The sequence below is a fragment of the Chaetodon trifascialis genome, chromosome 3, assembly GCF_039877785.1.
Source record: "Chaetodon trifascialis isolate fChaTrf1 chromosome 3, fChaTrf1.hap1, whole genome shotgun sequence".
Classification (NCBI taxonomy): domain Eukaryota; kingdom Metazoa; phylum Chordata; class Actinopteri; order Chaetodontiformes; family Chaetodontidae; genus Chaetodon; species Chaetodon trifascialis.
In genome coordinates this window covers 17,834,633-18,114,748 of record NC_092058.1, presented here as the reverse complement: position 1 = coordinate 18,114,748, position 280,116 = coordinate 17,834,633, and the positions used below count along the sequence as shown (strand labels likewise).

Genomic DNA, 280,116 nt, shown 5'->3' with positions numbered 1-280,116 from the left:
ACATACCTCCACATCTCACGTCCTGTCCCTGCCTGGCCGCCTGGCTGCAGCTCAGGAGGAGACAGAGAACCACACACGATGTGAGCAGGAGGACCGCTTCCCTCATCTTACACCTGAAACACGGATTTCACCACAACACAGGCTGACACATCAACCGGCACACGAAACGGTAGCGACTCAATACTAAGCAAGCCGGTAACTTCTCAGCCGCCGCTCGCGACAATAACCGTTCTGCCCGACTACCATGAGCTACACAACGATTCACACACAAAAACACACGTTTTGTAAACTTTTCATTCAACTTACAAGTTCCTGGCCGTGCTACTCGATTCCACCTTCACGCTTTTCCACGCTGTTCCATCGCATTCGGTGAAATGTGGTGACGTAGCCAACGGGGCTGTGGACAGGATGGAGGAACGCTCGAGACAGCGCCCTCGCGTGGCCAGGAAGGTTAGAGTTAGCTTTGCCGTTACCAAGGCAAACTCGAGGTAAAGCAGAGGCACCCCTTCACTAGAATTGAAATGACTTTTGTCGTTTTTAAATAAATGTACGCTACGTTATGAGGGGAGGGGGGATCCAATATGTCGACAGAAACGTATTTAAGAAGAACATGTTAGGCCCTATTGAAGCATCCCAGGAAGCCATGGCAGTGTGTCAGTAAGACAGCATGCACAATGGCAGGACCCTGAACCTGAAGCAGCTAAATGAAATGGATGAATTTTATTAGTTACACCCAATGCAACCTATTACTAAATCTGGTAAAACTAAATGCAGGCCGCCAGAATTAGTAACCACTGCTGAGAAAATTGATATTTAGAAGACCCAGTGTTAATCCCTCAGAGACAAAACAGTGTCTGGATTACAGGTTAGACAGAATGACATGGTGTTCGGTCTTCACAGCCTATATTTTCTACATTGAGTACACAGGATGTACAACACACAACCCAGAGATGACTTTGTCTTTGAACGAAAGAAAAAATAATAAAGATTTTTAAGCAATACAGATTTTGAAGGCACAGCAGTCAAAAGTGTTTTACTTTTTTATTCAAGAAGAAAAAACAATATTCAAAAATATAACATAACATCATTACAAAAATCTGACTCAACCGAGGTCATTGCCATGTTTTTACACAGGCAGGGGGTCATCTGGAGATGTACGCTTGACTTACAGTCTTCAGCCAAATGCATGTGTCCAGCAGTGAGATATGTTCACCCAAAATCATTAGCATTCCTTTTCTTATACAGCTGGAAATGTCAACTTTTATGCTTTCAATTACACCTTGGCCCATTTCTTTTGTAATCAAGTGATGGTTCATTTCTCCAAAAAATAATAAAAAATGTTTTTATTTGCAGGAGTGGAATTAGTAAAACAGGTCCTTTACTAAAAATATATATATATTCTTTTTATTTGGCAAGACATTTCAATTTAAATCAAAGTTGGAATTTGTCACATAAGTTAATAATTTTCCACATCTCAGAGTAAAAAAACAAACATACACAAGAATAATATTTCAGTATGATGGCAAATGTAGCACACAATAACGAAAAGAAAACAAATTTGAAAGCTGCTGTCAGCCTCTCTATATCTCACATATATATCTCAGTGTACCACAGTTGTGTTGTTCCGCCTACAACAATATACATATTTCTTGTGTGGGTTTGAAATCCTCTTTGACTGAATAGTGATTAGGCACAGTGGTGAACAGAGGAGGCACTGTGGTCGTCTGCACTCTAACGTTAACAGTGCAGCTGAATATTTGGTCAAGGAAGAGGTTTGGTTTATTTATCAGCGTGGACCAGCAGTGCACAACCTTTCTTCTAAACATGTTGTTTGCTGTTAGTATTCATCATTTTCTGTCTTCTCTGTATTTGAAAGGTGCTGCACTAATCAAGTTAATGAAGTGCATAAGAAGACATATAAGTATTAGCCTGTCACAGTTAGAGGCATTTGTCATATTAGCACTCTGTTGCTATGCTAACCCTTGTCTCCCACATTTGAAACAGTCAAACTTGTTCATGTTTGGAGTCCAGTTACCAGAATGAGCTTGTACCAGGACATGACTTTTCATATCTACCATTTACTGCACCACAGTGCAGATGCCAACCTTTTCCTCCACATTCATTTGACATGTTAGATGCTATATTTTACTATGGCAGAGTGCAGTTTTGCACACATCGCACCTCTGTGCAAGCTAGCTGCTGCAATAAACTTAGCTGAAGCTAAACAAAATAAAAACAACGTAATATATAAACTGCATACAAGCATACAAAGTAGCATTTATAGAAACATAAACTACACATAAATAAACAAATCTAAATAAAATCTGACCTAAGTTTAACTGAGGAGGAAATTTACTGGAGAAAAAAATAAGTAAAAACAAAACAGCAGATATTGTTTTATTCCAATATGCAAGAACTGATTAATATCCTCCTCATATTAAACCTCTACTGCAAAAGTATGCTGTACAAAAAAAAATCTACATCATCATGTTATCATGTAGCTTAAATTTTGTGTCTGCTACCACATTGTCTTTCTGAAAGTACCACCATGGAAATCACTGACATAAGGAATTTTCACATCCAACGCATGGCAGCTTTAATTTAATAATTTACAATTAGCAGACATTTTTATGACTGGACTTCAAAAGACTTGGAAATACTGAGGATGTACTGACATTATCTCCAAGAACAGAAATGTGCAGAATGTAAAATCGACTGCATAACTGTACATAAAATGACATAAAACTGTCATTCTCTTCTATATAGTATATAACAGAGGAAAAGGTGTGACAAATCACACATAAAAAACCTGGTATATATTTTAGATTCAATATATTAAATATAACAATTTAGCAATCTAATATTGAGCTCTAGACTAATGTTTTAAATCCCATAAAATTTTATCTGAATATGAAACTGAATAAAGGCAAAACACAAAACAATAAAAAACTGTTTTTGGTGTTTGACTTTTTATGAATTAATCATACAGTGATCACATCAGACAGTTTACAGCCTGGTGGCCATTATGAAGGTCCACAGCATCTTTAGTGCAACACTGGCTGAAAACTGTTGACTGTGTCAGGACTCATCACTCCGGTGTCAATGATGTGACAGTGAATTCATCTTTGTACCATTTCTGAATGGACAATGACCGTTTCTTCACAGTAGTGTCTTGCCTTTAACTGAAGTTGTGGTGTTGTTGTGGATTTTAGATGACTGATTTGTCGAGAAGCCAACAGTCACAGGAGCCTCGTTCTTTCGAACATGTCTCCTTTTGAAACCCAGATATTTAACCGTTATCTGGTATTGATTAATTGTTTCATTTCCGCTCACTGTCTCCAGCTTCTTCGATGTGAGGACTTGCTGCTCGTCTTTGTTATTTATGATAGTAAACGAAGAGTCTTTTGGTTTTGGACTGCTGCTCGGATAAAAGAAGCAATTTGAAGATGACACGCTGGGAAATTGTAATAAGCATTTTTCACAGATTTCTGACATTTTACAGACTAAAAGATCAATTGTGAAAAGGTTTGATAATGAAGATAACGGTTTGTTTCAGCCCTAATCTGCATAAATATTATTTCGCTGAGGTTGTTGAGACACATGTGACGGAAAACATCCATCATTGATTCTAACAGGATTAGACATCTGTGATTGTACTACACTGTGTATTGTAAGGACACTTAAAACAGGTGTCAGGCACGGAGAGGTGAAGACGAACACATACTGGCCGAGCTTCAGTGGTCCCATGCTTCAGTCCCATCATCGTCGCCACAGTCCAGCATCCACTCACAGCGTCCTCCTATCGTTCAGCTTGAGTATCAGAGTCCATGTCGCTCAGTAAGTAAATGTCTGTGTGCCGCGACGGTCCCATTTGTGTCTGAAAGACAGAGAACAGGAGGTTTTATCAGTGTTGTATACAGAAGATGAACTCTTCACACAAATCAGCATGCTGTCATTTTATCCTTCATGAAGACAGGCTGGATTACAAAAGAATTTTGCATATGATTTTGACACTATTTGTATTGTTTCTTACGTTCTCACAGAAAACAGGTGTCAACTATCTTTTACAGTTATATGATGAAGAATAAACTCTGACCCTACTCTGCTTTACTGTATCGTCACTTAGAATTAGACTTAACAAAACATATATTTAATGATAAGAGGAAAACATCACAATCAATTCTTTGTTTTGTTCAGTGGTAAATATGATCCCACCAGTTCTCAATTTGTTCTATAGTTACAGGTTAATTAAGGGTGCTCACCTTGGGTCAAAGAGATACTTTCCAAACTCAACTTTCCTCATTTAATCCTGGAAAGTCCTGCAAAAGAGCATTTCTGTCGCCTACCGTGATGATCTATCAACCCTGTTATATTAAATGTGAAAAAATAAAATTTGATCCCTTGACCCTTTAACCTTGGAAAGCGGAGTGTAAGCAGTCATATTTTAAACAGTGTGTGAGGAAGTCTGACACATCTTTTATGTTTTACACGATTCTCACAGGTCACTTTCACAGTTTATACTGATGATACTGTATAGCAAGTGAAAACTATGTGATTAAGAGGCTGTACAGTCAGGCAAGTTATCATCATTAGTCCTTTAATTACTGCACTGACATCTTGTCACCAAATTGCCACAAAGCTGGAATCATTCATGTATTTTAACAATGTTAAAATCATGTGAGGACCATGTGAGTAAGATAATGCTTAGATGTTGATTTGAGGTTTAATTTACTCCAAATTTATATTCAAGCTATGTTTTCATTGCGTTCACATCTATAAACACAGAATTCATGAATCCTTCATTAGAGATTCCGACAGAAGACGCCAACAAATGTCCATATAGCCATTGTTTCCCATTTATTTTGAACACATGGTGCGCTTCATCCAGCAGCAAGCACAGACACTTAATTCATTCAATCCCAAAGAGCAGACGTGAGTGAAAACCTCAGCGTACACATTCCTACACTGAAGTTTTCCCTGTAACAGTTCAGATGAGAAGAGGTATTCATATGACACTGTATGAACTCACAGTAGCCTGAACAACGTCAAGTTACATTTCTATCACCTGATGAAACCTGACATGAAAACCTTGAGAAACTTTGAGAGCTTTTAACAACTGCAACAGTACCTGATCCACCACGATAAAGTGAACATTTAAGACAACGATAACTTCTGAAAGAACCTGAGATCTGCTCTGTGATCACGAACAGCTCTTACTGGTTAATTCGTACTTCTTGCTTGGATATTGCTCAGTTAGGAGTTTTAGTGCAGTGAACACGGTCTGATTCTAAACTTGCACATCTGTCTTCACTGATTCTTTATTTCATTTACAAGTTGGAAAAATCAGACTGATTCTGGACATGTCAGTTCCACTGTCAGTCAGAGGAAAGCTGTTGTGCTGTTGTCCACATCAAACTGCAGCTGCTCATGTTATCCTGTGTTTAGCCATGTTGGACTGAAACAAGGCTGCGTGAAGGCAGAGTGGGCCCTGACTTTAGTCTCAGCTGACAGAGGAAATGATGGCACGTGGCTCATAATAATAATAATAATAATAATGCATATTTCCGAAAACAAGTTTAAATCCTCTGTGTACTAGTTTATTACATATGTCTGTCGCTTTAGTAAAACAGGTTATGTATTCATCTTTATTTTGACCTACAAGCAGGTCTGCAGCCCAGTGGGCTCGTGTTAAAAATCTGCAATAAATATTAACAGCAGTTTTCTGCCAATGCTGTTGGGAGGGAGAACAACGCAACATGTGTGATGGCAAATGAGTCAGTGGACACACTGTAGCTTAATTAACAGATGCACCGTACCAGAACTACCATAAACTTCTTCCACCTCCGACTGAACGTGACCGGACTGTATTCTGAGCTGCGGCATTCTTGGACTTTAATTCACAAAATGACTGCTTTTGGGGGTTTAAAAATAGACTGCAGACTGTAAAGCCTGCTCAGACAAACTTATGATTTTGGGCTTTATAAATAAACTCGACTTCCTCTGTACTTGTTTTGACCTTGTTTTTTTTTTTTGTTTTGTTTTCGTCTCCAGTTCTGCTTTAAACACAGCTTTGTCATGATAATTACACTTATGATTATACCATTATTTTTAAGATGCCACTTAAGCAGCTCATTTCCTCCTTCTCTGCATAGCAGTATTCTTTCAGAAATGACAGCTACATGTATTGTAGTAACTCTGTAATGCCAGATATTTTTACTGCAATACATTAATCATCCCTATCTCCTGAAGCTTTTACCCACAGGCATTGCTGAACAAAAATGTGGAATAGAGGTAAATCCTTGTATCACGAAACAAAAGCTAAAAAAAAATCTATATTTCTACAGATTATTCTTTAATCTAAACTCTCACAGCCAAGGAGGAATGAAACAACTCCTGCACAGTGCTACAAACGTATCTTCTTTTCATGCTTTAGTATGTCCATAAACCCGAACTGATTATTTAGGCACTAAAAGAGGCTCTGAGGATGAAGCTGCAGTCATTTAAAGCCTCACTTGTTTGAAAGGAGCCGTCTGGATCAGGCTGCACGCACACATCACGAGTAAAATATTAAAGATGGCATTCTTTTAAAAAACAAAACAAAACAAAACAAAAAAACCCTCCTTTGTTGACAGACTTGGTTTTGTTGAGCAGATGTCCGATCTGGACTTGTGCAGAGCAAAGAGAAATGACACACAAAGTCGAAGCATCATTTGTGCGTTATACTGAAACTTACCACTTCAGCTTCTTTGACATGTAAAACCCCGTACCCAAACGCTTTTTCACACAGTTAGGGCTGGATATCATTTGGTGGTTTTTGGTACACACAACAGGATTAAGATAACTTTCTTGTGGATTATGTCATTATTACAGTTTCCCAAAAATCGTAATTTTAGATGCAAAAATCCAGTGAATCAAACTGCTGCAGAGACAGTAAACTGAGATGAGACAATAGAGGATGTTGAGGTAGACTGAGTGGAAATCATGACTGAATGAGCAGCAGGACAGTGGGCGGCTGACGTTATCCAGGTAAGAGGGCTCACAGAGAGCAGAGCTTTAGTGTATGTCTGAGGGAGCATGGGAGCTAATCACAACCTACTTTAGGTAGACAGTTTAATCAGGCATTACTCAACGGAAAAAAAAAAAACAGGACAAATAAGTAGAGGAAAGAACTAACCTCACCAAGATGATGCTGGTTTGCTTTTTGTGAACATATAACAGTCTAACCTCAACAGCACACAATAACTGTTGTACTGCAAACTTGGCATCTTTCATACAATGTGTGTTCTGTTGCATTTGTGTGATCAGTATTTTTTAATAAAAAACAATAGTTTCATGAGTCTTATTTAAATTTTGGCTGTAATTTTGACGTTATTCAAACCTGAATAAAACAAAAGGTAAAGCTCGTTTCATGAATTTGCAGCAGTGTGGCTCCAAACATCGTGGCTACTACTGTAGTTTAGTAGTAGTAAAACCACAAAAATACAAGCTGAGCTGCTATTTCATTGAAGTTTAGATAACATTTTGTAAAAACAGCGGCTCTTACTTTGATGTACAGATACTTGGGATAGTCATCAATAGAGTTGTATAAACTAGTCACGTCTCAAATGTCTATTTACAAAGAATGTGACACAGTTACCTTTGAGGACTGTAACAATTTCTGATTCAACAACATCAATTGAGTTTTCTGTACTGGTGTAGTCTTCATTTGGTTCATTGGATACCAAAAAGCACAAAATTCTGAGACCCAGCCCAACATAAAATAAACATGTGACATGAGCAGAAGATCCTACACGGTCTATAAAAGTCCTGGTTGTGTACAAGGCTCAGTGTCTCCAAGAGGAAAGAGGAATGCTGGTGGTTACTGTCCTGTTCAGCTCTAGGAGTCGTACTCAGACTGCTGCTCTAGGAACACAGCAGGTCGATTGCTTACCCTGCTGCCAAAGTCCAGACAGGAAACCCCCAAGGCAACCAAACAGTGCCATGCCTGCAGACAACAAGAGGCGAGACAGAGGTCAAGACGCTTCATGCATGGAATATAAGACTCTTTTCTCTTTTCTTTTCAGGACCCACAGCCTCAATGCATGGGACACACACCCTACCAGCTGAACTATAGGGGCACCCCTACCAAGGCTAATCCTATATGATACCCTACTTGGCTGACTCCCAAGTTTACTCCAACATTGAAACCAATTCATCCATAGACAGATGGAGACAATAAGTTATGAATCTAACTAACTTCGTCACTGAATCATTGTCTGTATTAAGAAAGGTGCCTGTACTCAAGCCAAAAAGTGTGAACGTAGTGAATGTAATGTTGCAGTAATCTAACTCACCAGGTAGCCTACAAAGCACAGATAGGCCACGGAGAGCAGAGCAGAGAGAACGTAGAGCAGCACGCTGTTCAGCGACGTGACGTAAACCACGACAAAGTACATGTTGATTGCACAAACCACCAGGATGACGATGCCTCCGGAAATCTTCCACACCCTGAAGAGATAGGCGGTTTATTAGACCATTGAGAAATGCTGTTTTTTCCTAATGTGAACAGTTTCTGGAAATACTTCCCTCTAATCGTCACACTGCTGAGTAAATTCCAAGTTTATGTAACTCTGTCTTGTCTTTTAAGAATCTATTATGTCAGAAAAAGGAGGAACGTTCCGTTAACCGTTAACAGTCACTCCGATGACCAGTAAACATTGATTTGTTAATGAGTAACTTAACACAGACCTCTATCACAACAAATTCACCAATCGACAGTCACACCAAAACCTTCCTCAGTTCTGAAGGTCCCACATGTGACATCGATATCTTTTTGGATTATAAAGCACATTTAGGTGCTGTATAAATACTGTGAAAGTATTAAATGACCAACAGGGCTAAATGCCTCACTGGTGATTATGAATAGACAGTATAATGCTCAAAGTTCGTGAAATGAAACTAATGAACACACTATGTGTCCCAGAGGCACAACAAAGGCAGTCATTGTGATATTATTGATTTAAAAAATTACAAAGTTCACTCACAATTTGTTCGCAAAGTCGTTCATTATGGACGTCAGGCTGGTGAAGGTCAGAATTGGGATCAAAGCAAATGGAAGCTGTTGAACAGAAAGGGGCAGCCACACTGAATATCTCACTGGATCATATACAACAAAACAGGAAGAATAAAAGGGTTCAGTATAAAAAACTGGACTGCAGACTGTGCGAGAGGGCGAAAAGATTTTTTGGACAGAATGATTCGTCCTGACCTGCATGCTTTGAAGCACGTTGAGGAAGTCATTCATCCCCGTCAGATGCTGAACATCCTGGAAAATGGCTACCAGCAGAGTAGGTGTGATGGCAATGGAGCGGGTCAGCAGCACCCGTGCAAATCGGGACCACCGTAGGTTCAGGAAACCCTGAGCAAACAGGAAAGTAAAAACATGAGCACACACACCTAGCTTTGCTTGTGCTCACCCATGTCCAGGCATATAACCAATGGGCATTCTTACCTCCATTACAAACTGCCCAGAGTAAGTGCCTGTCATGGTGGAACTTTGTCCAGCTGCCAGGATCCCTATTGCCCAGATGTAGAGGGCTGCAGGGCCAAAGAAACAGCCCAGGACCACTCCCTGAAAAAAACAGAGATACCCCGAGAGAAACAAATTATCCTGCATCCCCCCTTCAAAGATACACAGAGATAGTTACTGAATAATGCAGAGCTTGTGATAATTCTTTATTAACAAAAGGTAGTGGAGGAAAGAGAGATGTTTAGAATAAAAATGCTGAACATAAGTTTAAATTTAAGTTTTGTTCATTTATATTTTGTGGTAGTGAGAGTCCATCTGAAGAACAATTCCACGGTGAGGATTTATTGTTGTTGTAATGATGAACGGACGTACCCCTTTGTAGATGTCCACCTCCAGTGTGCTGTTGTTTACAGGGAAGAGATTTGTGTGAGGGCTGCCAGATGCATTGCACAATGCATTCTGCAACCAGAGACAAACACATGATGAGCCACAGCTCGAGGCTCTGGAGACTGTTATTATTCCACTGTGTTTTAATATGAACCACACAAACATCAGCAGTACACAGTAAACAGAATGGACTATCACTGTAATATTGTAATACCCACCACTTCCATATTGGTTTTGTTGTAGAAGGCCTCAGCAAAGACCGCGACGACAAAGACGTTGATGAGGAAGGAGATGAAGAGAGCGATAGTTGACTCGATGAAGAAGTACTTGTTGGCTTCCTTCACTTCCTTCTTATTTCTGCGATCGACATCACGAGACTGGAACATGAGGAAATAAACAGAATTACACTCAACAAAAACCCAAGAGCAGCTTTAGCAATATTCTAAAATGGCCTTAATACTGCTGAATGTATGCTATAATCTCTGAATGAGGCCATTTAACTCGGAGCAAGAAAAATTCACATTATTCTAGATAAAAAAATACTAGGAAACTCTCATTCCAACATTTTGATTCTTTACTTTTTATTCTTGCCCATTCACGTGTGACAACAGACATGCCTCTAACCTTGACCAGCGCTGAGTGCAAGTAGATGTTGTGGGGCATGATGACGGCGCCTACGATTCCCACTGCCTGCTCCAGCTGCACCGGCCCACAGCCGGCACAGTAAGGCAAGAACATCCCCTTCAGCAGTTCCCCTTGGTCTGGTTTTACCAGCACATACTACAGAGATGCAACACAGGGTCAAACACGTCCTGGTGCCATGAACATCAAACTGAACTGGCAAAAGCAAAAACACTCAAATTATATTGGAAATCGAAAGAGACTTTTACCTCATAGCCAAAGCTGAGAGCCATCACGGTGATGAGAAAGCCAAAGAAAGCTTCAAGTTTCCTCAGGCCTGCATGGAGACACAAACTGCATCAACAGAGGGAAGCACAGCTTCTTAGACGCTGACTGATAAGTGATGGTGTATGCATACCGTATTTATCCAGAAAGAGGAACACAAATGTGTCTGTGATGGTGATGAGGACTCCTGCCCACAGTGGAATCCTACAGGAGAAAAACAAGAAAATGTGTATTTTTGTTTGTCAATAACTTCTCACCATTATAGAAATACACTCTGTTTGCAGTAACTGTTCACAGACAAGCATTAAAGACCATACCTGCCCACAGAGAGAAGGTTGAGAGCTATGGCACAGCCAATGACCTCCTGCATGTCTGAGCCAATAATTGCCAGTTCCACCATCAGCCAAAGGATGATCCGAGGAACCTGAAAGGGAACGAAATTTAACACATAATCAGAGAGTGAAGCAGAGTTTATTCATCTCTTTAGAAACTTCACTGTGAATAAAAAAAAGTTCATGTGCAACAAGAAAAGGGAAGTTGAGATGTGTAATGAGAGCTGGGAATGCTCACTGTGGGATAATGGCGGTTGCAGACTTCAGCCAGGTGCATCCCTGTGACGACCCCGAGGCGTGCAGCTAACCTCTGCAGCAGCAGCCCGATGATGGTGGCTCCGAGGAGCACCCATAGGAGCTGAGAAAGAAAGACAAAGTCAGCTAAAGCTGCTGCTGCTTCCAACGTGGGAGTTTTACTGGGGCAGACCACCAACTGAAAATAATGCTAATCCAATAATACAATACAATGAAAATAATTCCGATGGAGATAAGCATAACCTACTGCACCTATGATGCAGCAGATGACACAACTCATTGTGTCTCACTACCACAAGCAGAACAAGCTGCACAGAGCAAAAGACAGACCAGAGGCAAGGCTGTTTTGCCTTCAAATGAAAATAATGGCATGTTTAGGAAAAAGGGGGGAGATATCTGAGTGAAGAAAACAACAAAAACCAGTGGAATCACTTCCTCAAATGAGGAGTGAACTACCAGAAAAAGCCAAAACAGATACCAGCCAAGTGCCAGGCCACGGCCGAACAAACCAACTAATTTAACATGTTCTTATTAATCACCTTAAAGCCAGCTTTAGCCCCAGACTGCAGGTCAGACTCGATGTTTCCTGGATCCAAATAAGCTATGCTCATCAAAAACCCTGGTCCAGTGAAGGCCCAGAGCTTACGGAAACTGAATACCTGAAAAGAAGGACAGCAGAATTTATCATTATTGCTGATGCTGTAGTTTGATTAATATAAAATCGTTTCCCTGCCAATAAAATGATTCCATGATTACATCTGAGCCAAAATGTCAAACTCCAGTTTTGCTGCTTATTCATCACGAGACCTGGTGCGTACCTGGTTGACACTCTCTGGAATGGCCACCTTCTCTTCAAAGTACGTAGAGAAGGGTTCATCCTGGGCCACAGGTGATGCAGGAGGAGAGATGGAGCTGTACTGGTTCGTCTGGACTCCATTCTCCTGAGGGGAGTCCTCTAACAAAAGCACAGAGAGGAAAACCAGAGGGACTCTGATTAGTGATGAGAGTCAGACTAACAAACACAGACAAAGAGGAACTTATCAGCAGCTAACATGACTCTGTGCTTTCAGTTGGGCACCTCACGTGCCATTACTGATTTTTTTTTTTTTTAACTAACCTCATCGTCTGAACAGCGTTCTGATTGGTCATGATCACCTTTCACTCACTGGTTTGATTGCTGAGATTTGGGGATGTGGTGTTATCATGACAACAGAGTGCGGTCGGCCATGCAACATGATTAAAGTGATTGTGTTATGGCTGCTGAGATGTACTGACACTTGATGAGAGAACCTGAGGTAGTCGTAGAGGCATAATCTGCCCCATAAAACATGTTGATCTCATGAAAATAAAGACTAACTGTCAATAAGCAATAAGCAAACCCTCCGCTTCGGAGCTAAATCCAACAAGGTACAGACTCGTTTGGGCTTTTAAAATTATTCTACAGCATCTTTAAAATTTACTTTAGAAACAAAATGAATGTGGCTAAACTGGATTTTTTTTCTATAAATTCCTTCTAAAGAGAGACCAGTGTGGTTTCATGTTTGAGCAGCGATACAGCAGGCACACACAAGTGCTGCCAGCCTAAAATAAACCTAACCAGACATTTCTGAAATAACTTCATGGAGGACAAATCACAGCTTTATTCACTCTTTGCTGAGGAAAATGTTTAAGTCAGGACTACCTAAGACGTCTCTGGGGTACAGGAGCTTAATTAAAGAAACTGCATACACTTAAAAGATTTGTGCCAGTTCAAAGATCAGAAGCAACCATTGTTAAAAAAAAAAAAAAACCCTCCCTGCCTACAAGCGAAAAACTGAACCTTTCACAACTGCTACATAAGTGATTTAGTTTAAGACTTTAAATGACACATAGAGTATTTAGTCCCCCAGTTATAACTTGTAATTATGGCATCATTCTTCAAATCAAACATGTTTTATGAAAACACAAAGAAAGAAAAAGGATTATATTTCACAAACCAGCGAATATAAACAAAAAGTATACCAGTAAACAATGCGCACTACTCACTGAGTTTGGACGTTTCTCTCTTTCCTCCCTTCATCTCCAACTCACTGCTGGTCCTAAAGTCCACTGTTTCCTAACAAGGACTCTGCGTTTATATGACTCAGCCTTTATCTGCCCCCTTTTTTTTTTTTTTTGTTGCTAGATGTCACAACGACAATCTGACATCATGTCTCTAAAAATGTCCCGCCAAGAGAGAGAAGTAAAGAACACACGCCACAGCACACTTGTGCTTGTCAATAAAGCCAACGCCAAGCACAAATTATATGGAGAGTGACCTGCCCTTTGCCCTTCATCCAATCACACAGCATCATACAACCACAGTAAAGTTCACAACAGAGGCAGTGAGATATTTAACAACATTCAGATACTTAAATAATTCTAAACCAAACATTTTTCAGAAAATTAATCTTCCTTTTTGGAAAGATGTTGTCAGACTAGTCGAAAGTCAAACCACGGTGCTGCGGTTACGTGCATGGAAAACAAAATGTACTTGAGTAAAATCTTGTTTTAAGTTGCTCTGTCAGCATGCTCACTGACACAGTATATGTATCGCAGCCTTCATAAAATGTCCACAGTGTTTAACTTTGGAGATCGTGGCAGGTGTGCCTGAAATGTGACGGTCATGTTTCTGTTGTCTTAAGCAGCTACCTTCGAGGAGGTCTCCGTCCTGCTCGGCTTTCATCAGGGCAAGCTGAGGGATCCCTGGGAACTTGAGGGATGAATATCAGCCTCCCTGGAATAAGACAACAACAGTTAGATAACAGGGACGTGATGGCTGCGGCTAAAACAGTCATTATCATGCTAAGTTTGAGCTCATGATTAGTTTTCTGCTCCTTTGTTGAACTGCCAAAGAAGCTAACTTCAGTCTTTTTCACAGTCAGTACAAACAACCTCAACATGAGACATCAACATTAAAAGTCACAAGTCATAAAAATGACTAAGCAGCATTAACAGCATGTGAAAGGTTACATTATTAATGAGAACGTTTGACAGGGAACCTTGATTTGACCACTGGAGCCAAAGTTTCACTTCCAGCATACGCTTCCTTCCCCTAACACTTCATCTCTGTAAAGCTGGTACTTCTCAATGTACCACCCGAAAAAAATACTAAATCTCAGCGCTGCCTGCTATAAGAGCCTGTTCTCTGACACAGAGAGTCTAGCTCCTCTGAAAGCACATGACTCTGGGATTAAATGAGGCAAAAGGTGAGCTGAGGCAGCAGACGGGGCAGCTTTCCCAGCAGTCAAGACTTCCATCAGAGAGCCACTTCCTCCAGGTGAACATGTGCTCTGAGCTCAGATAGTGACCTAAAAAAATGTTACTTATTTCTTGTATTATGACCACAAATCATCTGAAAATATCACGTTAACATGAATCAAACCTTTCCACGCAAAAGGAAGTTAACAGCTTTGGAAAATGACTCAAAGTACTATCAAAATAAGGTAGTTTGTGCTCTCTCCTGGGGGAAGGGTTTTGTTTTTTTCAACAATACATAAATGTATTTAAGTCTGAAACTGAGCATCTCATCTTTCTCTCCTCCTCGATGGTGAATGGAGTAATTCGCACTGAGATGAGATGACACACGGGCATTACACTACACAAACATCAATCAATTGTCCACATCTCTTGAAACCATCTGTGCTCCTTTTCTTGGGTTTTAGCCAGAAACATTTTGGTTTCATGTCAGTGTGAGTGTTATTTGTTTTCGCTAGAACACTTATGTTAACGAGCTGCAGAGTTGGAAGCAGCTTGCTAAATATTAAATCTTACCAGAGAAAAATCAAAATGGGAAATTGTTTATCATCAAAAAAACGGAAATTTTCCTGAGGGCTGGACCTGAGCACTGGCCTGGCAGTGATCTGGTTTCTTAACCACAGGACGCGTCAGTTTTTTGTCATGTGTTCTCATGTGGCCACAGCCAGCAGTCACAGTCTGTTTCTGAACACACAACAAGAAACTCAAAATGAGGCTTCACATGATTTCTGCTGCCACCAAATGTTGTTTTGCTGTGTACACTTATCGTAGCTCATAAGGATATTATATATAACAAATCAGCTATGATCCTTAACTAATAAAAATGCATCCTACAGCATGACACCATAATACCACTGACATATTTGCAGGCACACATGATGATGGAGGGCGCTGCAGGTGGAGCAGTTTGCTCAAGACATTTTTCCCCAGACTCAATCAAGTCCATGCAACTGTCCAAAATCTGAGGAGCATGTGCTCTCACACAACACCAAAGACTGAATGACTGCCTGAGCCCTTGTAAACATACCCGGTCCTATCTATTTCTAACAGTTTACTCAGTCAGCCTTGTTTCAGCGTTCAACATCAAGAAGTACCTCGTCTTTCCCAGCGAGGACAGTGGACCACAGGTTCACTTTCCCCTTGTATAACCTCACTAACCAGGCATGAAAGAATCATAACATCATTTTGGCTGTTTGACTGATCATTAGTCAAGTCTCCCACATGTCTCAGAGTGTGTTTGCCTGGTGAAGATCTGTTGATTAAGACTGCAGAGAGATTTTAATGTGCAGCTATTTGCTTTTCTGTTCACTGCCTTTCTTCCAGGTGAAGTGGATACTTTCCTTTTTCAGATAAAACCAGTCACACAGCAATATTTAAAGTCTCTCCTGTCCTGCTTTTGATCAACGTAAAGTTTCTGTCACACACCTTTGTCACTTTCTGCCAGTGTCTTGAGATGTTCCCAGGTTGTGCCAGGTGTGACACTGGACCATCACACCTCCCCTCATTCCCAAACCACTACGCTAGTGTTAACACCAAATACTAATGTATCAACAGAGGAGCAATTCTTTGGCATTGTCCATGTTTAGTCTACTATCATTCTTATCTGCGCTACATCTGACATGTTAGTATGTTTTGTACTGGTCCTGGTGTGACCTGGACTCCAGTCCTGGATTGTATAACTGTCTTTTAATGTGTCAGCACTGATCTTGTCAGACTCCATAGGCAACCACGTGAATGTGCTGATAAAAGAGATTTAAACTCAGTAAATGTTCCCCTGGTACTAAGAATTTAGTCAAACTGAAACCATGTAATATATTAGTCAATAACATGATGACGTTCAACATCATCAACTACATGATTCATTCTAACGTTACCAAATATTCTAAAGTTGGACTAGCCAAGCTTGTACATCTAAATAATAATAATAAAAAAAAAACGACACCACTAAGTCATCCATCCATCTGACTTCCCCAAAAGCCTTAGGCTTCAACGAACACCATGGAGGCCTAATCTGCACACAGCAGCTGTTATAATCACTAAATCTACAACAACTCCCAAACTGACAAATGATCCCTGATGTTACGCCCCTCAAATTATGACCCCTGCAGGTTTTATTCACCATGAAAAAAAATGTCAACACAGTAATGCTGAAGTAAACATCATAGAGAAATGATTCTCTATCAAAATCTCAAACCTCTTCCTGAATTAATAATGAAGCAGCAACAATTTCTAATGACACATGAGGAAAAACTAGCAGTGCAAATCCTATTTTCAAATGAGGACTCACACCCAACACTAACACCAGCAGCAGCCCAGTTCTGTTACACACAGTGGACATTCAGCTGCTATGAAGGTTAGACGAGGAGTCTGTGGAACCAGGAAATCAAATATTCAAGAACTGGTCCATGAGGAACACAACTCACATACATTATTACCATTGAAACCATTAATGGCTGCCTGTGTTCACATACAGCCACAGACTTCCCCAGCTTTACTTCAGTGATTGTTTTCAAAGATCCAACCAATAATATAAGATTATGTACAAATAAAATCCAATATGTATTTTGGGTTGCATGTATCAATCACACTTGTGATTAGAAGTGGCCATAAGAAAGTTAACATTGAATGATGCGTAAGGAGAGAATGGCTATAAATGCTACACTGAAATTCAATCCCGAATGTAAATAAATTGCACAACATTTTGTAGCAAAGAATGATATATGTTTACCATCACACTCATTGTGTGTGTGTTACGTCCTGCAGGTGGTGAATACATGTCAGGAAGGTGGGTGAAGTAAGGGAAGCAATCTTATAGGGTCCAAACTCCAGCAACACTTGCAGTAGCATTCGTATAAAAAACAAGGCGAAGGCTTTCCCTTTGCCAAGCACACTGCAAGTAGTGCCAGAAACCGTTATGCTACTACTTCTTCTGAGACACACTCACCACGGGCCATGGAAGAACATTACCATACCATAGCAGCTCAATGTAATTGCTCAAGGTCCAGTAAATGACACGAAAGGCATGGGCAGAAGTGTAAAAACTGGCTGCTAATCTGTAAAAAAAATATTTTACCCTGAAATAGAACTAACATATTATTCCTGTGATACCGTACAACTCCGTTTTATATGGCAAATTTTAATGTTATTATTAGTCAAATCCATGAGGAGTCACCTGCTGACTTCATCATCCCAGATGATCCACTGATCTCCAGCTGTGACGCGTGAATCAACACGTACATTTTACAGTTCACAATTAGCTGTAGTGGGATCAGAGTACTTTCTGTTACAGGCAGGATTTTGCCTTGAAGTACAACACAGCGGCGTCAAACTTCAGGCAGTCAAACCTTAGTATTCGTTGCCCTTGTGATGCTGAAATAGCGTCGATTGCTTTTACAAACTTCCAGTGCTAAGTAGTGAGTAGCAGTAAGGAGCTAACCATTACCTAAAACACTTGACCTCTCGTCCTGCTAACAATACACGGTGATGTGACTGCAGTTGAACCAACTAGCAAAGAAATTAACCAAGCTTGTTCGTGAATTCACCCTGTAGATATGTCAGCAAGAGCAACCTCGACCATTGGCTTCACAACTCTCCAACAAATCCGATAAAACAAGCCCTGGTACGCTGACAGGGACACTGTCAGTGCACTGTTACTGTGCGATCAAGCTAACAAGTTCCCATGATGTGCTAGCTGTCTGGTTGGATGTGCTCCCGTTACCCTGTTAAAAGTATGAAAACGACCTTACCTGGTAAAACCTTACGCGAAGGTAAAGTGACAGATTTCGTTTTGACGATTAAAACAGCTTTTAAACGGCCACCATTTGTCTAAATCTGAGGGTAGCTAAGTGTCGTGTTATCAAGCTAAATTCCGGCAAAGTCGTACCTTCCCATGTCAACCGTAAGTTCAATACTCAATGCGCATGTGCAACACCTTGAACGGCTCTGATTGGTTAAAAGGTGAATAGACGGACTAGCTCTGTCCCTGGGTTTAGCATGTCAGGCGCTGCTGACTGTCTTTGAACTATCAGCAAATTGAACTTCAAGTCATAATCAAAATTACTATGAGTATAATCTTATAGTATGTCACTGGATTATGATTACCGATGCATTAATCTGGAACAGTTCACGTCTGTGATTGAGATGGAGCAAATTCTGACTATTTAAAGTATTGTGTAATATAATCTATAGAAATGCACTATATTTTATTTGATCATCATATGTCTTGTCTGTGAAATCTTAATTTGGAAATTAAATAGTTGTTAAAACCGTCAAATAAATGCACGGGAGTAGAAATACATTTCCCTATGAATTGTAGTGGAGTAGAAACATAAAGTACACATTGGTAAAAGTATCTCAAATTTGTACACAAATACAGTCAATATAATTTTCTCCACTGACTCTAAGCATACTACTTATTTTTGCCATGACCACATATTTCACAGTCGCACCTGGACTCATTGTTTCTGAATTAATAGAAGAATTATTTAAATTCAATCTTTCTGAAGATGAAATTTTGCCATGTTCACACTTAACATCTTGATCGTAACATCTAGATTTATTTACTCGATATTACTTAAATGAAACACCAATATGAATATTCCGAAAAGGACATTAACGCAAACAAAATCTGATCTGTTCAATTTATGTTGATGACTCCAAAACACGTTTCTTATCGCGATAGTACGGCTACTGTGGTTTAAGTACACATCATTTTTCCCCCAGCTAACTGAGCTAAAGCTAGGCTAACAAGCTGCTACAGAGTGACATGTAGGTTAGTCAACTCTGCACTCAGTCTCAATGAAGGAGCTTCCAGAGTGATTGGGATATGGAGTTAAGAAATATCAAGGACCAGGTAGTAAATCAAGCTTTTACTGTTGTCTAACTTAACGTTAGAGAACTAAGAGTACTTCTCACCAACACTCCAAACAGCTGGCTAGTCATGTTAGCGACATGACGAGCAAAGTTTGCTACAAGGCTAGTTAATGTCACATATTAATTGCCATGTGAAACTAGACCAAGTTGCAGTTTGATGTTCGATGTTTCAGTTTTGTAGTGCACCTGGACCCTATCACTGGGCTCCCTGGTACATTAAGTCCAAACCCTGCCACACAGCTTTAACATTATTCCTTAAATGGATCCATATTCTTCTACTGCTAAGTTTGCTCAACGTTATCTGTGCATAGGAAATCTTGAGATATATCTTAAGATTCCAAGACAAATCCTTAACCTTCACAAAACGTGTTCGTTTGCAAACAAATACAGCGTTAGCTCTCCTGTTTCGGTCAGCCAATAAAATGAAACGCTTTGAATTTTGATTCCCTTAACTCTTGAGAAGCACTTTGCATAATTTCCAATTAAAATATTCCCCTCAAGTCAATTCAGTCGTTTACAGTATTCCTGGAAATACGCAGGGAAGATATTGTGTTACTCAGACATGTTAGAGTGTTTTTGGTTCCTCAGCAAAGTCATGAATGTATTTATGATCCCAGTAGAGTTCAACAAGTTTGCTGCTGAAAGCTGCTCAGCTCAAGTTGTATTGAGTCCCTGCTTCTGTCAGCGTTGTTGCTCTCTGCAAAGATGTTAGGGACAATGTGATGAAATGCACTTCATTTTAATGTGATTTGAAATGTCACATCTCTCTTTCAGTCTCCATTGGTCCAGGCTATATTCAGCCGAAACGCTGAAGAAGTGACATTTTTGTTGAACGATAATGAAGATGTCAATTCACTGGTAATATTATCCCACATTAACTCTACTATCATGCTGTGTTTTTGTCATTTATTTTAGCAAATTTGCATGCATTCCCCTGAGCTTGTACAAATGGTTGGCTTTGTATATCTGCTGTAGGCTGCGTGCCATGGCTTTCTAGGCTGCCAGCAGATGTACTTCATTACTGCCAGGTTTCCAAGCAAAATGTCCCCTTAATAAAATGCTTCATCCAAATGTGTAGAGCAAGTTCAAAAAAGCTGAAATTGCACATTAACTGTGCAAACATTTGGAGTCAGAATATAACAAAATGTATATGACACAAGGATGATGTGATAAAATGGGCTGTAATGTATGATATTTTTTTTTGTTCTTTCTGCCCAGGACCAAGAACAAAGCACACCGCTTCATGCAGCTGCTTATTTGGGTGATGTCCACATAATGGACCTGCTTATTGCATCAGGTAGAAAAACTTTTTTGCTCACTTGACACACAGTATGTGAGTAAACATTAAGCTTATTGTCAACTAACCATGTTTGTATGTTTGTGTATTTTTTTTCTATGAATCAGCCTTTAATACAAGTACAGAAGAACTGAAATTCACCAAAAGCTATCAAAAAATGAAGTCTAACTTTGCTTTTGCTTCTGTTCCAGGTGCTAATGTCAATGCTAAGGACCAGGGTTTGCTGACTCCTTTACATCGAGCAGCTGCCTCACAAAATGAAGTAAGCAGTTGGAGAGACGTACTTTTCTCGGCGTTTGACTGCCATCTTGTGTTGTCTGACTTTTGTCTTCTTTGAATTTGGTGTTTTTCCTCAGAGAGCTGTGGAGCTGCTGCAAAAGCACAGAGCAGAGGTCAACACACGGGACAAGTTCTGGCATACACCTTTACACATGGCGGCTGCAAAGTGGGCTACAGGCTGCGCTTTAGCTCTCATACCACATGTGTGCAGCCTGGATGTCGCTGACAGGTCAGGAAGGACACCACTGCATCATGCAGCGCACAGCGGCCACGGAGAGGTAAACTGTGAAGTCGATAGTATGAACCAAAGTCTTCTTTCTGATCTTTTTCTTTGCTAAAGTAACTGTATGTTTGATGTCTATCATTTCAGTAAGGAAGATGAGGATAAAGAAAATGAACTAGATTTTACTTTAGGAAAGTGAATGATGACTGAGGGGCATGTTGGTTTCTGGCAGTTTCTGCATCATTGTGGAAAAGGGAATTTGTCTCATAACATATGAATCTAGTTTCACACAATATTTTCTCCTCTGTATAACTGAAATTTAACCAGAGCTGTCTTAGAATAAATACCCAAGCATGATGCTGTCCACTCGACTATTGCCGTAGACTGACAGCGGTTGACCCAGCTTTTATGTTTCTGCAGATGGTGAACTTGTTTCTGAGCAAAGCTGCCAATGTGAGTGCCAAAGATAAGAAGGAAAGGCAGGCGATCCACTGGGCTGCATATCTTGGTAAGTGCTGTCATATATTGTCACTTTTTACCCAGAATAAAGACTTTCTCTTTCATGAATGTAGGCAAGAACAGATGTTAGTATAAAGCATGCAAATATACAATAATAAACAAGCAAATTACACATTCACCTACATCCAACACATACCTGAGAACTGACTCTAATAACTGCAGCTGGTCAGTAAAGTTTTACTATAAAACATATCATTTGAGACCTTTCTGGCATATTGTCAGGTAATTAGTCACATGATGTCCTGAAATTATTTTTGCAGAAATAGCAAAAGGTTATTTCTAAATCTGATGAATATTTATTAGATTGCCATGTCGAGGCCAGCAGGAGAGACTGGTGTGCTGTGATGTGCTCGGTGTAAATCTTAAGCTCTTCTTTCAGGACACGTGGAGGTAGTGAAGCTGCTGGTGTCTCACGGTGCTGATGTGATGTGCAAGGACAAACGAGGTTACACTCCACTCCATGCTGCAGCTGCCAGTGGACAGTTAGACATGGTTAAATATCTGTTGCGACTGGCAGTGGAGGTAAAGTGGCTCGTAATGATTATGGCTGTCATGCATTTTGTACATCAATATCATGGTGTCCCGCAGAGCTCCAGGCTTGATTTCATGCTGATCCTGGTCTACGTCACTTATTATGCTGCTGTTTCATCAGTGATGTGTAATCTGATTTTTTTCTAATCACACCCGGCTCATCTGGTCACATAATGCATCTCTACATTCACAGGTGAAGCTAACACTAGTTTAAAAATATATTATGTACATGTCTCTCAAATCAAATCAAGCTTTTTTATGCCACAGCCAGACGTCTCAATAATGCCTTGAAATAGTTTCTTCGAATTTGGTACAAACTTACAGTCAAGGATGAACTGATTTTGGTGGTCGAAGGTCACTGTGACCACACAAAGCATATTTTTGACCATAACTCAAGGATTTATATGCTAATTAAGACAAAATTTCACCCAAATCTTTTTCTTTTAAGATGCCTCCAGGTATCATCAGCACGTCACTTTTCTCTTAAAATTGATATCAGCTTCAGCATTTCTCGGACAGCCAAACGACGCTCTCATGCTTTCAAGTCACCAAACATTTGACACTCTCCTCCGTCTCCTCTCAGACTGATGAACCCAATGTTTTTGGGAACACAGCGCTCCACATGGCCTGTCACATGGGTCAGGACTCTGTGGCCTCTGAGCTGGTGAACTGTGGTGCCAACATCAATAAGCCCAACCACCACGGCAGCACACCGCTGCATCTGGCTGCAACCTCCTCCAGCGGGGTGCTGTGTCTCGAGCTGCTAATTAACAATGGTGCTGATGTCAACCTGCAGGTAAAGAGCTTGTTTTTAAGAAGTGGAGTTACAAAGTTAAAATAAATGATTATGTATTACTAGATTGTAGTAGTTTGTCAGAGGTTAAATGTTCAGATTATGGAGATTTATGCCATTCTTTTAACAAAACACGCTGTTTTCATTTTCTCTGTTCAACAGAATAAAGAAGGAAAGACCCCTTTGCACATGGCTGCTATGCACGGACGCTTCACAGGCTCCCAGGTTCTGATCCAAAACGGTAACATAAATGACAAGAAATACTGACACTATCCTCATGTAGCACACGATTGATTCTAAAACAGATGAAATAGCAACCACACAGCATAATCTGACTTAAAATACCAGTGCGTCCTCAGCTGAAGCACTTCATGTCTCCTTCCTCTGTGCACAGGTGGAGAGATTGACTGTGTTGACATGTATGGAAACACTCCTCTCCATGTTGCTGCCAGATATGGTCAGGAGCTGCTGATCAGCACTCTGCTGACAAATGGTGCTGACAAGACCAGGTAAGTCTGTCCAAACGTGTTTGATATTGTTTTGTTTTTGTTTGTTTTATTGCAGTTATGTTTAGTTACGCTGCTAAAAGTTTGCACTCACACTACAAGGATGAGCTCATTAGTGTGATCCAGCTGTACTGAGATATGTTGTGTCCTCTCTAACCTCTAAACAATGTCAGCTATGATGCACAGAAACAAAATAAAATGTATTGTCACCCACTCTGTAACCCACTGTAATAACACACATACATACAGGCTCAGCTGTTACACACGATCCTGTAATATTCTACTTCCTGACTAATGTGCACATCGACAGACAACACGTTAAGCTGCAAACTTAGAGTTCATACTTTCGCACATACTAAAATAAATGATCTTTGTGATGCTCTCTAAAGACAGGGGATTAATGGGATGCTTCCTCTACATTTGGCGGCTCTCTATGGATTTCCAGACTGTTGTCGAAAGTTATTGTCTAATGGTGAGACTGCTGCTGTAGTCATTAAGCTGTGCTCCTCAAATCATCCTCTCCCTTCTTATATTTTAATTACCGACACAACTCAGATTGTTTCCACCCACCAAAGTGCTGTCGGTTGTGTATCCTTCAGGCCAGTTTTATATCATGCCGTCTCAAACAGCATCAGTTGAGTCTGATGTAAACACCCCAGATGACAATGGGAGGACCTGCCTGCATGCAGCTGCCTGTGGAGGGTGAGCTAACACACATACACACCGTATATATACATTTACTAACAATTATTTATAAAAATCTGCCTTTTTTTAAACAGATTGTGGTTCGAAATGTTGGACTGTTTGGAGTGCTATGTTTACAATCTGGATCTAGACAGTTTCTGACAGTTTTTCCGTGTCTAAATGTTGGCAGTATTTTTGGAAGTTATTCTGCTTGTTGTGAAAATGATATTCTCTGTAGTTTTTGTTGGATTTTGGTCATCATAAAATCCATTGTGTTGCTTATATCTTGTGTTCATGGTCCTTAAAGCTGTGTCACTGTATGTTTTCTGAATTTATGGATCATTTTAGCCAATTGATATAAACCGTGTGAAGATACCAGCCAGAATTGACACAGTGTTGATTTTTCTCATTTCAAAATGTTGAAAATATTCTATATTTCAATTGCCATTAGTCCCACTTTAATGGGTGTCATTTATTGTAATGCTAGTGACTGAAAAAAGGAAGTGGAGGGGTTTCTCTGTCCGTGTAATTTAAAAAAGAGGGGCCTGAATCATAGAGGGGGTGTCAAACCGGTTCATAGACTGTCGGGTAGATCTGACACATTTGACTGTGAATTTAAATTTACCTCCTACTTCTTTTTTTTTCTTGTGACAGAAACATTGAGTGTCTGAACTTGCTGTTGAATAGTGCTGCTGAACTGGATGTAAAAGATAATTTGGGGAGGTAAGCAGTGCTTCATGGCTGGAGCTGAGAATTTAGCTGTGCTTTGGTGTTAACCTGATATCACAGCCGCCCCCTGTTATACCTTGCAGGTCTCCTTTGCACTATGCTGCAGCTAACAGGAACAGCCAATGCACAATCTCCCTGGTGAGAGCCGGCGCTGAGGTCAATGAGCTGGATCTGATAGGCTGCAGCCCTCTGCACTATGCTGCTGCTTCACACACCTTTTGTGGGTGAGGGAGCATTTACTGACATTGTGATGTTTTACTAAGGGTCAAGAGGGACAACATCCTGTGCACAAGTCTTGGTTGAGTATCCTGACTTTATTCAAGCCAGTTTTAAAAGTAACCCCCTAACCCTCTTTCCACAGGGGGGAGACAAACCCTAAGCCTGACTACAGTGAGGACAAGGAACAAGACGCCTCTCTGTGAGTCACATGTTTATTATCATATCTCACATATATATCTTTATTCATTGGATGCGCTGTGATGAATCCACAGTCATCTTGTATTTCAGCCAATAAACAACATCTATTGAATTTGTTTCCCAAAGACATTTAGAAGTGAATGTTTATAAAACTATAAACTCTCTTGATGTCTTCTTGTTGTTAGATGAGTAAAACCCATAGAGGATTCCTCATGTTCTGCTCTTTGTGTTCAGGTGTTTAGACTACTTGCTTGACAATGGTGCAGACCCAACTCTGAAGAATACTAAGGGTTACAGTGCCGTCCACTATGCAGCAGCTTATGGGAACAAACAGCACCTTGAACTGGTCAGTGGTATCTCTTGATTTAGAGGCTTTGGTTTTTAGTCACATGCAGACTGGACCCGGGCGACGTTTTGTGTTTTTTCTCTCTCACTCTTGCAGCTCCTGGAGATTTCATTCAACTGTCTAGAAGAGGTTGAAAGTAATATTCCAGTCAGTCCTTTGCACTTAGCTGTGAGTAGAATGATTACAATGAATACACTGCAAAAGATGTGACTTTTTAATGAAGGGCTCAAGTTTAATGCATTCTGCCACCACAGGCGTATTATGGTCACTGTCAGGCGCTGCGTTTGCTGTCTGAGACATTGGTGAGTCTGGACGTGCGGGACATTGAAGGCAGAACTGCCCTCCACCTGGCTGCTCAGAGAGGTTTTGCTCCATGTGTGGAGGTGCTGCTGAAACATGAAGCCTCCTACACACTGAAGGACCACAAGCGCAAGTGGACCGCTCTCCATGCTGCAGGTGTGTGTTTTGATCCTGGGACATTTAAGGAATCCATGTGAGATCAGGCTACAAATGTAGGCGACAGTATTTGGTTTTAGAGTTGATTTTTTTTTTTTTATGTACACTGTTATGAGAATAAACCATTGGGTTTTATGGGAATGCGTTTTTGGTTTTGATTTTATTAGAGGTACTATGTGTAACTTTCAGAAAACCCTTGTTATTAACGACACCGCTGCTGAGTGCAGATGGCCATTTAGGCTAGTTGGCCACCCTCGCCTTGCATCACTAGCAATTGTCAGTTATACACCTTTGCTTTGCACTCTTCATTTATCACTATGTATTGCTGGCTAAAATGAACGCTGTTTGTCCTAATACAAAAGTTAGGATCATGGATCACGTTCGATGGTGAAGTAATTTATCAAGTTAGCCAACATATCCACTCAGATAGTGTTTTGCTAGTGATAACATCATTATTTTAATGTATTTTTTAAGTGATGTATTCCTTTCTCCTCTCCTTTCTTCCATGCAGCTGCTGAAGGCCAGATGGACTGTTTGCTTTTATTGGTCAACAGGGAACAAAGTGCTGACATCATCGACAGTCCAGATACACAAGGACAGTAAGTCCCTTAATTTTATATGCTCTGATTTGTTATTATTTATTCATCAGGTAAACGCCTGACATTTACAGCTTTGTCAATACACACAATACTTTTGATTTGAAAGGTATTAACATTATGTGTCTTGTTATGATATAACATATGTATATGTATGTATGTATGTATATATAATACATATGTTTATTAGATATGTGTGTGTGTGGATAGAACAAATCAGAGATGAGTTAATTGTGAAATTGATACTGTCTTTCATGACTTTCATAAAACAATGATTGTTTGAAGTAATTTATTTCACAAAAAGACAATTTTTTCCTGAAATCTGCAAACTTATAATGCAGTCAGGAAACTTAACCTATTGAACAATCTGACATGATCAGAGAATTACCTTCACAGCAGTCAGTTCTTGTCTTTATTTTATCGTGTGCAGGACAGCTCTCATGCTTGCAGCTCTGGGATGTCATACTGACTGTGTTCACATCCTGTTGGAAAAAGGAGCAAAAGCTGACGCTGCGGACAAAAAGGGCTTCACTGCGTTACACAGAGCTGTAAGTATGCATGTGTGTGAACATGTCCTGTCACTTTCCTAAATGCTCTTAATTATATAAACAAGGGATTTGTCCTTGTTCCACACGTGTTATTTTCCTCTTACATCATATCTTGTGTGCTCCCCCTGCAGGCCATGTTGGGTAGTGAGGACTGTGTGTCTGCTCTGCTGGAACATGGGGCCTCTGCTCTGTGTCGAGACTCTCAGGGAAGGACCCCGCTGCACCTCACAGCATCTCTTGGCCACACGGAGATACTCCGATCTTTGCTAAAAGCTGCTATGAAAGCTGACCCTCTGGACTCCATGTTGGACTACATAGGCTACACACCCACCCACTGGGCTGCCTACCACGGTTAGACATTGGGGAAAGAAGTCATGTTAAATGTACTGAAGTTATTTTAACAAAAGGAGATTGGCTCAATGCCGAACAGAGCAAACAAGGACATACAGATAAAAGAAGACAAAAACATCTATGAATGGACATTTTTAGAGAAGCAACAGCAGGCTGTCATCACTTTTATCTACAGCATCATTTTGGCCTTTGAACATACATATATGAGAGAGAAATTTGAATATTAACCGTTTGTTTGTTTATTTTCTGTGTCTGTAGGGCGAGAAGGATGTTTACGTATTTTACTTGAAAACAAGCTTTTTAGCAACCAAGAAGGAAATCGCTTTACCCCATTGCACTGTGCTCTGTGAGTATGATAAGAAACGTAAAAGGCTCATAATACATATGTTTATTAGATATTTATAGCAATTAATTTAATGTGGTTTTTCAAAATCAAACAACTCTGTTCTGTCCTCGCAGAGTTAATGGACACGATGTTGCTGCTGGACTTTTAGTGAAGAGTGTTGGCCCTCAGAGTGTTAACGTTAGTGATGCCAAAGGAAGGTGGGTTTACTTTCATGTCAGGTACACGACTACAATCAGTGGTTGTACATAAACAATTAAATCACTCTTGTGGCAGCTCAACATGATTATTGCCATTAATTTGGTCCAGGATATCCTACAAAATTGGTGGGTTTTGCTTGAATATTAGTCAGCAGAACTTTATAGTATTATATTCAATTCAATTCAATTCAATTCAATTCAATTCAATATTCCTTTATTAGTCCCACGAGGGGAAATTCCAATATACAGCAGCATCAATAAAGTGTATAAAGTATTAGAACAAGTGCAATGCAAATTCAAAACAAGTATATATACAAGAGTGGGATAAAAGAAAAAACGTCGTCCTAAGAAATTGTAGATAGTATTTACAGATTGTTATGCACTGATTATTGCACATTATTGCATTATTGCACAGGTTATTGCACAGATTGTAAACATATTATTGTACTGATTACTTGGAGCAGTTTCTGTTGTACAGTCTGACGGCTGCAGGAAGGAATGACCTGCGATACCGCTCCTTCACACACTTTGAATGTAGCATCCTGTCACTGATGGAGCTCCTCAGTGCAGTCAGTGTGTGTTGGAGGGGGTGGGAGTCATTGTCTGTCATTCCCCCACCTCCTCCACCTGTTCCAGAGGGCATCCCAGGATAGAGAGGACAGGACATATGAAATGTACATTGTATTCAGTAAAAATATATTCTATTAAAATCTCAAATTCTTTGAAATCTCTGGTCTAGAATATTTTGTAGGTTTCTTGCAGGTATTATAAACCTCCAAAAACAATGACACATTGCATTAATTTGAATGCATATCCTATCAGCTTGCAGAAAGATGCAAATCGAACATCATTTTCATGTTTGGAAGCAGTGAATGTGCCCAACCATCCTGTATTTTCATGGATCTCTTTGCGCGGGTGCAGGACTCCGTTGCATGCGGCTGCTCATTCAGGAAATGTTGTTGGGCTCCAGCTGGTTCTGGCCCAGGGAGCAGAAGTCAATGCTGTGGACCAGTGTGGATGCTCCGCTCTGATGGTTGCTGCTGACTGTGGACAGACGATGGCTGTTGGTATGTGATTGAAATTCCTCTGGTCAGTGTTTTTTTAAGTGTATGTGCCATACCTTTATCTACCTTAACACACACCAAGACTATTTTCAGCTCAAGAGGAGGACACAACTTCATGTTTTGTTTTGACCCTCACAGTCCTCACTCATGGATACCTTTAATACACCGTATACATCTGTTTCCCTGTTGCACTGATTGTCAGCTGCTGCACAGGAAAACACCAGCTAAATGTTTAAAATATAAAAGCCTGTGTTTGTTGTGAAAGGTGTCTTATTTTCTACATTTCAGAGTTCTTGCTGCACAAAGCGAAGCCAGACCTGACCCTGGTGGATGTCAATAGTAACACTGCCCTTCACTTAGCCTGCAGCAAGGTCACAAACACATACTGTATGCATGCAGTGGCACGATAACTTTTGCATGCACGTAGCATCAGTAATGTAACAACTGTCAGATAAGGTGATAACCTGCCAGAATATGAGAGAAAATGTAATCAAATGTATTTTGCAATGGCTCAACAGTAAGAATGTAATCACGTGAGATTCACTAAATTAATTAAAAATCATGAAAGGTTTGATTACATTTTCAGACACAACTTATCACATTGACAGCTTACTCTATTTTTAGGCAATTTGTACAATATTGCTCATGCACACAATCACTTAATGTGTTTTATGCTGCAGGGCCATGAGATGTGTGCCCTGCTGATCCTCGGAGAGATCAGCGACTCCTCCCTCATTAATGCAACAAACAGCGCTCTCCAAATGTGAGTTTTCTTCAAACAAATGCTCAAATGTAGTGTGGAAAAGGAATTGCATTGTGATAATGCTGGTGAAGAGTTCTTTACTTGACGATGATAATGGTGGAATATCAGTTGTATGTTTTGTGCCTTAACAAGACACCCAGACGTCAACATTTTGCCATTTGGCTTGAAGTTTAAGAAGAAAGTGTTCCATGTTTCAGTTATTGGCTTGTCTGCCACTGGCTCCAGTAACACTGCATGTGAATCTTTAATGTGGTTGCACTCCTCACTAAGTGCTCTGTAATGGGACTAATATAATCTATCTCATGCAGGCCCCTTCACATTGCAGCAAGGAAAGGCCTGGCGACTGTAGTGCAGGTGTTACTGAGCAGAGGAGCAGCAGTCATGGCTGTGGACGAGGAAGGTGCGCAGGAATAATGAAACAATAACAAAACGGTTTGTGTTTCCTGTCCAAAAAATGTGACTGACGGACACCGTATGATAATTCTTTCCCTGTTAACCCTCTGCAGGCCACACGCCGGCTCTGGCCTGTGCCCCAAACAAGAACGTGGCTGACTGTCTGGCCCTGATCCTCTCCACCATGAAGCCTTTCCCTCCCAGAGAGGCCAGTGCAGCTACTGCCTCCCACTTCACCCCCATCCTGAAGAACTGTGGCATTGCTGCGAGCTGTGGGTCCAGTGGAAACCTGTGTCATGCCTAAGGTCTCTAGGCTCTACTGGCCTGCACGGGTGTTTGACGGAGTGAAATTTCATCCTAGTGAAGCCCAAAGTTTCTCATGTGTGTCATATGCAGCTGCATGTACACTATGTGCACATGCACCAGTCGCATTGATTGCTCCTCTAAAATTGAGTCTTACATATCCCTAATATTAGCAGAGCTCTTAGGTTATCTTCTTTGTCACACAAGTTGAGTTTAGCACATTAATGTTATTTTAATGACGTACTAACCATTGAAAATTAAGCCTCTCCACTTGAACCCCGTCCACTGTTGGCTTCATTTCTTATCTCGTTAACCACCGAAGCCCGAAATCTCCGCGTTCGTCGTCTGCAGATATGTGTGCAAGAGTACGTGTGTGATTGTGTGTTTAATTTTTGTGTGTGTGTCTGTCTGTGTCTGTGTGTGTGTGCGCATGCTTTTAGACATTGCTTCTTAATATACTTGTTTTAGAATATCTAACAGGTGCTGTAAACCTTTTATGCAATTAATAAGACTCTATTTTCTTATCCTGTAGATGGTTGCAGACACTACATTGATATAAATAACCTTATTCTAATATTAACATGATTTATCTGAGTTACATTTCAGTTTAGTAAAGTCACAAGCTTGTGTAAAGTAGCAATTATGTAGTTTACAGAGTCTAGTGTATATATAGTTCTTAAAATGAAGTAAACTTTTTACTTGTATTACCTTGAAAATCCAAAATGATTGAGTTAACCTCAGGTCAGTGTGTACTCTGCTGTGGGTGCAATAAGAAGCACATTTTGAGCTGGATGTTACAAGTATGACATCATGTTTCAGTTAAATAAGCCAGAGAATCAAACAAACAAACAAACAAATGAAAGGTCAGAGAATCAAATAAACTGTGTTGATGTAAACAGTTTAAACGCACAGGAAAAAGGGATCTTTCAGGCTTTGAGCATGAAAGTCCTGAGGGAATGTGACTTTTCATTACACCTTTTTTTTAATGGTTAAGTGCTCATTGCAAGTTTCGAGAGCCTGTCTTGAAGTTGTTTTTTTCTGATCAGCAGTCTAAAACCCAAAGATATTTCATTTACACCAGATCTCTCACGTTTAGGCAGCATTTTTTGCTTGATGATTTATTGTTAAACGTTCGCTAACTGTCAAGCGCTCAGTCAGTTTTCAGTTGATCGATTAATCCGTTGATTGTTTCAGCACTACATTGTTTTTCAAATAAATTAGCACAATACACCTGCACTGGTACGACAGTGTCACCACCTCTCTCTCTTTAACTATCAGGTTTTTATAAATGGAGACGTGCGTGAAATGTTTATCTTAAGAATTTGAAAGTTCTATCCACACACAGACTTTGATATTTCCCCTTGTACTAATTGATTTTTTGGACCTTTCCTAATGATTTGCACTCTTACGTGAAAGTTTGGTTATCCGTCTTGGGTTCATGCAAGTGTTGAATTTGAAAGTGCATTTTACAAATGGAACTTTTAAATAACAGCAGAAACCACTTCAGTTTGTCCTTGTTTCATGAAATTAGTGGGAGAAAGTGGTTTGACATTTCTCAACACAAGTTGCAGTGAAATGTTTTTAATAATGTTTGTCTTGAGGAATTGCTCTGTTACATGTGAACAAACAGTGTTTCTTCAGTACATCTTATTAAGATTTCAGGGTGTAACTCCTAACTTGAATACTCTGTGTGCTTTTGTTGTGAATGGCATTCATATGAGAGAAAATAAATACATCATTACCATTTGAGTGTTTTTGCAGTTTTTTCTTTCCATGACAGCAGTCCTTGGTGCCTTCACTGTCTGCCTTCGTGCACCCCACTTTCATGCTTCATTTTTGCCATTATGTTGCACCAGAGAGCCCCAAATGCCCCTCCAACAAGTTCAAAAGCCTATGTGGTGTCACACTGAAGCAGAAATGAACTCTTCTCTGGTATGATAGATATTTTATTTTATTTTATTTTATTTTATTTTATTTTATTTTATTTTATTTTCATAGGGTGTCTGTGCACACTGTGTTTGCCAGATTTACTGCATCAATCCAAAGGTAGAAGTGAATTTCACAGTTTCTTGTGTTCTGTGTTCAGTGATGATTTGAGGTGTAGTTCTTGAGGTGTGTCTGCTGGAAGAATTTTTTATTACACAATTTTTAAACTGTCACAATATTTTCTCTCTATACTAAAACTTTTTGTTTGATAACATTATGATATATTTATAAAACACTATTATCAGACTATTTAGACGTATTTATTTATATTTACACTTGGATTTGAATATTTCATATAAACACAAATAGATACAGACGGAATAGCAGATGAAATTCAGGGGTTTTGCATCATTAGCATTCATGTAATTCCTGCGGGTCTCCGGTAGAAACGAACACAGTTTGCAGATTGCTTCCAGCCTCCGTAGATAAAACGAGTAAAAGCCGTTTAGTCCTCTACCGGCTGCCGTCGCCGGACCGGCCTACATCAGTGAACCGCAGTAGTCCGTCCACTTTAACGTTACCGTAAGCTAGCTATCGCTTCATCAAGTTGCAAAAATGGCGAACGTGGTGCTGGAGTTTAAGGCTTCTGCCGGTGACTCCGAGCCACAGACTCGTCCTGTTCTCGTTGTCGGACAGCAGGCGGCCCTGCAGCAAGTCAGCTGGAGCCAAATCAAAGGAAAGCTGCAGCCAGTCGTTAGCAAAGAGGTAATACTGTGAACGAAAATGATAGCTGGTTGACAGCTAATGTTAGCGCTATGCTAACCTAAGTAGGCGCAAGGTGGCTAGCTAAATTAATGTAACGATATTTGTACACGATTAGCTAGCTAGCGCTAACTAGTTAGCTAGAAATATTACACCATCTGAGAAATAAGTTGGCTTTAAAAGTAGCATTTAATGGTATTAAACAGTTCATGCTTACAGTCATGTTAGCCATGGATTTGTTTTTATTAGTCAGGGAGAAAGCAAAGTACAACGCCAATACTGGTTAGTAAAACCACATTTTCCTGTAGTGTAAACATTGTTCAACTCTTGAATAACACTAGAGACTTTAGTATTAAACACCAATTAATTAACTTCTCTTGGAACAATGCGGGATTTTACAACTGGGTCGTTTGGGAGTCTGAATTTTCCATTTCCTGACTTTGAGAGTAGTTAATTTCATCAGATAATAGCAGGATTGTATGGCCATCAGACTTTTGTACAGTCCTGCTCGAGATGAATCGTCAGGGCACTGACTGGTCTGATGGTCAGACCCAGACAAAGAGGTTCTCCTCTCATGGTATCCTATGAAGATGTAAGTGGTCTGTTGTAGGCTGTGGTAGATGTCCTCAGAGATGATTGTGCAACGGTGACAGCCAGCCCATAAAAGAGAGTCCTGAGAGAGCGAGTCTGTGAGGTGAGAGAAAGGTTTCCTGCTCCTCAGTGTCCTCTGAAAATGGTTATTCATGAGCTGGTAGCAGTGTTTCTTTCATTTTCAGCCACGCTGGTTACTGTGTGTAACAACAAGCACTTGGTCAACAGGTGGACATATTTCCATTATCAAATCAAAATCAAATCAACTTTATTTATATGGCACTTTTCACCCCAGCCCAGGCAGGCAGGAGGCTCCACACCAAGGTGTAAAGCTCTCTAGCTACCTGGGCCAGGGCCATCCACGGAACAGCACCCCCATCGGTGAACCAGAATCAAATCCCGGTGTGGTAGGCCCCCAGGAGGAAACACTGGAAAATGAGGGGCTAGAGCAGTAAAATAAGATAAAAGGTATAGAAGCTAAAACTGAGAATAAAACAATAGAATGTATAAAATAGACCATAAGTAATGACTAAAACAATTGAAATAAAACATTGAGGTAACACAATAAAAAAAATAAAAATATATATAATATTAGAAAATGTAAGAATAAAGGTCAGCTTAAGAAATTATAAATAGCTAAATGAGTCAGTTAAAAGCCTGATTAAAAAGATGGGTCTTGAGCCTCTTTTTAAAAACATCAACATTCTCTGCGGCCCTGAGGCACTCCGGCAGGCTGTTCCACAATCGGGGGCCATAATAACTGAATGCCGCCTCCCCGTGTGTTCTAGTTCTAATTTGTGGTATCGTTAAAAGGCCTGCACCGGAGTACCTCAGGGTCCGCGAGGGTTGATACGGTAAAAGTAATGCAGATAAATAAGAAGGCCCAAGATCGTTAAGACACTTAAAAACTAGTAAAACAACCTTAAAATCGATCCTGAAGCGCACGGGGAGCCAATGCAGCGATTAAAAAAAAATATATATATATTCCATCCATTATCTATACCGCCTATCCCTTTCGGGGTTGCGGGGGGCTGGAGCCTGTCCCAGCTACAATGGGCGAGAGGCGGGGTACACCCTGAACCGGTCGCCAGCCGATTGCAGGGCAAAAATATATATTATTATTATTTATTTTTTATAATTATTATTATTATTATTACAATATGAAGTTTTTTTCTAATGTTTAAATTATACCAGTATTCTTGTGAACAATATGCCACAGCACACCACGTCTCCACAGTGAATCTAAAATGTCAGTTTTATCTTATGTTTTCCCAGATCTGGCAGGCGGCTCTCAGTGCTTTGAACCCAAACCCCACGGACAGCTGCCCTCTGTACCTCAACCATGCTGCGGTGGCTGCACTTCCTTCACGGGTCAGCAGGCACAACAGCCCTTCTTCTGCCCACTTTGTGTCCCGTCTGGTGCGTTCCTGTCTGCCTGGAGGGAACAACCGCTGCATCGTGGTCAGTGTCTTAAGAAATGTCGAATTCTTGTCTGTCACATTATAGTTAAGGATCTATTTAGGGGGAATTTTCTTTCCTCTCCTCGACTTCCTCCAGAGAGGTCAGAAAGCATTTTTAGCTACCAAATGTTTATGATGGCACTTTGGTTTGGGAATCCAGTGAAAGTGGATGAAGTGGCTGACAAGAGTGTTTGTTTCCTCTCCAGATGGTATGCGAGCGCTCAGACGTGTTTGCGTCCTCCTGTGCCATCGCCAGGGCATTCCCCATTTTCTCTCGCCGCTCCACCGCCTCACGCAGACATGAGAAGAAGCATGTCACTGTGGAGTTTGTGATTATTGGGCAAGACAGTAGTCCTCTGAATGTCTCAGAACTTGAGGTAACGCACTGTGATTTCTTTACTCTTAGTTTTCTTTTTTTTCAAGTTTTCATGGCCTTTAGAGTGCTACTCAGAAAATGTTTTTGAACCACTGAGATGCATTTTAACTGCATAGCTGTTGGCTTTTCTTCTGTTCAGTGTCTCTCCAATGCAGCTGATGGAGTGCGCCTGGCAGCTCGCATTGTGGACACGCCATGCAACGAGATGAACACAGATCACTTCTTAGATGTAAGTGAAACTACTTCTCTTTTGGAAATTTTGCTGACATGACTACAGGAACATGTCTAAATATTTGTAATTATTTTGATGCCGCCAGCTGTCACAGAGATCCATTTCTGTTTCAGGAAATCAAAGCTGTGGGAACTGAACTTGGAATTACTCCAGTGATCATTCGTGGAGAGGAACTGAAACAAAGAGGGTTTGGAGGTAACATCTCTGCAGATGCCTCTGCCTGTAATTAGCATAAGATTTACTATTTCTCTGCTAAATCCCAGCAGTCATTATAATGTAAGTTTTATTTCCGGGGTTCGTACAAAGTCTTAAAAGTCTGGAAAATGAATTTGAATATACCCCTTGAAAAACTATTGATTTTCAAGATCATCGGCTGTTTCATCAACACAATCACTTCCGTGAACCAAAAATCCATTTTTTTATATTGGAAATGAACTGATCCCATCATCATATTACTTTGTTATCTCATGGAGCACACATTAGATAATCATGGTCAAAACATACCATCAAAGTTAATATGAATAGCTGATAAAATATATAACGTGACACATACATTGATTGTGGTCAGTATAAATGAATTCTGTAAACCTTATTTTTTGCAATTTTATATATAGTTACAATTTAGATGTGATGATAAGGGCTTTGAGATACTGGAAAGTTTTTGAAATTGCTTGAAAAAGCTGAACGACCTCTGTATTTGGTTTCTAAAGAAAACCTCATATTTCTCAGCTAGATACACCTGTTTACCCACAGTGATATTCTACATATTGTTGGAAATGTATTTTTTTTATCAATTAATAACTGGCACATGTAGTGGTCATAAAAAATAAATTATTATTTGCAGTCATCCACTCTGTAATCCTAAATTGCTGTAATTTTGTTTCACTTGTTTTTTAACAACTTTATTATTGTGATAAGCCTATATAACATCACCTTTTACCCTGTCAGGTATTTATGGAGTTGGCAAGGCGGCAGAACATCTTCCTGCGTTAGCCATCTTGAGCCACACACCAGATGGTGCAACCCAAACCATTGCATGGGTGGGCAAGGGCATCGTATATGACACTGGAGGACTCAGCATCAAGGGAAAGGTACTCTTTCTCACTTTTCCTCTACATCATGGAAAAAATCAGTCTTTGTAATGCTAATGTCCCGGGAATGTTCTCATTGTATTTATTTTGATCCTGTGCACTGGTAATTCATTTTACAGCTCAGCCCACCACCCAACCGTCCAACTTATCCCATGTTCGCGTGTAGTACACAAAATAGCAAACATTTTGACAAGGTCTTTTGTGTCATGACTCATTCACTGTCCATCTCTCAGACCGCCACCTTCTAAAAGCTCATGAATGCTGCAGTCATCTCGGTGATCCTCAAACGTTCACACTCTGACACCTCTGATCTGTTAAGCTTTGAGCCTATTCTCAGTAATCCCCTCACTTGTAGCTGCTGTTGCATGCACCAGTTTATGTAGTGTCAGATGCAATTAGAAAGGTAGAACTCTTTTATTCTACAGGGACGAGGATTACAAACCAGCTGGTGAAGCTTTTCTGAGTGTAAATACATGGACTGCTGGCTCACTGTCCTGCTCAGTGCACGAGAGGCATCAGAGATCACATAAAGTCATCACATTTCATCACGTGTACATATGTGTTTCTCTCTAGACCACAATGCCAGGGATGAAGAGGGACTGTGGTGGAGCTGCTGCCATTTTGGGAGCATTCAAAGCTACTGTGAAACAGGTGAGGTAATCTTTTTATCTCAGCCCACAGCAGCTGTCATCGTAGCCTCCTCTGTTGTGATGCAGCAGAGTTTGTAGTCACTCTCTCTCTCTCCTGCTTCAGGGCTTTAAGGATAACCTCCATGCAGTGTTTTGCCTCGCAGAGAATGCAGTTGGGCCCACAGCCACACGACCTGATGATATCCACACACTCTACTCTGGAAAGTGAGACTCTCTTTTACGTAACAATGTGTCAAATTACCTGATTCGTTTTGTCCGCTGTTACAATGTAATTGCACATAAACTGAGCACTATTTCACAAGCCAAATTAGCAGGAGTGAAATAGGGCTGTGGTATGAATTTTCTGTGTCATTTCTGTGTTTTATTCTCAAGGACGGTGGAGATCAACAACACTGATGCAGAGGGCAGGCTGGTGCTGGCTGATGGAGTGGTGTATGCCAGCAAAGACCTGTCAGCTGATATTATTCTGGACATGGCCACACTGACAGGGGCACAGGTGGGTGACAGCCTCTTAGAGACTGTTGTTAAACGAGTCGATAGATATAGACTGAAAGGATTACACTGGCAGGACTTTATGTTTTTATTCTGGTGAACACATCCCATGAAGAGACCAAATCTAGTAAATTGTGCCCTTCAACAGGTATTGTCTCTGTATGTAAAACCTTTTGTGTCTGTGTTCCAGGGGATCTCCACAGGGAAGTACCATGCAGCTGTGATGACTAATAGCGAACAGTGGGAGGTCGCGTGTGTGCGCGCTGGCCGCAGCAGCGGCGATCTCGCTCACCCTCTGGTCTACTGCCCCGAGCTGCACTTCAGCGAGTTCACCTCTGCCATGGCTGATATGAAGAACTCTGTGGCAGTAAGTGATGAACTACACATTCATCAAAACCAGATGCTTAAACAAAACATGACAGTGTGAATACAGTGTGATGCATTTTTAGACATTTTCCAATGTAATTGTAGCTCACTGTACCTGCGTCCCCTTTATGTTTTGCACACTAAGCTTGATTCATTCATGGTCAGTACAGGCGAGACCTCATTGCAGAGAAGTGTGCTAATGCATTTACAATATCTTTTGTTTGGTTCTGCACATGTATCTATCTTAAATTGCATCCTTTTGACTAAAATTTAAGTTTAAATTTAGTTTTAGTCTAGTTTTAGTTGACTGAACATCAGAAGATTTTAGTTGATTAAATCTACAGTGGATTTAGTCGACGGGTTTAGGTTAAGTGTAATGCATTATTACGGTAGAATAACCCAAACCCTAACCCTCATTTATGATCTAAGATTAGCAACACAGGGTCATTCATTTCTCTAATCAGTACAGGGCAGCAGTGATTTCTTTTAGCTTGCACTGTATTTCAGGTTATTCGAGAATCAGACCAGCTAAACTAGTTTCTATTTAGCTTTCATCTTGTTTTTGTCAGTGAAAATTTGTTGTTAACTGCAAATTATTTGCCAACAAAATGAACTCTTGTGTCTCGTGTTTTGACAGGACCGGGAGAACGCCCAGAGCTCCTGCGCCGGCCTCTTCATTGGTTCCCACTTGGGTTTTGATTGGCCAGGTGTCTGGGTCCATGTGGATATCGCCTCTCCTGTCCATGCTGTGAGTACCTTGGTGTGCTAACAGATAATGTGCTATCAGTCAGTGCTCTGATTTTTACCCTGGAGCAAATCAGGTGCTAATCAAAACTTAGTGAAGTGAAAGTGCTTGCTGCTGCCTGCAACTGGCTTGACAAGAAATGTCACAGGCTGAAATGAGCAGAGGAGCAGAACAGGAGTGTGTCATTGCTAATTGGATGTTGCAATTTTGGCATCAGAAATGATTCCTGTTTTGTTTGTATTTAGTTTCTATTGTGGCTTTAGCTGACAAAGACCCACATGCACATAAACCTCTACAGGATCACATAAACCCGTAGTACAAAGTTATTTGTGTCTTCATATGGATTTTTGCATGTCCATATGCAGTCGGCTGTGGAAAATGTTCTTGTGCCTTGTTGAAAGTAGTAACTATTACCAGAGAGTCTATAACCTAAAAGAAGAGCATCAGCAGAATGTTTAACTCGGCAACAACACAGCTATGAAGCGTAATGTGTACTCCTAGTTTGCCAAAAGAAAATTGTAGTCGATCTTCACAAGAGAGAGAGAGAGAAAGCAACAGCATAAGACGGCCTACATTAAACAGGAGAGGTGGCACCACAATCAGTGCATTGTAAGATGGCTATATACCAGACAATGTCGGTCCACTACTTAATCGATTGTGGATGGCGGTGTTCTCTCAGATGGATAATAATTCTAATAATAATAATTTTTAAAAAAAAGTTAAAACATACAGTGACAGCCTGCCCAAGTAAAGACTAAACACTGTGGTGCGTTTGTGTGAGAGAGAAGGAGAGTGAGAGCTGGGGGTGCAGCTCCGAAAAGCCTAATAAATCAATCAATATGTTGTGGAGAGCATGAATAGGTGTAAATAGGGCTGCACGGTATGCTGTGGTATCAAAATCTATATATCTATACTATACACACACACACACACACACACACACATACATACACACACACACACATACATACATACATACATACATACATACACACACACACACACACACACACACACACATATATATATATATATATATATATATTAGTGCTGTCAATTGAATAAAATATTTAATCGCGATTATGTCATAGTTAACTCACGATTAATCACAAAATAATCACACATTTTTATCTATTCTAAATGTCCCTTGAATTTACCATGGCTTAAACTTTCCTTTTCCTTAGAACATATTAGCATCCATATGCCTCTGTCGAAAGCCATCCATTGTCACCTGGTTTTTGACAAGGATGCGGCGGAGAATTTGCATTCGCCGTGTGTTTGGCCATCAAGTGGTATTTCAGACTGGATGTGCTACAGTGATAACTCAGTTCACACCAACAATACACACATAACTTTGGTCTGTCAGTCGACCCATCGGGCAACTTTTTGAAACTAAACTTTCCATTCTGAATCTTGTTTGCATCCATTTCGGCGTTTTGCACTTGACATCCACACAAACCGGTAACCTACTCCTTTACAGCTAGCGAGCAGACAAGACCAAACAAGTGCGTGGGGCGTGCCTGTTGTTTTGTTTCCGGTTTACAATCAGATCCTGTAGTTTTTCTAACGTTAGTAGCAGTGGCCACAGCTTATAAAAAACTGCAAGTTCACTAGGTCACAAAGAACGTTAATCTCGCGCTAAAAAAAATGACGCCGTTAAAATTTATTTGTTATTGCGTTGATAATGTGATATTTTTGACAGCACTGATATATGTGTGTGTGTGTGTGTGTGTGTGTGTGTGTGTGTGTGTGTGTGTGTGTGTGTGTGTGTGTGTGTGTTATGTTGTGACATAAACTGAATCACTGAATAAGTAAGTATAGGACGTAATATTTGGTGAATGCTAAAACTTCAACTAAAAAACCTTTTTTTTTTTTTCTTTTTTTTTTCATTCCCTTGAGGGTCAATATTTGTAACTGATAGTAATGACTGTGTAATTCAAGATTCAAGAAGCTTTATTTATCCCAAGGGAAATTGCTGTGCAGCAGTTGCGATACAAAGTGTAGAAGTAGTACGAGTAAGAGGATAGATAAAACACACAACTAAATGCAACAAAGTGCAAGGCACAAAATGAGGGCCGTTACTGTTGCAGCCCGAGTGCCAGGATTGTGACCGCTCTTCACATGAATAAAGTTTGAAGCTCTGTCCTGATCTTGTTATTCAGGCTTCTTGCTGAAGCCTGCAGTATGTACTGTATTTATTCTTCTCACCAGTGTCGTGGTTTTGTCTCAGACACTTCACTGTAGTAACATTTATGAACCAAGTAAGCTCTTAGGTTTCAGCCACATTAACTCAGAATGTAAAAGATGACTTTAAGGAAGCTCAAAAACAGATAACTGCAGGGTAAGTTTACAGTGATGACACTGGAATCTGACCCTTGCATTCTGTGTTTTATTTTGTCTTTGCAGGGGGAGCGTGCCACAGGATTTGGCGTTGCCTTATTAATGGCCCTGTTTGGTCAGGCATCAGATGACTCCATGCTGAACGAAGTGTCTCCTCTGGGTTCAGCCACCAACATGTCTGAAGACCAGATGGAGCGTGACTGCAAGAGACGAAGGCTGGTGTAGAGCTGAACACGATGGTTTACTCCCCAGCCCTGATCACTCCGCTGCCTCCACACCACCCAAACTGTTGAAGCAAATCCAGCTCATCCAGTTAGAGTATTTTAAACTGTGATTCAGCTTCATGTTTGATTAAATTTGACTTCACTGAATAAAAAGAAAAAGAGAATCAGAAAATCAGATGTGTTATACGTGATTATAATACACAGGCCCTCATTTATCCTCATGATTTGTCACTTGCTGCACTGATCACCTCCTTTAGCTTCATCGTTTTTCTGTTGCTCTTGATGAAGATGCATTGATTTGTTTGTCTGATTTTACCTCCATAAGACATAAATGTTTTCAAATATGCACTTCATCAGCGGTCATTGCTGTACGTTGATACTTTGTGTTAAACAAGCATTTTTCCATATGTGTTGTCTTTGACGTTGTGAAAAATACTGGATCAGGTTCATGCTTTTCTTTTTCAGTAAACACTGCACTTTGAATTCACTCAGTGTATAGTTGGATTGTGTGATCTCTGGACCAAACTGAGGACTGAGAGCTAACTGTAGTTTCTAACAGTTTCACAATGGTGTCAGATGAGTAATTAACAGTTGATGCCACATATGCTTTGTCAGTACAAAATACACGTACAGGGTGTTAACTGTAAGTGCAAGTGTTAGACAGTTTCCAGCGCAAGTATGATGTTTTTCACCCTTGTGACAATCATGTTGTCCTTCAATAAAGGCGGTGCCATCTGACCTCTGTGTGCATGTGAAGTAAAATGCTCCAAAATGGTGGCGAAAATATCGTCACTCAAGATCCAGAATGACAGATGCATCTGCTGAGAGGTGTGCTTAAAAGCACAGGAGAGAGTAAGTGGACCTTGAGTTCAGAGTTGAGTTGAGTTTCCATGGTCAAGACTTAAACACTCACCACCTCAAACTTCGTGATCTAATGCAACTTCAGTTCTGCTGAAGTTGCATCAGATCACCAAACGATGTGGATCATGTCTTAGTTCAGACTCCAAAACAGCCAGTCAGCATCAAATTCCCAAAACAACAGGATGACACATTTGTGGATGTTAAATCTCTGCTTTCTGTTAAGTTTGTTAAGTAATACAGTAGTTCTGAAAGCGTTATTGCAGGAACCTTCGTGATGAGTGTAATGGGGCTTAAGCTGGGTTAAGTTTTACAATCAGGGATAAAAATGATAAACTTTTATCACATGTTAGTGTTGTGGACAGCAGGTCAGCAGGAGTGAACTGATGCTGGACTCAATGTGACACAGTGATCATTACACTTAGTGCATCAAACTTCATGAATTTTTGCTATATGTTGCATTAAATAAGATTATGTTGTGTCCAGTTTCACATTTTATTGATTGATTGATTATTGGTCGTGCCTTTGCAAACGAACTTAAGATGTGTTAAAGAAAGACAAACAAACATGAGTCGGTACAAGGAAATGGATTACAGTCAAGTTTCCCAACACTTTAAATATTAATATCCAGTGTACTCTGTGGTCTGTTGTTTGTCTGTGACCATTACTGTGACTTACTTCCGCGTTCGACATGTGGGTGTTTGCGTATGTGATTTACCCGTCACATGATTGCCGCACCGGTTTATCTACACTGAGTTTCCCCACAGACATATCAGTGTTTTGGGCGTCTCTGCCGACGACACCCGCCTTTATCTCCCCTCTCCTCTTCCAGTGAAACGCCGCTCCGTGAAGCCCACCGGCCGTCTGCAGTGAACATGGCCCGGGCAGCTTTAGCTGTTGTCCTGTTTTTAGGCATGCTGTCCGGTGTGTTCGCCGGAGTGTTTTTTAACCAGAAACAGCCCTGTTATGTCCGCTCACCCAGGAGAAACGACTTTGGACTGAAGTAAGTTTGAACAGATTTTCACGCTTTTCTAAATACTCTTGTTAGGAGTTACGAAGAAGCAATAACTAGTCGAAGAAAAAAGGTGAAGTTTTATTTGCTAGCTAGCTAGCTAACGTTAGCTCCAGTTTAGTTTTATCAACAGTTCCACCCAGCTGAGGTAACGTTAACTTAATGTTAGCAAGGGATGCTAATTTTACACACTAATGTCACTAATGTGTCCTGACAGATGAATTATACTGAATTATAGTTAACTTTGATATCTGGAAGAAAAAACTAGCAAAGCCATGAGTGGGTTTAAGTTGAAAAAGCAGCGCGTTTTGGCTTAATTGCATTAGTTCTCGGTTTTCAGTACTTGGTCGAGAGTACTTGTGGTCAAACCAACTCAAACGAAACTAAGCAGACAGTCGTTTGTGCCTTCAAAATTTCCGTGTCATCACTTTCAACAAATCACGAGGATTGATAATCATAGTTTGAGGAAGCTGACAGCAGCACTGTGACTTCCTACTGTAGATCTATTAACACTGAGAGACAACTGTATGTTTGTCTCAGATGGGACAAAACAAGACTTTTTATGACGTTATCTTGGGCTCTAGAAAGTTTTTGATTACCGTTTTATATACAAATATCGACTAATATTGTGCCTCTTGTCAAAATAAAAAATATGCTGTCAAAAATACACTTGGCTCTACCAAAACTAATGTACTGGTATCTATTTCTAAATGACCTTAAACATACAATTGGAGTGTCTGTACTGTCATTTATTGGCTGATGCAGAGTTTTTGTGGACACTGTCAGAGGGGTACTCTTTAAACTGTGTGTCACTGAGGGTCGCTGTGGGTGGTGGTGTTGTGCTGGAGTTTGTTATACTGAAAGGTGTTTCTGATATTCTGCACCTCTCATGTATGTAAATGCAAACCGTGACCTCAGATGCCAGAAAATAGTGAAAAAAAAATCAGAGCCCTAACTCTTTTGTATTGCCAACAGTCTGAAACCTGAAGACAAGTAGTTTACAATGATGTATTCATGTGCTTCACGTGTGACATAAATTATTGATCGTCGTCTTTACTGTGTGTTGCTGCTGCTGCAGAACTAACCTCTCTCATGACCTGTCCATTAACAGGACTGCTCCTCAGCCTCATGAGTATTTAAACATTTCTGATCTGCCCAAGTCATGGGACTGGAGGAACATCAACGGCACCAACTATGTGAGCACGACCCGCAACCAGCACATTCCCCAGTACTGTGGCTCCTGCTGGGCCCATGGCAGCACCAGCGCCATGGCAGGTGTGACTCAACACTTGGTAGTTTCCTTTAGGTGATTTTAAAACCTGCTGAATCATTGTGGTTTGGTGGCACTGTAGACCAGCTGGTCCTCACATGACTGTTCAGACAAGCTTTAATATAGGGTGACAGGTTCACTTCCTTTTTGCACAGTCGTGCCTTCTTGATTAATAGGAACTGGTTATTACTCATTTAATTTTTCACCTGTATTAAGGCTCTGTGTTTACTTTCTCACCAGACCGCATCAACATTAAGCGGAAAGGAGCGTGGCCTTCTGCCTATCTCTCTGTCCAGCATGTGATTGACTGTGGCGAGGCAGGCAGTTGCCACGGAGGGGATCATAGTGGAGTTTGGGAGTACGCTAACAAACATGGGATCCCAGATGAAACCTGCAATAACTACCAGGCTAAAGACCAGAGTAAGGGTCCATCAGTGTTCCAAGTAATGGTTAAAATGACTTGCATTGTCTGAGTCTGAGCTGTGCATGTTCTGTGTCCCCCTGTCAAGAGTGCAAACCCTTCAATGAATGTGGCACATGCACCACCTTTGGAGTGTGCAATATTGTGAAGAACTACACCTTGTGGAAAGTGGGAGATTTTGGAGACGTCAGCGGGAGGGAGAAGATGATGGCAGAGATCTATGCAAGAGGACCGATCAGGTTTGCAACTTCTGTCTGCTTTTCTTTTTCTTTTTTTGTCATTGAAGTTTTTATTTTCTTTCAGTCAGTCATTCATATGCCACGCCTTCACATGACTGTCTTAAAACAAAACCAAATAGTGCAAAAAAAATAACCCTCACAAAACCTAAAAACAGCACTTCAGACATTTTACAAATGCACCCATCATACAGTTACAGCTGCAATAATATCTGACCTTTGATTTTTTTCACAAGCTTTTGAAGCAATGAACGTATAATATACAGGAAGAAATGATCCCAGACTTGCTTAGATTTCACTTTTGTATTGTTTATTGTAGCTATTCAGTGTCAGTCATGGGTTTAACCAGTTAAGTGAGATCCCGTGTTTTTGTGTTCCAGTTTCACAAAACAAGTCCTGCTTCAATAATTAACTTTAACTTTTTTTAATGTATTTAGGAAAGATGTGGCTGATTCTTTAGGTCACTGAGGGGTACAGCGTAAGCACACTGATACCTATTGTTGTACTCCACTGCTGTGTAACATTGCATTATCGTATATGTACGTCTTCAGTGCAGCTCTACACGGTTTGATTTCAGTCATTGTTCCACCTCTACCCAGAGGAAGTAAACAGTCTGCATTGTTTGTTTTCTCCAGCTGTGGAATTATGGCCACAGAAAAGCTGGATGCCTACAGCGGAGGTCTCTACTCTGAGTATCAGGACAGTGCTTTCATCAACCACATCGTGTCTGTGGCAGGATGGGGAGTGGAGGACGGCGTGGAGTACTGGATTGTACGCAACTCCTGGGGAGAGCCATGGGTAAGTCCTGAGTGACAGTAGGAGTGGTTGTCAGATCAAAATTCAAGAAATATTCAATGTTTTTTAACCATTTAACAGCCAAAAACACATCTAATCCGCTTCATCAGGACTGTGTGGATGTGTCGTTTGAATGTCAGTGACGGTGGAATCTTCCTGGCAACACAAGCATTCAAATATTGCTAAATTCTGATTGGTGCTTGCAGCAGATAAGTGTTTTGTCTATACAATGTATGCTCTTCGGATGTCCCATGAGAAACTGTTCACATGATTGTATCATGTGCTTATCTAAGATGGCATTGTGTCACTTTAGTGTGATGAAGAGCTGGTGTGCTTGAAGCGTCACCCAGCATCCACAGTAAATAAGTGGAGATTAGTGCCCTGCAGTGTGTGAGCTGTTTGTCATCATTTGCTCACTTTTGGCTCAATACCTGCCCTCTTTGGTTTGGATGTGCAAGCATGCTCCTATTTGCCCATATATACATGACATCACCTTTTTACAGCAGCTTTAACTACTTCAAACCAGTGAGGAGATCAAAAAGGCTTGAAAAACACTGAATCAGTGATCAAAATAGTTTCTGATTAATCATCATCATCACCCCTCCTCTCCTCAGGGTGAGAAAGGCTGGCTCAGGATCGTGACCAGTGCCTACAAGGGAGGAAGTGGCAGCAAGTACAACCTGGCATTGGAGGAGGACTGCATGTACGGAGACCCAATTGTCCCCAAGGCCTACCTGTAGAGGAGGCAACCACCCACTGATTGTCCTCACGTCTTCCTGTCCTGGGTAGAGGGAAACTTTTTATATGCAAAATGCTGAAAAGGGATGAAATTTACATTTTTATTTTGTAGAGATCTTTGCAATTCTGTTTTACACTTGTAACTGGGGGGGGGTCAGTCATGTTTCAGTGCCAAGGCCCTCCAGCTGGATATCAGACCTGCTCGACTTTTATCACATTGTGGGCTGTTTTTAAGTCTGAAACTTAAGAATTGAGTGGGAGGAGTGAAACACATCAGTACAGCTAATTTCTGTGGTATCGCACAATTCAAGCACTGCATGCTGAATCGCCATTATACTCTGAAAAGATGTAAGAAATTCTTCAGTTAATGTAATCAAGAGGACATAGACAGCTTATCATGCTTTGGAATTTTCAACGCATACTGACCCAAAGAAGTCATTTGTCCTGCACTGCTCCGACACTGAATGTCTTCAGTGTGCGCTGTTAATGTGTTGATGATGTTGCACTGCACCGATACAGGATTTGTACACACAAACTGGGAAAAAAAAAATCTAAGTGTGCCTTACATGAACAATCAAGTAAAGATTTATGTAATTTGGTGTTTTTCACACTGAACGATCTACACATCAGAAATGGAAACTTGGTTTTGCCAATAAACACATCACTTACAAACTCTGTCCTTTGAGTATCGCTCACTCTCTGCCCATTGGCCTCAAACATGGCTGTAAAATCTGTTTTCCCCCTCAAAGTGATTTCTTTGGTGAAGTGATTATGAAGCTTCTTACAAACTTCTCCACAGCTCATCACTGCCTTTTCCAGTATCCGATGTGGATCTGTACATTCGGTAAGGTTTCAGAGCAATAGATCAGAGATGTTACTTTAAATTGTCTGTGAAAATGAATATAGACTTCACAAGTGTTGAGCCACAGTGGGGGAACTAGTTCTGCTGCTGTTTTTGACCTGTTTTATAAACTGACCTCAGTTTGGGATCATGTCTGCAGGAGAGCGCTAATATTTCGGCATTTTCTTAATGATGGTACTGATACGAATGACCAATTAGTTTATGTTTGCATAACAATTCAACAATGCCAGAAACAACATATTCAGGTTTTTATTTTAAAACGGCTTGAACCAACATAAAATATAGAAATCAAATATACAGGGGAAAACAAAAACATTTAGCTGCATCTTCAGAGGCTTCTCCTGCCACCAGTCTGTCCGTCTCCTCCTTCACTCACTGACTTTTGCCTTTTTGTTGCCTCAATAGAAACTAATCATTCACTTGGTCAGACCCAGCAGTCCGTCTCCAAGCGATGCGCTTCAGCGTCAAGCAGAGCATTTGGTTACCATGGAGATAACGTCTTCTGTTAGTCGTCTTCTTGTACAATCTCCAACAAGAATATTTTCAGTGTCCACATCAGTTTATCATGATGAAGTTTGACTTGCAATGAGCTGGAAAACAATCACCTACATGTCAGTGCCTCTAGAGGAGGAGAAGTTTCCAAATGTAAACACAACTTTTAAACAAACATTATGTTCTAGATTTAGTGCCCAGTTTCAGGCTTGAAAACCACTTCATACTTATTTTTGTCTTCTTAAAAAGCTCTTATTTGTTGTGCACAGACACCCTGACTTCAAATTGTTGTCACTTACCGATGAACTCTGTGACCGGGTCGTGTTCCCCCTCTGTGCGGATTGTTCCTGCGATGCTGTCGTTCTCCAGGATGGGCAGGAAAAGCTGAACAAAGTCTGATGTGTACGGAGGCGCAATCACATCCAGCACCTGTATAGAGAAATACTGGAGTTTAATTTGTTTGTTTGCAAATTAACAAATGACTATATTGACTTGGATGCTGTTAAGAGGCATTCGTGTTCATGACATCTGCAAACAGCAGTGAAACAGGCCTGTTTCCAACTATGATTACTTAAACATCAGACATGCGATAACTGACATTTTGGCCACTGGGGGGCAGCAGAACCAAGCCGTGAACACAACTTAGACACGGCATGACATTTTTAATCAAACAATTGTCTATTTCCACATTATCTTTGATTTGGAGTCGTATGACCGTCTGTGTACGTTCAGTATTCACTCTCTTGGACCTCTGTGGTCTCCAGCTCCTGAGGGAAATATCTCAGCTGCTAAATGCGCCACTATGCCTAAAGGAAGTTCATCACGATGTGTGACCCCGTTCACACGGTCACATTGTTTCTACACTCATTTGTAAAATTATTAGATTATTATTTATTCATGTGACTTTATCTCAAATTTATAGACCAAAAAATGACAATAATACTGGTGGAGGTGAGCGATGTCACCTGAAATAAACTAATAAACCTTATTCAAGATCTTTGTAGTGCCTTCAGTGTATAAAACATGGTCTGAGACTGTCGGAGCTCTCTTCATTTCCCACATTATATCTATTTACCACAAATGGAAATCAAAAGCAGCTGTTACCTCTGTGACAAAATATCTAATGAGAGAGATGTCCGTGTTGAGTTTCTCCAGACACTTGCGAATGTAACCGACTACAGGCAGGACGTAGCCACGGCTCAGCAGGTGAACCATTCGGTCCAGCAGAGTCTTCTTTAACTCCAGCTGAGGACAGAAATAAAACCAACACAGTGTCATCTGAGCGGCCGCACAATTACAAGAACACTTTGTCATGAAAGCTGAAATAAGAAGCATTCGAGTATCACAGCACACCTGCTCCATGACGTCCAGCTGAGAGTGCTCCGTCTCGAAAAGCTTGATGAGTAGCTGAAGGACCTGTGGGTGCAGCAGCTGGTGACACGTACAGATCTGTATGGAGGAAGTATGCTTGAATTTAACCACGGGCTTAAAGAGTGAAAATGTAAAGATTCGTCTGGTGGTCATGTTGTACCTCATCCAGGAGAGCTAAATGTACTGGAGTGTGGTCGGTCTGCAGCTGGAAGTACCGCGGCTCAGACACCGTCCAGTCCACCCACTTCAAAACCCCCATAGCAACTACAGGAAACCTGAAGACAAAGAAACAAACATGAAGAAGCAGGAATCGGTCAGCATTTGTGCCTAATTTGAAGAAATTCCCTCAAGGCGTTCACGAGATATTGTGTTCATGACAGTGGGATGGATGGACAACTCTGGACCATCGTGCCTCTGGCCACAACTTTCACTGATGCAGACACATAATAACAAAATATTGAATTTCGATAGGCAGAGATGAGTATTTATGGGTTTAATCGATGTCTGGAGAGAAGCTTTTCAAATAAAATTAAGTCGCAGGCTTTTGAGGAATGAGATCTTGGCCGTCTACTCACCGGATGCACTGGTACAAAGTGCCGAGTTCAGCCACCAGCTCTGTGGCTCCTTTGTTTTCGTTGCAGCACAGGTTGTGCACGGTCTCTATGGCCTTGGAAGTCGACTTCAGCTCATCTTTATTAATGTTGACTCGCTTATTCTGGGATTTTAATGGAAGGAAAATTGCAACACATTAAGGAGAGTTAAGGGAAGCAGCTGCTGTGGTGAAAGGAAAACAACAAACACATGAATTCTGTGAGGAAATGGAAAGTTTAGAGGAACTACCACAGCCAGTTAGTCTAAATCAAATCACACTTCAAACCCGTTACTCAGCCATTTTCTCTGTTTCTAACCACACACAGATAAGTCACAAAATTCATGCTCTTCTCTTCTCTGTACCTTTTTCCATGTTTCAACCACACTGGCAGCATAAGCCAAGATGTGGATGTATTTGTGTTTATGGTCTTGGTTGATCTTTGATCCAGGTTTAAACAGTGACTGCATGAACAGGTCCAGAAAGGCAGGCACTCTGATCTACAGACAAAACAATCCAGTTAAAGGTGCCTCGATTAACAAGCATGTAGTGGATATAAACGAGGTAAAGACGCTCCGTCCTCACCAGCTCCACAGGCGGCGGGTCCATGCTGCTGAACATCTTGAACAGGACTGTGATGTCTGCAGGATTCAGGGCTCCTTTGGACAACATGGCACCCAGCGCCTGGCAGGCTCGAGGGTAGGCGGCTGCTGTGCCGAGCGCAAGGGTTATCTGACTGGCATCATGACCTCTGTCATACAAACCACAGAATTAGTATCATTAGTGAAATCTACACACATAGCCCCATTTTACCCCTCAAAACAACAGAAAACAGGGCGCGACAGTGTGAAATTTTGCTGAAAGAAACAGAGGTTACCTCTCATGTGCTGACTTCTGCACCTCCTGGCCGATCCTACGAACAGCTGAGCCACCCTGCTCCTCCTGAGCGAGGATAGACATCATCGCCTGGGCAAAGAGGTAGGTGTGCTCGCCGTGGCACACCATCTTCTACAGGAGAGAGGAGGCAACAGAAAATCACCACATGCATTGACATACTGTGGTGTTAATATAACACAGCTAATTTTCATTTGGGACTCTACTCTTCACATGGAGCACAGTCAAGCCAAATAACAATCCCTGAGTCTACAACATGTCAGCTTCTCAGAACCAAACATCTTCAAATTGCTTGTTTTATTGGAGCAGTTCAAATACACAGTATTCAATAAAAAATATTAAATCATGAAAAGCAGCAAACTTTGACATTTCAGAAGCTGGAATCAGGGAACGTTTGTCCATTTTGCTTGATAACTGACTTAAAAAAAACAATTACCAACCCTTTTGATCATTTCCTGTCATTTAAATGCTCTTTTCAGCACTTCAGATCAGGGTTTTTACATTTCAGCCAGGTACTAAAAGAAGTGCCGCACTGCTATATAGAAGATTTGCTGTTTGAAAAGATGAAACTAAATCCTCACTGTAAAGCAAAGAAAGCGAGACTCTAAAAATAACAAATAAACAGATGGTGATAACACTTATATTTCACAGTACTATGCTAAATCACACGGAGGAGCAGAGTCAAACTCACAGCAAACTCTGGAAGGTTCTTCTCCAGGTTTTCTTCTCCTCCATCTAACAACGTGGCCAAAGACGTCCTCAACACACGCGAGAAAACCTCCAGCTGTTGACACGCTGTGGACACACTGGTGATCTCACCCTGATAACCTGCGTCTGAAATGAGCTACACCCACCCACCCACCCACCCACCCACCCACACACCCACCCACACACACACACACACACACACACACACACACACACACACACACACACACACACACACACACACACACACACACACACACACACACACACACACACACGATGTGAATATGTGACGATCACATGCAGACTCACTCTGAAACAGCTCTCCTGCTTGCAGCACTACTGCACCTTTACTGTGAAGTTGAGCATCAGGCAGTCTGGGTGAGCCTCGGCCAGCTTATAGAACAGGTCTCTCCACGTCGTGTGAGCTATCATCTGCTCCAGCCAAGCAGGCGTCTGAAAGCATAAAGGCTTCTGTCATATGCACTGCAGACAACTAAACCTTAGACGCAAGATATTCAGGATTTGTGATCACCTCATTACTAAAGTTAGAGCTGAGAGTTCAGAAATCTCACCTCTCCCTCCACAGTGAAAATGGAATCTGCTTTCTGAGGGTCAAAGTGCTTTATCAGGAGACTTTTGAGGTGATTTTCTACTCGCTCTTGGACCTGAGCTGGCTCAACACCTGCAGTCACAATGAAGAAATTACAGATTAATGAAAGGGAACAGTTGGAGGAGGAGCAACGATGCCTCCAAGGCCAGAAAAGCTGGCCGTGTCTCATGGTCCGCTGCCTACCCATCTGGATGAGCCACTCCGCCAGCAGATTGACCGTCTGAGCCACAGCAGAGTAGTTTTCAGAGAGAAGCTGGATGACGTGTTCCGGAGAGCCACCTGCTTGGAAATACCTGCAAGAAAAACAGGGTTTCCATCACCCAACGCTCTTCATGACTCATGTGTCCAAACACGAGCTGTCAATTTGTGATCTTGCTCTCGTTCAGAAATGTTTTGTCTACTGCACAGCGGGGTGTGGGGCATACATGTGCAAAATTCATGTCTGAATGAGGAAACAGCTGCTCACGTTTTGAGGGTGTTGAAGATGGCGGGCTCCATGATGTAATCCCGGCTGGAGAACTTCTGCAGACAGTCCTCCTGGGTTTTCCCATCATTCTCTCCTTCCACATAATCCTCCTGAAAGACACGTTGATACACATGTTCATGCCTCTGTCATGGGAACAGTAACACTCTATCCTCTGTTTCTCATTTGCATGTGTGGCAACAGCCTTGAGATGACAGACCAGGATGTACCAGGGCCATAAAACAAACACCACCACTCTGTGCAGGATGTCTCATATGACAAGTGTATTTCATGCTTCAGTAGCGCGATTGAGCCTGAGTGTATGTCAACAACAAAGAGACTCTGTAAATTTAATTCTTTCTGCCTCCTCTAACTGAGTGCATGTGACTTATAATCTAATGTTTGACAAACACGTGTGAAGTGCAGTGAATCCTTTGGCATCTGCTGCAGAGCTTCAAATACTGACTTAAACAAGGTACTACAACCTTAGGCTACGCACAATTACACTTCGGGATTTTACACTGAGTTGAGTAAATGCTAACGTTACACGTCCGCCAGATGTCATGTTAGTTAGCCTGTAGCTGGCTAACGCGGCTGCTAACCATGCAGCACATCTTAACAGTGCAGCTGGGTGCACACATTTGTCTCTGCACATCAGCTCCGCGCTATCTGACTTTCTGGAGGGTTGTCACGACAAGGCAGCAGCCTGTGTAGCTGCAGCTAAGCTAACACTGCCTTGCTAATTAACTGTTAAGTCTGAACAGCCAAGCCGCAACAAGTCGGATCTCACCAAGTTGCCGTCGGTGCCTTCCCAGTCTCCACCACCGCTGTAATATTCCTCGTCCATGACGACGGGAAAATAGTAACTTAACGCTGAACTAGCTACAGTAACTCAGCCGTAAAAACCGCTTTAAATCTTGACCTGACTTGTTTTACCGCCAATGATGCTGAGTGCCGAAGAAGCTGGAAGCAGCTAGCTTCTTTAGCTAGCACGCTAACAACAACCGGCGGAAAATGGCGAGACGGAGCACAGGATGCCACGCCCCCGTATCCGTGATGTGAAATGTTCCCTGAGTCCGTACTGACAGGCACAAGGCGCCTCTAAAAACTAAAAAAAAGAAACAACAATTTAACATTGATAATTCCTGATTTGTACAGATAATAATGATAATAATTACAATAACAATAATAACTCAGTTTAGAATTAATTGTGCAGAGAGAGAATTCACAGAATTTATGTGATTAAAGTACAATCTGACAGTGGAGACGTCAAGTCAAAAGGCAGAGAAACTGTAAGGCTGGCTGAGATATACAATACTCTAGTTCACTGGCTTTTTTTTCTTTTTCTTTTTTTTTAATTATTGACATAAAAATGTTGCCAGTTTAGTGGGAACACCCCATTGAAAGAGGAAAAACCCAATACAAGAGACATATCATTTGTATATTATTTCAACATAAACATCTTTTAAAAGATCTACTCACCTACACGTTACAAAATAAATACATTAAATAATGTCCTGTTCCATGTTGTTTCATTATGTGCTCATTTCATTCAAACTGTTTCCTTTCAATCCATGAAGGTGACACAGTTGGTGCAGCTGCGCAGGTCCACGCTGACTTCTGCTCAGCACTCAACACAATCTCTGCCATGAAACTGACTGACTCCCTGCTCTGCAGCCGGATCTTGGACTTCCTCACAAACAGACCCCAGACAGTTCAGATCAGCAGTCTCGCCTCCTCCACTCCAGTGCTCAACACCGGAGCCCCCCAGGGCTGCATGCTCAGCACCCTCCTGTTCACGCTGTACACCCACAACTGCAACCCCTGACATGGAGACACCTCTGCTGTGAAATTTACAGATGACACCACCAACACTGCTGTGGTCATCTCACATCTCCACTCTGGTCAAGGAAGCTCAGCAGTGACTGTAAGCAAAACTCCTGGGTTCCTGTCAACTTTTACAGAGGAGCAACAGAAAGCATCCTGACTGAAATCTTCACTGATTGACAGGATTTGTTCACAGCCCAGGACAGGAGAGCTCTGCTGCAGGTGATTAAAACCACCCAGACCATCGTTGGTACCCATCCACCGATCATCAGCGAGGTGAGGTGCCTGCACAGAGTCCAAAGGATACGAAAAGACAATACTCACTCCAGCTTCAGCTGCTGCCGTGTGGCAAGCTGTTCAGAAGTATCGCCAGGCTGCAGAACAGCCTCTTTCCTCAGTCCTCCTCCACACTCCACCATGATGAATCTCTCTTGTGGCATAATGGGACTACAATTTACATTTCATATGAAACCCTGCCATGTAGAATGACAAATAAATTAACCTCGAATGGCAGACTCCATCTTGATAAAGGTTAATGGACTTTGATAACATCAGACAACGATGGAAATAACAGTTTTAGTTTCACTCAGAGCTTCAAGTGATAGACACCAACTGACATTCACCAGTCAACTACAGCCACCTGCAGCCACCTACAGTCAAATACAGACTATAACTGTCAGATACAGCTCACTACATGCTGAATCTCTTGTCCGGTCGATATACCTTGAGGTCCAGGGTAAGATTTTGTCATTCAATTAACAGAAACTTTTTGGACAAACATTTCATTGAGCACTGAACAAGAGGTTCATACTGATCTTTCACTTCTGCAGATTTGGTCTAAATACATTTGAAAAACCACAACCAATCATTGTGTGTACAGGAGAGGAATTTTCAAACAGTTTGATGAGTTAATATATCACAGTTAAAATATGTTTCTTTTACTCAGCCAGCAAACTGCCTCAGTTTCTAACCTGTAGAGAAAAAATTAAAACAAAGGGAGAAATGCGGTAGCTTTGAATGATTTTATTGAGAATATAATACATGAAGGATTGACCTAATGATTGCGGTAAGTTTCTGTTAGACTATGAAATGTTTGGATGGACAGTGATGGAAGAAAAACAGGTGCATTTACTAAAGTACTGTACTGTGGTAGGATTTCAGCTACTTGTACTAATATTTACATTTCATAGCCCATTTACTTCTCTACATTTCAGAGAGAAATACTGCACTTTCAACTCAAATACACTGATCACAGAGCTTAACTTTGAGGATAGAATCAAAATCTGTCATCTGCCATACTGGTCTCCGCAGACCATCTCCTTGCATACCTGATGGTTGGTCATTGTTTATCCATCATAGGTTTTTAGGCAGGGAGCAGATGAACAAGGCTGTGATCAGAGCGGCCCAGCAGGGGGAGGGGCAAAGAACCGTAGGCGTCCTTTGTCTTTGCATGCAGGAAGTCCAATGTTCTATTGTCTCTGGTGTGGCATTTTACACAATGGGCGAGGTGGGGAGAGCGGAAGACAGGGAAGCATGATTGAAGTCACTGGAGATCAGGAACAGGGTCCGGGGGTGTGAACAACAGTACCACAGTTGTTAGAAAGTATAGCATTAGCGACCACTTGCTTCTTCATTTAGCTTCAGCGTGAATGAGGAATTTTCCTGAGCATTTCTGATCACAGGCTCACAGTTTGTATGTCGACATCCAACACACTGGACAAAGCGCCACCAGGCTCCGGTAGACTTGCTACTTCCTGCTCAGTCAGCGAGTGCTGCAGCTGAACTTCAAGGACCACGTCATCCACCTGTCGATGGCTGTACGGTCCAGTCTGGTCGACTCTGTACTCATAATGAATTCATATGTAAATGATAGAGCTACAATTTCGCATTTTTAACCCACAAATTACTCTTCATTTAATCCCAATGATGCAGCAAGAAATTTAAGAACAACAAAATGAAAAAACTTTGTTTAGTTCCTGGTTATCAGGCTGCTTTAATTGATACATTATTCTACAGATGATGGTGTGCACACACACGCTAATAAAAAAAGAAATTCATACCTGAATGGAGTCCTGCTGCGCTTTATGCTCTATGCAATGGTGGCAGTTTCAGCCATGCTAGAAAACCTCAAGGTGCTTCTGGATGTGAGGCAGAAAGCACCAGTGAAGAGCATAGAGATGAACTTTGCTGTCAGGATTAAGAAGGCCTTATCGCTCACGGTTGGTAAAGATTGTGTAGAAGAGATCAACCACCTAAACGTCTCTCGGGAGTCTCTATTCTGATGGAAAAAAGGAAAATCACATATCATCATTCAGTGAAAATGTCTGTGTAACAGCTGCTGCATGTAAGCATGCAGCCTACAACACAGACTTAACACCATAAATAAAAAGACCAGAGAAGGAACTTGCACCACCAGCCAGAGGAACTTTCATCGGAGCCAAAACAACCTTTTACAATACAAGTGTTAAAATGTTTCCAGTCTCAGCTCAGGTCTTGCTTTCATTGCCAAACTGAACCACTGATGGCCATTCTGCTTCCATGGCGGGGGATTGAAGAGTCCAGGCATACGGGAACAAACATTTTTATTTTATAATGCAAACTGCAACATATGAATGATATAATTTACCCAAAGGAGCAGAAAAAGGTCATATACCCGTGGCAAATAAATCACACAGCCTGTGTTAAATCTAAGTCCAACACAATATTTTCATCCTAAACCATAAAGGGAAACTCCACCTTCAAACAAAATGTACATTCCTTTGATGTCGGACAGTTCATTCTTTTTTTGCTAACACGATCAAGTCTCACCCAACGCCAGTAACAACAGATCCAGGACTCGTTTTCTTCCTCCAGACAGCGCAAAAGGGAACCGAACTTTATATCAAAGTCAGTAATTTGTTAAGGGACACGGGCAACTATTCAGGTGCAAACGTGCACATTTTAGATCAACAAGCTCAGTCATTGCTCTAGTTTCTGATTCAAGTGATTTATTTCTGTTCACAATTCTTAATTGAGCTGTGTAATTTCATAGGATTAAAAAAAACGCTTCAGGGTTTTTGCTTCAGGAAGGCCTTCTATCAAAGAATTTCTAAGCACAAATATAGCTCAGCTGAAAACCGAACCTCAATTAATCAGTTCAGTTATTGCTTAGATAAATAATATTTACTCTACAAGAGAAAGATAAGTTTCACATTGTTCAGATGCAAGTTTAAAAAAAAAAAAAAGCAGTTTCTAAAATGTGACGTCAAATTGACTTTTTTTTTTTTTTTGGTTGAAAAATCCCTGCGCTGTTGGTTCTTGAAACATTTTGCCATTTTGTACACCTGCATCAAGTCTTGGAAAGTTTCAGAAAGGATTAGTTGATTGGCCAAAAAACCAGCCGAGTGACAAAAACAGTGACAGAAGTCTTTTGTAACTCTGGAAAAACAGTGAATAGCACCATGTTCACAAAGGGCAAGCCAGAAGGTAAAGGGGAGAAGCCACACGGCACACAGAGTTCAGGTGTGCACTTAAGTGCTGCGGCTTGCAACAAAACTGCTGATTCTTCAAAGTCACTTTTTGGTCTTCATTCTCCTCTGTCGTAGTCTGGCTGTGTGCAGCTTATGCAAATATACTCCTCCTTCTCTGCTCGCTCAGCAGACAGTCCGACACAGATCTGGTGGAACCACTGATTGCAGCTGCCGTCACACTGGACCCAGTTTACCTGAAAATCAGCAAGATATTAACATGTTATTGCATTTTCCTCACAGCTATATCATTTTAAATATTGTAAATTTGAACAAAACAAGAACACACAATCAGTTCCGACACCAAACATGCATACAGATATGTTAGACATATGACATATACATAGTAAACTGTTATAAAACACACCTCGTCGCCCTCTGGCTCTCTGCACCATGGTGCAGCACACAGTGAGTAGTCCTCCTCTGAATCCGAAGGAGCAGGGTCAGACACTGTGCGTGTGGGGGAACAAGTCCTCTTGGTTTCTTCACTCCTCTCTTTGCTTTTCTTAGACTTCTTTTTGCGGCACTTCTTGGCCTTCTCACTGTGCTGAGAGTCGGAGCTCTCCTTACGTCTCTTGGTCCTTTTACTCTGACTGTTCATCGCCTCCTTCTTCACACTGGAATCTCCATTCTATGTGACAATAAATATACAAGAAAGAAGTGATTATATATCAAGGGCCATTGCCAACATGATCCAAAAGCAACAACAGTTATTTGTCATTACCTTGTTGTGGTGGGGGCTCCCTCTTGGAGACGGTTGGTCCTGTGCTGTGTTGTTCCCACAGGGGGATTTCTGTGAGGGCAGGGGGGCCAGTTTGTACAGCAGGTATCTGTACAGCTGCTCGGTTTCAGGAAGAGTGACCTGCAGCAGGAATCCCTCCACCATCAGCTCCTCCAGATCAGGACCGAGACCTGTGACAAATATGATGAGCAACGGAGAGTTCAGTCGTGAGCGGAGAAGAAGAAATGAAAAGCTTGCGTATGTGCAAAGTGCTTGAAGCTTTAACACTGACCCTGCAGTGGAACAGACTGGTGCTCTGTGTGAAAAAGTGAACCATTTATTTCCTGAGGCAGATGTGAAGATACTCTGGGTCCAACTCTCCCCTGAAACAATAAACAACCAACTTCAGTACGTTTGACAGAGATTGGTGGGTCTACAGCACCATCTACCTCATTTCACTAATAAGTTATAACGTGTTTCCACTGACCATCTTTGACACTTTCTCCAGCAGTCCCTCTGTGCAGGCCTGCTGGACTCTGTGCTGCCATCGCACCGTCCTCTCAATGAGGAAGCGTAGGGCGTCCCCTTCTGGCAGTCGAACCCGAATCCTCTGCAGTGAGGCTAACAGGGGCAGGACCTTGTCCAGAGGGGGTTTCCTCGACCGCTGGCAAAGCGGGCAGAGCCAGGCTTGGCCGTACCTGAGCTCTGCGGCTGATGAAACGCAGCCGCAGTGGAAAACTTCTCGACAGAGCTCACACTGCACCATAGCGCCCGAGGGAGCCTTTTGGCAAACACAAACACTAAGTGCACAACAGTTTTCAGCAGGAAGAAGCTTGGACTCATTTGAAGCACGCAGAGCCAACAGGATCTCCATCTCCCTCTGGCGGACTTCAGCAAGCGTGGCCATCTGTGAGGGAACAAAATTAGAGATTGTAATTACACTTGGACACCAGAGTCGGGGTTGTGACCCTTAAAGTCATGTCACCACACTGTTTGGAAAGAGCTGAGTGTTAATGATTGATAACAGTTGAGTTACTGTATGTTTCCCTGTTAACATGCTGTTCATTGCAATCTTGAAAAATATTAATAATCACAATTTTCTGTTTTTTGGCAGGCCTAATTTAAGTTCTTGCTGTGGGACAACACAGAACACTCACAGCAGAGGCGGAGTCCTTGCTCTCAGAGAGAGCTCTCTCCACGTCACACAGAGAGTCCAGTTTTGAAGACTTTTTAATGATCTGCGTCGCTTCTTTTGCTTTTTTAGATCTCGACTTCTGATGCCCGGCCCCTACGTCACATCTTGGGCAAAGCACCTGAAAACAGAAAAGCAAAGAACACAGTCAGTCATTGTTTTTGATATATTTGGAAAACAGCTTTAAAATGAGCATATACTAATATTTGTTCACCTCGAGGAGAGAGAAGGGGGAGTTTTTCAGGAGGAAAGTCTTTCCTGCGCTCTCCTTCCAGGTCTGAACGTCACTGATGAGAGCCTCCAGTCGACTCAGGGGGTCGAGCCTCACTGGGATGCCCTCTGCTCTGAGAACCAGCTCAGAGAGGCTGTCCAGCACAGGAATACGTCCCCCGAGCTGCAAGCATGCACACGCCAGGTTTATAATGTGAACTCAACACTTGGTCAGTGATGCTTCATTACTGAGACACTGAGAGTGGCTGAAGTTGAAGCATATTTCACCTGGAGTGCTTCAGCTTCATGAAGCCATTTCTTGGCCTTGGTGATGACATCCTTTAGCTGCAGACAGTTGGGCAGATAGGCAGGAATGTTTTCTACTTCTTGCAGAGCAGCATCAAGCGTTTCCATGCTGTGATAGGGCCTGTGAAGTGACGTGAGCTTTAGTAAATATGCTGTTTATGTTCAGGTTTTATTTAATGTCTTATGTTGGAGTGTTAGTTTATCTTCTCTATCGTGTGTTTCCGTTTTAAAAGCTAATAAAAAAAAAATTGCAATTTTGACAGATTTACAGAAACATCAAATATCGGATGAGGTGTTTGATAAGGCAGAGTCTGGTGCTTCAGAGTGTGCAGCTTCTGTGGAGCCACTGGTGGGTTAAGCACTGTCACAACAATGTGATCCTCTTTATCCACCAGGATCCAGCTCTGCAGACTTGGCACATTTCACTCTGTGCTGTCTGAAGTTCAAGCTGATTTCACGTTTTCACTTGACATCTGACACCATTGTTAAAGAAAATAAAATGTAAATTTCTAAAACAAAGTATGAATTCAGCGTTTAGAAATACAGGATTTCCTGTATTTTAACAAAGTTAAAGTAAGTAAGTCCACAACTGGAACCAAACTGGGGTGTTCCTAAATTCTGATTAGTGTCAGTTTTACTCAGTTACAGAAGAGTATATGAGTATGCATCAATAAGGATTAGCAAATGATCACATTCTGCTTAATATATGTTTTACAGACAACAGTACTAATTTGAAAAAACACTGGAAAAAGCTGTTGTATTATACAGTCACATAACTACACAGTACCTGATCTGTTTTTTCTTCCACCCAAACTACATCAAGGGACTGACAAAAAAAGCTAAATTCTATAGAAACTACAGTGTTATGCAAAGTTATGCAAATGCTACCTCAGGCACAGAGCAGCTCACCTGGCTTCCATAAGGCTGAGCACCCTCTCCTCCCACTGCTCTGACACCGTCAGCAGCTCCTGCAGACGGGCCATGGCTCTTTCCACGGAGCTGTGAGGGGCCAAGCCCACGCCCTGGTCTATCAGCCGCCTCATGGTGTCCAGACACAGGCTTTCTGGCCGGCTGCTGGCTTGTTGCACGGCCTCCAGCCAGCGGGCTTGCTCCAGTCTCTCCCTCAGCAGGGGTAGGTGAGGCAGCTCCACATCCAGGCCCAGGCTCACATCCAGCAGGTCCTGCAGCTCCAGCGGGCTGGGTGACTCATCTGAAAGGAGACGTTCACTGCGCTGCTGGAAGTCATCCACCCGGGTCAACAGGTCCTGGGAGGTCACATTCAACAGGCATTTTGGCACTGATGCTTGACAAAACTCAAGAACTGAGCAAAATTCACCGACACAGAAAAGTTTTTCAATGAAAAGCTTTAATATGTGCTGATGTTTTTTGTTTGCCTTTATTAGATAGTTACCGGTAGAGGAAGGAGGGAGGGGTATGACATGATGCACAAAAAGTCACCAGCTGGAATCAAACCAGCAGCAGTTGTAACCACCAAGCTAATACATCTAATGCAAGTGGACTAACCTTCAGTAAAGGAGCCTGTCGGATGTTACATGGCAGGTTGTCAAACTGTCGTACAAAAGACCGAAGCTCATCTACAGTCAACTCGTTCTGGTTTTGAGACTTTCCTCCTCCAGAGCGATACCTTCGATACACACAAAAACTGCTCAACAGATTGATAAAAACAAGCATCAAAACAAGACTAACTGCTTCCAAACTGCAGTTCAGTTTTTAAGTCTGTATTCTGCCACTTTTATCAATGAGCCCAACTACTGTACCTCCTACAATGAGACAATGGAGTCAATAACAATAATGAAGATAACTAGCGGACAGCTCACACCAGAACCTACTGGAAAACTGTAATTTCCAGAAAAGGCAGACACCTAAAGCAAACAGTAAAAAGATCAGTCTACCAATCCATCATTATATGCAGTAATTACACAATGTTGAGAGTGATGCATTATGGGTCCGAATCAACACAGCTGGTTTTTATAGATGTGATATTTATTGTGTTCTGATTTTGATTCATGTGGAACTGAAGAATCATCTCGGGAGAGAACAATATCAAATCTGTGTGCGTACCTCGTCTGCCTCTTTCCGTTGAGAAGCTGTTGTGCCATCACAGCGACTTTATCAGCCTCTGTGGTGACCGTGCGGAGCTGATCCAGGAGGTTGTTTTGGGGGAACGCCTTCGTTTCTGCCTGCTCCACCAGGCTGTGCAGCTCCTCCAAACCTGAAAGCAGTACAAATTGTAAGAAAGCACAAAAAAGGATAGCGCGTGGTCAGCTGACATAGTAAGAGTGAGTGAATCTTCTTAAAATAAAGGGTAAAAGGCGTATTTGAGATAAGGATTTTGTAGCATTCTAACCTCTTTTCTTGTCTCCTTTGTTTTCCAGAATGTCCTGCACATTACAGACCCATTCTTTGTAGGACTCTGCACGCAGCGTCACTGATGCCATCATGGCATACAACTCGTCCAGTGTAAACTTGTAACTGCAGGGAGATGAGACAAAATGAGGCAATGGACATACAATGGGTGATGATTAATTTGTGCTCGTGTTCATAATTGTGGTCATAAAATATGTGATTTTCTTTGTATTGTATTTTGGCAAAACCTGGTACACAAAGCCTTTAGCAAAAGGTAGCTTAGCTAATGCAGATGATTCCTAACAGTAGGAAAAACAAAACACAAGTCAAATTCAGAAGCGAGTATGTTCAGTTGTTGTGGTTACTGAAGACTCACTTGAGTGTGAGGTTGCTATGAGGACAGGAGCAGAGGTCCTGGGCGTGGTACAGACAAACCATCTTGCCAGGACTGCAGGCACAGGTGATGCCAGACAGGTAGCAGGTGGTCCGACACTTGCAGCACTGCTGCTCCTCGTCTGGGAGCACCTCATAATCAACTTGTTGAGATTGCACCACACCCTGGGGAACCAAATTCAGTCATTAAGGCTTCAGAGGAGACAGACAAAGGAAATTAGACAGATGAGCAGACAAAGTTCCCCAATCTAAATCCTATATTATGATAAATGGCTTCAAAAGTTCAAAGATTTCTCTGATGTATCCCTGACGACACGTCATTAAGGGCGGATCAGCTTTGCTATAGCTGCCCCACAGGAGCTAATAAACAAAGTGAACAATTATTGTCATTCAGATCTTAAATTCCAACAATTTGCAAGATTCAAATGTGTTTAGCTGCCATAATTTAGACTATCATGACAGTCAACTCAGCGCGTCCTATTAACTGTTTGGAATGATATCTAACTTCATCACACAACAATTTGAGCTCCTGGATGTCTATTAGATGTGCTGAAACACTAAAACTACTGTATATCCTGCCATCACTGAACTCTGTCTATTTACTGCGTTAAAACAAACAAACAAACAAACAAACAAACAAACAAACAAACAGCAGATCCTTAAGATAAGAACAACTCACCATCTTTTCAATCTTCTTTCTTTGTTTCTCTTCTTCTTGGACCATGACGACCATCTCCTTCTGCACTGTTGACGCCAGCTCGACTTCTGTTGTGTCAGCTTTACTGGCTATGTTACAGACCATCTCGTCATGGGAGAAGACGCAGTACCTGCTCAGCTCACGATAGTGTGCCACGCAGTTACGGCCAATGGGCATCTGTCAGAAAATATACAGTGTGAGTTTAGGGGCCAGGAGGAACAAATGAGGGAGAAAATGTATAATAACAACAGGCCTCTGTTTCTGAAAATCTGATCTCAAATCAGTGTTGAGAGTCTATAATAGAGTCCGATTTAAAAGGCATGAACAGATCATCTGTGAACACCACAACCAGGATTCTAGAGCAAAATCTTTATTAGAGGGTAGGTGGTGGAGAGGCACTACATCTGAGCCAACACACGTATAAAAATAATACAGTACTCTGCAAAGAGAGTAATAAGAGATTTTCTTACCCAGTCCATGGTGCAAAAGTTGACAGCTTCAGCAAAGTTGAAGCCCTGGTTGAATCCACTGTGGTAAGCTCTGGGGAAAGTGATGACAAACTCGCCTGCGCACTGGTTGGTGCGATAGATCTAGTGATCAGTACGAAAAGGAGAACATTAAAACCTGTTCATGTCCCTACTGCAGGTTGATTGCGTGGTATTAGATTTAATGTGCAATATTCACATGCAAGGATTTTGTCACACTGCTCAGTGGACGATGATCTCCCTGTTAGACAGTTAAATGTGATGATGAGTAAGACATGTAACAGTGAGCAGGTTACCGGAACGCCGTTGTTCATCAGAGTGTTGGGATTCATGATGGTGACCAGCTGGTGAAGGAGGTCTGGCTGGGACTCAAACAGCTCAGGTGCCAGATTCTTCATGACTGACTCGAGGTGCTCTGCAGCGTAACCAGGGGCCCCATACCATGTCTTTGGCTCCCCCCTGCACATATGGTCAAAACTGTTAGTGAAAACCAGACTCTCTTACAGTAGGAGCAGGCTGACGCTCGTTCAAACTGCTACTTTAAAATACTAACTATAAGGAGTGCCCGTACCAGTGAAGGTAGTTTATGGAGTAGCTCCAGTGGTCTTCAATATGCCAGCAGAAGGAGGAGAAGCACATGCCCACATACAGCCAGGGTAACTTCATCCCACAGATGTCAGCTGTAACGTGAGTAAGCACTGAGGCGTCCAGCACTGGCATGTTATTCAGGTTCCAGCCGCTGGTCAGGTAATGCTGCAGGTAAGAGACAGGTCTGAGCACTCCACTTAACTTCTGACTCAAACATATCCCCGCCCAGCCGGCTGTAGAGTCGCTACCAACAGGAGAACTGATCAGGACACTATCAGTGGTGTTTATTTTCACAGCTGCAAGCCAAAAACCTTAACTGCTTTCAGAAACACTGAAGGTTGCTGAATCATTTTTAGAATTTAAATCAGATTTTGCTTTGATGATCAATGAACATTCGGATTTTTCACTTGAGTTTGCAGTAACGTTTACATCCAGTGAATTCAGTTAGAAAAAAATCAAATTATGGACAAAAATGAAAACAGAACAAATACACAGAGTGCAAATCTAAAATACACACAACACCATAACTATTTAATAGATTTTAATACATCATCCTCATAATGGCAGACAGATTGTACCTCATCCTCAGGAGAGACTTCAAAATGGCTGTTCCTCACAGGAAAACCACTCCCAAACTCCTTGGAGGCGATGTCTGCACCATACTCAACAGTGACATCCTCCTCAATGGTGCTCACTAGACGCCAGAACTCCTTTTCCACAAGCTCGGTCGGAACCATCTAAAATACACAAGACGGTGTGATTGTGCTATTAGCAAAAATCTAGAAACCAAAGCTGGTTTCATCACAAGTTTAAGAAAAATGTTTTTATCATCACTACAGCACATGTCAGAGTGCATATGCGGCGACCGACGGCAAGAACACCGTCTTTTACATGAACAAACACGACATACCTGTTGCTCACGAGGTCTGCTTTTCCCTGCCAGACCTCTAACCTCTTTACCTCTTTCACTCTCTTCATGCAGTAAGAGCAGGATGTGAGTGTGTGTGTGTGTGTGTGTGTGTGTGTGTGTGAGAGAGAGAGAGAGAGAGAGGGGAGCAACATCTGATAAGACAAACAGGACTCTCTCTGAAGTGAGTTATCAAAGCATTCCTTTGTTCCAGTCCAAAGTCATAAAACACAAATAAGAGAGAGACCAGAACTGTTTTCCTCGAAGATCTTCCAAAATCTGCCTCACGTCTCAGATATTATGTTTGTGATATAAATAGGATGATTTCAAATTATTGAAATATTTTCTGCTTTGGTGGTTGAAAGAAAAGTTAACATGTTTTGTACCTTCTTATAACTTAAGTCATGACAGTTTTGGAAAAGCTGCTTTAAAATTTCTCTCTCCTTAAACACACAAGATAAGCTCAACTTTCATTTTTAAAAGAGCATCTGATAACTGAGGCCTAACCCAGACATGGTGCCAGGATTTCACTTTTGGATGGGCCAAAGAAATTCTGGCTGGGCCTTTTAATTACAGCAGTTAATAGCGTTTCCTTCCTTTGATGGATTCTAACCGGCAATCTCGCTGAAACAGAAATGACTGATATCATGCACAAATGATGCACAGTATCCTTTCTATCATGTTTACTTTTTGCTGTGGATTGCACAGACGAAAACATCCATTCACTAAGAACACTGCCATTTTAATCCTACTGAAGGAAATATCATTTTGTTAGGATGATCTGGCTGGATAATTATTCAAGTTAATTGCAGGGAGAGACTGACTTTAAACATGAGAGAGTGCAGTGCACGGCGCCGTCAATGCATCAGCTTATGCAAACAGAAACGGTCTCCGCTTTCATGGCGATAAAGACAATCGAGTCAGGCAGGAATTTTTTAGCTCTGCCTCACGTCTTTGCCTACATTGTTTCTAGGTGCTTCTGCTCTCAATAGGAAATGCATTTGCAGCTTTAACGTCAGTAAACAGTGACATACAACCCACCACACTTGAACCAGTGATGGAGATGAAGTGTAATTACCAACAAAAACATGTTGACTGCAGGGATGCAAACTCACATGAACTGGCATGTTGAAATAATCAGACTTGAAAGAATCTGCCATGTCTCCAAAAGTTTGGAGGGTGTAGCTCCTGCTGGCCTGCTCAAAGCCAAAAGCGACAGCAGGTTTGCCACATTCCTGTGACAAAAAAAACAGAACAAAACAAAATATTAAGTTCAAACGCCACTTGCATTATATCTGTGGATATCACAGCTGATTGTGCTCTTGATCCCAATTATGAGCTTCTCTGGCAGGATTTAGCTCCTGGGGGGGGGTGGAGGGTCTGCAGCTCACCTGAGCCAGGCACTTGGGACATCTCCAGTCACCTTTGGGGACATCATGGAGGGGAGGAATCAGACAGAAGGTGTGATAGCTGTCATCACAGCCATCACACAACAACAGACGGTCCTCAGCAGCCCCACTGCCACACACCAAGCACATGTACTGGTCCACCTGAGCAGACAGAGAACGGTTAGTGCTGCTTTTATTCTGAGATGGGCAAGTTTTAAACTAACATTTTAATACAAAACAATACACTTACTTTATTGTCGGGAGGTTTAATTATCTTATTAAATACAGTTTCTTTATAATATGTGGAATCCTTGTCTTCACGGGGCTCATTCTTCACCACAGTGACTGCCATCCTCACTGAAAGACATGGATCAAGGCTCAGGGGAAGCTTTGAGATTCACCAATGATGTCACAAATTGCAATTGACACATTGTCCTTTTCTTTGCTAGCTTGCTTTGTTCTTACCAGGTTCTGGCTTAGCAGAATATGTTCCCATCCTCCTCCTGAGATTGGGACGATTCTCACAAATTTCCCCAGGTTCGATTTTAACACAGCCTCTCTGTTAAAGCCATAACGAGAGTTTTACATTAGACATAAGATATGAGGGACATCATTTTTACACCAGACAGCTGGTGAGAAAAAAGTGTGGCTTGACTCTTAAAATGCCAAATGGCCCTAATAGGTCTGACCATAATATAGATTAAGATCAGCTCATCTTCTGTCACATCACTCCTGTGTTCTATGTGTGTGTGTGTGTGTGTGTGTGGACTGCACATGAACACACACATTTATTTAAACAAAGGAAGCGTTCAGACTCACTTCAGATCTCATGCGCTTCGCCCTGCGAGCGATGCTGCAGGTCTCCAGGGGCTGGACAGACTGCCGCTGCGGCAGGTCATGAGGGGTGTACTCCTTATCTTTAGTGTCATTGGTCAAGGTGGCCCTCTGCAAAGAGAGGGTCAATGTGATGAAAGGGATACCAAACATTGAACAACGCTGACTAAAAACCAAGTGAAACAACTGTCTACAAAGCCTCTTTTTTAACCTGCATTTGAGTGAACATGACTAAGCACACACTCTCAAACAGCACAATATCAGACAGAGGAAAAACTAAATAAACAAAAACACATCCAAACAAGGTTGTAGTTAAAAGAATCTAAATATTGTAATAAATAGGGAAGATTCGAAGGAATTAAACTATTGATACAATCCTGCCCCAAATACCAATCCCTTCATTATGATTCCTCAAAGACACCAAACAAGAAATGCCATTATGAAAGTGAGAGGAGCTTTACACAAATCTCATAGTTCTACAAAAAGTTGTGTGTTCCTTACAGCTTAATACAGTGCCAGTGATATCATTAACACTTTGAAAGCCTTCTCCTAAGAAGAACTTCCACACACCTAAATCTATGTGTCAAGAGTTGTTGATTCGACTGTATTGTGATTTTTGATGCTTACTGGACTGCATAAATGCTGTAGTTGTTGTTCTCAATCACTGAGGACAATGGCACTAACAGTCCAAAGTAAACAATCACTTGTTAACTGTCTCACTGCTTCATCAGCACTGCAGATGACTGTGGCTGATATCTGGCACTGTTACTGATTTTTCAGGACCAAACTAAGACAATGGACCACTTTAATACCATTAAAATAAAGATTTTCATAAGGTACAATACTGACAACGATAACAATAACACTGTGTGCACTGAGCTGGTAGAAAGGACTGTAGTCAGTACTATAATAATAAACTGTGTAGACTGAAAGGGCACTTAAATGGACTATGAAATTTCCCAGTAAACATCCACTTAATTGTGAACAACAAGTCTAGCTACTGCTGCTGTACTGAGAGAAGCAAATACGAGCGATTGGACGTACAGGCAGATTGTCTCCAGTCTGGAACACATTATATGGGTAGAGGATTCTCTCATAGTGTGCCCGCAGATGAGAGCCAATAGCCTTGCCTGGAGCAAAGCCCATCTTGACAGATATCTTAGTCCAACGCCGCTCCCTGCAAACTGCATCGAAGCCCCCTTCTTCATTGACCAGCTTTGAGAGAGAGAAAATCTGTATTCAGCCTGCATGTGTGGACAGCAGTTTTATAATCATATGCAAATCAACATTTTTTGTGAATATACATGAATAAATGGTGATCTTAATTCAGTCCTGACCTTAAAACCAGCCTGGATTTACATGTACCTTATTCAGCTGGTAAAGATCCAAGATCTTTCTCTCCACGTGAGGGATTTTCAGCGTGCATCCTTGAAGCTCCCAGAATTTTGCTATTTGATCCAGGAAGTTGAGCTTAACTCTGGTCTGAGCCTAAAAGCAAAATCAATAAAAGGTTTATGTTGTGCATTGAACATTTCATTGTCTACAACACGACTACAGTTCTCACGAAGGAGGAAAAAGTCAAATTACCCTTGACCTTTCTCCAGATGCTGTTAACTGCCCTAAAAGCATTTTAGGGAAACCAACTAAAAATACTAAATACCTCATTCACACGCACGCATGCACGCACAGCATTTTATGCACCTTAAATATAGAAATGTAACAAATGAACGTACCTCCAACTCATTAAGTCTTTGTATCCGTGGTGTGAATTTCAGTCTGTCAACATCACAGGCAAAAGGTGGCTGCCAGTCCTGAGAGAGCGAGAGCGAGAGAGCGAGAGAGAGAGAGAGAGAGAGAGAGAGAGAGAGAGAGAGAGAGAGAGAGAAAATGAATGAACAAACAAACAAACAAACAATTGTGCAGACTGACACTGAATCTTTGATGGCCACACTGAAACAGATGCCAACATTTTCTTTTCAGATTTTTCAGTTTGTCAGAGAGAGTACATCGTGTTCGACAGGGTCCATGGGAATGATGAGTAGTTTAAGGCACTCAAAACAAGCCTCCTCCAAGCATAAGGCTGGCATTAATGTAGATATGTTTTTTTGTCAACAAATCCCATGAAAACACTAAAATCAACAATGTGTTAGTCAATCCCTAAATATTTTCAGACCTCCTCAGCTTGCTCTGGACTCTCAAGCTATTAGATCCAATTGACTTAAATCTTTATGAGTATCCACTTCACTAAAAAAAAAAATGTTATTGTTTTGAATTGTTACTCAAACAGAATACATCTTGTTTTTGCTGCAGACTATTTTCAGCCTCAGATTTGGTGCACTCGTGGGTAAGTGCAGCTGCAGGACAGTATGTGGGATTGGCTTTAAAAAAAAAAAATTCCCTCAAACAAACATGAAACCATTCAGAGAAACTGAGTTTTTTTTTTAAATGCAGGTTAGAATATAATTGAATGAAGTTAAATTGTTGCTTCTCATCCCATCAGTGTGATAGTGTAGCATCCATCCTCTGATCCTCGTCACAAGTATGGCTATGAGTCTATAATAAAACTAATCGTGACTCCACACTCAGAGACTGCAGTTCTTCTAGAAAACCTGTCGACTGTTATTAAATGCAGACCTACAGGACATCATAGTGTGTCTGTGCAAACATGCATCATGCTCTGCCCAGTGTATGGTCAATGTTGGTAACTCTATTAATGGTTGATTAAATTGATTTTTTGAGACAAAAACACAAAAAACTACATGGTAAGTAATGAGATTTTCATTCACCTGCACAACAATATAAGGGGTGATGTCAAAATAAACACTAAAAAACATTTTTAATTAACTAACATAATTATGACCAGGATGTGAAAGCACAAAGCACACAAAAACATCCCACTGCTGCCTGTCCCTGTGTGTCTGTGTGCTTAGTGTTTAGTCTGTCTCACTGACAGTCTAAACACTGGCACGTCTGATATTAATGCACTTGCACACTCTTTTAAAACAAACCTACACCCGCTAGACCACATGACTTCCTGCAGGACTAGAGAAAATGGTGTCTGATGGCAGCTCAAGAGTCAGTATGATAATCTCACTTTTACACCATTAAATGTGTGAAACCACACTACTGTTGATTTATCATGAATGAGAATGTTTACAAATGACAGAAACTTGTGAGATTGTGTCCGTGAGTGTGACAGAAAGTGTCCTGGCCAACTTGAAGCTGATAATGGTATATGCTGCCATAGACTGGCATGGTTTTATTGTTAGTTTGGTAACTAAAGAGCTGTTATTTAGTAGAAACAACACCCTCAAACTGTAGAGGTGAAAAACTCCAGCTATTTCTACAAATATTCCCAACATACCTGTCATTTCTGACACTGAAGAACAGGCACAATAACAAATGTCCTCAGACAAAGTGTCACTGCATTTGACCAACAGAATAAACCTGCTATAAATAACATCTAAATCATCCCCAAACCAACCTAAATCTACAAATTGTATTTGGAATCTCTGCACAAAATTAGATTTTTGCATATTAAACATTTCTCATTCACTCTTACGACAGAATAATTTGTGGGAATACATTAACTTGTTATTAGAACTTGTTATCATAAACACATTAAGCCATAAACACTGAGAGATGGTCATAGTTTTGCAATAAAAACCAGACTCCGACTGACACTACACTGCAAAGAAACGGTTATGTCCCACATTAGCATGCACGATGTAAACTGATCATGTGACCTGCCTCAGTTGGCCTGGAAATTAGGCTACAACCATGGATCGAACTCAAACTTGAACCACCACAGTATTTCTTGAATAGGACAGAAACAGATTTTTAAAGTTGTCAATATCCTCTTTATTTTAACTGACCCAGAAGATTTACTGGGTCAGGACGGGCTTTTTTTCTTACTAGGGTTGAAATGCTGGTCAGAAGAGGGACAACAATAGCAGCATTACCACCTTCTTATTATCTGTAGACAAGGCTGGATTAGATCCACAAATGTCCAAACACAAAAGGAAAACAACTGTTTTGAAATATGTGGAAGTGCACTGGGTTATTATTCTATTTTCATTTGTATATTTTGACTATAATTTACAAGCAAGTCTGACCACACCAGTGATGATTACAAGTGCAATTTTGGTCAGACCATGACTCGCCTCACACCAAATACAAAATGACAAATACGAGTGGTAAGATGTTAACCACAAACAACCTTAGGATGTCACTGTGAATAATTTGCATATGTGCTACTCACATATACCGTCAAATTCTGACCCGTGTAAAACCAGAGACAATACTGACCACACAGTGCACCCAAAAATCACTGACTGAAAACAGGTTTTGGTGCAATGTCTTCTTCTTTTCTAGAGCAAAAAATCCTGTTTTTATTTATACAAGAGAAAAGAAAATGGAAACAAAGAAGAGAAGATCCCACACCAGATCATATCTAAAAGAGCACAGGATGTTACATGCACACAATATGCACCTTCACCATACAAGCCTCCAGGATGCCCAACGCTGTCCGCTTCACACAAACACACAGAACAAATGTAAAAACTGTGAAAGAGCACAAAAGCTCAGGTTCACATAGCTGAAGGTGTAAGTTTGGAACACACACCACCTTAACACCAATTTTTTCAAACTTCTGGTGCTCACACAGTGTGGTACAAATGACCTCAAAAAATTATTTCAATTCAATTTCAAATCTCCGTTTAGTACCTGAATCATTCGTATATACCAGCAAACACAAAAAAAAAGTGGCCACCATATGGTATTTAGTTTAAAAAAGAAGTACCCTGCACTTTAAAAGCGGCTGCTGTGGTCATAAACATGGCAGTAAATACAAACGACTTGCTGTGAGATCTTGAAGCTGTGCAGGATAGAGAGCAGTACTTCGTATCTTCGTATCTTATAAGTATTTATAAACGATAAAAAAAATTGTATTGTAGAGTTGCAACAATTCATTAATTAGTTGTCAACTATTAAATTAACTGGCAACTATTTTGATTATTGATTGAATCTATTTTTTTTTTTTTTTTTTTTTTTTTTTTTTTACAAACATTTAATATCGTCTTGGGTTTTGGGGAACACTGATCCAACGCGTTTCATTATTTTCTGACATTTATAATCTATATCTAATGAACAATAGTTGCAGCCCTAATGCATTGTAGATTACAATACTTATGAGCTGGTTAAAAACAGTGCAGTCAGTGGGACCACCAGCCGTTCCTCAGTCCATCCCATGTGAGGATAAATGTAGACTATGGACACTGCCTTCCTTTGTTTACATGAGCTGTGCATTTTCAGCCATGCCTGTAAATGCAGGTTTCTCTTTGGTGGAGCAAACATGAAGCTGTCCCCCACCCTTTTAGGGTTACACTGCAGCCCATTCAGCCTCACCCACCCTGTCCAACCGTGCAAAATGGGCTTAAACAGCTTCCTAATTTCTTCTAAAAAAGACGAGTCTCATGCTATCTGATGGCATAGAGACTGCAGAAAACAATTTCTATCCAGCACACTTCAAAACTCATTGATCATTACCAGAAGTTAGGTCAGCCATCAGTCATTGTGATATTACCACTTATTTCAGTTACCCTTTATCTAATTTGCGCGTAAGCTTGGACACACCCTTGAATCTGCCCCCTCCAATCACAATGCATCAGACATAAGGTCAATGTGAGATTCATTTGAATTCTGTACAGTTCAGGGAGAAAACTATGTCATCCCCTTTCTGTCCACACGCACTTTTGTCTCCTGTTATGTCAGGGAAGTGTGGATAATGGCAGAATAACCATCCAATTAGAGAAAGACATTAATTATACTAACAATAAGACGACGTCCGAGTGTTGTTTTCATAACAACAATATAAGGTTATTCTACAAGTCTAAAACACTTCACCAATAATTTCACGCTGTCAACAATTAGGCAATAATAGCATTCAAGCAAGTTTCAGGCGTAGCCATAATGAAGTGTGTGTCAGTGACGTAGAACCGTTCTCTCCATAAACAGTTGGTCAGCGAGCACGTACGTACGTTTCCCAGCGTTAACGTTAGATGTCAGACATCTGCAGCCTTAACGTTAGCTAGGTTAACCTCACGCTAGCTAAATCCGTCTAATCCCATCGGGAAAGTTAGGCTGTACGGTCAACTAAATGTATAAAAGCAGCGGTAACACGACTGGTTTAAGTCCTGCTGAGCTCACGTTATTTCCGTGCTCTCAGTCCAGGAAGCGTTTCATTCTGCGCAAACGTAAACACTTTCCATTATTTTTGCGTATATGCAAACTTTGAACATTTGAATTATTTTTGGAAATCTGTAAACTGGCTGTTCTGTTGGCTAAATAAATGTCTGTTGAGAGGTTAAAAACTTCACCAGGGCACAGATTTCCTTCTGAGAGTGCTTCGCTACCGCTGAACCAAACACAACACACTCCAAGCTCAGGCTAGCTGACAATTCAACTCGGCAGCCGCAATCCGCCATGTTGAAACCTGTCTAAAAACACAACTTTGCCTGCTAATCTAGATTACCAAGGGCATCTGAGGCCAGCACACCACGCAAAAAAACTAACTTGAAGAACTGTCAAAAATGAAGAAATACTCACCGGCGGCGGTCGGATCTTGCAGATGCCAGTTTTCTCTGCAATGGGTCGTATTTTGTTGATGTACGCAAAAGGGTCGGCAAATTCCTCCCAGCTGGGCTCAAAAACAGGGCACTCCGGAGGGGGAATGAACTCATTCAGCTGAGGCTGAGTCATCGTTGCATCTTCGTTGTGACTGTAGCAGAAATATTGTGAAGGGTTTCCCACGCCAGATATGCTTGCTATGAAATTCCGTCTATCAGTTCATGTCCACTCTCCACTCATTGAACTCAAAGACGAATTATCTAGTTGGAGACGAGAAGGTGACAGCCAGTGACTGTGTGCCTCCGCTTCAAAAAATAGACACGCACAAATGATTTAGGCTACAGTCCTTTTTAGACCCAATCTGTGGCTATGTCTCACAATTTAGCCACTGTTTCATGCGCAATACTGATTGCTTTTTTTTTTGCATCGACAAAATTTGTATATTGTGTGGTCATATTTATTTAAAGGAGTTAAATGCCTATGGGACTGTGTTCGAGTGGAGAAAACGAATTAAACGTCGTTTAAATCTACTTCAGTACCGTCTGAAATAAACTGCAGAAGAGTTTTCTTTCACATACTTTACACTTTGTGAGTATAATTCTCTTTAGTTGAGGATTATTGCTTTATTGGGTCCGTGGCTTCCTCACAGATGATCGCTCCCTGTTGGTTGAGTTCGATTCGTTCACCACTTTAGCACGCTGTTTACTGAGTTCGTCAGGATTACAAATGATTCGGCTCTTCCTTACCCCGCCCGGCAGACGAAAGAATGGACGTTTCAGGCGGCACGTTGGTTTTTCCAATCGAACACACCCACTGGATCGTTGCGCGCTGACCGGCACTTTGTTTTTAAATGGTCTAGAGGAGCTCGTTGATTGGTACAGACGTATGTTGATAGTTCAGCTGTTTATGTTTCAGTAATAAATATTTTAATTGAGTCATTTATTCGATACCAACGCCTCGAGTATAAAATATATTTTGATAATGTGCCCATTTTAATCGTATTTAGTTTTTGACATGTTCTCTCAATGTGCTTGAGGTCACTTGCTAATTAGTACGAATCATGCACCTATAAAGACATACTTTTTATGTGCACAATGATTTCATTAGGGTCCATTCGGGCGAAAAATCTTTCGATGTACAGGATCTGAATGTGTTTTTAATCTTGGTCCACGCATCTTTTTGTTGTACACTGTCTGATATCTATTGCCGTCCTTGGCTGTAAAAGTCGTCTGTGGTTGTCTCTCATATATGTTGACAGCTATTTGTCGGATCATATTGTCTTATTAATATCGTTTGTCCATCTTACATTATAAATCATACAATATAACCACTTTTTGTGTAAGTACGATACTGATTTAATCCCACGCAAAAGATATATGTATCACTTATTGCTGAAAGGGAGAGCCTCCATTTTGACTAAAAGATGACTCCTCACAATTTCTTTGTACAGATTATTAAGGCCTTTGAGGAAAATATGTGACTTTGGGCTATATAATGTAAATAAAGTTGACATGATTCCCAAATTTCCCCTATGGGGGATTAATAAAGCGTTATTTGATCTTATCTTTTGACCAAGACTTAACATTTTCAGCAAAAATCTCACATCATGTGTTAACTGAGTTTGGCACCACTTCGTTTGTTTCAATCTGGACTCGGGCTGATTTGCATGTTCCTGTTCTCTGTTTCGTTTCAACTTCCCTTTGGACTGCCAACTATAACGGTTCAACACAACAGATGTCTTTCAAAATCAGCTGCACGTATTTAAAGGTGCTCAACGTCACCATAAGCTTTCTGCTCTGCTGGCCCAAGTGTTTGGTCCTGGTGTATTATGTACGGAGTCATTTGTTCAACACATTTTATCAGTCTGGACATACCTCTATATGCTCTTTGTATAGCCTGCAGTTGTGACTGTTTCTGTGCTTAAGATAACTCAATAATGTAGGGTTGCTATTCACCAGTGATTAGAGCTTAGTAAGCAAATAAAGCCTTGATGTGTTCGTGTAAAATGGTGCACATTTGTATCTCTGCTGTAATTCCACATATTTTTGAATACCCATTTTTATAGTATTCTGAAGATACTCTACAGCACTTTACAACCATAACTGTTCATGTGCGTGACAAAGGGAAGCAAACAGCTGCACCACCATCACTCAGTGCAGTTTGCTGACTGCCACCACTGCCACTGATTCGGAGGGGTTCAGCTGATGTGGTGGGGACAGAACCTTTAGTTAACAGGTGCATAGCACACACAAGATACCAATGAACGCATCATACAGAACACAGTAGGAGCCACAAAATAAATGTGTGTCAAATAACAGTGTTGCATATAAGAATGTGGTATGCTCTTCGAGTATCTGGAACACCCACACTCAACAGGGATTTTTTTTAAGGACTGCAACAAATGATTACATACAGTATTTAATATGTCACATATATTTTCAATCAATCAACACAGAAAATGTCAAAATATAGTGAAAACTTCCCATCATAAGTTCTTCAAATTGCTTTTGTTTGGCCAAAAGTCTAAAACACCAAAGTAAATTTATAACCTTTCCCCCCAACAAAATAAAACAGCAAATACTTGGATATGGAATTTGTGATGCATGGTATTTTTGCTCAATAATTGTCTTTAAAGATTAATCAATAAATGAAAATGGATATTTACTATTAATTTGTTCTAAATTCTTTTGTAAATCAAACAAGCACTAACTCGTGTTAGGATGGATTCCACACACAGTATACACAGTAACGTCTTCATCTGAATAATCTGACTGGAACTGAACACTTTTTGTAGGTTAAGACGAAGGAACTTCAATCGCATTATCCAGGAAACAGCTGCAGGATGGCATTCAACATTAGCTTCCCTATAATCATCTTTATTACAACAGGATGGCCATACTGCTGTCAGTATGATAGAGGACAGTGAAAGTGACAAAATCCTGTTATCATACACAATGTACATATAACGGTAAACGTAAGTGTGTTTGTGATGGATTAGGTTGTGATCAACTCTGGGTGGAAATCCATGAAAAGATGCATAACCTGCCAACACATTTTTTTTAAAGTTCTCGCAGACTCATAGAGGCATTTAGACTATGCATGATTCACCCTTTCCACAGCGATGTAGAAACTTTTCTTGTCATCCAAACAGTGCCAGCCGATTGGTCCAATCTCACAATCTGCACAGATGAGATACTTGATTCTCCCAACATCTTTAGTGAAGCCCACGTTCTCAAAAGTGTACATGTCTTCCACAAACCAGTGGGCAGTCAGAGTGTCCCCGTCCACTGAGCCCTCTGTGGTGCGGAGGTTGCTCTTTGTCCGCATGGATGGTAAGAACAGCTGGTGGGAGAAAACACAGCCTCACATAAGGAACTCAAAATCAGTAGTGCAATGGGGGCAGTGGATTTAGTATATACAGGAAACGGTTGCCATGTATTTAAGTCTAGTTGGGATGTCTTGTCTCTGTATATACTCAGATGTACCTGGAACTAAGTCATGAAAATCAGTCTACATCACTGAGGTCTTCAGAAACCTCCACCGGCTACCTGTTCCTTTCAGAATACAGAATCCTCCTCCTCCTGGTATAAAAAGCTCTAAATGGCCTCATTACTCAGTAATATATTAAGCTCTCAGTTCAGAAATCTTGCAGATCTCTCAGGTTACATGGCACCAGCCTCCTTCATATACCATCAACCATTTTAAAAGTCCACTGAGATGTCAAATAGTATCTATATGCCTAAATAATTGAACTGTCTCCCTGCTAATCTCAGACTAATACTGGGGATTCTTGCTTATATATGTGCGTATGTGTGTGTGAATGTATGAGTACTTGTGTAAATGTGTGACTATGTATATTAGTGTATCCACCTTTGTGTCCATTATCTTATTTGGCATTAGAAAGGTTTTCAGATCCTTTACTGCAGTAAAAGTAACAATACCACATTGTTATGATTGTCCATTACAAATAAAAGTCATGCTTTTAAAAAGCAAAATAACAAAAGCATTATTTGCAAAATGCACTTTTAAGTATCAGACGTGCTCAATGTATCAATATTAGTTCTGTGAGTGCTATACTAAATATGGTCATTACAGATTATTACTGCTGATGTATTAATATGTAACTTGTATTTTACAGTCGTAGTCGGTCAGTGCAAGTAATTAACTACTTCATAAACTGTCTATAACAGTGCAGCATATTTTAGAGATGTATTGCACATCCTTGTAAATGAATTAGTAACTACAGCTGTCAAGTTAAACTAGTGGAGTAAAGGTGTTTACCAATGAACAGTGGTGGAGTGCAAGCATAAGGTAGCATAATATTGAAAATGTGTGCCTAAAGTCTGTAATTAGGTACATCGCTTGTATAAATATTCAGAGTTGCGTCGCACCACAGATTTTATTATCCTGCTGAGCACCCTGGATGAAATGGTGCTGCAGATTAAATACCCCAAAAGCAATATATCCAGGATCAGTGTGACCACAGACATGGGCCCGTGGCCAAATGTCATACATCACTACGTTACCTCTTTCTCTGCAAACACAGCCATCCCCGGACATAACACCTTGGATCCGCAGCACTGACACACGACAGACTTGGTGTTCTTGCCGTCCTCAGACACCAGGTCGGACCGATCTGTGCTTTCTTTGGACTGTTGATCGTTGTCCATCTCTAACTATGACAATAAGCAAATTTACTCTGATATACACACACAAAAGCCTTGAGACACAGGATCTTTCACCAGTCCAACTGCACTGAACCACAGCACATTAATTAACCGTGAAGGCTGACTGCCTGACGGCAAATTAGAGTGAGTGCGGTGGCACCACGAGCCTTCGGAGCCTTTGTAGTGCGGAAGTCCGTGAACGAAGAAAACTCACCATTGTTTTCCCCTTTACATTATCTATTAAACACAAGTTATGGCAATCCGAACCACAATCTGAAATATGTATATTAAAAAGCTAACCACAACGAACATTTAAACTATTATACTCACATTCATTGTAAGCCCTGCCCCTTGCATATATGCTAACATCTATGCTAACACCGACTAGTCATCAGACTACAGACAAATAACCACTTTACACATCCACCCAAACTAGAATGATATCTAATAAGACATACCTAAATATTGAAGTAAATACAAGGTTGAATACCACAGAAAAATCCTAAGATAGACAGCTCTGCTACTGCTAGGCTAGCATACTAGTTAGTCTTGACGTTTACCGGCCTCTAAATTCTCCCGTCCAGAAACACAAGACTGTGACTTGGTTCCCACTTAAACTAGATGATCAAAATATTACCACAAAAATGTACTTTAAAAATATGAAAAGTAAACCTGCTCATGATGCAGAATGACCCCCGTTAGTGTTGTGTCATTACTGACCTCTCATTTTGATGCCAGTGACCTGCATCATTCCCACAGAATATACACTTGATTCGACCCTATCCAGGTAATCTGTTGATTGTACACGAACATTAAATGTAATGTTGTATGAAATCACCCCCTTCTTCACACATTTACTATTCCCTACATAAAACACACAGAACTGCCGTGTTTTTGTTTTAAGGTCCAGCATGTAGGATTTAGGCTCTATTGGAGGAAATGGAATATAATATTCATTATGCTTTCATTACTATATAATCACTTGAAAATAAGAACTTTTTTTAAAAAAATGTAGTTGTCTCTGTTAATAGTTAAGGCAGCATCAGTCAAGTGAATGTAGGAGATTGACTGCTGGAGACAGGACGACTCTCGACTGTGAGGGCATCACGGGCTGCACTTTCATGGACGTAAAATTAGAACAATGTCAGTCCGAAACAAACCGCAATCGAACTTCCCAACACCACCTGAGTCCTGGTGGGACAGTCATTAGCAGAGACTACTGACCCTACATTACTTAAATATACATGAAAACAAGCCACACAGTGAATACAAAAATATTGACAGTATTTTGTGTATTGTTGAGATTTGTTGTAAATCCAAAATAAAACAAAGCTATAATTCAATCTGTAAGTGCAATTGTCTTTTATTTACGACTGTTTTGGGAAGTCCCTCCCCGCCTCAAATAGCATCTGGTATATTTTAAATTTAACTTCTGATTTATGCTTCGGGTCAACATGAGCTAACATGTCCACGATCACTGCAGAAAACCTAAAGTCTGCATTGTCCCGCTGCCTAAATGTCTGTATCTCTTTATCCAGGTGGGCCAATCTTGAAAGAATGGCCTCATTTATGTTGCTTCTCTTCTTCCAAGCTGAGGTGCAAGGAGATGTCGGGGGTGAAGGACAGGTGACATGAAACTTTTCCTCTTTGAAATCCTTGTCCATCTCATTGAAGAGATCCCTCATCTCTGCAGATGGCCTTTCTGAATGTGTCTGATTCCTCCCCCTCCTCTTCTTAGGCGGAGAACGATACAACGACTCTAATAACAGCAACAAGAACAACACTAGTTTAACAGTAGTTACACAAAGCCTGCTAACATTGTTTGCCATAATCCATTAATTAAGGGGTTCTATCTGGCACTGACTGAACAAAATGTCTGTATTATATCATACACAGGGCCTTCTTTTGTTTGTCTTTCAAGACTGTCAACGCTGTACTGGGGAAAGTATTGAATTTGACTTGAGTTTTCACAGGTGTTCAGGTCCTCTCAACAGTCAGGAGGCCTGGGTAGCACAGGTTTAAATGTGTTAGCTCCTCCTCCTCTTCCTCTTTCTTTTCTTCATTCATTCAGTTCTTAGCTATGGTACTCCAGGAAGCAGTTTCTCTTCTTTGTAATGCAGAGGAACATCTTGCAACTGATGCATCGCATGTATGTTTTGCCCTTGCAACCTTGGTTTCGGCACCTCTCTGCATGGTTGCAGTCTACCATCTCTGGCATGTGCCTGGCTTCATATTTTCTTAACGATGCGTCTGGTTGTGGAATCCTCTTTTTGATGAGTGGCTTGTACTCTTCTTCGCTCTCCTCACTGTCATCTACTCTCTTGTCAGTGTCATCAGGTTCTAGGTAGATCAGTGAGTTATTTGCCATCAATTACATTAATTACTTTACAAAGAAAATACATTCAACGTGTTTATTACCCCACGAAGAAATGTGTTGTGGGACAGAAATTGAACGTAAGCAAAGAACTAACAAGCTAGTTAGCTATTAGCTAACAACATTAACCTCCTGAGACCCAGCCTATTCATTTGTGTCCTCTGTCATGATCATTTGGTTTTGGTCTATATCTTTTGGCTCATTTGAGCTACCATACTAAGTCCTGGCCTTTCCAATGATATCTCATGTGTTTGGGTGGGATGAGGGGAACTCATTCCTCACAAATGCCAGGAAAAGAGAAAAGATAAGTCAAATATTGTTAAGATATTGTTTTTTTGTTTTCTTTTTTAACTATGGTAATCATACATTTTCTTGTTTAGGAACATGTCAGGAATCATAAATTGGAATCAGAGTTCAGTTAAACTTTTTGTTAGGAAAAATAATAGCAATTTTATGAATGTCCACTGTAATGGACATGAGGACAATTTAATGTTGTTAGCTAATAGCTAACTAGCTTGCTAGTTCTTTGCTTACGTTCAGATTTCTGTCTTCGTGGGGTAATAAACACGTTGAATGTATTTTCTTTGTTAAGTAATTAATGTAATCGATGGCAAATAACTCGCTGATCTACCTAGAACCTGACGACACTGACAAGAGAGTAGATGACAGTGAGGAGAGCGAAGAAGAGTACAAGCCACTCATCAAAAAGAGGATTCCACAACCAGACGCATCGTTAAGAAAATATGAAGCCAGGCACATGCCAGAGATGGTAGACTGCAACCATGCAGAGAGGTGCCGAAACCAAGGTTGCAAGGGCAAAACATACATGCGATGCATCAGTTGCAAGATGTTCCTCTGCATTACAAAGAAGAGAAACTGCTTCCTGGTGTACCATAGCTAAGAACTGAATGAATGAAGAAAAGAAAGAGGAAGAGGAGGAGGAGCTAACACATTTAAACCTGTGCTACCCAGGCCTCCTGACTGTTGAGAGGACCCGAACACCTGCGAAAACTCAAGTCAAATTCAATACTTTTCCCAATACAGTGTTGACAGTCTTGAAAGACAAACAAAAGAAGGCCCTGTGTATGATATAATACAGACATTTTGTTCAGCAGTTCAGCAAAAGATACAGGCCAAATGTTCAGTTTCATTTAAAAAATGGATTGAAATTCTTGTTTTCTTGTCAACCTCTTATGATTTTGTTGTGCTACAGTAAAACCATTCTGTTGTCCACTACAGTGGACATGGTGTAAAATTTAAAATAAAAATATTTTTATAAAATTCTAAATTGTGAGTTATTGCTCTAGCTCCAAAGAGGCAGGAAATCATTATATATATATATATATATATATATATATATATATATAGAGAGAGAGAGAGAGAGAGAGAGAGAGAGAGAGAGAGAGAGAGAGAGAGAGAGAGAGGGGTACTTTTTTCCCTTGGTCTCAGGTGGTTAAATCATCCTCATGTCCATTGCAGTTGACATTCATAATATTGCTATTATTTTTCCTAACAAAGAGTTTAACTGAACTCTGACTCCAATTTAAGATTTAAGGCATATTCATGAACAAGAAAATATATGATTACCATTGTTAAAAAAAAACAAACAATAACTTAACAATATTTGACTTACCTTTTCTATTTCCTGGCATGAGAGTTTTGTCTCCACTTTGTCCCAGTATGAAAACAAAGTTCCCCTCATCCCACCCAAACACGTGAGGTATCATTGGAAAGGGAAGGATGTCCTCTACTGAGCACACCAGGACTTAGTATGGTAGCTCAAATGAGTCAAAAGATATAGACCAAAACCAAATGACCACTACAGAGGACACAAATGAATAGGCTGGGTCTCAGGAGGACATACAGAAAATCTTAATTCATAATATGGTGAATAAAGCTGTAAGATTAATGTCGTAAAACGTACAATTTTTCACTATGATTTGACAGGGGGCGAAGTAGAAAGCAGAATGAAAACTCAAGTAAAGTACAAATACCTGAAGTACAGTACTCGAGTAAAGGTATTTCGTTACATGACCTTACATGGTTACATTGGGTGGCTCACTTCAATCTCTGACCACAGACCTCCGGGGACAATAAGCAAAAAGTTGGCAGCTCTCTACCTGTAAACAGAACCTCACCTGCACTCAACACCGAGTCGTTGATGGACACGTCAGTTTCATACACCGTCGTCTGCCCCTCTGAGTCGCTGTATGGCGTCTCGGGGAAACTGGAAGTGGAGGCTGTCTCCACACTCCCAACCAAAGCCACGGGGTTCGCCGACGGACTCACGCCCCAGACAGCCTCGCACAAACTGAAATAGCACCACGTTTTGCGGTCGTTCACACTGCGGCCATTGTCGCTAACGATTTCATGGTACTGCCTTTTGAGTGCTTTTAGTTTGTTGTTCACCTGCGCCTTGGCTCGGTTCACTCCGCGCTCACGGAGCCGGCTCGTGATTTGGTCATAAACTACCGAGTCTCTTGCCGTCCCTTTAATTTGTCTGACGATATCGGCGTCGGCCCTGACCGACAGAAGTTCCCGAATCTCGTCGTCTCTCCAGTTAGTAGACATTTTCTTCGTTGTCCGCCTCGGATATACTCGCCAGTCGCGTGACAGAAGGTTACTAACGCGCCCACTCGCTCGAGGTAATTCTCCGGACCATCATGGCCTCCGCCGCCCCCGTTCACACACGGACTGTACCGGGGAGCTGGCAGGGTGAAGTCCGTTTGAGATGGAGGGAGTTTTCATGGATGTTGGTTACTTACAATAAGACATAAAATCATTATTACAAGATTTCTGACATGTTGATGTTTCAAATGAGGCACTACGTCATAATAAATATCCACTAATTTCCAGACATTTCCACAACAGAAATCTAAACATTGGATAAAACCGGGTTCAAAATTCCTGTTCCATTTTTAATTTATTGCAAAGGTTTTTACTGAGGGGATTTTGGCTGTCTCTTCTTATCACTTCAGAAAAACAAAAAATACTGTCACCAAAAATTAAATAAATGAAATTACCTCGTTTTAGGAATGTTCCATAACTCTAGACTATGAATGACGTGTGAACAAACCCCTCTGGAAAGTTTGTGTATAAGAAATTCATTTTGAGAAAATATAATTTCAAGATGTGTATTGTAAAATTCCATGGCCACATTTTTAGATATTTTAGGTTTAAAATAGAAAACTCATTATCATCTATCATTGCTTACCATGACAATTATTTTTGTATTACAAGTTTTCCTAAATTTCATGTTTAAATGCTTAAACGGGACACTATCCACTAATTTACCAAACTATCCACAACAGAATGATAAGGTAAAATTATTTCAAGCTAACTTGCCCAGAACCTCAAAATTGAGCAGTGCGTGAAAAAACAATGTTTTCATCTGCAGTGTCTCCTCTTAATGTCCGATCGAACTGATTTATTTGTATTCTCATACAGCTCCTCCAGGTCATGTCTAGATAAGTACAGCGCATGTGTGAAAGGGAAGTGGGTCTGGATGGATTGACTGGGTGATGATGATGAGATGATGAGGGATGATGAGGTGAGGTGAAGAGCTACTGTATGATGTCCCGTCTGCTGAGGATGGTCCAGAAAGTGGTCCTTCAGCAGGTGAGTCGCCCTTTCATAAAGGCATTTGTAACTGCACCGCTGCTTGTATTGCCTGAACCCCGAATCTGTACTTGATACAACTGGACACCATGTTTGTACATGTGGAAAAAAATTTATTCCAATAATTTTCCAAGATTACCATTAATAAATATTTATGTTTACATTTCAGTGAAATGTATGATTTATCACTTTCTACACAGGACATTACACAAAGTCAAGAATACACATTGTTTTAGTTTTTGTAATAAAGCTCGAATAAGTTGATCTAGAAAAAGGAGTCTTAAACAGCAGTTGATACAACCTATCAATGGAATTGTAAGTTCAATAATGATTCGATTGTATATATGGCAAGGAAAACAAGAAAAGTCAACCTCTGGAAATCCTTGAAGCTCCCTTGACTGTTAAGATAGGCCGTTTTATTTAAAAACATTTCCGTTGGCCTAAGGCACAGGAATACTAAAAGTTTATATCAATAATACATAACACATTTTAAACCCCGTACGGCGATTTAAAGTTTTGAATTTGATAGCATACACTAAGGTGCATCTCATATGTACACCTCTCATTGCATCTGAAATCTAGCACAAAAGAAAGATCTCAAGCTGACAAAAACACAATTTGATCCATCCAGATCTGTACATTGTGCGTAGCCCAGGAAATATTACTCTAGAAATTAATCAATGATGTGTTGTCTGTCTGAAAAACGATGGCAGGGGAGTTCTTTTAATTTCAACGTTTTCACCATCTTAGTCGAACCTGAACTGAGCTTATATATTTTTGTACGGTTGCAGCTTTGCTTTGCCATTGTGTCATTTGAAAACCACCTGTTTGAAACGTTTGTCAATTCAAACAATGCATCAAAATGCAAGGGAACTTCAGTACAAAACTCAAATAAACCGAGAAATTCAGTTTGTTTAAATATCCAAAGCCTTAACTTCCAGAAGAATTCTGACTAGCATCATTGCTTGTGTTACTCAGACACATCTATAGATCATGCTCATGGGATCTAAGCTATATTTTCCTTTCATAATAATGTATTTTATTTTGTTTTAATGTAATTTTAGATTATTCACTGGGCCCTCAGAGTACAGTTCATGTTTTATTGCAGAGCGGGCATGGGTGGGTTCGTGGTGGTCCTCTCGGTTTTAACAGGCAGCTTCACAATCAGTGTCAGCATAGTTAAAAACATCTGGTGACACGTATACACACACTATATTACTGTATGTGTATACTTTCATCCTCCTCATACAAATACGTGTGCAGACACCCACGCACCTAAATGTATTTTTTTCTTGCTACACCTGGTGGACAGTACATTCATCCTCTAACCTGCTTGGAGACGAGTAGGGAGGAAAGGAATGGTTTACAGTATGTGCCCTCTGCTACTGCACAAATAATACTCTATGTACCCTTTGTGCATTGGTAACAGACTATGGAGAGGTCAGGGTACTAGTTAGCTTCTAAGAAGTAACCATCATGTAACAGGAATATAGAATTTTGGTTAAATTAACATTTTGATCTCACTTGGAAATGCAGACTTCAAGCTTCATAATTATTAAAGAAGTAGTGCCTGTTGAAGATTCCCTCTGTAGTTCAGTGGCTAGTTAATGCTACTTTATTGGAGCAAAAAAGAGCCAAACAGAAAGACCACCAAAACCCAAACAAGATGTTCGCAAATCAGAAGTACAGAAGGAGCAGTAAGTGACTATATATTGAATTCCAGCAGCATTTTAAGTGTGTGTGTGTGTGTGTGTGTGTGTGTGTGTGTGTGTGTATGCAGGTCTGTGCTTGTGCGTGCGTGTATGTCTCTGTGTGTGTGTGTGTGTGTGTGTGTGTGTGTGTGTGTGTGTGTGTGCGTGCGTGCATCTGGTGTTTGGTGGGCTATAAAGAAAAGTATGAGTAAGTCACAGTCAGGCCTCAGAGTAGAGAGTCGTCTGTGCATCCCCCCTCGAGGCCATAGCGGAACTCCTGCAGGTTGGAAACCCCGTAGAAATGAATGAACGCTGCTGCCACGACCAGGACATGAAAAATCTGATGAGAATGGAACTAGAAGGAGTGAAAGAGAGGCATTAGCATCAGTTTCATTCACTATCATTTGCCTGCATTTGATTACAGAAAGGAGAAGAAAAAAACACACACTGTCTAAAGCCGAGGCTGAGACTGCTCCATTGTTCGCTCGCTCTTTATTCCCTACAGTGTAAAAATCAACACTCAGTCTTCCACTCCATAGTGAGCTGTAATTGACGATTCTAGTCTTTTGTGAATGATCATTTACACTGACAGATGGACTGGCACAATATGTTCTTATTAAAAAGAACACAACTCAGATATTGTATTGGCACTAGAGAAGAAGAACTTCACACAGTACCCCACTGTGAGCGTCTCATATCAGTAATATTCACAAAGGACTGCATTGTGATCATGACATAAAAATGTCTGAACGTGGCAGAATTTCCTCCTTCATCGTGATGAATGAAGTATTATAATATTGTAAGTGTATTATCTTATTTTTTATGTCGGAAAAAACGCATCACAAACCTAAACTGTTTGTGCACTAACCACCTGACTGAAATTCTATTATGGGATTATGCATTAAATACTTACCCAGATGTCACACTTGCCAGGAAAATAGCGCTCGGGGATCCTGGCTGCATACAGACCAGCACCAGTGATGTACATGGCACCCATCAGGTAGAACCAACCCATCTGGCCGACTGTGGTGGCCTTAACAAAGCCCTCCTCGATGGTGAAGTGCATGGTGGGGACAATGCCGCTTAGTCCAAGACCCATGAACACACCTAAGGGAAAGTTTGGATGTCTTTTATTTTGTGTAATTCTAAAAAAGTCAACATGTACTTTTTTAAACATTACAAGATCAAAAGTGACATAAAGTCTTTTACGACATGCAAACAAAGCTTAACAGTCATTCAAAACCGCCGCAAGTTATCAGTGTTTAGTTGTTTGCTCTGCAAGAAAATTACCTCCATTGCTCAGAAAAGGCAAAAACAGTGGCAGATGTGTGACAAAACAACAACAACAGCTGCAGAAAACTGCAGAGAAAGCAAAGAATCTACAAAGTGCACATTGGTGTGAAGTGGTGAGCACCTGCTCGTGTAGGTCTGTGACGAGGTGTAGAGAACCGGTCCCACTGGGCCACTATGATGGCGGCAATACCGAGGACACATACAATGGTGAGGTAGATAAGTCGAGGCTGAGGGGAACAATAGAACGAGTAGTACAGCCAGGGCACGAAGGAGCCCATGATCAGGAGGGCAATGCCCGAGTAGTCAAGCCTGAAGAGAGGGGCGACACAGAGACAACAGGTGGGTGTTTGGTTGATGTGATGATGATGTTGATGATTTCTCATGTGGCAAAATTTCTACATCTATTCCATTTTTATCTCACTGTTCATATCAGGCATGAACACAGTTAACACCTGAAGTGTTTTTGAGGTTGTAGTTTGTGTAGCAAATGATAATTTAGCCCAAATTAACCTCACGCTACAGCACTCTGCCGTGGTAAATGTACAGATCAGAATAAAGCATCTCACAATGCCTCCAATTCAGCCACAGAAATGACAGAGCTGCAGCAGGCTCAGCAGAAGCAGTTCAGGGTTCAGTTTCTTGCTCAAGGACATTTGACATACATACATGTGAGAAACAGTGTTTGACAGCTTGAGGCCTTACTTGGAGAAGGTGCGAGACACTTTCTCGGAGTGGCAGTAGACGGTATGAAAAAGCCAGGAGAAGCTGAGGCAGAGTACAGCTCCCAGGAAGAACATCCCGAACACCACTTTCTCTTGCAGCGGAGCCATAAAATACATGTTGGGCCTCAGCATGGTTAACGTGCCCAGACAAAGGAATAAGATCAGCCCTGAGGGAAAAAAAACAGGGCAGTGTTACTAATAATGGCCAGAGAGAAGAGACCAGAGCTGTCCAGAGAGTTACAAAGTTTGTCGTTTAACTAACACAAAGTGGTAAACAGACTGAGAATCAGCTGCTAAAAGCCAGCGATCAACAATTACAGTAATGCAAAACTTCTTATTCTCACCTAACAGGTGAGTCCAGATGTTTCCTGTCTCAGTGTGAATTCTGAAGATGCTTCCAAAACAGGCCCGGAAAGAGGGCATAGGGGGCCGGTGTCCGTGCAGGAGGTAATCGTTGTCCTTGAGCCACTCTGGCAGGACATGAAAAGGGATGACCCTCCAGCGCCCCTCCCAAACCTGAAAAGCAAGAGTAGCTTTCACTCACAGACGCAAACATTTACATTTAACACAGGGCTCACAAACCGAAATCCTGTGAGGATGAAACAGAGTAAAACACTAATAATCTTTATTGAGATTTAAGTAAAACAGACATAATGTATATAAGGTGCAGGAGGTTGATCAGATCTTTTGGCTCAGGGTTCTTCAAAATATCTACATGTTTTGATGCTATTTTACTAACAAATATTTTGTTGTGGTTGTTGTTGTTGTTGTTGTTGTTGTAAGCTGACACTTGTCTCCCATGGTGACTTGTGTGTGTCTTATACAACGCACATATCCTGTGCCTGATGTGGAATCATCATGACTCACTCACAGCAGTCACAGGTTGATCCCTGGTTGTTGCTGTTCACCCAGATCTGCAACTGACCTCACTGCTGAACCACTAGACCTGGTAAACACCTTTGAGGTGTTGAGTTTCAGCTCATTTAATGTGGCTGATGCAATATTTACAGTGTTTCAACATAAGGGTCTTTCATTTACCTTATTCTGTCACATTTGATGATTTATGAACCAACAGTTTACAATCACAATCAACTCTGTCAGAGTGAGAAGAGCTGAATTCACTGCTGAAAGAAGCAGAAGTTACTGCTTTATCCAAAGTAACTACAACCCAGATTTACTATCACCTGTTACCAATGAGCCTGTTTACCTGTGGAATGTTCCAAACAGGTGTTTTTGGAGCATTCCACAACTTTCCCAGTCTGTAGTCACTCCTGTCCTAACGTGTCTGAAACATGTTGCTGCATCAGATTCAGAATAAGCAGATATTTACAAAAATGAATGAAGCTGATGAGGTCATAAATATACTGTTTTCAATAGAGTATATGTCAAAAGGGTTTGCCAAATTATCATATTCTGTTTATTCATGTTTTACACAGCGTCCCAACTTTTCTGGAATCGGGGCTGTATATCTCTGCTGGTTATATAAGAAACCTGTGTTCATCTTTTCACAGGTGAGGTTGGAGGTCAAAGTGAAGCCAGAATGGATAACGTGTGCTGACCTTTTTTTTTTATTTTAGGTTGCACAAAAGCATAAACTTCAGAGTCAGTGCCAGTGAAGCCATATAAGATGTGTTGATCAAATTAAGAGGACATTTTTACCTTGTGTACAAACTCCTCCATCTTCTCCATGGCATGGTGAGCCTGAAGTGGTAAGGTCAGGACCTCTCCCACCTCATCATCCTCCTCTTCCTCGTCAGCAAGCATTGCGGCTCCCTTTAGAGAGATCACAAGAGAATACTGAAGCCGCTGAGCCAAAACAACTTTTCTCTGGGAATTGTCTTAAACGGTCCTACCTCCACATGGGCGCCTTTAGATGCTGCCTGTCGCCCCCCTCCCTCCTCCAGCAGTGGTCCCAGCTCCATCAGCTCAACATCTGGGACGCGGCAGTCCTCAGAGATCCGGCAGTCTGCATCACTTGCAGACCCGTTTCGGCCTGACATAGGGAGACTGCCTGATGACCCACTCACAGTCTCTGTATTCGGCTTCAGATGGTACAGATGCTTCAATTTCCTCCTGAGCAACCACAATCACAATCAACTTTACTGGCGTGTACAAGAAATTTGACTCGAGTTCTTGGTAACTCCCAATATATTCTGTACTGCAGAGGACATATTTACAGGAAATTACAAGTATAGGCATAGTACTAAACATAGATAACCAAATATAACCATGATCACTGCTATATACAGGCAAGAGGTGGAGAACAAAGAGTATCTGCTGTATATAGGTCAGACGGTTAATGTGTGTTTTCTATATACAAGGCTGTGTGCAAAAGTGCATGGCAATGAAAACAAAAGTAGATTAAATAAATAAGTAGATATGCATGATATCTTGTTAGTCAATCCATTAGTGGCCAACAATGGAGAAATGTCATTATTCATATTATTTCCATAACGGTAATCAGCTCATGAATGTGTCAAATGATGTAGAGCCATTTTTACAAAATCTGCGGACTCTGGATTTCACCTAAAAACTGGTTCTGAAAGGGGAACAGAAGATCTGTGGTTAATTAGTCTACATATTTACAAAGTAAGCCTTTTATGTTATAATGTCAGAAGTTTACATCAATCAGATCTATTCTTTCATCTTTTTAGGTTTGCTGCTCTTTAAGGTGAAGGAGCTCTAACATAGCTGTTGCAAGATAATTGTTATTGGGTTTTTATGTCAGTATCAGCCCCATTAAACAGATCAGATATTGAAGTGGATGCATCACTGATGATAAGCTGCTCTATTTACAGAGATGCTTTTATGTGCATTGATGGATACAGTAAATGTAGAGTCCACAGAGTCTGCATGGCCTTGCATTTGGCAATTAAAGGACATTATGTACGTGCTCTTGCAGTTACTGCGAATCAGTACTTAGCATTTTAAGTAATTATTAGTTTACATTCATCTACCTCCTGATTAAAAATGGCTGATGATTAATCTGGGTCTATCTGTGTTTCATCGATCAGATATCCACAACAAGAGAACAAAGGAGCGGCTGAACTTATGTGCATCTGCATGTCACAAGCTAAAATTATCGGTCGACAAATACAGGACTACGATACTCCCGATATAAGACAGAATACTGACATTTGTTAAAGGCTGACAACACAAACAAAACGTTTAACCAAATTAATGCTTGACGAATCCTGCCAGACGGATGTTGATAGCACCGCGTCAGACGGAACATGGAGTACAGAATGTAAACAACCGCAAGATACCGACGACTTTACGTAAATCCGTCACATCTTTGCGGTTTGGTACACTTCATATCAAGGAGCTGAATTAAAATATAACAAGCACTCGTAGGTTTTTAAGTTGGCAGGTCAGGGATCACTCATACTGTCAGCTAGCTAACGTTACCTTTGAGCTAGCGCTGAGCTGTCGCTAACCAGTCGAGCTGGCTGCTTTCTGAATTAACTTGCTAGCAGGAGGACAAAAGTCTTTACGACGACACCGACATATAATATTATCTAGATAACGTACTGCGCTAGCATCTGCTACAGCAATTTAATTAAATGGATGTAAGTTACCTGACAAGGTAGCCTTCAAACCAGGAAAGTGAATTATTTATCGATATGCGAAACAAAATCCTTTCCGGAAGTTGAGAGCTCTTCCGTAACCCCAATCCTTGTCCTTTTTCCAAAATAAAAGCACCTCATCACACGTAGAAAAACAAATCTCTTCACTTTGATCAAGAAAAGCATTCATTCTTCATTTGTTTACATTTCAAAAAAACGATTTACACATAAAAAACAAAATAATGTTAAAAATATTAAAATAAATGCATAATATCAAAACGTATTTACTATAATGTGTAGTTGGTAAGACTAACTATATTTCAAAGTACATTCAAGTATCCAGCAAATATGTAGAAGTATATATTTTCAATGTTTTAAATTTATCACAGTTTTTCTGTATAGAAGGTATCTGACACTGTATAAAAACACTGTCTATCTAATAAATTTTTTAATGGTATACAACCCAGAAACAGGAAGCACAGTATGATCATGTCTTGTACATAAAATCTATCTGAAATGCACCGTGGCCAGAAAACTTAACTTTTTGATACAGCGAGGAACTTGGGGATATATTTAACAGTGAAAGTCAGAAAAACAGCAAAAGGGCTGAAACATGGGGATCATACATGGGAATGAGAAAAAACATGGTGTTGGATAAAAGCCTATATTCCCACAGCTTGTCATGACAGATGGCTGAGACTATGCCGATAATAAACTTGCACTTGAGCCATTTTCTGGAAAAAAAGCAGCCATCTTTACTGCTCAGACATGAATGTTTGTATGCTGTGTCTCAGAGAGAGTTACTTACAGTACATCCTGTGTCAAAGGAAGAAATACATTTTTACATTTAACCAAAGCACCTGACCATAAAATGACTCAACAGAGAATATTCTTCCATTTCAAATACGACACTGAGTTCAGCATGTCTGAAATTTACATGGCGGTTTACAGCAACAATATATGAAACATTTCCTCAACCTAGCAACAGTTGTCAAAATCTTGTGCAAAACAACTAATTACATAACTAACTGCCTTATTTCCACTAAGCCCTTTCCTTTATACATAATCATCATTAAGTACACACCTGTGTGCACACAATGCAAAACCTGGTAGAGATGCCAATATTACAACTGAGCACCTGTGCCTTTGCTACAGCGACATGTCTAAAAAGGCTTATAGGAGAGCTCTGACATTGGAATAATGGCATGTGATTCAAGTAAATGAAACAACAGGATGCAAACATTACTCTTTATTTTCTTCCACAGGGAAAACATTTTCACAGATTTCTTTAACAGCAATGTAACACATTATTATTAGGTCCACTTAAACTACCTTAACTGATAAATAAAAAAAGACAGTAAAAAAAGAGGCACACAAGGTAACGTGATTGTGTTTTTCATATATATATATGTGTGTATGTATATTTATATATGCACACACATGACTAGACACTGTCTTTACTGCTGCTGGATTATGCAAACTCAGGTCCATGTCTTGTTTTATTTCAAGTCTGACTTTTCATGAGTCCAATGGTGCAAATCACAATAAATTAACACATAAATAGATCACCGTGAGAGATCAGTCAGTGTGTAGCTGTAGTGGAATTTGCAGTAATTTTCTCTCATTCTCAAACCATCAAAAGCTTGTTGGAAACTTGCGTGTGAACTACATGTTACAGTTCACCTCAAGAACTGAAAATGTGTGAGTTCTGACAAAAAGGCTGCACCAACACAGACACTGATAAAGATTCTGTTAAAGCTCAGGACATTTACATTTCAATTTGACAAGTCAATAGCTGCCAAGCATCAAGACTCTGCTGTTGTCTTTATTTGCAAAGTTAATATATCTCGTTTCATCTACTTGATTAAGTCTGTTAGTAATTCAAGTTCGCTGGCACAGCCACACATGTAAGTATAAAACAAATATGTAATCTAAGCAGCTCAAGTTCATTAAAAGTTGACTCAATCAAGGAAATATTATACACAAAATGTGGCTTTAAAAAGAATCTGTTGCTCAATTACATTATTGTACAATGAACTGATCTCCTTCATACAGTTAGGAGAAAAGGAGTACTTAACTTTCCAACTATCAAACTGCAAAAAGTAAACTACATAAATTTGCATTACTTAACAGTGTGTCTTGGCTTCAGACAGCCACATCTGATGCAACACTATGTCGTAAGATGAAGTACCTGGAGCAGTGTACCTGACAGCTTTATTCATCTGAGATTAACTGTAACTGTTTGTTACATGAGGACAGGATTTTAAAAATATTTCTCATCATGTAACACAAAATGTGCAATTTTGGTGGACATTTCTGTCTTAGAGCTGCTGCTAGGTGCTACTACTTTGCTGCCAATTACCGTTTCATTTATAATGGCTCCTCATATCAAAAAACCCTTTTTTTAATGACACAGAAACTCTGTGGTGATGGTAATGTCTATTTTTTGAGATATTGCGTAGCCAGTTTTAAGCTGGCAGCACGTTCATGGCAGCTTTGGACACAGTCACAGGTTAAAACAGTGCTCGGTAAAAAAAGAGTGTTTATCCCCTTTCAGTTTCTAACATTTAACAAGCTTTCAGCTCAATGCTTCATTTGTAACTGTTAGTACAAAACATTATACAGAGAGTGGACAAAAACAACAAGTACTGTCAGGGAGGTGTTTGCTTCAACTTTACAGTGACTTTGGAGGCTGTAGTTTGTGTTATTATTGAACTAAACTGCATTATATTGTGTAAGATGTTCCAGTTTTTTCATCCTCCCTCTGCATGCCAAAGTACAGGCAGGCAGGTAAGCAGGATGACGTGACCTGTCAATAAACAGTTCATCCGACTTGATTTTATGACTGCTCCACTTTGGCTATTGGAAATTGAGTTAACAAGTTCAGTTTGCAGTCCAAGTCCAGGTGGTCTTGGCTTACACTTGACTTACGAAGTGAGAACCATCATCTACAACCCAGTGCCCTCGAGTGCCATCTGCAGCTTGTTGAGGAGCCCTTCTTTGGATAACCTGAAAGTTAGCAATAGGACAAAGCAACAATTCTTTTAGAACCATGATTAAGATGTGAGGTCTTGTATCTGGGGTTTAATTTGTACAAACAGTCTTCTGTAGCATGCAGAGTTTGTCATTCACACTGCTTTAAGACTAACTATAACCTACACAACTCTCTGGTTTCACTTGTACATGCAGCAGTTTGCCATTATTGTAAAAAACAAAACATTTCTGCTGTTGGACTTCAACAGATGTGCATGCATTTGAAAACAGAATGAAATTGGGCCGATGTGTGTACGGGTCTGAATAAACTCTTCTGAGAAAACTCTTCTACAACCTCTTGTACAATATCTTGAATTCTTCAACAAACAAAATAGCAGGAAAAGAGCAGACTTTTGGTCAAACACACAACTTTCCAAAATATTAAGTGATCCTGAGTTCCTTTTCTTTTCCAGCAGCTTTAGCATGTCACAAGCTGTGATTTCCATGTGTTATTCCATTCAGTGCAAAGTCACTTTGAGCAGGTACATTGAGAAAATGACAAACACATGACCACATATTGTCATCAGTAGATAAGCGAAAATATTTTTTTCTGCCTTTAACTACTAATTAAGTAAGTCAGTAATTACTTAATACCACTTATTGTAGTAATTTGGACTGATAAACTGTTGATTGTTAGACATATATTTGTCTGCTTACCTGTTGGTAGTACTTCTGATTTTGGTAGCAGGTTGGCTCCCGCGCTGACATGTTTTTAACTCTGACTGCTCCCTGTCTGTCAAGAGAGCGGGACCTGGGGGCTTTGAGCTGACTGCGCCGGTGCCATGACTTGAGCTGTTCATTCACGACTTGTTGTGATAGACCACTGGACTGGAAATGTGAATGGTCCCACTGAGCTGGGGAGGAGGAGAGTCTGATATCAGGAGGTAAATGCCTCTGTGCTCTCTGCTGGGGCACAACGGAGTCTTTATACCAATACTCATATCTGTTGGAAGGAGAGGGAGCCTGCTGGGCGTAATAGCTCCGTGCCAAGTCCAGATCAGGTGGGTAGACCATTTCTTCATTATAATAGGCTTTGTGAAAACTGGGGCTGGACTGGTGCCTGGGATTATGGTAAAAACCAGTGCGTGGGAAGGCTGGAGGTCCATAGCTGCCAACTGGGCCAGAGTGCGGGAATGCAGACTGATATTGTTTGGGCAAATCACAGGGCAACTCCTGACACGGTGAGCTGTTGTAAGATGTAAACGAGTGTTCAGAGTTGCTATCCTCAGAGCTAGCAGGGTTTCCATAGTTCATGCCAGGGGGAAGAGTTTCTGGTAATGTTATCGCGTATTCTGTCAGTCGCCTCCTTGGACCTCTGGTGCGACCACGGTCCTTTTCAAATGGAGATTCAGGGTTGGATAACCTGTGCAAAACACACAAGACATGTTGTTACATTATAACATTACAACCTTTAAAATATGTACATCTCACAGTCTTTGATTTAAAAGAAACAAATATATGTGAAAAGTATGTGATTATCTTCAACAGCCTCAACATAAGAGTGCTGCTGACATACAGTACTATAGCAGCATTTAAGGTGTGGGTACCTGAGGGACAGCTGTCTGTGCACACGCATCTCTGGTGTGGAGGGCACGCTGTTTGACTGGGAACGGCTCAGCTTCAGATGGGAAAGTTGCATTGGCAGAGCAGACTGTGCTAAGGAAGCCTCCAGCGGTGGCAACAGTTCACTTTTGGATGGACTGCTAAACACACAGAAATGGCAGCAGAAGAAATTTGTTTTTCAGTTTGTGTTTTCATGAATTAAAATGATCTGAAATTCTTAAACATCCAGACTTTGTGCATCATGACAGACATCCACAGAGGTTTTTGTATGTAAATGACCACATCATGAATCTATTACACTCGCAAAGAAAAATCCACTTTGTCACATCTTTTTTTAAAAAAATAATTCTTCTTCTTCTTCTTATTTACTCTGGATTATTTGACAGCCTGAATTATGATGATGTGTCATTATAAATCAGCAGGATCTATACTATAGTTCAGTGTTGGCTCCTCTCAATGACTGTTGTGGCACCAGTGCAAAAGCAGATGGCAGTGTTGCACATTCATCACTGACATCATCTTTGTACTGCAGGGAAAGAACAGGGGTTTGCACTGGAAACAATTTGGCAGCATGAGTTATTTTGTCCAGCATTATTGAAAAGAAATTTCCACGTTGTCTTCACTTTCAACTAACAACAACAACAACAACAACAACAACAACAACAAAGAAATACAAAGCAGCCTGAGTAGACCAATTAGTCCTTGCAATGTCAACATTGCCTTGATGTACAATTACAGTTTTGAAACTGTGAATAATGTTTAGTTTAAGGCAGATGTGAAGCTTTAATTATTCACTTCCATCAGTTTGTTTTTTCATCCTTTTCAAAGGACCATTCACTCACAAGCTTATTAACGCCACAAGTAGCCACTCAATCCCACTTTTTCAAAACTAAAAACCTGATGAACAGGAAAGGAGCCATGATGGATGGTCTTTGCTACCTCGTTTTGCTTGAGGAGCGTGACTTCTTGCTCTTCTGGTAGGGTTGGTCGAGACTGGACTCTGTCCACGGCGAGTTCTGGATGGGAGGAAGGTCATACACGGGGCTTGAGGTTAAACTCAGCGTGGGGTTGAGGCTTGGATGGGGAGACTGGTTTGGTGTCAATGACAGGGGCTGTGGAGTCACAGTTGGAGACATGTAGGAGCCGTCTACGACGGACTGTGAAGACACAGGGGGAGGCTGGGGAGGGTCGGTCTCTCCTGGATAGGGAAGCCCTGAGGACAGTTGTGATGACTGGCTTGTCACTTCTAGAGAAAAAAAAGAAAGTTGAGTTGATAAACACTTCCTCCATAGATTCTTTTAAGAGAACCATTGAAACTTCCCGCTCACATTGTTTTATGGTAAATATTGCTCTGATTTTATACTGTCCACTCTCACTCTCATCAGCACTAGACTGGAAACACATGAACAGCTATTCCACTGGTAGAAACTGGGTCTTACCTTCATCTTGCACTACAGAATCAGACAGAGAGCTGTCATCAGATGTACCCAGATCTGAAAAATCAGGCAAAACATTTTGATATATGTTAAGTCTCACATGATGTATTTCTACAAGCCTGTGGAAAACCAATAAAGAATCATTAAATTATGAAGTAAGAATGAATGCATTCCCTGACAATTACGAAGAAACTTGACATCAAACTTTCCTGTAGTTTGGCCGAACGTTTCTTACCTTGTTGTGTAATATTAAAAGCAGGGAGTGGTGATGATCGACCGTGCTCCAGGCGCAGCTGAAACGCAGTCTCTTGTAGCTGTTTGAGCTTCTTCTCCTCTCTCTTGCACTGCTGTAAGCGGCTCTTTTTCACAGCCTTACTCGTGTGATCTTCCTCACAGAGTTTGCGCGCCGCCTCGAATATCTTCATCTGAAGTGCTAACTCAGCATCCACTAAACTCAGTTGGGACTCCTGTAAAAGGCAGGATGACAACAGCATGACTTTTGAAACACTGGATGTCCTTGAGGTTTATGAATTGTTTAAAAACGATATCATTCAGTTTTGCAGCCTCTAAATGTTGCTTATACCTCTGCTCCTCGAGGGATGCTTTGTTCGTCCAGTTTAAACGCAGCTCCAATACGTCTACGAATCTGCGGGGGCTCCTCTCCTGGCAGCAGAGGGTAATCATCTGAGAGCCGTCCTGTCAACTCCTAAACAGCACAAAAAATAACATTAATCCAACTGTCCACAAAGCAACACTTAAACATGGCTAAAAGTTTATTTTTCTGAGGACAGATCCTGGTTTGGTAAATACTTCATTGAGATAAAGACATCCTTTTAAACGCTAATAAATCCTTTTGCTTTAGTTGTTCAAATAAAGACACACACATCTCTTCACAGGGTTTATTCACCCATGTCCGTGGCAGTTTTGAAATGATGTACGAGTATCTTATTCTGCTGTCCTTACATGTTGAGGCATATACGTTCAAGGAATCTGTTGCACAATTTTGCGTTTGCAGAGATTTCCTTTCACAACACATTCTTTGGGTCTCACATTCACACTGTATCGAGTGTCCATGTCCAAACCAAACCCAGAGCAACACAACTCATTGTGACTGCCTTCGTTAGGAGAACAGTCATAAAACACTGTTACTTTGAGTCACTCCTAGCCAGCCACCTTTGCAGACAGACTAAACCTTATGTACAGCCAATAAGATTAGTTGTTCTTTTGTCACAGAGGGAAGGAGAGGCATCATGCCTGCCATTAGCTCACCTAAGCGTGTCCCAACAGGAGTGCCCAGCCCGATTGTCAACAGGAAAGAATGATCAGTCCTGGGATTTTACCCTGAAGCACTGATGCACGGCAGAGATACTCCTACGGGAATATGTGTCCAGTTTCGAAATTACTTCGTGTGGCAACTTTTAGACGTTACTTGGTCATTTACAGGGGAAAAGGAAAGAAGAGCAAGAAAGCAGCAGAAAAGATTGAAAATGAAAGGGTGACGTGACAGAAGTCTCTCTCAGCGGGATTCAAATCCAGGCTGTCATGGGAACACTGAAATTGCTTTGGCCAAATGAACCACTACGATACCTCTTCAAAAGCTGTGATACATTAAAAAAAGTCTCATTGCAGCCACATTGTGTGGTCTCATTTCACTGCACTGTGTCTGAAAGGAGAGGGATGACGTTTGCATTCAGCTCAGTGGTAAGAGACAAAATAGTAATGTCACAAAGGGCAGGAGGGTAGATTAAAAGACCTTTGTTTCTTCTCAGTGGAGCTTCTGACTGGAGTCAACCACTGTGACAATAAGGCCAAGCTAATTCAGCCAGTAATGAAAATGCATGTTTGTTGGTTACATCCATGTAAACCAAGTCAGTGTTTTCGAACCACTCAAATTAGATCTGAATTGAAAACCCCAGTCTTATGTTGTTTTGTGGACAACAGGGCATTTAAAAAACTCTGATTAGCCTGCAATCTGGCATTAATCTGCTGGCTCCAAAAAAAAAGAAAAAGAAAAAAGGCCAAACACATCTCAGAAACGTCCCTTCTGACAGATTACTCTGCTAACCCGCAGTGAAGTGCGTCATCAAACATCCTGCACTTAACTACTCCACCTATTTCATCTTTTATAACAGGTGCTGAATCATATATTGCGAGTACATTTTGTTACAGCTTGCCTAATTACGTAACAAGTGTCTCCTTTTTGTTTTACTTTGTCTAGGTCTACTAACACCTATATTAAGATTTTAATGATCTTAGATTATCGTGACTCATGACCCATTTGTTCTGGGCCATATTTTCAATGCAATTTTTTTATGCAGCCTCATCAGTTTTTAAGCTGACTGGCCTGTTGATTTGCAGGTTACTGTGACTTACAGCTTCTCGGATGCAGAGTTTCTTCAGCTCCAGTATGCAGAACTCCAGTCGTTCTTGGAGAGCCTGGTGTTTGAGCTTCATGGCCCGTGTGTGTGTGGTCACATCCTTCGTATGTGTTGTTGGGCTGTCAGAGCCTGCGCAATGCAACAGGAAAGAAGCATATGCGGTCAAGTGAGATGTGACTGAAATGTGACTGTTACACATTTGTTATTGAGTGCTCAACACAAGACCAGAAGTAAGTGGAAATTAAAGTTAGAAATGACAAAGTAAGGCCAAAACTTAAAACAGCAGTGCTTTTCATTCCAAAGGGATAATCACAAGTAACCGTTAAACTGGGACTTCAATTAATAATTACCTTCAATATCATTTCGTTTATGAATGGAAAATAGAAAAATGTGAGTGCCTCATATTTTGTTGACATTTGTCATAGAGATGTTGACTCAACTATGTGGTCCTTTTGGAGACTTTTGCACTGTTATACTGAAAGGTGTTTTGGTATCAACTGGCACTCAGCTAACCAAACATGCAGAAGACCAACATCCATGTGAGCACTTTATCATGGTAAAGATCTAATCTAATCTAATTGCATTTAGAATTGCTAGAATTGCATTTAGTCACGTATCAGTCTTTTTGGCCATGTCTTACTTGAGCATTAAATAACTTGTAGGAGTAAAAAAAAAAAAAGCCCTAGTTTTCCGGGTCGTTCATGTTGATTATGATCTTTACTTTGCCAACCCCTGCTCCATTTCCTTACAATTCCTTTTTTACTTTGTTTTCTGCTGCCTCGTAAGCATTGTGGCCAGCTCATCCTATGCCGACCCCGACCCTTTAATTAGAAAGTGCACTTTCATTATACTGCTTCAGGTGAACTCTCCAGGCCACTACGGACAACACAATGGTTACATTCAACAGAACATACCTTTTGTTTTTATCGTTGTTTTGACTGGTGGCATGCAGAACGAGTGGCAGGATCCTTGTAACTATAAACAATGTGTGTGTCTTCTGCAGCCTTCGTGACTAATGACATTAAGATTAGTCTCAGGACTGAGGGAGTGGCTTCAGGCAACATGCGTTAAGCGCCACATACCTTCAGAGATTATTAACAGAGTCCCTGCAGGTATTTACAAATGTCGAAGGTGCGACAGGAAAGAAGTGTGACAGCACCACAATAGGCCAAGGAATTCCTCTTCCTAGAGTGACAATCCCTCTATTCTTTATAGATCGACACTTTTCTTTGTGCACAGGGGACGTCACATGGCTCAATTAAAGTGCAAGGAATGTCAGGAAGGCCAGAACTAATCAGCAGACACTGCCGGGTGGAGCAAAAACAAGACGACCAATGATTGCTGTTAATTCTATGGTACTGTTACCATATGAGGGAGTAATTTAGGTTACCACGTTTTGAGACTGCCCTTTACTGTCGCGACCCCAAAAAACAGAGTGACTTAGAAAATACTGAGCAACATGTTTACCGTGTTGCATCTCCTACATCGATGATTCATTTGATCAATAAAATGCCAGAAAAGGATAAGAAATGCTCATCACGGGTCGACACATACAAACTGCTTGTTTTGTTTGATCAAATGACAAATGGCTCATTGATTATGAATGTTTCAGCTCTAATATTCACAAAACATGTTAAACCGTGAAAAGGGCACAATTGATTTCCTGAATAAAATCCAGACAGAATTCCACCATTTGTCCACATCTAATTCTGTTTATGTGTCTTGGGGAGTACAAGAGCATATGTGAAAAAGGAGTATAAAGCCTTTTGTCACTCCACAGGGAGCTGTGTGAACGCACACAGCGCCTGTTGGGGTTGAAGACTAAGACAAAGAAGTTTAAAATTGAAGAAAATGTGGAGGTGTGGAGTTAGACAGGAGTGAGCTTACCACACCACCTGTAGCTCGCTCCTCTCTCTGCTTGAGGCTCGTGGCTACATTAGGCGCTACTAGCATAACACACCTCAATCTCCGATTTGACTGTCTAAAGGCATCTCATGGAAGAAGATGCTCTGTTCTGATTAACTAATTTCAATCTTTTTTTTTAAACTATCCATCGTAAGTCTATAAGAGTATAATGCAAAATCTGTGGAGCACTGTTCTTTTCTTCTCCTTACAGTACTTTTAGCACTTCTAATCTGGATCATCTGAATTGCAGGATACAGCGACTAATCTGCAGGAAATCCCAGTGGACCATGTGCATTTCAGTCTCTGCCTGAGTTTTCACGTGAAAACTTGCTTTCTGTAATTAAATAGATAACTTGCACTTATTTCCAACTAGCTGGAATAATTACCTAAAACAAATTACGTTTGGCTCGTGGTGAAGTGGAGAGTTGATTTAAGTATGTAATTAATTTAATTGACACATGATTGAGATCTCTGCTGAGAATTACAGAAGTAGCTGTTAACTCCATGTAATCTGCTATGAGCGCGTTATTCTCTGAAACGACATCATTTTGCTACATATTGGATCAAGCACAGGCGTGACTGATTCAATACTGGTCCAGCAACAAAATGAGGAACACTGTGAAAGGAGTAGAGCTGCAGCAATTAGTTGATTAATCAACTATAACCTAGTACATTGTCATCAAGCTCTGCAGTGGCTTGGGATGAAAAGGATGAAATAATCCTTTTTTCAAGCAAATATGTGAAGCATTTGCTGCTAATGTGATTTATGCTAGTAAATGAAGAGTCTTTGGGTTTTGGACTGTCAGCTGGAAAAATGAAGCAATTTAAAGACGTCACTTTGGGCTCTAAGAAACTGTGAAAGGTATTTTTCACAATTACTTTTACATGTTATAGACTCAATGATTATTTGATTATTCACAAAAAAGGGCAGATTTATCAATAATGAAAATAATCATTAGTTGCAGCCCTCGCCAGAAGAAGATCTATGTTATGAACACGGTACTGAGCCTATAGTAGTCATTAAATTATTAACAGTTGCTATTGGCATGTTAGACAAGTGTCAAACTTCATGTCCCATGTTGGGACTATGTTCATTTTCTTTGGGCACAAACAACAATGTATGTTTTGACTAAAGTTCATTGGGACTTTCAGGTCGTCAGTTTGAAGACATCTAAAGCCAGGTGGTGAGATAAGATTACGAAGGGTTGGACTAAGCTGTGTACTTAGCTTCAGCATTGATTTGGGACTCCAGCAAGAGTCTACAAGCTAAAAAAGGTTAGCACTTTCTTTTTTTTTTTTAAATCGATGTGTCATTCAAATCAAGGGTGGAAGTCTCACACAAACTTATCAGTATTGATTTCAAGTCTGAACAGTCAAAGGACACTTAAACAAGCCAATGCTCAAACTCTGAAATGAGGCAACCCCCACTAAGTCCTTATATAAATAAGCACTTCAATAATGCTGTTCTCTGTCCCTCTGACTTATTTGGGTGATCAGCCAAGGACAATCTCCAGTCCAGTTTGTTTTCTATGAAGGTCTCCTGATGCTGCCACTGATGCAGATTTCTAAGATTAAAAATGAAATGCAGCCAAACACCAAACCTTGCTATAGTGAACTGTGAACACTCCTGCAAGCTGTTATACAACGAGACAAAATGAATGGAGCAACATTTTTAAACGTAGCCCTGACCATTAAATGTAATAATGTTGCAGTGGCATTAGTGAACACAGCATGGAGAGACTGCAGTGGCTGAAGAATTTTGCATGAAAGTGCAGATGTCGTCAGTTGTGCTACTACATACTGTATTTCCAAAATGCCATAAGTGATACAGTAAATGTTTTACCTGAATGAAGGATGATGCCACTGTCAGTGTCACTGATCTCGCCGTTGCCCTCCATGCCAGTAGATCGACTTCCTGTTGCTGTTCTTCAGTGGATAATGCTGCTGCTCACCATTTCCTGTAAGGTATCACTTCAGTTTTAGCATCCATTACAATTTTCGAGCTTTTTCTAAGGTCCCATCAACCTCAATCCCACAAAAGTCAGGGATCATTTGTGACGTTGTGTCAAATATGTACACATTTCTGAACAGCTGTTGTGATAAAATGGCAAACACAAAAGGTGAATTCCATCAAGAAAAGTTCCACAAAATATCAATGAGTGAATAATATCTAACATTTCACATGAGCTATACTGGCAATTCAAAAAAACACCTTAATATAAAAGGGATTACAAGCAACTAGTCACTGACCTTCAAACAAAAGCCACAGAGAAGGAGTCGAAATGCAAAATCAGACGTAAAGGCCAACAGCATTAACACAAAGACTGCCCATTACTCAATCTTGTGACCTCTAGCTTGAGTGATTCAGGTGTGACTTGTCCTCTTGACCCTACAGTCAGGTGTAGTCATAGTCTCCCAAAGCATGAGTACACACACGTTGGCAAGTCTAGGGTGTTTCCTGTGACTGCCTGTTTGGTAGTCGCTGATGTCATGTGATCGGCATTATCTCACTCCTTCTGATAAGAAGCTCAGGACACAGCAGCCATACATTCAGCTGGTGTAAGATAAAACTGTGAAACTTGCTGGTTAGATCATTAACTAAGAGAATAAAGGAATGTGGTGGTGACTGCATACCAACACAAATGGGAGGTGCGCCTCAGCAAGCAGCAGGAAGCTTCCCAGCAGTCACTGTTTGTTTTCTGCAGCAACTATGATGAGGTGAAGACATGAGCTGCGACATACAAGACTTGTTTCTAGCATAGGTTGGTTTAGCCATATGGTGACGTTCAGGAATACAGGGACTCATAAAATGTATGTCCTTATCATCCTGAACATGACCAGAACATGACACATCATCCACGCAGCTCATATGACTGACAGCGGCCTTCACACTTCACACTCACAGATAACTGGCTGCTGTGTTTGCAAAATTAACGTGAAACTGCTTATGTACAGCACACTTAAATAACATCACGCTACACTGCTGAATTCAAACTGAATACTTCGAAAAACATAACAAACAAACGTAAATAAATGTATGCTAGGTTTTGCAGAAATAACTCCATGATCTACCACCCTTGGCATCCTCTGGTTCTTTGGAGAAAAAACTTTTAATTACTACAAAAATGCTTCATCACATTAATTTTTGCATGCAGTAATTTGCATGCTGGTCAGTGGGTGAACACAATCCAGGCTCAGGATTTTCAACTGTGTGTCTACACACCATAAAACTACAAGCAGCAGTTTGAGTTCAACATTGGTGATCAATTTGATGACAGCAAAAACAAAAAGATGTGAAAGTAAGTCCACTATGGCAGCTACTAACTGTTCATTCATTCATTCATGTTTTCGATTGAAGGTGGGGTGAGCCATTCTGGAGAAAGACAGCCAATATTCAGTGAACTTGAAATTTAGTAATATCTCCTCACAGTCCGCCCGCTGTCTGTTCTGTATGTGCACTGAAAAAGAAATCCAGTTTTTGTATACAGCCCTGGTTCTGTAAGTGGGAAACCAACAAAGTGGCTCGGGTTGAGCCACACACTATTCCAGCCAATCAGCAACAGGTGGCGTTCATGCTCGTGCTCATTGGAAGAGGAGGGGAGACAGGGGTGTGAGAGGGACAGTAAATCTGACACACTAACCTGTGATCACATTGTGAAGAAGGAGAGATGGTAACGTCAACAATCTTCCTCCAATGACTCAACCCCACCTTCAACTGACTAATCGTCAATAAAATGTCTGAAAATATTGAAAAGTATCCATCACATGTTCCTACAGCCCAAGATGACGACTTCAAATACCTTCATTTATCTGACCAACAGCCTAAATTAAGTTTTATTTACAATAATACAAAACAGGGAAAAGCTGGAATCAACATATGTTTGCCATTTTCTGCGAGGGAAATTACTTAAATGATTATTCAGTCGTCAATATAGTTGGCTGTCAGTGTTCTGTTCATTACAGGCATGTGGATCAACTCACTGATTACTCAACTAACACCAAAAAAATATGATGATCTAATACAGCACGTAACACATCGAGTCAGTAATTTTATCCAACAACACACACAAAGACACACGGTACTTTAAAAGCTGGAGTTTTCATATGTCTTGGAGTGTTTTTAGTTTTCACTTCCCTGCTCACCAGTTCAACACAAACTGAAATCCCCTGAAAAACCAGCAGACTCTCATCCCTTCGTGGCACAGGGATGGGACCGCGATGTAAAAGGGAGGCAACTGAAACTACTCAAGTAGTTTGATGCACTGATACGCGGTATCTCGGCATCACAATATAACAACATGAACTGTACTGAGCAGCGTGTAACATTTTTCTGATCAATTGTTTGGTTTGACGTATTTTATCTGTTAAACACTTTACAACAATTTTCCATATTTGATAGAATACTACATTCACAAACACAAACACTTAAATAAATATAAGAAAAAAAAGGGAAGGCGTTGTTCCCACTCTGAAGGTGATAAGAAAACTGCTCTAAACTACACAACACCAGTCGAAAGCATTTGTTCCCCATTATTTTGTGTCAATGTTAGTACCACTAACATAGTCTGTGTAAAGGCACGAACGTCTCAGCATGAAATATTAATTAAAAAATACTTTGAACACATGACAGTCATTCTGCATATATCCAAACTCACTCAACACACTAGATGAATTCAAAAAATGCCTACAGTGAATGAAACACTGCCAAATGGACAACACTTGAAAAATCTACTTACTTTATGAGACCCTGAGGAAAAGTGTCAAACTCCAAAGAGTGAAAACCTTCCCTCAGAATTCCCGACTTGAATGGAAATGCTCAAAACCTGAAGTGAGTAGAGTCTGGACAGGAATGAGGCACTCGCCCACTAAGAAAGCGCTGCTTGTTGCAGAGGAGTGGCCACATAAAGAGAGGGCTGAACACTGGAGTCAGTATCATATAACTCAGTGCTCCCGTCTGTCTGAAACTATGTCAGTAACACACACACTGAGAAATTACGCTTCATTTTATCTTCTTATCAGTTTGCTAAAGGATGGGTGGTGGCTACCTGCGAAACGTGTCTTATTACAAAAGCACCATTACTATAAAAAACAGTCACAGTGTGACACAGACTGAGAAACATATGAGCAAGACACTTAAGCTATAAAGTCTGTTTTAGAGCTTGTGATTGGCATGTCTCTTCCCAAATGATTAACTGACAAATTATTCAACAGATTAATCAACAATAAAAATATTAATTGGTTGCAGCCCCAGTCAGTTTATCCACATGGTGTTAGAAACCAATAACTTTTAGGAATTTCTGGTTCCAGGTTTGTGGAACAACTGCTAGTTATCCTACTTTCAAGCGTAATATATAAAGCCAAAGCTTATGCTTTCATTAATGGTTAAAGCAGAATCTATGGCTTGGTAACTGACTGCTGATGACCCTCTCACACTGCTGACATCCTCTGTTTTCTTACAACTACAACAATAACCTGTTGGCGAGACAGTGCAATGATCAAATATCTGGTAATGCATTTCTGCTGCCATCTCCTGGATGTTCAAAGTGTCAGTAAAATGGATAACCAATTAGAAACTTACAAATTTAGGCATCTTTATTTGAACAGGGACAAAGCACAAAAACCTTAACTTTACATAAAACAAGGAGAGATGTAATGCGCCAGGTTTTAGCAAACTGCTATTTTCCACCCATAGTCTCTGAGCACATAGGTAGAATAATTAACTAGAAAATAGACCTGAACTCCACCACTTATCCCTTCTACTCACAGACGACCAATGCCAAGACTCTTTCTGGCCTGTCATTTTTGCCACCACTAAAAAGGGTGAAACACATGGTGGTGGGATAGTCCGCATGATTTACAGAGACCCAGAGGCAGCACCTGCTCTGTAACTGCATGTCTCACATTCATTCTGAATCTCAATATTCATTTTGGCTTTCCAGGAATGTTGGTGCTCAGACCCTCTGGAAAAAGGTCCCGCAATTCCCAGACACTCAAGAATCAGATCTCAAATGACACGGCACCGAGAAAGCAGCAGATATTTGGTTCAGTAACTTCGACATGTAGATTTCACAGTGTGAGCGCCACCAGGCACATTTCACACATGCCTTCATGCTCAGCCCTGACAAAGCAGTCAAATATTTTATCTGATTTCTTGCATTATATTGTATTTATTTGTTTGACAGTGAGTTATAGTCAATACTTTAGCTGGCCAATATTATGGGCACTGGTATCCTACAGCAAAATACCACCAATCTACTTTAAAGATCAGCTAATAAATCAGCCAGGCGAACAGACCCATCAGTACCAGCATATATGTCAGCCAATAAATGCCAAAGATATCTTTGTAAATGGTATCACCATTTGACTGTTCGTCTGGCAAAAAGTGGTGAAACGAACATTTTTCAACCGAGCGTTGAGGAACAAAATACACTCAGTTGCAAGTTGATTAAGTAGCTTTAACTAATGTGATCTAACACAAGACAGGACAGGCTAAAAAAACAGAAACATCTATCCGTATAATGTGATTCAGTTCAGTTCAACAACACCACAAACTGCAGCCTCCAAAATGATCATACACTTGAATCAACACCAAAAAACAATCATTAGAGCCTTCATGGAGGATGCATTTATTACCAGACTGCTGCATTAGACCGCATTAGTTTTAGCTCAGTGTACTTAATAAACTGGTAACTGAATGTAGGTGTAAGGCAAGGCTTAAAGGAGGGATATCACCTATCAGCTACCAGCTCCTGAAAGGTTAATAGAATAAAAGAGCAGCATGTGTGTCTTGTGTAAACAGGCTGCATATTAAGCAGCTTGATATCCTAAAATCAGATATTAAAAATGATTAATCTCTGATGTTCATGGGAAACTACAGGTCACACAAACACTAATGGCAACAGTATTGTTTCTAAGAGGGAACTGAGAAAAAGCTCACACACTTCAAAGCTGGAGGGAAATCAGTTTTATCAATGTTTCTCTTTCAATAATGTAACTACAAGTGTGCAGTTAAGTGCATTGTACTTGATGTGAAGAGTAACTAAACAACTTCCCCCTGCACTGATTTACAACAGAGACACCCATCCAGTGTTTAAGTAGCCAGTTGGTGTATGTCATGGGTAGTTTATATAAACCAGAGTACCCTGAGAGACAGAGAGAGGGCTCTGTGTAGTCAACACACAGTCAGCAGCTGGCAAAACAAATTCTTTACATATTCTTGAGTCCTTTTATAAGTGTGCAGCTAGACTCCTGCTGCCAGTGTGTAGGGCCATCAGCTGCCAGGGGAATCAAACATTATCCCTCAATATTTTGCAGCTTGATATTTTCACCAGGTGCTAATAGATCATTCCACTGTAATGATGCCTAAATCAAGGTGGTGTCATAAAAAAGTGCTATAAAGTTACACTAATGTATTACAAATCCTAAAGCTTTAAAAGGCAAACAAAGAAAGTCAGCAGCCAGCCAGCTTTAAGCTTCATGTTGCCTAGAGGCACTAATTGACTATAATAAAGATGTGGGGGGAAAAACAAAAAAAAAACTACATGTATCTCAAATGAGCAAGCGTTCAGAAGTGGCGTGTTTGATGTGGATGACTGAATTAGATGTTTGTGCACCGCCATGCAAATCAAGATCTATTCTAAACTGCGACCAAGCCCTTGACTGTGGCTGAGAGTGAACAAGCTTAAACACATCAACACCATTACACAGAGAGAAGTTCATACCCCCTCGCAAGTAGCTTTACAATAGGAAAAATCTGATTGTTCCAGACCGTCTAAGAGCACAAAACGTCTAAAGTGCACACACACATTCTGCATCACTTTTTTAGGCACCTTATTAAAGCTATAATGTATATTGTATATAGTTTGGCTGCACCAGAATCAATTCATAATCCTTTCATACCATTATATTACACAGACATTTTCCACATGTTTTCTGCATTAACCAGACACATTTGGTATCTCTGGAAAGAATACGTGCTGCACTACTATCTAAAATGAAGCCAAATGGGTTTGAGCAAACTTTGGACGCACAGCATGAGTTTGTAATGACTGTCCCACTGGCAGGTCATTGAGGTGTCAGGGGTTAAGCCACTTCTGTCCTCTTGCCCCTGCTCAGTGCTCAGGAATGTGTAGATGGCCGAAATGTTTCAATGGACAGAAATCACAAGTTAACCAATGGGACTAACGCACCGAAGAAAACATCCGTAGAGATTAGAGCTGCACCAGTTCAATTAAGTTATAACGATTCAACTGGAAAATAATTGTTAATTGCTCTAACCATTGTAGAGATTTTACTTCTACCCTAAGACCGGAGGTACAGAAGTGTGAAATGCAGGACGTCCAGATTAAAGAACTCCTTCTTTCCTGCAGCCATCAGACTCCTCAACAGTTAACTGGAGTCTAATCGTGGACTACCTCATTCATTCAGCTGCATTCATAACTGCACTGTACCTCACACTTTACTCTTCACTGTGTACTTTACTGTTTTTACAGTTTAGTTCTACCATTTTGGACTTTTTACTGCCTACTGTTTGCTGCTACGTTTGCACACTTACTGTTTAATGTTAACTTTTACCAATATGCACATGCTACTGTTTACACCTACCAGTTTGCACATAACAACACTTTGCACTACGTGTATAGTCATTGCAATTATGTATATAGTCATTTGCAATTTCTGTTTATAACTGTTGCAATTCTGTTCATTTATCTCGGATTTGTTTATTTGTTTATCTTTGATTCTTTAAATTGCTCTTTGTTTGATATTGTTGCTTTTTATATATCTTTTTATCTTGGCATTCTCGTGGACGGCAAAGTAAGAATTTCATTGTACTAGGAAACTTATTTCTTGCTGTGCATATGACAATAAAACACTTTGACTTTGACTTTGAAATATCCTGTAACTTTAGATTCATTGTTCCTCTCACATACATCTTCTTGAAAGTGTGGTGCATTTCTGCTGAAAGAGGATGTTGAAAGGTTTTGACTTCTCTGCTGTCAGTGCAGTCACACATCTTTTTCCAGTTTATGGTAGGCCTTTAAAAGTTAGTTCTCTTTACACAGAATAAACATATCCACAAAAAAGTGAGGGACTCTCCATGAAGCCCAGGCTTATTGCATAAAGAAAGAATCAAAAATGAAGAATAAAGTCAGAGTTCTGTGAATTAAGAAGTAATAAGTTAAAAACTTCAGTTTCAGTGGTTTGCCTCTACGTTAAAGTTAAAACTACTGAGGAAACATATCATGGATGCAACCGCACAATAAAAACATTACAAATCAACACCTGTAAAGCACATCTGACTACTACAACTTTAGAAATAAAAGAGTTACATAATGAAGACAAATGGTACTTGAAACCACTTGTACGTGTCAGGTAACGTTAAAACATCTCTCTGGGGTTTAAGAAAAGGACATCTTGATGTATTTATTGATCCATGCCATCCACCCGCTCGCCCAGTCAGCCTCAAAAAGCTGCTGCTGGGCCTCGGCTTTAAAGAGTTTCTCAAAGTTTAGAAACTCGCTTTATCTGTGAGCTTTCCACCAAACCTTTAACTATACGCTCCCAAATACGTATTTATAAGAAACGGCGTTCACTAGCATAAATAAACAACCCACTGTATAGAGAGCAAGATAAACAAATAGTGTAATGCCACTGCTTTTTGCTCTTACCTTAGTAGCTTGTTAGCTAGCTAGCAGCGTGCCTCATCTGTATCCATACAATCTGCTCTCCATCGGCTCGCAGTCTCCCAGATTTCAGCTGGAAGTTTATTTCTACTTAGACTGACAAAAGAGCTAAAGAAAACAAAACTAAGACCTCGAGTTACGTCTACGTGGTCTTAACGAGAGGATGAATTAGAGCACAAACATTAAAATTCGTATTTTACTCCTCAAACGTAACTTCTGTCGGCGACGCTACCTCGAGAGTCCAGCAGACTAACGCAATGCTATGCTAACTTCACGTGCTATCGAAAACATTATCGAGCAACCAACATCAAGGATTTGCCATGGCAACCGCGTTTCCGACACGCAATGTATCAAGCATGCATATCATGTTAAGTTATAAAAGTGAATTACGCCTTGCTGAAAGTGGTCAATAGAAGACAATATGAATATTTAATGAACTTATTAAGGCATCTTTTCACAGCACATGTCATTGTAGTACTTCTCTACTCTGTTGTTTTGCTGTTGCAAATTCTGCCCATATGTCACTGGATTGCTAAAATAAAAAAACAGCCACCATGTAAAACAGTCCCTCTAAGGGCGACTTTGCCATTATTGTCTTTTAGTAGAACTTACAAGGGCTTCAAGATATATTTAATGTTTTGATGCTAGAAATCACGAGTTTAAGAGGGGCCTGTGAACGCCGCATGGGTCATCCACTTCTCCGCTGCTGTGTGGGCGGTTTACGGGCAGAAAACAACGTTGGGTGGTTGTTCGGTGGATTTTGACGTCAAAGGAACTTAATCATTTATCTGACGTGGCTAAAGTTATCTTTTCTCTAAGCAAGGAGGATAGCGTGTATTGAAGAAGACCAAAATTGGCATTGTACTCTTTTTTTTCAGCCACTAGGCGGAGGCAGTGCAGTCGTAGATTTTTTAATCCTGTAAACCACGTGACCCCCCACAGAAACACAGTCGGCCGGGGATCAACACATAAATGTCCATTTGAGACCTGCTTTGATTCAGTTTGCCACGAAATCATTTCAAGACAAATCTAATGAAAGATGCAGCTAAAAGGGTGAAACTGATCATGCGTGTTTTTTTCTTCTTTCTTTTTTTTCTACTAACTTTACTCTGTAGTGTGTGTGTTTATAATGTGCAAAATATTTACATTCACAACCAAACCATTTGTTCTGATTTGTCAAGACATAAATTTTAGTGTTAAATCAGTTTTTCATATGCTCAGCCTAAATTCTACACAGCTAATCATGATTAATGACGTGAACTGTGTTGATAACACATGAGGAATTCTGATGGAAAAAACTCATTAAAGCAATTAATTTGAGTGTTTTGTTTTGTTTTGTTTTTTTCAAAAATAAAACACATTGATGGCCCTGACTTGATATTGAAATTACGATAAACTTAATGACATGTGAAACGTGAAACTGTTCAAATTAAAATTGCACAATGTTTTCCCACAATGTGGCAGTTGGACTTCTGCATATACATCTCATTTTAAATCGTTTGATCGTTGTTTAACTGAAAACAGAAGATCAAGTCTTCATCTAAAGTAAAGAGGTTTTTTTTGTGTCATCACTTCCTTCCTTTTTTCTTGTGTATTGTCAGAAAGCATTAAACCACATCTGTGTTTTCTTTCCCAGGCAGTTAGTTGTTGTCAAAATGTCATCAATGGTGCCAGATGTCAAGTTAACTCATAGGACAGACAGAAATGAAATATCTATTTTAAATACATGACTTTCAAACCTTCAGCATGAACTTTTCTCAGGCAGCTGCCTTTGTACAGATCAAGCATAACTCATGTAGACTGGAGTTGGATTTTAAAACATGGAAAATTATGTAATCTAAACATCAGGTAAGTGATGAAAAAATAATAATATGAACATGGTAGATATTAAGGGAAACACGTTCACAATAGTCATTAAGCTGTTAAACTGGCTGAATAATGTTAGCCACACAATATCTGTGGGACGTTGGTCACCATTAGCTATGGTCATACCCATCCAAGTGTCAGCCTGCAGCGGCAAAACTGGAGACAGACAAATTCTCTGTCAGTGTGTCAATATAACATCAATATACCCACCTCCAGCTGAACCTATAGGTTTATATGTTTATTATCTAAATATCATTGGATCATTTATCATTTCACAGAGATGTAATTATTTGATTTAAGAGCTGGAATACTAATTTTTTGTAGTTTAAGGTCAGTTCATGTTCACTGATTAAGCTCTGAAAATCAGAGTTTTGTAATGAGAAGTTGACAACCATAGAAGAGAGAGCTGCAATAGCTGTGTGAGAACATGAACGGTTTATAGTCTCAGCATTAAACAGTAACAGAAACTGACTGACAGCTCACCCACTGGAAAAGTTTGTGTGCCAAGGTCACACCTTTCACTTTGCGTGTACCAGACTGGCAGAATAACCCTTGAGTCATTCAATCCACTGACAGGTTTTTATCCTTAACAAGTGACATTTCTGCCATAGCCATTGCGTTTTGCTATTAATTCAGAAATTCAGATTATATTTCTGCAAAGAAAAACAAACAAACAAAAAAAATGAACAAAACGTGTCAAATACATATTTTAAAATAATTTGGTTTGGATTTGCATTTCTTTTATTGAAAAGTCATCATATTGAATAAAACACCCGGTGAGGCCCTGATAAAGCTGAGGCAACATAAAGCCTGTCAGTGTTAAACTGGCTGTGTAAAGCACATGCACTTTCAACATTTGCAACCAACTGAGTTAACAATTTCTTTCAAGTACTTGTTTCAATCCACTTGACATTAAACATCACTATCATAACGACATTGCTGAACTCACAGATTCAAACTGCTGCATAAATCAATGAAAAACAAAACACAGCGAAAATGAATCTACATATATCAGCATTATCGCATTTCATCTTCATAAAATATTAAATTAAGGCAGTTTGCAAAAAATGAGCAGCTGGTGTCGTGTTTACCAAACCTCAGAGCAGTCTGGCCACATTTCCCCTGCCACTGGTGTGTGTGTGTGTGTGTGTGTGTGTGTGTGTGTGTGTGTGTGTGTGTGAATGTGAGCCATGAGAACTGCTCTGTTCTCAGGTTAAAGTGAAATCCATTAGTGTGGTCAACTTTACAATAAGAAACGCACACAGTGAGTTAGTTGCACACTACATGCCATGCTTCCCGTGAAATTATTATAAAGACAAAAAAAGCACAATTCTCTCATGAATCTAAAATAACAGTAGAAACAGATTCGTTAAACTTAAAATGTTAATGATTTGGTAAGATTTAAGAACCAAGAACGGAAACCCACACACTCATACCTCTGGTGCATTTATTTATTTGTGAAAATCAGTGTATACTCCTCCTGAAGAGGGCTGTTTTCTGAAATGCCGATCTTAACAAGCTGAAATAAATGCATCACAGTCATGGGTGTGCAGCTTTCCATTCTCTTTTTTTGATGTCTGCCTCCCTCAATTTTTTAAAAATGGAAAAAATAACATCAAAATGTAAAGCCTCAAAAAATGATATGAACCACTGCAAATAGAGATCAACTTAAAATACCACTCATTTGTCTACTATGTCTACTGTTCATGCATTCATTAAAAAAAAAAAAAACATGTTGCCAGTCAGTGTGACAGCAACATAATATTCATCATCTGCATGACCTGAGGGGTGATTTGAGATAGTGTCGAAACAGCGTTGTGAGAAAAGCTGCTCTCTGAAACTGCTTTTTTCGAGCAGGAGAGGGGAAATTCCTACACATACAGCCTGGCACCTGACCTGGTTCCCTGAACCCACTTGATAAATGACACACACAGCATGGGACTGAAAAACAAGTGGGCACACATGAACATTTGAACTTTCAAATAGCTTACTTCCCCCATAACACTCATGTGAATACCTTTGATTTCTCAGACGTCGCATTTAGCAGTAATGTGTGAGTGACTGCTTATCAGACAGTAAAGAAGTTCTACAAATGTTTTGCATGTAGTCCTCCTGTCAGTTTTGAGCTGCCAGTTGTTTGTCTTGCTGTAAGTTGAGGCCTGGGAGCTTTTGTTGAATGTGTGTTTTTTTTTTTTTAAGTAAACCTCATCTGGGTGGGCCCCTTTTCAAGTTTTGAAGGACAGTCTGACAATATGTGAAAATGTCTTTCCTCTTCCACTCTATTAGCTGTTGTTTCCTGTTGCTGGTTGATTCTGGGTGGCAGTCTAGTGTCTTTAACAAGTGTGACTCTTGTTCTCACGTTCCTCTTTGCATTCTTGTTTTCTTTTGCAAAGCTCACATGTGACAAATTGAAATCATAAATTACATCATATTTCACACCTAGCGTGCAGTTTTGAGAAAGGTTCTGTATGATGTTTTCTTTTATTTACTCGACCCTGTGTGCAATGCCCCGAAGATGATAAACAATGTCAGTCAAAGCACCCACAAAGTGCAGAAAGTGAAACAGTCAGTGGTGTATTTAAAAGGCGAGATCAAACCTGACAAGACACAGTGCATTCATCGGGAAGTACAGCTTTCAAAATGATATGAAACTTGCAAAATATTTAGTCATTGTTACATTTGACTTTCAAGTGCTACTTTTATAAAGCAGCATGTATTCAGTTTAATCAACACATCAGTAGGTAGACACAATTAAGTGCAAAAAATTTTACTGTGATATCCAATCGCATTCATAGGTTGCATTAAAATGTGCCATCTGATAGCTGTAACCTTGTTACTGTATTATCTTATTCTGCTCATATTTTAAAGAATAAAATATCTCCGGAATACCCAGGGCTGATATTATTTTGGTTCATTATTGCATTATCACATAAACTCACAATTACTGTATTAACCCTGGTCCTAAACTTGACTAAAATTACCAGAATGTTTTTGTTAATGTCAAGACTCGGCTATAATTGAGTCTTTTAGTAAAAACATGATTGTCTTGGCTGCAAATGATTTGGTGATGCAGCGCTGTCTACTAGGGAGCCAAATGTGGTTTTGCATCTGCATCGCACGGCTTTATGCTGTGAGTGCAGGTAAACGCTCTTTCTGTTCCAGAAAAGCTCACTAGAAACTTGCTTTATCTAATTCAGTCCTTAATTTCTGGATTTGACTTACTGAAAAGCTTGTTATAAACCTTTGGGGGTGTGACATCTATTGTATATTATAATACAATTAAATCAGTTCAATACACAGTGTGGTGACATGTGACATGTGTGCGGGTGCCCCATGTGCTCACAGTCCCTGATGTCTCTCGGTGTGGACGACCCGAAAGGTGGCCTTTTCCTCAGTCATTAGTGCCGTGCCATGTCTCGTTACCCCTGCCATCGTCTGCAGTAAGAATGTGTGTGTGTGTGTGTGTGTGTGTGTGTGTGTGTATGTATGTGCGTGTATGTGCGCATGTGTGCGTGTCTGTATGCATGTAGTTGAGGGTGGGTGCTTGTACATACGGAGGGTGGGAGGGATGGGTTTTTATTGTTGCTTTATTTTGATTTCTATTGTTTTTAAATCCTGTGAAGCACTTTGTGTTACATTTTATTATGTATGAAAAGTGCTATATAAATAAAGTTTGATTTGATTTGATTTGAAAGGTCGGTCGAGCAGACTTGTTTTTTTTTTTATTCTCTAAGGTATCTCATCATCATGAAAAACAGGTTTCATTCATTTTAGTGGAATCACAAATTTAACAGAACATATAAGACACCAGTTTTATGTTACAAATACACAACATTTTATTTTCAAAATGCAACAATACATACATTTCATGACATTTTGTAACATTATTCATCCGTTATTGCTTTCAGTATATTAAACAAATTTTTAAAAAATGCAACTTATCAGTGATGCCACAAATTTTAAAATAATGCGTAAACCTGTAAATTAATGCAACTGCACTTTACAATGCAGTAAAATGAGGAGGATTTTCATACGAACAAAAACTGAGTGAATGCTCATATATCAACAATGTACTATATGGTATACTATGATGAGTATAAAGAGCAGGTTTAATACTTGCAGAAAATTAGAATAAAGCAAATATATGACAAAAGAAAACATCAGGCTACACAGCTTGCCATGATTTCTTGCCATCTATCTGGTTTTACTTCATATTTAAACATCTCTCGAGAGAAATATGCACAAGACCTGACAAGTTGTCCCATAGATCTTAAAAGATAGCAGAACAATAATTTTACTACCTTCAAAGTTAAAGAGTTGTGTCTTCTTCTCCTACTCAAACATCTGAACCTGAGTTCTCCCACCAGTTGCTCCAAAGCTCTCTGAAGTGCCGACGTTGGTGAATGAGGCTGAAGAGTTGTGGCTCTGCAGTGACTTTGGCTTTCCCATGCAGGTCTTGTACAGGATCTCTGCCCGTCGTCTGAAGTGGTGGTCCAGGAAAAAATAAATGGCTGGATTCACGCAACTGTTGAGGAAGGCCAGGCAACACGAGATGAGGAGGCCGTTTCTTTGCCATGACTGAGCTTCACAGCTCAAATCAACATTCAGGAGCTGTGAGCCAATTACGATGACTTTGAAAATGTTGAAGGGCAGCCAGGAGACCACAAAGGCCACTATGATAGAGAAGACCATCTTGAGGGAGTGTCTGCGTCGGGCTTCGGTTCGAGGATTTGCAGCAGCGACACAGTGCTTGTTGAGGTGCAGGATAATGGTGCCATAGCAGAGCATGATGATGAACACAGGAAAAACAAAGGTGAGTAAGGCCATGATCAGGCTCAGGCTAAGAAAAAAAGACGAGTTGTTATCTTCCACGCAGGACAGTCTATCACCGGACGGCTCCACTCTTCTGTACACCAGGGATGGGATGCCAAGCACCAGGGAGTTCAACCACACTGCAGCACAAGTGGCACGTATGCACCGACTGCTCCTGAGGTACCTGGAATCCATCAGCTTCACCACAGCCAGGTAGCGATCAACACTCATGCACGTGAGGAAGAAGATGTTGGAGAAGCGGTTCACAGCAATGATGTAGCTGCTCAGCTTGCACAGCAGGTCCCCAGCTCGCCCAAAATCCCAGTAGCCGTCCTGGCTGGCAGAGGTGGCCCACAGTGGTAGTGTGAGGACGAAGACGAGGTCGGCCAGGGCCAGGTTGACAACAAATGTGTCCACCAGACGCCCACCTCTCTTGCCATTTCTGCCCACGACTGAGATGACAAAGAGGTTGCCAAAAAAGCCTGTGAAGAAGATGATGTAATACAGGATGGGCAGGAAGATGTTGGAGCCATGAAGATGGGAGCTGGGACATTCTATGTCAAAAGTAAATAATTCGCCATCAGAATAGTTCTCGCTGTAATTGTCATAGTAAGAATGGTCACCAGCGTAGGCGTCCATTCTGAGAGATCACACACTAGGCTCTGCCGTGCAGCTGCTGGTTCGTCAGAGTGGTTAACTGCTTGATATTACATGTGAAAACCACAGAGAAAAATACAGATGCTATTTCAGCTCTCTTCCTCTCACCACGCAGCACTGCCTTCCTTTGACTGTCTGTGAAAACTTCCTCTCAGTATCCTCTCACATCTGATTTAAGTCAGTCTGACAGACATCATGATTTGATGAGACATGACACCAAGTTGTGATATTACAGCACATTATGGCAACATGTGCACAGCAGGCTGTATAACAGGGAGCCAATGCAATCTTTTAAACTAAATCATAAACTTAAAGTAAAAGTAGCAGCAGTATAGAAGTATTCTGTTACGTTGTAAGTAAAAGCTCTGTCTTATTATACTTAAGTAAAAGTATATGACAACAAAATATGCTCAAAGTAGTTGTGTAGAATAATATGCTATAATTATACTATGCTATAATTCTTGATACTAATTCTTGATGCATTAATAAGTACATTATTTTAATATTGCGGGTAAAAGTGAGACATATTTTCATCCACAATAATAAATGATACATCATAATTTATTTGCTGATTATATTTAGCATTATTAATTTGAACCTGCAAAGTAACATCAAATAAATGTGGAGTAAAATGTACCATATTTGACTCTTATTCGTAGTGAAGAAAAAAGTAGCAGAAAATGAAAATACTCAAGTGATGTACAAGTACCTCAAAATTGTACTTAAGTACAGTAAGTCACATTGAGGGGACTTGCCGACTTTATGAGGACAAAACCAAGTACCCATAATGTAAATCATTCCATTTTGGAGTGAAGTCTTGGGTTAAGGTTAAAGTCTCCAAGAAATTAATGTAATTTCTCCAAAAGTGATGGAAACACAACTGTGTGTGGGTGTGAGTGTGCGTGTGTGGCTACTCAATAGATGTGTGGTGACATGTGCATTATAAATATAGAAGAAGACAGATTCCTACCTTTTATGAATTATCCTCCTTTCTTGTAACGTAGTGTATTAGCTGTTTGTGACCAGTAGGGGGCAGGTAAGATTTACTTCTGTGTTCAGTGTGGCAACCTCCTGCCTGATTTAAGACTGTCTGTGGTTCTTCTGCAAAGGAAAGCGTTTGATTTGCTTAGAATTATTTCCTTCTCAGAGGTAAAAACATGCTTCTGCTTCAAGCCAGGAAAGAGCAAGTAGACTTCGACTCCATTTACAAACTATTCAATCATTAATATTTTCTCTACTCATCCATTCATTCTCCATCCAAACCCAGTTTCTGATCGTTTGTTAGCTTTATATTCAGCACATATTGTGTTTAATTTAATGTCTCTGCTCACCTTGCATCAAATCAAATCCTGCCAGATTGATTTTGAAGCTGCTTTATGTGCTGAGAAAGTGAGTTCTGGCCCCAGTAATTATTTAATATCTTAGTTTCACCATGACAGGGTTGTACTTATGAAAGTACTTATTTTTTGTTTATTGATTTTATTTCATTTTAATGGATAATACACAATATTAAACATGAATCAGTCAAGTCAAGTCAGTCTTCATCTGTGGTCCTGGCAGGTCACTCTTAACACAGTGAAGATTTCTAATATGTGAGTATGATCCAGGGTCCATGTGAAATGCCTCTTTCTGACTTATCACTGGCTCTATGAGAGCTGATCGTAGTCAGACAGCTACAGCCTTCGTCCCTTCAGCTGCTCCACTGAAACACACTGTATGGAAACTGTTCTGTTCTTGTATTTACTCACTCTCACCAGCTAGAGTGGGGATTTGAACTGGTGACCTTTTGTTAACACGTGTACTTTGTTACTGACTTTTTGTGGAGGTCTCAATAGTGTATCATTGTAGAGAGAAAATATGATTTGCTTTTTGTTGTGCACTATGAGTGAGGGGTTATTTCTCCTGCTAATGTTGTCCATCTTTTTGTCGCATCTGTACACACATCTATTGCATATCTTTCCTGGCACAGACATTCCTCCTCTGTTTCTTTTCCTGACTTTTCTTCCAATTTTTCCCTCTGAAGTTTTGTTGCAGAGTTTTTTTCTAATCCGAATCGATGGTATAAGGATAGAGGAAGTCATATACTGTGCAGATTATAAAGCCCTTTGAGGTGACTTTTTGTTTTCGGGGTATATAAAATGAAACTGTCTTTACTGCCAATCTGCTGCCAGGTTGCAAAAACCTGAAGAGGACAGAATAAGCAAAAAATGTTTCATCTGTGCAGCAGCAGATGATGTTAGTAACAATGTGATAAACAGACAAAGCAACTGCCTGGCATGTACTGTAAAAAACACCCATCACTACCATGGAAACAAAGTAGAAGCACCCTGAAACTGCTCCACAGTGCGACACTGTGCGTCAGCAGCTCATCTTTACCATATGCTGTACTGGTGTCAGTCTGAATGGTATGATTTGACTCAGATTCTGTTGAGGCTCTTTGTCTTTATCTGAGAAGGTTCACTCTGGTGAGAGATAGCAGAGACTGACAGGACAGAGAAGGCTTTGGCAGTCATTGTTACACAGAAGGAGGCCATTATAGCCTCCTCCTCGAGACAGACATGAACTCTGTGGTCCAGCTCGCAGCTCTTGCACTTGGACCGGGACGAGTGAGGTTGGAAGACAGGCCACATCTTGCAAGAGGCCGGAGAGCGCTGCATTGTTCTGCGGGGAGTTTCAGTTAAGAAAGCACAGCCAATGAATGACCTCCTTATAGGATCCCTGCTCCACTTTCTCGCATTGTGCGTTATTCAAACACTCCTTCACTTTGTAGTGTCAAGGTGATGTGTGGATATACTCATCACAGCAGAAAATCCTGTCAGTCGGCATTGTTCGGTTTGACGCCGTTCTCCCTCACGCTCAGCTGTACCTTTTCCTCTAAAAAGTTTTAATTATTTCTTCTGCATTCTTGCTGCTCTGTCAGTGGAACGCTACATTCCTCTCCTCGAATAAGTGCTGTCTCACTCCAATTGAGCAGAGTAAATGTGAGAGCCAGTGAATGGAGCAGCCTCAATAGGAGAAAATAAACAATTGCATTGGTCCATGGGTGCAGCGGGGGAGAGCGGATGAGAGGAAGGGAGAAAGGCCTCCCTAACATGCTAAGATTCCCATGGATACTTAGTCCTTTTTCTGTTGAGAGGAGGATCTCGTAAAGTACTTCAACAGTGGATGATTTCTCTTTCCCTTTTACTCTGTTTTTATTTGAGGAGAGAAAGGGTGGTATGCGCCAGGGTGATTGTTAGACACAGGGCACATGCACACACGTGCGCACTTGTATACACACACACACACGCACATGCACACATACACCACACACACACGTACAATTTGCTCCTCACTTGTTGAGTGCTAAGTTTGAGAAAAGGAGTCCATTGTTTGGGTGTGAAAGGTTCTTGTTTTAGCTGTTTAACTAAATCAAAAGTTCCTCTGACACAAAGGATTGCACAGCCTCTGCCCTCAATTCTGTGTCATTCTAAGTGCTCAGGGGTTTTTAACTGTTCCCCCTTTGTTCAAAAATGTCACAATTTTAACCCACTTTCTGATGACTCCTTTGTCTCCATACACACCACAGGATGTGTAAAATGTGAGCAACACCTTAATGCCCATACCACAAGATGAGAGATATATACAGGGAGTTAAAGAATGACAATAAATCAGCTTGTGCATATAAAAAAGTGCCATTTTGACGAGAAGCAATTCCCATATTTAAGGTGCACCATTTATTTTAATGTGATATTTCTGTTGTCTTTTACCTCCCAGCATTTTGCCCTGCTCTGCTGAGGCCTCTTTACAAATGCTGCATCAACGTGTTGGCAAGGAAGCTCTGTTGCTGTTTCTTTCTTAGCATATGAGTCATTTTTCTAAAGAATGTCATTGTTAAATCTGCATCACAGCAAAGCGAAGCAAACAAAAAAAACCCAAAAGAAGATGTTACTGTACAATTTCACAACAGTGAAACACAACAGGATGATCATTGCAAAACACATCTCAGTGAAAAAAGCGAAGGATGCTTGAGGTGAGTTTGATCAGCTTGTTTTTAGGACAGCGGCCTTTGAAGCTGCGCTGTGGAGGTGATGAAAGATTATGAGGATGGCACAGAAATGAGTTGAGCTCAGCGTGTAAGACAAGGTTCAACTGAAACGGTGGAGCGAGACTATTTCATCCTTTGGTTGTTCATATAACTTAAGTTTTCTTTTTGTTTCCTATATTTCTGTGTCTGACTTGACATAAACCTAAAGCTTCCAGTCGGGTGCAGGTTATCGTCCCATCTCAGAGCATTTAGTAAACACACGGCTTTAACTACTCAGAGAGGAGTCATGTTTCATCTCCTGTTGACTCCACATGAGAGCTTAATGAGCAGCGTTGAGAGAAGCCAGTTACCCTGCAGCTGGATCAAGTTTGTGATGGCAGGGAGATACAATGGTTAAATTATTGAGTTAGAAAATCATTATTGCTGAAGCACTGCTGGCAGCTGGTGGCAGGAGTGTGAAAGACCAGGAAACAGAGGACATAAAACTGAAAATGCTTTGTGTCATTTGGCACTGTGGAGGAATATGCTGTTTTGTCAGGCGTGATTTGTCCTCTAATCTGTCTTTGTAGTTGATAGTGTACTCAGTATATTGTTCACTGTCCCACACGCAGATCTGAAAGAAAATAATTACAAACTCATAACTTGTTGTTATGAATACAAATGATGCTGTCCAGTGTATATTACAAATGCACAAGAAGTTTTCAACTTGCAAACGGTGTTATATGGCTTGTAGATTTTTTCCACATTAAGTCTGGCATCCTGCAGCACCTCGTGAACAGGAACTTGTTGCAGGCCTCTTAAAGAGCCCAAATTCACACTGCTAACCACATCACAGGCACTGGTGTCAATGCAAGTAATTCACCTCAGCAAAATAAAACAAGAGAAGTAGACATTTGTGATCTCTCACCACAGTTGCATATATCAATCAAATGTATGGATTAATTTGTTGAAAAAGAGTATGAACTGGACACTGTATGAAACTGTTTTCATGTATGCTTTGTGCTGTGAATTAGTTAGCAGCAGACATATACGCAAACAAAGCACAAAAGATACTTCATCGAGGTTTAACCATTAAAGCCCAAAAGAGTTGGAATACTCTCATAGCGCGCACGGCATTTCTGCATCCACACCTTGTGTTTTTCAAACATGATAACAGTCGATGGTGTAATAAAGGCTACATTGGCTTAATTATCATGTCGTTACAATTATCTACTTAGATCTGGACACTAATGAGGCACAAGGGACCTTTGCTTTGCTACATTAACATTATTGGTGTCGGGTCGTAACGTCTTACAGCTTTATTACTTTTCATTAACACTTTACATGAACTCCAGTTTATGACCCATTCATAACGAGCTTCATTAGAGACATATTGTACATTCAACAATAAATATTGTTCTTACTTTGTCTTTGTTGGCGCTCTTGTGATGTGAACATACCTTTCCTTACTGTTTTATGTCGCCCAGATGAATTTCAAAGTTGTCAACCCGACATAATAATCTTCATGACCATGGACATTTTACACTGAAGCCTTACAGATGACCATTCGAGTGTGAATGATGAAATACTATAGCACTGAGGCAAAATTGCATGAGGATAGCTGATAGCTGACGTAATAAATACTGACAGTTCTCACATCCTCCTTGGATGATAATGACAATGAGATCATGGACATTTGCAGGGACTGAATACTAGACCAGTCAGTTGATGGGTCTACTGGTCTTACTGGACTGCCCTCATCTCCCAGGGGAAAGTTTTTGGAGCAGATGGCTGCCGCAGCGGGCAGAGTGTCAGCTGACAGTAAATGATCTTCTCAGCAAGGGGCCACCATGTTATAGCTTGTCCTTGTAAAGCGAAGTACAAGGTTGTACCAAACTGTATAGAAGGATGTGACAAGGCTTTTGATTATTGATCCACAAAGCGGGCCAAGGATTTGTTGTTGACATTGATCCTCCTCATTTGAATGGTGAAGAGCATCTGTTCCTGCCGAGGCCGAGTTGATTAGGCGGGCGATGATCTCGTCCCCGGGTGATCCTGGGAAGTCTCAGCTGTGTTCACAATGAAGGAGCTGATCTCCAGGGGAAGAAGAGTGGCCAGGTTCCCTCTGAGGTCAATCCTCATCTCGATAGTTTTATGCATGTTTTTGAGTAGTGGAGATGAGCTCGGATGTGTTTTTTCTTGGCATGATTCCTATCAGTGTGGCCACAATCAAAACCTGTCACATGCTATCTTTGGCACACTGAGCTGATTGAACTGCCTGTGCTTCTAACAGAAGTGAAGATAATGTGTCTCACCTCCTGTTATGAGTAAGCACTGTGTCTCTCTCTCTCTGCTTTGACTCAGTGGGCCAGGCCACACAGATTTCGTCCTCAGGTTTGTTATTAGCTGTGAGGACCTGTTCACATTTTGAGTGTTTTGGGTCAGTAGGTCAGAGGACAGGCTCACCAACACCTGGGGGACACTGAGTTCATCACTCAGAGAGCCATTAGGAGCAGAAGGCTGGACCCCGACCAATGATAGACAGGCATGTCACTTCTAGCTGCAATAAGAGACAATCAGTGAGAACATGCCGTTTGTGTGTAAGGTGTTTTGAGGTGTGATCGTGTGCAAACGTGCTCTCAGGGAGTCAGAGGGCACGGGCGCATGCAGAGCACAAGCAGGGAAGTGTTGTTGGTTTTTGGAGAGGGATTGTTGTTTTCAAGAGAAAGAAAAAAGGGCGGATTCAGAGGTAGGGTTGATGAATGTGTTGATGGTGGCATTTTGATAGGGGTAATTTTGACCTGACAGGGCCCAGGCTCTCTCATGAATCAAAATGTGTCAGCCAGGCGCTGGAGATGGAGGGTCGCTCATTGTGGCTCTGACACCCATGTGAGGGTCTGAGGCTGCTGGGGGTCAAGTGTGACACCTCATTAGGACGATGTTGATTTAGTGTGGCCACAGCGCAACAGACCTCCTCCCATGGGGTATGGAGAGGCGTTTGAGTGAGGGGGTGGGGAGCACCGAGCACCGGACAGAGAATGGGGGCCTACTGCTCTTCATCCACAAGGCCGTCATCTGACAGCTTGCAAATCATGCACCTACGCCAAACACACCACCCTACCCCCTCTTAAATATTCACCCTGTCTCTAGTTTTTAAACATGCATTTCTTTAACCACAAAGGAGCGTGTGTATAGACAAAATATAGACAGAAATATGTATCTGAATCAATTTTTTCTTTTATCCTTTTTTGATGGTGGGGGCCCTGGTTTGGTCAGTTGTCCCCCTCAGTGAACCCGATACCCTTGATAGAATAATTTTGACCTTTCACCTTTGATCTTTCGATTCGAAATTGTTTTCTGTGATGTCAAGATTACTTCTGACAACCTGCAGTTGTGCTCTCAGCTCAAGTGCAAACTGTTTTTGAGAGCTTGAAGTTTAAAAGCACACTGTATTATTTTAAACCAGTGTCAAGCTGCATTCTCAAACTATTTGAAGTGGGCTGATATATAAGGAGATTAAACTTTAAAACAAACAAACAAACAAACAAACAAACAAACAAACAAACAAACAAACAAGTTTATCAGTCTGATAAACTTCCTAAATTGCTAATTAATTATGTCAAAGCTCTTGTTTCTAGTTCAATGTTCTCACTGACACTATTCTCACCATACACACTCAAACTGTTTGTGGTTGTTGGTTAATACCAAAGAGAGTTCTATAAATACAGGCATAATTACACAGATTTCCTTTGCTTTGTGTCTATATAATAATTTCAACGATCGCTGTATCATTGCGCCTGAATGCTGGGTTTGGACAAGTTACACTGTATGAATTCATATTTTTGTGTTATAAAGCTATGCCAGATGTAGAAACTGTGAATGATGGAAAGCTAAAAGAGCAACTCCTCAAGCTTTGCTGATAAAAAAACATGTTGAACCTTTAGAAATTGATGGCAGAGTGAAGGTAGCATTAAACAAAAATGAAGAGTGTTTGAGACTTACCTTAAACTTTGACCTTTAGTTGTACTGCCCCCATCTGGCCAACATGTTGTACTGCATCCAAAGCTGTGAAGGCATAATTCCTGCAAGTTTCATTTCTACTACTTTATGCAACATCTCACAAGACACTGAAAACAATTGAGCTATAACAAGGCAAATATTAATCTGCAGTGTATACTTGAAGTGTCATATTTATTGATGGCTAATATGGAAATTATTGAAATGTTAGCATTTAAATAATGTCAGCAAATGGTTACAGAGCATTATGATGGATCATCTTCATTATTCTTTGACGCTACCTTTTTATTCAGTTGGCTTGACTGATCCATTTATGTCAACTGATTTTCAGTCCCCTAATTTCTTCACTGTTATTACGTCTCGGTTTTAATTACAGCACAAAGCCGCTCGCTGCTGGACTGTCACTGCGTCTCATTGGCTGGGAATTCACTGAGAAAATTAATGTCTGCCTTAATGTCTGCGACTGCTTGAATTTGATTACACTGACTACAGAAGTGTCCACCAAATGTCATAGTTTGTCACTGTGCAGTTTCCCCCTCTTTCTGCACCACACAAAAGACATTAAGTAACCCTTTTTTTGCATTAACTCATCATGCATACTAAAATGCATGAATAATGAATGAATCTTAGTTCATAGAAATGGTCAGATATCATTCATTAAGAAAAGACAGCTAGTTTTTTTTAGTAAATATCTGGGATTGTGCTATTTAAGATGAGATTTTGAGCAAAAAAAAAAAAAAAGCATTCAAATGTAAAATAATATTATCAATAACCCTGACCTTCTTCACTCCCTTGGTCTCTGCAACGTGCAGGCACATGTATGCACATGCACACGCACACGCACGCACACACCCACAAACAAAGGTGCAGAAGGCCATCTGTCTTTTCTGATGGTACAGATCTGGGAAAACAATAAAGGCTGCATGATATTTCACAGATTTCCCTGTAAATACATCACACAGGCACAACAGATAACTGCTGTTTTGTTTTGTTTTCTTGTCCCTGCCATTGTGTTCAATTATCAAAATCTTATAAATTGCAGAAAATATATTTTGTCACCCACTTCTTGATAAATCTCTCTTGCCAAGAATGAATGATTTATGAATGCTGTTATAGCCGACGTCACAGTCCACTTTTGTTGCCTTTGAGATTTTACTCATTAGTCTGAATAATAACTGTCACTAATTCAAGCTGTTCTCGAATGGCTTTTTGAATAGAAAGAGAGGGAGAGAGTGCGAGTGAGAGAGAGGCAGCAATAGAGAGGAGAGAGGCCTGAGAGATTAACTCCAGTGAGCTCACTCTGAGAGGCCCAGGAACGGCTGAATATTGTTCTAGTGGTGGGGAGATGGGGAGATGGAGGGGTGGAGGGGCCGAAAGGAAAAAAATCCCTATGCAGCCAGAGAAATGAACTTGATGATCTCAGGGGGGCGGGGGGAGGATCACCATTCCTTGCTCCTGACAATCAAAATTAGATTGGCCAGCACTGTGTCAACACTAGCCTCAGTTAAGGCACGACAGGGGAGAGAGGGAGGGCAACCCCCCTGTGGGTGTTTGAGAGTTTGCCATGTGAACTATGGAGACCCCACAGTGCCTTTCACTGACTGCTCAGGCCTCAAAGAAATCCACAACCCCTTTTTATTGGCCAGCACTGTAACCGACGGCATCTCTGGCCTGAGTTTTCTATATTTTGGCAACTCATTATTGCTGTTTTTGCTGCCTTGCTTCAGTAAACCCCAAATCTGCAATACTGGGATTACAATCTGCAAGGTTTATGAAACAGATGAAAATTATTAATTTTATCTGGCAGCAGTTGAGCATTACTTCTCAATCTTTCATTTCTTTCTGATTTTTTATTTATCTATTTTTTTTTTAGCCTTTCACTTCTTTCTCATGATGTGTGTGATGTTTTACTGGCAAATTCATTGTCAGGTTAAAGCACAATTTATAAACTTAAGGCAAATTCACATGAAATTAAAAGAAAAAGATAGACTTTAAAAGAGTTAATGTAAAAGAAAATATTCATCAATGCTACATAAAAAAATAAATTTGATATTTGTGAAAGCCTTTCACAATTCATCTTACATGTCAACCAAACAAAGGTTGTAATTAATACAAGCAACTTTGTCTAAAATGATAAAAAAAAACAAAAAACTAATAAGTGTCCTGAATTCAAATATGTGCATATAAGGCAAATATGGATATGAAAGTATAATCCATCCATGATCACTGCAGTGTGTTGTGAGATCATCAGGCCTCCAGATGCATGTGACACATGGAGAACAAGTGTATTAATCATAAAACATTAGAAAAGTATTTCTGTGTGCTTGTTTTGTCATTTTCTTGCACATCAAATTCAGATGTGTGTGAAGGAGGCTGAAGACTGATTTGATGGAGGGGAGTGTTTTTGGAGGTTTGATCAGTGACCTGGAATATTTCAGTGTGTCCAGCCCTACCACATTAGAGAGGGAGTGCAGCTGTGTCCTCATTTAACCTTCCTCTTTTTTATTGCATCATCCCAATTTGATGTGAAACAACTCAGGAGAAGAATCAAAAACTTTGCCAGTACTTTACATTATAGACAAAGAGCATCCTGATGTTTTTCTTCTGTTTGTTTGTGTCTTTGCATTTGTTTGTTATCTTCTCCTCGCGGTTTACCTAATAACATCATTAATATTAAAAGCACTGCATGTGATAATTCTGTGTATTAATACGCAATTATAGTCGTGCTACAGATTGCCGATGTTGTTCCAAAAACAAGCCACATTTAGGATTATTACCAGGACGGCAGGACGACAGCGTGGGACAAAAGGTTTTGTTTTTCACTCTTGGGCTGATTCCTGTTGTTGCCAAAAGAGAGATGTCCGACTGACTTTCAAGTAATCACACACTGCTGTGAGGAGCATTCAAAATAAGTGGACGGAATGTGCAGATTGCCGTGTATTAGCGGAGGAGAAGATGGTGTTTCATGTTTTCAGTCATCATTAGGACGTACCTGTGTGGACCAGAGAGAGAATTCACTTCATATTTTACACACCTGCATGAAAGAATCTGTTGGTTTATGTTGTCCTCTTTGATAAACCTTCCTCTAAAACTTTTATGTTTTTTATATTTAAAGTTGATGTTCTTTGACTTTTGTGGGTTTAGCATTGCATGCATTGTAACACACTCACAGTATTTTAGGATTGTGTTTTGTCTTGAGAATATCTACATCTACTTTACATGTGGATATAAGTAAGATAATTGTATGGCACTTTTAAATACGTTTCTCTCTCTTGTGTGGCAAAGGAACAACAGGTGCAAAGATTGAAGATGAGAAAGCCTTAACTTTTGTTGCTTTTTAAAAGTCTTTCATCATTTGGATGTTTACATTAACAAATTTTTTGCATCATGTAATATTGAGAATCAATGTGGAGTTCTGCTGTTTTTGCTAAGCTTAAATGTATCAAAACAAGACATGATTGTCACATTAAATCATAACTTAAAAGAAGATTTGTCACTGCTCCTTCATGTTATAATAAACTTGTCTTACCATTATTTGAAATTGATTTGTTTACGAAGCACTACTGGCCATCTACCATGAGTAGATTTAGGTTCAACTACTGTTGAATCTCTAATATTGTTGCATTAATCAAAATGAAAAAGCCCCGCGGCATAGAAATTGTGAACCACCAAGAGGATGTACAAATGTGAGAGTAATTATGACCTTTGTTGCTTCCTTTTTGGGTCTGACTATCAGAAAGGAAATCCTCCAGGGTAGGGGTGGGCATCCTGTCCTCAGGTATACTCTCAGATCAGTGGGAATGGTAAAGCAACATGCCTGGGCAAGGCAGGCAGGAGTGTCAGCCAGGCCCACCGGACTGCACCCCACCACCATCTATAGCAGAGCCAGCAATCGTCCGCTTCAAACCAGATGGCGCGCTTTGAGCACAAAAGAGTGACAGCTGTCATTCACAGGGAGCGAGAGCAGAGAGCTTTCTTCAAAGCGGTCTGTTCATGTTAAAATAAATTCTTCCAGACATCACAATAAGATTTCCTATAATTTTTTAGAAGCGCCAGAATGAATAAAAGCCTCTTATATTAAGTACAGTTTGTGCTGCACTAAAACAACATTTGTTGGGATTTTGGAAGTACAACTCAGATACATTTGATAAGTGTGAGCTCAGAGACGAGAAGTTACGTCTGTGAGGACAATACATCCATGTTGAAACAAGTGAGATAGTGCTTTCAAAAAGAACTTTTAAAGTGTAATGTATATATTGTCATTATTCTCCCAAAACATGATTTATATCCACTTTGAGAAGGTAGTGTTAGCTCATTAGATTTTGCCCCCCCCCAAAAAAATTTTAAATAAACATATTTCTTATTATTTTGAAGCACAATAGAGTGCAACACAAAGTCAGTGATCAATAATTATCATCCACACACTTATGTCCCCTCTCATTCACTATTGAGGATTTAAACATCTCATAAGCTTTGTCTGGTGGCGTCAACTCATCAGGACTCAAATCTTGTGTCTCCACAGTTTATTTTATTGTCATGTGACATTCTTTTGTCCCATAAGAGTGTGTGTGATCTTCCCTGAACAGTTTCCCTCTCTAAACACCGGCCAGTCAGTGAGCCAGACAAAAAGGTGTTACTGATGACTGTGTCCAGCAATTTAAGCTATTGAGAGCTGCCCCCAATTCACCTTCTTTCTTAACTTTATGGCTATAATTGCCATAAAGCTCCTCCCAAATTCTCCCAGCCCCCACCGGCCTTTCTTGAGGGCTTTGTAACATGTCCAATATTCCCATTGTACTGTACTTTTCTTCCTTCCACAAGTGCCTCCATGGCACAGCTTAGTCTTTATTTAATGAAGCTGGGTCAGAGTTCATCATGTTAGTAGTCTTAAGGCTTTGGGTGCAGCATTCAGCCCCTAACACTTCATGTCCAACTTGTACAACTACTGCTTATGTGCCAAAACAATAAAAACATCCATCAATGTCCTCCCTTGTCTATGTAGGGCGGGTATGACTGATGATGTGTATGGCACATTGATGCACTTGAGGGGCAGGGGACTGTGTGAATGTTTGTTTATGTCAAGTGAGGATTTGTCAAAAGGTTTATGTCATTGCTGGCATCAGACTCCTCGAGCTTGTACTGGGTGGTCTTTGTCTGTTTGCATCCGTAAAGAGCTTCGTTCTCACTCTCATTTGTCCCCTATTGATTCTCTAAATTAGGTTGATGAGAGGCCCTCCTATCAGGTGGCATATTAATTGGGTCAGGCTGGATCTTATATGACATCCAAATAATGGCAACCCGAACTCCAACACTAAACCGTTGTCTGCCGAACGCTCTCTTTCACCAATTAGCCTCACGGTGAATCTGCTTCCTGCCACCTCTGCTGCCCGTTAGTGTTTCCCAAGAATCAGGATGCTACTGGTAGCTTAAGTAATGTGTTTGTGTGTGGTACATTCACATACATCCGTTAAAAACTTGATTATGTTATAAACTGATTCCAGTGACTCAATACCTTTAAATTTGGCTACTTTTAGGACAGCAACACAATAAATACATAATGATTTCAGCATTTCCAGCCTAGAAATTTGTTTTAAAACACCAAGAAAGCATAACTGCACACTTATATGACACAAAACCAAACCAAACAAACTAACGATTCTAAAAAATAAAAATAGTGTTTCTTGTCAATTTTACAGAGGTATTGAGAAATCCTCGCTAAGACCATAGAGCTGGTTGTACCAGCTGCTCATAAATTCATAGTAAGTGTTTTTGAGTGGAGATCTGTGCATCACAAAATTAAAGTGGATTGCACCAAAGTTTTTACTAAGTATTTACACCCAGGAACTGGACTGGGCTGCGCCAGGCATTTGTAAATCTATTACTAACTAAATCATGCATAAAATCCAAATTCTTAGTAACTACTAGCCAATATCAATTAAGTGATTTATTAAATCCTGTTGTATCATTTAAATTTCAGGAGTGCCTGAGCAGGTAAAGACTTTGCAAAAGTTTACACAAAACAGTGGGTCAGGTGTGTTGAATGTATGTTATTTCTCTTTTTATTCTAAACAGGTCAAATTAGTAAGCTAACGTTAGTTTCTCACTTGGTTCACTTAGCTACACAGCAGATACACCTGGTACAAGTAGGCTGTAAATAATGTTATGGAAGAAGTTTGCATAGTGCAAACTGTCTTGAATTAATAATTTTCACATTTTCATGCAGTGAACTATAATGAAGCTAAGTTTGCTTAGCTAACTGGCAAAGCTAACCTTAGCATGCTTATTTATGACCTTTTTAGACTGAAGAGTAAAAGAGATAATAGCTAATCTGTTATCTGTTTTAGCCTTCAGTGATGGTCAATACATCTGACCAGACACTTGATCAAAAGGTTGTTTAACAATGATGTCAACTTGAAGTTTTCACGATATTTCACAAATATAAAGCAAGATAAGAGCAAACGTTCCGAATCAAGTTAGGTTAGCATAATTGGCTTGGTCTCATGGTACTTCTAACTCTTCTTACAGCAACTTCCTGTGGTTGATAGCTTTCGACTGGGGAAAGAGTCTTTACTAGCTAAGACAGTGCTTACACAACATCTCATAACTGATTTGTGGTCAGTTTTGAAGCCAACTGTGAAGACAAACTGACATAACACTGACCTTTTAAGTTGATATAGCGTACCTGTACCTGTACATGTAGCAGATATGGAGCAACATTAGCATGAATATGGAGATGAGTTTGTAGTCACCTGATGAACATAAGTCAAATATTCACACTCCTGATATGTGTTGTTTTTGGTTTCTACTAACTTCTGAGGGTAAAAGCTGGGTATTTAATAGTTAAAAGCTCCATTATGTTCACTGGCTAATCTCTTAACTTTCTCTGCTGTTTGGTGCTGGGCAGGTTGCGTTGTGTTTATCAGAGATTTTTCTGTTAAAAATTCATTGCAATGAGCTAAAATACACAAAAAGAGTAATAGAACTGTGGAGAACTGCAGAATCAGGTGACAATACTCGCTATTCTTCTTTTTTGAGCAACCACTTTCAAGTACATAACAAAGAGTTTAAGAAAGAACAACTGGTGGAAGCCAATCCAGGTAGGAGTTAAACAGATGCACTTGACTCAGTAAGTAAACAACAAATCCCATAAGCTAAATAAATGATTTATTGTACAAAAGAAAAATGACAGTAAATAAACAACAAAAGGCAAAAATAACAATTGAACAGTTATTCATATGCACAACCATTAAACTACAAAGTTGGGGTGATTTTTTACTACACAAAGAACAGAGGAATGAAGGGGGAAAGTGAGAAAAACATTAGAAGCGGTGAACCTGTCCAAAACATCATAAATGTCAACATTTGGGTAGGTATTTACATAGAGATTTCTTACTCTCATATATTTATATGAAAACACTCTCACACATACCAGTATACAAACACTAAAATTCAAAATGCAATTCCTCAACAAGCCATAGATGTGGGCACAGCTAATTATTTCTTTTGACCACACATTACCAGAGCTGCTACCATCAGTCACTCTGTCAAATAACTCCATCTGAACCTGAGAGCAAGGGGACCCTGTGGTTTTCATCGTTTTTTTGGGGGGGGGTTGCGGTGGGTGGGTGGGTGGGGTTCTTATGGGTTAAATGTTTGCACAGATTAATCAATGACAAATTTAAAAAAAAGCAAGGTTTTTTTTTAGAGGGCTAAAGTGAGGTAGACAGACTTTGAAATGCATTGTAATTATTATTAATAAATAGAGAATTGACCAGTTGAATCACTTCCAACCACTGCCCCTAAACCAGCTTTTTCCTCCCTTTAAAATGTTCTAGCATATTCCTGCGATCACAAAAGTTACAGCACACAACATGTCATCCTCTACTTTGGCTAACAATCCCTGGATACTCCTCCCATACTTACATGGGTGCTTTCACTTAAAATACACACAAAGGCAAAAACGTGTCGACGCAAGACAGTTGACACATCGTTTAAGTCAAAAGGACGCAGTCTCTCTAACATGGTAACAGATTTAAGTTGGTTTTGTGGGCCATTTCCAGTTAAAGCATTCTATGTTCATTGATCCAGACACTTATTATACACATGACTTGTCACCCAAAGTGGGTAAGGAGGCCTTTCAGGCCGCTGGTACAGTATGTCCAGGTTCCAGATTGGATAGAAGTGTGTGAGTGTATGGACAGGCCCCCGCTTCGGACAAAAGTCAGGAAAGCGTGATGGTATCAAAAAGAAGTGATAACCTCTCTAGAATATGGTTGATCACCAGAAGCTTGAATAGTTTTTTTTTTAATTATTTTTTTTATCCTATACTGTACAAGCTCTCTTGTGCTTGGTAAAACACAAACAACACTTTACCTCCTCACGTCATGAACGTCCCATAGTGCAAAATTTATTGTTGGTAAGGTAGAGTGCCCCAAAAAAGGTTTTTGTACCCCTTTTTTTTAAATATATACATATATCATTTATATATAATGTCAGAAGGCTCTTCCTTTATCCAACAGCATAGTGCTTTCGTTTACAACAAAAGGATATCTTTGCTTTGACATCCAGGAGACAAAGACAGACTTCAAGCGTACTAATCTACTCTGTGTTCAAGCACTAACAATATTTTCTCCATTATGATGCTGACGATACACTTGAGGTGGAGGTGGATGGGGGCATTTCAAAATGCAATGAAACATGTTCTCTGAACTAAAGTCAGTGGTTGAGTTACATTCTCTTGATTTTTTTTATTTTTTTTTTGCACATTATGTGGTTTGTTGTGATTTATAAAAGCTATCATTTCTGAGTACAGTACTGCAGTTAAAGGATTTTGCATTATTTCCATCTTTTCTGAAACTAGTATTGAGGAAAAAGTGAACGAACTGGTTTGATTCGAGCAAAAAAGCTAATGCTCTTTTTTTAATTTCCGCATATTTTGTGTGTGATGTGAACTCTGTTGTAAGAACGAGTGTGTGCACTGCTAGTGGTAATACTGTTGCTATGTTTGTGCTATCTTCTGCTCAATAATTCATTCAGGTTACAGCAGGGTGGACATTTGAGCATACTGACACCCTCGGGTGTTTTATTTCAGGGTATAGATTCTGCTTTCCATTTGTTATTACATGCTCAGTCCCAGGCCTCTTCAAGTTATGAAACAGTGCATTTACTTCTCTGTTTTAAACATTAAATGCAAAAGATGAAGGTATTAAAGTGTATTTTCTTTTGTTAGATTGAAGAAAGGAGATCTGTCGGGTTCTTGTCGTCCTGCAGGATCCTGCTCCTCCTCATCTGCCAGGCGGTGCCAAATGACTTCAGAGTGCATCTACATTACAGTATTGTTTTAGACTTTAGTGTGCAGGTGAAACCTAAATCTGTATTGTCTACTCTTGCAGAATGGCAAAAATAGCTATACTGGCTTTATTAACCACTTTGAAAGATAGAGTTAAATAGTATAACCCCCTCTCTCCCTTTTCCTTTTTGAGTTTTACAAGACTACAAATAAAAAAAGATCAAAGTAACTGTAAAAGGTTTCGTAGATACTCGAGAATGTCACACTGGGGTGTTATACATTAATAGAGGGTATAGGTTTGGTTTTGGATCTCCTCAACACTTTACATCTCTAGAGCACATCTCTAAACATGTGTAAACAAGATTTTGGATTTATACTGAGTACTTCTAATGGTAAACTGTTCTCACATTAGCACAGGTTTTGTTCTTTTTGTTAAAGTGATGGATTGCAAAATAATTCTGATCATGCCCCCTTGCAAACATTTTTTGTGGATCAAATCTCACCCGTAAGTAAGTGTATCTGTGAAATGAAGCATTTCCAAACTCACTTCAGGACTGAAATTGCTTTAAAAATATTGTAAATGCTTATGTCTCCTGTTATCTCAATCCACTAACCTGGACATTTCACAAAGATGCCATTTAAAAAACAAAATCTTTAAAAACCCACAAAACTAACACATACTCTATAACATAGTTTTGTCTCATTTACCGTTTTCTGAAGCTGCTCCACAAGGACAACCTCTTTAAATCATTAATAATGTACTGTATTTCCATCACTCAGTTTGTTTTTTGATTCATGTTTCATTTAAATTTTTTTTTTTTTACAGTTAGAATCAGTTTAATTACTGGAAAAATGGAAACCCAGTGAGATGATTTTGTGGCTGAGCAAAAGTGAAATCTGGTGCCGAGGAGTGGGTTCTGGTGCCAGGGGAGAGCTCCATAAGGGTTTTGGGTGGTTTGATGCGATGGTGGCTGCACACAAGTGTGCGTCTGCAGCCTAAGAGCAGCCACATCTATCCACCACCATCCCTGGGATTTTGCCGTGAATGATCTGCTGCTTGTCATTGAAGTAGAGCATGTTGATGGGGGACATCTTGGTCGGGGTACAGCAGGGTCCTGCGGAGCCTCGGGGGTTGGCGTGCTGCACCAGGTGAGTGTGCGGGTATTTCTGCATGAACATGTACTCGCACTGGCCGGAGCAATAGTTGGCTTTGTAGCGTTTGGGGGCAATGATCCAGTCCCAGCCAAACGCCTCGAAATCCACAGTCAGAGGGTAGCGACAGCAGCGAGACTCGGTGGAGTGCTCGTCGCAATCCAGGCCGAGGTTTCTCCGAGAACGTTTGGTCGTCTCAAGAACCTTCACTTCCAGGAACGGCTGCTGGAATCAGGGGGAGGAGGGGCAGGACAGAGAGAAAGAGGTGGTTATAAGAGAACGACAGCAACAATATGGCTGACATATCAATTAGGAAAACACATCAAACATTTGACAATTCTGTCCACCCACCAAACTAAAAAACATCTACATAATAAGTAATGGAGTTTGCTGTCTGTTGGGTCAACAGTCACAGCAGCCAGTGAGCATTGTATCTCCTGGAGTTTAGAGAAATAAGTGAGAAAAGAGCTGTTCTGTGGCTCTGCGTAAAGGTGAACAACTGCTCAACAACTGCTCTCCAGTTCCTGTTAAAATCAGCACATGCCTGACCAGTGTACACGAACAGTTATGTGATATGTGTTTTCAGGTGCGTTAATATGGATGGAGATTATTTCGGAAATGATGCTAAAACACTTGTCTCAACAGAGAGTGTTTTAGTGTAAATGTAGCCCTCATCTGTACATAAATTGAAGCGTAAAATGAAAAGTTGCAACAGTAACAGTTGGGAAGTTACATATCCCAGCAGGCATTTACCGAGAAATTGTTACTGCATTTAAGTCTCCTTAAAATCTCAAAGGTCTGTTGTTACAGTTCTGTTTGTGTGTAGATCTTACAGACAAGATACCCTGTGCTAATCAGAGAGCTTTAAAGGTGCCGGTAGGTGAATTTTTGAACATGGCCAAGAAGACATACTGACATATTGTGGCATGTTAATTTTGCTTTAAGAGGGTCTGAGGGCAGTTACACCATTAGTAAAATGATTACAGTAATCTGGAGTGAGGGAATTCTTTGGTTTCTTCACATGTGCACTAAATAATATTAAAAATGGCTGCATCCTATTGAGATTGACCAGTTCTAGGGGTGCTGTCTATGATGGTTCATTGGTATAACTTAACCTGTGTTTTTCCTTCTAATGTAAGGTAAAATGTCTGTTTCGTTTGTACATAATATCTTTGTCATGCTGAGAGAACAAAGAGCTTCAACTGCATATGGAATTTGTTTTTTCTTCAAGACACATGCATACAAATCAATTAACAACTGCACATATTCTATGTTCAATCCATGTGTCAGCTAACTTGCAAACTCACAGAAACACGACAACTAACTGGACTTCTTCTGATACCTTAGTACCATAAGAATCAATCAATAAATAATAGTGTTCACAAAAATGGCCACAAAGAGAAAAGTAAATAAGTCTTCTAATGCAGTAATTTCAGGATAAAAACTAGTCAAGAGAGATAACAATAGAAAAGAAACTTAATTTAAAACATGTATGTACATTAAAATAAATGTGACTATGCATAAGAATTACTCCTGCCCAATTACACCAGTAATCAAAATGTAGTCCAAGTACAAAATAAATGACTTCTGCAACTATAAAACACAAACTGATGATCAACTATAAACTGTTACTACAGCAGCCCAACAAGCTGTTTTCACTAACGACACAGCAGCAAAAGCACAGGTGGAAATGATGAAATGAGTGAAGGCTGCATTCCATTTAGCTGCTCCAGTTTTCTGGTATTGTGCATGCTGGCTCACTGTCACATTATCATGGCTTAGTGGGACACGTGAATAAAACAGAGCTATTATTAATGTTATTAGTAATGCCTGAGCTTTACTGAGCTTTAAAGTGCAGTAGTTTTCAGTCCCACATCCCGACATCAGCATCACATCCTGATAGTCTCCCATCACACCAAGCAGTTAACTGCATTCACCAGACACAGCAGATGTTAATCAGTTCTAGAGACTCTTGAAACATTGTGCTAGTCCTGAGACCACGGTCAGAGACACAAAGCTTTGTTGTTGACACAGTTAACTGTTAAACTTTCAGTAAAACCCTCTATATCCATTTTCCTGACACGTTCTGGTTTGACTTGACTTGGTTTAACTTGGCACGAGCCTGGCTCGGCAGGGATTTGCATCTCCATTGTAACACGGCTACCTGCCTGAAGGTGTGTCTTTAACTGATGTTTAGAAGCAGCACCCACAGGGCTGTTGTTGATAACCACCTACTTATCGTACAATACAATTTTGTTTGGCATCTCTTATTACTTGAAAAATGGATGACTGAAACTGATGAAGTTACTGTTATGTCTGCCATTAACCATGTCGCTGAATGATGATGAACTCCACCTGACTTCCTCATAACCCACTTTTAGGTGTCACGATTTGACACAACTGTGTTTAAAAGGTAAGGGTAGCGCAAATCAGAACGGCAAGGTTTGACTCCAGCCAAAAGTGCAAATGAAAAAGCCCTAATTGTCAGCTGACTGCTTTATAAAGCAAGAATCTGACCTGATTAGTAACTATGACAACAGAATCTATTTTTTTGACAGCAGACATTTTGGCTCGGCACAGCAGGAAAGTCAGAGGTGTCACTGATAACATTAAAGAAACGAGTGCATTCCATTTAGGTGAGCCAGTGTCGGTTTTGAGCATCCATGCTTCTGAAAATGTTGTGGAATTCAAAATAATATATTTGAACTCTTCCACAAACATTTCAAATTTCTTAATGTTCTATTTCCTAAATCAGATCTTGTCATTTTTTCCACTGGAGTGCATTTGAAGTCGACCAACATCTCAGATTAGAGGGGAAAAACATTTCCCTGCCTGACCCAGCGATCCCTGACCCAGGAGGTCATCTGCAGGTTGCCATAACCTTGACCTTTGGGCAAAGCAAGAGGATCAAATATTTTACTCCATCATGTTTGTTTAATAAAACCTTCCTCTCCCCACAGTGATTCCAGCTGGGCTCGAGCACAGTTTTTTGTGACGCATTCAAAAGAGGAAATAAGCTAAAAGGCCATCGGGGTGAGATCATGTCAGCTTGGCCTTTAGGGCTTTTGTTGCAGGAAAAAAGACCCAGAGGATCAGGGAGAAACAGAGTTTGACTCTTTCTTTGCTTGTTGTGTTTTGTTTTATTTTGGTACACTTGCCTGTGTTTTTGATCTTTTCCTTTTTTTGTTCAAGAATAATATTGCACACTGCTGTGTGCTCAGAGGGCAGCGATTTATTGGCCAAGACACCAGAGCTGACCTCTGATATGTGTTGTGAAGATCTGACCCAAATGACCACTTGGTAAATATTTGGCGTTGCTTAACTGGGATGACTGGCCTACATAATTCAACATAGATGTTGTATGTAACTGTCAGCCGCGGTTACTCTGGGATTTCTAACTAGATTAATGGTGCACGGATGGTTTTGCTTTAACACTGAAGTTTGAACTCATTCGTGCAAACCCATCCATTACACGAGAAATAAAGCCAGTACATTTTTAAAATCCTGTTCTCAGGGGCCCAGAAGCATCCCTTCAGCATGAGGATAAATGATCCACAGCCTGAGGTGAAAATCTGTCATGGAACGCCCAAACTATTCAGAGAAACATTGGTTAGGATCTTTTTTACCTATTCTTTAACTGTGCATGCAGGAATAACTTCAGTTTTCGACATGGACAGAAAAAAGCTCTGCAAGCTACAAAATTGGAAAAAAGTGCATCTACACAGAAGATGAACATTAAATTTGGGACTTTTAAAAGAAACTATGATGAATATATGAGACACATTATAATGCAGTTTATGTGTTCCAGCATTAGTTAGCAGCAGTCTTGAAGATGAGGAATAACTTAGCAGCAGAGGATGCGGTGAAGACTTTGGTGAAGGCAGATCCAAACAAAGCAGCTGTGTTTTCTCTGGACTGAACTAAATATAGAGTTCTTATGAGTGGCATGTTCAAAGTGACTGTTGTGGTGATGGTAGTCCAAAACACAAGCTTCAGAACATGGCTGGTTTACAACCTCCCCATTTCAAGTAGTATATTGTTACTGAATTCTATATGACTCAGACTGCAGCTCTTCCTCCATTCCTAAATGTAAACAGCCTCCAAAAATCTCTTGCAACAATTATAACGAACTAAATGTTTGACTTTTGAAGACATTTATAGCCAGAAGTTAGAGGATGGTGGTTTTTTAACTCCCAGCTGGCTTAAAATCACCCCTTTCTATGTGCATATTGACAATCAGTGTCTTTAAAGTCAAATAACAAATATATTTCTGTGTTTTCGGTGAACCTGTGCCGTAAGTGAGGGGGAAGCTGTTCTCTTCACAGTGTGACTGTGTGATTCAGGCGTTGAGAATGAATGCAGCTTTACAGAAACATTGCTCTGAGTGCAGGTTTGTTTCTATTTTAAGAGTTGACAGTCATAGAGAATAAAAGAAAAGGTGTGGAGAGATTCAGAAAGTCAACTGAGGTTCAGTCCGGTTATTAATACACGGCCACATTTCTCTTTGAATCCAGGTGTTTTCTCTAACGTGCTTTTGGCTGCCCTCCCTTGATTGAATTTGCATTCAATGCATGTATTAGCAGCATCTGAGCTACAATGGATATGATTCCCCCCCTGCCCCAGGGACAGGTCTGAGGGTCCTTACCAGCCCCTCCTCCCCGGGTCGCAGCGAGGTAACTGCCAGGTCATTGCCGCTCTCATCAAAGGCGTTGATGTCGATTCCCCAGTTGGTGTGGGGCTGTTTGAACCAGTTCTGCAACACGTGCTTAAAGTCAATACTTTGCCAGTGGCCGACCCTGGAGTTGAGTTCTATCTTCAGGGAGCGGATGCGGATGTGGCGGCTGCCCTGCTCCGTCACAGGCTTCAGCCGGAGGATCTGCAGGTAGACGGTGGAGGTCTGTTGCAGCGGTCGCAGGTACACCCACAGCTGGGCCTTCAGCACCTTGGTGAACATCAGTTTGGGGCTGAACTTGAAAAAGCAGCAGCTCGGCTTTCCGTTCACCTGCACCAGGGGTTCCGCTGTGGAGAGGAGGACAGTTACATTTACATATGTACTGTATATGCAGTAAACTGTGTACAATCAAGATCAGCATCACTCAAATAGCACTGAACACTGCACTGGCTGTGAATTGCCAATGTCCCCAGTTCTGGTCCAATCAGGGACCTTTGTTGGATGACATTACCCAGCTCTCTCTCTCTCCTAATTTCCTGTCATCTTCTTAATTTCCACTATCAAATAAAGGCAGAAAAATGCCCCAAATAATGCTTCAATGTGGTGATAAATATTACTGCTAGAATGTTGGTGAAATTCGGGGTTTGGCAAGTGGAGCTCTTCTCTGTCTGTTCCTGCATCACTGGCTCCAAAACAAAACGCACCATCTTTCATCCACTCAATGTACAGAAATATATATCTAAGTTGACCCACACAAATAAAGATAGAACTTTGTTAATCCTGAAGGAAATTCTTGAAAACGCAGAGTATGAAAAAAGAGCATCCCTGCTGCACTCATGCTCAGTCGTCCATCAAAGGAACCAATCGTAACACTCTAATTCATGTATGGTTAATGAATACAATCATATTCAGCTACATAACTGAAAGGGAATGTCTCTAATAGAGTCAAGCAAGGGCTTTTATATAGATATAAGAGAAGTTCCTCCCAAAGGGCCACAGAATCAACAACATCTCTCAGCAGTTTTCTGAGTCACCACCATTAGCTCAGACTGTTTGACACAGCAAACAGGAACGTTTTATTGAAGTGCAAACTCTTTCCTCTTTTATTACTAATAAATACAATGTTCTGCATGAAGCGACACATGAAGACAGGTAGAGTTATTGTAAGAGAGGACACTGATTGGACACTGTGCTTTCATCCATCACCAGTCTTTTTGAATTACATGGCCCTCAGCACAGTGATGAAACACTACTGATGATTCGCAAGCAGATGAAAGCAGTCAATCAGACACTAAAACTATTTCTTCTAATGACAGTTTGATTGATTCATCCGACGGACACTTTGGGCCTGAAAAATACTCTTCCTAATGTATTAAAGTAGAAATCTTAAAGTGAGCAGTGTTGCGACTCCTCGGCAGGTAGAAATCCCACTTACAGTTTTTTGGACTCAAGAAAGATGTGCATGTGTTTTTGATCATAATGTGTTGGCAGGTGTTTGTGTGACTCCAATGTGTGAATTATCATGCAGTTTATAGTTTATTAAGACACTGCTGTTGTCAGCATGTTGCTTGTTTTCTAGAAGAAAGAGTTTTGATCTGTTATGAATATTAACAAGGATGTAAAACTTCACATAAACCTGGAGTCCATATCATTTACAGACATACATCCTAACCTACACTAACCCAGAGGAGATCAGTCAGTATTCCTTTCACAGCATGACATAGTAAAACTGTAGCACCTAAACTGACTGAGCACTGCTCTTTTTTTTTTTTTTTTTTTTTTGGAAACTGCCATTCTGTGTGACTGCTCATTTTAGCCACATCTGCATGAAGGCTGTCGGTTATCATATGTGCACATGGTCTTGTTGTTTTGTCCATTCAGTCAGGTTACATTTGTGATTACATCAAGGTTGGACAAACAGATACATTTGCATATTAAAACAAGGATCAGTAATGGTGGCCAGTGGCCAGATGGTAACCTTAGATTCCCCTGGGTCAGTACAATGAAATGGTCTACCCCTACGTTACAACTAGCGAAATTAAAACATCTGAAGTTTTTTTAGCGGCTCACCCTTGCTGGAAATATATTTGGGGTGTGGATTAAGGGTTATGTCAAAGAACACAAGGCGTCTCCTAAAATAGGCAGATTTATTCCTGTCATGATCCTTCGGCTCTGGTGTTTCTGTGATTTGCACCACATGTCAAATCTGCACATGGTTCATTTACATAGATCTCCATCTGATTCATGACATCCATCCATTGCATTCATACATTCATTTCCATGTAAAGCGTTCATTTATTAAGGGAAATTTATTCCGCATCTATCTGGCATAATAATGTGCCAACAGAGTACAATAGAATATATAATCTGCCCATTTTCTCTGAGCATATTTGACATATTACAACCCAGATTTCAGCAAATAAACTGCCGTTTTCTCTCATTATTTTTGCAGATGAGTCTTGTTGTTCTTCCATTAAAAAAAGCAGATAAAAAAACTGTATGGACCCGGCAATCATTGCCAAATCTGAGGTTGCTCAGGCAACCTGAAAATGCTTCCTGGGTCAAAAGGTTATTTGGCATCTCAGCCTAGTTAAGAAATGGGATCAGGGGTCAAAACCGTCAGCCTCTTTACATCTCAGGGGTGCTGGGGAGGGGCTGCCCTAATAGCCAGATTGAGTTTGAAGGTCAAGGTCGACCCATGGCAATGGTAATATGTCTTTCTTCACAACACACTTTTGGCTTTTTTTTGTTAACCAGAGAATCATTTAAAATCTCAGAGACACAACAGCGCTGAATCCACCACAGTTTGTTTTTGTTTTGATTAGGGTGGAGATTCTCCAGCCAATAGTGAATTGTTTATCAAACCTCAATTGACCAGGAGAGAACACTGCAGCAGGCTGTTTTTTTTTTACACTAAACAAGTGTTGTAATTGAATTATGGGCATGCATTGAGGGATATGAATTCACTGAGGTACAGATGGACTATCCATTAGACGAGTCCTGGGCAAAAATTGAATAAGGGCCAAGCCAGGGACAGACGTGGTCCTTCAGCCTGTATTTCCAGGGACAGTCATTAGTGAGTGTAAATTATACAGTGTCTCACGCTGGACAAACAATATGTCAATGTTCCTTTTGGTGGGTTGCTGGGGTCACGGCAATTAACGTGGGTGGTGTTGTGTTTGCTCATCAGCACAAAACTGGGAATGAATGATTCTGCAGTTTGCTTGGGGTTTGCTTATGATTACTACTTTTTGTTGTTTTTAATCGTTGCACATGGGAGACTGACACACAACCAGCTCTTCCGTTGCAAACAGTTTTTCTATTGCTTTTGTTGAGTTCGTGTTTTTTTTTCAGCAGCAGCAAACACTGCAGAGCTGAAATGGTTCAGTCTCTGGAGCAGAGGCCTTTCTTGAGAAGGAGTAATCCGAGAAGCAGAGCCCGTACAGCGTGATCCAGTTAGGACCCCGGTTATTAAACACACATGCACAACACATGAGCTACGTCATGTTAAACAATGCCTGCATTGATAGGTGAAATCAATTTGTGCCTTTATATGTCCTGTAAGTGCACAAGTAAAGAGGAAAACTGTGGACAATGCATGCCTGCAGCTTAATGACACCCAGCATCTTGGCAGAGCGTTCCACTTGTGCAAAGCGAGCTAAGCTACCTTGTAAAGATTAGAAAACCAATGAGACATTTAATCCTTCTACCTGCACTAACTTTGCTCCTGCTGCCATAACACATTATTATTAAAAGAGCTCACACAGTTTTACTGCAGGACTTTTTTATGGCTTAATTTCCTCACTTAATTTGCTCACTTTGGTCAGTGTTTTGACGCTCTGATTTCAGTCCTGCAGTAAGGATATGAATGCTTATTTGCGTCCAGCACCACCTACTGGGGCAATAACACCCCTCTCTTCAGTCGAACTGAAGATGAAGCTAGAAACTAGTGCGTATACAGTAGTACAACTCTGCTCATTTTACTTACAAAAGTAAAAACCAAGTACAACCGAAGCTCCAGAAAAGCAACCAAAAGCAAGTAAGAATGGACAGAGGCTGTGTTTTTCCAAAGGAAACAGGCTTGTTTGCTTTCCCTCCTCATGTTTCCAGCCTACTTCATTATTACAGCAGCTTATTTCCCTGTGGTATAATTGCAGCATATGCAGCGCATGAATTTTACTGCCAGCACGCAGCAGGCCTGCAGGTGAGCCTATCAAACATCTGGTGGACTCCCTGGGTACCTGTGTCCTGTACTTGGTCCAGAGCCTCCTATACATGCATGTTGGGGGAGACTTATGGAATATAAGGGTTTATTCACCATGCCATCTGTCCATTTCAATACACCCCTGGCCTGTTTCAAAGTTAAATGCTTTTAATAACTAAATGCAGTAATGTTACTGAGGGGTACAGGGGCAGGAGCCAGTGAAACAGATGGAGAGGGGAAGTCAAGGTGTAGTTATACAATGAATAGTTAACACATGTTACCAGTGACAGTGCTTAAATGTTTGCATTGTGGTAAAAATGGTAGATTTTTGATTAGTCAAATGGTTATTTAATCATCTTTGATTTGCACAACACATATAGAAAAAAGCAATAAGTTCACAAAGGTTTCTAATTTGTATTCATGAAGACTGATTTCTGTGCTGCTGCATCCCACGCATCCCCATGCAATCAACTTCAGCTATGAGGAGCAACCTCACTATACTTACTGCAATTATAAGGAGCCCATCCAGTGATCAAAACAGGACAAAATACATAACAAAGCCTCTTGTGTGAGCCTAAGAGCTGAGAACCGAGAACTGCTTCATATCCTTATATCAAAATGACTTCACATTGTTTGCCAAATATCAGGCAGCAAAGTAAAAAAGTAAACTAAATGATGAATTTGCTTCACAGTGACAATAATGTTCGATAGTCTTAATTTAAAAATGACCTTTACACATCTATCCCTTATTTGAAAAGAATTTCATTAGAGTTCACTCTTTTATCCAAACTCTCAAAAGGCAGTCGTGTGCATATTGTATACACATGTTGTAACTTGTCCCAGTCAGGTCTGCTGCTGAAATGGTGTGGGGAGAGAAATGGTCACTTATTGTTATTGTCCAAATGGATAATGCATAATGGTATAAACCTAGATAGGAGTTTCATTTGCATATATATCTATATTTTCTTTTCTTAATGGGAAATGCAAATGTGCCATTTTGTGGTGAGTGTGTGTTTGGGAGCCTTCATGTTGAATAAATGTGACTCTAGGGTATCCCCACGCACCTCGGCATATTAATCATCGTGACACGTTCACGACCCTTCTAATAAGACAGGGGCCACAGTGCACCCCCTCAAACATCCCATCCCACCCCAGCCCCACTCCCTCTTTGTCTCTCGGCCAGTCCCAAGGGACGGGAGAGGGTGGTGGGGGAGGCCGGGCTCGAGCTGGGGATGGAGGAGGAGCGGGGGGGTGTGTGAAGTTAGACCCCCTCATTCAGAAGCCCTCCCCTGGGACAACGGCAGGCACAAGACTCCTATTAGGACTGAGCACAGTAGCCCCCCAGGAGCAACAAAAGACACCTCCTAATGCTCCCTGTTCTAGCTCAGTGAACACACACATGTACACACAAGCACACGCATGCACACACACACACACACACACACACACACACACACACACACACACACACACACACACACACACACACACACACACACACACACACGCACACACACACACACAGGGAAATATGCATCCACACATAAACACACAACATTCACAAGCTCCAAACTGACTGTCTTCAGCGAACAGCTCAGTGTTTTTAGTGTTGGGGTTATGGTATTTGTTTGTATTATAAGGGGAATGTCTGCGGGACATCTCCAGCAGGACAGAGGATGAAAAGAGCGAGCGTGCAGTGAACTGCAATAAGGTGGACAGCTGGACAGCAGGAAGCATGCTGGGGTCTCACCGCTTGTGTCTGTGTGCATCCACACATGCACGCAAGACGCTAACGTCAGAGGACAATGTTTTGTTTGCAAAAGTTCAATCCCAAACTTTTGACACAAGCAGATTTCTAAACAAGATTATGAGTAAATGGTAAGATGTGCTAATTCAGCGCTGCCATCACGTTCTTTTCTTATTGTATTTACAGGAAACAACGCTGCAAGATGAAAGTCTAAGACACCAGAGATCAGTTGTTTTATTTCCAAACTATCACAGCTGAGGGATGCTCATGTTTGAACCCACTGCATTATAGCCTCTGATCATAATGATAAACTCCATGTCATGCTTGTAAAAGTACAGAGAAAGAACATTTTACTCCTTAAACTAAAATGACAAAGCCAAAACTAAAAGAAGCACTAGCTTTGTGAAGTCACACCAGCTCAAAGTAGCTTTGTTATTATGTTTTTTAAACGGTATTTGTTGTATTGTGTTGTTGTTGTTGTTTTTTTTTTTAAGTATTTCTGCTTTATTTATAATAGTGACAGCTGCAGAGAGACAGGAAAGGCAGGGAGAGAGAGAGAGAGAGAGAGAGAGAGAGGATGACATGCAGCAAAGAGCCTCAGGCTGGAATCAAACCAGGGCTGCTGGGTAACGACTGAGCCTTGATACATGGTTCACGCTTTACCAGGTGAGCTACTATGGTGCCTCTGTATTGTGGTTATAAATATAGATTTCACAGTTATATTTTCCTCCTACTGAGAGTTTCAGACAAATTTTACAAAGTACATCAGGATAGTGTGATTGCATCTACTCTCTAAAAATTCTGTCAATCAGCTGAACCTTCATTTGCAAAAACATATCGCAAAATACAAATCAGCAGTTGGACATTAGTTTTAATCCTTACACCTAGTCTGAAATGTGCTGCAGTTTGTGAGTTTATCCAAGTGTCTCTGGCATTCAATTTGGAAGTGACCCTCCTGTGAGATAATCGTTTCAGAAATGGCTGAAGCCCTGAGGCGAGGGCTTCAGCGGGAATGTAGCACAGCAGCAACCGATTTGACTGCCTGTTCAATAGCCTGATAACAGTCAAATCAGGAGCCCAGAGGTGACTGATGGAAAACGGAAGGAAGAGAATAAACACTTGAGTAATTATATGGTAAGAATTTCGGCTATTATCATTCATGATGACAGAAACTTAAAACTGTTGCAGATGTAACGCAGATCTCTCTTGAGTCGCAGGCTGACCGTGTGTCAGTGATAGGTGATAATGTGCTGTATACTCCTCAGGTATTTCACTGGTTAACATCTATCGTGGAAATGGAAATGGAAAAAACTGCTGTGTTAACAGACTCCAATGCTGGTCATCAAGTTGTGCACTGTGGAATAAGGTGATAAAGGAAGTCTGTGCATGACTGAAACACGGCTGGCCCACAGAACTACAACAGCTTTTGGGTCCATTGAGACTCAGTTTTGGAGCACTGCTCAATGTAACAAGCACAACTAACCCAACGTGCATGAGTGCTGATCATCTACTGTGATCTTGTTTGAGCAGAATCACAAAAAGTTGGCTGAATTCATTCATTGGTTTTGGTGGACCAAATTACTACAACTCTACCTGCCAATCTATGAGCCTATTTCACACTATAACAAGCTACAAGTGAACTTCAACAACACATGCTGTATAACCACTGGCTAACAAACTCTGCACAAGTTTGACCTCGATGATCAGTTTCTGACTGGTGACATATTGGTGTCTTTATCCACAGTTACTTTTCAAAGGGTTGCACATTTATGGTATAAACACATTTAGATTTCAGAACAGCGACTCAATTGTTAATATAAAATCTTCTGAAGAAAAACATTCATTAAAAACAGAGATCAACACTAATGCAGATCAATGAAACCAGAATAAGAACCAGGTCTGACTCTCCACAGTCCATCTGAGAACAGCTCCAGGAATTTATATTACAGTACACATGTGACATTGAGGACCAGCGGGTTTGGTCGTTGTCAGTAGTGCATTGACAAAGGTGGGATCCCTCACCGGCTTCCCAGCCAATTGTGTTTTCTGGAATGAATGACCAACCAGCAGGTATCGCTACTGAGAACTGAGGTGAGAAATCTGCCCCCGTGCCACCCATGTTCATGACACTGTGCATGACTTTTGATGCTTTAAACACAAAGTAATAAAAACACCTCTCCTAAATATGCAGATGACATCCACATGTATCTCTCTGACTGTGTGATAATGCTCCCTTTGACTCAGCAAAAAGAGTACTCAGCAAATCAATGCTCAGATACAGACAAAACTTCCTCTTTGTCTTGTATCATATGAATCGTCATGAGACTCTCTGGTGTCTGATCCAAACTAATCATGGAGAAGCACCATTTAGTTATGACACTCCACATAGCTAGAATTAACTTCCAAAATATATAAGAAGATGATCATGTCTAAAAGCAGGTTAAAAACTAGTTTGCTCACAATCTTAATGCCAGTATTCACACAAGACTTTCATCCTGCAGTCACCTCTGTTTGATTTTTCTAATTCAGTTGGTGTTTCCAGTGTTTTTTTCCCCATTATTTAATCTCTCTTATGCCTCCTGTGCAAACTGTGCTTAATGTGTTTCAATAAACCTTCCTGAACTTTCAGCCTGCTGCCTTGTACAACAGTCCATCTAATCCAGCAAAAGAAATTATAAACATGCATGTTGCTATGGCATGATGGGCGACTGACTCATATTTATGTACTCACTGTTGCAGGTCAGATTTCTTACATGAACACATTCACACATATAGATCAAACACATGCCGACCGCTGATCACTTTCGTCACCTTAAATGCTCAGAAAATATGCCATATCTCTCCCTGGAAATCTTTCTGTTTGAGCACACTCACTAACCTCCCAAATCTGTCAGAGTGTAAGCCAAGAGTTTCCTCTAAAGACAAAGTTAGTGTGACCAGATCATGCCAACCCCCCAACCCTGTAGGCAGTGTTTCCTGCCTACACGATTTCCTCGCGAATTTCAAAGTAACATAAAAATATCCATCGTTCCCTTTATGAGCTTCTCTTTATCCATCTGCGCTGTATGATATATAAATCAAATGTGGCGCTTGTCCCCAAAGAAATCACTTCAGCTATGCATTTTCATAACTGCCATAATGAACTTCCTGGGGTGATGTGGGTATGGCAGGCAGAAATACAACCACAGGTGATAAATACAGTGAGAAGCTGCTCTCCTTTGCAGCAGAAAAGGGGCTAATTAAATTTTCATGTCGATAATCGTGAGGTAATCCACTGTTAATTGTGCTTCTTTCCAACACAGTGGCTCCCTCATGGGATCCAGCATTATGCCCATGCAGCATTTCCTTTTCTTAAACGCCTCTTAGATTTAATGGACTCTTCCATAAACTGATCCTCAGCAGCTCCTCGCACATGACCACACAGAGCCTGAACGCATCCATCAACAATAATCCCCTCAATGATCTCCATTTTATCTTTTCACTCCCCTCCTCCTCCTCCTTCTCCTCCTCCTCCTCCTTACTCATGTCCCTACACAGGGCTTAATTACTGGTGTGAAGTAATTATTTCCTTTATTAGTGAAACATAACATCTGTTTCAGGTCTTTTTAATTGTACCTATAAAACCCTTCCATGATTTCTGTCCCTTTAGGATAGGACAGGGCTGCTTGTTGCTCCCTGCGGACTCACTCCCTTCTTCCCTCCACCCCCCATTCATACCCGCAGCATGAGCCGTGCACCTAACTCAATCACACTCTTTGAAATCCTTTCAAGAAGCAGCCAGGAGCTCACCAGTGCTCGAAAGCAGAGATTGCCTTTTTTTTTAATAAGGAGACAAAAAATATTCCAGCACAGCCACGCCTCCAAACTGACATTAATGCAGTCTTACATCCATTCTCCCCACTTCAGCATTGTATTTTTGGGAAAGCATGCATTAAATTCCAAAGCAACATATTCCCTAATGCCAAGAGGAAAGACCGGCTGCAGGGACTGGTACACAGGAGCGTGGGAATAGGGGAAGAAGGGTGGAAGGAGTGAGATTCCTGAGGTCCTGGGGAAATTTTGTCCCTGTATTAATAGACTTTGGTCCCTTTGAAATTTTATTACCCATAAAGTTGACAGTATGTTGTGCAATTTCTACAGTCCTACAGACCTTTCTTTCTTAAGTTTTTACTTCTTTTCAAACAAAGCGGTCGTGCCCCCCGGTGTCCAAACAATTCAACACCAAAGTTTATCTTTCCCTCAACTGATGCCAGCAACTACACAGGGAGAACAGGTGTCATCGTCAAACTGAGACCTCCATGGAATAAATAAATCTATAAAAACCTCACATAGTCATCAACTTCCAGCAAACACTGGCCAGTGAGCTGAAGACAGTCCGACTTCTGCTGCTCTGTCCTTTTAGCGCTCTCCCTCTTAATTTTTATGGTTCCTGCACCTTCAGGAAATGACCCTTTTATAGGGTCAACACTATAAAAGACTTGTTTTTTTGTGGGAGTGGTTAGTAGATGAGTGTGTGTGTGTGAGCGTGTGTGTGTGTGTGTGTGTGTGTGTGTGTGTGTGTGTGTGTGTGTGTGTGGTGGGGGATAAGTGTTCAAGTTACTACCGGTTCGTCTTTGCTGCCAAAGAAAGAGACCCGATGAGGTTAATAGTCTCCTCTTCCAATATATCACATAGCTGTGAACTCTGTGACCCTTTTTGTCAATAGGAGAACTTTTCTCTGGAGTGTGTGTGTGACTGTGAGAGTGTGTGTGTGTGTGTGTGTGTGTGTGTGTGTGTGTGTGTGTGTGTGTGTGTGTGTGTGTGTGTGTGTGTGTGTGTGTGTGAGAGCATCCTCATGTGTCTACACGAGTGTGCACATGTGGAAATTTGTATAGATTTGTATACATGTGTGTAGATGTTCATTTTCATGTACTCTAGAGTTGTGTAAGCCTGTGCTTGAACTGAATGTGCTTCATCTTAACAGGGTTACATAATAATACCAGTACAGCACTTCCTAAAGTTAGCCTACACACAATCATAATGGACAGGATGAAATGTGGGTATAAAATAGTTTAACAAAGTGAAAAGGTTCAAGTATAGCTGAATGGTCATTAGAAATGTGTCGAAGCTCAGTTTTCACTCATTTAAAGGTAAAGTTTTTCCTCGCAGACAGCCATGATTTCCTGCGTTGTGGACACATGTCAATGCCTGTTTGCTGAGATGAAATTTAAACATGGAATGAAGGTTTGAAGGGAGGGTAAGCGAGTGCTGCTCTCTGCTGGATTCTCCACTACTGGACAATATTGATGAATATTTATTCAAAATGTCACTGAAGAGAAAATAAGTTTGCTTAAAGGCAAAGATGATGAAGACAGCTTTTCACAAAGAGCCTAAACTAAGTTCTTGTGCAACAGATGATGTAACCACGAGTATTAGTTAGTCCACAGAGGTGCCACTTCCCTTGAGATATTTTTCCTGATGTGCTCTGGCAGAATAATTTGTTTTTTAGTATTTGCTCAAACGGTTGAAAAGTGCGCAGTTAATCAGCATCAAAACATCCACAGAGAGACAGAGTGAAAGAAAGAGGAGGAGGTCGGTGATGGCTGAGGAAGGTCTGGTCTAAATGTCTTGGACAGGTGACAAATGGGCGACTAGTGGGGTCAAATCCTAACCCCACCTCAGGCAAAACACTCTGAGCTCCAAAGTACACACTTTGCACGCTTGCTCATGGACAATTACACACACAAATCAATCAATATACAAACAGCTCCGCTCATACGTTAACGCAAACAGATTTGTTAATAAAAATCAATCCTCGTTCACAATGCTGCACTACAAAATGACCCTGATAAACTCCAAACAGAGTCGTTTTTATGCATGAACAGCGAGCGGAGCGGTTACCTACACGACACACTGTATGGAGGGAGATGTTTTAGTGCCGCACTATGATATAAATAGCTGTACTTTTCCATGAAATTTCATAGTAATTAGAGACCAGGAAGCATGGACCCTCTCAACCCCCACTGCGGCACCCACGTACCTTGAGTGAATACTAAGAAGCAACTCTGGCACAGGTCCAGTTCAGTATGTACTGTGTGAACCCACATGGCCCATCAAAGGCAGTGTGCACGACCGTGAAAGGGTGATTGGGTTCGAGGTGCGCAGGGAATAGTGTTTGAAGTCCTCCTTCTATCAGAGAGACAGAAAAGGCACTTTTAATCCTGTGGGATCACTAAGGCGCCACAGGCAAAAGAGATGCACTCATTCTCTCAACTCTTCCATGAGTACTGGAGAAAAGAAGAGGAAGGAGAGAGGGGGCTAACGGGGAGGAAAGTGGGGGGTGGAGGGAGGGGGTGAGGGGTGGGAGAGAGAGAGGGAAGGAGCAGATGATAAAAACTGCAGCTGACGTAAAGAGATGAGACAAACAGAACAGAGAGGAAGTGCTGTAACATGACAGATACAGCGGTAATGTCAGTCATTAGCTCCTCTGGCTGGCAAGAGGCCGCTAGAAATACGCAATTAGCCCGCGTCATGCATAATGCCCTTTTCTGGCTTGAGAAGGTATCAAATCACTTTGTATGGTGTGTGTGTGTGTGTGTGTGTGTGTGTGTGTGTGTGTGTGTGTGTGTGTGTGTGTGTGTGGCAGTGCTCAGGCTGGGAGGTAAACAGTCAGAAACATAGTTTGAGGATGTTGCTGATTTGCCATGTGATGTGCAGATGAGAGTCTTTTATCTTGTCTGTATTCACAGGTGGAGGGGGAATCATCCAATAAAGGACTGATCTGCACATCAGAGAGATCACAACTGTCAGTGTCACATACATCCTGTGTGTACATGCTTGTGAACATGCAACACAAATACGGATAGCAAGATGGGTGGGTGGATGGATGGATGGACAGACAGATAGAGGGCTTTAGCATGAGGCTGCATTTGAATCTGAGGAACTAATTTGATTATTTTGTGGAAATGTCCAAAAAATAACAGCCACATAAAGCAACATGGCTGACAAATCTGACAAAGCGAAGCTTCATGATGCCTCCTTAATTCACCTGTAAGATACAAAACATCGGCTGAGGGCCATTCTCCTTTAGACCATCACATCACTCACATCCAGCCAGAGCAAAAACAACAGTCAGAGGAAACTATCTTTACAACATGCACAAGATTCACAGAGATTTTTGGTCATCTTTAAAAGAAATAACAATTGTTTAACAGCTTAGATATAAGAATGGGAAAGATGACATTTGAGTCACATCATACAACACCTCATGTGAGGGTTGATTTGCTATAACAGGTGAGGCTGTCAGGTAAGGTGACAGGAAGTGTTATTAAACGGCAAGACATTAAAATCCACCTCAGCCAGATAGATAGATATTAAAATGAGGCATTGATAGATGCAACACATAGGGCCAAAGTCTCCTGCACACAGGCGTATCTTTGTTCACTTGTGGAGTGAAAAAAATGATTATTTGGAGTGTGTTTTATCCGCCTTGTGCAGAATATATTACGTGTGTAAATGTTGTTGAACCCCACGATTCGCCAGGAAAAGGTCACACACTCCCCTCGACCCTAAGTGATTCTCTGTCTTTGTGTACCCGTGGTGAAAAAAAAACGAGCTGCGCCCATAAACTTCGCATTTAAAAGGCAAGTGCGGCCGAGGGGGGCCGCTGCATGAGGGGAACAATAGCAGCTTTTTGGACACACTTTTTCTCACTGCGATGAACAGCAGGGAGACCGGTAGAGCCTCCTATAAAAGAGCGATAGAGCACAGCTGCCAGGGTTCAACAGTAATTTTATAAAATGTCTCCAAGGAGCCTGCCTGTGGTTTATCTGTGGATTTATGGGAAACTATAAGAGGGCGAGCAAATTGGGGCAGTGATCAGAGGGCCTCACGACGTGATCATAACTTCAGATTTCAGGGCCTTTCCGCAGAAAAAATATAGAAAGGGTAAAGTGATGCGGCTGCCAGCCAAATGCTGCATTATCATTAATAATGCACTTGACATTCAAACGGGCCTGTCACGCGTTTAGTCCCTGTCAAACACACACACACACACACACACACGTACGCACGCACGCACGCACGCACACATAATCGGAAAGAGAGAAAGTCTGAACATGACAGCAGGTGGACTGAAGAGTTCAGCAGCTCAATATTCAGACACTGCTCCAGCAGGACTCAGCCCTCCATCATCATCATCATCATCATCATCATCATGAAAACAAAAGTTCATCAGGCCATATTGTAGCTGTCTGTCTCAGAGTGACGAGGCTCTTTATGCTGCTGGTTATTGATCTATCATGTTCACGCGTAATCCCTGGCCTATTTTGACACTCGTGGCACACAGCTGACCAGAGACATTTAGCCAATATTATCAGTCCGCTTCAGACACACAGAGTGGAACTCCCCCCCCAATCTGAATCTCAAAATGTAGGTTAGGTCACTGACTTGAATGAGCCTCAGAGGCTCCGCTGTCCACGCAGCAGGCCTGCTCCGCAATTACGCGCATGACGCATTTGGAGACAATATTGTTGGGTTGTAAACTATTACTCACGCTCAGAGGCCATGGTGATCACGGACTCCGTGGTGGCGTGGTACTCATCCTCCTCCATAAACTCATCCTGGGACGACGCGTCTCCCTGGAAGTCGTGATGGTCCAGGAGCTGCTGGAGCGGAGGCGCCTTGGGCAGCAGCTGATTGACCACCTCCCGGCTGATGTTGGGCGCCTGCTTCAGACGCAGCTTGCTCAGGATCTGGGACTTGATGGTCTCCAGTCTGAGCACTTTGCTCTGTTCCCTCCAAACACAGGCGGAGCACTCGTGGGAACCGGCGTCCTCGTCCAGCAGGGACAGCCCGGCATCCGTGGGCGTCTCGCTGGAAGAAGGCAGCAGCAGATTGGGCTCATCGCTCCCCGACTGTCCCAGGGAGATGAGCACCATCAAGCACAGTAAGAAGTTGTACCTCGGCATGACGATGCGTGGACACCAGGCAATGCAACTTTTTTTTCTTTCGTTTTGTTGTCTTTTTACTCGCTTTATCCCGTTATATCCCCTCTGTCGGATGTGCGCCGCTCCTTGCCTTATCCTACAAAAGGCAGGGAATCAGTGACATGCATCTAATCCAATACGATCACCCCTAAGTTGCCTTTTTTTTGCAGCAGGAGAATTTGCAAACAAAACAAAACAAAAAGTACGTTCCAGTGTGTCTCGGTACGGTATGTTTTGATTGAAAGTTAACAAATTATCTGTCTGATGAATGCATAGCCCGCTCACGTGTAGTATAATGGTTGTTTTGGGCTCTTCTGTACAATTTAGTCCATGGAGGTGTGTGAATGTTCAGAAGTGTCACTGAAAAATGTGCAAGTGCGGTCAAAAAGGGGCTCTTTATATATCTCGGCTGCCCGGTGTCGTAATCCGTCTCTATTGGCTAAGATTGCAACAAAAGGCTTTTAGGTCTGTCACCAAGTCAAGAGGGACAGAGCGAAGGGAGGGTGCGCGCGCTGTTATGAGAGTATAAATGTTTTTACAGTGCTCAAACAATGTCTCACATTAGAGACATAGCCCAATTACGTTATTATGATGACGACATAAAGTACGACTCACTGCGTCTGTGGTTACAAATAGTTTATTATGGCGAAAATTGAAAAAAAGAAAAGGGGAAAAAAAAAGCTTCATGGATTGTTCCCGAATGCTCCACATCCTCTCCCAAATCTCACACATCTAAACATTTTAGCAAGGAAGCCACTGATGGGGAATCTTCGTGAAGACATCCGTGATGGTTAGACGCAGATTATTTAGAAGTTGCACGCTTGTTCAATGGAAACTGAAACCAAAGTCCTCACAGAACCAGTAAAGTCAAAACGGGCCTTTTCATTTGAAATTGTGGACTCTCGAATGCACAATTTTTTTATTTATTTTTTTTTTAAATTATGATAACTAAAAAGAAATGAAATAATACTACAATTGTATGTTTTCTATCCTTTATTGATAGACTGAAGTCATACAGCAGCAGCAGGTCTGCACACTCTTATTATGTATGTAGACTTTAGAATGTGTGTAGGTCTACTTGAAATGTCATTTGTACTAATCAGTGTAGGTGCTATACGCCTCATGAAAATGTCACACATTTTTAAATTGCCCCGCCATGAAATACCATGAATTCTACAGTTTTAAATGTTCTCTTTGTCACATTTGATCTATAAACCCATAGTTTGTCATGCCACAGGACCTGACCAAAGCGTAGCCCAACCACACACCATTGACAGATACCATATTTCTGACTGTATGTGTGCTTCATAAAAGTTGAGATATTTCTGGAGCAAATGTACAAACAATGATTTTTTCTGCTCTGAGCTTATCACTGACTCACTGCTGTCATCTGCTGGAGGAAAACACAGTTGCAGCTGCACAGCAGATCATGTTAGGAGTCTTTACTGAGTGCGTTCATGCCTTATTGAGGTAAAATTGTGGTGCGTGATTTTAAGACGGGGCCCTGGAGTCATTAGCTCATGTAGTTTTGGCAGTATTAAATCTGATATGACCAAAGACTGCACTGAGGATAAAGCTGTTGTCTGTTGATGTACTACGTGGAGCTTCCCAGACATTCAGATATGGGAAACACTGTTGCGGCTGTTTTCCACTTTAATGGTATGAAGGAATCTCTCAACCGCAGGAAGCTGTGTTAATAAGCAACAGCAATCACTTTTGAAACTTCTTCAAGCATCAAATATGGTTTGAGGGACCAGCTGTATAGTATCCATAAACGAGTGAGTCCTCAAGGGATAAGACAAGACACTCGTTATCTGGTTTTACTTTGGCACAAACAAAGGTGGCATGTCCCTGCTCTGTTCGTTTGCAGGTTTTTGTGTTTATATATGCAGGTGGGATGTCAATAATTGACATTACATTTCCCAAAGCCAACCCAACAGCTCAGATTGACACCAAACCTAAACCCAGGTACTGAAGGTCAGACTCTCCAGATGGCAAATAAAATGTAATGTCTTACATTGCGACGATACACTGAGACAGATGTGCTTTCAGCAAACCAGTAATGATATGAATCACCACTGCGGCAACAAGACTGTGGTAGAATACCTATCACACAACAGAAATGACAAGTTTCAGCAAGGCAGTCATTACGTTTTGTTTGACATTTTGGGAGAAGTGCTTAAATGCTTTCTTGGTGAGAGTTCGATAAAAAGACTGATATAGTCTCACATCTGTTGACGCTGGGGCCAAGAGATTGTTAGCTTAGCTTAGCATAAAGACTGGAAACAGAGGGAAACAGCTAACCTCTCTCTCTAAAGATAATCAACTCCTCTACAGCTGATTATTTATTTTTAATGTTGTATTATTTGTATTTTATTCAACTTTAATGTAGTATTATTCATATTTTTGTATGTTTTTATTGTAAGGTGTCCTTGGGTGCTCAGAAAGGTGCCAACAAATAACATTTATTATTATTATTATTAATGATTAGCAAGTTATATCTCATTAATTTGCAGAAATTATGTATGAGGGGTTTTGTGCAGCGACTATTTCTTGTCCGGGGGTGTTGCCTTCTTCCACATGACCCCCTGTAACACCCGACCATCATGTTTTTACACTTTGGTTTTTGTATGGATTATACAAACAAGACAGAAGATGTTAATTGGTGAGCTTCAGAGGTGCTAGCAGATGGATTTCCTTACCTTTGAACAGAGCCCGGCTAGCTGTTTCCAGCCTTTATGCTAAGCTAAGCTAAAAGTGGTATCGATCCTCTCATCTAACTCATCGCAAGAAAGCAGACGAAAGTTGAACTAATGCATTATGCAGCACATTGAGTGGATAAAAAGTAAGGCTTGTTAAAGAGCTGCAGGCAGGATGTCCAGGGGTTGGTAACACAGACCAGCTTTAGGCTTTTTCCTTCACTGTGTCATCCAGTGCAGTCACAGCCCAGACCACCTCCACACCATGAAAATAGGTACTCATATGTTTGTGTATCATACCTACGACCGTGTTTGAAAAGAAATGTTACCAATTAAGTTTTGATTTGCATTGTAAATGCTTAGCATCAAATCCTGCATGTCTGCTGAACAGATGCAAAAACTGCTCTTTTATTTCCACATATTCAGAGAAATATGAACCACCTACTGGGGGGCTCCACAGACTTTGCACTGTGGAATGAACTGGTCTCTGTCTGTGGATGTATGAATACTGGACCAGATACTCACCACCTCCTTGTCAGCACAGCTTTTGATTCTGCAGAGCCAGAACCGTCTCCCCAGAAAGGAAAGGCCCAAATTTGAGTGTGAAATAAAGGCTCCAGGAGTGGCGGGACTTTTCGACCTTCAGTCCACCCTCCTGATGCTGGGCTTTTATCTGCCGTTACTGTCAAGAAAGTTGAGCGGTCAGCAGTCTGGTTTCGTGCTGGGTTTCATGTGTGATGATAATCAAACTCAATTAAATTGTCAGCTCTTAAGTCAGCGCATTATGTTACCCAAATGAAATAAAAAAAAAAGGATGTGGTACACTGTGGATCAGTTAAAATCTTGTTAAGAAGTTAAAAGTATGTTTGAATTGTATTTGTTGATAATGTAATAAGGTGCTTTCAAGAGCAGCTGCTTGATGAATAAATGTTTGCTTTTTTTCTTGACATTTCTTTTAAATAGCAAAAATGCTTAAATGCCGCACACTGATAGTATCACATAACTTGCAGTTTTCATCATTACAGATGTGCATCCCTTTACAGATATTTCTCTCTAATTGAGCCTTTTGTATCTTTGGGATCTTGGTAAAATAAAAACTGTTTTTTGTGCATTTGGGCAGTGCTTTGTGCAATTTTGTGTAATTGTATAAGGAGCATTTATTTTACCCACTTTCCCTAAACTTCCCTCATCTTCTTCATGTGACAACAAAATACACTCAAACCATACAGCTCACCTGAAAATACTTGGTAGGCCTCGTTGTCTTCGACGGGTTTCAGCACGTAGGACCTGACATGCGCCACGGTGCTTATCTGAGCCTTAAAACAAACACGAACTCATGTATTTTTGACTCACCACAGTTGCCAAAATGATGCAAAGGCTGATCTTTGACTCCGCTGTGAGTGTGGGCGGAGTGAGGGCGGTGTTAAAGACGGTTTGGACCCCGTGGCTCTCCGTAGTTCACGGCCTGGGCGTCGGCAGTTCACTAAGTGCTGCTGCGTAGGAAACAAACACCACTTCACCCACACCCAGAGGTTTCGGCGGTGTCTCTTACATAAACGAAAACTTCATATAAAACATAAAAAATGCATTCAGTCACTCTGGACAGCAGCGGTTCGCCAAAGAAAAGGTCGTTTTCTCGGGGACTGAGCGAGGACGAGTCCCTCCGCAGCATTATCAAAGAGGTGAGCGGAGAAATCACAGCGTCGCTGCCGAGTGTGTTGAGCTAAAGATCATGTTATGTTTGTTTTTCAGCTTAGATATTCATTCCTGAAGCAATTAACGCAATGAATGTTGTCGTTATGGAGTTCAGCCATTTTATTAAATGTTAAAGACTGAGCAGTGACTCGAAGGAGCGACCGGACTCGTTTTCTCAGGCTCGTCGCTTTAGCTCACTTCCCCATTATTAGCCTGCTAGCTGTGGTGTTTGTGCTGTTTGTTGATGCGAGGCTCCACCTGAGCTGTGCTTTTGTCTCCCGATCAGACCGAGACTTCATCCAGGCGTCTGACACGGAGCGACAGCCGAGCAGGCACCCTGAAGAAGAGGAGTGACAGTCAGGTAGGAGCCGGATGACCCGAGCTGGAGCCCGGAGTGAACGGGAAGTCACACCGACACCTGGGCTCTGGTGTCCCCCTTCATGTCTCTGTCATCATCACTGCAGTGAAAAGTAACCAAGGGTATTTACGAAGATACTCTTCTTAAGGACACGTCTGATGTATTTGTTTTTTTTCCATATTATGCTGCTTTATAGCTGCATTAGTCATCAGCTATTATATTAAATAGCAACTATTTTGATAATCAATTAATTGGTTTGGATATTTTTTTCAAGAAAAACAGTGATTCGAGCTTCTTTAATGTGAACATTTTCAGGTTTCTTCACTTCTCTCTGACAGTAAGCAGAATATCTTGAGACTGTGGACAACACAAGACATTTGAGGACGTCATCTTCGGCTTTGGGAAAATAATGGACAGATTAATCCACAGTGGAAATAATCATTAGTGGCGGTCTTATACTCAATACCCCGCTTACTGCACAGAAAGACAACACATAAGAAACACATACGGTTATAACATACAGTGGAGTTAAATGCCAATTAACCACATCTCTTTGGCTTGTGACCCCTTAGAAAACAGCAGGGTGAAGTTTGGGCCCTTTGCTACAGTTCAGATGTCTGTGAGTTGTTCGCAGTCACACCACAGAGTGGTCAGATCGTTCTGTTTGATGCCAGAGATCAAATTATCCACTATTTCACTAAAAAAGCATGGATTAAAGTAGAAGGGCACATCGATTTGTGTGACAGGGTGTTGTTGTTCTTCTTTCCTCCCTCGTTAATCATTTCACAGCCTCTCAGATTTATCTCGTTGCCCTTTGCTGGGAACCGCTGGACTAAACCAGCGAGCAGCAACAGTACAATGCTGCTCACATAGTGTTATCATCGTACTGACAACTTGATAATATCGTATACAATAATGTGCTTGCATTCAGTCAATGTTTTGGGACAAAGTGTGTTGGGATCAGGACATTGGACCAAAAGCTTGAAAACTGACTTCTTATCCTTGTGTATCTGAATGTAAAGCCGTCTCTCTGTGTCTGACACTTTTGCATTTTCTGGAAAGAGTCTGATGCAAATAAATCCTCATGAGCTGGTGTTGCACCAAATTTTGTGACCCCTTAATTTTCTCTGACCTGATAAAATATGACTGAGGAACGTCAGCTGTATCTCTGCTGCTAATGTTTTTATCATACTTAAGCACATACTTGAGAGCCGTTATCAAACATGGTGCCTCTGTATTTCCACAAGGTCGCACATTTTGATAGCTGGGATTTCAGTGTACCAAAGTCTGATTTGTTTTTTTTGTTTTTTTTTGTCCTTTCAACAGTCTGACCAGGATCTCTTCATGGGACTCCCAGAAATGGTGTGTATTTCTTCCTGTTATAATCATGACTGTTATTATCATTGAGCGTTTTCGACACAGTCCTGTCCTGTCTGATCAATCGCCGCGCTGATGCGTATTCCTTTCCATATGGAGGGTTGTCATGCTTCCAGATGAGGCCACCCACTGCTGCCTCTAAACACGTGCCCACCCACTGACTGGCATGCGCTCCTCTAAAGTTGCCCACGCTGATTTGTAACTGTGTTTATGGTGTAGCTGGAGCTGCAGGCCAGCTATGACGAGGTGGTGCAGGAGCTGCGTGGGCTGGAGGTCGAGCGGGAGGCTCTGTTGTTCCAGGTGGACGTCCTGCAGGACACGCTGGAGGGTGTGGAGGAGCTGCTGGCTGAGGCTCAGAGGGAAGCTGGACAGGCTAGTTCTGTACGTCAAAGCCACATATAGACATCTTTTAGTCTCCATCCTAGTGAGAAGCTGGTTATAATTAAGTATGACGCTGTCAAGCTGCTGGTCCTCTCATTATGCCAATGTCTCTCTGCGTTTGTAGGAGCTGGAACGAGAGAGGGAGGCCAAGAGGAAACTGGAGAGTATGGTTTGCTCTCTGATGCAAGAGGTGGAGAGATTAAAGGAGGTAATGTGACAGCTGAAAGGAGAACATTACATAACAGCACAGAGGCACACGGTTTTTGAGTTAATCTATAAAGATGTAAAGTCTTCTGCATCCTGTTATGTAACCGTTTGTCATCTCCTCCTGTTGAGTGTGAATAATGAAGATGGTGCATGTTTTGTTTTTCTAAGCTAGTTTTAACCTTTCTCTGCCAGCTTATCTAAAAAGTATATCAGTCGTTACAGCAGTACACTGTGTACTGTGATGTTAGCTCACTTACAGGTGAATGTCATAAAATGGACATCTTTGTCACTTCAATTTGTGAAAGGGTTTGTGTCTTATTTCTAGTGGCTTCTCCCACTGAAATAGTGCAGATGCCAGATATCTCAGTGGCTTATAAAATTGAAATTTTCCTCTTTTCTTTTTCTTTGCTTCTATATTGGTAATGAAGGCCTTAAATTGACAAACTTGCCAAATGTAAACAAAATAAGACCAAAATAACTTTCAAATGCAGCTGTGTTTTGTTTGATCTGAACGGACATTTGAGTTTCTTATGGACAGTTAAATGTGTCCTTGCAGGAAAAGAACAACAAACCATCTGCTCCAGAGGACGCACGTGGAAGTGTGGACGACGTAACGAGACAAGGACGCCAACTGAGAAATGCCGCACGCAGAGAAGACAAAGACTCGTCTGCGCGTGAAAGCAGAGGCCGAGCGTCAGAGGAAGTGGGACCGAGTGACCAGGCGGAGGATGAAGGAAGCGTCCTGACGAAGCTGCGGAAGATGGTCAGCAAGCCCCTGAGCCACGTACCCTCTCTTGCACTGGACGGCCCCGTCTCTGTCGACGGAGTCCTGCGGAGGCCTTGCGAAAACGGTGCCGAGGATGGACGAGACCCTTCTCCGGACAGGAACGACTCAGACAGCATAAGTGCCTACGAGGATGCATCAGCTGAGACTCCAGAGCAGGACAGGATGTTTCCAGGTGACGCAGACGCGGAGCTGCCGGATGATTCGGAGAACAAAGAGAGAAGTCTGACCAACAACTGCCAGATCAATGACGGCGAGACCCAAGACCCCAGAAACCCCGATATGTGTGTCGTGTCTTAAGCGGTCTGTCTCATCCACGTCTGGGCAGAAGCTCAAAGGTCATTACTGATCATGTGGTGTCAGTCAAGAGCTCTTTGATTTGCAGTTTACACACATCTGATATTTATGTTCTTTGAAAACTCTGAGGCCAACGATGACATTCAGAGGTGCAATTAGAGCTCCGATGAGTTGTCGAGTTACTTAATAGTTGATGGAAAGAAAATGAATCTTTCAGTCATTTAAAAAAAAAAATGCCAAAAATGTTCTCGTTTTAGCCTCCGAAATGTGAGGATCTGCTGCTTTTCTTCGTCATCTGTTACCAATTATCTTTCAAATTTGGGCCTAAACAAACAATTTGAAGATGTCACTCTGGGCTCTGGGAAACTATCGTGAAGATTTTTCACACAGCTTTTTATAACGAAACGATTAATCAAGAAAATGATCGGCAGCTTCGTTGATGATGAGCGTAATGGTTAGTTGCAGCCGTAGTTGTCATACACTGTAGTAGAGTTTTAAGTTTCAATTTTAAATTCACAACAAAGGAACTCAGGATCCACTCGGTTTACTCGCTGGAATTCCACTAATGACTACTTAACATTAATTGCCAATCATTTCTTTTAAATGTCTTACTTTTTTTAAATATATATAAACATATATATACTCGGATAGACATGGAGCATATTCCATACTGCTTTGACCTTTTACCTCTTTGGTAATCTTTTAAGAACGGTGGTTTATATACTAACGGATCAGGATTCACCTGTGGACAAAACACACTGAGCTCTGTTGTTACTCAGCTGCTTTGGCTCCAGTCAGACCGACACATGAGAAAGTCGGGAATTTAGAGATGCAGTCTGAAGATTTCAGACAATCAGCGGCTGGGAGGAGCATTCAAAGCGGTGTGGTCTGGCTTTAAAGAAGGATGTGTGCGACATTGATCAGAAGCAGGCGATCAAAGGCAGTTATCGATAAGGTACAGATTTTTTTAAGAAAGGGAAAAATTGCCATCCATTTACTGCCTTGCCGACGTTCACGGGAACACTTATTTTTTTACCTTTCATATACGGCCCTTTATCCTGTTTTTAATATTGATTTTAGGGAAAGTGATTTAGCTGCATTTGCACTTTTTGAAATTCTTGTATTGTGGCATAAATTTGTCCGATTACATTAGAAACAACATTCCCTTTACAACCAAACGCGACGGCGTCGTCTGACCTGCTGCGGGCCGTTTTCTCTCTGCCTGCATGGTAAAACTGTATGTTTGCACAATTGCAGTGAAACTTGCTGAAATCCGTCTCTTTGGATGTCTCTGATTGCTGTATACACTTTGTATTTAATTGCCATTTTTGTACGTTTATTTTTTACAATCCTGAATTTCTTTTTTATGCTCGAGGCAGAAATCGACCCTTTCACCTCATTTGAGATCGTTCGCATGAGCACCTAAGAATGTATATTGATTTCCAAACTGTACATGAAATGATCTGTCACTTAATAGTACTTTTGCACGCAGTACTTTCACACATGTATTAAATAATACATTGAAGTTATTTACCGCAAACATTGCTGTTTTTTGAAGGGATTTTCCATTTTAACCTTTGTTTGCATATAATGTATCACTGTCATTCACTGGTTTTGGCAAAATGAACAATTTCAGGCTTGAGGGGACATTTTGAAATGAAGATCACAGTCTTGATCCCTGATGCAGTCACATGGAAAACAAAAGTGGAACAATACTAATACATTTATGGACATTAAGATTGCATTTACTGCATGTAACTGCATATACTTTGGTGGGTTTGGGGCAGAATCTTAATGTTTGTATTGACTCATTTGTCTTCTGTATTACTGTGGTCACTCTCCTGTTTGATCATTATGCTGGTTCACATGCTGATACTTGATGATCTGCTCTCTGACCACGATGCATAAGCAGCTCACATGGCGAGCTTTTTCTCCTACGAATGAGCTGATCGGAGGCAGTGCTGTTGCTTTAGTGCTGTGTGGTGGCATCGGGTCAGTGCTTGAACAATCAGGTCATTTCAACACGACACAATCATTGGTTGTTCATGTTGTTGTCAGCAGTTCATTTTATTTTCCTGTTCGTTTCCCATCAGGTGGAAGGATTTACGTTCCATTCAAATGTTTAACTGCTGAAATGTCACATTTGAGTGCACATCAGTTACTTTTTGACAATTTATCAAGCAGTCAAATTGTTTTTGTGTTACATTTTCCCACAACAATGCAAAAAACCCAAACATGTTCTTACTCATATTTGATGTGTTTTATGGGTCTAGAGGTTTTTGACTTGTCCTCAGCTTTCTATTTAAGTGTTCAGATGTAACAGTAAATTACATGAATTTATACTTGTAACCAAAAGGACATTCCTGACATATCAAAATAAAAGCAGTGAATGAAGCTTGATGCTTGATCTGTCATTTGTTTTGACTTGTGTTTGAAATGTTCATGACTGCTGCCAAAATTAAAGAATCACCATCATAAGCAGCTTTAAACTTGGTATCTGGAGCCAGTGCAGGGATGTGGGCGAAATCCTCAACCAGACGTTGGTGAACAACATGCAAGGTTTCGCTGACATCTGGGTGAAGCTCTCTGAAGTTAAGAGTAGATGAATGCCACAGCATGCATTTTTTTAGCTGGTGCCTTCACAGAAATGGTCATGTAACTAAAGGGGTGGACACGAAAAATGCCGCTGATGGTTATTATGGAAACCTTTGAATAAAATGTCTCTTCCCTGTTTGCAAGATTGGTCATCTGTTCACTTTTAACATGCTACACTACAGTTTAGAAGCAAAATGCTCCAGAAGTTTTTCGTTTTGTCCCTGAAGTGTTTTAACTTCAACATGTTGTTCCATTACTTGTCCAGCAGGTGGCTCCATTGTTATTGTGACTCTATTATAATAGAAAGTTGCACAAAGGTTTGTTATTGTGCTCAGTTTGAGGAAGTACATGTATTTAACCCATTTACTTTAGTTTTGTTTTAATGATCTGCTTCTGGCTTGTTTGTTTGTTGTTGTTTCATCGGGACTGAAATTCTCCACCACAGAATTAATGTAATGTTAAATCACACACAGCAGACTGAATAATACACTTTATTATTTTCTCTATGATTACAAGAGCTCTCAGTTAAATGGTGTCAACTGTACAAAATTAGCACAGGTTAAAAAATAATGACCCATTCCAGACTTGTATTCCAGTGATTTGAAACAAATGTGTGAATCACAATAAAAGCAGACGATGTACAAACATTTATCAAAAATTAGGTTAACAAGGAGATTGAGCTAAAGCAGTATAGGGGACACACAGAGACGCCTGTTGTTGTTGTCTTTGAACAGTTTCAAGTACAGAAGTCTGATCAGAACATCCCCTTTTCTTTCTTCATGTTGAGCTGTTTCCACCGCGGCAGGCTCACAAAGTCGTCCTTGGTGATCCCAAACACGATGCTGAAGTCCACGTCAGAGAGGTGTTTCTGAAAACAAGTGAGCGACACTGCAGCTTTCTTTTGCTTGAGATGATGAAACACATCAATCTGTCACTAATACCACTGATACCACACAGCAGCAAAGCATCATGCTTAGAGCGAGGTCCACAAAATGTTGAGTGCTTAACTAATTAATGAATAAAAAAGACTGAATCAAACAAGAAACATAATGATTCTCACTTGAAGTCTTGGGATAAATTTAATGGAGGTTAATTTTTCTAATATTTTCCCAGGAAGTTTGACATTTCTTACTAAGTACAGGGAAAATAGAGACAGCAGGTCAGCTAAACATGCAAAAATATGCCATTTATCTGCAGACAGCCTGCAAGCCAACATATATGGAGAACGAAGATCCCAATGATTAAGGAAATAATTAATTAATCTTTCATGTGACATTTGGAGGCAACTGCTTATTTTGTTTTTTTGGTTGTTTATTGACATGAATTTCTTGATAAAACTGTAAAAGCTCCAAATAAAGCTTTAGCTTTGATCCTCTGATGAGTATGTATGTATGTGTAACACACGCACGTGCGCGCACACACACGCACACACACACTTACCTCTTTCTCGGAGGGGTCAACACCTTCAGGCAGCTCGCTGGCGTGTTTGTTGATCAGATCATCAGGTGGAAAGGACTGATAGTTTTTCGCACTTTCAACACAGTTGTGCTCCTAGAAGAAGACGTTCAGATTCAGGTTAGAATTCTTAATCTGAGTGTCGTCATCAGCATGTTGCTGTAGCTTCGAACAGGCTCTTAAAACACATTTTGAGTTTATGGATGGTCCATAAGATTAGCAGAGTTTTTGACTCGCTGTCATAACTGGTGTACATCATGAGGTGAATAGGTTAGAAATTCATCATGATCAATGATGTTGACCATGTAACTGCAACATTGTCCCTCCTATCTGTCCCCTCATTTCCTGTCACCTTTACATGCCCACGATCAAAACAAAGGCAAAAATCTTCATGGGTAAACATTTGAGTAAAACCTTTATTTCAACTGTAACATGAGCATGAAGGAGAATGGAAACATTTCAGCAACCTTTATATTAGACAAACAACAAATGAAATTAAACCTGTGTTGTCTGATAAGCTTGAATGACTTTAAAAAAGACTTTTCATACCGTTGAGACATCAACAGGTGACACCACATCTCCCAGCTCCATCTTCAACTCCTCGTAGCTCTTTCCTCCCTACAGAAGGCAGAAATGTTTCTCAGTGTATGTTTCTTTAGTCATCAGTGTTGATGTTCATGCTCTGAGTCAAAGGAAAACCACTCACACTCCATTTGGAGGGGTCCCAGGCTGTGAACCACCCAGTGAAGGTGGGCGGCTCAAACCCCTGCTTGATCAAGATGATGGGGGTGTCTGGGTCTCTGGTGCCCGGGTGGGTGCGCAGGTACTCCTGGCTCGTGACCACTGCTTCTTTGCGCTCCACTTCATTGGCCTCCTTGCCGATCCAGAGAAACACCTGGTCCCACGTGTCCAGCAGCATGACATCATCCTCACAGAGGTCGTCCTGCATGAACTGAGTCACTTCGGTCACGATGAAACGGCCCGTCTTATTGGAGCATTCGAACAGCCGTGGCTGGTGGTCTAGAACTGTCTGCTGTAATCTGGAGCAACAGGTGTGAGTGTTACCTTCGCTCTACACTCATGAAGCTTATTTTAAATATTAGACTTGAGTCAGCATCACCTCCTGTCACTCGCATAGGGAGCCTTCCCTCCAAGCAACTCCCAGAATTCAATGGGCTCCTGACCCTCTGCTACAATCTCCTCAGAGCCTCTCTGTGACCTCTGGCCAATCACAGAGCTGACCTCCTTTGCCATGGCTCTCTCATCTCCACTTGATCCCTGATGACAAAGTGAACAATAATGTTAAGTTTGACACTTTAAATGTGATTTGGATCAAAACAGTGTTTGACTCAAGGAAACCTGCCCTTCCCGTCGAAGTATTTTGAGTACAACCCCCAAAACACTGTGTAATATGGAAATTAAAAACAAAATGTTGGGATTTTCAAATCCTTTTAAAACTATATTAATTCAAATACAGTACAAAGACAAGATATTTGATCTTTCATAATGCACCACATATTTTCAATGGGAATCAGATCTGGACTGTAGGCAGGAAGTGTTCCTCTTTACTCCAGAAGACACGACATCAATGATTTCCAAAAACAATTTGGAACGTGGACTCATCAGACCACAGCACACTCTTCCTCTCTGTCAGTCCATCTCAGACTTCTCAGAGAGGTCTGCAATGTTTCTGGATGTTCTTCATACTGTATATGGCTTTCACTTTGTCTGGTAAAGTCTTAATTTACATTTGCAGTTTGGTCGCATTTCCTTTTCCTTTTTCCTATATCCTTTATGCAATCCTAGTTTTTAATGCAGAGAAGCTTGAGGGATCAAAGGTCACAGGCATTTACTGTTGGTTTTCAGCCTCATGTGCAGTGATTTCTCCAGATTCTCTGAATCTTTGGACGATATTATGGATTGTAGGACGTGAAATCCTAAAACTGTGCATTGAGAAATGTTCTTAAACTATAGAACTACTTGAAGTTGTAGTTTTTCACAAAGTGGTGAACCTCTCTCCATCCTTGCTTGTGAATGACTGAGCCTTTCCAGGATGCTCCTTTCATACCCAATCATGATACTATCACCTGTAACCAATGAGCCTGTTTACCTGTGGAATGATCCAAACAGGTGTTTTTGGAGCATTCCACATCTTTCCCAGTCTTTAGTCACTCCTGTCCCAATATGTTTGAAACATGTTGCTGCATCAAATTCAGAATGAGTGTATATTTCCAAAAAACAAGAACGTTAAATACACCCAACAGTCTGAACATTAAATATCTTGTCTATGTACTGCATTCTTTGGATTCTGCGTTCCACTTCAGGTGAAAGGTGTGGGATGGGGATGAGGTCAGGGCTCTTTTTGGACCTGGCTTATTGCACAAGGGCATTGTCATATTAAAACAGGAAAGAGCCTTCTCCAATCTCTTTTCTTAAGTATCATGCACTCTGTAGCATTAAGATTTCTCTGAACAGGACTAAGGAGCTGAGACCAAACAAGAAAGCAGCCCTGCAAAAAAGCAGACAAACCTTTCTGGATGTGGGTTTCTACATACCTTTGGCCAAGTATATGCATATATATTTTTTTTACCTTTATGTGAAATAGATACACAGATGTGAACAAACAAAAACACAAAATAGTACCAGAAAAGCTCATTGAAAAGTATAATCATATTCACCTTTCCACACCACAGATAAACTCCTGATTGGCTCTTCAGTAAAAACACATCATTGGAGTTCAGAGAGGTGGCCAGAGCTGGAACCTCAAAGGCTTTTGTGTTGGATGGATCAGAGCCGTGGACCTGGAACAACCTTATCGGTGGTTCTGGGTCAGAGGACCCTTTTCTAGATGTGCCGCCCTGACAGAAGAAGGAGAATCTGCACTTTTATAAAAACTATATACGCCTGCCAGAAATAGCATTTTTTCCCTTTTGATATAACAGATTGTTTCCAAAGAAATGATCATAAGTGGTCAATGGTCCTACCTCGAAGATAACCATTTTACCCTTGAAAATGGCCATAAAGTGTCTTGGTTCTTTGCCCATTGTTACTCTCACTTGAACTGGCTCGTCACCGTACTTCTGGTCCAAGTCCACAGCCTGAAATGCTGAGGCTGCCAGTTCATCCTGTGTGGCATGACGCCCCTGAAATATGAAGTGGTAAAGTAGTTCAATTTCATCCTATAATACAACGACAATCAGACAAGCAACAGATACATTTTTTGTTAGCAACCCACTACTCACCTGCCATATGTAGAGCAGGTAACACCTCTTGCTGTTAACCAGGTAAGTGTAGAGGATCAGGTAGCAGTCCCCCCCGTAGAAGTATCCGTACCATTCAGGGTCCACAGGGACAAGCTCCAGATTCTCAATTCTCCAGACCTGAGCATGTTAAAAGAGGTAAATTAACACTGAATCACAAATAGCAGAAAGCTGCTGCTGCTGCTGCATAGCTATGTGTGTCTGTCAGGGTAGTAGGAGTGTGACCTTGCTAACTCTGACATTTTATGACTGGATGTTTGTCATGTAACATACCAACATTAGCATGTATGACTGAACATTTAAAGTATTGTTGCATTATTTTTTTTTTGTTTGTTTATTTTTATTGACGATTTAGCATGTCACAGTTAACATGGTAACACCATCGCATTAAACATGTCAGTGTTACATTCTTGCATTTAACATGTTTGCACTTAGTATATTATCACAATGTGCAGATGTGCAAATTGTCACACATACCTCCACTTGACCTGTGCCATTGTCCACCATTCGCTCCTGTGCAGCGACCTCTGGCATCATGTGCATCAGAGAGGCATCAAATTTTTCCTGTGTGATGTGAGCTGAAGCAGCATGTGGTCACAAAACAAACCAAGTGATTTTTTTTTTTTTTTTTTTTTGAGGAAGAAGATGATTTTTGCAATAGCAATTTTGGAAATTTAAGACGACACATACCTACTTTCCCTCTTGTATGCATTTTGCCCAGACCTTGAGTCTGGTCCCTTACAGTCCACCTCTGGAACAGCTGCTTGAAGAGAGCTGACTCTGCCCCATCATTCACCGTCTCCACATTTGTGGTGATTGGGTAGTTTTTCGCTTTGATGAACTCCTATAACAGCCAGTCAAGAAGAAGCATGGGAAATACACCCAGCTGCCAGTTTATAAGAAACACCTAGCTTAAACTAACACAGTGTAATACAACAATCCTGCAATAAATCCTCCCTGTCAGGAGTAAAGGAGTATAAGCTAAGGATACATGTGAACGTCTGGCGTAGAGTCACTCACCAAAGCTCTGCTCATAGCGGCCTGTCTCTCAGCTTTGTTTGCTTTCTTCCCCTTCCACACAAAAATCTTCGTTCCTCCCTGATCCAGGAAGTAGCAGTCCTAAATAGATGATTTCATTGAGTTAACATGATCAAATAATTTCATATTATCAGTCAATAAACTATTTTATCTTCACTCCTGGAGTCGTGTGAGGCCAAGTGCGTGTAAGACTAGATGTGGCCATAACATGTGATGCATGCATCCTTCATTCTGTCAGTCTTGCACCAACTCACATCATGGTTGAGGAGATCTTGAATCAGTGGTCTGGTAGCGACTTCTGTGACCTTCATCTGCCCATCAGCATCTGACACACTGTGAAACAAAAGCACAAATAAATAAGAAGTAGCATATAAAACTTAGGGTGGACGTAGATGAATCCTCATCACAGTCAAGAGCTGCTCACTGGTAAAGTGTGAGTTTTGACTTCTGCTCCTGGTCAGCAGTTTCATCTGGAGGTCCCTCTGTCAGCTCAGAGGTTCTTTCTCCAAGAGCAGCGTTCAAGACGTCCATGATCTGAGGCGAGCTTGTCTCTGCTTCACCCTCGATCACCTTGATCTCTGCCCGACCTCCTCTCTCTCTGTCCCGGATGTCTTTGGCCAACAGCATGCCCTGAGAATCAGAGGTGCAACGAAGAAAAACTGCACAATCCAGATATCTCAGAATAAAATTTACTATCAGATATCAAAGAAATATGCTGCAAAATTTTAGATCCTATTCCAAATCCAGAGAGATGTCATCACTGTGACAGTCTCATTGCTGCTCATTGTATCATATCATGTCACTAGCTGATATATGTGCCATTTTTACTCATTCAGTAAAACAGTTTTCATCAGCACATAAACATCCAGTCTCATCGATTATTATCTGACAACATTTAATCGCCTCTGGGGCTAACGGCCAATGATTTGAGCCTTCCAGTGTTGCCATCAGATATCCAGATAATGGTTAATGGATATCCAGGCCAAGTCTTCCTCTTCCATATGTTGGTCAGTGTTTATAGTCTGATTAGAAACTTGATTCAAAGACAACATTTCTGCAAATCTCTGCGAATAAAAAGTTAAATCATCAACAGAAGATAGCCAATAGGTTCTGAGAATTTATTTCAGCCAATCGTCCTTCCTCTTTCCACGCAGCCTGTTTACCTGCATGCAACCAAAGCCCACTCAGACAACATTAATCAATAACATTTGGACAACAAATGGAAACCTGAACACCTCTGATACCAAAATCTTGTCCCTTCACAGATCACCAGGTCACGCACCACCAACTACTGATCGTGGTGAAACTGGATTGTACTTAATGAGAAAATGTTTCTGGGAGCCAGAACCAGGCTCAGCAGCCTCTGTGGACATCATGGCAGAGGCGAAGAGATAGAAGAGTGTTAGCAAACTCACTAGTTTTTGATCATAAGTAATATAATCATAATAAATGCATGTGTACAGTGGTGTATAAATGAACTGCAGTAGGAAACTGTAGGGCTGCCAAATCACAAAAATACCAGCTTTTGCACAATGTTGCTTTAAATGTGTGGTAGACAAAATGATGTAAACACCTAAAATATGGACATCAATGACCTAAAAGTTTCAGTCCTCACTGCATTGCTGTTATATGGTTTGAACTGTGTGTGGGGAGGGATAATGAATCACTCAGAGCCTCCTGCCTTTTTGTGGGCAGAAGGAAATGAGCTTCGACTTTCCATAGAGGTTTAATGATGATATTTAGATCTGGTGAGAGCCGGACTGAAAGGATCCAACTTTCTGCCAGACTTGTTTCAGGGTCTGTACCTCAAATAGACTGTATATATCAGGAGCATCCAAATAAAATGCTGCACATTGACAAGACACAAAGACAGGTTCAAGTGTCTGTTCATGGAACTTTTCCATTCACACAATCATAAAACATCTTGTAATTGTACCACATATACTGAAAAAGAAGTTAAGAGTGAAAGTCGAGTCGAGTGAGTGAGCACTAAGAGGTGCAAAGGGTTCTTATGTTCTTTCTATTTTTCTGCTCATACATGTTCCCATATGCACCCAACAATACACACAAGCACCTGCACAGTTACAGAAATCTTACTTTAAGCTTCTCCTGTTTGTTACTCTTGGGTCCGTTCCACTGAACGATGGTCTTGCCAATATCTAACAAAAACACGTCTCCTAGGTTGAAGCTCTTCCAGCTCATCTCCACCTGAAACAAATTCAAACAAAAAGCACTCTCTCATGCAGCACATCCTCTGTCCCATGGTGTTACATAACCACTGAGAAGTGTGGCTCACCTCCTTCGCAATCACTCTTTTCTTCCCTTTGACATGAAGCAGTCTCTTAATGTCATAGGTGTTGGTTTCAGTGTGCCTCATGCCTGATGCAACTCCACCTTTCTTAAAGCTTAACAAGACAGGATCATGATTTTTATGGTTTCTTTGACCGTGTGTACACCAGGGCCGACTGTGACGTCATTTTCACTCACATTATCCCTTGTTTGAAGTAGCCCTTAAAGGCATCAGACTCATGGTTCTGAACCTCGCGGTGCTGGACGGGAGTGGAGCCCAAAAATTCATCGAGCTGGATGGTGTAAACAGCAGCTGCACCCTGTTCATCCTGAGTGGAGTGGGAGCCGATCCAGTAGTGGATATCATAAGACAGAGAGCTGCCCACCTTCTTAGTCTGGAGGCATGCAGGAGTGGAGTGACAGTGGGGGTGGGTGGTGTTAGCTGATATGCTACAAAGCTAAAGGAAAAAGCATTCTGTCTCTTCTTTGTCATTCAAAACAAATAAATAAAGAGCAAAGGCTACAAATACAACAGCGGGTTTTACTAAACAAACAAGCAGCCCAGGCATTCAAAACCACAATGATTCATTAGTCACCCCGCAGACTTACAGACAGAAGTACGTAGCAGTCACCCTCATAAAAGTTTCCATATGATTTCTCAGGGAGTTGAACCAGCTCCATTTTCTATTGCACAGAGGGAAGAAGGTGTCCATTTACTTTTATGTCCACCAAAAAAAGAGAAAGAAAAGTGTGTTGAGGAAAACTTTTTTTTTTTTTTTTTAACATCAGCGCAGCTGTTTCAGTCATTTGCTCCTATGGTAGCAGCCTTCTTTTTAGACTCTCGTCAGTCCACAGTCACTACTGAAGCAACAGCTTTAAAATCAAATTACCTCAACTCTCCAGATTATAATCCCAGCGCTGTGAGTTACTGCTCTGAATGTGTACTCCATGTTTGCTGGATGCAACTAATGCTGCTTGGTTTTCTTTTTCTGGAAGAGAAAATCATTATGAAATCACTGATGCAAAGCTCCATTATCGTTATTATTATTATTATTATTATTATTAGTAGTAGTAGTAGTAGTAGTAGTAGTAGTAGTAGTAGTAGTAGTAGTAGAATTAGAAAATCGACTACAAATTCCTTGTACCGACCTACAACTACACAAACATTTGCATTGTTTTAAAATGGAAAAAAATATCTTGCACAAAATGCACAAAATAAGATTTAAATCCAACTGAACTAGAAACCTACATCAAGCCAACATGATCGAATGACATATCTCAGTGTAATCAAACAGAACATACCTGGTATTCTTGTTTGAAGATGTTCCCGTAAGTCTCTATGATGGTCCAACAGCTGATCTTCTGTCTGATAACAAGAGGCCGTGAGTCCTCTTCCCCTCTCTGCCCCTAAAAGATTTGCCTGTGTTTGCATGTTTCAGGACCTTCCACTGTGTCCTGCCAATCACTGAGGAAGACATGAAATCCTGTAGGCAAATATGCTGAAAAAAAAGACTGACTCATATTCAAATGCACACACACACACACACACACACACACACACACACACACACACACACACACACACACACACACACACACACACACACAGTAACGACGATCATGTCCATTCATTTTCCAGCCCACTTGGCCCTGTTCCACCACAATCGCACCATATATGGACATATGTACAGCTGAATAGGTCAGCTGTCTATAAATTAATTATTCTAGTTATTAATAACAATTATTGTTTATCTATATCATTATTAGCAGTAACATTAGTAATCAAGCATTATTTTTAGTATCATTATATACTTTATATGTCCACTGAGCATGCTATAAATAAAATGTGTACACTTTTACACAGTCATACACACAGATACACACTAAAGCAGAAGAGGTCAGGCCGATGGGTTTGTTTGACAATATGTAGGAGACAAAACAACGGTGATGCCAAATGTGTGGACCCGTCCTGGTCCAGTCTCCTGCTGCGAGGGGCTGGCCTCCTCCCAAATGTCTGCAGAGGGCTTACATTAAGAACGTCTGATGGAATAAAGAATGAATACAAAATGGAAATTTTATTTTAACAGATCTAGCAGACTTGGAGAGGACTAGTGTGTGTGGAAAAAGGTTATGCAAAGCCTTTTGAGACTCCAGAGGGAGCTGTGCAAAGTCTGATAAATTGCCTCAGGTGATGTCACTTGAGTCAGCATTAGCTGGGTTTGAAAGTGAAAAAAATATCTGGGGCGTGCAGTTAGAAAGTGATCTTATCAGACCTTTATAGCCTGCTCCTCATCTCTGCTACAGACGAGCAGCCCAAGGCTGCACTAGCTGCTCCTTAATATCTGATTGAACCGTCATCATCACGTCGCATTGTGGGAAATGTAGGCATCAGGTTTTGACAAGGACAAGAACTACGTGGAATGAAAAAGATGATATCTCTGGCTATGCTGCTTTGGTTTTGATCCTCTTTTTTAACTGTTCACAGAAAAACAATCAGATTTAGTGTTTTGTGTTGTTTTGGCACCTGTATCCTCACTTTTTTATCAAGGAAAATTAAATGAATAATAATAAGACCCCTATGCAAATAAACACGTTGTTAAACAAACAAACCTCAACAAGTCACAGTGTAAAGTGAGATAAAGGACAGTCATAAAGTTGACGCACACTACCATGAACACAGTGACCGTATTGTAAATGAAGACTGAAACAGTGAGCCTTTAGTTGTAGCAGCATTAAACAGCAGCAACATCAACTGTGTAATTCATGTGCATGAGGATGAGACGGCATTAGAGCCCACAGGCAGACTGACAGAGGAGCTACAACCCTGCACAATAGAGCACTGTTGGCAGGAGGAAATGACATGAAAAAGATCTGAGAGTTTAAAAAAGTGGTCACCAGAACTCAATGGAGTTTAGACATACACACACACACACACACACACACACACACACACACACACACACACACACACACACACACACACACACACACACACACACATTGTTGTCATTCTAGTCAAAAGTTTAAAGGCGCACTGATGTAACTCCACCTCAAACCTCGCCCGATAACTCTGAAGGCGTGAAAGGTTTCCATGCAGTGCCTTAATGGCTGCCCTACATGCTAGAAAAGGGTCTGGAACCGTTTCACCAGAAATGTATCACAACTTTTTGGATGCTGGTGCCCAACCACATACAGCTGGTGCCTAGCTTTCTCCAAAAAAGAGCTAACTGACACATTCCTCTACATAAAAGAAAGAGTCGTGGAGAGGTGAGAGTTCAGGTCATATGCCGTCTTTCATAGTTCTTGGTTCGATTGCATCAGTTAGTTATAGTCTGAGAATAGAAGCTGCCATGCTGTCAGCGGTGTTAGTGCCAGTGGGCAGTGTGCAGGCAGACATACTCAAGTGGTGCAGAAAATATGGAAATGCAAAGCAATTGCACTGTAGTTTGTATAGAATGGAATTAATAGTTTTGATTTGCAAAATCAATTTTCCACTCCAGATGCTCAGGGTGCTATTTACAGTTCATAAAAATCACACAAGAGAGCATGAATGAAAGACAGACAGAGCTAGTTACAGTTGTATAAATCCATCTTTTGTCATGTCTTTCCTCCACAAATGTCTCTCTACAGGAAACCATGTCATCTCGTTCAAAACCGCCAAAATAAAATGAATTAAAAATCCTGTGCGAAACTAAAAAGGACAGGAAGAGTATCATGCTATTAATTATAGCCCGTTTGGCTCAGGGTGAGTTTTAGAGCTAACAGGAAAAAAACGGAGGTGTGCAGCAATGTCAATACTGACTCTTGTGTGGCAAGTGAGACCAGAGACAGTGTGAACACTATTCCCTATTTCCCCAGTAATTCACTGCTGGCCAAGCTAACTACTGTTTTTTCAATACGACAGACATGAGCCCATTATTACAGCTGTTCCTGTGCACATGAACAGCTGGAAAACTGCTGTAACATCACCAAAAAAGCCTCATGAATGAAGCTTTCAGAAAGAAACTCTTTACATATGTTTCACATATTATTTAGATTATGTTTTTTCCAATACCATATTGCTTCCTGTCCACCTCTCTGTCCATTACTTACGTGCTTGTTTACATCAGATGGCTCGTCGAGGTTATTCTGTGCTGTTGTATTTCGGTGCAGCAGCGTTATTGGCTATGATAGGAGCAGCATTAACTGTGTGAATATTTTGTGTTTTTAGTGGTCTATAAAAGGGTGTCGAGTGGCTGGTTAAGGATTTGCAGATGTTTCACAGATGATTTAGGAGGTCTGTCGTGCCCACAGCACAGTGAGTTGTGTTTGTGGATATGATTTGCAAGGTTACATTTTATATGTGCTGTTTATACAATTATCAATTTCCATTTTATTTTCATTGCCTGATGTATTGAGCCTGTTTCCAGATGTATGACTTATGACTTTTAGTTATTAAAAAATAATCTATTGTGTCAGATATATTGTTTTTTAGTTGAATGGCTTCACAGTCTCCTGAGCAACACTAATATCCTCATGGAATATGTGTTCGGCTGTGTGTGAGCGTCACTGCTGCTGTTGTGGCAGTGTGTCCTTCATATGTTGTCAGATGTAACTTGTGTATCTTGTTTCCTGTCCAGGGATTAATGAAGTTAATCTGTCTGCTTTAATTTCATTAGGCACATTAGATGTCCACTTTCACCTTTCAAAATAAAGATACCTGTTTGGATTCAATATCTAAGAAATTCATCTGCTGGTAGAGTTCATATCAAGCTGCACAGAGCTCTTCATTCACTTTCTTACAGAGTTTAAACCATGGGTGACTTTCTGAAGTTGGTCACAGTCCTCAGTCCATGGCATTTCCCTTAGCACAGGAGAACAGTGCCTCACTGACTCCCACTCACATTATGTTTCCTCCTCCTACGTAACTTGTGGTCCAGCACCACATTAACGTGTGGCGCAGGACCACACATTAAAAACTTCCTGCCCCATCAAAGTCACACTTACATGCAACCATCAGACTGTATATTGTGGAGTTTTTTTTTCAGTTTGTCAGTCAAATAGAAGCTAAAGATTAAAAAAAATATATATATATATATATATATACTGTCTTTAGGGACTGTATGCTTCCAACTACACCAGATGTTTTTGGCTCCTCCCAGACAGCTTAGTAAAACATTCCAGCCCACCTCTGGGAATCTGCTGGCTCCTCCACACTCGCTCACTGAGCTCCAGTCAAACGTCGACAGGACCTAAAGAGACTGAACTGACACAAAATGAGAGGATTTGTTGTCTTGGTTAGTTTGGCCTGCTTTGCCACCGCTCAGCACCAAGCACTGATTGACTACTTGGAGCGGCGGCTGCTCGCTATAGAGGTAAGACTCCCTTCACCTCCCTGCCGAGCCCTGTGCTCCAGAGTCCCTCTGAAAGGAAACTTCCAGGGACAGGGCAAAGGCAATGGAATGCAGATGTGGGCAAATCCTGAGGAAAATGCTGGATAATGCAGCTCTCTGAAAAGTTTTGGGATTATGAGCTTCTTGTCTGAGTTCAGAGACTGAGACGAAAATGTAAAGTTTAAAAGTTTGATCAGTTTGATATTTGTATATATTATGGCAAAAATGACACAATGAAAACAAAAACTGCTGTTTGTCAAACTTAGATTATTGGAAACCGTAAAATTATATGAAGGCTGGTTTATTTTGTGGAGTTTTGCCATATTGGCATTTCAAAATGACATTTATCATGATGATCAAATCAAAGTAATTATTTCACAAACAACAGATTAAACAACTTTTCCTGAATGTGTGGAAACTTATTGTTGAGATGGATAGAAATATACCTCCCTTAGTGCTCCAAACATAATGAACAGACTGCTGCTAAATCATCAGCAATATTGCTACTCAGTTATTCTGTCTTAATATTGTGGTTCTGTTTGCATGAAAAGGTGAAAAATAAAACAGCTGATGGTCACTCTATCAAACAAACCTCAGTTTCTGTGTCGCTCTGTAATGAAGCGTTATACTCTGCTGATCACCTGTAGAGAAAATCTCTTTTCATTTTTCTCCTCCACAGCAAGGTCAAAGGTCAGGGTCTGCCACTGGGTGAGCTGGTAGGATTTCGTGTTTTGCTTGAGGATATTTGAGCAGGGTGGATACTTGCCACGTGTGGGCTGAACCTGGTTCTTTGAAGGATGAGTTTCCTTCTTATTATGCCCTTCTGTCCCAGTCTATTTACTGAGCCTGAATAGAACATAAAATTATGGCTTTTTCAAAGCTCTCCAGAACTGCATTTATAGTTCCTGTAAAACAAATATACATGAATTGCTCACATTACTGAAATACAGCCTGGTAAGATAGAGTGTGAACACTTATACATAAAACAGCACACATAACAAATCTTATGTCACCTTTCAAAACAGGACCGGATCTCTTTGTGGCACGAACAGACCACGCGCTACGCTTCAGAGCTGCGGGAATTGAAGCAACAGATGGTTTCCCAGCTGGAAAACCTGGATAAAGAGAAAGAGACACTGAGAACGAATCTGGACAGTGTGGGATCGCGGGTGGACCGGGTGGAGCGTGAGCTGGACTACCTGGAGACTCAGAACGGAGCTCAGCCGTGTGTGGATGTGGACGACAAGCTGATCGAGCAGCAGGTGACGCTGGTGAAGGAGAAGCAGAGGGCCAAGTATTCAAAGTTATCAGGTGAGATATGCTGCACACGGACAACTGAACAGAGCAGAATAAACACTGTACTTTATTAAACCCAAAGCACTCCGTGTTGGATTGTTTGAAAAGTAAAAAAAAATCCAAGTTTTAACGCTGTAACCATCAAAACAATCTGATAATCTGAAGAAGATCACATGCTTAGATGATGACGTTATGATATATTTCAGTGTCAGAAAGCTGTTGCCCTCCATATAAAACTTGTCACCCTCTCACTTTCAGACTGCAGTGACATGATCTCCAGCATAAAAGCCATGAAGATCTTGAAGCGAGTTGGAGGGCCAAAGGGCATGTGGACCAAAGACACCAGCAGGGCCTCTGGGAAGGTCTACATTTTTAATGGGACAGACGAAGACACCATCCATGAGTTTGCCACCATACAAGACTTAACCCGCTCGCTGGGTCTGTCTCAGTCCAAGAGCCTGAAGCTGCCGTCCGCCTGGACAGGAACGGGACACATTGTCTACAACAATCACGCATATTACATAAGCCAGGCTGAGGAGATAATGTTAGTTAAATATGACATGAAGAACAGCTCTGTGACTGACACCGCAGTGTTCCCAGTGCAGGACCATGTCCCAGTGTACGGCCTGACCCCCGAGACAGTGATGGACCTGGCTGTGGACGAGGAAGGCCTGTGGGGCATTTATGCCACGCGGCAGAACGAGAGGCACATCTCGCTGGCTAAAATGGACGCCAAATCGCTTGACATCGAGCAAATGTGGGACACAAATTGTCCAAGAGACAACGCAGAGGCGGCTTTTGTCATCTGTGGCACTTTGTACGTGGTGTACAACAGCAAGCAGCCCGGCCGCTCTCGTGTCCAGTGTGTGTTTGATGTCAATGACATGGTGACCAATGAAGACGCACCGCTGATTTACTTTCCAAAGCGTTACGGGACCCACTCCAGTCTGAAGTACAACCCACAGGAGCAGCTGCTGTACGCCTGGGATGATGGCTACCAGATCCTGTACAAGCTTGTCATGAAAAAGAAACTAGAAGTTTGAGCAAAAGAATCCACCACACCGTCCTCACAAAGCTTCCACACACACACACACACACACACACACACACACACACACACACACACACACACACACACACACCCTTAAAGGACCAGGCCAGTGTTTTTACAAGTTAGAGCTCTTCAAATCACGTGCACTTTATTTCACTGCTGACCATTTATGACACATGTTGCAGAATTTCAGACTTTTGAAACTGTCTTTTCTGTAAAACATTTTAAGTCCAGACTGATTTTAAAAATCTCAATAATTACATAGCATTTTAGAGACACTATGACACGTTAAACAACTTAAGCAAGTGTTTGCCACATGATTTTCACACCATACAGAAATGGATTGACAGCGATGGAGGGTCTGAAAAATACACTCAAAAATACTCCAACATGGTACGCAAAGTAGTCAGCAGTGACGTTAAGTATTGAACAGTTGTAACATGCAGTATCACTGGTATGGCTAAAGGTGCGGGACTATATCTTTATACTTTCATACACTCTTTGACGTGAATGCAAACGGTCATCTCTGTGTCTGCTGGTGCGCCAATTCACTGTACTTACCTGTGATCTTTTGTGCTACTGTTTCTAAGGTCTTCCAAGACAAGGTTACTTTAGGTTTTGATGTAAAGCACTAGTTTCTCTTTGGTCATGCTGCAAAAAAAAGGACACGTCCTACTTAAGTGTGATTATAATATAGTAATTGTGTAATTACTATAATTTACAACACCACTCACTTTGATCGCACTAACAAAATCTGTCCATCTTTGTATACTTTACATGCCATTTTGCTGTCTGAATAAATGTTGATAACATAAATCTGAGTAGCACTGCATGAAAACACTAATTTCTTGTTCGTTTTAATTCAACCTTAGTTCTTTGCCCTGGTCATCTGTGTCCTCCTGCAGTCTTTGCAGCCAGGGGAAACCATGAGGCTGGATGAGATTAAGATGTGTAGCATCTATAAGAATTCAGTGTAAACACAGGCTTAGTGTTGCTGAACTAGCCGGTATATAACATTTATTATAATGTATAAAAGGCGATGCTTAGTTTACAAGATAGCATAAAAATGTATTTTGCAGCTTTATTAATTTATCATTCATCATGTCGAATGTAGAGACTGTTTAAAAAAAAACAAATGTCATAATCAAAATATCAGTGCTGTCACAATAGCAGGCAGCCTCAAAGTGTCAGTAATATAACTGGGATATATGCATTTATTGTTCCCACACGTTGAGCACATATGTAATAAATTACACTTTTATTAAATGAAATAATCAAAATTACCAAAGAGCACTGCTGTTTGAGTCATGCATCTCATATAATGCAATTGTCTAGTAATTTCTACATGAATATGACATGTCCATTTCTTATTGTTTGCATTTAATCTGCTCATTTCTCCACAATCATCTGTTCCTACTCTGCCTCTACTTATTGTTCATTATGAAATAAACTACACCTGTTAACGAGGAGTCTGTCTTTTTCTGTGTACAAACTCATTAAAGCTGGCATGTGTAAAAGTGAAAAATTTTAGACTTTGGCGCCCCCAGTGGCAGCATTAAAAAAAGACACTGGTAGACAGCACTGCAAGATGCATAGTTCAAACTTTCAAATGTTTTATTTCATGAGTTTTGAATGTGATTTTACCTTATATGAGTTCATTATCTAATTTTAATGCAACCTTGATTCCAAATGTGATAACTTGCTTATCATTTTTGACATATATTCAATATCTTTAATATTTCACCTCATCATCTTCATTGATTTCTGTAAATATCTGCTTATTCTGGATTTGATGCAGCAACACCTTTCAAACATGTTGGGACAGGAGCGACTGAAGACTGGGAAAGATGTGGAACGCTCCAAAAACACCTGTTTGGAACGTTCCACAGGTGAACAGGTTCATTGGTAACAGGTGATAGTGTCATGATTGAGGAGGTGGGGATGGAGGTTCACCACTTTGTATAAAGGATGTTACTACACGGGCTCATGAAGACTTCATAAAATTGCTCTGTAAACAGCTTGTTTGCAAAAGATTTATGTTTCTATTTAATGTTTTACAGTGTCAGAGCTTTTAAGGAATCAGGGTTTTATATACTTGAATACTCAGAATATCACTTGCACTTTGTCTTTTCTTCCTGCCTTTTTAATCTTCAAGCCGGCGTGTTTCTTTGCATATTTTGACTTGTTTCCTGCCATAATAAAGTGGCCATAATAGAGATTTCACCACCTGCTTTACAAACAGGCTACCAAAACCATCTCTCATGGGCTTGTTAACATGTTTGACAAGGTGCAACCTGTAGAGGTGGGCTGTGTTCATCTCACCAAAGATTAGTGAAACGTAACAGTAATTGGATTTAACAGTGTGAGACATCGTTGACTCTGGTACTTGCGTCTTGGAAACTTTTTGGCCTTAATTGCTTCACTTGGCTCAGGATCTGTTGAACACGTTCACTCTGATGTGCCCTGAAACGAAGTGGCTGTTGCTCAGACTCGAGACCAAAATGATCCTCACATGAACAAACGGTAAGTTATTTAAACAAGTTTATTTTTTTCAAACCGTAAATAAACAATATCCATAAAAAACACTTCATGAAGTCTGAATAAAATCAAGAGTAAGAAAGATGCAACAGCACAATCAATTCTGTAAAATCTGAATTACAACAGAGAACATTTGTATTTCTGTCTGTACAAAGCTGAGAACTTCAGTCTGCTGAGTAATCCTGACAATACTTCACTTTTCTGTTCACCAACCAAGAAGTGCTGCTCTCAAATCACTTCAAGACACTTTACAGCCAAATGTTGAAATCAACTGCAAGAAAATCGCCCTGAAAGAACAAAACTGCAATCTTGATCTTTTAGCATCAACTGTTTCACATCAGCTGACGACGAGTGTTATGACAACTTGTGCCGAGAGCCATCACCACATCTTTCACTCAGCTGCTGCTCAGCCTCGCAAAGCACGACATCTGTTATTTGCACTATCCCACAAACTTACTTAATTCGAACTACTAGACTATTTGAATTTGGACATCCAAAAGCCAACATATCTCTCAATTGGGAAATTTAATGGTAGATAACTAAAATGTGTCTGACCTCCCAATCAAAAATAACATTTACATCAAATATGGCAGCTGCACATAAATATGCAAAATAACGATATTGAAAATTACAGTTAAACATTCAGAACTATTAGAACACGACGGCTGAAAAATCAGCAGAACCCTCGGGACATCTATGGTCTAGAAAGCTGGTTTTAGGTATTAACAAACATCCAATAAAGGATCCAATGTATCCTGTAATGTCCACTTTTTTCTGCCCAGTCCACTCGCAGATATGAAGAGAGGTGAGGAGGTCCTTATTGCTTCGACACTGTTTGCATTAAAACGGCCTGATATGCTGCTGGACTCAAAGTCGCAGGTGAGGAACTGGCATGGTGACGTCGCGGAAGAATCTGTGTACAAGGGCGTTTTTGGCAGACAACCTTTTGTCTGGATCATAATTCAGCAATCCCTGCAAAAGCAAAGCCAGAAGTGGAGAAACACAGTCAAACAATGTGGAACGAGTACTCTCACATTAGATCAATCTGCTGCTTCACGGGACATGTGTGTCTGATTTAGTTTCATTTAAATACAGTAATTCAACAGAATATGTTAAATAGATCCACACTAAGATGAATCACTTGTTCCTTGACTCTGTGGCCTTTTCAACACATAAGAAAACTTTATTGTTTTTTTGCCAATAACATGCAGACAAACATAATGAGACAGAGGTAATTCATGCTAAATGAATGAAAGACAAATGTTCTCACTCCGAGCAGTTCTCGTCCGTCCTCATCAAGAAGAGGCACCACTTTGGATAAATCCTGCCGGGCCCACTTAGGGAAAGACGGTTTGTAGTCGGGCATTGACGTCACTCCTGGCCAGACGGTCTCATCAGGCGTGCCCAAAGTGCGGAAGATTCGGAACAACTGATCGATCTCGGAGTCTCCGGGGAATAAGGCCCTCCTGGTGATCTGTGCGACATTGGACAGGGAGGTCAGTCTGCTGGTTCGATGTTATATTTGATGCACTGTGTGTTGCGTGCAGTGGAGCTTATCAGGGGTGCAAACTGGCGATGGCACAAAAAATACACATTACCATTTCAGCAAAGATGCACCCCAGACTCCAGATGTCGACAGGGGTGGAGTAGTATTTACAGCCCAGGAGAATTTCTGGTGCTCTGTACCAAAGTGTGACCACCTACGAAAAAAGCACAGAAGCAAGCTTTTCATTAGAAAAATACAATTCTTCAGGGAAAAATTACTTAAGTATCAACAAAATCCTTCTGAAACAGCTTTGTTTAATAACACACAGCCCCAGAAATACAAACAAACTTGAGTAACCTGAGATATTTCTACGGTTAGCAAATGTTAACTACACCAGAGCACTCGATTTCCTTAGAGGAAGAACGCTGGAGTGCACTTCAAATCATATAACGCGGTATTTTTCTCCAGAGGCCTGCTGACACGGATGAATGTGGCGGCCGTCCACGTTACCTCGTGTGTGTATGTGCGAACTGGCACCCCGAAGGCTCTTGCCAGGCCGAAGTCGGCGAGCTTGATCTCCCCCTGGGCGTTGATGAGGAGGTTCTGGGGCTTCAGGTCTCGATGAAGAACCCTGTGAGAGTGGCAGAAGGCCAGGCCTTGCAGCAGCTGGAAAAGATAACTCTACAAACACAAAAACAACATGTGCCTTGGTGAGTCAACTCAGAAATCCAGAGTTCATCTATTTGTGATTATTCCAGATCGAGACAGATTTGTTTTATAAATCTAGCAGAGCTTCACCTTCACCAGAGGCAGCGGGATACCGGTGACAGAGGAGGAGTCCATGAACTTTTTTAGGTCCTGATGAAGGAACTCAAAAACAAGGTAGAGCTTGTTCTCGGTGTGGATGACGTCCCGCAATCTGAAACAAGTTAACAGGCAGGCTGCCTTAAAAACTCACAGAAACAAGCGACATGAGAAGCTTGGAAGCAGGATTTAGCTCAAAGGTGCGACTTAAGGAACTTACTTGACAATATTTGCGTGACTGAGTTCTTTGAGAAGTGAAATCTCTCGGATGGCAGTGCTCGGTACACCCTCTGTTTCCCTGTATGAAGAACACGGTGCATTAATCACTTGCAGGTTATAATCGTGTTTTTTTCATTTTCTTCTGCCTGGTTAATGATTTTGTAACATTTGCTGCTTTCACTGTGATTTTCAAAGTCAGTTTATCTTTTGTATGTCTTCAGAGGACAAACAGCCAAAGCATTCACAACAAAAGTAACTTGAAACTCTTGAGAGACGTCCACTGGGGAACGATGACCAGCAGGTCTATAAATACATCACCGCCAGCGCAGCGAACATATCAGCCAACAAAAGCACAGCAATGCCTTTTCTTCCTTTGGACTGACACAAAGGTCAGAAAACACTCGATAAACAAAGTCACCAGCGATACTTCTGGGCACAACATTGCAGCAAATGAAAATTTTATAAATAAATAACAATAAATGATTTTGATTGTATGCCGACACAAAGTATGCATGTTTTTTTTCCCACAATGCACGTGAGCACAGCTGCAACGATTAATCGATTATCTGTCAAGTATTCGATTTATCACCAAATATCTTAGTTGAAAACTCTCTGATTTTAACTTCTTAAATGTGAATATTTTGGGGGTTGAGGCTCCTCTATGATAGTAAACTGAACATCTTTATTTATAGACAAAACAAGACATTTGAGGACGTCATCTTGGGCTTTGGGAAACGCTGATCAACATTTTTCACCATTTTCATAGAACAAATAACTCATCAATTAATGGAGAAAATAACCAACAGATTAATCAACAATGAAATGTATCACCTAGGAAGCTGCTTTTAGGCAATAACCAATATCAATTAAAGGATCCATCATGTCCAGTGATGTCTTCAGAAGCTCAGAGCAGTCCAACCACAACATAATGTTTGCTTTCCAGGCTGTGCGACTGGGAGGATTTTTAGAGATGGGCAACAGAAAAACTTTCACAAGGAAAAAAAAACTACATTTCAAAGTCAGAAAATGTTTTCAGTAATGGTAAGACAGAAAGTATTTCTTAATCATACTGTGGCCCCTCAGATAGATCTTGGGACCCCTGACCACCAGGCTGCAAACCACTACAAACACACCTACCATAGATTGTGGGATCTTTCTTACAACATGCAGTTATCAAATGTCAAATATAAGAGCTTATATGTGCAAGGATCATATGAGTAACGTTAGTGTGTAAAAGTAGCTGAGATTGCAGTTTTAAACCTGCAGGTAAAGAAAAACACTCTCACCACAGTATTTCTATGTATTTCTGTCAAACAGTGCAGGACTGATGGGAGGAAGCGCCGCAAACTAACGCGAGCTGTGTGCAAACAGCATTTAGCTGTCACACCCTGGAGGAGCCCGAGGGAGGCTCAGACAGTTCAATCACACCTGAAGCAAAGACAGTTAGCACCGGCAGCGTTAGCTCGGCCTCCCGCTGAGTCCGGATGATAACAAACAACAATCTGATCTCCACTTACGTCTCGAGCCTGATTTTCTTGAGAGCAACAGTTTCTCCGGTTACTTTGTTCTTGGCTTTGTACACCACTCCATACGTCCCTTCTCCTATCTTTTCCACCTTCTGAAACGTATCCATTCTTTAAGGACGAAGAAGAAGAAAGTAACCGCAGGTTTGTTGGTTGTTTAGCGAGTTAGCAAGACTGCCCTCTTTGTGTGTGAGCTAGCTGCTCGGTGGCTACACAGACAAACGTTAACGAGCAGCGCGCAGACCGACATATAATTAACTGCTCCGCTGGCCCAGTTCAGACGGTCCGGTAAACTACAGCCAGGGGGCAGCGGTCCTTCGGAGGATAAACTGTCTCAGTTCAAAACAGCAAAACACTGTGGCATCAGGTCATTTGTTGGCCTTAATAATGATAATATCCGTTGATATGTGGATTAGCGTGGCGGGCGCTCCTCTGTGGAAAACACTGAACCAACACAGCAGCGTTTCCCGCGTTACCCTGGGAGCGTTAGTTTTTGTGTTCAAGACACACCGAGCACGGCAGCCGGGTGGTAATTCAAAGTTTGCCGAGTTGGCCCCTAAAAAGCATTCCGCCAAGGGAACGGCTGTGTAGGTGACTGGTGCTAAGAAGTAAGAAAATGTCTTTTTAAAAAGTCTGCGCGTTGACTTTAAATTCGTGGTTTCAATGTCAGTGGGTGCAAATCGAGAGATAAAGTCTTGTTGTATCGGGATAAGAAAAGATAATCCAACAAACACATCTCCAGGTCACATGGTGAGACGCAATGACGCTTTACGTATTCAACGTCTGAGGCGGAAGCAGCAGCGTGACAAAAAAAGTTAGCAGTTGTAAAGGTGGAAAAGTTAATAAGAACATTTATTTTCTCAGCCACTGAGTACAATTTTGATTTGTACTTTATTTGAGTTTTTCCATTTTCTGATACTTTATACATTTCAAATGGAAATGTTGTACCTTTTCTCTGTTACATTTATTAAATATCTTTAATTATAAATTACTTTGCAGACTCTGACTCAGATTAATAATGCAAAATCTAATAAAATGAAAACAAATATATTATGCATTATTCATAGGTTAAGATAAGGCTTGATTGATTTCTGGGTCAGCTTTCCAGCTGCAACACTGAAGTGATGTACATATTAATGCATTAATTAATTATTCATAATTATAATCTAGAAATATAATATACATTATTCTAAAATGCATGAGGTAGGTAGATGTTGGTTGGTTGGTTGTTGGTAAATGTCAAATAATGAAGTAAATGGCCCCTCAGTGTACTGAACAGGACAGATTGAAGGAGAAACACAGTTGCTCCCTCTTGTGGCAGTACGTGCAGCTGTGCTGTCCCTCACTGGTTGAGAGCAAATAGTTTCCACCATATTTCTATCATATACCTCAAGCTGGAATCAAGCCGGGGGGGAAGAAAGTCTGTTGTGAAGTCCTGATTCATTATTAGTCTTTAATAAACAGGATTTTTTCCTACATTTTGACTTGTCATAGCAGGGAACAATCAAGTGGAACTAATAACATTAATGATGACTTAGTTTCACCAATTATTGTAACACGTTGCAGCAGTTATCAGTGTTTTCGTCACACCTGTGTCTGAAATGTTAAAATGATCACTGTGAAAAAGATCTTTTCAACTTAAGTTTCACATCACATGTTTCCCTCTGATCAAGTGTGTGCCCTTTGCATTGGCTTTGTGTTTGGTCCAGGGCCATGGATTAACCAGTGACGAGACCCTGGAGCTGCTGGGCCTCATACTAACCTCCCTGTGCAACGTGCAACAAAGGACCCCAGTTGGAATTAAGATGAGGACATTGTAGATGTATGGTTTGTATCTTAACCACATAAACAACAGCTTTAACATTTCTGTCATGTCTGATAAAGGACATACATGTCATGATCATAATAACTATTAATGTTAGTCACATCTGTAATTTTTCTGCTCTGACAAGTCAAAATGTCTGCTGTGAAAACTGTCTACGTTAATCTGAAATATGAAGCAAGATTGGTCATGAGGCACTGGGTGTCCTGCATTAATGCATGAAGAAACTACCTGTGTTAGTCTGTGTGGACATGGAAGCATTCATACTGTACCAGTACGACACGTGATCAAAGCCCAGAGGCTTGCCATGTTTCCACCTAGCAGATTTAAATGTTAAGTGTCTGTCCACCACAAAGAAATGGTTTCTTATTTGATCGTGATTATTGTACAGTATGTTAGATAAAACAATGAGTATGGGCTAAAATGCTGTTATATCTGTATGCCAGTGTGGGCTATGTGATTGTTTAGTATAATTTTGATGAATGTTTCTGAAAGTGATGCCCATCACTGTTGTTTCTGGCTGCTATTACACATGTAAAACTGTTGGTTACTAATAATAATCTGTGTGAACATCATTAATTGAGAAACTGGTGCCCTTTTAGAGGATTTACAGCACCAGAAATGCACCCTGATGAAAGTCACGTACAAAAGTTTTGTTTTGTGTTTGCAGAAGGCAAATTTAGGTGAGTCTTGTTTACGTAGCCCTGTGCTGCATTGCTGTATTCATGAGCTGATTTGCCTGTCTGCTCTGATCTTGTCACACCAGATGGCCTTATTGATTTGGTATTTGACCAATAATAAAACTCAGTTCTCATTTTCTGTGAGCTAGTGTTTGAATACTGAAAGCTTGTTCATGTGTGTGCGACTGCAGGTGAGGTACAGGTTGTGTGTTTGTGTGGTCCTTTATCATTTTTAAGGTATCCAAGCATAACTGTGACCCTGATGTCAAATTCCACGCACTTCCATTACTTTTCATATTTTCTTCGTTCCATAAGACCAAAAAATATTCCTGGAAAGTGAGCAGCTGCAAAATTCCCATTTTTTCTACCATTTCCTCTGTGTGAAATGCAACTCTCCAAATTCTATGTTAATTCCAGAAATTCCCCAAACCTTAGGAACAGCGTTGTTAAGAAATGAGACAGTGGAGTCTAATGAGGAAAGACGCTAACGGTTGACTATTTGTGGTATGTTAAGTCAGGTGCTCTGTGGGAAGGATTTATTACCTCCTGAACTGTGCTGTTAGCACATGAGGGGTCACATGCAGTGCAGCCTGAGCAGCCTCACAGGCATGAGACGTCACCGGGAAAACCAGCAGTCACTCGCTGCATAGCTGGGCTCACGCTGTCTCTGTCTTAACAGCCAAGACATTTCCTATTGCGTTCTAACCTATTCTCTATCTAACTTTCTATGTTTTCTCAACTTACTATTGATTTTGTTTTAATTGCTCAGCTGTTTGCAAAATGAAGAGAGCAAAGCCTAAAGAGAAACAAAAACAAGTTATTTATTAAAAAACTGTTAATATGGAAATAAAAGGTGAGAAATGATGAAGCTATGATGAACCCATCCACTTTTTATTTTCCTCACCTTTTTTAGCTTGTATGGTGTTTTTCTTCAGAGCCATTTTATGATCCACATTTTAAATATTTGGATATTAAGTGATGGATATAGTATTTGAGTGAACTTGCTGACCAACAGCGCTCAGTCTAGCCTCTTTTGTAGCAAGTGCCTTCATATTATGCTAAGTTTTAGGCTGAAATGAAGTGTAACTATAAACATGTCCATTTTTAACAAAAGCAGTAAAGATCAGTAAACATCATTCTGCTTTATTATAGAGCAATTGTGGGGTAGATCCCCTACTGTTTTTTTTTTTTAAATAAATATTTAATTCAATCTTTGCTTTTGTATTTTCCAGCTTCACAGAACATGAACAATGGCAAGCCAAATAACATAAATAATTCATAGCGATGTATCAGCGATATCTTGTTTCAGGATTTATTGATGTCATTTGCCTTGCGTTACTTGGAGATGCTAAATGTGGGAAGCTTCATTAGGTTAGATGTGACTCGTATTTGCTGAGAAAACACAGAATAAGAAAGAAACAGTTGTGGGAACTGATACAAAGTCTTTACATCCAATAATGTGAGGTTTTTTTAATGACTTCCACAATCAACGAGCTCATTCATTTAACTGCCTTCCTGTTGTCATCTGACTGAAAGTTTGGCCTATGAAGGATGATGATGATGATGATGATGATGATGATGATGATGATGATGATGATGATGATGAATGCAGCTCAAAAACACAGATAGAAAATCAATGGAAAATAAGGAAATACATAATAAAACAAATAAAATAATGTTAGAAATAAAGAACAAAGAACGCATGAAATCAGGAAGTGCAGCAGCGCTTCGCTTCACATATGTCTCATAAACTGAGCAGGGGTGTGTCTGCGTTGCTGCGAGCGTGGATTCTTCAAGCTGCAGCAGCCTGAGGAGGACATCAGGATCCGGGGGAATGGCTGAGGAAATGAAAGGATGCTATTGACTTGCCGTCCACACACTCATCTTATGACGCCCGCGCACACATAGCTCTAAGGTCATACGTCAAGAGAAGGCATGACCCGAGCTCTGCTCACAGTTCTCAGCGCTCTAAAGCAGGCAGCACGTACAACATTTTCATTTACACTGTGCAGGAGGCAGCCATTGATTTTTCCAATAATGCACTTAGAAAAATGTTGTCTGCTTGAGGGATGTCTGCGTTTGTGTTCATTTGAATTATTTACTAGCACCATATTCATCTTTTGAAGTCTTTTTCTGCATTCACTGAAGTTCCCTGAGCACACAGTAAAAAACTCACAGCACACATGAAGGAAAATCACTGTTAGCTCTGGTGAGAAAATAAAATCTCATAAAATAGCAGAAGCAATGTCAAAAGTTATTCATCAACACAACATTTCCTGTAAAACACAACAATAGTGAACAAAACAGCTCATATGTGCTCTTACAGTTTCAGAGGGGGTGGTGCCGGTTTGCAGACTCCGAGTGATGTCAGAGGTGAGAAGAAACTTTATGGTAATTCAGGTCCAAGGCCCTCTTAAAGAGAGTGAGGAGACATTTGTTAAGTCTCTCTGGGAGTGGTGTTGGGGTTCAGGACTGCTGGGTGAGGATCGGGGCTGAGAGAGAGGACACACAACCAAATACAGGATGGCGACTCTGACACTGGCGCTGCTGGTTTTGGCTTTTACATCTGCCACTGCGATAAGTGAGTAGACCAGCGACAAGGTTCAGTCAGGCATGTGGTTTCATGGTTGTTTTTCCTATCAGTTGAGCTGCAGGTGAATTTTCTGACAAGATGATGACAGATGAATGTTCTACATTCTTTTATTCAGTACTACAAGAATAAATATATGGTTTTATATGTAATGGTCACAGTTCTGCAATTAAAAACCTCTCAGTGTATGCTTTTTTCCATCAGACAACAACTTGTTTCAAAGACTTTTTTGTCTCAGTGAAACATACAGCAGGCTGTGTTTTCTATCTCCTTTGACACAAACCATCTGAAGCGAGAGAAGCTGCAAAGGGATAAAGTAGAATTGCAACTCTTCTCTTTAGTTTAAGAAAAATAAAGTTCAGAAGCTCAGTCTTTAGTTAAGATTGAGTTTTTATTGTGTGAGACGTAAGGCCTTTATGCAAACACAGTTTAGCAACATGAGAAGTGATTCATTTTAACTTTTGTAACTAATGTAAATCAAAATTTTTCTGCTTTTCCACTGATTACAAGCATATTTCTGAAACTATGTGTTAGTCTTTCTTTGTTTTGACTACAAATTGAACAGCACATGGATTGATCTGTGATTTCACACTTATTTCATGCTAACACACTCCCACTCTGTTAAACAGGGGAGATCTACAAACTGTGACATGCGAGTTTTACGCTTCTTTTTTATGCAGCTTTTCATTCATGACTGCAGGCTCAAATATTTTCCAAGGTGTGTGCTTTAATTCAGATTGATGTCCTTCACAATCTTGAAAATAATCCGTCATATTATTGTGAACAGATTTCATGAAATAACATTTACACACACACACACACACACACACACACACACACACACACACACACACACACACACACACACACACACACACACACACACACACACACACACCTCACTGGCTGAGAGAAAACCCAGTGAGCCGTCTGGGAGCCCTCATTCCTCTCACTGGGATTACTGATGCTGCTGCTCAGCTGAGAGTCACATGAAAGGGATTGAGGGGGATTGCAGGTCGTGTGACTCCCACCGCCAAGGACCCCAAGACTCCTCTCCCCTCCTCAACACCAACAACAAAAACCTGCTCTGATTCACATAAGTATCTCATCATTATGTTCAAAACCTGACTGATTATTATGTAGAATCTCTTTAAAAAAAAAAAAAAAAACTGTAAATAAAATATGGAATCAGAGGTATGTCCACACTTATTATGGCACAAACAAAATTACCAAAAAAGTTGGAACACTATGAAAAAACACAAAAAACCCAGATAATTTGCTAATCAAACAGCTGTTTGGAACATTCCACAGGTAAACAGGTTCATTGGTAACAGGTGATAGGATCATGATTGGGTATGAAAGGTTCATCCTGGAAAAGCTCAGCCACTCACAAGCGAGGATTCTGTGGAAACTCTTGATTGTGTTGGTCGTTGATGATAGTTGGGAGAATAACATGAGCTGCTTGATGTGGCTTCTTTTCCTGAAGAGTTTGTAATGTTTCTTCCAGAGCCGAGAAGTCAGTTCACACGTTACCGCTCATGGAACTCACGGATGTATCCGGTGTGGAAAGACGGAGACCAGAGGTTCAGGAACTGTTGGTCTGGTGAGCCTCATTCCTCCGTTTCTAAAAACAGAAATGTTACAGAATGTTCCGCCAGTCAATCTGAAGACGTTAAACTGCGTGTAATCTGCTTTCCAGGTGGTGAAGTTACTTTTGATTTGAAAAGTGATGCTCCCACCCTGACTGGAGCAAGAGCAACCTTCTCTATTAATCTTAATTTCCCACCTAATCAGACAGTGCTCTCTGATGGGCAGGTGGTCTGGTCACAAAACTGCACCATCAATGGTAAGACAAGCTTTCCACTAACAGTATATGTGTATACGCACACACACACACATACACACACATACATACATATATAGTATCCAATAACAATGTGGAGGGCAGGGACTCCAGGTTAATATGCAACCATATTTTTTGCACTGAAAACCACAAGCAGTAGTAAGCAGATCGCTGATCATTTTATCAAAAAATAAAATGATCTTCATGTCACAGATGAATAGTTGACGCAGTGTTTTCTAAAGAAATAAAGAGTAACATGCAGACACTTTTCAAAAACTTTTTTTCATTACTTAATTTATGGATGATTATGAAAAGGGACAAATCTGTCTGTTAATTACCAGTTGAAAAACCAACAACTCTTCATAATGAATGAATCAAAGTGATTTTGAAATTGTGCTGTTTTCATTCTGATAGGACAATGCCTCATATGCAGAGTTATAGTTTAAATGATCTCGTGTATGTTGTTGCTATTGATGCACGATCTATGGCCTCTCCTCCAGGACAACAGTATCAGGAGGGTCAGCCTGTGTATCCCGACCAGGACACCGAGAGGACCGGAGTCTTCCCTGATGGCACGCCGTTCAACAGGAGCCAGGATAAGAAACCACGCTATGTGTTTGTGTGGAAGACATGGGGTAAAATGCAGCTGTCACTACATTACATTAACACACACACGCACACACACACACACACACACACACACACACACACACACACACACACACACACACACACACACACACACACACACACACGCCTTCATCAAGACAAAGAACAGACCATAAAGCTGTAAAAGAATAGAGGAGAAGTTTCTCCTCCAGCCAGGAGTTAAAGCTCAGCATGTGCCCCAGGCCCAATCAACAAAGAAAGCCTTTCAGTGAACAACTTGTCTCTGATCTTTTGTCTCTGACATTTTATATTTCTCATGAGAAATTCTCATGACTTTCACCTCTGAAGACACTGTAGCAGAAAATACACGTTTCACTTAAATTGTGCTGTGAATTCTTGTTCAGTGAATAATCACCATCATGTGGATTAAAGGTCCAGTGTGTTGATGTAGGGGGATCAATTGGCAGAAATGGGATTTTACATTCATCCATCCATTTTCTATGCCACTTATCCCTTTCGGGGTCGCGGCCTATCTCGAACCTGTCTCAGCTGTCAACGGGCGGGAGGCGGGGTACACCCTGGACCGGTCGCCAGCCGATCACAGGGCAACATATATACACAAACAACCATTCACACTCACGCTCACACCTAGGGGCAATTTAGAGTCACCAATTAACTTGAGCATGAGCATGAGCTCATGAGGAGGAAGCCAGAGTACCCAGAGAGAACCCACGCATGCACGTGAAGAACATGCAAACTTCACACAGAAAGGCCTGGGAATTGAACCGGCGACCTTCTTGCTGCTTGCACTACCTGCTGCGCCACCGTGCAGCCCGATTTTACATTCATAATTACATGAATTCATTGGTGTATAATCACCTGAAAATAAGAATTGTTGTGTTTTAGTTACCTTAAAAGAAGCTCTTTATATCTATGGAGAGAACAGGCCATGCTGCACTGCCTTGTTTCTACAATAGCCCAGAATGGACAAAACAAACACTCGCTCTAGAGAGTGCCTTTTGCCTTTTTCACATATTTAGCGGCCACCGTCGGGTGGGGTGAGGCAAAGGTCATTAAGTTGGTTGCAATCTGAAACCTCACCACTCGATAAATCCAACACACTGGAAATTTAAATTAAACTATAATAGTTTTATTAGCACAATAGCCGTTGAGCATTTTTATTTTAGATATTAATTACCTGTTTCGGTGAAGTAGTCATGAAGATGAGCACAATAGCAGAGCAACCAACCATCTAAGAAGAAGCTGAGCTGTGGCAAATTTCACAGTGGAAACTTTCTTCCCAGCCTTTTTAAAATAAAAATCTGCTCCACTTTATTCTAGTGCTGCTTGTCTTCCACAACACATCAGACGCAGGCCATTACATTAACTCACACTGATGACACCTGGAGTTTCTCCAGAATGTGTGAATGAAGTGATTTTAGCTGTTATTAGCAGACCACTCTAAGTAATCACAATGTTGCTCTATTGAAGGGCGTTACTGGCAGGTGGCAGATGGACCGTCCTCCTCCCTCTCTATTGGAACAGACAACATCCCCCTGGGCTCCTACAACATGGAGGTCGTCATCTATCACTGCCGTGGCAAAGACAAGTTCATCCCTCTCGGTTACGCCTCCACAGTCTTCGCCATCACAGGTGACCTATTAAATCATTTCTAGACTAACTTGAGGAAAATCATTCTGCACTGTTTGCATTTCTTTAACATCCTCATCATTAAGAGCTCTCCATCTTTTGCTCCATCATCAGACCAGGTTCCCTTCACTGTATCACTCAGCCAAGTCAATGATGTAAACCAGGACGACCAGAACTTCATCCAGAACCGAGCCATTGCTTTTAGCGTTGCGCTCCATGATCCCAGCCAGTATCTCAAAAACGCAGACATCAGCTTCAGCTGGGACTTTGGGGACAGCACTGGTACTCTGATCTCCAGAGACCTCACTGTCACACACACATACCTCTCCGTCGGGAGCTTCAAACCTCAGGTGGTCCTCATGGCAAGCATCCCCAACGGCTGTGGAAACCCCACTGCTGGTGAGATTTTAGTTATTTTATTTTATGTCTTTTGTGTCCTATAAGATGTCAGAACTAGGATTTGCTCATTTTCTTTCTTTCTTTTTCTTTTCTTCCAGTTGTTCCTATTGATGCCTCTGCTGCTCCAGCAGTAGTTGTGATGGCCTCCACCCCCGCAGCAGCACCAGCCGAGGGAGGAGACGCAATTGCTCTAGATGTTCCTGCTTCCGATGCCACTCCACTCGCTGCTTCTGTGCAGCCAGCTGAAGCAGTCACAAACACAGAAGATGGAGAAACAGCCATTGAGACAGACACAGGGGTAGTAGAGGTCGCCTCTGTCGCACCTGCAGGAGTTGATGCAGCCGTTGTCCCAGAGGAACAAGATCCTGCTGATCCTGCTGTTGCAGAAGCAGATGTTGCTGCTGAGGACACAGATGCAGCAGCGGCAGCAGCAGCAGGTGAGGGGGCCACAGATGCCTCTGTTGCACCTGCAGCTGAAGAGCCGGCAGATGCTGCTGCAGATGAGACCGCTGTGATTACAGATGCAGCTGAAGAAAATGTGCCTGTGATTGACACTGCTGCTTCAGTTGCTCCTGTTGCAGAGGGAGAAGAAGCTGCAGCTGAGGTCACTGATACTGTCACTGTTGCTCCTGTGGCAGAAGTAGCTGCAGAGGGAGAAGCTGCCATTGTGGCTGCTGATGCTGATGCTGCGGCCGCTGATGCTGATGCTGCTGCCGCTGATGCTGCTGCCACTGATGCCGCAGCTGATGCTGCTGCCGCTGATGCTGCCACCGCTGATGCTGCCGCCGCTGATGCTGCCGCCACTGATGATGATGCCACTGATGCTGCTGCCGCTGATGCCGCTGCCGCTGATGCCGCTGCCGCTGATGCCACTGCCACTGATGCCGCCGCCGCTGATGCCGCCGCCGCTGATGCCGCCGCCGCTGATGCCGCCGCCGCTGATGCTGCCGTTGCTGATGCTAATATTGCCGCTGTTGATGCGGCTGCTGTTGATGCCACAGTCGAGGTTGTCCAAGCTGTAACAGAAGCCCCTGCTGACAACGTCATAGCCCCTGCCGCCACTGAGACCACTACTGTAGAAGAGGCAGCACCAGCTGCAGATACTGAGGCAGAAGTGCAGGCAACTGAGAACGAAGTTGCAACCGCTGCAGCTCCAGCAGGTGAGTATTTACTGTAAACAGGCAGACACAAGATGGCTCTTGTAACTAAAGATGGCTCTTGTAACTAAAGCACTATGAAAAAATCTGTCAACCAGGAGTTGATGAAGAGGCTGTTCCAGCTGAAGGTGAAGTTCAAGCAGAGGTGGAAACAGATCCAGCACAGGTTGCCCTGGTTGTGGCTAAAAGACAAGCACCAGAGCTGACAGCTGACTGCATGGTCTACCGTTATGGCTCCTTAGCCACCTCTGTAGATGTTATCCGTAAGTCAATACAGGTCTTGTAATTATGGCAGTTTAAACCTCGACAGATAATGTTATTCTTTAACTGACGGAGTATGATTTTAGGGTTAAAATCTCTCCTTCTGTCTCTCTTCTCCACAGAGGGTATTGAAAGTGTAGAGATTGTACAAGTGTCCAATGTTGTATCAATGGCGACTGAGTTGGATCAGAATGCTGTGGACGTCACCATTACCTGTCAGGGAAGGTGAGCAGTGACATTTATCTACTTAACATGCAACTTTATGTTAGTACACTTGCTGCTATGGTTGTTGATTTATTTCTGTCTAGAATTACACAACTCAAACAACTGTCCTTATTCTGATTGTTCTCCTTGTTACTATGTGTCTGTGTCTTCATTATCGTCATCATTCAGTCTCCCAAGTGAGGTCTGCACAGTCATTTCGGATGCTGACTGTATCACACCGGTGGAAACGGTTTGTAATGCAGCGACACCCTCTCCAGACTGTCAAATGATCCTTCGTCAGTTCTTCAATGACTCTGGAGTTTTTTGCATCAACGTCTCCTTGACCAATGATGTCAGTCTTGCTGTGGCAAGTGCTAGAGTCAGTGTGACAGTAGGTGGGTGGAAGAAAAATGAATTAATAGCCACTGAAGTACTTAATCTATTGGTTATTCTCTCATTTATAACACATGCTTCAATTTCAGCTTCCGGTGGTTCCCCAGCCGGAACTGCGGCCACAATCCTGGGTGTTATGGTTCTTGCCTGTGTGGTCTGTTGTGTTGGTTTGATGTACCGGTGAGTACCTAATTTATCAACCTAATTTGATTTGAGGACAAAATGAGCTCTGTCACTAGTGTTACTGAGACATTGGCAAAAATCTTATCTTTGTCTGTAGCCAGAAGCAACTGTCTTCCTTCTTGTTTACAGTTTTCTTTACTTCCTTAAGATTTTCTTTGTTGTTGACAGACATATTGGCCTTTTTTCATGGCATATAAACTCATATTTTTATGGGAAATACATATTTTTGTCATTGGTGGGGCCTCCTCACCTGTCTCACCTGTTTCATGTTTGTGAACAGGAGGTTCAAGCAGTACCAGCCGCTAAGAGAAGACAGCGTTGACAGTAATGGAGGCGGCTCAGGGGTAACGTCAGTGCCTTTGTTGTTGTGGAATTTGTTGAGCCGACAGTCACCAGGAGAGAGTCGTCCATTACTTCAGGGGAGGATTGTGTGAATATCATCAGCTCATGCGGCCGACATCAACAACATCCACTAAAATATCAGCTTTATACACATAATGCCTTAACTATAGCAATATTAGAACTCCCAGTCAATGTATTGAACCTGAACCAATTAAAGGCCTATCAAGTTAAGTGAACCAGCCTGTGTACAATGATATGTAGAAATAGCAAGGAGTCAAAAATGTAATAAACAAAGTGAAATAAAAATGTTGAAGCATTTGTAGAGGAAAGTGATATTTATTTTTACCAACATTATTTTTTAATAATTGGCACTAACAGTGTATACAAGCCATAACTGTTCTCTTATTTGTGTCCCACTTATACTAAATTGGAAAATCACTCTTAACACATTTCAGTTCAATTTCTTTACAATGTAATTGTAATGTTAATCACTTACATCACAGAACATTAATATGTTTACTACCCCAAAATAAATAAAATGATACTTTATCACCAACACAATTACGTTTCCCCATTTATTTCCTTTTCATTTGTATGTGATATTTACATGATTTTATGTCCTGAACAGTTAAAGCAGATGAAAGTCATCAACAGCAACATTTGCTACATTTATTAAATCACAAGATTAATATAGCACAATGGCAGACACAATGTGAAGGTTTGCTTGACTCTCACCACTCTCACTGAAGTTGTTTTCAGACAAAGCAAAAAAAAGAAAAAAAAGAAAGAAAATCCAGCTGTACATGAACTGACACAGATTTAAAGAACCAGACATTTCACCCAAGAGCTGATGGAGAACAAAACTGAGGTAAAAAGGAGAATGAATATTGGATTTATGTTCATCAGACGACCAGAAATATACCTCCAGATGAATATTAATGTTTTGGCAAGATGTGTAAATAGGCAACTGTGTGCCAACACTTTTACTATGTTTATAAGATAAAGTTGCTGCACTGCCACCAAGTGGCCAAAAAAATCAATGAATGGAGATTTAACTAAACAAATCAACCCAACCCAAAACCCATCTACCACATAATCTACCATAATGACTTAATGTTTGAGTGTTTTCTATTTTTAGAAAGACTTCATCAGCTTGTAACTACTCAAACTCAAAGTAAAGCATGAATAAATAAAACAGCGAAATGTAAATGGATCTCAGAGACAGAACATTTAGTCAAAAAAGCAACACATAACACAAAAGAATGCTGTCCAATAACTATATAAAGCAGAATAATCAAAAAAAAAAACCCACACACACACAAAAAAAAAAACCACATTGTGACAATCCACAACTTTATAAGCACATCATAAATGTTTCACATGGCTTCAGCAGGTGTTTAGGTGGAGGAGAGCTGTGGTCAGAGAGTGGTGTGGTTATAGAAACACTGCTGCTGAGTGTGCTAAAAAAAATATTACCATCATGTTCTGCTCTCTGCTCAATTAAAATGATTGAACAACATGTTACAGGGTTCCTTAATGCACTGAGCCGACAAAGAGCGTCTGATAGTAACATGTACATCATATGACACACTGCAGTACAGGGAAAAAGGTTGACGTCACTGCAGCAAAAGCTTTAATGGAGGAAGCTATTGCCTGGCCTTCACAGAGGGAACAAAGACATGGGGTGATGGGGAAGTAAAGGGAAAGATGGTGCTTGATTACATGGTTTATATTTATGAATCAGAGTGAAATTCAGAGTGAATATGACTGTTTTTGTGAAGGCTATTGCTTTACACGTGTCTTAATTTACAGATTTTAAATTGAAGTCTATTATATCATTGTACTCATCTAAGAAGCAAAATGAGAGAAAATAGGCTCATGCTCTGCACCTCCAACCAAACCTATTGGGATAATTAATTAATTTTCTGTTGGTTTCACTTGTGTATACACTGCTTCACAATGTCCTGTCTCTGTTTACTTACACACATAAATATTCCAAATTAACATCCCTATAACAGACATGTGTTACACTGCAGTGCTCCATTACAGTAATTACCAAACACAGCCGTTAATCATCCTCGACTGTTAACATGTCTCTCCGTCACATGTACCAAGTGTTGTTCAGCCATCTGCGTTCAGTCTGGACGTGCACAGCAGCTCAGATAAAAACATGCAGTTCCCCTGAAAGACCATTATTTTTCACAGATGATCTCAATCTTGGACCTAAAAGGCCTCCGGGATCTTACCAGACCTGCTGCTTTTAATAGGTCACAGCATCCTCATGACTTGTCCCAGTCAAAGCAAAGCAGCATTAATGGCTGAGCTCCAGGAATTGGCTTCTTTTTTCCAGATAAGCTGGCGAGACTTTTATAATTCCTCGAGTCCTCTCTGGACTGTGAACCTGGAGATGAGTCAGTCGGTGACACCATCCAAGCAGTGACGCGGCTCTGATTAATGTGAACGACTCTTTATTGCTCACCACTCCCCGGCAACTGATCTTAAAAAAGTTGCATTTACTTCAGCTGTCCTCTGCGCTGCAAAAAACAACCACAGTCGATGATGGAGTGATGAGTCTCACTGCAGCCCACAATTAACACCAGCACAAACAGTCGTCACCTGTGCTTATTCTGTACCTTAAATTAAAGCCACTGTGTGTAGAATTTAAACAATCCGTCTGGCACTATAAATTTTATATCAAAGCCTTTTGCTTGCCACCATGTATGAAAGTACAGAAAGCCCAATCAGCAACAAATCTGAATTTGCAGGACAGACGTCAGAAGAGCGGGGAAGGACAGAAAACTTTCTGCTGGGACATGGAAATAAATGGACCATTCCTGTCACTCACAAACTGTTGTTTATATGAAGCTCTATTGAGGTTGGGAATAGTGACTCTTCTCAAATGCTTGTCATAATGATCCAATCACAGCTACATTAAACTAAGATACATTAAGATTTTAAAATTCTTGAATGATTATTTGTGAAGATATGGAACTTTTACCCATCACCGGCAGCCGTGTTTCACGATACACTGCTTCAGTTCACAAAGCATTCTGGGAATTTTCTTCTACCACTCTGTTTGGTGACTTCATCTGAAAATGCTCCATGTGGAGGGATGGATAATCACTACCCCTAGATCCCCAAAACAAACGGGACACTGTACCCTGCATGGCCACACACAAATTGGGATTGGGCCACAGTCTATTTGCAATAACAATCTGTCATCTTTCTGCAAACTTAACCTGCTATAGTTGACACGTATCAGCTAGTGGGGATTTGGAAAAATGTTAACTTTAGAGATGAAAACATAAATGCCATCATCCATCGTGCTGATGCGTTTGTTTAAATGTTTTGTGTGTGTGTGTGTGTGTGTGTGTGTGTGTGTGTGTGTGTGTGTGTGTGTGTGTGTGTGTGTGTGTGTGTGTGTGTATGTGTAATATTGATGTTGATGAAGAAGGTTTAGATACTAAACTGCGAGTCAGAATTCTTGAAGATCCTACACATGGGAGCTTTTAAGGTGAAAGGATGACCCCTGTGAATGACAAATAAAACGACAGCTGTAAATGTTGCTGTAAGCTCAGCTTCCTGTGCAGCAGCGCTCTGTGCTGTTCTCACTGCTGGCTGCTGTGCGAGATACAAGTTTGATTAGATTTTCCTTCAGAGACCACACCCAAGATGTGAACATTATATATGAAAATGGAGTGAGCGCTTATTCCTTGTTATCCCAGAAAACTGAGATATCGGAATGCCTGTGTGGATTTGAAACATGACACACAGACTGTGAGTTCAATATGTGGAAATGGGAACAGATATTCTAGCCTGATACTGTCGAAGAAGCATTATTGAATTCATGGCTCCTTCGGGAATTCTCTGAGAAACCAGGAGGATCAATCGCTAATGGTAACATCTGGCAGATGGTTAGTATTACTGACAAGGTCCGGTTCAAAATCATTGAGCCGTATGTTTTTTGTGTGTGTGCGTGCGTGTGTTTGTGTGCCTGACATACATGTTGGTAATTAAAGTGTACAAATGCAGATTTAGCCTTTACACTGATAGGAAAGCTTGATATAGGAGCAGATTGAAGCAGGATCTGGTGAAGAATTGAAAGTGAGATGTGCTCTGAGCAGAGAGAGGGAGGGGAGGGGGAGAGAGGAGCGAGTTACCGACCATGAAGCAGGTTGATTAGATTACAGAGCTAAGACCAACACTGGCCATTTATTACACAGAAAGCCAGAGCTCGGCAGTAGCAGCCATGCAAACCTACAAGGAGGAAAATCAAGTGTTTCTTTATGAATGACAGACAGTTAAAAAGATTACTATATTTTTAAAATGCTGTGCTGCAGATTGTCCATTGAGGAACTGAAAGTTTAATTTAATCAGGACTGAGTACAGTTTAAAATAAGGACTGTTGATTGTTGTGTAACAGTGTGTGTGTGGACATGTATAACTCCTGTTGTGGGGATATACATCTGTTTACACCATCATATTGTAGGAGACAAAACACAACTTCTCATAATGTAAATCATTAAATTTTAAGGTGATGACTTGGGTCAGGGTTTAGGTAGGACAAGTCCTGGTTAAGGTTGTGTCCAGGAAATGAATGTAAGTCAATGCAATGTCCCCAAATATAATGGAGACTGTGTGTGTGCGCGAGTGTGTGCATGTGTGTTTGAAAGAGAAACAAATATGGCACAACTTGTTATACTCAATGTTACATCAGGCAGTGGAGAGCATGAGGGTGGACAGGCTTAAAGGTACCAAGCGTGACAGTGGACACAAAGGGAAGGAGGCGCCACACCCGGTCACCACAGAGCATGCTCAGAATTACGTCAGCTTTTTATGAGATTGGTAGTCTGTCTGCAGACATCAATTAAAATCACTATAGACCTTACACACACACACACACACACACACACACACACACACACACACACACACACACACACACACACACACACACACACACACACACACACACACACACACTGTACAATCTACAGAAAGATTTGAACAGAATAACATTAACATTAATGTCACATTTTTCCCAGCATTTGAAGCCACTGTCCATACATGTACATGTAAAAACAGTTACAGAGCAGGTAATAGTGTTTATTGTTGCCATGTCATTCTGAGTTAAGGCTTAATGTCCTCCTCAGTGGCTGATTTAGGAATATAATAGTCCTTGTTCTTCATCATTTTTCAACCCTTCAAGTAGGATTCACACATCTCTACAGGAAAAGAAACTAATACATTATTAATGATTTTATAGCACAGTCTCTTTTGTCCTTGGCTGAAGCGACTTCAACTGATGTCCGAGAAAGTCTTATATGAGAGATGACATTATATGTTGAGAGCAAAGTACATTCTTTTCAGAGTTAGAGATGATGTACATTTTGATATTTTGACAATTGGCTAGTTAATAAAGCATCATTATCAAGTTTTGACTGTGATCATTTGGCTATGCTGCACCAGCTAATTAAAGTATTGCTTTCAAAGTGACAATAACCTCAAAACAATATAACATTTAAATAATTTCTTTTTAAAATGGTAATAATTTGTGCTTGTATGTCATTGAGTCCCTGGACTTGCTTTGACAACAGCCCCTATTCTTTGACTTCTGTCATCTATCTGACTTTTCCAAAAAAGTGCTCACCAGAAATACAGACAAAGTTAACTGATAACGTTTACTCTGACAGGAATTACTGGATCTAGTGCAGTTCAAAAGGATGGAATAACTGCAGAGTCATGGCTCTGCCCCAGACGCCCAGAATATCAATAAAGTATTCCATTACTGTAAAAGGAGAGAGAGACAGAGAGGCGAGAGGCAGGGAGACAGATGGAGGGGGAAAAAGAATCAAATCAATGTATCCATGTGATTCAATTTAGGCCACAATTTCACAGTTTCTTATTGAGAACTAGGTAACAGAATCTTTGACACACATATTTGATAGTAAAGTTAAGATGTGCATGTAAGAGTGAAATCATATTTCTAAGTCATGTGGAGAAACAACAATCAAAACTGAGTAAGAACCAGTGCAAAGTGTCAGCAAGGGCATGAATCAGGGTGAGGAGGGGTGGGCGAAGGAGACATCTTTCGTAAGCAAAGCAACAATATGGAAGCTGGACTGGCCCCGTGCCAAGTGTTGGTTAAAAGGGTGGAACTGTTGAGACAGAGAGTAAGACAGAGCGCCGGTGAACGCAGAGAGAGAGAGAGGCAGGGTCTATCTCTGAAGGGTAGGGAGTGGCCAAAGCTTGTGTGCTGATGAGTGATTGAGAAAGGAAGGGTTCATGTGGGTGGGGTGAGGAGAAACGAGAGGGGGGGAGGCGCGAGGATGATGGGACAGCCAGCTCCTGTGCATAAAACCCCCGGTACTCTTCAGTCTGATGTCCTGTTGCCTCACGAGCATCTCCAAGTCTCCAGCTCTCCATCTTTCCACAGCGATAAAGAACAAAACAAGACCAGCCATGAGCCATTCTTCAATGCATACCTCCACTTCCTACAGGCGCACCTTTGGAAGCCCACACCCCATCTCCATGTCTTCTTACCCCCCTGCGTCCTCCCGAATGCCCATTTCTGGAGGGCGCTATATGCGTTCAATGTCACCTGTGGTTTCATCCCGTGCCACCACCTATCAACAACAGCGTTCCCGCTCCAGCACCCAGCCCCCTCGCATCTCTTACGACAAGGTGGACTTCACCTTGGCTGAAGCCATCAACCAGGAGTTCCTCACCACCCGCAGCAACGAGAAGGCCGAGCTGCAGGAGCTCAACGACCGCTTTGCCAGCTTCATTGAGAAGGTGCGCTACCTGGAGCAGCAGAATGGCGCTCTGCAACAGGAGCTCAACCAGTTCAAGGGCCAGCAGCATGGTCAGCCCAATCGTGCCACTGACCTCTTCCAGGAGGAGCTGAGGGAGATGCGGCGCCAAATGGACGCCATTGGAAAGGAGAGGGACCAGTACCTACTGGAGAGGGACAACCTGGCTGAGGACCTGGCCCTGCTCAAGCAGAGGTTGGTACCAACACTGCGATGAATGAAGATATGAGATCTGTTAAATGGACTATGTTTGGAATGAGACAGAACGATAAGGAGGGTGTAAAGAGTTGTGCAATATTTTGGGTGAAGGGCAGGGTAATCAGAGGAGCACATTGAAAAAAGAATAGAAGAATCTTTAGAAATTGTTGGGCCTTGCCTCAAGAAAATAATACAACCATTACAGAATGTGTAGCTATGGAGAAGTTGCTAATCAGACAAACCAGACAAGGTCAACGGTTCCCCTCCTCTTCATTCCAGTGTTTCCTTGTTGTGAGTCTGTCTGTCATATAAGTTGGGCTACTGCTTAACACCAATGCCACTATCACATCATTCATTGACACTGTAATTACTCATGGTCCACTTTAAGCACTGAGAAGGCAGAGTCCCAGGGCATGTGCCACTTGAATCCAGTAGTGATGGTGGTGCAGGGCGTGGCACTTCGGCACACATGGAGAGAGTGACAGCGTGATACAGGACACTGCTTGCTTGCTCATGAGACTGTTTCTATGTGTGAGTGTATATGTTTAATGATTTGTCTTACTGGCAGGATCCAACGTGAAGGAGAAGAGTCTCAGACAGCAAAGTCACCCACAGAAAACTATGACACAGTACAGGATGTCAAATTAGACAAGGAGGTGTTGAATGATTCCCTTAAATAACACAAACTTATTGACTTCTAGAAACACATACAATTATGCATGCACACACTAGGATGAGAAGAGACAGGAGGAGGATGGATGGGACAGACACAGGGTGGGGCTGGCTGAGGAGCAGGGAGGGGAGAGAGAGGAAATGGGTCCAGAGGAAGAGAGGTTGGATATCAGGCGTGGTGAGAATAGCGTCAGGAAAAATCAATGTGACTCAATGACTCCATTAGGTGTGTTTTCAGTGTCCCTCTGTGCTGATGGGATGGTGCCAGAGACCCCATTAGGACAAAAGGACCCCTGTAGCACAACATGAATTAAAGATGAGGAAGCAGGGCTCACTATGTGATGCTTTGCCCACTAATCTACTTTATGTCCAGTCCGGGCATGACTTCTGTCTGACAGGACAGATGGAGCTGGATTCAAATTCCCATCCAGACATCGACCACACAGACAGCCCATCAGTCAAACAGTATCAGCACAGAATAAGCAACTTATTGTATTCTACATTGTGATACACTTTGTGATAAGTCAACACAGCGGCTCATGAATTGAAACTGAAGCGTGAATGAAATCTGCTTTTTCATTTTGCTCATTTTTGCAGGAGCACCAAATTACATTTTGGTTGAAGATGGTCCACAAATGTCTCATTATGCTAATGCAACATCCCACATAATGCAGATTTTACATCGCTGCCCTTGGCCAATATTAAAATGACCATTTAAAATCGTTAAAAAGATGGGAAGTGTGTGTACATAACCTCACTGAGTGTGTGCCGATGACCTTATTGAACTGTAGAGAAACCACATTAGTTCAAAGGAGCAGCTGCTGATCCCACTGGGCACAGTCCCAACCCTTTTTACAGGACAGTAAATTAACAAATTGATCCAGAAAGCTTTTTGCCAGCTGATGCCCTGGCTCAGGAGGTTTTTTTTTTTTCTTTTTAACATATTCATCATGTTCTTTTCTGTACTCCTTTGGTGAAAAGGAGATTCTTGGAGCCTGGAAGAAAATATGTACATTATTTAAATTCTCTCTCACTCTTTGTCCTCAAGGTTGGAGGAAGAAGCCCAGAAGAGGGCAGATGCTGAGAACAACTTGGTTGCCTTCCGCAAGGTAGACACTCAGCTTACTGGACCACGATTACCATATTTATTACAGTGTCCTCAGGCTCAGAGAACAGGTCAAAATGAACAGCTTTGTTCCATTTCCAATGCTTCCACAATAGTGCCACAGTACTATGACAGATTTGTAAATTATCATTGATCTACACAGCTGGACTGAAAAGAGGCTTTTTGCTGATGTACATTCATATTGAAATGGCTGTAAATAGTTTATAGAAGTAGTGAGGAGAGAGACACTTTTTGTCTTTAGTGTCTTTGTGTTTTTCATGATTAAAACCTAATTAAAAACTTTGTACTGCATCATAAAATATTTCTATGCACTAAAGGAACCTCATAATGGCATTTTCACAGCTCGCATGGCTCAACTCACATAAATTAAATCTATACGTCAAAGGTGCAGTGATGTAATATTGAAAAATAAGCTTATGTCTCTGTAACAATAACATATTGCAATTATGGCAACCTGAACTATCTTTGTCTCATTTATAACCTAGGATGTGGACGATGCCACATTGTCCCGTCTGGAGCTGGAGAGGAAGATTGAAACTCTGATGGATGAGATTGAATTCCTTAAGAAACTCCATGATGAAGTGAGTGCTGCTGCCTCCTCTGATCGTTTCCATTGTGTTTGCATAAATGGAGAAGTCCGTTCTTTCGGGAGTTTTTGAGTGTCATCTGCATAGAAGTTGGAAGAAATGCTTTGTTATGTGATTACATCAATCTGGAGGACACACAGGGCTAAACCATCTCCTAACACCCAAATAAATATTACTGTGTCAGCTTGGAAGAAATCTTTAGTTTTTGACAGAACAGTTTTGTGTTTCTGACAATATTTTTCCACATTTGACCATTTGTCCATATCTTGGTATAATCAGGAAATCCAGGAAGTACAAGTGAGTGTCCAGACCCAGCAGCTGAAGATGGAGGTGGACAGCAGCGCCAGGCCTGACCTCACTGGTGCTCTGAGGGACATCAGGGCCCAATATGAGACCATTGCCCTTAAGAACATGCAGGAATCGGAGGACTGGTACAAGTCCAAGGTGGGCAGACAGACACTGACAGTCACACATGAACATACAGACACATATTCATTGTTGGGGGCTTCTTCTGTTTTGTTTTTACAGTTTGCGGATCTGACTGAGTCTGCAAAGCGCAACACTGATTCTCTGAGGCAGGCCAAGCAGGAGGCCAATGAGTCCAGGAGGCAGATTCAGTCTCTCAACTGTGAAATTGATGCACTGAAGAACACGGTGAGAAAAACACCATCAGTCATTTGTCTATATTAATCGATATCACTATATGCATTGCATGTTCTTATTGTATTTGCTGCTGTGTTTTTCAGAATGAAGCTCTGCTAAGGCAGATGCGTGACATGGAGGACCAGTTTGGCAATGAGATCGGCAATTACCAGGACAACGTGGGCAGACTGGAGGATGAGATCCGCCACCTGAAAGAGGAGATGGCTCGCCACCTTCGGGAGTACCAGGACCTCCTCAATGTCAAAATGGCTCTGGACATCGAGATTGCTACTTACCGTAAACTGCTGGAGGGAGAGGAGAGCAGGTGAGGAAGAACATATTGTGTCTCAGGTCAAAATTTCTGCTGTTTTGATAGGATTTTTTTCTTTTATCACAGTGCATTTCTCTCTTGATTAGGGACAAGATAGGCATCATGTTGGATGTTTGTCACCCCGCAGCTAAAATGACCTAAAACCAATCCTGAACCCTGTCTGTGTTGATGTTAGATAATTCAGATGTCTAACAAATTTTAAAAAACATGCAAGACAGCTTCATATAATTTTGTAATTGCACACCTATTGTGGTTTAAGTTTTCATGCACCAGCAAACAAACTGTGAATGGCTTTTTCTCTTACATGGTCTTTTACCTATGTCAATTATAAACCTCAGAGTAAGTGATGTGCATGTCTAACCTCAAGGAAAGCAAATAACTTTTCATTACAGATTTGTATATAATACCCAAAATTTGTATTCCCTGTTTAGGATTACTGTTCCCATCGTCAATCTTGGCATGAGCAACCACTTTGGTGATCGAGGTAAGTTATAGTTTTCTGTCCAAGGTCAAATATGATTATATTCAGGGTCAATAGCTGAATATATAGCGTCAATTTTCAATTGTTTCAACTTAGTTTCTGAGAATTCATGTTTTGTCTGTCAGTTTGGTATGGGGGGGCTTTTAAATAGTTAAATACCCATGAGCCTCAGTCGCCATTGCTATGGAGAAGAAGCAAGTCAGAGGTGCGAATCAGACTTGGAGGACCAGACCTAAAACCACAGTGTTGTCACAACATGAAACTGAAAATTGAACCTTAAAGAAACATAAACTTTACATGTAAAGAAATGCAAAGTTTCAACATATCCCTGGTTTGCAGAAATGTACAATGGCAACATGTATTCTGGCGATTGGGTTGCCAATCACAAACTGTGTAAGAGAAAAATCAATTTTATTGTTACTTTGGGATCCAGGAGTTTTCTATACAGCCTATCACTGATCAATAACAACTCTTGATAATTCAACCTTTGAAGAGAATCTTAAGAATGTAAAAGCTTATTTTTTTAATGAAAATGTGTCTGACTGTAAAAACCTTGATGTGACTTTTCCCAGACTATGAACAAATTCCAAGCAGCATGAGCAAGAGGACTGTGGTGATAAAGACAGTTGAGACTAGAGACGGAGAGGTACAATGATTTATACAAAAATGACATGACACAATGGAAAATAACTACCTTGATATTATTTGTGTTACTGAAATTGTGTGGAACAAAAAAGCTACATTAACTTGCACCATATGAAAGTGAATTTGAACAAGTCTGTTTGTTTTCCATCAGGTGGTGAAGGAATCCAGGAGGGAGAAGGAGAGAGACTCAGACCGCTCTGATAGAACCGACAAGGATGACAAGGATGAATAGATACAAACTGATTAGAAAATGTGAAGGCCAGAGCCATGAGGGAAAAAATACATAAAAAAGAGGAAAAAATATGAAAAAACAAACTGATCTATACAGTCCTCATTCCCATTAGTTATGTGTTTTGTTGTCTAGCAAAGAGTCTGTCAGTAGGTGCAATGGTGAATGAATCCCTTTAGACAGTGTCACTTTGGTGCTATTTCAGCCATCCAGTTTTTGCTAAACATCATCTGTAGGACTAAGCAAAACCACTTTATTAACATACCACTTGAGGCCTTGATTTACAGTGCAATCCCATGACATCCTTAGACGACCACATGTTTGTAGTATAAAACTACAGGCTAAAGTAGGTAGTTTAAATGCAGAGTTTTAATCATTTGTGTCGTAGGTATGACTTACTAACAAAGCTTCAGACACTGCCCTTTGGTCAACACAGACACAGAGAATAAATGAACCTGTCTGCATTTGTTTTAGAAGCTTTTCGATCCTCTTATTGTGCAAACCAATACATCACCAAAGACATGGACCATTAATAAACGTGATGCACAGGAAATGTTGACACTGAAAATATGACTGTCACCAACTGAAAAGAATTGCTGAATGTGCTTCAAAATGCTGAGTGTATCTGGTACAATTGATGACAGAATAAGTGCAAATAAACTTAATTGGAGCAAATCTGTATTGGCCGTATGCATGATGAATGTGCTGCAAGAGTGTTTTTGGTTTTTTACTCATATCCTCTACGCAGTGTTTTGTTCCGTACAAGCCAAGGTCTCTAAGCCTGTGTCCAAGAACACCTTTATAGAAAGGGTATAATGCAGTAGGAAACCATTTGACAAAGGAGCGAGAAAACCAGCGAATGACAGAAGTGTTTTTATGCTTCAACAGTACGAAGAACCCCTATTCTGACTTGCACTTTGCCCGAAGTATAACCTCTCAGGCAACCCCATAGCTCAAGCTGCAGGTATATTCCAATAAACTCTCAGAGTCTTGATCATCCAAACGTCAACCATGACTCAGGTCTTAACCTTGGCCTCTTTGCTTCAACCTGACACATTACTGATATGGGTTAGTTGTGAGTGTATTGGGTAGGTAGACGTGAGAAGGGGCTGCCTGAAATGCTAAAATCAGGGGAGCATTATCCCTAAGTGACGACATTCTACATCCGCTTTCTGAGTTTTCGCTCGCTGTCTTGGCGCGAGACTTGTTTGATTTGTAAGACAGCAGGCTGGAAACCAGTGTTATACTGATGGAAAAGCTCTTAGATTTATACACCGCCAGTTACTGAAAAGAACACCTCTAGAGTAACAGCACTTGAACGATTTGGTAAGTTACTCCATGTTGTTTTTCTTGCTCTTAAGTAAGGCACGAGACATTGCGCGGTCTGCTGCTGTAAACTGAAGCTAACTGTCCCGGCGGCTACGTAACATTAGCAATCTTCTGTGAAGAACCGTCCTTTGTGGGTTCACGTTAGCAAACTAAGTACCGGGACTGATATACACATTTAAATGATCGCGCTACCTTTAAATAACACTCGTGTTTTTAATGTTATGGTTGTCCCCCAGCTAGTCTGGTGTCCACTTAGTGTGGCGTTACACTGAACAGTTTAATACCGATGTTTGTAACTTTACGTAGAACCCACTTAAAATATTCAGTCTTCATGAAGTCAGTCAGATGATAAGCAAACTTAAGCTGCACAGAGGTGAGAATGAAAAAGTCTGAGATCCCCTCCACAGGTGACAGATGAGCCAGCCAGTTCAGCTTGTTTTAACAGTTTACCTGAACACAACTTTTTGAGATGCTTTGTTGATCTGTTGGTTTTCCTGTACCCTGCTGATTAGGCTGAACCTCCACCTTTATGCTGTCTGGTGGTGTCTGGACTTAGTCACAATGAACTGCGAGCTTTTGGCAACGTGCAGCGCTCTTGGCTTTCTGGAGGGAGACACCTATCACAAGGAAGCTGACTGCTTAGGTGACTCTCTTTTAGAATGTTACGAATATTTTGTGACTGTAATAAATAGATTATTTCCTTGCATCATCAGAGGGACGGAAATAATATCAAGTATTCCTCTTATGGATTAAGGACATAAAAGCCTCGTCCTGACCGTCCTGTGTCTGTGTTGCAGAGAGTGTGAAAGACTTGATCAGGTATTTACGCCATGAAGATGACACCCGTGACGTCCGCCAGCAGCTGGGTGCAGGCCAGATTGTACAGAATGATCTTCTGCCTATTATCATTCAGCATGGACAGGACAAGCCTTTATTTGATGCATGCATCAGGTATAAAACCTAACGTAAAATTTGTCTCTTTAACCTCAAATGTGTGTTTATGAATATTTATAGTATGGGCAGAACAAATAATCAGTTTGTTAATATGTCATAATATAGTCTGATAAAGTGGATTACTGATACACCAAAGCCAATATTGTTGGTACCAAGTATTGTTTTATTGAACATGTTGTCATTAAATTTCCACAGTAGGTCTGAGAATAGGACACTGTTGCTCATGTGACTCTTCTCTGGTTTACCTCAGGCTCATGGTCAACCTTACTCAGCCTGCCATGCTTTGCTTTGGTAAAGTCCCTGATGACCCCGTGTTTAGACATCACTTTTTACAAGTGACGTCTCATTTACAAGCCTACAAAGAGGTATCGTGATCTCAGTATCATTTTACATTATCTAATATGTAAGTGAATATTTCTGGGTTGGATAAGTGCTTCCATTACTACCATTAGAACCGTAATTCATATTTAAAAAGTACTGTATTGTGTAACAATGAGTACTACTATTTTCAGGCCTTTGCCAGTGAGAGAGTGTTTGGCATTTTGAGTGAGATATTATACAACCTTCTACAACTGGTGAGTTTCACCTGTTTCACATTACTTTCACCTCACCTGTGTCCTACTTTCTATCAGTAAAATGGTTCTGTTTATCCCTGTGGTTCCTCCTGTGTATCCTTACTCACCTTCTTGCTTTTCAGGACTGGGAGCACAGACAGGAGGAGGATAACCTGCTGATAGAGAGGATCCTGCTGCTGGTCAGGAATGTGCTCCATGTACCCGCGGACCCCTGTGAAGAGAAGGTCTGAAGTTAACATGAATTGAAGAGCTAAATCTGGCCTAGATTAGACTTGTCAGAAAAGGTATGCTCTTTTTTTTAACCCTTTATCTCACCTGTACTTCCTCCCTAATCTGTTGTAGAAAGTGGATGACGATGCCAGCGTCCATGATAGGCTGCTGTGGGCCATTCACATGAGCGGCTTCGATGACCTGGTTAAGTTCCTGGCGTCGGCCCAGAGTGAGCAGCAGTGGAGTATGCATGTGCTGGAGATAATCTCCCTCATGTTCAGAGACCAGGTTAGACTGAAGAACCTCTTTTAGGTAAAACATAAACCTCCATCCCTTCTGTGTTTGAGCTCTTCTTCTTTCCTTACAGACACCGGAAGCTTTGGTGAGCGCCGGTCAGGCTCGTTCAGCAGAGGAGAAGCGGAGAGATTCTCAGGAGCTGGAGGCTCTGAGGCAGAAGGAGCACGCGGCAAAACGTTGTCGCACATTACAAAGAGGAACCAGGTACCATCAAGCTGATATACAGTCTCCACAGCGGCTTCAAATAGCTGCAGTTATACGTTCTTATGCTGTGCCTCTGCAACACAAGCAAGAAATATTTCCAGATTCATTCCAGCAACAAAATGTCTTTTATTTTCCATCTTTTCTTGAAAAGTATCATAGAATATATGTCATTAGCTTTTGTTTGAGTCCCAACTATAGTGAGAGGAAACACTCCTCAACCTGTATATATCTTGTTTGAAGTACTGGTGCTTGAACCTGGATATTTTCCTTTCAGACACTCTCGCTTTGGAGGATCCTATGTGGTTCAAGGCCTCAAGTCAATTGGGGACAAAGATGTGATTTATCACAGGAATCTTCATCATGTGAGTTGCGACCTCCTGCAGCTCATCTGTGATATGAAGCAATCGGACGGTGCTTGCAAAAATAGTTTTAATGTGAATCTCAGTTTTTCTTTCTTTTTTCCTCTGTTTTTTTCAGTTCAAACATTATACTCATGATGTAGGCAAAGCAGTGCGACGTGTTCCAAAGAGGAACCGACAGGCTCAGGAATGTAAGGACAAACGCCGCTCAGCCTTAAATGTTCGACTCTTCCTGCGAGAGTTTTGCATCGACTTCCTGGAGAACTGCTACAATCACCTCATGTACCTTGTCAAGGTCAGCTGCTGCAACATTAATAAACTAATAAAAAGCAAGAAATGTAGTAAAGTTCAGCAAACTTAACAAGATGCTAAAACACTTTAATCATTATGACGTGGACCAAGACAACCATTGCAGTCCACTTTGTTACTGTTGTGGACAAACTGAAAGAGTTACACAGAAATCCTTTTAGAGAGTATGTCTGATATGTTTATGTGGAATAGGTGATCGGTCTTCTTTAGTTGCTATTGTACATTTTTGGACTAATTTTGTAAAAGTTTCATAAGGCTATTTGTATGCGATACAAACTACAAAACTCTCAACACGTTGTGTTTCCTTGTCTCCTCGACAGGAAAGTCTAATTCGAGAGCAGACTCAGCAACATGACGAGACGTACTACCTTTGGTCGCTCAGCTTTTTCATGGCCTTCAACCGTGGCAACGGTTTCCGCGCTGACTTAGTTTCTGAGACCATGTCCATCCGTACGTTCCATTTTATTGAGCGCAACATCACCAACTACTATGAGATGATTCTCACAGACCGCAAAGAGGCCACATCCTGGTCACGCAGGTAAGAAGACCGTCAGGAGGCAGATGAATATAAAAATGTCAAATCTGTGCGTGCGTCCCAGACTGATCACCACGCTCTTTCTAGGATGCACCTGGCACTGAAGGCATATCAGGAGCTGCTGCTGACTGTGAATGAGATGGACCGCTCACAGGATGAAGGCATCCGTCAGAGTTCCAACATTATTAAGAGTAAGATGCTAACAGCTCTTGTTCAGATAGAGTACTCTTTTCGCATGTAATTCAAATTGGAGTAATAATTAAGCTGTAATAGAGCACACCTTTGCACATGCTCCAACTGCATAATACTCCAAGTCTATGGAGATGCTATTAAGACAATACACCAGTTTAAATGTGCTGTGCTTATTGCCTCATCTGTTCACCTTCACTTTCTAGGCAACATATTTTACCTGATGGAGTACAGGGAGATTTTCCTGACCTTGCTGAGGAAGTATGATGAAACCACCCAGCCTCACTCCTACCTCAAAGACTTGGTGGAGTCAACTCATCTCTTCTTGCGCATGTTAGAGCGCTTCTGCAACGGTCGCAAAAACTTGATGGTTCAGGTAAGTTCTTCTCTAAATTTGTAGTTTGTGGAAATTCTTGTCATTAGTGTCCTACTCAGTTTACCAATATCACGCTCTGTTAACTCGGCAGAAGAAGAAGTTGAAACGGAAAAGGTCTCGACGTGATAAAAAGCCCTCACCTCCAGACACTAGTCCAGAGGCCCTGGCAGAGACATGGAAGGTCGTGGAGGAAGAGCTTAGGGCGACAGGGTTTCAGGTTAGTGCGAGAATCAACCTCTAGGGGCAGCAGAGAGCATTTATTGATGAATATTGTTGTTGCACAGTCAGGATGCTTTCTAAAGGGTCACATCAATCAACGCCGAATACCACATGTCTGTCGTCTGTGTGCAGCTGTCAGAGTCTTTAACTGAAAGCATCGTGCCGTTCGATGCCACGTCTGAAACACCACTGGAGGAGCAGCGGACTGAGGCCATGGTGCGGGTGCAGGACGCCCTGCTGGTTCGACTGGGACCAGAAGCACTGGGGCTGCTGCGTGCTGCCCGGTCAGTGAGACTCGACCCCTCAGACTAATGATGCGTGTTTAGTCATTCAAGTATTTACCATCTTCGTGTCGTACTCAGGGAGGTGTGGCCAGAGGGAGATGTATTTGGGTCATCTGATGTGGAACCTGAAGAGGAACTGGAACTCCTCAAGCAGATCCTGCATGCCAACCTGCCAAGTAAGTTTTTATAAATGTATACTTATGTAACCCTTTGTATCACAGCTCCTGTGCAGCATTTCAATGTTTAATTTCAGGGTCATCTCCTCCTGATCCTGTGGTAGAGGATGAGGATGATGCAGCAGAGTTAGAGGAGGAAGAGCTGGAATCTGTCCAGGTTTCTGAATCAGAATTCAACTTTCTAGACTTTATCAAGAGGTAAGGAAAATGGTTATCGTAACCTGCCACTGCATGCCAAATACTACCTTTGTGACATTCCTGATGGGACATGTGACCCTTCTGTTGCCCCTCACAGGTTTGCCAGCCCCAGTATTGTGCGTCCATACCTCCTCTTATTAAAGTCATACTCAAAGAACACACCTCACACCAACCACTGCATCGCTCGAATGCTGCACCGCTTGGCGGTCAACCTCAAAATGGATGCTCTGCTTTACCAGCTGTCAGTCTTCAACCTTTTAAACAAGATCCTAAGTGACCCCGCCGCAGCTGCTTACAAGGTGCAGTAAAGACATGAAATCATCTCTTTGTGTGTCAAGCAAGCTGTTGGCGATATCAGATCAACACAAGAGCTAACTCTTATTCTCTGCTCCACAGGAGCTGGTGACCTTTGCCAAGTATGTGCTGAACCGTTTCTTTTCACTGGCAGCACAAAACAACAAGGCATATGTTGAACTGCTGTTCTGGAAAAATGTGGGGGCTGTACGTGAGATGACTGAAGGCTACAGCAAAGACGGGTCGGTGCTCTCTTTGTGTTGTGTTTCACTTCTAAAACACGCCGTTTACAAATATCACAAAATAGCAGTTTTGGTTCTGCCATTTGAAATATTGCGTGTTTGTGTTGTAAATATGTCAGAGAGGGAAAGAAACCAACATGGACTGAAGAGGAGGAAGAGGAGCTGCGCAAGCTCTACGAGGAGCACCGTCATTCTGAAGGTCAGCTTCCTTTTTGTTTCTTGTTTATAAGCCACAAGGTGCATTTGCACATGCTGATCTAGAGTCTTTCATTGAATGTTGATTCTTGTGTTTAGTACCAGATATAGTGGAGACCCTGCTGCCGTTGCTCAGCAACAGCACCTGCACTCGGCGCCAGGTAGTGACACAGCTGGTGCGTATGGGTCTGGTAGACAACGCAAAGGAGCTCAAGAAACCCAAGTATGTACTCCAGACAGAGTAATATGTTAATGTCAGAATGGCTCTATACTCTGCAAATCATAAGAAAGCCTTGTTAAAGAGTTCTTTGTATTATTTTACAAAAGGAAAGGTACCCAGATTGTTCTTTGGACTGAGGAGCAGGAGCAGGAGCTGGAGATGCTCTTCGAGGAGTACAAAGACTCTGACGGTACCAGACACCATGTTATCATTGTGTAGTGCCTGGGTGCTTTTTCAGTGTGCCTCTTTCACTTCCTGTCTTTGTACAATATCTCTCTTTAGTGAAAACTCTGTATTTTCATAGACGTGCTGGGTGACATCCTGAAGAAGCTCACAGCCAAGCGGTCCCGCGCACGCGTGGTGGACAAGCTGCTCAGTATGGGCTTGGTGTCCGAGAGACGAGAGCTTTATAAGAAGAGGAGCCGCAGTGCTCAAGGGAAGAGCTCTGGAAAAGGAATGGTAAAGTTACTATAGAGGTGCTTTGTTCTTTTGTAGTCACTGTGGATTAGATTAAGAATTGGGAAATAAAGGCAATTATGTGTCTCGTACAAAACCAAGTATACATTAACACTCTGCAGTAACAGCCACTCTTTCTGCCACAGACTGAAGAGGAGTTCCTAGAAGGACTAACACAAGATTTCCCAGATGATTCTGTGGACAGAGATGATGAAGATGAGGGTGAAGATGAATCTGAAGAGAGTGAGGAAGAGGAAGGTGAAGAACAAGAAAGGGAAAAATCACAAAATGGAGGAAGGAGGAGTCAAAGCCTGAGCCAAAGCCTGCATTCACCAGTGGAGAGGAGAGCTGATATAGGTGCCATGGTGCGTGCTCTTCAACAGGAAGGTGAGACAGTTCCACAGTGATATTACAGTGTCTTTAGATAACCGAGATCAAGGGAAGAAACAATGTGTTTCTGTCCAAACACACATGTGGCATGTTTGTTAGTCCTTGTTTGAAAAAGTACATCGTTAAGACTGTGAGTTTCATGCTGTTGTTTTTTGATAACAGGTTTGTCTGAATCCATGTTGTGGCTACAGAAATGTCTGAACAGAACAGCAACGGACCGTGAACAAGATGGTAAGAGCAACTGTCAGACATAAAACACTTCATTTAAAACATTTCATGGTTTTAGCTGTCAGGGGAGTTACAATATCGCATAGTTGTTTGGTCTGTTAATGAAATAAACGGTGGTGCGTTCATCACCAGGTGTGTCCCAGGCTGTACCAATTGTTCCTCTGAAAGAGGCAGATGAAGCCGCCATGGACAACAGGAACTTCTGTAAACTGTTGCGCAAACTGGGAATACGAGCACCTGCAAATGAACAGGTGTGTTTTTTTTGTGTAAGATTTCACTACCAAATCCTTTCCCCTCAGCCTAATTATAACCCTTTGAGCTACTCTTTGTGCTTTCATTTGAGACAAGGATGGAGTTTGATTGTAAAATCATTTCTAAATAATAGATATTTTGCATTTAATTTTTCACTGCTCTATTCCCAGGAGATCTTTTGGAGGATCCCAGCAAAGTTCAGTGCATCCCAGCTTCAGAGTGCAGCTGCAGCTCTTAGTCCAGCAGAGGAAGAACATAAAGGAGATGAGGAGCAAAATGGCTCCAGGAGTCCGACTGCAGAATCCCAGCAAGAGGAGGTCTCAGGTGAACAGAGAGCTCAGGCTCCGAGAGCTCTGCTGCACACATGCAAGACGAAACCCCACACCTCAGAGCGTGCAGGTATGTGTGGGAGTTTCATGTAGCTCTGTGTGTTGTGTCAGATGACTGTAGTTAATTACAGCCTTGGCCATGTAGGTAAGTGTTAATTTACAAGGAACATAAAACTTGTGTTTTTCCCACCACTGCTGATGCCACAGCAGAGGCGTCATGTTTTCGGGTTGTCTGTTCATCCCGCTGTACGAATGTACAGGTCAGGGTCACTGTGACCGTCCGTCTCTCATGAATTTGATTTCTCCAGAATGCCTCGAGGGGATTTCTTGAGATTTGAGACAAACATTCAGTTGGCCTTCAGGATGAACTGATTAGATTTTGGTGTTGAAGGTCACTGTAACACCACACAGCACATTGGTGGCCATAATTCAAAAATTCAGACACTAATTATGACAAAGTTTCGCACTAATGTCTCAAGATAAAATGATGAAGTGATATAAGGTCAGCTTCACTGTGATGTCATAATGTTGTGCAAAGACACCTTTCTGGCCATTATTCAACACCATAACTCAGGAACAGCATGTTTCTCAATCATACATGTCAATATAGTGTTAACTTCCATTTTGCCAAAAAACACACTCAATACCTTTTATTAGATTTCTTCACTACATGTATTATATGAGCCTGGACAGACATAGATGTAAATGCAACTTGACTGGTCGGCTGAGGGACACGGCACATGGTGAAAAGCACACGATAATAAGATTCCTCTGGTACGCCAGTTTAAGAAATACTTAAGCTGTCTTATAAATGAGACGGGAAGCCACTGCAAGAACCAGTGGGACACTTTTGAGATGTTGTCAAAGCATTTAAAACGCAGCATTTTTCAGATGAGTCAATGAAGAAGATAACTTTGTTCATATGATTAAACTTTTTCTGTTGTGTTTAGCTCCTGTGTCAGATTTCTCTCCTGTTGAGGATACAGACAGCACAGTTGAGAGGTGAGGTGTCACCCTGTGTTTTTGTTAATCCGTTAAGCCAAACCACACCTGAAAAATGCCTATTTTTAATTCTAAAAACTGTGAATTCTTCATCTATTCCTGTTCCCCTCAGATCCCAGGAGAAGAGCTCAACTAAAAGAAGCAGAAGCAGAGTGTTGGATGACGATGAGGAGGAGAATGGTATTTTACTGTTGGAAATCAGCTTGGCGTTTTAATGTGTTAGTTTTATCGTGTCTATCTGGGCACTTTTACCACTAAAGGTTAAAAGTAGGTTCAGGTTTTGACTCCTTACTTCATGCTAAGTTAAATGACAGCGCTGCAGGACCAGTACTGGCCTCTGACAGTATTCGTGTTTAAGCATGACTGAACTTTTGACTGGTACATTACTGTCTTCACAGAGGAGGACTCTAGCACAGCAGTGCATATGGATACCAATGGTGATGCAGACTCAGACAGGGAGGACATCTCTGCTCCTGTGAAGCGTAGACGGAAGATGGTCTTAATTGATGAAGAGGACGATGAGGATTAGTGACTCTCTTTAATGGACTGTAAAAAAAAACTGCAGACAAGGGAGACATAAAAGTGCCTCATTTTGCTCAGACATGGATGCAGCCCTCTGGAGGTCTGCAGCCCAGACAGTGGAAACTCTATTAATGGAATACCAAACAAGAAATAGGCCCTAAGACCTGCCCCAGTGGATACATATATTATGCAGTTTCATTTTGTCATCTCTTGGGTCAACTTGATTGGTGCCTTTATGTCGTTATGGTAAATGCATTCTTCCAGTCTTCTCTTTTGTAAATCTTTCTTTTTCTCTTCACATTCTCAGCAGGAACATCGCACAGATATTGCTGTCTGAAAAAAGTTTGGCAGGACTTTGTTTATAATTCAATAATTTCATCTTTGATGTGAAAAGTGTGGGTTAATTGTCTCATTGTTTTGATAAAATTCCACCTGAACAAACACCTTTGTACTTTTCAATTCAATTCCAATGTTGACCTTGGATTTAAATACATGCCTTATTAATAAAAAAAAAAGCACTATTGTCAAAATCGTGTCTTTGGCAGCTTTTTGTAACTTTGTTGCACTGCATCGTCTTAAACACTAGAGGGCACATGTTGAACTATTTCCTATGAACAAGTCAAAGAACTGTTTGAATATGTAGAAGATCTCATTTGAACTCTTGAATATAATGTATATCCCGTTGAGTTGGAGTTTTTGAACTAATCCTTAATTACTGTTGCACTTCTGTAGTGAGTGAGGACAGGCTCAATGAAAGCTCGGACAGAACAATATCTCAGTGTTGATATTTGTCTTGAGATTACACGAACAAATGTCTTTTGGCTAAGCTTTCTTCAACACAGGGATCCTGTTTGTGTCTGCAGCCGCTGCCTGTAGCCATCCCTGTTTTGCAGCTGTGTCGGAGGTGGTCTCTTGTCCTTACATCTGGACCATGTTAGTAACTTCCTGTCACAGCATCTGCTCTGCCCCCACCCCACGGAGCTAGAGGCAGACCTGACAATCCACAGATACTGCTGTGAGTTAAGCATGTGAGCACAATGGTGGGTGGATGCAGTTCACAAAAGCTAAGAGGTTAAAGGTATATTGCTTCCTCTGCACAGAGAGAGGCTTAATATGTCTCCATGTGGCAACCTAAACCAGGCTTGGACAGTCTGTATATCAAAATTTCTATACAGAGATGACTCATTGTTTTGTAACGAGAACATGAAGCGCCAGCAGGCTGTATTGCATAAATGTTAGTGCAAACTTTCAGTACAAAGGAGCCATGCTTTTATTGGTGAGAATGAAGACCTGACTTTTCATTTCAGAGCTACAGAAAGTGACGGCATATCTAAACCTGACACAAGCTCTGCCACAGACAGCGCTAACACCATTGCTTATCCACAAAGGGCTCGTTAACTTAAAATCTTGTCGAGGTTGTAGGCCTGTGTAATGATTCTCCTGCTGTTGGTGACGTTGGGACAGAGTGTCATGCTTAGGTAAATTCCAAGGAAAATATACCCCTCTGTTCACTTTGAGAGCTGTGGGAGAAAAAGTACCTGACGTCTGCGTCACAAATTTTCCCAGAATGTAGGGAGTGGATTGCAACTGAACTTCATATCACAACACAAGATTATTATATTTATGGATTACACAGATGAGTTATGACTTTTCAGATGTGAAGAGGTTCACCAGAAAGGAGAGAACAGCATCCTCACTTGGCAGTACTTTATGTTTTTCCAATACAAGTTCTCCATAATCGGAAAAACTCAAGAAACCAAGAATGACTCAGTTGCTCACTATTGTTAAATCATCAAGGAAATGCAGTGAAAGGGGTTACATAGCATAATGTGCCAATAAATGATCATGGTACTGGGATATTTCAAGGCAGGAAACCATGGAGCCTACAAGCCATGTCAAAACAATATATGTCTGTCTACTTAAACCTGACTGAACAGATCATAAAATTGTAAATGTAGACTGCATGAACATCTGTATGTGGGTGTGGTTGTTGAACTGTTAGTGTGGAGGTCATACAATCTATGGACGTGGCTATAAATAAATAAGACCTTCTCCCTGCCATACACTCACTCAACCACCACCCCCTCCTCTGGGAGACCCTGTGGGAAGAATGAAGTCCTCATACAGTGTCAACACTCACAGCTGTAGCTCATTCCCTCCGCATGTACCAACACAATCCACAGGGTCCTGTGTCACCAGTTGTTTCTGTGGACACCACAAATTCCCAGCCCTCTCCTCAGTGTGCAGCAGTCGAAATGCAAAAAGGAGAAGAGAAAGAATAAGCTTGAAATGTATACAACTTGTCTGCTTTCACATTCAAACACTCGTCAAGTTAAGCCTGTATCACTTTCTAAAAGGGCACCTTTAAAAAGTATTTTTAAATGTATTAATGGCTAAATCATTATTGATTTATGAATCATTTATAAGATAGTAACTTTTGGTTTGTCAGGTTTAAAAAAAATCTCTCATTAATAGTCTTGTCATTATTAGAGGATAATGTGTGTCATCAGGTCTGCAGGTATAGATGTTAATACGTGATTACTCATGATTTCAATGTCTGTGCTTGTTTTTAATATGTGCACCCATGAGTCACATGTTGTAGTATTATAATAAACTGATGAGATTATCCAGGTCAAATAAAATATGTTGAACTGAATCAAGCCACAGTTGTAAATCTGAATAACTTGTCTCTAAATGGATTCTGGCTTAGACGCTCACTGGCTTAGCACTTTTCAGGGTCATGGGTCCTTTTGAAGTTCTAGAGCAGAAAATGATTAGCTGGAGAAAACTAAATGCACGCCAGAGACAACCTGGCCACCCAAAATGAACTCTTATTGGTTTGAGTGCTCTGCAAAGTGCTAGTAAATACTTTATTGGTTAATAATGAAATTATTTTCATGTTTACAGTGCATCTTACTAGAAAGTGATACTGCCATTGCTAGTTAGCACTTTAGCTAATCCTTAAAATGTATCTACCATCATCATGTAAAGTTAGCGAGCATTCTAGCCTGTTCAGTGCTCTCATGGAGTATTGTATTGTTTCATATTTAGCCAACCTCCTGTTCACTGAATGAGTTTCCAACAGGAGTTCAGGTATAGCAAGCTAGCCCCATTTAAGCTGCGGCCTCATCTGTTGCTGTGCCCCCACCTTCCCCCCTCCCCGCCAACCCCCATCCTTCCAACGGAGCAACTGACGACGCTGGATGGAGATAGCGAGGGGACCGCCTCGGAGGGAGAGAGGGAAAAACTTTTTCTCCTTTGTTTTTTTTTCAGTGTCATTTACTTCAGCCGAGAGAGGAGGAGAGGGGAGGTGTGTGAAGGGCGGATCGTTAAGATTTTCCAGAGGTGGACGTTTTTTTGGTGTGGAGTCACACGGACGGGAACTTCAACGGTTAATGTAGTGAACGCTTCAAAGTAGTGACCGGCTGAAGAAGCCGCGGAGAATATGGAAACTAGCTAACCCTCCACACAGCAGTGGTCAGAGCTAGCTTCGCCTTTTTAAAAAGATTTGCATGAGGCAGGGGTAGGAACAAAACCATGCCGCTGGTGTCGGTTTAGCTCAGCCTGTGAGTTTAAAAAGGAGCCTTGGGAGAAGTTGGGAGAAAACCGGTTTTTCCTGGTACCCTACCGCCGCTCTGTGTTTGTGAATGGTGGGCTGTTTTTCTTGTTTGACAGGGCCGATTGTCAAGGAGAAGTTAACATTACAGCTGCCGAACACAAGGGCTCATCGGTAAGTTTTTAAAGTCACGTTTACTTAAGCTTAAACAATTGTTTTGTGTTGCAGATGTCCACATCACTAAGCTACTCTTTGTTTAAAAACCAAGGTTTGGCTGTCTGTTACTCTCAGTGGACATTTGAATTCAGTCCAGGCTGTCATAGGAAACTACGGCCACAGACTTCATTACCGATGGAAATCCACCTCAGATCGTGACTGATCAGTGCCAAACTCAACAGCTGGAAATGTTTGTAATAACACGTATAGCAAGTCAGGGTGCTCCCATGGCTGCTCCCCTTTCCAGGCATTTTACACTTGAGGCACATAATGCAACTTATCCTTCAGCCTTTGAGGACAAAGACATAATGATCCAGGATAACAAAGGCTTTATTTGTGTGCACTGAACTGAAGCATGTAGACAAAGACCCCTGAGTACTGAGTGCTTTAATCAGTACTGGCAAACAACTCCAGGTAGTTTTGCAAAAGTTGTGGAAGATGCTAAGTGGCATACAGCTGTTAACAAAACATATGCTGTGAGATCAGTATTGATTTTGTGATGCTGTAAACTCCACAGGTTGTTTGATAAATCAGACCACTTCCAGAAACAGTATATTCCTTTATTGTCACCTATAAGCAAAATATGGAAACATCCTTCATCTTGTAAGGCAAACATTTCATGTCCCCTCATGGCCCACGTAGCGTGCAAAAAGCCCTGGCCCTGCGGCTCAGCTGTGTGATCCAGGGTAGGACTGCCTCTTGGTTTTTTGGCCAGTGTGATGACAGTCTACAGGTCCCGTCTTTACTGGGGAGTGCAGTCTGTAGTTACACCCCCTCAGCAAGCCGCCCCATCTACTTGACCTACTCTGTCAGCCTGCTCCAGATGGTTTTGCAACTTTGAAACGGCAGAGAGGAAGCCCTTCCCTGCTTTGGGGAGAAAGAGAAGGCAGGAAAGGAAGCATGAAGAGCGGGGGCTGATGAAAGTTGGACTGCACATGTTTTGCATGGTGCCTTTTAATTAGCACAGGCACAGGGCTCTCATTTTTTGTCTTGTCCTTGTTATTAGAACATGCTAACACCATGCTGACTCCTCTTCAATGGTTTTTACACACATAATTAATTGAAACATTTTAACAGACACATTGAACCCTGAACTTTATTGAAAATGCTGTAAGCAGCTTTCAGGAGAATGTTGTCGGGGAAAGAGTATGCACAATAAGAGCAGCTGACCAGCACAGCGAAGGAGGAATTCCCATTTTATGAGGATAAGCTTTAATTTGAAGTTTGGGTAATTACTGCGTTTGGATCTCTGCTTTCTTCTTTAAACACAAGCAGTCTTTTTTCCCCTTAAAACAACAAGGCCAGAGGCTAAGGTTTATTCTTCTAACTAAGGTATGGCTGGCCAGCCATCTCTACAGTATGTCTGCAGTTCCAAACTTCAGTGAGACGGCGCCGTTTGTTTACTCTGTATTTTGTAGTGTAAAGTAAAAAAAAAATAAGATACACAATTCCTGCTTTTTGATTCACATTCTGAAATAAAACAATTTGGCTAAAGCCATCGTCAAACTCATAATAGAAATTTTGGGAAGTTCTAGTTTTACTTTCAACTGTGTCACATCTGTGAAAAAGATGAACTTCATTGCTGTCTGTGGTTAGTTTAAAACCCCTGTTAGTCATGCAGTATTAGCTATGTCGTGTGTATTGATGGATATTCAATAGGAATCAATGACAGAATGGCGTATACACAGCTTCTCCTCTGTCGTTAGTTTTTGCCACGTGTCAGGACTTTATTTAAGATTGAAGTCATCACAAATCCAAGTGCAGTGTCGCAATGACACTGTTGTGTAATGATGATGATTGTTTAGATAAATGTACTTCAGAAGTCATCAGAGTTGCTCCAGCTCTGTCGGGCCGCATGCTCAGGCCTCCTGCATCAGTCCATATGCACTGCACATGGACAGATCTGTTCACTGAGGAGGGACTCTAAGCTTGTCTTTCCGAATAAGAGCTGAGGAAGAGCTGTGCTGTACAATCTGTACTCATTGAAGGCTGTTATAAATCTAGTAAGGAGGCCATTGTGTTTTGTACTTGTGACTTTCTCCTCTTATTGGACATCACATCATAGATGTATTCCTATAAGACCTCAAGGAATGCTTTTTAAGTAATGGACAAAAAAAAAACTTGGAGTACAATTTAAATGGTGCCAGATGTGATGTTTAAGGTCTTTGTTTTTTATATAGTAAAAGGTGGTCACTCACTGAATTCATTTTTAAATTACCCAAACATGAGTGGACTTGCTTTTGTCATCAAATGCAGTTGATCCTGGTACTTCTTAATGACAGCTAACTGAAAGAGGAACTGACACGGCTGAGGAGCGACCTGACTTTGTGTTTGACTCAGAGATGAAAGGATCTGGAGACTCCTGGTTCCCATTGTCACTTGGAAACCACATAAAAAACTGATAGCAGTCATTTTGAAACATCCATGCATAGGCTACTTATAGCACTTTAAACACTGGTTATAGTTTCAACATGAGAGGGGTGTTGAGTTGGCTTGGAAAATGAAGGGCACATGATATTTTAGACTCGTGAGATCGCTGTTGGAGGTACAATTATTGTCGACGAATTTGACAGAGAGGGTTAAATGTCTGCTCTAAATGATAGAGCTGCAGACATATATAGGCACTGCACGGAGGTCTGAACCACTACATTGTCCCGGCTCCTCTTCTACCACTATAGCAAACCTATCTACAAATTATCACCATTCAGTCAGTGGCCTACTTGATTTTCAATTGGCAGTCTGCCTAAGCAATGCTGTTTCTTGTACACCAGATTGATAAGAGCTAAGCAAAGTGTTAATATGCACTATAACAGTACCATCACACCCCGGTGAAACTTCTTGAGGTCAGAACCTCAACACCAACCTAGTGTTCATCAGCAGCATATATTATCTCGTACACAGTGCTATTCTGTCATGCTCTCACAGACATATGGACATCGGACTCCACCACACTGCCTACTAAATGCTTCTCTCCACCACAAACCCTAATAGCGCATTGTGGAAGTGCTCCTCCTTGCTGCACACGCTGTACTGTATGCTCCTTCCTCTGCTGCTCTCACTTACTGCAGCATAGATAGCTAACTGGATGAATATTAGTCCTTCCCGTGTTAATATCCATGTGTGTTTCTGATGTACAGTATACACACATGCACCATTGACATGTGACTGTTCAGAAAGCTCCTCATTGTGTTTCTGATCTCTTGCCATTCCTCTCTATAAGTAGCTCTCTGCAGTCTTAAATTGACAGGCCTCTTATTGTTTAGACTAAAGTCAGGCGTGAGATTCAGAGATAATGAGGGGAAAAGAAGTTGGATGCTACTAATAGAATATTGCCACAAGTGACCATTTTGTGGCGTAAGGGCAAATGATTTAGCAGTGAGAACTAATTTTGATTTATCATTTTTTAAATGATCTTTATTCAGGAATTGGAGACTTCGGTTCAAGTCCTTCAACTGCCAGAGGGAATGTTATTGGGATATCACCACTTGAACAGCTGCAAATTGCGCCTGTAAATTAAAAAAGCTATGATGGGAATTTTTATAAGTCAGGGTAATGACTTAGGAAGGATCTCCAACTGTGCTGTGCACAAGATGAAGTTGTCTGTGTGAGTCAGCTTTGGGAGGTAAATAGTTTTGCATAAAATTCACAGCTTTGAAGATCCTGTGGTCAGAAATATCTTGGTTATGGGGACAAAAGTGAAACATATTTTTGCTTCAGATTCTGTGGCTCAAGAAAGATCCATTGCACACAGTGCACATTTTGGTGTCATATCTTATGAGAGAGTTGCATTAAAACGTATGCTTTGGTAACTTTCTGATTGAGATGGCTTTAGGAGAAGCAGCTGATGTCTAAGGAAAGACCATGTGACACCCTGGCAAGAAAGCTTCAGAGGAGAATAGACATGAATATGAATAAGGAATAGTTCATTCCCAGATCTGCACTGGGATACAATTGCTCAAGCCACACGCAAAGGCTGTCAGAGGCATGAGTAATGAGTATGTAGAATATCCCATGAGTCACATGCACTCTAGTCAACTTTGTAGAACTCACATGGCACAACCAAGCTTTTAAAAAACTATTAATTTGCCCATCACGGGGATCAGGTTGAGGTATGCTATGTAGTTTTTCTGCTATATTTATTTCTATTTATTTTTGCCTGTGTTTTTTAGTTTTTTAAGGACTTGTGAGTCAGGATGGATCAGACTTCGTTAGAATTATGGGAGGAATGTGTTTGGTGTGTGACCCGTGAATGTGACAGTAGAGACTTGTGACACTGGCAAGTATTGACTAGCGTAGTTGTTTGTTTGTCATATGCAAAACAGTTTCAGTGGAGCAATCGTTGACAAGGAAATAAACATAAGTAGTATGCAGAGGTACACTGGTGGTGATGAGTCGGTAATGCACATAACAATATATACTGTCTACATTTTGTGTATGTTCATAGTCAGTACATCATTGTGGTTTGAATGTGGCTGCATGTAGCTCAGACCCAGAGTTCAATATGATATAAGAATAATAAGAATTACAAAACGTCTGAGTATTCACAGTCTGTAAAAAAAAAAAAAAGAGTAAACTGACTATCATGTGGTGCTTTGTTCATTATGCAAGTTGTTACTATGTTTGGTGACACAATAGCAAGTGTTATGTGTAGATTAGCCTGCGAGCCAGACAGATTACAAGCTTATTTTCATGCTGAAGGCTGCCTCTGCTGCTGGTTCCTCAGGATGGCTAAAGTGCTCAGGTCCAGTCTCGGTATTGGCAATGCTAACTTTCTTAGCAGCGCACAGTCCTGCGTGTTTCTCAGTTGAAACCAAGGGAGCGGTGTTGTTGAGGTGAAATGATGTTTCAGTGTTGATGACCCGGCTTTTTGTTCCTGTCTCTGCTCCACGTCAAAAAAACAAGGGTCAGTTCCTGCTGAAACCTCATGTTCCACTTCCTCATCTGGCCCTGAGCTTCCTGCTATGGAGGGACAGGAAGCTGAATAGTGGCCCATACGATGTCTTGCTCAATGTGATCCAGAATGAATGCAGATGGTATTGTGATGATGAGGGTAAATTTATCTACGTTTATCCAGTGTTATGCTTAGCACAACATGGAATCCATTTTAATAACCCCGACTGTTAAGGCCAGCATTACTCCCATGGTGCCTCTTGTCTGGCCTCGAGTCTTTCAGCTGGTTGGGGTGTTCAGCTTAAGGTGCCATGATTTATGGCTGCAACTGCAAAGTGCATCTCACATGCTTGGTAGAGTCTTCCAAGTGAAGTTGTCAGAAAGCCAAGTCATAACTCTGCAGGTTTTCAGCTTCTCAGCTGGCTCTGGCCATCAAGTCCAGGGAGCACTTGCAGAATCCTTGGATGTGATCACAGACGCCCACCCCTTCATTAAACACACCCAAATTAGTTATGTGGGGAACTTGTTGTCGGCCCTGCCTGTTCCTCAGCAGCTGAGCACTCAAACCTGTGCTGCTCAGCCCCCCTGCATTGTTTGTTCAGGGGGAGTATACTCTTGGGTTTTGGTTTCAAGGCCAACATAATATTCCAACAGCTCATCTGCAGCTGATGCTTGTTGTGTGTTAACACACCGTTTCCAACTATTGCCTCTTAAGCACGTGTAAGTGATACTTCTGGAGGCTATTATGTGTGCTTTCGTTTTTTTCTCCCCATTTAAGTGCAAGTAAAGGGGGTTTGACTTCTTTCAAGCCTCTAATGGTCGAGCTGGAATGATAAATGGAAAGGAAATAGTCGGTCAGTCGGTTGGTCATTACGCCATTTTGGTCCAGACTGAAATATCTCAACTACTGGGCAAATTTCTGTAACATTTTCTGAAGACATTCATGCTCCCAGAGGACCAATTTGGTGATCCTCTAACTTGTTGTCTGGCAACATCATAAGGTTGACATTTTTGTGTTTGTGTGAAATTTTGATGAACTTTTGATGGATTGCTGTGAAAGTTGCCACAGATATTTAAGACGCCCAGAGGACAAACTCTAACTTTGTTGATCCTCTGACTTTTCATCCAGCACCATCGTCGGGTCTAAATTAGAGTTAGTCCAATCCTTGGCTTTGTGAGAAAAAGCCCCCCAAAAATGAATGACTTTCTCATGCGCCTAAGGTGTACTTTCTATGTAGTGCTAATAAGCTAACTTTCATGTGCTGACAGGCTAAACGTTAGCGCTGTCACAGTCACAATGTGATCACGGTAATGTTAGCATCTTGCTCCAGCCTCACAGAGCTGCGAGCATGGCTGAAACTCTTCCTCTTGTTGACCAGTATTGAATTAGTTGCCAGGCGACTCTAGCTTTTAGAAAATTCAGCTAGGAAGCATTGGGAGGTTTTGGGGCCTCCAGAGAGCCCAGTCACTAAGATAGATAGTGCTGTTTCTAGTTAGGACCCCCTCCTTCCATCACTTGCCAGCCCTCTGAAGGCAAATACTTGGCACTCATCTTAAAGCAAACACTTGGGATCTACCAGTTTCCTTGGTGCTCTCAGCCATCTTTATGTGGTCTCTGTTTTTGTCCACGTGGTTTCCTCTGAGTGCCACTAGAGGTCACAGTATGGGCCTCGGAGTCTTTGTTTTGCCCCATAATGGCTCCATTCTCCCACAGCAGCAAGGACTTCCAAGCCTGCTAGACAGGACACCATTGTGACTCACAGAGGGGTAACATGAGGCAGGCGCACAGAGATGTGGGAGTGTACATGGACTAGCCTCTAGAGTTGAGTAACAACTGTCAAAATGGTGATGAAATATTAACTCGTTCTCATTCAGAGTGCTAGCATTACTGGTAAACCAAAAATTTGTTGTTTTTGACCAATTGGAATTAAAAAAATGATCAGAAATCAAATTTGATGTGTGGTAGAAAGAAGGAGACTGGACTTAATTATTTTCTTAGCGTTGATGTCTCATAGTTTAAGCAAATTCAATAAGCGGACCACAAACCATCCATTCAAAGTCCTGGTCCATTAGAAGCAAGGGAGGAAGCTGCCAGTGTCCAATTATACTAATCAGTATAAGCTACTGTGTAACATGATCTGTATATACCCACAGAATGTAGAACAAAGCTGTATTCAACGTGCTGTATGTTAAAGCTAGAGTTGGCAAAGCAGGAGCAAACAGCAAAAGTGAACTAGACTATCCCACCAAAAAAATCCATTTAGGCCCCCCCCCCCCCCCCAAAGCCACTCCCTCAAAACACATGAACAACTGCCTGATTACAGCTGGGGGACGAGTCCACGAGAGAGCGCTGGGAGAAGAGTGGTGACATTGAGATGAAAGAGTGCTTCTAAAATACTTCACCCTTCACTTTTTGTCTTCTGTGAAAAGATTTTCTAATTGAACTGGTGTAGATTTGATAGGAACAGCATCAGTGCCTGTTGTTCCTTTAGACAAACAGGATGTTGTGTGTTTGTTTGAATGAATTGTGTTGAAGAAGATGAACTTAATCTCTCATTGTTATTAAAGCTTCATGTTCCTCTGCCAAGAATGGCAAACATCAAAAGGTCAGAGCAGGTAAATATGGGACAGGCTTTAGAATAGAGGCAGTCACGGCAAGCTCTGCTAATTACAGGAAGCTGGCTGTTGCAGGTGTTTCACATCCAAACCAACCAGGTGGCTTTATGCTGCATTCATGTCACATGAAACAAAGACCAACTGAGGCACAAAGCTGTGGGCCAAACCCACAGTAATCAACATCATCAAGTTGAACCTGTACTTAGAGTCAGAAGTAAACTAAATCCACTGAAGCTGATTGGTTTGTTTTTTTAGAAGTACACATTAACCTTTTAACAGTTACACATGGTGACATAAAAAATCCCCTTTTCTTCTCATATGACTGAGTCAACACGAAGGTGGAGAGACAGATCACAGTAAGGAGACCAAGGAGCGGAACAGACGCCCACAATGATGTTCCAGTCTCTGTCAGTCCGTTTTGTAACCTCTTACCCTGTTCAGGGGTCACATGGAGCTGAAGGCCCCCCTTTACTGGGCAAGGGAAGCCAGTCTATCACAAAGACAAACGTATTCACCGACACTCATATTCACATCTACAACACATTTAAGTGTCTATAGACCCTTACAGATACGGAGGGAATAGAGCACCGTGTGTGTAGATTGTACATTGTTCCACAGTAGAGTTTGGCGGCTGGTGTTGATGTGAAGATTATAGTCATGATTGTATGCAGAGAACTCTCCAGCAGCGCTCACTTTTTTTTAGGAACGTTAGGTTTTATTGTGGGTTTGTCTCAGGCTATCCAGTTTCCCTTTTGTTTTCCACCTTTATTTCAGCGGCTATCAGTGCAGTTTGCACCCATTCGATCTTCAAGTCATTTTATGAGCACATACGTGGAGTGTTGGAGTATTGAAAGTGATAAATGGACAGTCATCAGAGTTTTTGTAATACATTTTTGTATATATAACAACATTGCTGCACCCACATCGTGTTACATAACGATTGTACGTCTCAGTTTCAGCTGTTTACGCGTAGTGTATCCAGACTTTAACTGGCCACGTACACATTTCTCCTAAATTCCCCTGCAAAGAGAAAAACAAAAGAAATGAGACTTTGCTGTTGTCACTGATGAAAGCAGAAGAGAGACAGAGAGAGAGAGCGAGAGATAGGTGCTGAAGAGCTGCGAGTGACTGAAGAAGAAAAGGAAACTTTCCAGTGGACTCTCATTTTTTCCATGTAAAGTCATTCACAGGCAGGACATACAAATTACACAGCCCTGTGTCCGAGAAGGCGAAACAAGCAAGGCCCCTTTCAGCGAGGAGTCAGATTTAAGCTGGGGAAAGTTCCAGGTTAAGAAGGAGAGCTGGAGTATAGACAGGGTGGAAAGAGAAAGATCTGGCAAGGAGCAAAGAATAAAGGCAGGGCCGACTGTTCTGATCGATGGTCTCAAGTAGAAAACGTGAGTTAGCTGTAATCGGATCTCGGCTGTGGTGAGATCATCCGAGAGGCCTGCCAGCAGCCTCAGAACGAGCAGTCCACCCATAAGCCTTTAGCCCCGCTGCAGCCCTCTGTGGCTCTCTACACGCCTGCCAGCTTAAACATCAGAGAGAACTTTTCAGGAGTACTAGTCAGTGCACATCCTCACAATTCTGGAGTAGGTAGAGGTGAAGTAAGTACCAGAAAAATGTTTATGAGCTTTGTTTTGCATACAGTTAAATAGAAAGATGGGCTTCATGCAATTTTAGACTGTACTTTAGGATATAAGCGTGTTGCTGTCCAGTGAAAACCATGTATCACCAAATTTTCAGGTTTTTTCTTTTATGAATTGAGAACAAATATCTACTTCTTATGTTAAATAAACCATTTAGAATTCATTATCAAGGAGCTGAAAGTCAACATCTTGAAGATATGGACAGTTAACACCAACTGCTCTGTCATTCTGTCATTTTACGCACAGATACTGTGTCCACCAGTTGTTATCTTAGTAAAGTTACCAATTAAGTGGATGTTTGTATCTTTTCAATCAGCAAGGCTGTTAGATTTTAGCCAAGATAAGATTCAAATAACATGCTGTCTGTCAGAAAACTGTCCTGCATGGATGCTTTCCTGCAATAAGTGCTGCGAGCAAACACTTGTTCAGCACAGCCGAGGTGAGGTGAGGCGGAAGTGCCTGAATCCTGGCACAGTGGATGCAATTTTGTTTTTGCACAGTGCCGAGAAAAAGCCTAAGCAGATTCAGCCATCACATTATACTTTAGGCTGGATTGGCATCAGTTTTGGTTCAACCCTTTCTATTTATTTTGAACTGCTGAGGACTTTATACCTCATTTATCGTTCATGGATGTTGGACAGCCTTTGAACACTGGTTTGAGTTCTTAATTGTTTGCATCAGGAGGTTGCAGTGACATTTAGAACTTATTTTGAAGAGATAATTGATTTGTCTCAATATGCCAGCCTGTGTTTGGACTGCCAGACGTGTTGTTTTTTGCTTTTTGACTGAATTTTAGTGAAAAGGGATGAAAGATGTCAGCCTGTGTTCATCTATTGTGGAAGCACCATTTCCATTTTTACCAAAAAAGAACTTTTACTTAAAATAAATGTTTATTTATTCAAAACCAGCCATTCATTGGAATATGTTACCATGTTACTCTGAGATATCCCATTAAGAGGCACAGCAATAAATTGATTTAGTTAATAACTATTGATTTAGTTAATAACTATTGATTGTTTAAATCTCCTGACAGGATCTGTCAGGATCTAATGTTGACTAATTTTCTGAGTTCTTCTACACATCCAAAAGGTCACACACACACAGTCTGGGTTCATACAGTGAACCTGTTTGGACTGAAGCAAGTGTCCTCCTGATAAATCTCAAGCTCTGTCAAAGCTGCCTAAAAGAAATGCATTTCAGAAGCTGCAGGTTGCATTGTGTCCTCTGTCCTGTCAAGTTTATCTCTGCAGTTTTTAGTTTTGCTGCTTAAATGGTCGTTGATTTTTGCAGCAGTGATATTACTGCACCCATGGAAACATTTAAAATGACTGAAAGTAAATCATTACAGAAACACTCATACATCAACACAACACACAACGACGAAATCACCTGGGAAGCTCACACTGTTCAGTGTCATTTAAAAGCTAGTATAGCTTCCAGGGACCGGTGTGAAATGTCCGCTTGGGTGTGGTTCTCAGAGCCGATCCGCGAGTCGCTAAACACCCGAGCATGCAGGATTGCACTGAGCTGCATATCTTTGTGTGTTGAGTTTGTGACAGCTGCACACACAGAGCAGCTAGGAAGAAGTCACAGCTGACCTGAAGATGTCACGCTGCACATTCTTCCCTGCTTGAGTTTTCTGCGCTGATTGTGATGAACCCTCTTTCATTTTCTCACAATTCATCAACATTTTCTCTTCTCTTCCAGTCACCAACCCTGCTCAGATGGACTTGAGATAACGCCGCCAAAAGTTCTACCCTTGTGTCCTGAACTTCAGCCTCCCACATTGAGCCAGCATGGCAGATCCCACTGGGCTGAGCTCTGAAGGGGCCGGGGCGGGCACGGTCGAGGTCGATGCCTGCAGTTTGGAGATAGAGAGGAAGTATGATGTCATCCCTGCCGTCATCTGCTCCATGTGTTGCCTGTTTGGCATCATCTACTGCTTCTTTGGTGAGGATCCCTGCCGGCTCACATACTTTGACGCTAAGCGAGCGGAAACTCAATGTTTTTGGGATGACACATGTCATCAAGCTCCTCCATGGCGCTGCCTTTAAACAGATCAGATCAAGTTGGCTACACCTGTGTTTTCACTTGAGGTTACTGCATTCCTCTACAACCAGGTTGCAGTGGGCATCTTCTGCCTCGCGTTAAAAAAATTGACATGTCCGTTTTCTCTTCCTCTAGGTTACCGCTGTTTCAAGGCTGTCATGTTCCTGTCTGGTCTGATGTTTGGCTCAGTCATCATCTTCTTGCTGTGCCACAAGGAGCACGTGCTGGACACTCAGCTGAGCGTGGAGGCCAGCGCGGGTATCGGCCTCGGTATAGGCCTGCTGTGCGGTCTGGTCACCATGCTGGTGCGAAGCGTCGGCCTCTTCATGACCGGCCTGCTGCTGGGCCTCCTCCTGGCCCTCGCCGCCCTGCTGGTCACTCACCAATTCTACACTCCCACCACGGTCTGGGTCCCGCTGGGTGCGCTCCTGGGAACGGGCATGCTGTTTGCCGTGCTGACCCTGCAGTGGCAGAAGCTCTTCACCGTGCTCTCCACGGCTGTGTTCGGGGCAGCTATCATGACAGTGTGTGCTGATTACTTTGTGGAGATGCTGGCTTTGGCCACGCATGTGTACGAATGCCTGCGCCTCACACCGGGGCCAGCTCTCTGCTGGTACAGCTGGGTCATTCTGGGCATCTGGCCCACCCTCAGCCTCATAGGAGTACTGGTCCAGTGGAAACTGACGGATGGCAGCTTCTCACATACTGAGGGTAAGGAGGAAATATCAGGATGCTTGAGTTGTGTTGTGGAGTGGTTAAGAATGACACTTAAAAGTCCTCTAAAGAGCAGCAAAGTCAAGAAAGTGCTCCTCAGATATGAAGCGACTTACTCCTGTTTAAAGCAAAGTGAAGGAGTAACATTTAAAAGCACGTCAAGTGAATAATCACATGTATGCTTGAAGCTGGAACAGCCAATTAGAGACAAGGATTTACCCAACATCTGCTCCTTTGTACATTCTTGTTAAAAAAATCTTTATTATTCTGCAAAAGCATCATGTGATTTTCATGTTTTTAATACCTAATTGAAATCCTTACTATCTCTAATAGCAAGTAATATGTAACAATCTCATTTACTCGTAATATAAAGTATATAAAAAGGGAAACAAAAAGAAAACCAAACTAAAGTAAGAAATAAAATCTGCAGTTGGTAGAGAAGGTCCAACAGAGAAAACACAGAGTAAGGAGAGTTTAGTTTAGAAAACATGAAGATGCACTGAAAGTGATTGCAAACAATATTGTTGGGAATGTTTTCAACGAAGATAAATGCTAAAATGAAAAAAGTAATACACAGAAAAAAAATAAAAGGTCTTGTAACATTCTAGTTACAAGACACATAAAATGCACATAAAAGACTGAAATGAGCCTATTCTGAGTAGAATTTTCGAGTAAAAACAAAGGATTTGTATTTTTACTTTTCACTCGTCCAGAATGTTACTTTCATCAGTTTGAGGCCCAGATGTTTTATGTTTGGATTTTACAACCAGACTGTATTTCCTCCGTATCTCATCCTCTGCCCAGAATAACTGCTGTTTAATGATGAAGTAATGTTTTAAAGCTGCCTCTGAATCCCCTTCTCCTCGTAGTCGTTATCAGTCGGAGACAGAAGAGAGTCCAGCTGATGCGGATTCGAGAGAAGGACGCCAAGAAGCGACAGCAGGCAGGTGGGCAGGAAGGCACGTACCGCCGTAAACCAACCCCAGTGAAACGTTACGCTGGGGATCTACTGGCACCGGTCAGTGTCACCCAACAGGGCGTGTGCTGTAGATGCTGATGCCATAAAATCCTTGTCCAGTTGACCCCGCCGTGTCTGTGCACCTCGCTCATCTCTCCCTGTCTTCTTTTCTCTTCTCAGAGCTACCTGCAAAGTCTGCGGGACAGACAGATGGGCACAGGCACTTCCCTTAGCAGCCTGGGCACTGCCAACCACACCATGATCGATTTGGACTATGACACCGGGTCCACCGCGCCCCTGACAGCTACGACCCCAGTCGTCAGGGTCTGAGCAGAGCAGAGATGAAGAAAGAACCGCTTTGCGCTCTCTGGTTCTCCATCTGTGTCGTTCTAATGTCGAGTAAAACCAATAAACTGCTTCATTCTGCCCCTGAATTGACTTGCAGTGAGGATGGATTTCTTCCTGAGGTGTGTCCACCTCAGAATGCTGCTTTTTGGGGGAAAGTGGTGTCAAGTTACACCCTGATTCCAAAAAAGTTGGGACGCTGTGTAAAACATAAATAAGAACAGAATGCAGTCATCAGCAAACAAACTGTTTCCCGGCAACAGATTTACAAGGTGTTCCTGAGTCCATGCAGTAACATCCTTCATACAGTCACGAAGTTCACAAGTTCACAAAGTGGTGAACCTCTCTCCATCCTTGCTTGTGAACAACTGAGCCTTTCCAGGATGCCCCTTTCATACCCAATCATGATACTATCACCTGTTACCAATGAACCTGTTTACCTGTGGAATGTTCCAAACAGGTGTTTTTGGAGCGTTCCACATCTTTCCCAGTCTTTAGTCGCTCCTGTCCCAACTTATTTGAGACATGTTGTTGCATTAAATTCAGAATAAATATATATATACAAAAATCAATGAAGTCCATGAGGTCAAACATTAAATGTGTAATTTTTGTGCTGTTTTCTGTTCAGTATATGTCAAAAAGGATTAGCTAATAATCACATTGTGTTATATTTATGTTGTACGCAGCGTCGCTCTTAGTTGGCGTCTTGGTTAACAGTGCAGCCGCTGTGTTTCTCAGAGAAACACTAAAAGACAGATACTAACAAAGTAAGGTCCTCCATTTCCTTTCATCATGTATTAAATACATAAATGGCAAATACGAGCCTCAAACATAGTGAACATAACAAAGCCATTTGTTTGACATTACATGTACTGTACTTAAAAAGTTAGTCATTGCCATGAAGTGTTGTGTTTTGAGCTGTCTTACTGTTTAACTGTGTGGTCGTAGGATTTGTGAAAGTGTATCTTTAAACTGATTTTCATGTTGTGTATTTTTTTTTTTAGATGGACTGTGGTGAGTATGATATGACATGTAGTTGGATACATGGAGTGTGACAAAGTGAAGCAAAAACTAAATGATGCAAATAGAGTAGTTTGTCTTTGGGAGCTCTGTGCATGAGCTTTTAGCAGGATCTCTTCCAGCAGCACTCTTCATTCTGTGACCTTTTTTGTGTTTTCAGTGTAGCTCCTGACAGGACACATCAGGTGAAGACTTTAGGCCTGTGTGTGCTTGTGGAGGAAACCTTTTATAATTTAATTTATATAATGACCAGTTACATGCTAGTGTTGGAAAAAGGACAAAAAACAAAGCATGCTTGTTGTTAATTTGTAGATTTTTTTGTTGTTGTTGTTAATTTTGCAGGGACACTGCACTCGTTACCTGAATCTGTACATACCTGTTGATAGGAATTTCAAAGAGAAATAAATGAGTTTGATACAAAAACACTTCTTGCTCATTGGCTGAGTCAGATAAATTGTGCTGTTTTGTTTGTTTGTGGCTCTTAGCAACGCTGGCAGCATTACTCACCAGATTTTTCATGGGCAAGAAAGAGGTCATTGGGAGGATTTCCTAGTCTGCAACCGGTTGGGGTGGCCATGGCGCCTCCAAAGTTTTCTCTTGTGGACAACTCGATGCAGGACAGACTGGCCTTTCATCACAGTGAACATTAAATATTTATCTCTCCTTTTTATGTGGAAATGTTGAACCACTTTTCTGGTGACAGGGAATTGAAATAAGTAAGGCGACATCACTGCTGGCATTATGTCTCGTTTAATTGTAGAAAATCTGACATTATCACCAACACGGAGCTGTGTCACATGAGCTCTCAGACCAGTGTGATTCATGAAATAATGGACGTGTTTAGAAACATTTAAGAGCACCGAACACGCTAGAAAAGATGACTGGTTGTCTCAGCAGAAAGTGCACACTCCCATCATCATATTACAGTATGCTGAATGTTTTAAGACACATAATCCAACACACATGTTAGAGAGAAAAACAGAAGGCCTCCCTTGATTTCTCCCTGAGATCATACAAATGCTTACGTAATTCTCGCAGTCACCAAAAAAGAAACGTTTGCGCTCAAGGTTCGCAAACATCAGCCCGCTGCGGAGGCCAGGCGTCACTTGGTTAATATCCAGTGAAATGAAATCAAGTCCCACTCAGTTTCTTTTAAAATAGTAGATGAAAATTCACAATGAGTGGCTGCTGTTGAGGTTACCAAAGCCCCTGCAGTGGAAGCAGGCCCCTGCTGCAGACCTCTTGGTGCCTGCTGCCCCCTGATGGCCGACCCCTAGCATCGCATCCAGCGCTCCTTCTTGCTCAGCGGGTATCCTCGGTCCACTCTCAGCAGCTCATTCACACGCCAGTAATCGTCTCCCTTGAAGAAGAAGATCTTGCTGTTGGTCCAGGTCAAGGCTGCGTCCACATTGGACGGCACTCCGGTGAAGAGCATGGAGAGCGGTTTGGGATAGACGGTTAAGTCGGTGTACTTCAGCTCATCCCATTGCCAGTACTCTGAACCCTACACAAGCAGACAGCAAAGAGATGTGATAAAAACGGAGGATTTCTGCAAGAGGATGAATATGATCCTGTCTTTATGTTTTCATCATAGATACCTTGATGAAGACGAGTTTCTTGTTCATCTCCAGGTACAAGGCTGCATCGATGTTAGGAGGGATCCGTTTGACCTGCTTCGGGTAGCCATAGTCCATCGCGAACATGGTATACCTCCACACTTTATCGCCTTAAACAGTAGAAACATTCAGTTCAGTTCAGAGAACAGAAGAGGTACATACACATGACAAGTACTGGACAACAAGTGTACCTTTGAAGAAGTAGGTCTTGTTGGTTCGTTGAGAGTGCACGGCAGCGTTCAGGTTTCCAGGGAGTTCTTTCCACAGCCTGTCAATGTTCATTGGTTTGTTGTGTCCCATGTCAGAGATGGTCCACACGTAATCACCACTGAAAGCAAAGGTCTTCTTCCATGGACCTGGTGAAACATACAGTGAGCTACTGGACTGACACCTTTTGTGTGATGGTACAGCAAATGTGGATATGTTGATGTCCATTTGGAAAGGTTTATGTGATCACCTGGCCCTCACACATGCAGGAGGTGGACAAAATACAATGCAAACCAGTCATGAAGATGGACTTTAAGCCCACAAGAAGAACCTGATTTCTCAGGATTGCTTGGTTCCTTGGTCTTTTCCTGAAACAAACAGGGACGTAGACAAAAATACTGGAGAGCCAAATATGTACCTGCAGCATTTGTGGACAGCATTAAAGGTCTGAAAATGCTGGATTTTCAGACGTTGTCAGACCTTTACTACAGGCCACTACTGCAGATTTAAGATTATTTTGTTGACTACCTGTGCATCCAGTGTGTTGTGTATATGGTCTAAGGTAAAGTCAGACTACAATGCACACAGGTGGGGCATCTCAAAAAACAGCTAATCTTTAACTCACCTAACATGATGGCGTCCAGTGTGGCAGTGCAGGGGTCAGGGATGCTCTCAGATTCATGGCTGCTCTCAGTGGGGAACACACTGTCTGAGGTAGGACTGGCTAATGAGCTGGACAGGCGTTTGCCTATCAGACAGAAAGGTTACACTTATTATGATGATTGCATGCTTTGCTTATTTTGAAATCTGAAAACCATGAATGATGTAGGTTTAACTTGAATAGTCAGATTTGTATACAGGTTAATAAGATACCTCGTGGGCCTCCTTGATGCACTCACCATATAAGGCCTGGATGCCTCTGATGTCATCTGAATGCAACTTGAAATTGGCACGGTAACCAGTGTAGATGGGCGCCATCAGAGCGTGTCTGAACTGAGAGTGACCCAGGCCAAGGGCGTGGCCGATTTCATGGGCAGCTACAATACGCAGATTAGTACCATAATATGATCCCTCAGTCCAGAACTCATCCTCATCGAAATGGACAATACCAGACTCTGGTGACTCAGCATGGGCCAGTACCTGACCTGCAAGTGGTGCAAACAAACAGTGTTTCAGGGGACAGAAGGCCCAACAGCAGTCTGTGTTTCACAGTGTGCAGAATATATCTAAAGAAAAAGACGAACCTTGGCCATCAAATGGGGTCGGGCAGTAGCCATCTTTCTTATGGAAGGCAATCTTTATGTCTGCTCTGCCATGGTGAACCTCTTTGAAGGTCAGATGAGTCACGTCACTCCAGTATCTGAAGGCAGAGCGGATGGCCGTCGTGACAAGTGCCTTCTTCATGTCAGGTGTGTAGTTGTAGATGCGGTAGGTCAGATGCCTCTTTCTCCAACGACCTGCAAGAGAAGAATCCTTCTTTCTACATCATCCCAATAAAACTGTCCACCTCACTAAAAGTCTCATATTCGCTTTCGCTTTTCGATTTGGAAAACATCTTTACACAGAGCGAGGGCTGTGGCTTTTGTCCCCCATCACCGGCACTGGAGGTCCAGTGTGAACAGGAGGAATGATTATAGCAAGAAAAAACTGTTTCAGTGTTAATATAATATTAAGACTTTGACCTTTTGCAAAAAAGTTTTTATGCTCACTTGAGCTGCCTCAAGTGATTTTGAATGTTAGGATTTTTTTTTGCTTTTTTGCTTTTTTTAAAAAAAGTGAATCCCCTTCATGGGAGATGGAAACACCTCTTCTGATTGGCTCTGGAGTAGTGAACATTTAACTCATATGACACAAGTCAGAAGATCTAATGTAACCTTCCTCACATTAATACAACAAACTGTTTGTTTTTCACCATCTGAGGTTTGACTGATGCTGTTTAATGACGTCCTCTGGTTGTGCCTTCTTCTTCTGCAACAGTATAATAGTATTCTGACTGGAGAACTGGCGACACCTACTGCTTATCTTAATGAATCAACTTCTAACAATGACATAAGGGAAGTGGATGGAAACAAGCATTCATTTCTTCTGGTAAGCTTTGGTCAAACTTTACAGTATATTTGGATGGAAACCAAGTTAGTGATTCAGAGAACAGAGAACAAAGTAATCTAGAACTCAATCCTGTCATTTCCTCGATGTTTTGTTTTTGGTATCACACGGACCGGATCACATCTAATGACGGTCTCTTTCATAAAACATTGAGGACACTTTAAATACGGCACTTCATGCGGCTACTTTAGTCGAGTTTATTTCTATACCTGTATTTCTACTAGAGTGGAACATTTCATCAGTCTTTCTGAGACAGCTACCTTTAAAGGTCTCTGAAAGCCTGAAACGTGTCAGATATATACTGCTGGCAGGATTTATGACATGTCCTCACACAAAGTTCCATCTGCAAACACTTTTAACATTACAGTGTACTTAAACTGTGCTGTTTAAGACGTTAACAGACCTATAGCTAGCCTCAAAGTGCATGACTCACCCATCACTCTGTACTTGTGAAATTTCTTGTTGAAGGGGTCCTCCATGCCACAGCGGGGCTGTCTCATCACATCCAGAGTGGCTTCATCTAATTCTCCAGTAGATGGCAGATCATTCACCCTTTGGAAAACCCTGGAGACAGAGCAAATGTATGCACATTGATTTGGGAATACAAATCACTTCCTCCTCCACTGTATCCATCCTTCTAACAGAGCCTCATACAGATGCAACATGTGCTGTGACATTATCTCACTGTCAGTAGTGACCAGAGTTTCCCCCTGAAAGGCCACACAAAGTCCATGTTACCTGAGAGCATCAATGACCTCCTCCAGGTGGTGGGGGTCCTGTGGATCAGCGGGGTCATTGAGGTAGCCATACTGCCTCAGATAGGCCTGCGAATGCAGAGGCAGAGGATTAAGCTCTTACACATTTAGAATAACAGCATATCTCTATAGTAAGTATTCGCGCTGTTAAGATAAAGATCTTGTGAATTTATGTTTAAACAAATCACAAAGCAAACTAACATCTTACCTTTGCTTCATTTAATTCTTTCCATTCCACCACAGCACAAAGGGCTCCACTGAGGCCGAGCAGCAGCAGCAGCAGCAGTCCTGTGTAGTCCATGTTCAAGTTTTCAGCAAAGGTTTCTGACCTAAATATCCAGAGCTGATGATCAGAGCCTGAGAAGCTGTCGGCAGAGTCCCACAGCAGACTCTGTTTGTTCTCTGAGCGCTCCGGCAGCTTTTAACTCAGCCCGGCGCATGAGTCAGCCCTGTGGCTACGATGATCCATCTCTGAAGAATGAGGATTACAAGAGCAGCCAGTTGACTTCTGTCCAGCACGTCTGCTGTTGGGTTGTGCAGCTGCTCAGAGAGGACGTGGAGATCCAGCAGTGGTCTTCACTCTTCACACCAATTTACAGGATCAAGCTTCTTTTTATGAATAGAGGCAGTTGGCTCTGAATAAACGTACTACTGTAACATTCCCATCTTAATCCTTCAGAGTCAATGCCTTGTTGTTGTTCCCTGGTGTTAACACAGTTCAATTATGAGTCCAAACCACAGACTGTGTCTTTACCCTCCATCTCCACATTCCTGTCATCCCCACACCCATCTGACACAAATATTTGTGTTTACTATTCAAACACAAATTGATCCGTTATTGGGCATATCTGCGCTGAACAAAGTGTAGACCACATGTAGGGCTGCTATTACATGTTGTCAACATCAGCTATGCTTTATTTTGTGTAAACACTTGTAATCTGAAGGGTTTTAGGCTAATCCATGTTTCAAACACAAACAGAATTTTTACCTCACCACCAACACCCAAACACTGGTTTGAGATATTACTGCTGAATTGATTGACAGGAATTTGAAGAGATGAACACCAGGCAACAAATGAATGTAAGCTGTTCATGTTTTTGGATGATTTTGTTTGTTTCTAAGCAAAACATGTCAAATATGCTAAACATTATTAGTTTATAGATATAAACTCTGCATTTTCTTATTTGTCTGAGGCAAATTAATCAGTATTTTATTGATTAACAATGATTTGAATCTTCATCTTGAACAATAATGACGAGTCAATAACATAGAGCCTCATGGCCAAACTCCACAGAGCTTTTTAGCCTCTTTTAGCTCATTGTTTTGGTTTTATAGCCCACTGATTCACCATACGGTTCACTCTTGCCACTCTAAGCAACTGTTTCCAGCAGCAACAAAAAAAGCTAGCTCTGAGCTAGCACACTGAAAGCTAGCTGCCGACAAGTGATTGACTAATGAAGGTTCAGCATATAGCTAGCAAAAACAAAAACAAAAAAACCCTGATATTTTTCTTGGGAGTTGACAGCAACCAGAAGTGAGCAAATATAGGGCATAAATTCATCAGGCAGCCAGAAACATGAGTCCAGTGTGACAATGAACTTTAAAACATGTGGGGGTTGTTGTCGCTTTGTTTTCTGCCCCTAGTGGCCCAAACTTCATTAAAATAATAGAGCTTTGAGTCAAAATTTTGGGTTAAACGTGAAATATAATTTATATGCTCACAGAAATTAGAGATGGGGCTTTAAACATGTAGATTTGTTTTTGCTTCTAGTATATAATGACTTGAAAACTGTTGTATATAAGCTACAGGTTTATGTAAAATATGTCAATGCGTGATGGTCCAGGCTTTTAATTGGGGTGTCCGTGTGTATATTTCCCCTTGTTTTTAAATAATTAAGTCAAAGAGGAAAGAAGTGAATAACTTCTGAAACATTTTGTCTAACTTTCAGAGAGTTTGGGCAACAAGTGGGTTGATCACTTACCGTTGTGTAGATGTTCTACAAACCCTGTCTGCAGAATTTATAGTTATTTACTTGTGGATGGCAGAAGGCTGAAGATGAAGTTCTCACTGAAGGAAGTAGGCGTAAAACTTTGGGACATTTCTTCGGTATCTTCACAAAACTTAAAAGGACGGGATCACAGCAGACTGGTAGAAATGTTACAGTAGCATTAGCTGACAGAACAGATGGTCTCAAGATGTGAGTGCATGGTGGATGGTTGGCATTCAGAGGTGCCTTACAGACTTACACTGGAGACAACACGCTAACACTCATGGTTTGTCCTTGTATGCCAACAGTGTCTGATGAGCAGCAGAGAAAACCCCAGCAACAGTAGGCATTATTAGGCCATGGGATTTATTTGCTAATTAGCATTAAGCTCAGAATTACTCATGCAGACAACTTAGGCACAGCTGTATCTTGTATTTTCCTTTGATAATTTTCCCAGAAAGTCCTCTGACAGATATATCCATCCAGTCCACATGCTGGACATTCCTCACTGCATCACAACTTACCACACAGAGAAATTAGACCAAAGCTTTAGTGCCCTGGTTTGCATTTACCACCAATGTGACACAGGTCTCTGTATTTGCTGACCTGGAGAGGAGTAAAACTCAGTCAGCCTCATCTGCTTCCTATCTAGTACGTCATTGTTGTGACAGGATCGTTGTTACGGACAGTGGAAATAAAGGAACAGAAATAAGGAAGACGCGAGAAGTGGGAGTACGGTATGGGCTATTTTGGATGAGGCTGTTCTTGATGATATTTGTCACTACTTTTGCTGACTTTGCTTTCGGTCATTTCTCCTCAGACTTAGTGAGCAGTGCATGATTACACTCCACAGCACACGCACTCATAGCAGCGTCAAGTGTTTGAAACCAACAGAATACATCAATTCTCACAGCCCGGGTCAACTGCAGAACCATATTGAAATGTGTTTTCTTTCTATCTTCCACGCAATTCGGCTTACCACAATTTTAGTCATTTATGACTCAGAGACAGATCAGAATGAATCTAAACAACCTCCCTGCTGGGTCAGTGGCCTCCAGATACTAATAAACAATTGAGTCCCCCAGCATTTATCATGCATGGAAACTCCTGGAGAACATCAGTTTTATTATATGGTATTACATTATATGGACTGTGACTTAGAAGGTAATTAAGTGTAGTTTTGGACTATCAACTTTACTGAGGATTAAAATCTCTCTTGCATTCTGTTATATCTCCAATCACGACATCTTTTCATCTACTCGTCCTTTCTTTCCTCTTATTCACCTTCCTGCCAGCTGCGACATCTTTTTTCAGGATGCGGTCTGAGTCACTTCACATCCTGTTTCCTGCGATACCACATTTAGGAACCACTAAGAAAAGGTGTAAAATTAGAGCTCTTTATTCATCATCTTAAACAATAACGTACATTCTACACGAAACATGGTGTAATCCAAAGTGCTGATCACAGGGCTACATGTCAGGAAATGAGCAGATTTGGCAGATTCAACTGTCAACATGACTCAAATATATTAATATTACTGAATATTTCCATTGACCAGCCTTAACGTGTCTTTTGGCGAAGCTGTGCAGTCAGTCCTGTACAAAAAGGTCTAAAAGGGGAAGATACTGCATATCTCACTTAATACACATTTTTACTCTCTTGTAAGGAGTCAACACTCAATCACCTTTCTCTATATCCTCAATCCTCTTTACACTCACCTAAGCCAGAGCACAGAGACACCTGGCAACCATCAGGTAAAAAATGTGGTCAAGAGGCACCCAGACCTCTGCAATGTGTAGTGTTGCAGCATAAGCACAGCTAACTTTAGCTAGACGTCCACAGGGAGGTGTGGTACTTCACACCTATCGTGAAATAGTGGGGGGCAGGCCCACAAACGGCAGACAGAGGGTCACAGCTCACCTCCGATTTGCAGACTAAAAACAAGTACTGATGATCTCAGCCACTGACAGCTGCTCCTGGTCATTTTTCTTTGAACTGCTTAAACTTGTCCCAGAAAAAAGTGAAGCGAACACTCTAGTAACCTTCTTTTAAAGGAATGACTTCATATTCCACTTGATGCTCCTCTAGATGTCATTTAGTTTTCACAATATGATTTAAAATCAGGCTTTTAAATGATGATGCATGTTAAATAATTCAACCCTTTTCATACACTGAAGATGTACGCTATCTTCAACGTGGAGAATGTCAGTTCTGGTTACAAAAATAAATGTTTTCTTTTCAACAGAGTGAGCGGACTCACATGTTCGCTGAAGACCAGCGGCTCATCACCAGATAAAACTGGACGTGTTTTGGTCTGGTCATTTATAGTCTTTAGCTTTGTTCCAGTTATGTAGCTTTTAAAATCTTTCAAATCTCACAGGCAACGTGATCACATAAATACTTCAAGGCTGCGCATCAAATAAACGCTGCTGCATTTGTCGTTCTACTTCAAAATGATGTGCTATGTCTCCATAACTCTGTTCACTTCTCCCGCTGAGTGATGATTTAAAACGATGTCCACTCTTTGATGACTCTGTTTCAGCCGTGAAACTTTTGGATTCTGAATGTGGATCAAACCACTGAGTCTATTCCTCACTCTCGTCCTCTCTGACCTTCACCTTCACTCTGTGCCAGGCGTTACTCAGCACGCCCCTCAGGTTCCAGATGGGAGGAACTGAGTCCGGCTGCATGTTGTAACTGTTGTCAACCGCCTTGCAGACTATCTCCAGCTCCCGAGCCTCAGGAGGAAGAGGAGCCGTTATTTCCCACAGCTTCCATGCCCAGGCTCGTCCTGGTGGGGGCGAGGGTTCGGGTGCTTGTCCCTTCTCGCTGGCCCTTAGCTGGGCCACCTGCCACGTCTTTCCTCCATCCAGAGAGACATCTACACGCACCACCTCTCTGCCACCGCCACTCCAGGCATAACCCTTCACTGTTACCTCCTTGGCGCTGCAATCGACCGCAGTGCCATCTGTGGGCGTGGTGATAGCTGACTGAATGGGCAGCTCTTGGATGGCCGGAGCAGACTTGAAGTCCACTGTGTCCCAGTCCGTCCCTGGAGAGAAGCCTTTGTAGTCGTTCTGCTGCCAGTGGCTGCTGCTCTCCTCTGCACTCACTACGATCTTTCCCAGCCACTTAACATTGCGTGCACCCACGGTTCCTGGTACCACAACCCGGACAGGGTAGCCATGGTCAGCAGGGAGATCCTCGCCATTCATCTCATAAGCCAGCAGCACATCACCTTCCTCGCTGACTGCCTTGTTTAAAGGGATGGAGGCACCGTAAGTCGTACCGGTCACGTCTTTGTCCAGTCCTTCAAACTGAACATGACGGGCCCTTTGGGCCACATCTGGCCCGTAGCCAGCAGCCAGCAGCACATCCCTGAGCCTCGCACCACCCCATGTAGCATTACTGATGGCAGCGATTCCCCAGTTCAGTCCTTTCACCTGCTTGACTTCATTCATCTCAGAGCGGCGGTTCCCGGCACACTGCAGCGTGGCGGTGATGGTGTGTTTGGGGAATCGAGTCTTCAACTCTTTTAAAGACAGCGTCAGCACTCCTCCAGGCAGTCCCTCCACGTGCAGCTGATAAGAAGCTGGGTCCACCTGTGGAACTGGCAGGTGGTTTCTCTTGAAGAAGATGGCAGATGGGGTGATGTAGCTGTCAGTGAGGATTTCAGGAGGCGGCTCAGCATTGAATGGCTTGAGGTTGTTGATGCGCAGGACAGGGTGGCGCTTAGGGTCCGAAGAGTAGGGGTCAGATGATTTAACAGACTGCTGCTTCCTCAGGTCTTCTGCACTCAGCTCGCCAACCTTGCATTAACCACAGAAACAAAGAATCTATTAGACCACACGGGACTAACTCAATACAACAAGCCATCACCTATGCTCAGCTGAATGATATGATACATATATATACCACTTTATACTCGTACATATGGCAAAGAGGGGCAAACACAACCAGGAAACAACCAGGAAAACATCAGCAAAGCATTCTTCTCACTGACCACTTGAGGGAGTGCCAGCATTTATCAAACAGCCGTTCACTTTTCCTTGGTATTCAGTTTGAAGTAGAGCTTTTCATGTGTCTTTAGTGATCAAGTGAAAGATGGGCCAAACAAAAGACAAGTTCATTTAAAGATAAATTCACACTGACTACGCCTGCTAAACAGCTGCCGTTGGCTCACATTAAACAAGTTTCAAAGAACACAAGTAAACGTGTGTAAAAATAATAATTATTACAATTGATTTAGATTTTAACTGGAAAAAAAAAAAGATTCTCGAGCAGCAACAGTAACGTTTACAGCAACAAAGTGACTATATAAGCTCAATAATCAATATCTCACTGACAACAAATCCAAAATGTAATAAATAATATTCCTGACATCACAATACTGAGTGAAGTTTAGACAGAATGAAGACAGACATCAGTCAGTATCAGTCTGAATGACAGATTGCGGACAGAGACATGCTTGTTGAACAGGTGTATTGATTATGAACTGGCTTTTTATTCACTAAGGCTTTATTACATTTATGGAGTGTAGTTGGCACAGCTCAGCCCAGATTCAGAGATAAGATGCTGCAGCGTGATTACAAATCACACCTAAAAGATAAAACGTTTTTCATTTAAGCTGTATTTGGACAGGTAGTCTCATTGTGACACACAGTCTCACTGTCAAGAGACACCTAATAAAACTTGATGGCAACAGAGTAACCTTTTGTGGTTTTACTTTTACAGCTTCGACACAGATTTTATTGGTTATGTTGAAATTGTACCCACTAAGGTAATTATGAGCTATCAGATCCTGGCAGCATTGCTGAAACTAGGTCGGGGGAAAAAATACGTGCAGTGTGTGGAAAAATACAACCAGTATGGCCGGTCAAAGCTGAACCAGGAACTGTTTGTAAACTGTGATGGATGTTTACAGCTGACAGACTGGGCAATCATTTTTCTTATCATTTCATTTCAGGTTTTATTTTCAAACCAGACGTGTAACTCAAATGTCTACACACAGGCGTACAAACACTGGTTACAGTGTTTGGTGCTCGTGGCCACTTCTTGGCTCAGCTTTGTGTTGTTCCACCAAGTGATGAAAAAATGTTTTTTCTGAGGTACTCCATTGTTAAAATTCTGCCTACAGTTCACTGATTTCATAGTAAATTCTTCTTTTCTGTCAGTACAAGACACCAGTAATAGTAATTTACCAATTAACAAACTTTAAGTGCTTTTACTCACTGTGTCACTGGGTGACACGGTGGAACGGTGGTAACACTGTCGCCTCACAGCTAGAAGGTCCCGTGTTCAAGCTGGGCGCTGTGTGCGCCGGGGACCCCAACCCTCTACCATGCACTTGGTGCCTGCTGCTTGAAGAAAGGGGCCTTTCTGTGTGGAGTCTGCATGCTCTCCCCGTGTTCACCTGGGGTACCCTCCATAAATTTGGTGGAGTTTGGGTGTCCATCAAGCAGCTTTCACAAGATCACATTCTGACAGAGACTGTTTTCTGCAGTTTTGTGGTGAACGAGCTAACAGCTAAGAAGCTGAAACCTCAAGCTGCTGCTTCTTAGCTCTCTGCTTTCCAATGCGAAATCACTTGAAGTGAAAGCTGTGGCAAGTGCAACTGGAAAGAGGAAACACTGTGCATTTTCCTACTCTGCAAGAACGAAGGTCTGCTGTGACATCTGAATATGCTGCTGAGGGGGGTGCCCCTATACAGTAGCTCAGTTGGTAGGGCGTGCACCCCATGCACTGAGGCTGTCAGTCCTCTGCAGTGGCTGCAGGCTCGACTCCCACCTGCGGCTCATTTGCTGTGGGTTGTCCCTTCTCTCTCCACCCCCTTTCCTATCGCACCCTCAGCTGTCTCTATCATAATGGCTAAAAAGCCCAAAAACTCTCTCTCTCTCTCTCTCTCTCTCTCTCTCTCTCTCTCTCTCTCTCTCTCTCTCTCTCTCTCTCTCTCTCTCTCTCTCTCTCTCTATATATATATATATATATATATATATATATATATATATATATATATATATATATATATATATATACACACGGGCCAGCTGCTGCTGAGTGTGCAAATTTCCATGCATTTTGCAAGAGGTTTAGGGTGTGAAAAGTAAAAAAAAGGAACTGATGTTCCTGATAACCGAAAACATAAACTCATTAATTACAAAGCAACGAGGCACTTCTGAGAGCAGCTCTTTTCCAAACTCTTCCAAAGATCAAATTCTGACCATTCTGATACAATGGCTATGCTCAGGTGTGAGTTAGCTCACCTTATATTCTGAGAGGATTTCCAGCACATGTTCCTGCTTGTGCACAGCATACAGCGCCCAAAAGGGTTCAAGGTCTCCACCTGCCGCCAACAAGATTTTATCCCCACCGGGATGCATGGCCACAAACTCAGTGATGTCATAGACTCCACCTTTGTAAGTGACCCACACACCATCTTCCATAGTGCGGTGACTGGTCACCTCCTCCTGGGTGAAGATGGGAAGAGCTGAGGTCTTCTCTATGGTCTGCACTCTGATGGTGTCTGCCTGCTCCGCCTGCATCAGAGAGAAGACACATCCATTTTGTGAGCCATTAAAAAAGACATTTAAAAGAGAAGACAACTCAAAACCAGGAGTCCACTATTGTTGAAAGGTTATTTGGATTCTTCTGTGATCACTCTGTAACTGTCATTGTTCATCACTATTAGGCCTCTGGTCTTGCTGGTGGTAAACTGGCTGTCCTCAACACCGAGAACTTCACACAACAATTAGCAAAATAGAGGCTTCTGAAGCTTCAAATTCATGATTCAGACATAATATCACTGGTATTACCACTGCTACTACTGCACAACTGGTTGTATTACTATAACCAATAAAAGTAGTAACAAAGTCTTGAAACTGCACTGCTGCTTGGAGTGGTTAATGTTTTCTCACTGTGCATGTGAGTGCCTGGTGGATCTGTAAAGGTCATGTACATGTTCTCCCTTTCACACATTTTTAAGAAATGAATCCACCCCTCACTCTGAGGTGCAACAAACTCCACAGTTACTGGGTGGTATTTAAAATACACTTAACAATACACAACACAAAAGAAATGTATTCTGCTCAGCTCAAGATGTGTATACATGTTGACTCACACAAAACATGGGAGAGCTGACAAAGGAGCTGATATTACAATCTGGTCACTGCCCTCAGTTCAAATAGCCCATATAAACCATAAGAGGGTGTGAATGAGAAGGAAAGCTGCAAGTTCTCTCTTTCTAAATTGAATTATATTAAAATGTTTAAATAATGATGTACTTTTAGAGTTAAGGTTTTAACATATATTGTACATTTCCACATTACACTTGATCCAACAGACCTTTCAGACAAAGCATCTGGAGGAGTGTAGCCAGCGCATTGCTGGGCTGTGACTACATTTCATGAATCTATTGACAACTGTTTTCTTAAATTGTCTATAAGATATAAAAATAATGTCAAATGCACAACTTCAAATCACAGCCATGCCATCATATTATTATGTTGAAAAACAGTTTTGTTTTTGTTTTTTTTTACTGTTTAATTGACATAATTTAGCCTTGGCACAACAAAAGCCAATTAAACATTGACTGCACAGATCTTATCTCCTCCTAACCCTGTGGTGGTGGACGCCATAAGTCAGTACAGCTCCAGCACCAGCCAGCAGTCCTGCCAGGGCATGTCTCCAACTGGGACAGCGGGCGCGCTGGTACGATCTCTGGTCCTCACTGCTGCTGCTGCTCCAGAGGCGAGATGCACACGACACAGCAGGTGCCATTTGAGGCCTGTGAAATGAACAAAAGCTACATGTAACTTTTATACACATCAAGTTAAGCTCATTAGTTCTCAAGTAAACCTGTGTGTTAAGGAATGACTATACAATTTTGGTGTATTCAAAAAAGTGTAAAATCAAAGATAAAAAGGGAATAAACAACACTAGTCAGGATTTGCTGTGCACAAAAATGGAAAAGAAAGATTTTATAAATCAAATGGACTTGCTAAAACACTGCTTGAGCTGTCTGTTTTAGCATGCTTCATTAAACTGAGACATTTGACTAGGTGGACAAAACCTAACTACTCTGTCAGTGGCAAGCCAAGCAAATGCCAGTTCATAAAATACCCGAAGCAATACTAGGACGAATGTCACAGCATCGTACCTTTGAGTGCTGAGAGGGCCAAGTCGAGTCAGGCTGTGGTAGCGCCTGAAAAGCAGCATTGCACTGATGTTCTGGGAGGAAAAGTAATTTCACAGTGAAACAACACAACACATCTCACAAACAAACAGTAGATTTCTATGAACAAGTTTGAAATTTAACACAAAACCCACAGAGAAATACAACCTGTAGAGTCCATAATGTTGCTTCTTTTATTTGCCAGACAGACTGTGAATGAACATAATTCTGTAAAGTTAAAGGCTGCACACACCTGCAGTATATGAGCCGCTTCAAGACACCTAGATCCATTTATCTCTATATAAGCTCTCAGATGTGGCTTTGTTTGGCACTTAGCCTGAATTTAAGAGAAGAAAAGTGTCCGTTTGGCAAAAGCAACAGCAATACCACATCTTTTGGCTTGTGACCCCTCAAAATGAAACCATGCGTACATGTGAAGTACACTGAAGTCGAATGCACAGTCAGTTTGACTAGAGGAATATGTTTGATACAGTCGACCAGTTAAGATTAATCTCTTCAACAGATATGTGCATATGAATACAAAATCTGTTAGCAAGGGACAAGATTTTGGTACTGGAAACATTCTGGTTTCCATTTAGAGTCCAATTTAACTTTATAATTTATCTGCACACATATGTAGATATCTGTTTGGAGAGTTTAGCTGAAATATCGTCCGGGCCTAATACAAGTTGCTAATCAGGCTGTAAACCACGACCAGCACACAGAAGAGGCTACACCAAAAGCTGGCTACACCAAAAGCATTAGGCATTGGCACCTGAGGTTAAATCATTGTCTGACGATAGCTAATGAGTTCTGACACTGAGTTCAGATTAGTTTGCAATGACCTGTAACGGTCCTGCTGAAAGCAGGTTTTGTCAGTGGTGTGTAAGGTCAGATTGATTGTAGCATGCAGCTGGTAAAAATCCACCATGCAGCCGTGCACACGATCTTTTTACATGAAGGCTACGTACAGTCTAACACACAGACTTTCAGGTCACCAAGCCACACTCTGCGCAGCCAACATGTGTTCCACTTAAGATGACCAATTGAACCTTTCAAACCCTTCAACTCCTACTGAACTGACCAACCGGGAGTTACTTCAACTTTCAAAAGGAGCCAACCAGCTCAGGGGGAGTGAACAGAATAGAGGAGGAGGAAGCTTCAGCTCACCAAACACGGAACCATACAGCTATGGTAAACACTGGCTGTTTGTCCAGCTTTAACAAACTAATGGATGCTTATGACCAGCTCAGTGGACAGTGTAATTTAACAGGACTTTGTCTTCTTCTGTTGACAATAGCGTGACATTTTGACAATAAGGAAGAAAGTTATGACTTAATAATGACTCCAGCCTGAATCAAGAAAGGAGCCAAATGTCTGCAGCCTTTAGAAAACTTTTGGGTAGGGCTGTTTGTGAGGAAAGATCTGTGACTGACTAGTTAGAAGGATTAAATACACAGATCTCACTGGAACAAACTTAAAACTTAGCTGGGACAAACAACATGTAATTACTGCATTAACAAAAAAAAAAAAAAAAAAAAAAAAAAAAAAAACTAACCCTAACTTACAGTTTTACTACAGTTTTACACATTAAAACAGGTAACATGGAGGAAGTCTGCTTTATCAACTAATTACACTTGTCTTATCACTATCAGCAGAGGCCATTTAGACTACCCTGAGTTATCTTTAACCAGCCTTCACTGTGACTGCTTCACTGCTTGAACTCTGAGGGGCTAGAGGGTTAAAGGGTCATCTCCTACTGTTTTTTTTTTAAAGAAATGATCATGTTTGAGCTGCAGAGCCTTATGTGATTATAGCTGAATTAAAACAACGTCAATTTGTCTCACTCAAAACTATGCGGGAATGGTAAAACTTGAATGTGGATCTACATTGTTGGCAATGTTGCGTTTGAGGCTCTTAAACATGTAAATAAAAGATGACACATAATCATAGAGCTGAACACCGATGAGAGAATATGTCTATTAGGTTTCATTTAAGACAACACATTTCTCAACAGGCTTCAAGAACTTTAGTAAATTAATAGAACGACACCGAGGCCGTTTAATTTAAGTGAATAACATGGGATTTACAGAGCACTTTAAACACCCATTCTAACTCATGCTGTCAACACTGCCTTTGGTCATGATAGACGCATAATAGTGGACGCATTTCCGACCAGCTTGAGCTGAAAAGTCTGAGAAAATTAACTTTACAATTTAGACTAATTCATTACGTTCCTCTCCATTGTCACCGCTGTAAAATTAGCAACGAAACTTGCTCTCCTTCAGACATTTTCCTGTAATGCCATAACGGCATCATATTTCGAGTGCCCTGTGGTGTAGTGCCCTGTGGTTATTGCCACACCTGAATAATCACCTGAAAGGCTCGCGAGGGAAAAAAAACTAAACAGAAAACTAAAAGAGCAACTTTCTTCATTAACATACTTCACATTAGCTAAAATGACAGCGAAGGCAGCGCCAAGGTAAACACTTTAACTTCAGGCAGTCGACTCATATTGGTCATCTTCACGTTAAACGGTGGGACGTTGGGCTGTTGAACCTCAGCGTTCGAATAATTTAACGTTGCGAGATAACATTAAATCCTACGATGCAGTCCTTCGTCACCATCATCATCACCATGATCATCATCCTCGCGGCTAACTTAGCTAACACTCAAGTTAGCAAGTGATAGCCAGCATATGTGTCCGACTCTAAGCACTCATTCAGAGCTGTTCATTACTAACAGAAACGTTCACGTTATTTTTTTATTTCTTCTTCAAACAAAACCAAAGTACTCACTTTTGGTGTGTCGGTCGCCCACTGGTTCTCGGATGCTCTCCGCCGTGTGCAACCACCGAATAAACAACGAGTGTACGTCGCACTGCTCTGCAACGTTACATACACACTGACCGAGTGGCGTTCAAGACCACTGGGAACGTTGTGGCTTATCTCTACGTCCTCGTGTGCCAAAACTGGGGGCCTCCCAAAGCCTCTCTGCAAAACAGGCGAGGCAAGAAAATCACACGCCCAAAATAATTAGAAAGGATACTGAAGCTTCTAGCTCTTTCTAAGGACAACTTTTGGGTTGCCATGTTGCAAAAATTCCCTTTGATTAGTTGCTCCACTTAAAAACTCACTTCAAGAAAAGGGCTGCAAAAATATCTGGGAGAATTCCTAGTGGATTATCAACACTTCGAGCTGCATTTTTACCAAATGCAAAGGATATTTTATTTCACAACCCGACTAACAAGCGACCCAAAATTTGTTCTTATTAATGAGGATTTACTAAATAACTTGTTGACCACCAATAAGGAGATGAGTTACAGCTTATAGACCATAAATCAAAGATGGCTCATTAGAAAGTGGTAACAGGGAGAGAGCAGGGCATCTTGTCACATGTTGTGCACTAGTGCACAAATAAGAAGAAGAGAAAATTTCTGCACTGGTGCACAAATGTATGATTTTTACCTGTCTCTTTAGTATAGAGTGATGAATGGTGAACTACAGACCGTGCATTTGGGACAGGTTGCCCCATCACCAGGTAAATCATCACATTAGATATCTTTAGAAAAATGTTGAAAAAAGCATTGATGAAACCAGAGAAACCAGATATAGCACTCAACATACAAATACAAAAACATCAGTCAGGTGAAAATAGGAAAAGGCTGCCGTGAATGTGACTTCTCATTTTTCTTTTAGAAAATTAGGAAACTCCAGGTACATAAAGTGGCCAGGTGTGCGAGGACAGGTCTCCAAGATTCTTGTTCAAGTCATAAGTCAGGTTTTGGACCACAGATTTGGACTCAGTGAGCCTGAGGAAGTTTTGTCACATCCAGCATTTGAGATCAGAGAAACAAACCGTGACGTGAGAAAATTCATGATTTTACCAATCAGCAGAATGTAAATTTGTGTGTCATGACAGTGGAAATCAATGTCATACCTACAGATTGATTTTACCAATCAGCAGAATGTAAATTTGTGTGTCATGACAGTGGAAATCAATGTCATACCTACAGATTAACTGACCCAAAGGAAGCATATAAATAGAAAATAGTATAGGACAAAGAATTGACCCCTGGGGGATTACCACATGAGAGGGGGCTGGGGATGCCACAAATTCTCCCATTACAACAGAGAAAGATCTGCCAGAGAGGTAAGGGCCTAGCCAGGCACGAGCAGTTTCCTTAATACATGAACCAGTTGAAGTACTTAACACAGTTTTCAAGATGATTTCTGAGCATACTGTGGTCGACTGTATCAAATGTGGAACTCAAATCGAGCAGAACTGAAACTGAATACGGCCCCAAAATCAGTTAATCATTGGTAACCTTGATAAGAGCTGTTCCTGAGTGGTGCCGGGCACTGAATCCTGATAATACTAAAATTCTCCTGTTATTCATGCGTGGGGTTAATTGAGAGGCAAGAGGCAACTCCATTACCAAGGTGTGTTCTGTTCAGTAAACATAACCTTAAAGGACTGCAGTAGTGATTTATTGATGTGAAAATCTTACTCGGTGCTCCTCTAAACAAATCTATAATGTAGCCCCTGTTGAGAAGGGAGAGATACAGAGAGAATTCCACATCTTGAAGTTATCTCACACTCGAGTGACCATGGTCCTCCTTTTGCCTCTGTCATACACACCAACATATCAGAGACCAGGAGAACTACCAACACATTCACAGGAACACTGTAAATTCAGTTTAAACAGAACAAACATTTCCCACTAAACCCGGAGGACCACAGCTCTTCAGTTTGTTCTCTGTCAATGCAACATATGACCAGCCTATGAAATAAACTTCTTGTTGAAGATTAAACCAGTGGTTCCAAATCACTGGTTTGGCTTTTGACCCCTTATGAAAAAGGTGTGTAGCTGTGTGTCCACATCACGTTTCACGTCTCTGGGTTGTCCGCAGTCCTTCAAAGAGCCATTTTCCTTCTAAACTTATCATATGATTTCATTTTAAAAAATGGTTTGAGGCCCAAAGATTTGTCTGGTAACCCCTTTGAGGTGCCCATAGGCTGGGAACCTGGACTCACCTAGTTGACTGTATGTAAAGCAGTTAAAACGAGCTCCACCAAGTGCTGCTTCCACATGGGTGCATGAGTATTCATCTGATCATGTCAGATATAATAGTCACAGGAGGAGATCATTTAGTGTGAAACGAGTACTTTTACTTTTGATGCTTTAAGTACATTTATCTAATAATACTTTAGTACTTTAAATAGGAACCTGAATGTCTGTCTTTTACTTGCAGTGGAGCAGTTTTACATTCATGTCTTGGTACTTTTATTGAAGGATCTGAATACTTCCTCCAACCAGTTTTCAGGCATTTACATCTGAAAAGCCACTGACCTGAAATTTGAGAAGTACAATATTACATAAGAAGCGTACTCTGGATTTGATCACTGTTGTGTAGAATGTGGCTTGGGGTTGTCTGTTTCCGTTGTTTAAACTTGGCCAGTGTGAGCTGTGCCATGTTTGGGGAATCTAGTCAAAGCATAACCTGTGGCCCATATTGAGTTTCTATGGCTACAACAGATTCACTAGACCGTACCGTCTGTGTTTTGATGACAATATTTCCAACATCTCTGGTATTTATTTTCACATGTGCCCTCCTGAAGCTGAACAGTAAAAGGTATCGTTGGGTATCTTAGCTGTACATGTTGTTCAGTATACCTACTGCCCTTTGACAACCTCATGACAGCTACACTGGGTGGATGAACCAGATCATACTGTTGATCACTGAAATGCTCTAAAACTCAAAAACAACTCCTTTAGCTCAGAGCTAAGGAACAGATCTGATATGGCCACAAATAAAAAAGTGTATCAACCAGACTGAGGTCAAACATTACACCTTCAATACATATTTGTTCAAGAGTAATGGCACGCAGCTCGGTGCAGCCTGTTCATGTCTAAGAACTGTGCATGCCACACAGACGCTTCTGTCATAAATGCTGTAAAGACAGGACGTTTTGATGTGGTGTTTAGGAGGAAATGTAGATTTGATGCATTTTTGAATTAAGTTGTAGAGGTAAGATCTTAAGCCCGAGGCCGAGCCGGGTCGGGCCCAAAATGTCAATTATTAACTTTGGGTCGGGTCGGGCCGGGCTTCTCTCTCTCGCTAATTTTTTTTAATAAATATATATTTATTTGAAGTCTGTAATAACCAAATACACGGCTCGGGATACGCGCGCGCTTTACGCAGCGCTCAATGCCAGATGTTCAAGAGGACGAGACCCGAGACTGAACTCCCGCACAATACGCACTTTACACCGAGATGACCGCCCTGGACCACCTACCTCAGCAGGTCTGACTTCTGCAAACAGCAGCTGGTCCAGAAACATGTATGAATGGATTCATCCGTGCGCGCAGTCTCCAGCGGAGGATTTTTAAAGTCTGTTTGTTTCCGCCTTTGGTAACGAAGACTATAGTGAACCTGCTGCGCTCTGGAGGCTTTACCCCGTGTATCTCAGATGCCCTTCCTTGTGATCTACAATGAAGCCCAGAGACCTGTGAGCACAATATCACACACAGAAATATCTTTAACAAACTTTTCCAGCGTTATTTCATTGTGTAAATGCATTTATAATGATCATAAAAATATGTAGATTATTTTAACATTAAGAAAACTTGCGATATAAAATTTCGGGTTTGTTTCGGGCTCGGGCCTGCAAATGAAGTTAATTGATCGGGCTCGGGCCGGGTCGGGTCGGGCTTTAATACCCGCGGGCCTGGGTCGGGCCGGGCTGGATTTTTTAGGGCCGATCTTACCTCTATTAAGTTGTACCCAAGTGTAGTTTGTTGGTCTTACTAGGATTTTTTTTTTTTTTTTTTTTTGTAGTAGTAGTAGTTTTTTAACTGGCCTGAGATCAGTGATTAGTATTTCAGCCTGGCCTTTTAGCTGACTGAAACAAGAGAAACAGTCCTTTACAAAACCTGAAACATGTATTTGCACAGTACTACTCGGAACATCACCTGTGTGCCACCACTGGGTTCTCTGGCACCATCTGTTGGCAAAGTGTAAAATCAAAACCGCAACAATAAACATTTAAGATCTTTTAACAATTCTTACTCGTTGATTTAAATATTAAATGTTGATAACAAATATTTCATCATCTTTTGTTTGACAGGCATTTTGTAACCTTGATTTAAACATTTTACTTATGTCCTACTAAAATGTGCCCAAGCCTCGTCATTTGGAAGAGTTCTGAACATTTTAACCAAACATTACTGCTTGAGCGTCCAACACAGAAGAAAATCCATCCATCCATTATCTATACCGCCTATCCCTTTCGGGGTTGCGGGGGGCTGGAGCCTATCCCAGCTACAATGGGCGAGAGGCGGGGTACACCCTGAACCGGTCGCCAGCCAATTGCAGGGCCACATGTAATGACAAACACGCATTCACACTCACACTCACACCTACGGACAATTTAGAGTCATCAATTAACCTAATGAGCATGTTTTTGGTCTGTGGGAGGAAGCCGGAGTACCCGGAGAGAACCCACGCATGCACGGGAAGAACATGCAAACTTCACACAGAAAGGCCCCGCCTGACCCGGGGATCGAACCGGCAACCTTCTTGCTGTGAGGCACGCGCACTACCTGCTGCACCACCGTGCAGCCACAGAAGAAAATATTATAGAAAATCAGAAATAAGTCTTTTCCTCATTATCTTCCCATCCCCAGCTTAAAAACAAAGTGACCTATTTCCAGCAAACTGCTCTAGTTTAGTGAAATGTGTCAGCTCAACATTAACTACATAAGTGAGGTCAAAGAGCCTTAACTGATCTGATTACAGGATACATGAGCTCTTAACACATTCAGTTCCACTATTCTATTAATGCACTGCTGGTCTATAGAAAACTATTAAGTGTGGGTCAATGTGAGTCATCCAAGAGACGAATTTCCTGCTTTCTTTTAGTGAAGGAAGGAGCACTCATTGGTGCTCTGTGCTCAAGCTATTTGTTCCCATTAGCTTTCATTACTATTTTCTGATTGTCGGAAAGAAAATGTAGAAAATTCACATTGTACAAAGATTCTCATATCAAAGACATACTATGAAAGATCTGGGCCACAGATAATGAGATTAATGACACCACACCTCCATGAGTGCAGACCACTTAAAGCCCCTTGAGGCAAACTGTGATTTGTGATATTGGGTAACATAAATAAAAAATGACACATGTGAAATGCAGGATTTGTTGTTTCTCATAGCACACCTCTATGTTAACATCAACAGACCGTCAGAACATCCTGTATACAAGTTTAATATTCTGAAAAAGCTTTACTACAGAATTTAAATACAATATTCTGAAAAATCTGAAAAACAAAGCTCTATCATGAGTGTCTACATTACAACATGGAAAATGTTCCAACAAGTAAAACCTGATACTATTCTGTTCCAGGATTTAACTGTAGTCTGTTTAAAATTCACATTTCTGGTTAACACAGCTGTCTGATTGGTGGCAGCACTGCTGTGCTTCATGTGAAAACTTGTTGGACACAGACGGACTGACTGGACACGGTGCGTCCTGCGTGGTCACTCTTCAGCTGGATGGCTGAAATTCACTGCTGTGCCATCTTGGCTGCTTCAGCTTTTATTAGTGAGATGAGTTCCAGGTTAATTAGAAACACAAAGCGAAGACCTGCAATCTGAACAAACAGACACAGTATGTCAGCATGTCTCATCAAGTACCACTCAAATACATCAGGGTGTTTCAATCTGAGAAACATACAACTTGGCTGACAGCCTCCACACACCTCCACCACTGAGTTGTTGTTGAGTTTCCACTTGTTGCCTGACAGGACCGGTCTGCCATCTATGTAGATGGGTCGTCTGCCCTCATTGGCGATGAAGAAGTCTCCATTATTCTTCAGTTTAATAATTCCTGTACACATCAATACATGTGATGACCAGGGGTGTCAAAATTCTCCAAATCCAAGATTCTCTTTCCATTTCAGGGTCACCATTTGATTTTCAATTGAAACGCCATTGTTAGACTATCGAGTCTTGATTTGTAAAGATCAACAGATCAAACTGTGAATTACATTTTAAAATGATTTAGAATGATGGTCTGCCATATTTTTGGGGGAATGTACCATACTAAGGCAATATAGTCAAATTTAAATAATTCATTTCAAATGTAATAATAACTTGAGGCAGGAGCTGTTGGCGGGGTTTATACTGTACTCTTTCCATTCTCCCAGCTGCTGCCAGGTACTAATAGCACATTATTTTAAAACATGTTACATGACAGCCTGACACTGTCCAAGTTTATTCACCTTGTTTTCTTGATATTTTCCAGGCAGGTCCCTCTAGCGATAGATCTACATCGATGGGTTTGTCTTTGGTCGCCCTGCCCAGTGTAATCTGTGTGAACATGAATAAAAAGGTCATTATCATCTGACTTATTAGACTTGTTTTTTTTCCAGTGTATTATATATTTCTCACCTCTCGCGATCTCATGAGGTATCGCACCATTCGTCCTCGTAAAGCTGCCAGCGTCTGGTTGTCAAAGTCGGGCATGCTCATCCCTGGTGACCCAACACACGAGCACATGTGACTTCCACCAAACTGGATTCCAACAAACAAACTTATCTATGAAAGCCATCTGCTTGTGCCTGGTGAGTGAAGGTGTTACATACCTGTGATGCTGTCTACGAGGACCTGCCATCGAGGCAGCTCCTGCTCTAACTGTCTGATCTCTCTTTTCTGGTGACGATCGGAAATCATCAGCTCTGAAAGGAAAGGCGAATATCCAGGTCAAACAGAGACACTAATCCTGTCAGAACATTTTCATTTCAGGCAATAAGCCAGAGACATTTTATAGCAGTAATAACAAATTAATGTACTTCTTTGACAATAACAAGTTAGATCATAAGTAAATCTGACTTTGACACATGGTTCCCACGGTACTGTACACAACCCAACTCATGCTGTGCACAAGGAATTATGTTCAACTCGTAATCAAGTTTCTTACCATGTTCTAACACTTCATCTCTACTCTCCCTGAGTGACAAGACACAGAAACATATGATCAGTGACAAAATGTTTGGACACCCACTAAAGTGAGGAGACTGAAAATACATTCTTATCAGCAACAAACACACGAGATGAATACTGCAAAATCAAAGAATGTCTCACTTTAACTTTACATCATCCACCATCTGCTCAGCGTCAGAGAAGTTGAGGACCTGGTCACCTTTAGGGAGAGGCTGGACTGTAACACACAATCAAAGGCAACAAGATGACTACATACAAACCGTTACACCCAGGGCATCTTCATGTCACACTAAAAAGGCTCACATACTTTTTTCCCCCGACTTTTTACATTATGACTATTCAGTTATGTAATTTCCTTCATAAATGTCAAATGTTACAGGAAGCTGGCACACTGTGCTGTATTTTCAATACAACTGATCAAATCTCATCCAGCAGGACTTAGCTGATGTTCTTATTGCCTAATTTCTACAAGATTTGGTCTTTCTTGGCTATCTTTTGTTGATTTGACTTCAAGTACAAAATGTGTCTTTCAAATTTGCCCAAATAAAAACAAAATAAATGACTAAATGCTTTGAAGCTTTATTGAATAAATGTGTAGGTAACTCAACATACCACTCTGGTCATCCAGCAGGTAGTACTGCTTTAGCAGCTGCCAGTGCACCAGCAGGCTCTTGGGGGTGCGGGATGGGTGAAAGACACCAGGGTGTTTGCTCAGAAGCTCCTGGAACACCTCTAGTTTGGGCTGACTTGTCTGTTCAATGACAAATGAAATTAAAACCTCTCCTGATGACTGCAGATGACAGTAGATGTCAAATGTGTACATTTAAGAAGTATGTTGAATGTAATGAGCTGGATAAACAAAAATGTTTCAACAGTTTATTTCTGCATTGTATTTAATTCTCACCCATCAGACATGTAAATTTAAGATGATTACATTTTATGTTAATTTATTATACTACAACAGTGAAAATGTTCCTGGGGTGACAGTTTGACTTACTGAACCAATCTTAGCCAGCAGTGCCTCCTCAGGCTGACTAAAGAGGGCTTTGCTTTGGATTGCTGCAATGGCTTCTGGGTGAAGCTGACGCATGGCCTGCCATGCAAGCCTGAACAGACAGACAACAGAGAGAATTTGATTGTCTTAAATTGGAACTAACATACAAACTTGGACAGGAAGGTAAAGTTGGTGCAGGCTGAGTCTCTTACTTTGAGATGACAGGATCATAGAGGAGAGCGTACCACCTCTCCTTAATTTCTCGCAATGTGAAACGGCAGCTGAACTTGACCCCCAAATGAACAGAGGTTAGATCTGTGGTCTAGAGACAAATATAGACTCCTTAGAACATAAACTGACAGATTCATACAAACAAAATGAGTTACATCAATTCAGAAACATTACCCATCCCTTTGGACAACTTTTATGCTACTCACCTGCAAGACTGCATTTATCAGTAGCAGGTCATCAGTGGGTTTCCATCGTCCCAAGTCTTTAGTAATATGTAGAGGCTGCTTGCTTTTCTTTACTCTTTTTGTGATGGGTGCAGGGTTTATTACCATGGCAAGAGGCGGTGTGAGAGCAGTTCCTGACTTTGTCACCTAGCAGTCACACAAGAGCATAAAAATATCCATCAAACCTATGTGAGCTCATCATCTTTGCTATGACATCCTCCCAGAACCTGTGGACTCTGTGGTCTACCTTTTTTTTCTCACTAGATGAAGGTTCGCTCCCTGAACAGCGGACAGGCTCTATGACAGGAGGGCCTTTGACTCTGCTGGATGACTTCACGAGGCTACTCTCCACCAGCTCATCGTCAAACTTCTTCCTCTTTATTGACCTAAGGAATGTATACAGTCATTCCTTAAACACCGGCAGATGAACCACAGAAAAAACAGTGGAAAATATTGCTGTGATAATAGACTGATCATTCTAATATACAGATGGAATAATGCAACATTCAAGAGGGTCAAACCTGGAGGAACTTCTGCGTTTGGGAACACCACTGCCAAACGCTTGTGTTGCTGTCCTTTTCACATCTTTCACTCCAAGTGACTCTTCATCCTCCGACCTACTCTGAGCACCGGCTACTGCCATCGGTGCACCGACCACAGGGTCACCAGCTTGCATCTGTTCAGCCACAACATGAAACACATCAGGAAATAATACATACAGATCAGAGGAGCAGGACTCACGACCTGGTGAGACTAGACATCCTTTCTGTTGCTCACTTTATTAAACCTTGAGCTTCACAGAGTTGCACTGTCCATGGAGCAGCTGATTTAGCCTTTTCCTAGTTGTACATAATTACCGCAATCCAAGAACAGTTTACTCTTTATTAAAAGGGTAACTGGCTGCAAAGGTTGTACTAATCATAAGGTGAACAGGAAGTCTGTGGATTTCCTGACAAGAGCATCTTACTTTGACGAACAGTTTCCAGCGGGTCAAATGGGTAAATAAATCAGGCATGAGTCGGCCGACGGGCATCCGTTTTGAGCAATTCATGTCAATCCTTGATAGAGCATTGTAACACTGTATGACAACAACTAGCAGCTTGACGTTAGCTAAAGTGTAAACATAGCGTCAAAGTTATACCCAGAGAGATTACGTCTCAGATTCAAGTAATACATCCACAATGTTACTTTAGAGCTCGGTGTGAGACCCATATTCAAGTAACATTAGCTAACGTTATGTTTTTTCAAGGGAGTGAGGGGGAATTGACAGGCTAATCAACTTAGCGATGCCTTTGTTTACATGTCATGCTAGCCACAGAGCCTCGCCTATTGTATTTACTATGTAATATTTAGTACGAAACCAATGGCTATGGCAAGCAAGACAGTTAATCTAGCAAATACTGCACTGACGTCTGTTAAGTTAGACACCATAATTGTATCAAAATAAGGCTGGTTTATGTTGGCTAGCTAGCCTTAGCTTAGCTAACACATCGTTCTTAACGAGAGCCAACGTTAGTTCATTAACGAGCTGGCGAACTAATATAGTTATCTACGCTGTCTTGTGACTCACCTTTCCTCGCTATTTTCCTTCACTGTGGTATCTGATCCGTTAACTAGAGTCAGTATAGTCTATTTCCGCCTTTTATAAACACCTCGTTAGCTAGCTACATGGCTAACTGGCTAGTACTACTTCAACGTATGCCTGTTAGCATTAGCTGCTCTGTTTTTCTGTTTTCTTCCCGCGAGGCTTTTATCGCGGTAGGCAAACAGCTCTACGGAACATTACTGCCCCCTCCTGGACAGTATGTGCATGTTTATATGCTGTTCACTCCCTGGATATTTGACAGCTCCATAAATCGTTTACACGAGACCTGGGTATTTGAAACGGAAGTTGTCCCTTCTCTTGTCCCTTTCCATACACAGTATGGTATTTTTGTATATTATCATGATAGCATGACTTCCTTCCTCCTGCCCCCAGTACTTCTACTACCAGTACTGCTGTCCAGCTTGATAAAAGACAATGGGGGTACCACAGGACATGTTACTGTTCGATGCTTACGGTAACGGTAGTAGTTTATTGCATTTTTATTTTATTTTTTTTTTTTCTCAACCTTATCTAATGCTTTTCACTCAACAGGAATCCAAAACCTTTCCAGTATAGTTGTATGGTATTCCTGATTGCCTTACATATTTATCCTGTAATACAAACAAAAGCAGCATTTCTCTCAACTCTACTGGTGTTTCATGGTCTATTTCTCCACAGTCAAATATTTAACTAATATGGCCTTCAGCTTCACAGTCCAAACATCCAATAAGTATAATAAACACATCTAATATACACAAGTGTGAATACTACAATAAAATGAAATCAGCAGCCTATTGCTATAAGGCATGGATTAGTTTGAATTTGGATTGGAGCTTTTAGAGCTGATGTCACATTTTAAATTAACTTCCAAAGTTAAATGACATGATTTTAGATTTGAAGTGGATCTTAAGTTTTCAGTGAAACATTATTGTTCCTCATCTGAGGGACAGGTAACTGTGATGGCTGCTGCACCAAAGCTCACACTGCACGGTCCACGTGGTCATCTCACACAGGAACTTTAGTACTCAGTTGTATTTCTTAGAAGTTATTGCCTACGTGGCTGCTGGTTGTTGACTGGCATCAAGCTAACAATTAGAAACACAGTTAGACTCAATCTGGTGCAGCTGATGGTGTTAATGCTTAAAGCAATTGCTGAATTGTAACAGACGGGATTGTTTTTTCTTTACAAGTGTGGGTGTCGTTAACACAAAAGAAACTGGTGATGTTAATGATGTAAACCAAATCTCATTGGTTCGGACAAATAAAATCAACAAACAAGCAGAAGTCCAAATCGAAACCTTTTAATGACATTTACAGTAAGTTTCGAAATGTGTTAAATTAGAATAAATACAGAGTTCAGATACTGAAGCTTATCATATTAACAAAATGATGGTATATCACTTATAGTAGCTGTAAAAAAAAAAAAAATTAAACACAGATAAATTTGCATTGTCCTGCACTGTTGAGTTGTGGCATACATTTCCATTTTATAGGGCCTGCATTTGGGATTTTGAACAGTGGCACCATGCATTCCTGCACAGCAATCATTTCTACAGCTGCCATTTATTTTAGAGGAACACATCACTGAAAGTTTTTCATCACAAACACCTGATAAAATACACTGGGATCAACATATCAAACCTCACATCTACACAAAACTCTCACAGTAACTCAACAAGCGCTGAGGATGTTAGACACAGTGTGCCATGTGCCAGTCTGAGAGCCTCCTAATACTCTTGGATAATTCAAGGCGGCGTATCTCTGACCTAGAGAGACATGTAATGTGCCTCTGAGCATGCTGGAATAACATGTACAGAAACGCTCTTGAAATGGAACATTTTGCAGGACACACAGGAAAGTATTGATGCTGCTTTAGATGAACCAGATCCAGAAAAATGTTGCAAATTCCATGAAAGACCACACACTCTGACTCACTTTGAGGATTAAACAAAAGTCTGCTGACAGTACTGAAGAGATCACCAGCCTGCTCTTGGCCTCTGTGTGAATGGTTGTGACTTTATTAAAAAAAAAAAAAAAAAGATTAAATTTGGAGTTACGCTGCTCTCCGTGGAGAGCCTCAGAGATGAGCTGTCGCTGTTCATCCTTCACAAGACAGCTTCGGCCCACTAGGTGACAGGTACGGAGGGCTTTGGCCTTTGCTGTGTGGAGAGTTGAAGGTCCGCTCTAACGTGATCCGCTACGTGCAAAAGGCTCACGGTTCCTGTGAAAACTCCGCCTGCGAGCGCTCTCTGCTGCGGAGAGACTCACGTTCTAGTTCACATAACAGCAGAGGAGAGAGGGTCATCGTTCAACAAACTGCAGGTTGATGACTTTTTCGGGGACTAGAAGCGTCCGTGTCATGGGTTTCACAGAAATCCCTTCAGGGTCCGGCTTCACGTCGAACTCCACGAGGATCTGATGAGAGCGGAGACAGAGAAAGCAGACTGACTACAGGGCTGGAGACTGAAATGAAACAAATCAAGTGCTCATCACGTGCTGCAGTAATTGCTGGGTAGTGACTCTCAGCTGAAATCCCTGGATTAAGTAATCAAATTCATTAGGAGCTGGATTTGCACAATGGCTTGAGTCCCCTTCTTTTAGTTTCTTAGGTTCTTCCGAGAAAAAATGCAGCAAGAGGATTTGTCGCAAACACTGCAGTTTCTGCCAAAGTGCATTTAATCGTAAACAATTGAAATTTAAATTTAAATAACTGAAATATTGTGCATACATGCAGCATTTAACAGACAGCGTTACAGTGTCCTCATCCTCTCCTGATATATGCTTTATATTAAAACTGATTTTCAGTATTTTCAAATATTTGATGACTGCTGAATATACACAGTGAAGACTTGTGTTCTTTTTTTACATCAGTTTACCAGCTGATGAGCACTATTTGCCAGCAAACAAGTTGCGATCTTTCTGTGTAAAACTATTGACCAGATTTGGGTCCTAATATTTTGAAAGCAAACTATCTGTTTTCACCAAAGACGATCAAATCCGGCCAACTCACCCTGGCAAGAGCGAGGTAGAGCTCCAGCTCAGCGATGCGGCGGCCTATGCAGCTGCGCTTTCCCACCCCAAAGGGCACAGAGGCGTACGGGTGATGAGTCTGGTCCTTGTTCACCCATCGTTGGGGCTGGAATTCATTCGGATTTGGAAACACTGCAGGATCCCGCGATGTTGCAAAGTGGCACAGGGTAATCAGAGTCTGGATAGGAAGATTCAAGGACATCAACATTCATATTTAGCCCAGTGCAGCAGATTTGAATGTAGTTTTTGCAGAGTGTTTTCAAAGGGCACTAATTCCCTTATCATGCTCACATTTTTAGGGATGAGGTAGCCTCCAACCAGGATGTCTCTCTCTGTGATGACTCTGGCGTTGGCAGGAATAACAGGGTACAACCTAGAAAAGAAAAATATGAGCAAACTTAGAGACTGAAAACTAGACGTCTTCAGGAAACAAGCGGAAACCTTCTGAATTATACCTCAACACTTCTTTGACTGTGGCCTTCAGGAGAGGCATGCGGGCCACATCTGCTGCCAGAGGGATGCCTCGACCCCCCAGCACACTCAGCACCTCTTCACGGAGTGAGGCCTGCACCTCGGGGTGGCGGGACAGCTCGTACAATGACCAGGACAGAGTGCTGGAGATCTGGAAAGTACACAGGAGGTCCATAAATCTGCAGGACCGACAACAGAACGAGCTGAAGAAGAAGGCCTCAGTGATCGCTCTTACTGTGTCGACTCCTGCCAGAAGCAGCTCTGTGACGTTGCTGTAGACGGTCTTCATGGGCAGCCCCGTCTGCGACAGGAAGTAGGTGAGATAACGGCCCTCCACCTTCTCTCCACGGGCGACCTTCTCTGCTTCGGCCGTCAGACGCTGGTCAATGTGACCTTTGGCTGGAGGCACACAGATTGGAGATTATGACAGTGAGGGTACAGTATGCAAGACACAGCAGAGACATCCTGAGCTCCCTGCTGTCATTTTTAGAAGGTTGAAATCAAGTTATCCTTTTTAATAAGGAACAGAAACAATGCATTAATTGCCCGTGATTATAAACTAACTTTACTCAGACACCTGACATCTGTTTTTTTAATTTGGGGGGAAACCAACAGTTTGACCAGCAGGGCTGATGTTTGCTCGCTTCAGATGATCTTGTGTGTGCGTGAGGGTTAAGGACTTTAATCTCCTGCTTCCTGATCCAGTCTGCACCAGCGTTCGATTTTGACATCTCAGATCAGGATAAGACTTAATGTACCGTGAGAGCCGGCGGGACGATAACCCAGTGCTGAGTGGAAACCAGCAGCAGCCAATAAGAACGGAGAAAGAAAATAATTACATGAAGTGTGGGAAGACATACAGAACGTTCCACCTCCATGTTTGTTTTGGTTCCACGTCGTAGTGCCAGCTTGAGTATGGACTGAAGCCTCCTTATAATATTATCTAGAGTTGGCCCCTGCGCATATGTCTTTTTATATTTGTGCATTTTAATGGATATTTTCTGATTTTATTCTCCTATTTTCTAATTTTCAAGAGCACTTTCATAAAATAAACATTTCGCTACCACTTTCCACACCAGCACCAAACTCAAACCACCCACCGAAGTCAAACATGTAGTCCCAGCACTGACAGAAGATGCTCCAGGGTTTAGGAAACAGCTGGTGCAACCAGCTTGGCATGGCCATGGTAAGTAGTGTCATTCGAAACATGGTGTTGATGGATTGGATGAAACGTTCTGTCTCTTCGGGAACAACCTGATCCAGGCAGCCAATTCTGGATTCAAACAACACTGAGGAAACGCCTGTCAGAAAAAAAAGACAGACAGAAGAAGGTAAATGAGGAGGTGAGAAAGACATGGCACAAAGCCTGACAGATAAAACCACTTCTGAGGCGTCTGAGCTTACGGCTCATTTAATCAGTAAAAATATAACCAGGGGGACCCGATCCCAAAATGAAGGGACAGAAAAATGCTTTACGTCCCAGCTTCAAGTCAACAATACAACCATTTTGGCCACGGTAGAGTTAACATTTGAGAGGTGTGACCACACAGTCACTGGACTGAAACTGTGTTTAGTCTGGGGAGATCTGGGAGAGGAACATGAATGAATGTCGCTCTCTCTCAACAATAACTGCTGAGGAGCCTCCAGGCAGGAAACACATTTCAATTTGTCACTCTGATGTGCGTATCCTCAGTTCATTTGTTGTTACAAGTATGTCGTAGCTGTGTTAAGTTAACAGCAGTTACTATTAGCGGGAAATGTTTTTCCTCAAATCTCAGTGGGAAAACCACAAAGGAAAGGCGCAGGGACGGTAACAGTACATTTACAGTACTTTACTTGAGCGGATAGATAGATAGATGTCTACCCAGTAGTACATTAGTAACAATTACCCAATATATAACAGATATACTGTATAACATTATAGAAATAGGTCATTTTGAGGACTTTTACTTGTTAATTAATAGTTCTGCATTGCAGAATTACTAATTAGACTTAATCAACACTTTTCCACCCCTGCAAAGGTGATATAAAGGTCACTTGGAATTATTTGGGCATGTCAGGCTTTGACAGGCATGTGTGTTTAAACCGTCAGTGTGATCGCATAATACTGCTTCCCGCATGTGGCTGGTCCTCATTACCAGTGTTTACACGGTGTGGTACAACATGCAGCGATGCGTGATGTTTCCACCCCTCAGTCTACGCGAAACCTTACCCTCGAGGCCGAAGCGATAGAACTCGCTTGCGATATCAGTGACGAGGCCCTGGGAACCTCTGCGAAGGCGAAGTTTGGCAATGAGGTCACCGACCACGCTGTTCAGGGTCTTATCGTAAGCTTCGACTGCCTTCGGTCGCAGCATGTGCTTCCCCAGGAGACTTCTCACCGACTGCCACTCCTCCCCCTCGCTGGGAACACACGCAGAGCAAAATGAACAAAGACGCATGTTAGTACAGCATCTGTGCACACAGTTCAGCTGTACTGCTGCATTAAAAAGCTTTAGTGCACTTCAGTCTGAATCAGCATAGAACTTAAGGTAAATATTATATTAAGGTAAACACATGTTTTAAAGTCTTGTAAGCCTGAGCGAGTGAGCTGAGAACAGCTGTCTCACCTTTGATTTGAATGAGCAGGTTGTGTCTTCATTTCCAGTTACTGTAACATTATTATCATGTTCTGATGAGAACAAAGAGGACGAAGAAGAGGAAAGGTCTGAATGGTACTCACGATGTCAGGAGTCCATAGTGATGTCCTCTGAGCTTCCTGTAGTCCTTCCAGGAGGAGAGGTCAGAGCGCATGGGTTGCTGGCCCTCCTGCCTCAGGACCTGCTCAATGAGCGCCGGATCGGCCACGTGGACGGTCAGGATGGGGCCGAAGCTCGCCTTCCACATGGGCCCGTATCGCTGCACTCCTTCCAGCTGGGACATGAGAGAGAGGGGTGACCTTGTAAAAACCTGCAGGCTGTGAGATGATTGACATCACCTTTGGATGCACTCTGCTAGAGTTTGAAGAAATGAAGGCGCCTGCAGGCTTTTCTGATCCACTAACGATTACATCATTTTCACTGAATACACATATGTTGATGGGCGCAGTTTGGCCGGCCAAGTCTCCTCGTGTGCTTGGCCACAGCTAAATTAATTTACCTCACAGCAGACTAGCAGACATAAACTCTTAGATACTTTTTAAATCTTACAAATCAGTTGATCAACAAAAACCTCCATCTTATTTCACCTCAAAAGGTGAATTCAGATGAAAGTCTCCCTCCAGTGAAAAATGTCTTTTGCTCATTGTCACTTCAGAATGATTTTAAGTGCAGAGTTTGACACTAAAAGGATCTTTTTCTCACAGTTAATCTGCTGAGGGGGGGGAGTTCCTCTGCGCTCACCTTTAAGACAAGCAAGACATGTAATTTTGTGACATCACAGCCAGCGTGGAAGCCAATCACAGTCCAGTATATGACTTACACAAGTGAGGTCTCTGCACACGCTGTGTACAGTTCAGTGGACATGTCTGAAATGGGACACATCTTGAGTCCAGTGAACAGACATTATTTGCATGTTCATAGATTCTGGATTTTTCAGAGGGGCAGAGGGAGCCGCCTTGATGTGTTTTTGACAACTGTTAACCAGGAAACTGAACTTTGTGGAAAAAATCAGCACACAATTTATTAATAAAATGAAATTTGAAATGTCTTAAAAGATGTCTGGAGGGAACCTTTAAGCCAGTTTCACAGTAATAATAAAAATAATCACAAAAAGTTATTGACCAACTCTCATTTTTACCTTTAATTATAATTTTTTCACCTTGCATCCATCTATGGGCAGCCCATGGTGTTTTCAGAAACGCATTCATTCCGTCTTCTTTGAGCCTCCCGTGCATCAATATTTCTTATCATTGTCCCCCATATATAAAATGCATGCATTTATATTAAATATGCAAGTATTGTTAATATTTATGTATTTTGCAGTGTTTCACCTCCTCTTTAACTCAATCGCTGCTGAACTTCATCGTACCTGTAACTCGTGCAGCCGTGCCAGCCCCCGTTTGGCGAACAAGTCCCAGGCGAAGCTGGCGACCGACGGTCCGGGCATGTCGTCCAGAGCCCTCACAGCCTCGGCCCCCTGCCACCTCTCAGCCCACCTCTCCATCCACTTGACCAGGGGGAAGGCGCTCCGGCCGGACACTCTGAGAGCTTGCTGCAGCATCCTTCTCACAAAGATCATGAAGCGCTGGCCGGACGCGGCTCTCCTGGAGGTCGGAGCTCATTTTCATTTCCCGGACCGGAGGCCGTATTTATAACGCGCGACCTGCTCCTCGAACCCGCGGAGATAAAGCTGAAAATTTTATTATTTTGGGCCAATCGTGAGGTGTAAAAGCAGCGTAGGCCCCGCCCCGCCTGGACGGGACTGTGAAGGCGTGAGGCGAGAGGAAGGTGCGTCCAATCAGAGAGCTGAGCTCAGACCATCCCAGGCGCGGCACACGTGGAGGTCCTGGATAAATAATACATGACTTCTCTCGAACTGCTCGGGCTTATCCCCCCACCCCAGCGGCCGTCAGCCACCCCTGATAATGCAGCAGACTATCTCCAGCGGTCACGCACTTGTGGAAATGGTGTCTTGTGTGCTTAGAAAATCAGTGAAGGTCAGTGTTTTTATAGATCCAGCATATATAGGCCAGCCGAAAGCACCAATAGTTCAATAAATAGGTAGAAAATGACACAAATTACGGAAATTACACATTCCTATCACACCTACACATGCAGAGGTTTGCAGAAGGTCTGAATTAACGGGGACGTGAACGTTATTAGGTGCTGAACATAAGAAAATAGGGCGGGGGCAGCAGTGGCTTTTTCAGACCTGGTTGCGCTTTGTTTACCCAGATATGATCATTCTTTTGCTGACACTGTAAGTTTCCCAGCGAGGGAGAAAATCCTGACCTGATTCCGTTTGCTGGAATTTGTCCCAAGCTCCATGTGTGCGG

At 41.4% G+C, this 280,116-nt stretch overlaps 25 protein-coding genes across 34 annotated transcripts in view; 9 read left to right on the top strand and 16 right to left on the bottom strand.

The window, feature by feature from the left end:
• The window catches only part of cnpy2 (canopy FGF signaling regulator 2), a 4,250-nt gene extending 3,863 nt beyond the window's left edge, over positions 1 to 387 (bottom strand). The window contains exons 1-2 of the mRNA XM_070958926.1: positions 307 to 387; positions 7 to 113 (exon numbers count right to left, since the gene is read on the bottom strand). Coding sequence (XP_070815027.1) covers positions 7 to 106 — 100 coding nt within the window. The 5' untranslated portion in view covers positions 107 to 113; positions 307 to 387. The remainder of the gene's footprint in view (positions 1 to 6; positions 114 to 306) is intronic.
• A 659-nt stretch (positions 388 to 1,046) lies between these two features.
• LOC139328815 (natural resistance-associated macrophage protein 2-like) lies at positions 1,047 to 18,590 on the bottom strand. Of its 4 annotated transcripts, XM_070958839.1 has the most exons (17): positions 18,411 to 18,590; positions 14,059 to 14,143; positions 12,207 to 12,343; positions 11,928 to 12,047; positions 11,372 to 11,491; positions 11,119 to 11,225; positions 10,935 to 11,005; positions 10,786 to 10,853; positions 10,520 to 10,675; positions 10,114 to 10,272; positions 9,881 to 9,967; positions 9,491 to 9,610; positions 9,248 to 9,397; positions 9,024 to 9,097; positions 8,334 to 8,487; positions 7,931 to 7,984; positions 1,047 to 3,877 (listed from the first exon to the last, which is right to left on the bottom strand). In XM_070958839.1, exons 2-17 carry the CDS (start codon positions 14,090 to 14,092, stop codon positions 3,800 to 3,802), a joined length of 1,689 nt encoding a protein of 562 aa, XP_070814940.1. In that variant the 5' UTR covers positions 14,093 to 14,143; positions 18,411 to 18,590; the 3' UTR covers positions 1,047 to 3,799. The 4 variants fall into 4 exon arrangements, with proteins under 4 accessions (XP_070814940.1, XP_070814941.1, XP_070814942.1 ...); XM_070958840.1 differs by lacking the exons at positions 14,059 to 14,143; positions 18,411 to 18,590 and adding an exon at positions 13,414 to 13,530 and having other exon boundaries at positions 3,775 to 3,877; XM_070958841.1 differs by lacking the exon at positions 1,047 to 3,877 and having other exon boundaries at positions 4,839 to 7,984.
• Positions 18,591 to 19,343: 753 nt separating this feature from the next.
• Positions 19,344 to 32,620, top strand: ankrd52b (ankyrin repeat domain 52b). The gene is made up of 28 exons (XM_070959226.1): positions 19,344 to 19,516; positions 20,311 to 20,394; positions 20,755 to 20,833; positions 21,025 to 21,095; positions 21,190 to 21,390; positions 21,756 to 21,843; positions 22,234 to 22,376; positions 22,969 to 23,181; positions 23,341 to 23,419; positions 23,573 to 23,687; positions 24,074 to 24,156; positions 24,284 to 24,386; positions 25,023 to 25,091; positions 25,181 to 25,321; positions 25,459 to 25,515; positions 25,749 to 25,860; positions 25,957 to 26,028; positions 26,115 to 26,316; positions 26,828 to 26,915; positions 27,343 to 27,460; positions 27,592 to 27,811; positions 28,070 to 28,157; positions 28,271 to 28,354; positions 29,276 to 29,421; positions 29,707 to 29,789; positions 30,099 to 30,181; positions 30,490 to 30,581; positions 30,688 to 32,620. Exons 1-28 carry the CDS (start codon positions 19,490 to 19,492, stop codon positions 30,876 to 30,878), a joined length of 3,132 nt encoding a protein of 1,043 aa, XP_070815327.1. The 5' UTR covers positions 19,344 to 19,489; the 3' UTR covers positions 30,879 to 32,620.
• A 646-nt stretch (positions 32,621 to 33,266) lies between these two features.
• Positions 33,267 to 42,870, top strand: npepl1 (aminopeptidase like 1). Its single transcript, XM_070959526.1, has 12 exons — positions 33,267 to 33,568; positions 35,432 to 35,617; positions 35,823 to 35,993; positions 36,132 to 36,221; positions 36,338 to 36,419; positions 37,173 to 37,315; positions 37,889 to 37,966; positions 38,069 to 38,169; positions 38,338 to 38,461; positions 38,648 to 38,824; positions 39,461 to 39,571; positions 41,975 to 42,870. Exons 1-12 carry the CDS (start codon positions 33,419 to 33,421, stop codon positions 42,131 to 42,133), a joined length of 1,572 nt encoding a protein of 523 aa, XP_070815627.1. The 5' UTR covers positions 33,267 to 33,418; the 3' UTR covers positions 42,134 to 42,870.
• An 843-nt stretch (positions 42,871 to 43,713) lies between these two features.
• On the top strand, positions 43,714 to 48,139 carry ctsz (cathepsin Z). Its single transcript, XM_070959810.1, has 6 exons — positions 43,714 to 43,993; positions 45,114 to 45,277; positions 45,513 to 45,692; positions 45,782 to 45,932; positions 46,565 to 46,727; positions 47,339 to 48,139. The coding sequence occupies exons 1-6, from the start codon at positions 43,866 to 43,868 to the stop codon at positions 47,462 to 47,464; spliced, it is 912 nt and encodes a 303-aa protein (XP_070815911.1). The 5' UTR covers positions 43,714 to 43,865; the 3' UTR covers positions 47,465 to 48,139.
• Positions 48,140 to 48,558: 419 nt separating this feature from the next.
• On the bottom strand, positions 48,559 to 54,470 carry nelfcd (negative elongation factor complex member C/D). The gene is made up of 15 exons (XM_070958838.1): positions 54,245 to 54,470; positions 53,458 to 53,567; positions 53,175 to 53,284; positions 52,954 to 53,063; positions 52,727 to 52,834; positions 52,362 to 52,514; positions 51,654 to 51,784; positions 51,362 to 51,527; positions 51,142 to 51,276; positions 50,763 to 50,902; positions 50,348 to 50,462; positions 50,170 to 50,265; positions 49,921 to 50,061; positions 49,116 to 49,245; positions 48,559 to 48,914 (listed from the first exon to the last, which is right to left on the bottom strand). Exons 1-15 carry the CDS (start codon positions 54,299 to 54,301, stop codon positions 48,880 to 48,882), a joined length of 1,737 nt encoding a protein of 578 aa, XP_070814939.1. The 5' UTR covers positions 54,302 to 54,470; the 3' UTR covers positions 48,559 to 48,879.
• A 3,376-nt stretch (positions 54,471 to 57,846) lies between these two features.
• Positions 57,847 to 75,757, bottom strand: kdm5ba (lysine demethylase 5Ba). Its single transcript, XM_070958837.1, has 27 exons — positions 75,482 to 75,757; positions 70,609 to 70,686; positions 70,241 to 70,363; positions 69,920 to 70,090; positions 68,861 to 68,986; positions 68,507 to 68,600; positions 68,292 to 68,398; positions 68,045 to 68,203; positions 67,769 to 67,888; positions 66,325 to 66,483; positions 65,730 to 65,911; positions 65,455 to 65,617; positions 65,144 to 65,263; positions 64,656 to 64,850; positions 63,960 to 64,141; positions 63,585 to 63,709; positions 63,299 to 63,449; positions 62,741 to 62,861; positions 62,126 to 62,481; positions 61,199 to 61,337; positions 60,915 to 61,094; positions 60,666 to 60,821; positions 59,996 to 60,415; positions 59,801 to 59,891; positions 59,512 to 59,699; positions 59,155 to 59,418; positions 57,847 to 58,984 (listed from the first exon to the last, which is right to left on the bottom strand). Exons 1-27 carry the CDS (start codon positions 75,632 to 75,634, stop codon positions 58,847 to 58,849), a joined length of 4,461 nt encoding a protein of 1,486 aa, XP_070814938.1. The 5' UTR covers positions 75,635 to 75,757; the 3' UTR covers positions 57,847 to 58,846.
• Positions 75,758 to 77,904: 2,147 nt separating this feature from the next.
• rabif (RAB interacting factor) lies at positions 77,905 to 80,745 on the bottom strand. Of its 2 annotated transcripts, none has more exons than XM_070992106.1 (3): positions 80,628 to 80,745; positions 80,029 to 80,178; positions 77,905 to 78,844 (listed from the first exon to the last, which is right to left on the bottom strand). In XM_070992106.1, the coding sequence occupies exons 2-3, from the start codon at positions 80,170 to 80,172 to the stop codon at positions 78,596 to 78,598; spliced, it is 393 nt and encodes a 130-aa protein (XP_070848207.1). In that variant the 5' UTR covers positions 80,173 to 80,178; positions 80,628 to 80,745; the 3' UTR covers positions 77,905 to 78,595. The 2 variants fall into 2 exon arrangements, with proteins under 2 accessions (XP_070848207.1, XP_070848215.1); XM_070992114.1 differs by having other exon boundaries at positions 80,660 to 80,722.
• Positions 80,746 to 81,517: 772 nt separating this feature from the next.
• On the bottom strand, positions 81,518 to 85,183 carry LOC139329272 (zinc finger and SCAN domain-containing protein 29-like). Of its 2 annotated transcripts, none has more exons than XM_070959477.1 (2): positions 84,682 to 85,183; positions 81,518 to 82,509 (listed from the first exon to the last, which is right to left on the bottom strand). In XM_070959477.1, the coding sequence occupies exons 1-2, from the start codon at positions 85,112 to 85,114 to the stop codon at positions 82,244 to 82,246; spliced, it is 699 nt and encodes a 232-aa protein (XP_070815578.1). In that variant the 5' UTR covers positions 85,115 to 85,183; the 3' UTR covers positions 81,518 to 82,243. The 2 variants fall into 2 exon arrangements, with proteins under 2 accessions (XP_070815578.1, XP_070815577.1); XM_070959476.1 differs by having other exon boundaries at positions 81,518 to 81,928.
• Positions 85,184 to 87,769: 2,586 nt separating this feature from the next.
• Positions 87,770 to 93,526, bottom strand: adipor1a (adiponectin receptor 1a). Of its 2 annotated transcripts, none has more exons than XM_070959151.1 (8): positions 93,446 to 93,526; positions 91,721 to 91,940; positions 91,527 to 91,640; positions 90,212 to 90,383; positions 89,848 to 90,034; positions 89,267 to 89,454; positions 88,766 to 88,959; positions 87,770 to 88,207 (listed from the first exon to the last, which is right to left on the bottom strand). In XM_070959151.1, the coding sequence occupies exons 2-8, from the start codon at positions 91,865 to 91,867 to the stop codon at positions 88,079 to 88,081; spliced, it is 1,131 nt and encodes a 376-aa protein (XP_070815252.1). In that variant the 5' UTR covers positions 91,868 to 91,940; positions 93,446 to 93,526; the 3' UTR covers positions 87,770 to 88,078. The 2 variants fall into 2 exon arrangements, with proteins under 2 accessions (XP_070815252.1, XP_070815253.1); XM_070959152.1 differs by lacking the exon at positions 93,446 to 93,526 and adding an exon at positions 93,276 to 93,347.
• A 1,142-nt stretch (positions 93,527 to 94,668) lies between these two features.
• On the bottom strand, positions 94,669 to 113,682 carry inavab (innate immunity activator b). 2 transcript variants are annotated; one of them, XM_070992498.1, is made up of 10 exons: positions 113,417 to 113,682; positions 105,592 to 105,706; positions 101,839 to 101,972; positions 100,049 to 100,171; positions 99,701 to 99,932; positions 99,469 to 99,522; positions 98,969 to 99,275; positions 98,014 to 98,169; positions 97,124 to 97,829; positions 94,669 to 96,442 (listed from the first exon to the last, which is right to left on the bottom strand). In XM_070992498.1, the coding sequence occupies exons 2-10, from the start codon at positions 105,644 to 105,646 to the stop codon at positions 96,350 to 96,352; spliced, it is 1,860 nt and encodes a 619-aa protein (XP_070848599.1). In that variant the 5' UTR covers positions 105,647 to 105,706; positions 113,417 to 113,682; the 3' UTR covers positions 94,669 to 96,349. The 2 variants fall into 2 exon arrangements, with proteins under 2 accessions (XP_070848599.1, XP_070848607.1); XM_070992506.1 differs by having other exon boundaries at positions 98,014 to 98,166; positions 113,417 to 113,516.
• A 5,644-nt stretch (positions 113,683 to 119,326) lies between these two features.
• Positions 119,327 to 120,805, bottom strand: gpr25 (G protein-coupled receptor 25). Its single transcript, XM_070959530.1, has one exon. It carries the CDS (start codon positions 120,746 to 120,748, stop codon positions 119,630 to 119,632), a length of 1,119 nt encoding a protein of 372 aa, XP_070815631.1. The 5' UTR covers positions 120,749 to 120,805; the 3' UTR covers positions 119,327 to 119,629.
• A 15,131-nt stretch (positions 120,806 to 135,936) lies between these two features.
• On the bottom strand, positions 135,937 to 162,157 carry gdf11 (growth differentiation factor 11). 2 transcript variants are annotated; one of them, XM_070958326.1, is made up of 4 exons: positions 162,044 to 162,157; positions 158,387 to 158,916; positions 143,876 to 144,249; positions 135,937 to 139,455 (listed from the first exon to the last, which is right to left on the bottom strand). In XM_070958326.1, the coding sequence occupies exons 2-4, from the start codon at positions 158,799 to 158,801 to the stop codon at positions 139,075 to 139,077; spliced, it is 1,170 nt and encodes a 389-aa protein (XP_070814427.1). In that variant the 5' UTR covers positions 158,802 to 158,916; positions 162,044 to 162,157; the 3' UTR covers positions 135,937 to 139,074. The 2 variants fall into 2 exon arrangements, with proteins under 2 accessions (XP_070814427.1, XP_070814429.1); XM_070958328.1 differs by lacking the exon at positions 162,044 to 162,157 and having other exon boundaries at positions 135,937 to 139,452; positions 158,387 to 159,191.
• Positions 162,158 to 162,786: 629 nt separating this feature from the next.
• LOC139328550 (tropomyosin Per a 7.0102) lies at positions 162,787 to 169,015 on the top strand. The gene is made up of 6 exons (XM_070958325.1): positions 162,787 to 163,200; positions 163,500 to 163,574; positions 164,898 to 164,933; positions 165,168 to 165,329; positions 165,454 to 165,537; positions 166,093 to 169,015. The coding sequence occupies exons 1-6, from the start codon at positions 163,102 to 163,104 to the stop codon at positions 166,618 to 166,620; spliced, it is 984 nt and encodes a 327-aa protein (XP_070814426.1). The 5' UTR covers positions 162,787 to 163,101; the 3' UTR covers positions 166,621 to 169,015.
• A 951-nt stretch (positions 169,016 to 169,966) lies between these two features.
• avil (advillin) lies at positions 169,967 to 178,641 on the bottom strand. Its single transcript, XM_070958775.1, has 19 exons — positions 178,557 to 178,641; positions 178,145 to 178,243; positions 177,864 to 177,938; positions 177,453 to 177,649; positions 177,262 to 177,370; positions 177,063 to 177,173; positions 175,390 to 175,595; positions 175,220 to 175,298; positions 174,948 to 175,046; positions 174,618 to 174,771; positions 174,405 to 174,505; positions 173,910 to 174,047; positions 173,652 to 173,810; positions 173,346 to 173,525; positions 171,788 to 171,945; positions 171,374 to 171,707; positions 171,217 to 171,285; positions 170,653 to 170,763; positions 169,967 to 170,080 (listed from the first exon to the last, which is right to left on the bottom strand). The coding sequence occupies exons 2-19, from the start codon at positions 178,202 to 178,204 to the stop codon at positions 169,967 to 169,969; spliced, it is 2,454 nt and encodes an 817-aa protein (XP_070814876.1). The 5' UTR covers positions 178,205 to 178,243; positions 178,557 to 178,641.
• Positions 178,642 to 182,444: 3,803 nt separating this feature from the next.
• olfml3b (olfactomedin-like 3b) lies at positions 182,445 to 185,012 on the top strand. Its single transcript, XM_070959067.1, has 3 exons — positions 182,445 to 182,608; positions 183,652 to 183,937; positions 184,181 to 185,012. Exons 1-3 carry the CDS (start codon positions 182,510 to 182,512, stop codon positions 184,963 to 184,965), a joined length of 1,170 nt encoding a protein of 389 aa, XP_070815168.1. The 5' UTR covers positions 182,445 to 182,509; the 3' UTR covers positions 184,966 to 185,012.
• A 2,484-nt stretch (positions 185,013 to 187,496) lies between these two features.
• On the bottom strand, positions 187,497 to 192,012 carry cdk2 (cyclin dependent kinase 2). Its single transcript, XM_070959614.1, has 7 exons — positions 191,538 to 192,012; positions 190,022 to 190,099; positions 189,796 to 189,916; positions 189,508 to 189,678; positions 189,110 to 189,211; positions 188,782 to 188,985; positions 187,497 to 188,483 (listed from the first exon to the last, which is right to left on the bottom strand). Exons 1-7 carry the CDS (start codon positions 191,651 to 191,653, stop codon positions 188,379 to 188,381), a joined length of 897 nt encoding a protein of 298 aa, XP_070815715.1. The 5' UTR covers positions 191,654 to 192,012; the 3' UTR covers positions 187,497 to 188,378.
• A 4,471-nt stretch (positions 192,013 to 196,483) lies between these two features.
• Positions 196,484 to 204,237, top strand: pmela (premelanosome protein a). Its single transcript, XM_070958854.1, has 13 exons — positions 196,484 to 196,626; positions 198,143 to 198,238; positions 198,335 to 198,481; positions 198,979 to 199,113; positions 200,579 to 200,740; positions 200,852 to 201,136; positions 201,235 to 201,801; positions 202,105 to 202,296; positions 202,395 to 202,556; positions 202,677 to 202,779; positions 202,948 to 203,153; positions 203,241 to 203,331; positions 203,615 to 204,237. Exons 1-13 carry the CDS (start codon positions 196,569 to 196,571, stop codon positions 203,766 to 203,768), a joined length of 2,358 nt encoding a protein of 785 aa, XP_070814955.1. The 5' UTR covers positions 196,484 to 196,568; the 3' UTR covers positions 203,769 to 204,237.
• Positions 204,238 to 210,065: 5,828 nt separating this feature from the next.
• On the top strand, positions 210,066 to 215,545 carry prph (peripherin). Its single transcript, XM_070959146.1, has 9 exons — positions 210,066 to 210,683; positions 212,407 to 212,467; positions 212,970 to 213,065; positions 213,351 to 213,515; positions 213,600 to 213,725; positions 213,818 to 214,038; positions 214,476 to 214,528; positions 215,098 to 215,171; positions 215,322 to 215,545. The coding sequence occupies exons 1-9, from the start codon at positions 210,139 to 210,141 to the stop codon at positions 215,400 to 215,402; spliced, it is 1,422 nt and encodes a 473-aa protein (XP_070815247.1). The 5' UTR covers positions 210,066 to 210,138; the 3' UTR covers positions 215,403 to 215,545.
• A 1,043-nt stretch (positions 215,546 to 216,588) lies between these two features.
• timeless (timeless circadian clock) lies at positions 216,589 to 226,270 on the top strand. Its single transcript, XM_070958986.1, has 30 exons — positions 216,589 to 216,725; positions 217,241 to 217,371; positions 217,526 to 217,679; positions 217,933 to 218,047; positions 218,195 to 218,257; positions 218,380 to 218,481; positions 218,600 to 218,755; positions 218,835 to 218,968; positions 219,243 to 219,330; positions 219,446 to 219,622; positions 219,957 to 220,174; positions 220,259 to 220,362; positions 220,567 to 220,736; positions 220,828 to 220,953; positions 221,088 to 221,239; positions 221,318 to 221,415; positions 221,493 to 221,613; positions 221,711 to 221,912; positions 222,010 to 222,149; positions 222,269 to 222,348; positions 222,444 to 222,567; positions 222,672 to 222,754; positions 222,869 to 223,023; positions 223,167 to 223,407; positions 223,573 to 223,641; positions 223,771 to 223,889; positions 224,061 to 224,289; positions 225,170 to 225,221; positions 225,334 to 225,401; positions 225,620 to 226,270. Exons 2-30 carry the CDS (start codon positions 217,290 to 217,292, stop codon positions 225,748 to 225,750), a joined length of 3,753 nt encoding a protein of 1,250 aa, XP_070815087.1. The 5' UTR covers positions 216,589 to 216,725; positions 217,241 to 217,289; the 3' UTR covers positions 225,751 to 226,270.
• Positions 226,271 to 228,908: 2,638 nt separating this feature from the next.
• Positions 228,909 to 244,175, top strand: LOC139329519 (transmembrane protein 198-like). 2 transcript variants are annotated; one of them, XM_070959889.1, is made up of 5 exons: positions 228,909 to 229,473; positions 240,378 to 240,620; positions 240,855 to 241,430; positions 242,303 to 242,451; positions 242,572 to 244,175. In XM_070959889.1, the coding sequence occupies exons 2-5, from the start codon at positions 240,467 to 240,469 to the stop codon at positions 242,719 to 242,721; spliced, it is 1,029 nt and encodes a 342-aa protein (XP_070815990.1). In that variant the 5' UTR covers positions 228,909 to 229,473; positions 240,378 to 240,466; the 3' UTR covers positions 242,722 to 244,175. The 2 variants fall into 2 exon arrangements, with proteins under 2 accessions (XP_070815990.1, XP_070815991.1); XM_070959890.1 differs by having other exon boundaries at positions 228,939 to 229,473; positions 242,303 to 242,380; positions 242,572 to 244,174.
• A 519-nt stretch (positions 244,176 to 244,694) lies between these two features.
• On the bottom strand, positions 244,695 to 248,813 carry mmp19 (matrix metallopeptidase 19). The gene is made up of 9 exons (XM_070959345.1): positions 248,649 to 248,813; positions 248,424 to 248,509; positions 248,119 to 248,249; positions 246,824 to 247,036; positions 246,479 to 246,724; positions 246,205 to 246,327; positions 245,564 to 245,728; positions 245,355 to 245,482; positions 244,695 to 245,260 (listed from the first exon to the last, which is right to left on the bottom strand). Exons 1-9 carry the CDS (start codon positions 248,739 to 248,741, stop codon positions 245,030 to 245,032), a joined length of 1,416 nt encoding a protein of 471 aa, XP_070815446.1. The 5' UTR covers positions 248,742 to 248,813; the 3' UTR covers positions 244,695 to 245,029.
• Positions 248,814 to 251,817: 3,004 nt separating this feature from the next.
• On the bottom strand, positions 251,818 to 261,599 carry suox (sulfite oxidase). Its single transcript, XM_070959956.1, has 5 exons — positions 261,398 to 261,599; positions 258,585 to 258,655; positions 258,044 to 258,212; positions 256,693 to 256,965; positions 251,818 to 254,238 (listed from the first exon to the last, which is right to left on the bottom strand). The coding sequence occupies exons 2-5, from the start codon at positions 258,641 to 258,643 to the stop codon at positions 253,015 to 253,017; spliced, it is 1,725 nt and encodes a 574-aa protein (XP_070816057.1). The 5' UTR covers positions 258,644 to 258,655; positions 261,398 to 261,599; the 3' UTR covers positions 251,818 to 253,014.
• Positions 261,600 to 265,439: 3,840 nt separating this feature from the next.
• On the bottom strand, positions 265,440 to 271,782 carry mcrs1 (microspherule protein 1). Its single transcript, XM_070958756.1, has 14 exons — positions 271,626 to 271,782; positions 270,577 to 270,731; positions 270,303 to 270,441; positions 270,038 to 270,202; positions 269,813 to 269,922; positions 269,604 to 269,712; positions 269,219 to 269,357; positions 268,748 to 268,823; positions 268,584 to 268,612; positions 268,249 to 268,341; positions 268,055 to 268,137; positions 267,886 to 267,973; positions 267,364 to 267,491; positions 265,440 to 267,255 (listed from the first exon to the last, which is right to left on the bottom strand). The coding sequence occupies exons 2-14, from the start codon at positions 270,729 to 270,731 to the stop codon at positions 267,169 to 267,171; spliced, it is 1,401 nt and encodes a 466-aa protein (XP_070814857.1). The 5' UTR covers positions 271,626 to 271,782; the 3' UTR covers positions 265,440 to 267,168.
• A 1,144-nt stretch (positions 271,783 to 272,926) lies between these two features.
• Positions 272,927 to 279,466, bottom strand: cyp27b1 (cytochrome P450, family 27, subfamily B, polypeptide 1). The gene is made up of 9 exons (XM_070959203.1): positions 279,150 to 279,466; positions 277,864 to 278,054; positions 277,354 to 277,544; positions 276,242 to 276,442; positions 275,377 to 275,540; positions 275,126 to 275,292; positions 274,962 to 275,043; positions 274,651 to 274,848; positions 272,927 to 274,055 (listed from the first exon to the last, which is right to left on the bottom strand). Exons 1-9 carry the CDS (start codon positions 279,357 to 279,359, stop codon positions 273,942 to 273,944), a joined length of 1,518 nt encoding a protein of 505 aa, XP_070815304.1. The 5' UTR covers positions 279,360 to 279,466; the 3' UTR covers positions 272,927 to 273,941.
• Between the last annotated feature and the right edge of the window lie 650 nt (positions 279,467 to 280,116).

What these genes read in the sequence shown, in the direction of transcription:
- ctsz (XM_070959810.1), top strand. Translation starts at nt 43,866, where the DNA reads ATGGCCCGGGCAGCTTTAGCTGTTGTCCTGTTTTTAGGCATGCTGTCC. An exon ending in CTACCAGGCTAAAGACCAGA is followed by an intron (nt 45,693 to 45,781) that starts GTAAGGGTCCAT and finishes CCCCCTGTCAAG; the next exon opens with AGTGCAAACCCTTCAATGAA. An exon ending in ACTCCTGGGGAGAGCCATGG is followed by an intron (nt 46,728 to 47,338) that starts GTAAGTCCTGAG and finishes TCCTCTCCTCAG; the next exon opens with GGTGAGAAAGGCTGGCTCAG.
- rabif (XM_070992106.1), bottom strand. Translation starts at nt 80,172, where the DNA reads ATGGACAACGATCAACAGTCCAAAGAAAGCACAGATCGGTCCGACCTG. An exon ending in CTGTGTTTGCAGAGAAAGAG is followed by an intron (nt 78,845 to 80,028) that starts GTAACGTAGTGA and finishes TTCTCCCACCAG; the next exon opens with CTGTTCTTACCATCCATGCG.
- adipor1a (XM_070959151.1), bottom strand. Translation starts at nt 91,867, where the DNA reads ATGTCAGGCCGAAACGGGTCTGCAAGTGATGCAGACTGCCGGATCTCT. An exon ending in GTGTCTCGCACCTTCTCCAA is followed by an intron (nt 89,455 to 89,847) that starts GTAAGGCCTCAA and finishes CCCTCTCTTCAG; the next exon opens with GCTTGACTACTCGGGCATTG. An exon ending in TCACAGACCTACACGAGCAG is followed by an intron (nt 88,960 to 89,266) that starts GTGCTCACCACT and finishes ACTTTCCCTTAG; the next exon opens with GTGTGTTCATGGGTCTTGGA.
- prph (XM_070959146.1), top strand. Translation starts at nt 210,139, where the DNA reads ATGAGCCATTCTTCAATGCATACCTCCACTTCCTACAGGCGCACCTTT. An exon ending in CTGGCCCTGCTCAAGCAGAG is followed by an intron (nt 210,684 to 212,406) that starts GTTGGTACCAAC and finishes TTTGTCCTCAAG; the next exon opens with GTTGGAGGAAGAAGCCCAGA. An exon ending in AGGACTGGTACAAGTCCAAG is followed by an intron (nt 213,516 to 213,599) that starts GTGGGCAGACAG and finishes TTGTTTTTACAG; the next exon opens with TTTGCGGATCTGACTGAGTC.
- LOC139329272 (XM_070959476.1), bottom strand. Translation starts at nt 85,114, where the DNA reads ATGTCTACTAACTGGAGAGACGACGAGATTCGGGAACTTCTGTCGGTC. An exon ending in CGACTCGGTGTTGAGTGCAG is followed by an intron (nt 81,929 to 84,681) that starts GTGAGGTTCTGT and finishes TGCTGTTATTAG; the next exon opens with AGTCGTTGTATCGTTCTCCG.
- cdk2 (XM_070959614.1), bottom strand. Translation starts at nt 191,653, where the DNA reads ATGGATACGTTTCAGAAGGTGGAAAAGATAGGAGAAGGGACGTATGGA. An exon ending in AAGAAAATCAGGCTCGAGAC is followed by an intron (nt 190,100 to 191,537) that starts GTAAGTGGAGAT and finishes TTCTTCATACAG; the next exon opens with GGAAACAGAGGGTGTACCGA. An exon ending in ACGGACGAGAACTGCTCGGA is followed by an intron (nt 188,484 to 188,781) that starts GTGAGAACATTT and finishes TTGCTTTTGCAG; the next exon opens with GGATTGCTGAATTATGATCC.
- gdf11 (XM_070958326.1), bottom strand. Translation starts at nt 158,801, where the DNA reads ATGCCGAGGTACAACTTCTTACTGTGCTTGATGGTGCTCATCTCCCTG. An exon ending in GATCACCATGGCCTCTGAGC is followed by an intron (nt 144,250 to 158,386) that starts GTGAGTAATAGT and finishes TCCTCTCCACAG; the next exon opens with CGGAACCCCTGGTGCAGGTG. An exon ending in GACCCGGGGAGGAGGGGCTG is followed by an intron (nt 139,456 to 143,875) that starts GTAAGGACCCTC and finishes CCCTGATTCCAG; the next exon opens with CAGCCGTTCCTGGAAGTGAA.
- LOC139328550 (XM_070958325.1), top strand. Translation starts at nt 163,102, where the DNA reads ATGCATTCAGTCACTCTGGACAGCAGCGGTTCGCCAAAGAAAAGGTCG. An exon ending in TCCGCAGCATTATCAAAGAG is followed by an intron (nt 163,201 to 163,499) that starts GTGAGCGGAGAA and finishes TCTCCCGATCAG; the next exon opens with ACCGAGACTTCATCCAGGCG. An exon ending in TCATGGGACTCCCAGAAATG is followed by an intron (nt 164,934 to 165,167) that starts GTGTGTATTTCT and finishes TTTATGGTGTAG; the next exon opens with CTGGAGCTGCAGGCCAGCTA.
- cyp27b1 (XM_070959203.1), bottom strand. Translation starts at nt 279,359, where the DNA reads ATGATCTTTGTGAGAAGGATGCTGCAGCAAGCTCTCAGAGTGTCCGGC. An exon ending in CTATCGCTTCGGCCTCGAGG is followed by an intron (nt 276,443 to 277,353) that starts GTAAGGTTTCGC and finishes TTTTTCTGACAG; the next exon opens with GCGTTTCCTCAGTGTTGTTT. An exon ending in GGACTACATGTTTGACTTCG is followed by an intron (nt 275,541 to 276,241) that starts GTGGGTGGTTTG and finishes GTGTGCCTCCAG; the next exon opens with CCAAAGGTCACATTGACCAG.
- mcrs1 (XM_070958756.1), bottom strand. Translation starts at nt 270,731, where the DNA reads ATGCAAGCTGGTGACCCTGTGGTCGGTGCACCGATGGCAGTAGCCGGT. An exon ending in TGATAAATGCAGTCTTGCAG is followed by an intron (nt 269,923 to 270,037) that starts GTGAGTAGCATA and finishes ATTTGTCTCTAG; the next exon opens with ACCACAGATCTAACCTCTGT. An exon ending in TATGATCCTGTCATCTCAAA is followed by an intron (nt 269,713 to 269,812) that starts GTAAGAGACTCA and finishes CTGTCTGTTCAG; the next exon opens with GCTTGCATGGCAGGCCATGC.
- inavab (XM_070992498.1), bottom strand. Translation starts at nt 105,646, where the DNA reads ATGGAGGGCAACGGCGAGATCAGTGACACTGACAGTGGCATCATCCTT. An exon ending in AACTCTGCATCCGAGAAGCT is followed by an intron (nt 100,172 to 101,838) that starts GTAAGTCACAGT and finishes TGTGCTGTTTAG; the next exon opens with GAGTTGACAGGACGGCTCTC. An exon ending in TTTTAATATTACACAACAAG is followed by an intron (nt 99,523 to 99,700) that starts GTAAGAAACGTT and finishes CTGATTTTTCAG; the next exon opens with ATCTGGGTACATCTGATGAC.
- npepl1 (XM_070959526.1), top strand. Translation starts at nt 33,419, where the DNA reads ATGGCGAACGTGGTGCTGGAGTTTAAGGCTTCTGCCGGTGACTCCGAG. An exon ending in GACTCAGCATCAAGGGAAAG is followed by an intron (nt 37,316 to 37,888) that starts GTACTCTTTCTC and finishes GTTTCTCTCTAG; the next exon opens with ACCACAATGCCAGGGATGAA. An exon ending in ATATGAAGAACTCTGTGGCA is followed by an intron (nt 38,825 to 39,460) that starts GTAAGTGATGAA and finishes GTGTTTTGACAG; the next exon opens with GACCGGGAGAACGCCCAGAG.
- mmp19 (XM_070959345.1), bottom strand. Translation starts at nt 248,741, where the DNA reads ATGGACTACACAGGACTGCTGCTGCTGCTGCTGCTCGGCCTCAGTGGA. An exon ending in GACCCCATTTGATGGCCAAG is followed by an intron (nt 246,725 to 246,823) that starts GTTCGTCTTTTT and finishes CACCACTTGCAG; the next exon opens with GTCAGGTACTGGCCCATGCT. An exon ending in AGGCATCCAGGCCTTATATG is followed by an intron (nt 246,328 to 246,478) that starts GTGAGTGCATCA and finishes TCTGTCTGATAG; the next exon opens with GCAAACGCCTGTCCAGCTCA.
- LOC139328815 (XM_070958839.1), bottom strand. Translation starts at nt 14,092, where the DNA reads ATGAAAGCCGAGCAGGACGGAGACCTCCTCGAAG. An exon ending in GCAACCGCCATTATCCCACA is followed by an intron (nt 11,226 to 11,371) that starts GTGAGCATTCCC and finishes GTTCCCTTTCAG; the next exon opens with GTTCCTCGGATCATCCTTTG. An exon ending in GTCTGGACTTTGGCAGCAGG is followed by an intron (nt 3,878 to 7,930) that starts GTAAGCAATCGA and finishes TCTGTCTTTCAG; the next exon opens with ACACAAATGGGACCGTCGCG.
- pmela (XM_070958854.1), top strand. Translation starts at nt 196,569, where the DNA reads ATGGCGACTCTGACACTGGCGCTGCTGGTTTTGGCTTTTACATCTGCC. An exon ending in TGCAGAGGGAGAAGCTGCCA is followed by an intron (nt 201,802 to 202,104) that starts TTGTGGCTGCTG and finishes ATGCTAATATTG; the next exon opens with CCGCTGTTGATGCGGCTGCT. An exon ending in CACCTCTGTAGATGTTATCC is followed by an intron (nt 202,557 to 202,676) that starts GTAAGTCAATAC and finishes TCTTCTCCACAG; the next exon opens with AGGGTATTGAAAGTGTAGAG.
- gpr25 (XM_070959530.1), bottom strand. Translation starts at nt 120,748, where the DNA reads ATGGACGCCTACGCTGGTGACCATTCTTACTATGACAATTACAGCGAG.
- kdm5ba (XM_070958837.1), bottom strand. Translation starts at nt 75,634, where the DNA reads ATGACTCAGCCTCAGCTGAATGAGTTCATTCCCCCTCCGGAGTGCCCT. An exon ending in GTCCCAAGTGCCTGGCTCAG is followed by an intron (nt 67,889 to 68,044) that starts GTGAGCTGCAGA and finishes TTTTTGTCACAG; the next exon opens with GAATGTGGCAAACCTGCTGT. An exon ending in GCAAGGACTCCGCCTCTGCT is followed by an intron (nt 60,416 to 60,665) that starts GTGAGTGTTCTG and finishes GTTCCCTCACAG; the next exon opens with ATGGCCACGCTTGCTGAAGT.
- nelfcd (XM_070958838.1), bottom strand. Translation starts at nt 54,301, where the DNA reads ATGGACGAGGAATATTACAGCGGTGGTGGAGACTGGGAAGGCACCGAC. An exon ending in ATCTTCAACACCCTCAAAAC is followed by an intron (nt 53,285 to 53,457) that starts GTGAGCAGCTGT and finishes TTTTTCTTGCAG; the next exon opens with GTATTTCCAAGCAGGTGGCT. An exon ending in TTAGATATTTTGTCACAGAG is followed by an intron (nt 49,246 to 49,920) that starts GTAACAGCTGCT and finishes TTCTCTATACAG; the next exon opens with GTGCTGGATGTGATTGCGCC.
- timeless (XM_070958986.1), top strand. Translation starts at nt 217,290, where the DNA reads ATGAACTGCGAGCTTTTGGCAACGTGCAGCGCTCTTGGCTTTCTGGAG. An exon ending in CAAGGAAGCTGACTGCTTAG is followed by an intron (nt 217,372 to 217,525) that starts GTGACTCTCTTT and finishes TCTGTGTTGCAG; the next exon opens with AGAGTGTGAAAGACTTGATC. An exon ending in TGACGATGAGGAGGAGAATG is followed by an intron (nt 225,402 to 225,619) that starts GTATTTTACTGT and finishes CTGTCTTCACAG; the next exon opens with AGGAGGACTCTAGCACAGCA.
- LOC139329519 (XM_070959889.1), top strand. Translation starts at nt 240,467, where the DNA reads ATGGCAGATCCCACTGGGCTGAGCTCTGAAGGGGCCGGGGCGGGCACG. An exon ending in CATCATCTACTGCTTCTTTG is followed by an intron (nt 240,621 to 240,854) that starts GTGAGGATCCCT and finishes CTCTTCCTCTAG; the next exon opens with GTTACCGCTGTTTCAAGGCT. An exon ending in CTGGGGATCTACTGGCACCG is followed by an intron (nt 242,452 to 242,571) that starts GTCAGTGTCACC and finishes TTCTCTTCTCAG; the next exon opens with AGCTACCTGCAAAGTCTGCG.
- suox (XM_070959956.1), bottom strand. Translation starts at nt 258,643, where the DNA reads ATGCTGCTTTTCAGGCGCTACCACAGCCTGACTCGACTTGGCCCTCTC. An exon ending in GGCCCTCTCAGCACTCAAAG is followed by an intron (nt 258,213 to 258,584) that starts GTACGATGCTGT and finishes TTCATTTCACAG; the next exon opens with GCCTCAAATGGCACCTGCTG. An exon ending in AAATCCTCTCAGAATATAAG is followed by an intron (nt 254,239 to 256,692) that starts GTGAGCTAACTC and finishes GGTTAATGCAAG; the next exon opens with GTTGGCGAGCTGAGTGCAGA.
- olfml3b (XM_070959067.1), top strand. Translation starts at nt 182,510, where the DNA reads ATGAGAGGATTTGTTGTCTTGGTTAGTTTGGCCTGCTTTGCCACCGCT. An exon ending in GGCGGCTGCTCGCTATAGAG is followed by an intron (nt 182,609 to 183,651) that starts GTAAGACTCCCT and finishes CTTTCAAAACAG; the next exon opens with GACCGGATCTCTTTGTGGCA. An exon ending in CAAGTATTCAAAGTTATCAG is followed by an intron (nt 183,938 to 184,180) that starts GTGAGATATGCT and finishes TCTCACTTTCAG; the next exon opens with ACTGCAGTGACATGATCTCC.
- avil (XM_070958775.1), bottom strand. Translation starts at nt 178,204, where the DNA reads ATGGAGTACACATTCAGAGCAGTAACTCACAGCGCTGGGATTATAATC. An exon ending in TTATAATCTGGAGAGTTGAG is followed by an intron (nt 177,939 to 178,144) that starts GTAATTTGATTT and finishes TCTGTGCAATAG; the next exon opens with AAAATGGAGCTGGTTCAACT. An exon ending in AAGATCTCCTCAACCATGAT is followed by an intron (nt 175,047 to 175,219) that starts GTGAGTTGGTGC and finishes TCATCTATTTAG; the next exon opens with GACTGCTACTTCCTGGATCA.
- ankrd52b (XM_070959226.1), top strand. Translation starts at nt 19,490, where the DNA reads ATGGAGTTAAGAAATATCAAGGACCAG. An exon ending in TAAGAAATATCAAGGACCAG is followed by an intron (nt 19,517 to 20,310) that starts GTAGTAAATCAA and finishes TCTCTCTTTCAG; the next exon opens with TCTCCATTGGTCCAGGCTAT. An exon ending in TCACTGCGTTACACAGAGCT is followed by an intron (nt 27,461 to 27,591) that starts GTAAGTATGCAT and finishes CTCCCCCTGCAG; the next exon opens with GCCATGTTGGGTAGTGAGGA.